The sequence below is a fragment of the Canis aureus genome, chromosome 6 (assembly GCF_053574225.1).
Source record: "Canis aureus isolate CA01 chromosome 6, VMU_Caureus_v.1.0, whole genome shotgun sequence".
Classification (NCBI taxonomy): Eukaryota; Metazoa; Chordata; class Mammalia; order Carnivora; family Canidae; genus Canis; species Canis aureus.
This window is the reverse complement of record NC_135616.1, coordinates 49648699-49901774: the sequence shown is the minus strand read 5'-3', so window position 1 is coordinate 49901774 and position 253076 is coordinate 49648699. Positions and strand designations below refer to the sequence as shown.

General features: G+C 42.6%; 4 protein-coding genes, 3 long non-coding RNA genes and 1 pseudogene across 23 annotated transcripts; 2 read left to right on the top strand and 6 right to left on the bottom strand.

Moving 5' to 3' along the window:
• Positions 1-23677: 23677 nt before the first annotated feature.
• Positions 23678-54362, bottom strand: STYXL2 (serine/threonine/tyrosine interacting like 2). Its single transcript, XM_077901516.1, has 6 exons — positions 54208-54362; positions 53408-53532; positions 37205-37299; positions 33622-33853; positions 31963-32180; positions 23678-26952 (listed from the first exon to the last, which is right to left on the bottom strand). Exons 2-6 carry the CDS (start codon positions 53515-53517, stop codon positions 24134-24136), a joined length of 3474 nt encoding a protein of 1157 aa, XP_077757642.1. The 5' UTR covers positions 53518-53532; positions 54208-54362; the 3' UTR covers positions 23678-24133.
• Positions 54363-58480: 4118 nt separating this feature from the next.
• GPA33 (glycoprotein A33) lies at positions 58481-105754 on the top strand. Its single transcript, XM_077901514.1, has 7 exons — positions 58481-58639; positions 73246-73400; positions 80562-80778; positions 88389-88541; positions 102582-102701; positions 103407-103530; positions 103980-105754. The coding sequence occupies exons 1-7, from the start codon at positions 58597-58599 to the stop codon at positions 104110-104112; spliced, it is 945 nt and encodes a 314-aa protein (XP_077757640.1). The 5' UTR covers positions 58481-58596; the 3' UTR covers positions 104113-105754.
• LOC144316065 (uncharacterized) lies at positions 64028-65697 on the bottom strand. Its single transcript, XR_013381862.1, has 2 exons — positions 65352-65697; positions 64028-64256 (listed from the first exon to the last, which is right to left on the bottom strand). It is a non-coding gene; the product is annotated as an uncharacterized LOC144316065 (long non-coding RNA).
• Positions 80417-124510, bottom strand: LOC144316068 (uncharacterized). 9 transcript variants are annotated; one of them, XR_013381870.1, is made up of 8 exons: positions 124414-124510; positions 103996-104129; positions 90752-91079; positions 89428-89501; positions 84309-85871; positions 82853-82959; positions 80709-81114; positions 80417-80575 (listed from the first exon to the last, which is right to left on the bottom strand). It is a non-coding gene; the product is annotated as an uncharacterized LOC144316068 (long non-coding RNA). The 9 variants fall into 9 exon arrangements; XR_013381868.1 differs by having other exon boundaries at positions 80709-80847; XR_013381867.1 differs by having other exon boundaries at positions 80709-80847; positions 80957-82956.
• An 18254-nt stretch (positions 124511-142764) lies between these two features.
• Positions 142765-142897, bottom strand: LOC144316641 (U4 spliceosomal RNA; annotated as a pseudogene).
• A 2655-nt stretch (positions 142898-145552) lies between these two features.
• MAEL (maelstrom spermatogenic transposon silencer) lies at positions 145553-175885 on the bottom strand. Of its 2 annotated transcripts, none has more exons than XM_077901512.1 (12): positions 175583-175885; positions 175212-175304; positions 173933-174032; positions 172643-172798; positions 171385-171426; positions 162564-162688; positions 161773-161827; positions 161511-161652; positions 150642-150704; positions 149547-149679; positions 146565-146640; positions 145553-146009 (listed from the first exon to the last, which is right to left on the bottom strand). In XM_077901512.1, the coding sequence occupies exons 1-12, from the start codon at positions 175724-175726 to the stop codon at positions 145822-145824; spliced, it is 1317 nt and encodes a 438-aa protein (XP_077757638.1). In that variant the 5' UTR covers positions 175727-175885; the 3' UTR covers positions 145553-145821. The 2 variants fall into 2 exon arrangements, with proteins under 2 accessions (XP_077757638.1, XP_077757639.1); XM_077901513.1 differs by having other exon boundaries at positions 175595-175882.
• Positions 175886-189635: 13750 nt separating this feature from the next.
• Positions 189636-250425, top strand: ILDR2 (immunoglobulin like domain containing receptor 2). 8 transcript variants are annotated; one of them, XM_077901504.1, is made up of 10 exons: positions 189636-189794; positions 205268-205600; positions 206502-206621; positions 224773-224829; positions 227531-227677; positions 228778-228954; positions 237432-237545; positions 241315-241531; positions 242947-243625; positions 244902-247946. In XM_077901504.1, the coding sequence occupies exons 1-10, from the start codon at positions 189749-189751 to the stop codon at positions 244935-244937; spliced, it is 1926 nt and encodes a 641-aa protein (XP_077757630.1). In that variant the 5' UTR covers positions 189636-189748; the 3' UTR covers positions 244938-247946. The 8 variants fall into 8 exon arrangements, with proteins under 8 accessions (XP_077757630.1, XP_077757634.1, XP_077757633.1 ...); XM_077901506.1 differs by lacking the exon at positions 189636-189794 and adding an exon at positions 190016-190225; XM_077901505.1 differs by lacking the exon at positions 189636-189794 and adding an exon at positions 191943-192099.
• On the bottom strand, positions 216576-217667 carry LOC144316063 (uncharacterized). The gene is made up of 2 exons (XR_013381861.1): positions 217096-217667; positions 216576-216915 (listed from the first exon to the last, which is right to left on the bottom strand). It is a non-coding gene; the product is annotated as an uncharacterized LOC144316063 (long non-coding RNA).
• Positions 250426-253076: the final 2651 nt, after the last annotated feature.

Here is a 253076-nt window from a genome sequence, read left to right as displayed (position 1 = left end):
CTAAAGTTATATATAGAACTCATTTCATGAAAAGAAAATTCTAGTTTCCGCATTTGTTATAGATACGCAAAATTAACAAGTAGACAAAAATTTTTGTTCAAAAGACTGATAAAGTCAGCAAAAATAGGGAAGGGAAAACTGGCATAAAACTGTGTTTAAAGGGCAAACCATTCTTCCACATATACGACATTAAAGTGAAAGGAGTCTGAAATCTGAAACATGCACAATATATTTGTTTGAACTTATTCACAAGGCCATGATTAAGGATAATAGGAAAGACAATGGGCTAAATATAGTTGCAGAGAGAAACCTACCTTATTATTTATCAAATCCTTGACATTGAAGATGTGCCCACTGCATGAGATCTCAAATGTACAAAATCGTCTTGTTACATAATGACATAGACCCAAAGTGCCAAATTCACTAGCAGTTGGCCAGCCTCAGTGACACACCTGTAGCAAACTGGCTTGGACTGAAATCACTCTGATGAGCTCATCTAGAGGCCTAAGATTTCAGGTACCAGATTTGGCAGTCTGGGGTAAATTAATCATTCAGCAAATTAATTTTCAACATGTTGGCTTTTGAGGAATTGGTCACTGAGTGACTTATCTTTCGGTGAATTGATGTTTGATGAATTGATTTTCATCAAGTTTACCTAAAGTTGTTTGGATTTATTACTACCATTATTTAGGTTAGCATTAAATTTCTAGTCTTAGGTACTTCTAGCTCTTTAGGATGACTTAGCAAATCCCTGATTGAATCCTACTATGTTGATTTTATAGTTTGGTCTAAGGGCAAGCATAGTTTTAGTTTCTTGGGAAACATGTCACCAACATGTACCTGTACTGTTTATCAGGTTTTGGGCCTCTGTTTCCAGGATGCTACTGAATTATTCATACCATACATGGAGTTAGGGCATGGGATCTTATTGCAAATAGTTTCCTGAGGTCTCCCCAGACATCAATTCTCAGTGATGGTCACACCACTGGGAGAATTATGGGAATTAATGGAAGCAGTTTTGTTTGTCACAGACTGGAGGGTACCACTGACATTTTAGGGAGGGGACCAAGGATGCTGAGCTTCCTGAAATGCACAAGGTAATCCTCCCTTACAGCAGCTCTTCTGGGTCTTATATGACTTTGGGAAATTGCCCTAGATGTTTGAAAATCCTACAGATAATTCTCTGAGCCTAGAATGTAACTGTGAGTCAAAGGAAGATGATATTATGTTTTGTTTAGCACTTTACCTAAAGTTCACAATTTTGTAAATGGATGTTTCTGACAGCAATATTTATTCTGATATTAACTCACCAATTTTAACCACACCTATATCAATCTTTGTAGCTGTTGTGCTCATGATGATTTTAAGTGAAGGTGCAAGCATCTGGCTCTTTGCTATGTCCTCCAGTGTATTCGTGTGCTAGGATCGTATTTTTTTTAAAGATTTTATTTATTTATTCATGAGAGACACACAGAGAGAGGCAGAGACATAGGCAGAAGGAGATGCAGCCTCCTTGCAGGTAGCCCAATGTGGGACTCGATCCCAGGACCAAGGGTTGTTACCTAAGCCAAAGGCAGATGCTCAACCACTGAGCCACCCAGATAGATGCCCCTAGGATCACATATTTAAACACATTTTATTTATGATTACTTTCTTTTTATTTATACTTTATATTATAGGTAGGAGATCATATTGATTTTTTTAAAAAAATGTGTGTAGGTAGGTTATATTATCTAAGAATTCTATTTGCAGAGAGTAAAAGGGATATTAAGAAATATTTCTCCTAAAAGGGAAGCATCGTGTCCGAGAGGGCTGTCCCCAACTTTCCTTCTCCCTGCACTGCTCTATTTTCGGGCCCGGGCCCTCCGTTCTCTCTAATTGTGCTCTGGGGGCAGAAGGAGCCTTGTAGTCAGCCTAGGCTTTGAGGCAAGAACAACCTCCAAGATGAGCTGCCCTCACCAGAGTCCTCAGTGGCTCCCAGGTCGGGGATTTCCTGTGTTACAAGATGAAACATCTTTCCCCACTGCCCACCTGCCACCACTCCTCATCACAGCTCCACATCTGGTGCTTTTACCGTGAAAACACTTCTTTCCCACTGGTAAAGCCTCAAAATAGAGATGACATGCTCCAAGAAAATGCCAAAAGCCTGGTGGAGCCCAGTGTTATCTCTACATTGGGCTTGCAGCAAAAAACCACAGTATCTCTCAAACATTCCTGTCTCTTTAGAAACATGTCACCTGTGAGGAGTAAGAGGAGTAACTGACTTACCGCTTCAGCATTATGACCTGATATGATTAGGTTAGCCATGCTGTACGCAAAGGAGGGCAGGCCTCTTCGGGAACCGGGCCCTGGTGTGGGAAGGGAGGACAGAACAGGCCTTGGGTCTGGTCAAGAGACTCATTTGGTGTGGGCCCCACAGGGGTCACCTGGAGGGGGCAGGGGTGCAGCTTTTCTCAGGGGTGGTCTTGAGATATGCCACTGATAGGGAAGAAGAGAGACAATTTCCCACAGGAACGTGCCTGGGAAGCTGCCATTACTGCCACGGTGATGTCAGATGGAGCTTGCAATAAGGACAGCAGGAAGGAAATGAAACCAGTAGTCATCTCTGTTGGTGGAATTGGCCATTATTTCTATTCTCTTCCTTTCCCTCTTCTATGTTTCATAGAAAACAGTGAGTAAATAGTTGGGCGCCACAGTCACACTCCCTGGGTGTGCGTCCCACAGCTACCACTCAGGAACTGCGGTCTGACACACATGACTTACCTGTCTGATTTTGTTTCCTCAAATGCAAAATGGGAAAATAATAGAACTGACTCCACAGAGCAGGTGAAAAGATTCAGTGAACTAGGTAGCGAAAACGACTCCAGTGCCTGTAACTTTGGAAGAGCGGGTTTTTTGTGGGTTGATCTGGACCAGCCATGCCTTGAGTGGAGCCTTCAGTGGTGGTCACTACCTATGTCACCACTGTGGGGAGACACGGGCATCCTGATAGGGTCCTTTGCCCTGAAAAAGCAAATACATGGACTAGCCCAGCACAGAGAGCCCAGGAAGTGGTGGAAGAAGCAAAGCAGGACTGAGTGGCTGCTGGCCTAGAGGCAGGTCATCCAGGCAGGTCATTTCTCTCATCCAGGAGAGAAATGGCCCCAATGGTGACCAGGGCTGGCCTTGCCCAGGGAAGTTGATCATCGCTTCCCCTTCAGCACCACCCTCTGCTACCAACCTTGTTTCTTTGAAGGTAATGGTATTGTGGGCCAGTCAGAGTATTTCTTACATGACACTTTCCCCTTACCTTCCATTAATTCCTGACACAAATCTTAACTATAAATTGCCTGAATTTATTTTTATTTTTTAAAAAGGATTTATTTATTTATTTATTTGAGAGAGAGAATGTGAACGAGCAAGAGGGAGGAGCAGAGGGAGACAGAGAAGCAGACTCATCGCGGAGCAGGGAGCCTAATGAGGGGCTCGACCCTGGGATCACAACCTGACCAAAAGGAAGACGCCCAGCCAGCTGAGTCACACAGGCACCCTGAATTTATTTTTAGTTACCATTCACCACTTTAACTTTAATTCCAGCAACTTTAACTTTGGCGATTTTTTTCTTTCTCCATTAACCAACCAATATTTACCCAGGGTGGGTTACATACATACTGGACAACAATCAAGTCCTATGGATGGCCAGCACGGGCTCTCATGGCTACTGCAAGCATGCCGAATGTTGATTTGGGGCAGCAAGAAAGGAAACTTGCTTCCTACTGGGAAAATCAGCAGCGTCTGTGCTACTAATTCCTGAGGCTTGTGACCTTGAGTATACTCTGGGCCCCCAGGGCTTTGTGAATATGGTGGTGATGGGGTGGGTGGGTGGCAGTTTGGATCTGCATGAAGAATACTGAAGTGCCTCCTGGCTTAGTTGTCTAGAACCCTCCTACCTTTCTGACTTAATTCTGTTTTATCTTCAAACTTCTCATAGAACCTTCTCTCTACCACTTTCCCTTAATTAAAAGCTGATCCCAATTCAAGGACTTGTTTTCTTCACTATTCTTCTTCTAATCTCATATTCTTTACATTGTAGGACCTGGAAATTCAAATTTGTAGTTCACTGGAAGTACAGAAGTCTTTAGGAGCTTGATTCCTATTAACCAAATTTACAGAAGATTGACGTATAAATCTGTAGTACCAATTTTTCCTTTGCAAACAGAGATACACCTAACCAGTGAGCCCTAGGCATCCTGCTTGGCATATAGGGCATTAGAAATAGTGTTTCACTGTTAGCAACAGAAATCTGGGGTAGTAGTGGTTTAAAGAAGATAGAAGTTCATTTTTCTCTCATGTAAATGTGGGCAATTAAGGGCTGGTATGCTGGCTCTGTAGAGTCATCAGTGGTCTTGACTCCTTTAATAAGCCATCTTTTGTACATAGTTTCCATTTAGAAGGTCACTCAAGGTCACAAGTTGGACATTGCCTTTCCAATCATTGAACCCACAGTTCTGGCAGGAAGGAACAGAATGGCAAGGCCAATGGGGACTCCCAACTGATTCAAATATCATTTTTATGGGGCTTTCCCCAAGGGTTTCCAATATCTTAGAAACCAGAATTTAGTCACAGAGTTAACCTAATCTCTTTAAAGGAGCTGGGGATTTCAGCACCCCTCCTCTTCCCAAAATCATAATTATGTTATAAATAAAGGGACAGAAAGGATATTGGATAGACAACTAGCAATCTATGCCATTACTGGGGAAACAGGGTCAGATTTTTTTTTTCTTTAACATTTTATTTTATTTATTTGAGAGAGAGAGGGAACATGAGTGCGGGGAGGGGTAGAGGGAGAAGTAGGCTCCCTGCTGAGCAGGGAGTCCAAAAGGGCTCAATCCCAGGACCCTGAGATTATGATCTGAGCCGAAGCCAGACATTTAACTGTGAGCCACCCAGGACCCCAAGGATCAGGCTACTTCAAAGCAGCCATAGAATCAGAGATTAGCCAGTTAGGTACTCTTTCTTCAGGAATATTTCACTTAGGCTATGGAAAAGATGGATGAGCACCAAGCCCCACATAGGGGCATTCACTTCTGGAATGCAGTGTCCATTCCTTTTTGTGGGACTGAATAAACACTGATAAAGTGTTCATAACATTCTTCCCCCATACAGTCCATGCAAAACACACTACAGTGGGACTGATCAGCTTACACTGGTGCTGCTCACATTTCCACTGAGACACCCGTATCGGATATGAATAGAATGTTGAATCCTGAACAAGCTCCTGAAGTTTCCTCTCTGGCTGATAATTTCACTCTAGGAAAGGGAGAAAAAAAGCAGAGGCTCTTCCTCTATGCCGTTTAACTATGAGACCAGAAAGTAGGGAATAAAGAGAAACCAAGAAGACATAGCAGGGGTTCTGGGAAGAGAAAGTGCTGGAGAATTCTGGCTTCTTGGGATATGCTGACAGGAGGAACACACTAAGGTCCTTTAGATGGAAACTGGGTAGTGGCTCAAAGCTTTTGTTCACTCAGTTGAGGTAGGTGTGACATAACTGGTAGCTAGAAGCCCAGGCTATAGGTCCCAGAAGTTTGCACCCAGGATGGATATCCTGTCATTTCTGTTGTCCTGAGTGGGTGCTCTACCTGTCTTTTTAGTACTCTGAACTCTGCCTTGACATACAGTTTTTACTTAATATTACATCAAATTTTCTTTGGCTGTTATCCACATTGCCAATTTCTGCTTCAATTTCAGAATATTTTAAGCTTAATGCCTTCTGGACCAGCCTCTTAGGTATTGAATGGAGGTAAATTGGGAACTTGGCACACCCATATAAACACACACTGATAATTATTACAGAGAACATCTTACTCTTATACTACAATTCCACAGCAACTTCCCATGGCAAAGTGAATAAAGGCATCCTCTTGGAGTCTAGGGTGTAGTTTAATTAGCCTACTGCAATCAAGAGTAATATCTTTTAGTAATTTGTTTTATCTTGAAAATGGATACAAATTACATTTTACTCCTTGGCATTGCTGTATTTATATTAATTTATTTTTTAAAGATTTATTTATTTATTTGAGAGAGAGAGAAAGAGAGAGCAAGCACATTCATAAGTGTGGGGAGGGCAGAGGGAGAGGGGGAAGGAGAGAGACAGAGAGAGAGAGAGAGAGGCAGACTCCTCTCTGCTGAGTGTGGAGCTGGGCCTGGGGCTTGATCTCACAACCCTGAGATCACAACCTGAGCCAAAACCAGAGTCAGATGCTTAACCAACTGCACCATCCCGGCACCCCTATAATAACATTTTTAGCTCAATAGTCTAGTAGTATTGATATTCCATGAAATCGGAAAGAACAACTTTTCCATAATATTTATGTACTTCTAGGGTATGCATGGTCTAAAATGTGCTATTTATTTATTTATTTATTTATTTATTTATTTATTTATTTATGAGAGAGAGTGTGCTCATGAGCACTAACAGCGGGAGGGGTAGAGGGAGACGGAGAAGAAGAGAAGCAGAACCCCTGGTGAGTGCAGAGCTCTACCCTGGGCTCCAGCTAAAGACCCTGAGATCATGACCTGAGCTGAAGTCAGGAGTCTGATGCTTAATCAACTGAGCCACCCAGGTGCCCCCCAATTTGAGCTCTCTTTGGTTACCTTTTGGTATTGAGTTATGATTCCCTTGACTGGATTAGGACATTTCCCAATATTTCCTGCAGGAACATAGTCATTTCTGGTGATGGTAAATCCTCTTATTGTGTTTTATTTAATTATTAAATTATATTGTATAGTGGTGATTTATACTTACAAAAATAGATGTTCTATTTAAAGACTGTCTTGTTAATTTTTATACCCTACATACTTCATTCCTATGGAGTCACTGGCAAAATTTTTCTGTGAAGGGCAAAATTGGAAACACTTTGGCTTTGTGGGCTATACAGGTGTGTTAAAATTACTCAACTCTGTGGGTGTCTGGGTGGCTCAGTCGGTTAAGTGTCTGACTCTTGGTTTTGGCTCAGGTCATGATCTCATGGGTCATGGGCTCAAGCCCCCATGAGGTTCCATGCTCAGCAGGGAGTCTGCTTGAGGATTCTCTCCTTCTCTTCCTCCCCCTACTTGTGCATGCACACATTCTCAAGTGCTGTCTCTCAAGTAAATAAATAAATATTTTTTAAAAAGCCAAACAACTCATCTCTGTGGTTGTATTGTGAAAACATCCATAGAGAATAAATAAATGGGTTGGGTGTGGATATGTTTCAACAAGATTTTCTTTGCAAAAACAGGCAGTAGGTGGGGTTTGGACCTATTTTATTGATTCCTGCTCTACACCCTATAGAAATTGAATATTGACAAAAATTTGCTCACATATTCAGCCACAAAAAAATTTTAAAAGCCACCCAAATGATTGGAAATTCTTAAGTGCTCTCTTAAGTAATTCCTGGGTCAAAGAAAAAAACCAAAATTATAATTGCAAAATATTTAGGAAATCATGGCAATAAAAATAACAACTAGCAAAACTTAGGGAGGATAGCCAAAGCTATATTCAGAGTCAGCTTTGTGGCCTTTAAAAAATTTAATATAAATATAAGTTAGTATATATTTATATTAAATATATTATATATTTATTTAAAAATAAATGTAAATGGGGTACCTGGGTGGCTTAGTCAGTTGAGCATCTAACTCTTGATTTCTGCTTAGATCATGACCTCAGGGTTATGGTATCAAGCCGGCATAGAGCTCCATACTTCTTGGAGAGTCTGCTTGAGATTCTTTCCCTCAGCCTCTCCCCTGTTCACACACACTCTCTTTCAATTAATAAATAAATTTAAAAATAAGTGTAAATAAAAAATAAGTGCACCAAGTGTTCTATTCAAGATGTTAGCAAAAGAACAGTAGAACAAACCCAAGGAAAGTAGAGATATACAATTAATAAAGATAAAAGCAAGCATTCACAAATTAGAAAAATAATAGTAAAATACAGTGTCTTTATTTTTATTTTTTATTTATTCATGAGAGACACAGAGAGAGAGAGAGAGAGGCAGAGACATAGGCAGAGGGAGAAGCAGGCTCCATGCAGGGAGCCCGATGTGGGACTCGATCTCAGGACTCAAGGATCACACCCTGGGCTGAAGGCAGGCGCCAAACTGCTGAGCCATTCAGGCATCCCTAAATACAGTTTCTTTTGATAAAATACAAGGAAATAGGTAATCTACTATCTAATCTAAATAAAAAATGAATAAACAAAAAATGAATAAACATATAAAACATTAGGAATGAGGAAGAATATAGTCATAAATACAGCAGAAATGTTGAAGATTTGTGAGTATGCTTCATATAATACATTTGAAAATTTGCATTAAACAATTTTCTAGGAAAATATAAACAATTAAAACTTCCTCAAAAAGATGTAGAAAGTAATAATCCAAAGCCCATGGAAGAACCACTTTCAATGCTGTATAAAATAACTAGTTGGAAGATCACCAAGGAAATAGAAAATTTAACACCGTAAGCCCATAGACCGAATGGCCATTTACAGAACTCTATGGCCCACAAAGGCACAGGATACTCATTCTTCTCAAGAGCACTTCATCCAGTTAGACCATGTGCTAGCTTATAAAACAAGAGTCAGTAAATTTTAAAAGATCAAAATCATAGAAAGTATGCTCTCTGATGAAATGGAATTAAATTAGACATCAGTAACAGATGGGCACAGGAAGAAATTAAACAACACACTCCTTGGTAAGAAATCCATGGTTCAAAGACAAAATCACAAGGGAAATTAGAAAATACTTTGAGATGAATGAAAATGAAAACACAACATTCAAAATTTTGGGATGCAGCTAAAGCAGTGCCTAGAGGAAAATTTATAACTGTAAATACCTGTTTAAAAAAAATGACTTCAGGGCAGCCCGGGTGGCTCAGCGGCTCAGCGGTTTACCACCGCCTTCAGCCCAGGGAGTGATCCTGGAGACCTGGGATCGAGTCCCATATGGGGTTCCCTGCATGGAGCCTGCTTCTCCCTCTGCCTGTGTCTCTGCCTCTCTCTCCCTCTCTCTACGTCTCTCGTGAATAAATAAATAAAATCTTTAAAAAAATGACTTCAAGTCAATAATCCTACCCTCCACCATTAAAAAACTAGAAAAGAAGAGCAAAGTAAACACAGAGCAAGTAGAGGAAGCAAATAACTACTAGTAGAGCAGAAATAATTAAAATAGAATAGAAAAATATTAGTCAATAAGGAGTTGGTTGTTTGAAACGAATGACTAGTAACAAATCTTTAGCTAGATTAGGCAAGAAGGAAGAGAGAAGACAGAACTTATTAATGGCAAAGATGAAGAAGGGGACGTCCTTACCAACCTTACAAAAATAAAAAAGATTGTAAAGAAATAGTATGAACATCTGTGCATATAAATATATAGTTACATATACAAACCATTTGTATGAATTACTGAATCGGAAAGGATTTTCAAAGCAGAAACCATAAAGACAAAGACTGAAATTTTTGACTATCTGAAAACATAAAATGTCTATATATCTGAAAAATGGCATTAATAAAACTACAAGAAAATAAACTGAGGAAATGATTTGCAATATATAGGACAGAGTCAAAATGCATTAATACTACCGACTATATGTAAATTAGTCAGATCAATACCCCAAAGTGAAAAGGGCACAGCAACTGCTAATGAAGCAACTTTTAAATTATGAAACACCAAGAGTCAGAAAACAGAAAAAAGTCAAATTCAGTAGCAATATATAAAAAAAGCAAAGCAAAACAATGAGGTGGTATTTTATTATGTGATTTGGGGCAAGCTACTTATATTTCTATACTTTTCTTCTTTAAGATATTTAATTTTTATCAAAGTAATAGATGTGTGTTGCTTTACATGTACATCATTTCTAAGGTGAAATAAAATGACAAAGCTGATAACAAAAGTCAGCAGACTCTGGGTCTGCTCTCCTCACTTCCGATTTTTGCCTTCTGGAACCATCTTCAGCTGTTTCTTCTAGCAAACACGCCATGTGGCCTAAAGGCATAAAAAGCCATTGCTTAAGAACTGAAGCAATGTCCTGAATGAAATGCAACTGAAGCTGTGTCCTGAATGAAATGCCAGATTTCTTCTAAGGCTGAGAGAGGATGAGGGCACTCAGAGAAGACAGTTGGTCTGCAGGGAGTGCCCATCTGCAGGAGGGTGAGGAGGTGGGGAGCTGTGGGGGGCATGGGGCGTGGGCAAGGAGGTGCCAAGCATCCAGGGGATGATGGTGCAGAGAAGGTGTGGCCAGGGTGGCTGACATGTGAGCATAATCAGATGAAAAACCGAGATCAGGGGCAGTTGGGTCTTAGTTCCCAGTCTCTGAGAGCAATACACCATGGGCTCGGACTAGAAGATAAGTCTCACTCAGGCTGACAAGGCCCTAAAAATGGCACACTCTTGCAAGATCTAGGAAAGCACTAGCACGATGCCTAGCACACAACAAGCATTTCATAACCACAGCCATCATGAGCATCACATTGTTATATTGGCAAAGATAAGTGTATTTGCAATATCCAGCACAGGTAGGAGTTTGATACTGCTGCTGATACCACGTATATACAATCTTCCTAGAAGGCAGTTGGCTATATGTTACAAAGAGGTTTTTGGTTTTTAAGTATGTATGTACTGAGGTAAGAACTTCATAGGATTTCATTTTTTTCTTTTAAGATTTATTTATTTTAGAGAAAGAGAGAGTGAACAAGAGAGCCAAGTAGTGGCGGAAGGAGGAGAGAGAGAATCTCAAGCAGACTCCCTGTTGAGCGTGGAGCCAGATGTGGGGCCTGATCTCACCATCCTGAGATCTTGACCTCAGCCGAAATCAAGAGTTCTTTGCTCAACTGACTGAGCCACCCAGGCACCCCAGGGGTTTATTCTGAAGAAATAACTGAGCAGATACACAACCATGCGTGTATTAGGTGATTCATCTCAGGAATCTAGGGAAAATTAGAAAACATAATTGTTTGGTAATAAAGATCTGTAAAATGAATGAGGCAGCTCCAAGACAGAAAACTATGAGGTTGTTAAAAATCACATTTTAGGGAAATATCTTGAATGGAAAACTATTTAGTGAAAATTAGTTTAAAAATGCACAATATGTCAAATATATTAAAAATATGTATTTATATACATGTAAAAATATTAACAGTGAACTCTGATTATAGATAGGTTTTCTTTGTGTGTTTCTGTGTGTATGTTCTAAATTTGCTTCAGTGAAATTTTCCTTTCTGTTTTTAAGTTTTTAAAAATTTCTTGGCAATGGAGAATAAAATTCAAGAATGTTACTGGGAAAACTGTAAAGATTTACATCGCCTAGATTCATGCTTCATTATCTACCTTTTATATATTATCTAATGATTCTCTAATTCGTCAGTGGGTGTTGGGTTTGTCCTTTCCAACCTGGAAGTTGTACTCTTACAGGAAACTGTTCTGGCGGGGAGGGATTTCTTACCCTCAGTATTTCTGTCAGACCAGAGCCATGAACCTTCCTGTAAACAGCAGCTCTACTCCCAATGACAGAAGTCTGCAGGAGTTACTAATGTCACCAATCTTTTAGCTGCAGTTCTCTGAAATTTGTGATGGAATCACTGTGTACAACAGGCACAGATCTCTTTTATTGGCAGAGGTGCCTCCACAGCAGAACAGCATTAGCAGGGGCTGGTTTCTCTTCTTTCCTTCAAAGTGCCTATAAGACTGAATAGCAGCAATGGAATTAAGTAAGCTGATGGTGGCATCACTAACAGAGGGCATTCTCACTTTACACAAACATTCTCAAGCAACAGGTATGAATGATGTTTGTGAAATGCACCAATAAATCTGAAGAAGCACATCTGATATCTATAGCAAGCTTAAAGCCAAATGAGAAAATTGTTCCAGAAAATAGCAGATGCTCTCAATCAAATATATCTCCCCAAAGGAAAGAGAAACAAACAGAAAATAACCTCAGACATGATCAGGACATCCAGCTGGGGAGACATCAATACTATACAGCTCAATTAAAAATTATGTGCCCAGGGTTGATTTATGGTATTAGTCCCTGATTTGGGGTTCTGGGAATGGTAGTTAAAATGCTTTGGAAACATCAAAAAGTCTGTGGACTTTCAAAATCCCATGTCATACCTGCTAGAGCGTTTTGCAGTTGGGAGGCCAAGTGGGGTGTGAGAGAGGGTGTTGGCTTCAAAGTTAGGCAGAAATATGTTTTAAGTTCAGTTCCACCAGTCTAGATGTGTGACATTGAGCAAGTAATTAAACTTCTCTGAACATGTTTCCTCACCTGCAAAATGGGTATAGAAATGCCTGTCTCAGGATTGTTGTGAATATGAAATAAAAGAATGCATAGTGTCTGTGGACATTCCACCAGTGGAGGCACTGAATATTATTGGTAACATTAAGGGACCAGTGCACAGTAGTACATAGAGCAGCAAAACAGACTGTGATAAACAAACAAACCCAAATGATTGGGTGCTGAGGCATCCAGTTCCTTGCTGGAGAAAATAAGAGAACACCTTTGTTTAAAACTAATCTTCGGGTTAAACCAGCCAATCTTGAGTTCAACTCTTCCATACTCAAATGGCAAAAAGATATTACTATTCCAGAAAAGACTTGGGAGAAGGAGAATTGTTGTCTAAAAATTTAAAGATATTCTTGAGAAAAAACAGAATTTCATTAAAAGAGAACATCTTTTAAAATCACCCCAAGGAAATTGATCATTTTCTAGCAAGTTCTTAATGGCTAAAGAGTGGGCATTGAAGTAAAAAATGTGAAAAATCATCCTACTGATCTATAACACTAAAAGAAAAAGTCTAGTATGTCGTCGTTGCATTTTAATTATTAACTAATTATTTTTTAAGTCAATGCTGACACATATTGCTTTGGATCTAAAACTAAAATCAATCAAAGTAGCACAGTGAAGAAATTTGAGATCTAGGCTCAAAGTTTTATGGTGGATTCCCTACTCTGTTTTTTCCAGTTGATTGAGTAATTTCTTAAACTCCTGAACCTATTTTTCCATCTGCAAAATGATGATTAAAATGATTTTTGGTTTTTGTTAGATCACTGACATAATGAGATGTGCCGACTCTGGGTTCCAGAAAGGTCTTGGTGAGTCCTGGAAACTTGAGTGGCAAATGGCTCTCAAACACAAGTTGAGAGATTTTATGGAGAAATTAGGGGTTGGGGGTAGTTTGGGCTACAACCATGCAGCTAAGATGTAGAGGGGGAGATTTTCTGAAAGTTGACTTAGAGCTTCAGACTTGAAGAAACATAATTGTATTCAACAAGAAAAAAGATGGAAGTATAATGTCTGGTGCCATTTTATTCTGTAATTTTCTTGATTGGTTCTCAGCTTTATCATAATGAAATAGACACAGCATGTTAGTTTTCTTATGTAGATGGATGCACAAGTTAATGAAATGACATTTAAAGGGCTAAAGGGAAGGAAAGTTTGAATGCTGTCCATGGAATTAAATTGTTCTGCTCACTTGTCTTCTACAGTAAATACTGTTGGCTTTGCCAGGCAAGTGGAGACAATGAAGGTACCATGGGTATCTGATGGCCAACCATCATAGTTATGTAGCATTTATCTGGACAGAACTCAGTCTCAATGCTGAGACTATTGAGGGTCTGTCTGCAAGGCCAGAGTTTAGAGGGCTTTTTGTTTATTATTGTAGGGGTGGTGAAAATATTTTATAATAATAAATGGAATTTTTAAAAACCATCCAGTAGGTGCACCTGGGTGGCTCAGTCAGTAAAGGGTCTGACTCTTGGTTTCTGCTCAGGTCATGATCTTGGGGTCCTGGGATTGAGCCCCATGTCCAGCTCCATGCTTAGCGTGGGGTCTACTTGAGATTGTCTTTCTCCCTCTGCCTCTCCTGCTCATGCTGTATCTTTCTCTCAAATAAATAAATAAATAAAATCTTTAAAAAAAATCCATCTAGTATATAACCATAGCAAAAACAATGTTTTTGTATCAAGTAAACATCATGACCCAAAACTCCACTATTAGCATACTTGAATAAAAACTTTGATTGGCTTAGGGCGTTTGGGTGGCTCAGTCAGTTAAGCAGCCGACTCTTGATATCTGCTCAGGTCATGCTCTCAGGGTTCTGGGATCAAGCCCTGATTCTGGTTCTGTGCTCAGTGGCGGCGGCGGCGGGGGTGGGGGGTTCTGCTTCAAGATTCTCTCCTCCTCTCCCTCCCCCTCATTGACGTGTGCATGTGCTCTCTCTCTCAAATAAATAAATGAATCTTTTAAAAAACTTTGATTGGCTTGGCTGATCTGCTGACATAGACTTAAACACAGACTTAAACAAACACAGACTTAAACAAAAGAAAATTTTGGTCAAGGCCAAAGAGGTTGCTGCCTGTGTTCTCCTCCAGGATTTTGATGTTTTCCAGTCTAACATTTAGGTCTTTCATCCATTTTGGACTTATTTTTGTTTATGGTGTAAGAAAGTGGTCCAGTTTCATTCTTCTGCACATGGCTGACTGTCCAGTTTTCCCAATACCATTTTTTGAAGAAACTGTCTTTTTTCCATTGGATATTCTTTCCTACTTTGTCAAAGATTAGTTGACCATAGAGTTCTGGGTCCATTTCTGGGTTCTCTATTCTGTTCCACTGAGCTATGTGTCTATTTTTGTGCCTGTATCATACTGTCTTGATAACTACAGCTTTGCCATAGCAACTTCTTACTAGACAAATTGCCGGAGGTAAGGGAAACAAAAGCAAAAATGAACCATTGGGACTTCATCAAGATAAAAAGCTCCTGCACAGCAAAGGAAACAATCAACAAGACAAAAAAGCAGCCTATGGAAAGGGAGAAGATATTCACAAATGACATATCTGATAAAGGATTTGTATCCAAAATCTATATCAAAATCAACACCCAAAAAACAAATAATCCAGTTAAGAAATGGGCAAAAGACATGAATAGCTATTTTTTAAAAAGAAAACATACAGCTGGCTAACAGACACATGAAAAGATTCTCAACATCTCTTACCGTCAGGGAAATGCAAATCAAAACCATGATGAGATATCGTCTCACACCTGTCAAAATGGCTAAAGTTAACAATACCTGAAACAGTAAGTGTTGGTGAGGATGCAGAGGAAAAGGAACCCTCTTGCCTGTTGGTAGGAATGCAAACTGGTGCAGCCACTGTGGGAAACAGTATGGAGTTTCCTCAAAAAGTTAAAAATAGAACTCCCCGACAATCCACCAATTGCACTACCAGGTATTTACACAAAGTACACAAAAATGCAAATTCAAAGGAGTAAATTCACCTGATATTTATAGCAGAATTATCAACAATAGCCAGATGATAGAAAGAGCCCAAGTGCCATCGACAGATGAATGGATAAAGAAGATGTGGTATACATATACAATGGAATATCACTCGGCCATCAAAAAATGAAATCTTGTCATTTGCAATGACACGGGTAGAACTAGAGTGTATCATGCTAAGTGAAATAAGTCAGTCAGAGAAAGAAAAATACCACATGATTTCACTCATGTGTGGCATTTAAGAAACAAAACAGACAAATATATGGGAAGGGGTAAAAAAAAAGAGAGAGAGGGAGGGAGACAAACCAATAGAGACTCTTAATGATAGAGAACAAATTGAAAGGTGATGGTGGGACATGGGAGGCGGATGGGATGAAGGGGGGATGGGCATTAAGGAGGGCACTCATTATGATGAGGACTGGATGATATATATAAGTGATGAATTACTGAACTGTACTCCTGAAAGCAATATACCGTACTGTATTTGAATCAGAATTTAAATAAAAAATTTTTAAAGAAAGAAAATTTCTTGGAGTGGAGGGCCAACATATTTACAGTGAGCTGTGTTGTCTTTTTTTTTTTTTTTAAGATTTTATTTATTTATTCATGAGAAACACACAGAGAGAGAGGCAGAGACACAGGCAGAGGGAGAAGCAGGCTCCATGCAGGGAGCCTGATGCGGGACTCGATCCTGAGACTCCAGGATCATGACCTGAGCCAAAGGAAGACCCCCAACCACTGAGCCACCCAGGCGTCCCTGAGCTGTGTTGTCTTGTGCTTCAGTGAGATGTGCATCTTAAGAAACTTACAATGATAGAAGACAAAGGAAGGAAAGGACTCTTTCTTGATTTGCAAATGGCCTCATGCTGCCCTTGTTAATCCTCTGACACAATTTATAGGCTCCTGGACCTTTTGATATTCCTCATGGAAACTTATTTTCTCGGGGTCTGTCTCATTTCAAAGGGACCAGCTAATCCACGCCATGGAGTTACCCCTAATTCATAGACACTGTAACTGCAGCTAGGCCTTAATTCAAAGGAATGAGTCTAATGCTGGGATTTCAAGCCAAAATTGCCTCTGGGCTCCCAAGTGCAGTTCTTTGACAGAGAACCCACCAGACCCCATTCACACTCTTCAGAGAAAGACACTGTGTTTCATTCTTTGCATTTCCAGCACCCAGAACAATTCTTGCCGTCTAGTAAGTACTCCCTAAGTGCTGGTTGAATGAAAGAAGGAAAGGATGGATGAAACCAGTGAAGGAGATCTTTTACAGCAGGTCCCAACTGTTGTCGAATAATATATTATAATACAGGTCAACTGACTGGGTCTAGTATTAGACCCATTTGTCTAAATGTTGGCTGTGTGTGAAGTCCTCATTCCCCCTGACCCCATTGCTATCAAGCAGGGGGCATTTTCCTTCTGTTTGAGAGACTGTGGGGCTGAGTGATTTGCTCTGTCTCTATTTCCATCTCTGTCTCTGTCTCTCTCTCTCTCTCTCACACACACACACACACACACACACACGCACGTGCACACGCACACGCTCTCTGCCATCTCCCCCAGCAGCCTTTGTAATAAATCCAGAGCTACATAACTACCTGTGCTGCACAGCTTTAAAAAGAAAGCTGTCTGAAATACGCACAAATATTGTGACTCCCTGGAATGAAAGCTTCTCTCCCAGGAGTCGGGAGGAGAGAACGTGCTGAAAACTAAACCTCTTTGAACATCCCATCCTTTAGGTAAGGCTCCCATTTAAGAGCAGTCCCTGGGGGCTCCGTGCTTGTCATCTTCCTGACACTCTTTTGCACTAGACTGTTTATTAGTGAGACGGCTAACACAGAGGATGGAGGGAGGCCAACTGGAGCCCTAGCTTTGTTCGTAGACTGCATCTTCTGGATGGATGCAGCCCTGCAGTCAGATTTCAGATTTCTCTGCAATTTTGGTTTTAATCCCTCCCTGGGCATAGATCTTTCTTAAAGGCAAAACGGTGTGGTAGATAGAGGCTTTAAAATCAGACATAACTAGGTTCAAATTTTTGTTCCCCTACTTACATTGTGATTCTGGGCACATCACTTAGTCCCTTTACGTCTGACTGTTCTCGTCTGTAAAAGGGGGATGTTAACAGTGATTTTGCAGGGTTGTATTGGTCAGCAGGGCTAAATGGTGCCTAAGTGCAATTCCAAAAGAAGAGCAAGGGACCTCTCTTGGGGCCACCAGGGTGAGGAGCAGGAAGCCACTGAACTGTCTTCCTGTTGGAGGGCTTGTTTGCATGGTCTTCTTATTCCAGTAACTTTAATAAGGCAATGATCCATTTAAGCCATGTCTTCTCAAAATCCTGCAAAGGGCAGTGAGTCATGCCTGCTGTCTGCCCTTTTGCCTGCTGCCTGGGTCTTTGTTGCTCTGTGTTCCTTTGAGGAATGCCTACTTTTCCCAAAACAGCTCTTAGCAGCCTCCTGTGAATGAAGTCAGAGCAGGCTAGCTGTAGCCGGCCCAGAGCAGGGCCAGGACCAGTCATAACTATGATGCCTTTGGGATTGGCTTTCCTCTCTCCTATCCTTCTCTCCACGCCAGCCTTTGCTCCGCCTTGGAGAGCGTGGACATTGGTCAAGACTGGCCTCCATTGGGCAGTCCTGGTGGTTCAGTGGTTTAGCACCAGCTTCAGCCCAGGGAGTGATCCTGGAGACCCGTGCTCGAGTCCCACATCAGGCTCCCTGCATGGAGCCTGCTTCTCCCTCTGCCTATGTCTCTGCCTCTCTCTCTCTCTCTCTCTGTCTCTCATGAATAAATAAAATAAATAAAATAAAATAAAATAAAATAAAATAAAATAAAATAAAATAAAATAAAATAATAAAATAAAATAAAATAAAATAAAATAAAATAAAATAATAAAGAAAAAAAGACTGGCCTCCACTGGAGTAGCTGCAGTGTCACTGTGACAGAAAGAAATGCTTTTAATAACCCTGGCCCGACAGTCAGTGTCAGTGAAATGGGGGCTGCTCTCCCAAGTGGGTGGCTGAACTGTTGTGCTTCCAATAGATGTCTGGGTTCCCTCCCACCTTGCGTATCTTGGGATGTTCTCTCTCCCATCACCCTCTCCATCTTGCTCACTTATGGGGGGGGGCGGGGGAAGGGAAAAAGATCATTGAAACTAAACAGCAACAAACTGACTTCTTTGGGTCCTAAAAATCATCCATATGCTGAATCATTAACCAGCTGATCAATAATTCCATGCTTTTAAAACAGGATTGATTTAAAAACAATCCAGGAGTAGATGTAAGAGATGCTTATTGAGCATTTATTATGTACCAGGCATTGTCCTAAGCATTTTATGGATGTTACATACTCTGTGAAATAGTCACACAGTCTCTAAAATCAGATTGTCTCAATTTGCATTTTGTGTATGGCGTGGAGTTGCCCTATGGCCTCAGGTCATTCATGGTTTCATCCCTCTAAACCCGAGCATCTCCACTGGTTTCTTTGCAGGGGGTGTTTTTCCTCAGGGTCCTTACCTGGATGGCTCCTTCTCATTGCTTAGGTTTTAGCTCCTCAGAAAGAGGTTCTTCTGATCATCCTACTGTTGCCCTGCTCCCCACCCACCATTTCCACTGTTACCCGGCTTACTTCTCTCAAAGCACTAACATCTTCAGCCGTAACACAAGTTTGTTTTTTTTGTTGTTGTTGTTTTTTTTTTTTTTTCACAAGTTTGTTAAGAGTTCTTTTCATCCTAGGCTTGGCTTCTAGGTGCAGGGATACAGCAATGAACTGGAGGCACCCCCATGGAACTTGCATTTTATTGTGTTATTTTATTTTATTTTTTAGTGAACTCTATCCCCAATTGGGGCTTGAACTCATGACCCCACAATCAAGGGTCACATACTTTACTGACTGAGGCAGCCACACACCTGGAGCTTGCATATTTTTTTTTTAAGATTTAATTTATATATTAATGAGAGACACAGAGAGAGAAAGGCAGAGACATAGGCAGAGGAGAAGCAGGCAGGACTCCATCCCAGATCCTGGGATCACGCCCTGAGCCGCAGGCAGAAGCTCAACCACTGACCCACCCAGGCATCCCCTGGGCCTTGCAGTTTAGTAGGTAGAGACAGACAAATAGGCAAGCAGATAATAAATAAGTAAACAATATTCAAATTATTCAAAATTCCTTGTTTACTGCTATCTCCGTTAATAAAATTATCAGTTCCTTGAGGGCAAGCCCTCATCTCTCTTGGTTTCTCCTGAATCTCCAGTGCCTCTCATTTTGTTTAGCACATCATATGCTTCAAAAAATGAAGTAAAAAAAATAAAGGGTAAGATCGTGAAGAGATAATCCATGCTAAAGCTCTTAGCGTCGTGCCTGGAGCATCGTAAACACTTAATAAAGTGTTGGCTGTTTTTCCATTAGATTCCAAAGCTGTGTTCTTAACCACTTTAGCACATTGTGTCTATAGTAATTATAACAGTAATCACATTATTATTATAGAATTACACATAACGATGTACAACTTACTAGATTCTATGGTATGCCATCACCTGTCTAGGTATATTAAAATAATATCTTACTTAATTACAACCACACAGTAATCCTAAAAGACATTCTTATCCTTATGTACCAAATTCCTATAATAAAAAGCAGACTAGGGTAAGCATCGAAGACAAGTGCCAGCAAAACGCTGTGTGATTTCAGAGGAGGAAGAGACCCTGGTGGCCAGGGAGGCTGGAAGAGGTTTAGTAGCGAAGGAGAAGCCTGGAGGGTGATGGGACCGTCACAGGGAGGTGGCAGGGCACCATGGGGATGCCTGAGGCAGAGGGGACAGCCCAGAGAAAGAGCACAATAAAGGGTGTGAAACAGCGTGCTGCTCATGCGATGTGGGAGGTGTGGCACGGGAGGGGAGCAACCCATGAGGCTGGAAATGCAGGGTAGGGGGCCCTTGAAGGTCAGTGAGGAAATGTTAGCTTCATTACCTAGGCGGTAGGGAGCATTGCAGTTTTTAAGCTAAGCATTACAAAGAATCAGGATTATGAACCGTGGGAAGATTAGTCTGGTTCTAGACTAGATAGAAAAGAGGGGAGGCCAAAACCGGTTAGGGAGGCAGCCGCAACAGCTGGTGGTGGACAGAGGGCCTGGCTGCGGGAGTGGCGAGGGGAATAGAAGGCAGGCGGCAAATGTGATGGGCAGAGTTACCTGGCGCAGCCACAGGCAAGGGCCTAGGGAGGCCTCAAACGTGGCCGTGAGGGCTCGAGCTTCCGTGATCGATGCTCTCCTGGCACACCGCTGAGCCTACTCATTTGTCACTGGTTAATAATTCTCCCTAGCCATACCAGGTGGGAACGTTTCAGAGGCCAGAGAAATTCACGTCCCTTTTCTGGGGACATGCCTACCACCAAAAGCAGAGTCTTCATAACCTAGCATCCACAATATGTCACAGGATAACTGGCGCACTGGCCCCATATTTTGCCTTTGCTCTTGGCTAGAAGGCCATCTGCCTTCCAGCTCTGCTCCCCTTACCACCCTCCTCTGTGCCCATGAGGCTGATGGGATACATGGCATGCAACTCTCTTGCCTCGGGGTTTTGGTTTGTGGGGAGGTGGCGGGAGCCTGAGGCTGAAGTCCTCTGGCTCCTGCCCCATAGGATCTCGTCAGGCTGGTTCCCTTGACCGAAGCTCTTGCAGGACAGCCTCCTCCATACAGCCAGCCTGTCTGTCTTGGGGCTGCCTGGAACAGCTCCATGTACTTGCCTCTTCAGCCTAGAGACTTGAGCCCTGGCCCTGGGATGCACACTAGCCCTCTACACTTGCCCACGGCTTTGTAGGGGACTCCTTTCTGGACCTCCTCTCTGAACGACCCTAATGTGGGTGCACCCTCTGTTTGGTTCTGGCATGCTCCCCATGCCTTGTTTCTTCACAGCCTCTGTGTTTTCATTTACCCTCCAGGGCCTCACCTTTGGGGCAAAATCTGTTCAGCTCTCTTTCTCTCTCTTCCTCGCCCCTGACCCCAGAATTCTCTGCAGGGTTTCCACTCTTGTGGGGCCCCCTTCTGAACACTGTTCTCCCCTTATTGCGGAGGTTTTCTCCTAACCAATGAAGGACACAGATTCAGATCTGTCTTCGCCTTTTATTTCCTGTAAAACAAAATTACAGACTCTCTTTATTGGTTTTGTGTAGCTAAAACCCCTGTTCCAGTCATTAATTAATTCTTAAGAGCGGATTGACCTTGTGTTCAGCGCACAGTGTTCTCAGTTATTCAGAACAACATCACCAGGGAGGCTCATGGACGTGGCTTTTCCATTCAAATGTATTCATGTCCATGCTGGGTATTTTCTGCTCCCCCCCTCAGATCTGCTATTTGTTCTTCTCCAGCATTCCGGTACTGGGCTCCCCTTCTCTCTGGAGTCCAGTTAGGTTTGGCCAGTGAACGTTACTAGCATGATGACAATCTAGAAGGAGAGGGAAGTCAGGATATCCATACCCCTTCTCCTCTGCCGGGTTGTCAGGTGGCCCTTCCCCCATGGTTGTGGCTTTTGCCCGGCTCTGCAAACAGCTCCCTCACATCGTCCTTAAGGTGTTATCAGTTTTTCGCTCTTGCTAGTAACTGGGTGCTTTACTATTCTTTCTTGTCCTCTTAATCCTACTCATGCTTCTGTACATAGTTCCTGCATTAAACTCTCATCAGTTTCCAGTTGGGGCATGCCACCTACTGGGACCTTTACAGACACAATGCATACCTTTTAATGTCATTCAGAGTCTAGAAGGCTGGAGTGCAACCTATCATCCCAGATTTGGTCTAATTCAGAAGTCACAGTTATGATCCTAACACTCCAAATTCCAGCTAATCCTAATCATAAAAAATCACATAAAATTTCTATTGATGTGGTGTCCCAACACAAAGTCTGAACCCCAGGAATAAGCTGAATTCAGAACCCCATGTTTCCAGACAGATACCTCTCTCAATACAGGATCCTAAAGGAGCTCTCCATGGAGACACAGCAAACAAAGGCCTTTCTCCAGGGCTTGATGCTGCCCCTCTCTGGTGACTTCCTCTGGCGAGCTGAGCTCCTCCATGTGGGGGCCATGGCTGCCCATAGCCTATGAGCACAGCTAAAAACAGGCCTGGAGGTCTCCCTGGTCTGTGCCCCGCCCCCCAGGCTCACCTTCAGGACTGGGGAAAGACTAGATGTCTTGAAACTAAGATGCGTTGCATGTTTGTTCAACATCCATTCAGTGGGGTATGAATTGGGAGTATTATGCTTTTAAAAAAATTATCTACTTCAAAGTGACTGAGATCAACTTCTTTATTTTTCACTTATGTTAACAAAGAGAAAGATGTGTGGAAACCTGAGTTAACTGGCTCCTATGGATGGGTATTAGGGGCAGTTGCTCAGCTGGCTTGTCAATTCACTTGGTGTATTCATCCCTGACCTTGGCTCTCTAAGTATTTACGCTTAAATTGCAAGATAACTCAAGGTAAGAAGATCAGAAAAGAAATAGAGAGCTGCTGTCCCAGGGACATTCTCATTCCTCCATCCAGAAGATTGACTTCCCACTTGATTGTGCCTGTACCAGAAATTTCCCTATTGGAGTAAAATGAGAGAGGAAAGCTTGAGCTCACCCAGAAATGGGCCACAAATGGCCTTCTTGCTGGAGGTATATTAAGATGGTGCCATTTCATAAGAAAAGAGTGTTCTATCAAGCAATGGAAACCAGGAACAAAGGCTCACTGACATCTAGACATCTTGCAGCCCTGCATGGCCTATGCCTATTTTCAAATCTTGCAAGGTGCTGCCTGTTGAAAGGAACTATAGGAACCAATCCACCAATGCTCGTTGTAAGGTGCTCAACACACCAGCTGGCCTCAGAAACCCAACTTGTGTTCTGTAAAGCAGACATGCCTTGGGAATAAAGGGTAAAGAATTCTCACCAACTTAGCCCATCCAGAGTGCAGGAAGGATCCCGTGAGCTGCCCACCGCATGGTCTGACCATCCTCCAAGGAATGAAAAGCAAGGGTGACGGAAAGATTTCATGAAACTACATCTCCATCTCCATCTCCATCTCCTTGTATTGGGCTTCTTTTCTTCTCCCTCACCCCCATTGGTTTGCTTTTGTCTCTCTGCTATTCCAGGGAGCCCTCCTCTCTACCTATGTCTCACCACTCTCGCCCCAATAAAACCTGATCTCCCTGTAATTCCCTGTTACTCTCAAGGGTCTTCCTCATGTCTTCCCACTTTACTGTATCATAGACAAAATACTTGGTTACTGTTTTAATGTGAAGAGCGCGGTGTTGTCTGGAGGCCGGCATTTATGGAACCAGGTGAGACTGGCTCATGATAACCCATCTGTGTCTTTTAAGGTAGGTTCAGAAAGCTAAAAATGACCAGAATGACGTAAGAAATGTTAGACAACATACCATTTTAATGGAGATCCCAAACATTTAAGAGAAACAACCAGAAATCAGCTTTGCCAGGAGAGGTGAGACTCGCCACAGGATGAATTTCCTGGCTCTAATGAAACCTCCACAACCAGAACCACATCCTGTATTGAGTATTCCTGGATATAAGCTGGAATCTCTGACAAGCTATGGTGTCACACGAGCTCACCTCCAATCTCTGATGGACACGATCACATGTGTAAGTGAAGTGTCAAAGCTTAAGAGGACATTGGGCAACAGAAAGCGGTGTCGGTGGGTTTAGCATTCAGATCTCACTCCCCTCCTCCTCTCCACCCCAACTCGAGTGCCCTGCTGCCCCTCAGGATGATCCTCTCCACACCCCTGTCCCTTGATGGGTGGTGGCCGTGTGTGTTCTGAGCCCTGCACTAAGCTGCGTGACCCAGGTCCACCTTGCCCAGCTTAATCCTCCCTCCTTCTCTGCAGCTTCGTCCTGGTTTCTTCCTGCCGACGTCTCCAGGCAGCAATGATGGCTTCATCGTCCATTTCTTCCTCCTCCTCCCTGTCAGTGCTTCTCCGATACTGAGACCGCCTCCCTGAAGCAAACCTCCCTTCTTCTCTGTTTTCCATTCTCTCTTTTTCTCCCTCCTCTTCAGACCTCATGAAGCTTTGGGTGAATTTCCTCTTGGCTCCAAATTCAGAAAAGTCTGAGTTAGATGACTCTTCCACGTCTTCCCAGTCCCTGGGCCTGGCCCAGTTTGGACGCCGTGGTTCCGGGGATGCATCCCCTTCAGAGGGCTCAGGGCTCCGGCGGAAGAAGTAGGGCTCTGGGCTCTCCTCTCGGGAGCTGGAGGTCTCGCTGAACATCGACCTGGAGAACTTGTGCATCTCCCTGCCCTCCCTGGTAGAGGAAGAAGAGATCCGTGAAGTGCTCCTTACAGAGTTGCCATTGGCCTCATGGTAGGAGGAGGTGTCCTGCTCCTCCGACTGGGATTTGGAGAACTTGTAGCTGGAGGACTTGGACTCAGTCTCCCGGAGCAGGGAAGATCTGGTGTACTTCCCCCTGGAGCTTCCTGACCAATCACTCTGGGGAGAAGATTTTTCCTCTGTCCGGAGGCCACTGAGCCACGTAGTGATACTGCCGTCCATCTCTTTGCCAGCCCTGCTACCACTTCCATTGCGATCAGAAATGGCCAGGGAGGAGGAGGTGTCTGTTTCAGGTTTTTGGGAATTACTGCGGGAAGAATACCGGAAGCTCCCGATGGCGCTGTCAGTGTCCTCATCCCTGTCACCCACATCATCGTCCTCATCTTCCTTGACCTTCTTCTTCTTGAAAAGGGAGCTCCGTTTGTTGTCGGAGGCCAGCTTCTCCATCTTGTACTCAGACATCTTCTCCCTCAGCTCCATCTGCATCTCCCTTTCCTTCCGGCCAAGCTCTTTCAGATCCACGTTGTCAGCGAAGAGGCTGTAGATAGGCTTGCTGGTCCCCCTGACTTTGCCCCCCTGACTTTCGGCCCTCGGACCCCCCGCAGCGCGGGAGGCCAGCAGGGCTGGTGAGCCGGAGCCGGGCCCGGGCTGGCTCTGCGGCAGCAGGCGGCCGCCCAGGGAGGAGCCGCTGTGTCCGCTGAGAAGGGACACCTGGTCGTCCCCCGGGCAGCCGGCTGCTGACGGCGAGCGGGGCAAGAGCAGCATCTCGTTTTGCTTCTGGGCCAGAGTTTCACTGACCACGTTGGCAATCCAGTTCTGAATACTGGCAATGGAAATGGTGTCCCCGGGCCCCACGGGCAGGCTGGGCACAGCTGTGCCGGGGAGCGAGGCCAGGCACCCCCCTGCGTTGCTCCCCGCCTGCGAGGCGCGGGAGCTGTGGCTCTGGGTGCTGAGCACCGAGGCCGCGTCCTCCTCAGCGCCCACCGAGGAGCCCGCTGCCCAGAAGGCAGACAGGGGGATGCTCCCGCCGGTGGCCGAGCCGGCGGCCTCCCAGCCGCCCAGGGACTGGCTCTCCTCCAACGTCTGCCGGCTTCTCTCCAGCAGCTCCAGCCTCCGCTGCCTCTTCTTGGCCGAGGCGGCGGCGTCCGCCTTGCTGAGCTCCAGCACCTCCTCGGTGTTCTCGCCGCCCACCTTCTTCTGGTGCCGCAGCTTCCAGGCCCGGTAGGCCGTCAGGCTGACGTCGGCGCTCTTCTCGCCCTCGGCCTCCTCCTGGGCGCCCGGCTCACCGCCGCTCTCTTCAGCCCCCAGGTCCTTCTTGTGAAACCCAAATTGGATTCTCTTGATCTTCCACCTTTCGAGGGCAGTGAGCTTGTCCTTGTGCCTGCTGCAGAAGTTGTAGAACGAGCTGGCCTCGGAAGACACGCTCTCCTCGTCGTCTTGGCGCCCCCTGCTCCCCGCCTCCGAGCTCGAGCCCGCGGCCGCCTCCTCCCTCCTGCTCCGAGAGCGATACCGCCGGGCGGCCTCCTTCTCAATCTCCTGCAGCCTCTGGTTCCACGTGTCCCAGGTGCTCTCCGTGGACACCGAGTCCGAGCGGCGCCTCCCAGCCCGGCTCAGGCTGCTCACCTGCAGCTGCTGCTTCAGGACCCGGATGTCGTGGCTGCTCACACTCTCCGAAGTGCTGCTCTCGCTCAGCAAGCGCCTCCGGCTCCTCCTCACGAAGGAGCCCCCCTCGCCCTCCTCCTCCTCCTGCGCCTGCTCCTCCTCCTCCCTCCCCCACCGCTGATGCCCTTCTGCCTGGTACCTCTCATTTCGGCTCTGCCACTCCCGAATCATCCTCTCCACGTCCTCTTCGTCTTCTGGCTCCTCCGTACCCTGGCCAGAGGCCGGCCGTCTCTGGGCACTTCCAGCCGGGGGGGCCTGGCCCGCCGGGAGGCCCTGCTCCTTCTTCCACTCCTCGTACAGCTTCTCCTCCTCATCTTCGTCAATGAGGCTGAGGGGCTTGGAGGCCTGGCTGGCCCGGCCCCAGGAGGAGCCGCTCAGGTGGCTGACCGTGTCCTCCTCCTCCTGCACCGTGAGGCTGTGCACTCTGGCCCCCACCTTGCTCTCCCTATCCTCGCCCTCCTCAGCCTCATCTGTCACCCCTTCCTGGCTGTAGTCCTCTTCTCTCTCCTCCATCAACTTCTCGTTGAGCTCCCGGAGCTGCTTCAGGAAGCCGTCATTGGGGTAGATGGCCCGCTTCCGGCGCACCGTCATCAAGGCCTCCAGGATGGCCATGTTGTGGAAGATCATCAGGTAGGCCACCACCAGCACTGCCGACCGGCTGATGCCCATCTCACTGCTGACCAGGACTTTCCCTGAAAGCAAACACGAGACGGAATAACATAACTACGGCGGCTTCCTTATTAGGGTTTTTAAAGTTGTGTTAAAAAGTACGGTTTGGCGGGACGCCTGAGTGGCTCAGTGGCTGAGCATCTGCCTTTGGCTCAGGGCGTGATCCTGGGATCCAGGATGGAGTCCCACGTTGGGCTCCTTGTGGGGAGCCTGCTTCCCCCTCTGCCTGTGTCTCTGCCTCTCTCCGTGTCTCTCATGAATAAATAAATCTTTAAAAATAAATAAATGAAAAGCACTGTTTGGATGTGCTGGACTTAATATATTTACCAGCCTCTGGCATTCATCTGCACTCAAGTCCCATGAGGGATGAGCATCACTGCCCCATGTTACGGACATCAGAGAGGCCAGTGAGGCTGCCCTGCGCTTGGGCAAGCATTTTCTGCATTGCCTGAACGTGGGCAGGGAGGGAAGGGTGGGGAGGGAAAAGAGCTAACAAGTGTCCCCACTTTTGAAACACTGGAGCGCACCCCTACTTTCTTCCTGCCAGATGGATGAGCACCAGAGGGAGGAGAAACAAAGGAATGGGGGGAAGGGGGAAGAAAGAAGAAAAGAAATGAGGCTGAGGTGAATGAATCACAGTGACACATAATGTCAGTGTGGGAAAGCACCAGGAGTATAGTGGAAACTTGAGAATTCCCTTTACAATGTCCTCGATGCTGGATCATCCATCATCCAGGAGAGACTGGATGCTTCCTGTGACAGGGAGCTCAGTATCATGCACATGCACACACACACACATACACACACATCCTTCACTCTATATTTAGATCAATTTACTCTTTCGAAACTTGTTTCACATGTTAGGGCAAAGTATAGCTTTCTCTAATGAGTATCTCGTGCTCCTACTCTGACATTCTGACATTTCCATAATGAACCAGGCTTTTATACAAAAATATGTTAGAGATCACTATCACATTCTTCATTAGTTTTTTTCCCATCTCTTGGCTATTCTGGGTCTTTCGATCATTACTAGCCAAACTTGCAGGTCAAACTTTATTAGTTTTTTTTTTTTTTTTTTCCTTAGGAGTCTGTGTCAGGATTGAGCAAATATATTTCAGATTTGGATTGATCCACACAGAATAGAGTGGGCCTCTTGCCACTCTCATTCTGGGCACCGAGGCTTCATTGATGCCATTTAAGCTTGCAATGTGGATGGATAGGTCCTAAAATGAACTCAGATTATCTTTTATATCAACTGAAACCTGTAAAGGTTTTTTTAAAAAAACTGCTATTAAGTCATGTGTCAGCATTTTTAAAACATAAGGATAACTTTACCAATTCCTATTAATGTTTTTGGTAGAAATAACCTTATAGCCTACCAGAAACTTTCACCAAGTCTTGACTCTAGCATTCAATAAATCAGTTATCCCCTTGCCTCATCTTCTGCTTCATGTCCTTAATAAATATGACAAACATGCCTTCTATGCCTTCTTTCTAATGGCTGTTTTTGAGCAGCCTGGAACCACGAGAGACCTCCTTGCATGCTGCCATCAATCTATTTGCCAACAGTCTTTGGGGATGCTCGTTACATCTTTAAGAGTCCTAGCTAACAATATGGGATGGGCAGGGGGTGACTTTCATCAGCACATCTTGCATCCAGTTAAGACTGTTTGTCACACGAAGTCAGAGACCAAGGCAAGCCTAGAAGGGACTTGAGGCCCAGTCACGCAGAAGAACATTATTGCCGAAGGACAGCAGTGACTAGAGGGAGGTGAAGGGCAGAAGGTGTCCTCTCCTCCCATCACCAGCTCCGGGCTCAGCTGTCTCTCACCAAAGACTGCCCTTTAACTGGCTGACCAGGCCACTGCCGCCACTTACTACCACCAGCACCAAAGTCTTCCTTCCTTTCTTTGGAGGTGAAGTTACTGGGCTGGCTCACAACAGGACACTTCTGGCACAAGCACCCCAGCTTCCTCATAGAGACTGGCATCAAGTGCTACTTAGACTCAGTCTGGCAGAGACCAGCTTGGGGGTTGCTGTGCTTTTCAATGCTGTGTTCCCTGCACCCCAGAGTTCCTCTGTGGAGCTTCAAGTGTGGCCTGAGGACAAGGGGGAGGTGAGGTGGGTCAGGCCCTGGGTGACAGGACTGTCTGCTCTCTGTTTGATACATGGTCATCCTGACACTGTACCATATGTACATCCAAGTCAAAGTCAATTTGGAGATTTGTTTGGTTCTGATGAAACATCTCCAGCAATAAAACGGCTTGAGGAAGGTGGTCTTTTTCTAATTTGCAGCCACATTTTGATGAGCAGCAGGAAGAGGGAGGTGCCCTCTCGATGTGGTCTCTCTGTTCAAAGAGTTTGAAGGATGTGGCTAGTGGAGAGAGCACTGGGCTTGAGTAAGAAAGGTCTCTTTCCATTTTCAGTATGCCTCTACATGGCTGGCTTTTGTGTTGTATTCTCCCAATTATCATTCTCATTTTCCTCAGAATGTTCCCTCTTTCCATATTTGGGAAAAACACACGAAGCAATTGCCCAGAAGCTATGCTCCCCACCTTGCCACCATGGATAGAATTCAGGGTACACAAAGGACCAGAGTCTGCCAAGCACATTTTCTCCCTAGGAAATTTGGAAATGACACTGAGGCAGGAAGTTAGGCAGTCTATGTTCAGGTCTGTGAAGGGCCATGCAACCTGGGGTAGAAAGAAAAAGAGAAGATGGAAACCAAGAGTCCAGAGATTATCCAGTCCTTGTTCAGGTGAGTCTGGAGCCACATCCCCGTCTTTGGATTTGTTCTTCTGTTGTTATAATTAATGCCTTTGGTGATGGTTAAACAGTTTGAGATGGTTTCTACTTACTAGCAACCAAGAGAACCTTGATTATCACACAGCGACAAAGTCACTAAACCTTCCGTGGGTCTCAGTTTCCTCATTTGTAAAATGTAAATAACATCCTCCACTGTAGTTATTGTGACTATTACCTAAACCGCCCAGCCCAGGTGTTAGTTTGGCCTTCCTCCCTCTTCAGAGCAGACTCCAAAGCATCCTGGAGTAGAGGAAATCACAGAAGCTACCGCTCAGGGGTGGTGACAGCCCTCAGGCTGGAGTAGGAAGGACGCAGAGGTAACCCCAGTGGGGATAAGGTCCTTTCCCTGCCTGGCAGGGGTGCGGGGTGCAGGGGGTAGAGGCGGAGGCGGGGAGGGCAGGCTGATGGCCACCGCCAGCAGCAGCGGAGGGGAGGAGCAGGGGTGCCGGGCCCAGCAGGGCCACAGGGAGGCCCCGCCACCCACCCGCCCTGGCGACTCCGGCTCCGCTCAGGTTGGCCGGACCATGGGCCCTGGTCCTGCTCTGGCCCCACGGCCACGGCCACGCGCTCCCCGCCGCTCCGTGTGGGGCAGAAGCGCGCCAGAAACCCCCTCCCCGCTGGCGTTTGCACACACGCTCCAGTCAACGATGGTCGGAAGGAATAAATTTTTAAAAGTAGGGATGTTTTTTTTTCTCCATAGAAATGTGTCAAACCATAGGTATTGTTTTCAATTCAGTTTTGTTCACTTAATCCGTTATAAGCATCCTCTCATGGTGGCAAGTGTGAGGCTCCGTTTTCATTTTTATTTTTTATTTTTTTTTTCCGTTTTCATTTTTAATGAGAGCTGAGGTTCCTAGTCTATGACCATATCAAACTTTACGTAACCAGCCCACATTTCGTCTTTCTGATCATTCAGACTATGATCCCACGAGTAATCCTTGTAAGCACATCTCTGTGGGTATATCTGATCCCCTCAGGGTGGGTTCCTAGTAGAGCTGCTCTGTCAAGTGTTATGTTCTTAAAGTTCTTACTAAGGGTTGTTTTTTTTTTTTTTAAAGAATTGAAAAGGAGAGAAAACTATTTCATATAATATACATACATATGTAATATATATGCATAAAATTTATAAATTTCATTTTAATAAAAATCTCTATAAAACATTCTATGTATAGAGATACATACATATATTTATAACTATACATATACATACACATACATATTTGCCAGGTGCTGTGCTAAGTAAGTTTTTATATGCATTTTAAAATTTAATCCTCATAGCAATGTTAGGAAGATTACATCTCTTTATCTCTGTTGTATATACAAAGAAACAGGTTCTCCTGGAGAAAGAAATGGCTCAAGTTACTCGGGAAGAGAGAGCATAGCAGAGCCTGGACTCAAGCCTGAGGTTTCTGACTCCGGATCTGAACTCCAGCCACCCCCAACGCATGGGCTGCAGCCTGTCCCCACTGAGGTGTCCTGTCTACTCTGTGGCTGAGTCTCTGGTCATCTCGCGTTTGGACGACAGCCACAGCCTCAGCACTCCCTGCTCCTAGTCCCACCCTCCCGCCGTCACAGTCTCCCAAGCCCAAAGAGTTTTCTACAATGTAGATCAGATTCAAGGAGCTTTCCATCTCCTTCACTTTGGCCTTCAACTTCTTGCATGACTGGGCCCTGCCACTCTAACCCTTCCCCACCGTGCTGACATATGAGCCTGTGATCCCGGACACACCAAGCTTGTTCCACTTCAGGAGCTTCAAGCTAGCACTTTCCCTGGCCAGGAATGCTCTTCCTATTTTTCCATAGCTACATCCTTCCTATCACTTGGCTTAAATGTCCTCTTCTCAGAGAGGCTCTCTCAACCACCGTCCCCACGGCATCCAGCCAGTCACTCCAACACATCATCCTATTTGGTCTCTGCCTCACACTTGTCACTCTCTGACACATTTCTCTGTGCTCACTACAGTGTGAGATTCAAAGGTCAGGGCTTTTTCTGTCTTTCAGCACAGCACCTAGAACTGTGCCTGGTATGTGTTAGGCCCTCAATAATTACCAATAAGATGAATGATTGTCCTTTCCGTGCCTCTCTTCTTAGAATGAGACAACTACCTTCTTAGGACAGATAACCTCCAGACATGTCAGGTAATCCGGAGTTCTCCTGATGTCCCCCACTCTGCCTCTCCCCCTGTGGAGTTCTAGCAGCCTGGAGAAGGCACACTCTACTCCCTCACCTCTGTAGGTCAGCAGGGCTTCATCGAGGAACTCAGCAGCCTTCCGGAAATGCTGGGAGATGTCTACCTCGGGAAAGTCATCCACCTCCACGCCCAAGTACTGAATCTCCAGGCCAGTGTAGAATTCGGGCCCAGTATAGACGCCGGTGCCATGAGCAGCATTCAGGATGTGCGTGATTCCCAGCCTCTTCAGCCTCCCTTTGTTCACAGCTACGCTCCTGGGGAGGAGGAAGGAGTCAGAGAGAGTTTTGTCAGAGTCAGAGCAGGAAAGGTGCATTACCAGAGACCAGGAGCGAGAGGCCACAGCTGGGTGAGCACCTCCTTCTCTGGTGCCAGGCAAATATGATTATAAAAAGGGGCCAGAGAAAGAAAGACAGGGAGCTGGGCAGGGGAGGGTAGAATGAAGAGGAGAATAAGACTGATAGGGAAGGAAATCTTTGATCTAGAGACCTCTGGTTTAAAATTCTTTGCCTTGGGAATGGACATTCATCTGGACGCAAAAGTGGCAGACAGAACTAATGATCAAATTAGATGTGCTTCACGTTGATATGTCATGCTGTATTTTTCAAAGTCCTTTTACACACATTATTTCATTTTATCCCTAAGGATAAACTTAAGAGGTAGATAGGGTAACTATTTTCATTCCCGTTCGAAGATTATAAAAATGAACCTAAGAACTTTTCTGACTTCCCAGGACTGAAAGGAAAAAAGACTGAACAAAGAGAGGTGTTTTGGTTTCTAGTTCACAGCTCTTTTTGCTCAGTGAAGTAAGTGGAGCTTGGTTTGAAGAGGCTCTGAAGATGAGATTGCCAAAGAAGAACCAGAAACCTGGGGTTATCCAGAGGCGTCTGGGGTCCCTGGTGAGCATGATGGAATGTCCCTGGATCTCCAGAGCTAGCTAGAGATCACTTAGGACTTGGTGCCCAGCTCTGAGGTTCAGGTTGTGATCATCACTCCTGGTGGAGTACAAGCCCTACCGTCCAAAGTTGTCTTCCCTACTGCCTGCCGCCACGGGGGCCCCCAAATCCCCTCCTTTGCTTCTACATATATGAGTAATTGCACAGGGAGGCTATCTCATTACGTAGCTAATGGATCAGCAAAGATTAGTTTCACAAACTAACCTGTGGGTACTGATTGTACATTAGCAGGACCCTGAAGGAACAGGACATGAGTGAAGTGTTTTGGGTTTTGTTCTGAAAAACCACTCATAAACTTTTTAAAAATAACATTTTTTTTCTGATTATAAAACCAAGAAATGTTTACTCTAGGCAATCTGTACAATTCAAAAGAAACCTAGAGAAGAAAATAAAAACCACCTGTAGAACCACCTCTTAGAGAATACTGTTACTGTTTAATCACATTTGTTTCTAATTGTTGTCTATGCAAAGTGCATACACACATCTATGTGTTGCTCAATTAGTATCATATTATACATATCTATGTACATAGATATGTATTAATTATAACCTGTTTATCATCTTATTATATTGTGAAAGTCTTCATTGGTATCATCCCTGAGTCCAAATGTCCCATCAGACAGCATCAACTTGTGGGATGAAGCTATTGGGGCCTTTGCGGGGAAAGTGGGAGGTGTTTCATGTGTCTCGGGCACTGAAAGGGTGGGGACAAAGGGTCACAACTTGCAGCAGTCAGACTCACTTCTCTGCTATGAAGACATTGGGCCAGACCTCATCCACCTCATTCCAGGGCGCCTCCTGGCGGTCTTGGACCAAGGCCCGCTGTAAATCCAGGACGCAGGGGGTATTGTATAGGCTGGTGTCATCCATCTTCTCCCTGACACGGTTGTACAGGTCCTCCACCAGCAGCTGCTCGGCCGACTCCAGCATGCCTGGACACTCTGCCTCGGCTCTGATCCCCCGTGGCTTGAATTCTAGACAGGACAAGCAGTATTCTCATTAAGAAGTTAAGAATACCACGGCCCTCCCCATTCTCAGGAGGATCTGCTCTTGGCCAGTCTGCTGTTAGGACTCTGAGCATGCCCCAATACCAGGAACGACTTAATGAAGGTCTGGGGGTGGTGGTGAGGGCTGCGTTGGCCTGGACACTTGTGGTCAGGACCAACAACAGTATAGGTATATGGGTGTAGGTGGAGGGACACTCGTTTCCCTTACTCCCTCCTGTATTTTTCTAAAGGTTGATAATTTCTTAGACCAAGGTCCTTAAGTACCTGGCGTATGTCTGATTCACCTGCACAGCTCCCACAGGGTACCATGTAAACTAGAAGCATTTACCAAATGAATAAATGGCATTCTTTCATATCACATTTCACTTTATTAGTTTGAGTCCTTTTCATACAGAATGCAGGTAACTTGGGAAAAGTAAAACTTTCAGCATTTATGTGAGGTCACTTTCTCATACACATTTAATTTAGTTGTTTATTTTCTTGTCTGCTTCTCCGCACTGGAGTGTAAGTGCCTGTGAATCTCAGTCCCCCAAACTTTCTGGCAGGCAGCAAGGGTTTGCCAAGAACTCCCATGCAGGTCCCAAAACACCATGCAGGGCCTTTCTGCCTCAGAAAAGCTCAGATTGCAAATGGATTCAAAATCTATTCACCCACATCTCCAGTGAGCCTTTAGCTCCTCCTCCTAATATTTTTGTTCCCGGTTTATCAAATTTGGGGGGAATGTAAGATATTTCTTTCTCTGAGAAATGTAAGAATAAAGGAGGGCAAAACCTTTCCTGCCACTTAGTAGCCAAAAATACTGAATAGAGAGAGGGGGGAAAGTAAGAAAGGAAAGAGTGTCTCCCGTGTGGGCCATGACCTCTTGCTGGCACCATCTCTTTCCCTGATGGGTGAAGAGCACAGCCACATTTGGTGACTAGACGTGGCCCAACCCTTCACAAGCTGAACAGGTGTCCATGAGCTAGGCCGGCTGCTCAAGGTCTGCGGTTCCCGGGGGTTCTGCTTTCTACCCAGGTCTGAGCACTCCATTTCCCTAAAGCTCTTCTCTCTCTCTTCCCTTTTCTGAACCACCTGATGGGCCCCCCCATCCCTGAATCAGATCTCAGCTCTAAATGTTCTCTGATCTCCGTTTCAAAAGCAGAAAAAAGAAAAGCCCTGCAATCCCAGAGCTCTATTTTGTTTAAAAATAGATGAAGCGTTCCTATTCTCTCTACCACTCAGTCTTCTCCCCTGGCTCTCCTGGGATCTTACCTAGCAAATGTAAAAGGCCCTCTCCTTCCCTCCCCTAACAGAGGCCTCTCTTCTTTACTACATATAAAAAAGTAAAACTCCCTGATGCCTCATTAAAATATACAGCATTGTCCTCCTCAGCTATTTACATAGCTGGTTGTTGTCTTGATTTTTCCCTTTCCAGTTTAAAAACAAGTGTCCCAGCCCCTCATTCTTACTGGCAGCTCCTGCTTTCCCCAGGTCTGGTCTACCTCCCTCCCTGCATCAATTTCTCCCATTTATTTTACTATGTAATATTCCTTCAGAAGAAAGCAAAGCCTATACTTTTCTCCTTGAAGCTCTCTCGGGTGTGTGGCACATGCAGACTTTCATGAAAATGAAGGGTTCTTCAACACATGTTTTTATCCCTCTGATCACTGGTGAGCAGGGTAATGTTTTGAAATAGCACCTGATACATTTTCTTTTCTCTGCTGTGTTTTTTACCTCCCCACTCCACCCATGAGCCACTGAGACTAAGAAAACCTAGGCTCAATGCCCCAGACAAGGGACGGTAGATAAAATCTAGAATTTAAGAAAAGGCACTACTTAGCTTTAGATTTCAACCTACATGTGCAATGTCCTGTAGACCCATCTAGAGCATTCTATAGGCTTGAAAGCAAAGTTTTCAAAGAGAGGAAATGGTTTTCTTACAGCTCTGAAAGCCAGATTTTTACTTCCCAAGAACCCAAGCATGGAGAAGGGTCCAGAGAGTAAGGCACAGAGCAGCGGTGTTGCAAGTTGGAAGGTGAGGGAAGTTCCCAAACACATGGGAGGAAAAAAGAACTTCCAGAGCTAGGATGGTGCTGGGATCAATTCAGAGAGATCTAGACTGGGTGAAGCCACTTTGGCCTGGCTTGGAGCAAAGGGAAGAGAGACTCTAGGTAGGGCGGTAAAAGAAAAGGGAAAAAAACTTGAGAGTTCCTTGAGAAGATGGGGCCCCCGAGGATGTCTATGTCACAAGCAGTGGCAGATGGAATTTCTGGCTCCTCACGAAGTGGATCCAGATGCCCTTAGCGACCCTGGGGGCACCCAGAGGGCCTGAGGACTGAGAAAGACCTGGGACTACATGGAGAAGCAGCAGTATGTGTGGTTCTCACAACTAAAGGCCAGGGAAGGGTTCATAGCCACCAGCAGTGGATGCCAAATTAAGCTCAAAGCCCAGCAGGACCCTGTGTCATTAGCATGGCTGCTACATCCTACCCCACCCCACCAGTAGTGACAGAGACACTCAAGGCAGAGGGAGGAGAAAAGATGTTTGCTCAAAATTGATTAAAAAAAAATCCATCCAATCAAGATGAGTATCCTTGAATGAAATATATAGTATGTTTTCTGTGCCAAAATTTACGGTGTGCATATTAACATTTTTCCCCATTCTACCTTTCCCTGCCTCCTCCTCATACATAATTCAGATTGAAAACCACCTTCAAACACTAGTGGGAATGCAGATCTAAATCTAGATATCCTGGGCAGCCAGGTGGCTGGGCAGTTTAGCGCCGCCTTCGGCCGAGGACCTGATCCTGGGGACCTGGGATCGAGTCTCATGTTGGGCTCCCTGCATAGAGCCTGCTTCTCCCTCTGCCTGTGTCTCTGCCTCTCTCGCTCTCTCTCTCTCTCTGTCTATCTGTATCTCATGAATAAATAAATAAAATCTTAAAGAAAATGAATAAATCTAGATATCCCTTTGAACAGAACTCTCTGTGCTTCTGGTCATTCCTTGGGCTTTCAGCTCTGTGTCTCTAGTATAAGCCACCCCAGGATTCCTGAGATTAACTACAAAACTGAATGGGAGGACATAGAAGCAGATTGGCCCTGTCTCCCTGGCTGCTGACTCCAGAGAACGATTCACACCGATGCGTAATAATTTCTGCCTCTATCTCTTGAAGGTTGATGATGAGTTGTGTTGGCCGAATCACAATCTTTGGATCTACTCCTCCTAATGTGATGGGCAGCCCCTGAGAAGCACCCTGACCTCCTCCAGTGGGCCCTCTCCAGGGATCCCCAGATGGCTGTGGACTCTGCCTGCTTCCACCCGCCTTCTGGTGGCATTACCTTCGTTGATGATCTGTTTAGCTGCAACCGACGAAGACAGGTGAATGGGCTCCATGAAAATGCTTTCTGTTTCTGCATCTGAGACCATCGAGTACCTAAGAGAAAAGAGTATTTGTGTAAGATGACTCTGAGCAGCATCTGAGTGGGAGGCATTCTTTTTAGACAGGAAAACTGGACCTGATTTTAGGCACAGTGGACAGCAATGAGAGATAAAGGGAATACCCTCCTTAGTTTAGGGAGCCTGAGAATGGCGAACACTGTGGCTCAGTTGCCGCTTTTCAGACCAGAGTTGGCACTTATGTGAGCTGATGTCTAATGACGTGGTAGTCTAGGCTGTGGAGGGAAGAGCACATGTCTGTGGTTGGGGAGATCTCACCCTGATGTGAGTTCACCTTTTCTACTGGTTTACACTGTTGTTCATATTTTCTATCTTGCCCCTGTTCCTCTGTTATCAATACTATAGGATGTCCCTAACTATGCTGTTCCTGAGGTTCTGCTGGATTGGTGGGCTGGGTAGGCTACCGTCCTTACCCCTTACCCCCATGCCCTATATCTTTGCCCTGTTTGAAAGAGAATGGGCTAAGAATGATGGGCTGGCACAGGGAAATGTGAAGGTTTGCTCAAATGCACAGTCCTGATTCTGGACACAAGAAATCAAGACTCAGCCTGAGCCCAGGGATGCAATCAAATAACATAGGTAAATGTCAAGGTAATTTTCCAGAAATAATTCAGCAGAAATGTCCTAAGGGATTTGAGGAACATGGTGAATCAGGGGCAGAAACAAGGGGTAAGACCACAGTATCACAGTGGGTGCTACCCCCCACCCACGACCTTATGGGTTCTTCTCTTTTCCAGGCATTGGGGTAAGTTTTGGTTCTTTTTTTTTTTTTTTTTTGCTTACTCTTTCCTTTAGGTCCAAAAAGATTAAAGAAAAAGTGAGAGAATTTAATGGATACCATTTTCTCCCATCACAAAAATTCCCTTGTGCTACTTCTTTAGAGTCAATGCCTCCCTTAACCTCATCCCTTGCCAATCACTGATCTGCTTTCTGTCCTTACAGTGTGGCTTGTCCCAGAATGTTATATAAATTGAATCATATCACAGCCTTTGGGACTTGGCTTATTTCACTTAGCAAAATGCATCTACAAGTCATCTATTCTTTTGCATTAATCAATAATTTATTGCTGAAAAATATTCCATATTTTAGGCACCTCGGGCTATTGTTTCCATTGCTGTCACATTGCCTTGAGTCATGTCTGGGTATTCCAGAGGGGGGAAAAATGATATTGACATTGCTGATTTGGTTGTACTTTGAATTCTCTCTTCCTCAATCTGTCTGCTACTATTTACTTTTCAAAATCTTCAAACAGTTGCTGTATCCTTCTGTTCAGGTTTTATAAAGGCAGTCCATGGGAGAGTGGAGGGTGTGTCTGCCATCTTAGCCAGGACTGGAACCTCTGTTCTACTGTCTTTTTGCTTTTAAATGTCTGAAGTCAATGTGTTTCCTGATTCTTATAAGTGACCTATTTTATCTTTATTAAAACCCATAGGATCTTTTGGTTCACGGTGTTTAGAAACTTCCCAATGATGTTCATTGGTTATTTTCATCCATTGTTCTGGGAATGGATACCATTTTTGAGTGCCTTCTATGAATTTAATCCTGATGAAATTCTCACACAGTAGGTATTATTATTCCACTTTAAAATTAGGAAATTGGGGAACGTGGGTGGCTCAGTGGTTGAGAGTCTGCCTTTTGCTCAGGTCATGATCCTGGGGTTCTGGGATTGAGTCCCACATCAGGCTCCCCGCAGGAAGTCTGCTTCTCTCTGTGTCTCTCAAGAATAAATTAAATTAAATTAAAAAAATAAAAATAAAAAGAGTAAATTGTGGCCCAGATAACCTAATGAAATTCTCCAATCCAATAAATAAAAGGCAGGATGCAAACATAGGGCAATCCTGCTCAAAGTCCAATCTGCTCCTCACCACAATATACCATTTAGATTAGACAGAGGAGGTAAGTTGATTGGTGGATCCCCAAGCCAAACATAGACTTCAACTCGGAAAAGTACTTAAAAAATACTTGTTGAAAGCATGGATTGATGAATAGAGAGATGAATGGATGGACTGAGTTGAGTTGTACTGAGTCTGGCTGAACTGCATGGAGCTACCTTGAGCAAAGATAAGTTTAGTTGAACTGATTAACAGAACAATTTTCCCATCGTAGAAATCCACACGAGAGTCCTCCCTTGGGAGAATGGTGTGCTCAGGGCTAGTCAAGCTATGGAGAAAAAAAAATCTTTGGCAAAAGAAAGGAGCCTATGACTCTACCCCGAATGTGGCTAGACTTGTCAATGCAGCAAAAGGGACAGCACAATGTGGCATTATTGTTGGTAGTTCCTGATGGATTTCCAAGAAAAGTCGTGTTGGATTCCCATTCTAGCATCAAGTACTCCTCTAATATTCTAAGTACTCAAGAAGATGCATTTTTATATAAGTATGACTGGGAAGTGGGGGTGGATTCAGGGTGAAGCGTACAGGATAGTATCCTTGCTTATTAGAATCAGTGAGGTCTCATTATTTGGAGGGTAGTAGTAAAGAGTGAACGCTTGGCAGGCATGGGCATGAGCTCTGTAAAGGCACACCTAAGGTCATTTTATTTACTTCTGTATCGCCAGCACATGGAAAGTGATCGGCCAACTAAGAATAGACCAAATGGATGGTGGGCAGACAGATGGGTAGAGGGACGAACAGACAGACAGATGGAAGAATGCATGGGATTTGCTGGGTATTGGGCAAGGTGTCCACATATCACCTTGAGGAGCAAACCCAATGGTCTTCAGGGCCCTGCCATCTCTGGCTGCTTTCTCCTCTCCAGCCTCAGCTCACACTGGCTTCCCTCTGGCTCACTCCTCACACTAATCTTCTTTTGGCTTTCCATCCTCACCAAGCTTCCTTTTGCCCTGGGACTTTCCAGAAGCCCATTTCCACCGCCTACATGCTCAGTGCTTCCCCCCTTACCTATCTTGCACATCTTAGTCCAATCATCACTCCTCTGGTCTCTACCTCTCTCATTGCACGAAGTACCTTTCCTTTATGGTGCTGCTATCAGGTGCAATTTTACTTTTATTTGTGAAATCATTTGATAAATCCCTGTTTCCTTTACTAAATCATACCCTCTATGAGGCAGGCACCATGACTGGTACTTTGATGACTGTGTTCCCAGCACCTAATACAATGTCTGGCACAGACTAAATGCGTAGAAGGGATTTTCTGATTCACAGACTGAACTAGTCCTCAGTATAGTACCATATTTATGGTGATGTAGCAGTTTCAACAATTAGCAACAGGCACTTATCAAGTATTCACTACTTGCTCAACATTTTACTGGGATACCAGTAGCAAGCTCAGAAGGAAAACCAAGGTTCTAACTATGTTCTGTTCATGCTCATTCTCTGCCCTTGTGAGGCCACATTACATACGATCTTGGAGGCCAATGTTGACAGTTTGCAATTTTTTCCTAGGGTGGATTAAAGGTGGCCCGGATCTATGACACTCCTCACACCTCCTTTGAATCTGGGTGGTCTCTGTGACCGCTTTTACCAACAGAATATGGTAGAAGTGACACTATAGCATTGTCTGGCCCCAGTCTTAAAGGCAGCTTCTCCTTCCTGGCTCTCTTTGGAAGCCCTGAGCTGTCATGTGAGAAGACCACCAAGCTGAAAAAGCCAATGGTCAGCAGTTCATGCTGAGCTTCCAGCCACATGGATGAGTCACTTACACCCCCACCTGTCAAGCCACCACAGCCGACTCTACACAGACAAGCTGCCCAGTAGGCTTCTGTCCAAATTCCTAGCCCACCAAAAGGGGAGCAAAATAAAATCATTGTCTTAAGTCATTATGTTTTGGGGTAAATTTGTTAAGCAGCAACAGATAACAGGAGCTGTGTTATTCCAAGGGCTAAGAAGTGAGATTTGAGAAAATGCTAAGGCATCTTCTCCCTAATAGTGAACGTAGAACCTAATAAATATCATTGAATGACCTGGAATTGTTGCAGTTGGGAAGTAACAACAAAGTAACACCAATATGAGAGCAAGCCCCACCACCACACCAGACCCTGTGGACGTTTGGGTCCAGGTTTCAGGGCGGTCTCAGTATTAAAATAGCAACATTCCATAAAACTAAAGTCAGAACCTCAAATTTTATATACATATGAGTGATATCCTTGTAAATAAACAATATTTATTAAGGGGGTTTATTCCTTCATTAATAAACAATTATTTATACCATTATTTTTTATTTATACTATTATTTGTAAAATAATCATTTTGTTTATTAAGGGTCAATATTATGTAAAATGAGGTTAGGGGTGGAAACCAAAGCAAAACTCTGACCAGGTAAATAGTGGAGAATCACTACGTAGGGATGAGAAGGGCTTTCTCCTGGCACAGCTTCTCATTTCTCCCACGGGTAGGTTTTCTCTGTTTCTCTGTAGGCTTCCACAGCTGTGCACTTGGAGGCAGCCTTCTCACATCCATAATCAGTATTCCCAACAATGGGCATGAACTGGAAAGGGGCAGAGAAGGAGCCCTCACCTGTCAGGTGTGAAGAAAGGTTTGGGAAGAATTCACCTGGCCGTGCCACCTGGATTCCTTCCTGGAGCCATTGACAAGCCTATTATCATGACATTTTCCCTAAACAACACTGATTTCAGGTGGTGTGGATTTGTTCTCACGTGACAAATATAGGGACCTGAGAATCTGTCCTAAATATACCTAATCTCTGAGGCTGTGAGTTCGATAGGGGAGAATTTGAAATTCAAATTTGAAAATAGAAATGATGGAGAAATATCCTTCTTCTTAGGGGTTGTCAAGATTGAACTTTTTCTCCTTCTTCTTTTCTTCTTTTTTAAAAGATTTTATTTATTTATTCATGAGAGATACAGAGAGGCAGAGACACAGGTAGAGGGAGAAGCAGGAGCCCAGAATCCCGGGATCACAACCTGAGCCAAAGGCAGATGCTCACCACTGAGTCACCCAAGCACCCAAGATTGAACTTCTTCTAATGAGTCAGTGAGTAGGACACCCTTGAAGACTCTACCCAGTACATTTTTCAGAAGTTGGAGATTTTGTGATTGAGAAAAGAGGGGTGTGAAGAACAGATTCTCTCCCCAGCCCCACAATGTGTCTCTTCCTAGCTGCTGATGCAACCATGTGAACAATAGTAAAGTGAGCTCAGCATTATGTAGTGTTGAGTATAGGATGTAAACTATGAGTCAACTGCTAAAAGAAAAGGAAATGTAAACCTAACAGTCCTAAATTGTTTTGCCACGGAGGCAGTTTACCATGTCAGATGTGGGGGTGGGACCCAAAAGGACCCAAGTGGAGAACAAAGTTTAGGCATCAAGGAGCGGTTCCTTTGTTTTCCAGGGAGAAGCAGGACTGCAGGGAAAGAAAGGAGGAAGGAGAGCGAGACCTGAACAATTGTCCCTGTTTATATTTGCAAGGTCAGTGAGACAGTGGCCCTAGAGGTTTTGATTTATGACCATGTCCATGCCTACCCCCCGCAGACCTGAGACAGAATGAAATGACACCCAGACCCTGATTGGAAAGCGGCAAGGGCTGGCTGCTCAAAAAGACAGGCAGGGAAGGAGAGAATCTAGGATCGATACACACCTCATCACAGGATCACCAAGCAGCAGCTAAAAAGCCTTGAGGGTGATTTGAAAGAGAAACAATAAAGCAGAGTTTGATGGACTTCCTAACCAAGAGCGGGAGACTGGTGCCGTTTTCTTTAAACCCATGTTTTACAAAATTGCGGACTGTGGCCCGTTAGTGTATCATAAAATCAATTCAATGGGTCCTGCCCAGCATCTGGAGAAGGAAGGAGGGAGAGAGAAAGAGAGAAAAAGAGTACACAGCACTATCCGTTTTAAGGTAAATATAATCTTGTAAAATCTACTTTTTTATTTATACAGACCTGAATGTATGTTCTGAGTTGAGAAGTAAGTGGCACATCCTACCGTGGATTACAGTCACTGAAGTTTAAAAGCCACTGCTTTAAACCAATTGCCATGCTGTCAAGGCACAGAAGTCCTTCAACCCAGACCCCCTCCTGCCAGCTGATCACGTCATTTCAAGGAGTCCCTTGGAAATGAAATGGAGGCAGAGGCCCAGGAGGGGGTGTCTATCTTGATTTGGCTTTTGCAAAAAAGGAACAGATTTCTGAGTTTCTTCTAAGTGTTCATTCGCTTCAGAGAAAGTGACCACATGGGCAAAGTTCAGGTTCCAAAGAAAGAGAGAAGTCAGTAAACAAAAGCAAATTGATTTATAGCAAGCTGCTTCTGGCAGGCCTTGTGGAAGCCGGAAAAGTCTTCACGGAAAAAGAAATACAAAAGAGAAAGGGTAGCTAGGAATAGCCAGTTCCCAAGGACACTCCACGCCCCGATTGCCTGTCCCACCTGCCCCTACCAGCCACAGAGACCTCACTGTAAAGGAACTTGGCTGAAGGTGGAGGGGAAGATGCCTTCATGACAGGCAGCCTGAGCAGATGACCAAGGAGTTCTAGAAACTTCAAAGGCTTAAGAATTCCAGATCTGAAAAGCCAAAGCCAGAAATGAACTTTAACTTGGAAAGAAATCAAGGCAAAACAGAAAAAACATTCTCCAAATCAGAGCAAGAGAAGGATAAAGGAGTCTGGTCCTTCATTTGGAATGGAAGAGAAAACTGGTGATTGCTGAAGAGGAAGAGGAGAGGCAGAGGGGGGCTCCGGAGCCCCTGCAGTATGGGAGGGCTTGGGGGGCTATAGCGTCCTCGGTTCACCGCACAAGCACACTGATTTCTTAGCCTGTGCTCGTCTGGATGACTGGCAAGGTCTGATGGAGATCACAGAGACAGGCAAACCCCGCCAACTTGCCCCCCTGGACAGGAGGTTTTAAATTTTAGTGTTAACTCATAAATTACCTAGGGAAATTAGTCTCATGGGGAGATGGAATAATCTCTTGCCAAAGGCTTTCTTCCAGAAAGAATGCTTCACAGACATGGGTTTGAATTTAAGGCATTTGAGGTCAGTGCCTAAGCCAGACAAAAATGAAGATCTGACGCCTCTATCCACTGCCTCTCCCTCTTTCTCAGATTCTTGATTCACCCCAGGAGGCGATTTACTGGTGAGGTTGGAGATGTTAAGACGCCCTGCCAGGGCAGCAAGCTGACTTCATCCCGCAGCTAGCTCTGATTGATCAGCCGTGGCTTCTAGTCTACAGCACGGGGTAGACTTTGCAAGGCCCTATCCTGGTTGCACAGCAGAGTCCAGTTATGTCTCCCCGGGGCTGGATCTAGGGCTGTAGTAAGTTGAATGGTGGTATCCCAAAAAGGTAGGTCTCCCAGAACCTGTGAATGTAATTTTATTTGGAAAAAGGATGACAGTAGATATAATTCGGTAAAGGATCTTGAGATGAGATCATTGTGGATTAGGATGGGCCCTAAGACCGATGGCAAATGTCCTTAAAAAGGGCACACAGAGAAAGAGAAGACAGAAGAAGATGGAGGCAGAGGTTGGAGGGACAGAGCCACAGCCAAGAAACTGTTGGAGCCGCCAGAAGCTGGAGAGGCCAGGAAGTCCTCCTAGAGCCTTCAGAGGGAGGGTGGTGCTGCCAACACCTTGATTTCAGACTTCTGGCCTCTAAAACTATGGGAGAATATGTCTTTTGTTATTGTTGTTGTTTTAAAGATTTATTTATTTATTTATTTATTTATTTATTTATTTATTTATTTATTTATTTATGAGAGACACAGAGAGGCAGAGACATAGGCAGAAGGAGTAGCATGCTCCCCACTGAGCAGGGAGCTTGATGCAGTATTGGATTCCAGGACCCCAGGATCGTAACCTGAGCAGAAGACAGACACTCACCCACTGAACCACCCAGGCACCCCTATGGGAGAATATATGCTGTTTATAGGCAACTCAGTTTGTGGTAATTTGGTAGAGTAGCCTTAGGAAACCAGGTGGGTGGGGTATCTGCTGACTCTGTATATTTAATTTTAAAAAGGCTCAAGCTTTTAACTACAGAGATAAAACAAGAAGGATGGAATTTCAAGCACAAATTAAGTACAGGAGGGACTGTGCTGGCTGGAGACCAACAGCAATGGTGATGATCAGTTGCTCAGAATACAGTATTTGCTTAGAGCAGAATGAGAGAAACATGGTATTTTATTTAACTAGAACATGTAGGTCTCTGGTTAAATAAAAATTTCTTGACATCATGAGTTACTGTCAGATATCTTTCACTGGAAGGAACAGGAAAGAGAATCACCATATTTCAATACCTAATATGATACATGTTTACACATGTTATATACATGTTATAATAATATATGTTACATATCTTATATATTATAAACAGCATATGTTATATTATATTGTTTAATTTCTACCACTGGGTAAACTATTCCAATTTTATAACTTGAACAAGCTCTCATGGCTAGTAAGTGGTAGAGCAGAGCTTAGTAAGTGGTACAGCAGAGCTGACTTCAATTTTGGCCTCAGTTATACTATTTAAGTTTTTTTTTTAAGATTTTATTTACTCATTTATTCATGAGAGACACAGAGAGGGAGAGAGAGAGAGAGGCAGAGACACAGGCAGAGGGAGAAGCAGGCTCCACGCAGGGAGCCTGACATGGGACTTGATCCTGGGTCTCCAGGATCACGCCCTTGGGCCAAAGGTGGCGCTAAGCCTCTGAGCCACCAGGCTGCCCTTGAAGTTCTTTCCATAGCATCGCACTGCCTCCTAGAAGAGACTGTTATTTCCCCTCTCATAGCTTTAAAAAAAAAAAAAAACGCAAAAGAAGCACAGCTTTTTGAGGTATAATTATTATATAAGCATCACATATTTAATGTGTACAGAGTGGTTAACATTTGACACATGTATATACCTGTGAAACCATCACCACAATCAAGACTGTGAACCTCCCTATGCTCCTCCGAAGTTCCCTTGTGCCCCATCGTAAGCCCCCCTCTCCGCGCCCCCAGCCCCGGGCTCCCCAGGCAACCACTGATTTGCTTTCTAACACTATAGAGAGTCATTTGCATTTCCTGGATTTTTAATATAAATTGAATCATATGGTATGTACTCTTTTATGTCTGACTGCTTTCATTTAGCATAAGAGATTCATCTGTGTTGTCGTACGAATCAATACTTCATTCCTTTTTTCTGCTGAATAGTATTCTGGGGTATAAATTTACCACAGTACACTGTATTTATCCATCCACTGGTTGATGGACGTTTGGCTTGTCTAAGCTATTGCAAATAAAGTTGCTCTGAACATTCATGTACAAGTCTTGGTATGGATGTAGGCTTTCATTTCTCTTGAGTAAATACCCAGGAGTAGAATGAGTAGATCATATAGGTGTAGGTGTACATTTAAGCAGGTGTATGGTCAACTTTTTAAAAAAAGTTTATAAAATGGTTGTACCATTTTACATTTCCACCAATAGCGGGCTTGTTTCAGGTACTCCACATTCTCACTGATATTTGGTATGGTCAGGCTTTTTAACTTTAGGTATTCTATGGGTGTGTAATTGTATCCCACTGTGGTTTTAATTTGCATTCCCCTCAAAATTGAGCATTTTGGATCTTTTCATGTGCTTATTTGCCAGCCACATACCTTCTCTGGTGAAGTATCTGTTCAAATCTTTTGTTCATTTTTAAAATTGGTTGTTTGTTTCTTTTTTACTGGGTTTTGAGGAGTTTTAAAAAATATCTTCTGGGTACAAGCGCTTTATCAGATATGTGATTTGTGAATTTTTCTTCTAGACTGTGGATTGCCTTTTCATTTTTTTAAATTTTTATTTATTTATGATAGTCACACACACACAGAGAGAGAGAGAGAGAGGCGCAGAGAGAGAAGCAGGCTCCATGCACCGGGAGCCTGACGTGTGATTCGATCCCGGGTCTCTAGGATCGCGCCCTGGGCCAAAGGCAGGCGCTTAACCGCTGCACCACCCAGGGATCCCTGCCTTTTCATTTTTAAAGATACTATGGATTCATTCATCTGTGGTGGTTTAGGCCTGGGTCTGTAGTGCAGACTGAATGATAACTCAAAAGCCAGTGCAGCTGTAATAGTTTATACCTGAAGTTTAACTATGATGATTATTATGGGAAGGTTTTATGATGATTATTGCAGGAAGGGATAGCCCACCAAGTGTCACTGTGTGCTTGCCTCCCTTGAAAATCTCTGAAGGGGGCTAGCTAATTTGGGATCAGCTTCAAAAACCAATTGTTAAGGAGCCTATACAAACCAAGAAGAGCATCAAAACCAACAGGATTCAGCAGGAGAAAATTTGGCTCTGTATGTGGGGCCATGCAAAAGCTCAGCCCATTCCACATGTAAGTGGGGCTTTCAGGTTGAGCCTGATTTTTCCCAGGAGTGAGACTGGCAGCTGGATGGGCTAAAGATTGAGTATCACTGGAACTGCTCAATTACAAACAACTGCTTCTATTCTGTATGTGGCAAGCTAACTTTCTCTGAAACTGTGAAACCACCAGAATTGGCCTTCCCTGTCTCCTACCTCCCCTTGCAATGAGTGACCCACTTCTCACCTGCGCATCCAGTGCTCACTGCCTTTCCCAACCAATAATCTGAGAAACTCAATCACACCAACGTGATACACACTTAAACATGTTTATTCCCTAAGGCAGCATTTAAAAACATATATACCCAACTTTATTTATCCAGCCTACTGTTAATTGGACAGTTTATCAACTTGCTTACACATTTATACCCTTAATGACTGTTAGCTAATAAAACATTCCTTGACTTCTCTTCTGATGCACAAATGTACTTATTTCTGTTAAGTATGTATCAGGAATGAGCCTGCTGGGTTACAGGACAGGCATATGTTGAGCTTTAGTAGTTACTATGAAAGAGTTTTCCAAGTGGTTGTACTAATTTACACTCTCCCCGGCTATGAATGGAGTTCTGATTGTTTTACATCCTCATTTATAGTTGCTATCATTGGGTTTTAATTTTAGATGGCCTAGTGAATATGCAGTAGTATTGAGTTGTGGTTTTAGTCAGAATTTCAATTATATATTTATGCTTTTATTGATTTCTAGCTTCAATCTTCCAAAGTAAAAGAATATATTTTATATGACTTCAAGCATGAAAAATTTGTTGATACATGTATGGCCAGAATATGATCTATTTTGATAAATGTTCCATGTGCATGCGATAAGAATATGTATCCTAAACTTATTGGGTACATGTTCTATAAGTGCCAACTAGGTAAACATTGCTTATTGTTTTGCTCAAACTTCTCATATTCTTTTTAGAAAATATTTACTCATTTTAGAGAGAGAGACTATGTGTGTGTGAATGTGGAGGGACGGGCAGAGAAGGGAGAGAAGCAGGTTTCTTGCTGAGCATGGAGCCCCATGCGGGGCTCAAGCTCATGACCCTGAGATCATGACCTGAGTGGAAATCAAGAGTCAGATGCTTACCTGATTGAGCCACCAGGCTCTTCCTTCCTATATTCTTAATGATTTTTTGTTTGTCTCATACCATTGGTTGCTGAGATTGTTTTTTAAAAATTTTATGTTTGACTAAGATTGCGGATTTTATTTTTTTCTTTAGTTCTGTCAATTTTTTGCTTTGCACATTTTAAGACTACATTATTAGATCTCAGAAATTTTATTTATTTGTTTAGAAAAGATGTATGTATTATTTGAGAGAGAGAGGGAGAGAAAGAGCATGAGCAGAATGGGGGGAAGAGGCAGAGGGAGGGGGGAGAGAGAATCTCAAGCAGACTCCTTGCTGAGCTGAAATCAATGGTTGGAGGTTTAACTGACTGAGCCACCCACGTGCCCCAGATCATAGAAATTTTAAATGATTACATTTTCCTGGTGAACCACACCTTTGATCACTGTGAAACATCCTTCTTCGTCTCTGGTAATGCCTGTCTTAAATTCTTCCTTGTCTGAAATCAACAAATACCTTTAATCAGTGTCTGTGATTGTGGCAGTTTGTATTTCCCCAAAACGGCCCTGCTATTTCCCATCCCACTTCTCTTCAGTGTGACGCTGGTACTCCTGTAATGCTGGCGGAATTTATGTTGCCTCCTTTTGAACCTCTGGGGTCCTGTACATGACCCCTGAGGCTAGGTCATGAAACTCAGTGCATGTTTGCCTTGTTCTCTTGGATGCTAACCCTTGGCATTTGGCTACCAGGCTATGAGAAAGCCCGAACTGGCCCATGTGGAGAGCCCATAGGAAAAGACCACGTTAGGTGCTCTAGCCAACAGCCTGGCTAAGGGCTGGAAATGAAGTGTCATACTTGTGAAGAAGCCACTAAGCTACCAGCCCTCAGTTGTTGAGTCATCCTTCTTCTTAAGTCCTCCTGGGCCGAAAGTCTTTCCAGCTGGGGCCCTAGACATCTTAGAGTAAAGATGTGCCACACTTCTGTACCTTGTGAGGTTCCTGATTGTGAACACGAAACAGTGGTTGTTTTATGCCACTAAGTTTTGAAGATACAAGATCAACTGTAATTGGAACAGTGTAGTAGAGGTTTTCTAGTCCTTGTTAATCTTTGTATATCTCTCTTTTTTTTAAAAATTTGAAGTAGGATCCATACCCCGTGTGGGGCTGGAATTCATGACCCTAAGATCAGGAGCTGTCCACTACACTGACGGAGCCAGTCGGGTGCCCCTCATATATCTCTATTTCTTAAGGTGTGTCTCTTGTAAACAGCATGTAGGCTTTTTAAAAAACACTAACTCTGACAATTGGAGTATTAGCTTAATATTTTTTTAAGATTTTATTTATTCATGAGAGGTACAGAGCAAGAAGCAGACACATAGGCCAAAGGAGAAGCAGGCTCCCTGTTGGTGAGCCCAAAGCAGGACTTGATCCCAGGACCCCGGGATCACACCCTCCGCCAAAGGCAGATGCTCAACCACTGAGCCACCCAGACATCCCAGTTTAATACTTTTAATTGGAGTATTTTTATTATGATTTTATTATGCTTTAAATTGGAGTATTTCATTTTTATTAGGTTTAAAGTAATTATTTCCACACTTGGGTTTAAATCTACCATCCTACTCCTCTCTTATCATTTGTTATGCTTCCTCTGTACTCTTTTTCTCTTCTTACTTGCCTTCTTTTGGGTTGATCATATTTTAGCTTTGCATCCTCCCCTCATTTGCTTGTTAGTTATACCTTATGTTGTAGAACTTCTAACAATTATGCTATAAATGCACAACACACCTCCTGGACTTCCCATTCACATTTAAAGTTTCAGATACCTTCTGCAGATAATAGCTTAAGCTTAGATAGTAAAGTATGCAGACAAGGAGGCAAAGAAAGAAATCAAGACAGAAAAATTGTATCTAAGAAAGAACTTCATGTGTGGTTTCTGACACGTGAGGTTGTCTGGTCTATATCCATCAGAAACCTATTAAGTTTTTTTTTTAATGTATATTTTTCTGTTGGAGTTCGATTTGCCAACATATAGCATAAGACCCAGTGCTCCTCCCATCAAGTGCCCCCCTCAGTGCCCGTCACCCAGTCACCCCATCCCCCCGCCCACCTCCCCTTCCACTACCCCTTGTTCGTTTCCCAGAGTTAGGAGTCTCTCATGGTTTGTCACCCTCTCTAATTTTTCCTACTCATTTTATCTCCTTTCCCCTATAATCCCTTTCACTATTTTTTATATTCCCCGTATGAGTGAACCTATATAATGATTGTCCTTCTCTGATTGACTTTCTTCACTCAGCATAATACCCTCCAGTTCCATCCACATTGAAGCAAATGGTAGGTATTCATCGAGAAACCTATTAAGTTTTTGAAGGGATCCTATTTTCAAAGAATCCAGTGTCCTTAAAAAGCCTTTGGCTGCTTTCAGCCTTAAACAACCCTCGGGCCCCCAAATTTCCATAAGCAGGACTAGTCTATGAAAGCTATATAGCCTTTAAGGAAAACACACTCTCTAACCTCAGATCAGATGTGGCTCTAGAGGATAACAGACAAGGAAAAAGGCCCAGAGGGTGGAGCTAGAGGCCACCGAGAACAGCACTAGGGAATGCAGCCCTGAGAGTCAAATCAAGGTTAAATCTAGGAGATCTTCCCGCCTCTCAGGCAAACATGCTCATTAATTATATGGGCTGATGACTGCTATGCCTCCCACTCCTCCTTTTATCAACTGGGAGCTTGTTTTGCAGACAACCAGGTGCTGCACTCTGACCTGGGCAAGAGGATGCATACCCTCCAGAGAACCTAGCGTTTTTTTTTTTTTTCTTTCAAGTTTCCTTTTTTTTTTTTTTTAAAGATTTGATTTATTTATTCATGAGAGGCACAGAGAGACAGAGGCAGAGATACAAGCAGAAGGAGAAGCAGGATCCCTGAGGGGCGCCCAATGTGGGACTCGATCCCGGGACTCTGTGTTCACACCCTGAGCGGAAGGCAGACTCTCAACTGCTAAGTCACCCAGGCGTCCCTCTTTCAAGTTTTAATTTAAATTCCAGTTAGTTTACATACAGAGAACCTAGCCTTTGAACTGCATGTAGCAGTTGGTAAACTGCTTTTGGGATTGTCTCCCTTGGGAGTTTCATGAGTGGGGGGAAAAGGTAGCATGAATATTAACTGTCCACAGAGGAATACTGTGGCTGAGACTGCTATGTATTAGCAAACCCATTTCCTCTTTCCTGGACTCATGGACCTCATTTCCCACCCTCCCTTATAAGAAAGCATGGCTTTGCTGAGTTCTAGCCAATGGAAAATGAGCGGAAGACAAATAGCCATTTTCAGGCCTGGCCCATAAAAACCTCCCGAGAGATTCTTTATTCTCTTCCCATTTTGTCTTGATGCTGATGAGCACAGTAACTTTAGCAGCCTGCCTTAAAATGGAAGATCTACAGGACAGAAGGAGTCTCAGTTCCTGGATTACTGCTCAGATACCTGTTTTGGCATTTATTTGAGTGAGAAAAAAAATACCCATTTGCTAAAGCAGCTAGCATTACGCTAACTACTACACAAAGCCATCCATCACCTACCTCGATCACACACAAAACTATCTCTGCCTTGCCTGGTAGTGTAGAGAGGGGAGGGATCCATTTTAGAAACTCTATCCTGATAGGTTTTCTGAGTGGGAATATAATGCTGAATTTTAAAGGAAAAATCTCCAACATTTGGACAAAGTGTCCTGGCCAATGAGTGATGAATTTCATTCCATTGGGGAAGCCTTTCAAGCTCTGAGAAGCAAGAGCCAGCAAGACCCCAGAAGGACTTCAGAAAAGTGAAGTCAAACAGAAATCATAGATATTTTGAAGTAAAGTTATCTTAAGTTATCTTAGTTGGGTCTTTCCTTCCTTTTTTTTTTTTTTTTATACATAAGGAGACATAGGCTCAAGAATTAAAGGGATTCTTCACATAAATTTGGTGACAGAACTAATATTAGAAGTCATGTCCTCTACTTTGATTTATGGCAGAAGAAAATAGATAGACACACATCCCTATTGCTTCAGCAGGCAAGTAAGCATTTCTTTGATGTCTCATGGTTTTTCTTACAATTTCATGCAAATTTTCCAATCTACCTCATAATACACCCTCAATAACGTTATGTAAAGAAGAATTTTAAATTATGTGTCATATAATAAAGAGGACTTTCCAGGAAGACACACCGTGTTGATCGACCCCCTGGGCACATTGTCAGTTACCTTCAGGTTTGCACGTATCTCAGTTTGAAAGACACAGCTTGATCACAGATGCAGAATTATCTTAGTACTAGGGCCTGATCTTATGCCTCTTCCTGTCCTGATGCCTCCCATGCAGTCTGTGGTCTAGCATCCCCATATTCAGCCTCAATCCTAGTGAATCAAGCATCACTCTCCAGGTAGACCTATCAGGTTCTGGTCCAGCATCACTTCCTCCAGGAAGCTTCCTATGGACCCATCCAAGTCCAACTTTCCCTGGCCCACCCTGCACTAGACCTGAGACATACTGATTCTAGCACTTACAATGCCACATCACAATGTAGTCTGTCTGCTTATTTGCCTCTTCCAGCAAGTATGACACATAAAAAATAATCAATAATATTTGTTAAATGAATGAACTTAACATGGTGACTGTAGGCTCCCTGGGGCCCATATCTCATCCTGCTCCCCAGCCCACTCCTGCTGTGGCTGCAGGGGTAGGGAGCACAACAAGTATACACTTACTGGCTGGGGGAGGGGCTCCGGAGGTACTGGGCCTGCACAGCCCTCACATCGGCTTCATCCTCTTCACTTGGGACTACCTGCTCCTCCTCTGGGTCCCCACTGGTCGCCATGACAGCCTGCAGTCCCTGTAAGTTTGGCATGAGAAAGGTGGTTAGGAAATTAGCTTCTGGAGGTTTTGTGGGGAGAAGGGGTATATTAGTGATGTCAGGGGGGAAGGTCACCACATGCTACTACTTTGGTGGGGAAAGGAACCACGGGGGAAAAACCCAGTCTAACTTGGACCAGCTACTGTTAACCAGGATGCCAAGACTCACACCTCAGCCATATAAACTGTCCACCTTAGAGTCACATTATTTAAGAAATGAAAACTTGGCTCCTTCCTCAGATTCCAGTAAGGAAGCAGAGAGGGGACCGGGGTCCTGGGTTTACATTAATATAGCTAAACTAGTTGGAAAGCACAGAATTCCCTAGATCAGAAAGGTCTTTATTGAAACTCCTAGGTGTACTCACACATATGCACACGTGGGGACACATATATAAGCACACACCCCACCTGCACACAGAAATACACCTTTCCCTCTGTTGGGGGGAGGTGCAGCTGGCCTTCTTCAGTATCTCTAACCAAGGCCACAGGAGTCATTGCCTTTGACTCAGGCACCATCCCACAGCCTATTAAAGAACATGAAATCCCTCAGGAGCTGGTCCCACACATGGTTGGGCCCTGACCACTCGAGGCAGCCCGCCCTTCTACTTATAAGTCTTGGGTTCACAGGACAAAATGAAGGGAAAAGCACACTCACCACTGGCTTGCCTGTACCTCCACACCAAAGGGCAGTCACCCAAGGACTCAGGGACCCGGATAAAATGGTCAAAAGTTCTGACTAGTGAGAGGGAACAACCTCTCTCCTCTCTTCAGTGCTTCTTCTCTGAGGGGCAGGACAGCTGTTAACAGGAAATCTTAGCTACCTTCTAAATTTAGTCTCTGGCCCCATAGCCTGGCAGATCTCTAGGAGGAAGGAATGCAGTCTCAGGACCCAGACCTGAAAGCAGGCCCCACTTAACTCTTTCCCTCCTGGCAGATTCTCTGGACGCTGGACACTGACCAAGGAGCAAAGTTAGGAGGTCACATTCCATTGATGGAGAGACCTAAAGAAAAGGGTTTTGAGGGGCTTGCTCTCTATACTCTCCTGCCTAAGGCTACCTATTCAAAGTCTTTCCAGAAGATGATCTGATACCAAAAATCTAGAAGAATGAAACAAACTATATCTCAGCCCCATGTCAGTCTAGAGGGTGCTGGGAAAAAATACCTGATATGTAGAATGGGCAGGGGTCTCTGATAGACGCCAGGAGAGCACCATGGTGCTACTAAAGGATATAGTCATGACTTGTGACCAGGGTTACATTTTTTTGAACAGCAATGACTGTGGATAGTAAAGCAGACAGTTGTACTCACCTTCCACAGTCACCGCCACACTCACACTCACGGTGATGGTCAAGTGGTAAGGATTGAAGGTATAAAAATTCCATGAGCTTCAGGGTGCGTAGGTGGCTCAGTTGGTTAAGCATCCAATTCTTGATTTCAGCTCAGGTTATGATCTCAGAGTTGTGAGATCCAGCCCCGCATTGGGTTCCATGCTAGGTGTGGAGCCTGCTTAAGATTTTCTCTGTTTTGCCCTCTGCCCCTCCCTCCACCACACTCTCTCTAAAAAAAAAAAAAAAAAAAAATCCACGAACTTCATTAACTTCAAATGAGCACATAACCCACTCTACCCCACTTTGTCACCTCTTGCCATTCCCGTGACCAAAGCAAACCAAAGCATCCCACACATTCTATAATTATGCCTCATCCATCCATCTATCCATTCATTTATCTACCCGTTCACAAATTACCCACTATGTGTCAGGCACTATACTTGACCAAAGTTAGTAAGATACATAATTACATGCTCAAAACAGTCCTTCCTCTTAGCTAAGTGGAACAATGCCCTGCACACAGCATCATCAAAAATTGGCTGAATAAATGAATGAGCTCACAGTTTATTAGGAGGAATGAGACACAGGTCAAAAATAACTCAAGCATAAGGCAGAATGTTGTTAGTATCCTGAGAGAGATCCAGAGCGGTGTGAGTTCAAAGAAGGGAAGAGCCCTTCTGGCTGAAGAAGTCAGGAAAGCCTTCATAGAAAAAGTAATGATACATGCATTGGCCTTTAAAAAACAAGTTGGATTATAACAGCAGGTGTGATGGGGGAAGGAATGCCAGAGGGGATAGCATGGACAAAGTTTGGGGATGTCAGTGGTTAGAGCTGGGAAAAAAGCAAACAGGTTGTGTGGCAGAGACTTGGCAGGGCTGGAGTGGGGGGCTTCTTTGGGAAGAGTGACCAAGGAACACATCTCAGAGGATGCATATGGCGCCACCATTGACCAGTCGCCAAACCTCCAATCTGCGGTCAAAATAGGGACCCATTAATTGACTGCCAAAGAATGACCACAACTGAGAATGGGGGTTCATTTTATGCCCACACACTTCAAGGATCCATAAAGATGGAAAATGGCTTGAGAGAGAGGTGAGAAGAGGCGGTAAGGATCAGGGAAGGACTAAAGGGCTGCATCAGTCAGGGTAAAGCTCAAGATGACAGGACACCAGCACAGAGAATGAGAGGGTGGCAAGGAAGTGAGGGAGGAAAAGTTGGAGAGCCAACACACCTAAGAGAGGCAACAGATAATGAGGGAGCCACTCAGGAGAAAGACATAGCCCCTGCCTTCTATATACCCTGAGTTACCTATAGAGTGTGACATCAAGTTGCTGCAATGGTAAACTAGAAATTAGAAAACTACTTACTAGCCATGTGACCTTCGAGAAGTCATTTCACTTCTCTGAGACTCAGATCCCTGTTTGTAAAATAGAGATGAGTAATACTCATCTCCCCATCTTGTTCTGACTGCTCAACTAAAGTGGGGCCCTGCCCCTGCCCCAATTTCATTTCCTATACCATGTTTCAGGTTATGTTCCCCACAGTACCACCACCCTTTAAGTAGGGTGACCAACCATTCCGACTTTGCTTGGGACTAAGAGATTCCAGGGCCAAGGAACTTCCTGTTTTAAAACCAGGACAGTTCCATGGGGGAAAAGACAGTCCCTTTAATAAAGGGTTGCTGGGAAAACTGGAGAGCTACATGCAAAAGAGTGAAACTGGACCACTTTCTTATACCATACACAAAAATAAACTCCAAATGGACCTAAGTGTGAGACATGAAACAATAAAACTCCTAGAAGTAAACACAGACAGTAATTTCTTTAACATCAGCCACAGCAACATTTTTCTAGATATGTCTCCTAAGGCAAGGGAAACAAAAGCAAAAATAAACTATTGGGATTACACCAAAATAAAAAGCTTTTTTCGCACAGTGAAAAAAAAATCAACAAAATGAAAGGACGACTTACTGATTGGGAGAAGGTATTCACAAAGGATATATCCTATGAGGAGTTAATATCCAAATTATATAAAGAACTTATATAACTCAATATCAAAAAACCAAATAACCCGATTTAAAAATGCAAAGAGGACCTGAATATCATTTTCCCAAAAAATACTTACGGATGGCCTACAGACATATGAAAAGATGCTCAATATCACTCATTATCAGGAAAATGCAAATCAAAACCAAAATGAGATATCATTTTACACATGCCAGCATGGATAAAATAATAATAATTTTAAAACGACAACAAATTACAAGTGTTGGCAAGGATGCGGAGAAAAAAGAACCCTCTTGTGTTGTTGGTGCAGCCACTGTGGAAAAGTATGGAGGCTCCTCAAAAAATTAAAAATAGAAATACCATATGACCCAGTAATTCCACTACTGAATACACCCAAAGAAAATGAAAACACTAATTGGAAAAGATATATACACTCCTATATTTATTGGAGCATCTCTTACAGAAGTCAAGATACGGAAGCAACCGAATGTCCACAAGATGGGGATATGAGTATTGCACATCTCTATTTTACAACCAGGGATCTGAGTCTCGGAGTATATGAAGAATATTACTCCTCCATAAAAAAGAATGAGATCCTGTCATTTCCAACAGTGTGGATGGACCTAGAGAACATTATACTAAGTGAAATAAATCAGACAAAGATAAATGCCATATGATTTCACTTACATGTGGAATCTAAAACAAATGAATAAACAAACAAAAAAGGAGAAACAGGCCCATAAATACAGAGAACAAACTGATGGTTGCCAGAGGGAAGGGGGGAAAAATAGGTGAAGGGGAGTAGGAGATACCATCTTCCAGTTACAGAATAAGTCACAAGGATAAAAGGCACAACATAGAGAATTCTAGTTAATGGTATTCTAATAGTATTGTGTGGTGACAGGTGGTAGCTACACATGTGAGCATAGCATAAAGTCTAAATGCGTGGAATCACTGTGTTGTGCATCTAAAACTAATGTAACATTGTGTCTAGTTCAACTGTACCTCAATTTTTTTGAAGAAAAAAAAAAGACAATTTCAAGCAAACTGAGACAAGTTGGTCACGGTATTTCTAAGATTCTTTGTTTATTTTGTCTTCTTTGTTTACTTCTGTACTTTCTATCTCCCCAACCAAATTATCAGCTTTCTGAACATAGAGACTTCCTGCCTTTTTCATGGCTACGTCTGTAGCATGGGTGGGTTGGGGTTGTAGGAAAGGGAGAGAAGGAGAGGAACAGATCCTATTGTGCTTTGGAGTATTTCAGCAATTGTGGGCAACACCCCTCTTTTATTGGCTTTGAAAGCCTGTTTCCAAGATCATTCCCTTTTTATTACAAGATGATAATTTCCTATCTGTTATAGAAGCCCACACCTTGGTGAGAAGCCCAGGACTTTGTACACCTGCTAAGTGGAGAAAAGGTGGGGGGAGCAGGGGACTGGTTCAAGGAGAAGATGGGGAAGGTTCCTCTTGGGGCCTCTGGTGGAGTAGGAGGAGCTCGAGCCCAGTCCCATAGGTGAGCTCACCTGCCAGTCCCGTTGAGTAGCACAGTGTGTGGGGGCCAGGCTGGGCAAAGGTAAACAGGAAAAGGGAAACCACAAGGACAGAGGGCTGGGTCAGGCTAGGGCTGCTTTAACTTTAAATAGTCAGCCCAGACCTGTGCAGAGCCAATCCCTGCCAGGCTGGGCTTCGAGCACCAAGGAAGCAAGACCATGGTAGGGAAGATGTTGCCTGTGCTGTGGACGCTCTGCGCAGGTGAGTGGGCCGCTCCCCTGTCCAGCGCTCGGGTGGGTGAAACTAGGGGACTGAGTGTTGACCGTCTCCCAGAGTCTCCCCAGGGGTGACCTCCAGTGACAAAGTTGCATCCCTGCTGGGCAGAATTACAGGTTCTGTTATGCAGGCAGTAGGTTCTAGGCCAGCACCCAGTAAGAGAATGGTTTGTATATGCATGTTAATAAATAAAATTCCAGCCCATTTGTGGACTGGATAATTCATACATTTTCAAGACCATTAATTCTGATCCCAAATCAGATCATAAGTTCTGACACAAGATCTGACAACAGGGACTAGGTATTTGAAATCAAGTTTGTCCTGGAAAATCCTGGATGTGGGGTTCTAGATATGTTCACTCCCTAGGATTTTAGCATTGCTTTAAAACCAGAGAAAAAGGCAATGGTAAAAGTGATAACTTCTCCATCACTTGTAGAGAAACCAAGGCAGAGAGAAAATGCAACTTAAAAACATTCCCAGAGCAAGAGAAGACTCAAACCTTTCAAAACCCAAACTAGAAAGGCCCTTTCCAAAGGTTAAAGCTCTTCAGCCCTTCTGATACTCCAGTCATTGAAAATTTGGAAGATGGGGAAGCCCTACAAAGTAGAAACCAAACATTTGTTGATATAATGACTAAATCCAAATCAAGTGTTATTAACTAGTAAAGTTGTTGCATGGTGCCCATGGAGTGTTTAAGGGTTAGGATGGAGGCCTTGACATTCAGGGTACTAGGTGCAGGGAAGAAGCAGAATGGAGAATGGAAGTTGAGAGATTGGGGTGAGGGAATTTGAGGAGTATCTCTAATTCAGTGTATTGGGCTATGCTGAGAAATCCCATCAGCCTGCGATTTAGAAACTGTTACAGGCTTCAGGGGTCCGGAAAGAATGGGGAGGAGGCAAAGAGTTTTACAGGGAAATGTAGGAGCCCTAAGGGCCAAGGAGGCTCTGACTTAGAGCTTGATTTTCAGCTCCTACAGCAAACCTCAGGACCAGCTGGCCGACCTGCCGGGCAGGCCCCACTCTTATCACTCAAACCTGATCTTTGAGACCTCAGGTGGAGGTGCTGGGGAAGGACTGGGTCAAGGCTTAGAGGTAGCCCTGGAAAAGACCAATCGGCTCCATCTGGCTTCAGCCAAGAGACCCAATTGCCTGGGGGCGGAGATGCCCTCATGATCAGGCCAGAGGGCCTCGTTCCTTCATTCCTTCATGCAAACCTCTTTACTGATCACATAGTTTGTGCAGGCCTCTCAGGAGTGAGGATTGTGAAATGATTGCAGCCCCGAGGGCACCTATCTCAGCCATCGGATCCAGACAGTACGGATACTTCAAGTCCGGAGGGAGGCTGAAAGCAAAAAACCATCCTTCCTGGACAAAGCGAGGGACACTCTGATACTTTTCTTTGGAGCTGGAAGCCTTGCTAGGGATGCCTCTCCTTCCCCCACCCCCAGGACACATCCCTGCAATCACTGCATTTTTTGGTCTAGGAAAAACTCTAGAATAAAACAGCTCCCCCAGCTTAGAATGAAAAGTGGCCTTAACTCTGAATTGCCTGGAGCAAGTACATTTTCCCTCTTCCTTTGAGAAGGCATGTGACCCTGGGGTGAACTCCACTGGAACCAGTTCTCGGGCCTGTGTTCAGACTCGATGGTGAAGTGTATTTTCTGCCCCCAGCCCCTCCCATCTACCCGCCCAGACTGCCCAGTCCAGATTCACATGCCTGCCACCTGTGGCTTCACACCTTACAGTGGGAGTGGAAGCCTGGGTTGGTGGCCGGGTGGGTGGTCAGCTCGAGGCATACGGACAGTTTGCCAAATGAAAATATTTGTGCGCAGGATGCCTGGGTGGCTCTGCCTTTGGCACAGGGCATGATCCAGGAGCGCCGGGATGAGTCCCGCATCAGGCTCCCTGGGGGGAGCTCGCTATTCCCTCTGACTATGTCTCTGCCTCTCTCTGTGTCTCTCATGAATAAATAAATTAAATCTTAAAAAAAAAAAAAAGAGAAAATATTTGGGGGCAAAATAGCCATTGACATGTGCAAGTGAGCAATGAAGGTGTTCAGAGGTCAAATCTAAGAGCAACTGGGTGGCCCTCCCCACTATGTCTCATGAGAGCACACCAGAGGGAGGAACAGGGAAATGAAGGAGAGCTTCCTGAAAGAGGTGGAGCTTGAGCTGGGTTCCAGAGGACCTACTGGCCTTTGCCCTTCTTCCTTTCTCCATCTGAACATGCGCAGTAATAACCTAGATTTTAGTGATGTACTGGGCAGAGCAACACCCAGCTGATGAGCCAGTCGGCCCCAGAACTCAACAGACCCTAGGGAGGCAGAAAATATCACATATGGAAGGGACTCAAATAGAAGGTGGTACATTAGAAAACTTAAAAAGAATACTACAACCAACTAAAAATCAGTCTGACAATTCTAAACACTGTCAGTGACAAAATACTTCACCCTTCCAGAGCAGATGTTCCCATCCCCTCCTATCATGGCACTCTACTGCCATCACAAGCACTTGGGGCAGCCTTCTTCCTATACTGACTTTAGCGCAGGGAGAATTAAGTCACCTTTATAAACCTCAGTTTCCCACTCTGTGAAATGGGCAGGGCAATATATAACATGTCAAAATGCAGCGTGCCTCCCACAGGGTTGTTATGGATAGTAAATAAGTTTGTAAATCTTGGAACAGTGTCTGACATAATAAGCATTCAATACATGCCAGTTATTCTTATTATTGATTATTAGTGTGGGCAAGTGTAAATTACAGAGAATTAGTAGACTTTGGGGATCAGCCTGAGTGCTGGTATCTGGTAGAAGTGTGTCCAGAAAAAAAAACAGAAAAAAAAAAAAAAAAAAAGAAGTGTGTCCAGAAAGAGAGTTGGAGGGACACCTAGGTGGCTCTGCAGTTGAGCATCTGCCTTTGGCTCACGTTGTGATCCCGGAATCCCAGGATCAAGTCCTGCATTGGGCTCCTCGCTGGGAGCCTGCTTCTCCCTCTGTCTGTGTCTCTGCCTCTCTCTCTGTGTGTCTCTCATGAATAAATAAATAAATCTTGAAAGAAAGAAAGAAAGAAAGAAAGAAAGAAAGAAAGAAAGAAAGTCAGAGTCACTGTAGATGAACCCTGAGTTACCACCCCTCCCGAAGACTGCTAGAGAAAACACCCCAACTTGGGCACAGAACTAAGGTTCTTCCCTTTTGGGAAATTGCCAGCCACTGGACTGATGAGACTCAATGTGATGGAAGAAGCTGCACAAGGAGAAACCCACCAGAGAGAAAATGTCCATAAGCAGATCTGCCTGGAGTCACTAAAATCTTTGAAGACTTGATAAGAGACACAAACAAAAAAGTCCCATCTTCCTGAACTAGAGGAAACTTTTTTGAAGGTTAAATGAGAAAAACTTAGGAAGGTACTGCTCTACACAGAGAAATAAAGGAATCATCCCAAAATATACTAGATGAGAAAATACAACTTTTCTCCCCATCTAAAAATATTTCAATAAATCCATATATGCTTGATCCATAGGGAGGGGTCTTTTCTGGGATCTAAGTGTCCAAGTTCCTGAACTGAGACTGATATGCCATTTTAGAATCTTTCCCAGGGGTCTTTGCTAGAGCCACAATTCCTAGCAGGATAACTTTCCCTAAAAGACTTAACGTTTGTCCACTCTGAAGTACTGTGTTTCTGTTGGTCACACAGGCTTGGGGAGCTCCCTGTGGTCTGCCCTGTCAGAGTGTGGCACGTCTGAGCTCAGTGTCACCTGCATGTCTAAGCTCCATGCAGTGACCTGGCCCAGGCCATGAGGTTTACAGGTCTCGGCCTCAGACGTGCACATCTGATGAGAGTCAGATGAGAGAGTGGCTTTTGTCCAGTTAACCTTGACTCTGAGAGGGTGGCCAGAACCAGGGTGGTGTCAGCCTGCAAGCGTGCTGTGAGATGGGCAGCCCAGCCTTTCATCTGCTCCGTGGGTGTGAGCCCCATTGCCACTCCAATCCCCAGGACCTGGCTCCCACTTGGGGCCTGGGCACCACCTGCTGCTGGTATCTGAACAAAAGTCAGAAGCCAGTGCTCCCAGGGACCTCTGTGCCTGGGGAATTACACTGTCTGCCTGCCAGAGATGCAGTCGGGATTAAAATGCCCCAGTCCCAGCCACAGCCTCAAAGGGGAAGATGTAACCATCAGCCTAAGAGGAGTATGTGTGCTAAGGGGGTAGAGTGATGGTCTAGGGCAGTGGCTATCAACTCTGGCTGCCCATCAGAATCACCTGGGTAGTAAAAAAAACAGATGCCCAGGCCCCCCAGACCTTCTGAGTTAGAATTATGGGGGGCAGGATCTGGGTCTCTCTATGATTTTGACAGTTACCCTGGTGATTCTGACACGCAAGCTACTGGAACTAGATAGGGTTAGATCCTGAAACTAGAAGGAAAGTAGGTGTCATCAACAGTCAGCTTCTGTTGCTGGGGCTGATACTCTGCCCGGGACTTGGCTCAGTTTTGCGCCATCTGGCGGCTTCCCGGAGTTCCTGTCCAGCACCTGATTCCATGACCCAAGAGCAAGCATTCTCACACTTTTGTGTATATAGAAGTCACCTGGGAAATCTTGTTAAAATGCAGACTGATTCCGTAGGGCAGGGTCTGAGATTCTGCGTTTCTAGCAAGCTTCCAAGTGATGATGCTGCTGATTTAGAGACTTGTGTTTAAGAAATAAGGCTCAGGGAGGAACTAGTTTGTGGGCACAGGTGTGGTCCTCATTTTGCCTTTGTTTCCCAGTCCCAACCCCAGACGGGTAACCCAGCCATACTGCTTCCTGTGATGTTGGTCCCTAGGATGCCTGTGGGAAAGAGTGTCTGGCTCAGCCTGTGCTTGTATTCCTGACAGCGCCTGACCCTGCTAATCCCTCCTCCCTCCTGAAACTATTCTGTTGCTCCCATGATACACCCTCTCCAGGTTGTCCTCCTAGATCCCTGGCTTCTTGCAGGTCTTCTTTGCAGCTTCACTCTCCTATGCCCACTAAGAAATGTCAGAGCTCCTCACACCAAGACCCACTTCTATTTTCACTCTAGACCCCACATCCACATTCATGTCTCTAAGTGACACCCATTTCCAACTGACTCACAATTTGTCTCCAAACCCAACCTCTCTTCTGAGCTACATACCCACAAATCCAACAGCCCACGTGACCTCTCAACTTAAATGTCTCTGAAGCACTGCAAACTCACAAACTGAAAAGAAAACCCATAATCTTCCCCCCACCCTCAACCTGGGCTTTCTCAGTGGTCTCTGCACCATAAATGACTCCCATCCATCCAAGAATGAAAGCTAGAAACCTAGCAGTCCCCCGTTACGGTTCTTCTACTGCTATGTAATGAACGATCCTGAAACTTAAAACAAGAAAATAATTTATTTTGCTCACAGATTCACAATTTTGTTGGGGCTTGGCAGGGACAGTCTGTCCTTGCTCCATGCAGCATCACTTGGGGTGACTTGATTGGGATTGGAACACCCACTTCCAAGATGGTGCACTCACTGGCTGGCAAGTTGGTGCTAACTCTGATTCCTCTCTTTGTGGGCCTCTCCTCAGGAAAGTCTGGGCATCTTCAGAGCATGGTAGCTGGAATCTAAGAGCAAACATCGAAAGAGAAAGAAAATGAAAGCTGCCAGTACCTTAAGGTCTAGCGCAGATACTGACTGAGCATCGCTTCTACCACGTTCTACTGGTCAGGGAGTCACAGAACTCAGACTCAAGGAAAGGGACATGAACCTTGCCTCTGAATGAGAGGAGTTTCAAAGTATTTGGGGACCATATTTTAGAATCCCCGTATCACCCAATACCTCCCTCTCCCTCAGCTACAAATTCAAGTCATCACTGTGCCCTGATGATTTTAGTTCTTTTGAATCTGTTTACTTTTCTGTTTCTCTGCCGCTACCTGATGCGAGCTGCCTCTCCTAAGCTGCTTCCATAACCTCCAACTGGCCTTTGCACGCTTGTTCTGCTCCTTCTATCTGTTCTCCACGCTGGAGCCAGCATGATCTTTTAAAAAAAATTGTGACCATGTCACTCCCCCTACTTAAAGCTCTTCAGTGATTTCTCACTAGCACTAGAATAAAGACTCAAATCATAAAGACAGGTTCTCTAAGTTATATTTAAGTTCTATAAATCACTGAAGTGTTCCCCAAGCCCCAGTATTTCAGCACCCTGATCTCCCAGAGTGCCTTCTATACCTTGAATAGTACACAAATTTTTGTCATGTCACATCTTTTGCTCCTTGATTTGGAAAAATATCACCACCTCCACCTGTAGTATCCACACCTTCCTTTTTTCCTAATTTTCAGAGGTCACACGTCCCTTTCCTCCATTTAAGCCTTCCCAGGTCACTCTGGGCCCCACTGATTTCTTCCTAACAGGAATATATAGTCTCAACCACCTCTTTGGCATCTGTTATATTGCCTTTTAACCTTTCACCCACTTTGGGCCTCGTCTTCCTAAATAACCCGAGGGCAAGAACGACTGCTTCTACTTTTCTTTCTTTTTTCTTTTTTTTTCTTTTTTCTCCTTCCGTCTCCTCCCCACCTTTTTTCTTTTCTTTCTTTCTTCCTTCCTCCCTTTCTTTCTCTCTCCTTCCTTCCTTCTTTTTTTCTTTCTTTCTTTCTTTTTCTCTTTCTCCTTTCTTTTTTCTTTTCTTTTTCCTTTCTTTCTCTTTCTCACAGTTACCAGAACAAAGGCTCACAATGTCTATTTCGTTTTCCACGACCAAGTTACACGTCTCTGGCCCTCTTTTCCTCTCCAGTACTTAGCGCTGAGCTCTCGCCTCGGCTCTGAGACTCTCTGTAGTCCGCCCTGGGCATCCATCCCAAGCATCCGCAGACACCGCTATTGACTTGTGAGATTCTACACCACACGCTAAACAAAGACATCCAGATCTCCGTCCCTGGTGATACAGGCGCTTCTGCTTGCTTATCTCCTTCATAATATTCCTCTTCCCTGCCCTCAAAATTGAAATTACCCCTCTATTCGGACAACGGCCACGACTAGGTCTTCTTCCCAAGTAGCAGCCCACCTCTCCCCGCTCCCATCACTCCTCGCGCCCGTTTCCGGCGCGCCTTCCCTTCCCCAAGATGGCCGCCGCGGAGCGCGGGGAAGGCGGCGCGAGTCCCAGCCACGCAGGGCCGCTGGTGTGCTGGGGGCTGGGGGACGAGAAGCCCAAGGCCGGGGGCGCCTGAGGAGCGGGAAGGGCCGCAGAGCGGCACCTGTGAGGCCCACCGCCGGGCAGCCTGCACCTGCTGTGGCCAGAGCCACGGCCTGGCACAGGAAGTGGGCACCTCATCCCCCAGCGTCAGGGGCCGGAAGTGAATGTTGCTGAGGCCCGGATGTGGGTGAGGGTTCCCATGTCTCCGCGGAGCCCTCGGTCGGGCAGAAGAGGCTTACAAATGATGCTGTTGTCAAAAATAAATTGGCCACTTGTCCCTTTGATGGTCACCACCAAGTTCCTTGGGCTGAAACCAGTGATGACAAAGGTTGTGTTGAGGGAGATATCAACCACACACACCGAGAACCTGGGACAAGAGACTGGTTGAGCACACATGGCAGTGCCTTCCTTGCCACGAAGACTGGGTTGGGATTTGTGGGAAAAGACCAACACCCCTTTGTCTGGCATGCCCAATTACTGTGGCCCAACAGCCCCACAAACAGCATAGGTATGGAACGTAAAAGTAACCTGGCTCCAGGCATGCATGTTCCCAACTGTATTTTCTGCCATAGAAAAACCATGGAAATGCACAATCACTGAGTACCTACCTCTCTTATTCACCCGCTAGACCCTGGAAGTTGCTTGCTTTTTCCTGCTCTCAGTGGGTTCCTTACTTTTCTCCTAATCTAATTCTTTAGAAAGATAAATTGTCTTTCAAACTCATAAGTACCCTTGTTTCCTCCCCTCTTTGAGTCTTCACTCATTTGATGCAAGAAAGAACCCTCATATTTAGAATTGTTTCAAATAAACCATCAATGCAGATAGCAAACAAACAAAACAAAACCCACAAGAAACCAAAAACCTCAAATTGTGGTCACGGCCAATTAGACTTGGGCCCATCCCATATTTCTGGCCACACGTGCAGTGGTGTAATTCCAGAATTGCATTGCAGGACATCATTGAGGGGGCAAGGGGAAGCAGCCAGGCTGAGAGAGGGCAGATAGTGGAACTTGTCCTAAACTGCCCTGATGGAATGAGTATGCTGTTTGTACTTGGTGTGTATGTTTATTTGGAATCTTAGTGGGGAGGTTAAAGGATATCATACAGGGGGAGTCACACCCCCCCAAATCACCTGCTTGGTGCTATTGCTACAGACTGGCATGGTTTACTTTCTGAATGTGCCCTACCTTCTCCATGCCCTGACCTCTGCACAGTGCTCCTCTCCCCCCACCCACCTGTTCTCCAATTTTCTCATGGTTCATTCTTGCTCATCCTCCAATGTCAGCACAACAAACCTTTCCTTTGGACAACCACTTCTCATCCCCAAACCTTTAATTCTATCCTGTTATCAAATATGTAACACTTGTTTCCATGGTGGCTTAAATTTTTCTCTGGGATTATTTATTACAATTTGACTTACCCAGAAGACTGAATGCTATGAGAGTAGGAACGATGTCTGTCTCTGTCATTTTCTCCCAGGAGCCTAGCACAGTGCCTGCAACATGGGTGCCCAGCAGCCATTGGCTTTATGGGTGTTCATGAATAAGCACCTATCCTTTTGAACCTCACGAGGTAGCCAGCTGGTTTGTTTTTAGTGTCTCCTATCCTGCCTGCCCTCCTTTCCCTCTTTCTCTAGGCAGTTCCAGCTTCTGTCTAAGCCTCAACTTTCTAATTTCAAATGCTTCTGTCAAAAGGTACCCGTTCTGAGTCCCTTTCTTGAGTCTGATGGATAAGAGGAACTAATTAGGGAAATGGGTCTGTCCTGCAAGTTAAAGGAAGAGAGCCCCTCAGTGTGTCTTCCCTCCCTCCCAGACAGCACTTGTATTTTAGCAGCAGCTTCAGTGTCTGTCCTCAATGGTGCTAATTATCAGGATTGAGAAAGCTGATGGAGGCCATATTTGACTTGGAAGTTTGTAAAGAGAGTTGTCCTCAGACTACTCCATGTTGGCAGTGCTCAGGTTTTCTCCCTCTCTGCCTGCCGGGCTTGTCTCTGTTCCCAGATCACCCTGTCCCTAGAGCAGCCCTCTCTGCCTGGAGCACCAACTGTCACACTTGGACCTACCTTCTTCCTGAGGTGCCTCCCTCGCCTCTACCACCCAGTGACCTTTGGTCTGTGTCATTGTTTTCTGCCCCAGTGAGTCAGGGATGCCATAAACACCTGGCATGGGCAGCACACAGTGATAGATAGTTGCTCTCACTTAGACCTTATCTCTCTGTACACGTGGGAATGGGTTACACTTGCTATGAGCAACACTAGTCTCCCCTGTGACCTCTCCACACCCCTCTCACCCAGGCTGGAGTCTTGCTCCATCTGGCTCCTCTTCTATTTTCAGGTCTTCCTTTCTGGAGCTCCTTCCCTATTGTCTATAAGCCTGCTTCAAGTCTCTGCATCTTCTATCCCAGAGGAGACCAAAGAACTTTCTCAAGGCCACCTTGTTTCAGCTTTTTCATTTTCCTGTGTTCGACGAGCTCCTTGCCAAAGTAGGCTGCCCTCCCTGTCTCTATGTCCTCACTTTCAGCTTGATTTATAAAACTGTCACATGGCTTTTTGATTACAAGAGTAACGCATATTTACTACAGAGCATTTGGAAAATAAAAATATACAAACAAGAAATCCAAAATTTATCCATGATCCCAAAATCCAGAGATAACTTATTAATACCATATTTTGGTATATTTGCTTCTAGAATTTGCTCTCTTTCTGTGATTAGGTGGAAGTGCGATACTGTTTATATATAGTTGCGCATCCTGCTTTATTTTCTTACCTGTACAAGTTCAAAGAAGTGAATCAACTCCCTTGGGGGCAATTTCAAGTCCCACCTTCTCGACAAGCCTTTCTATTACAATCCTTCTTCTGGATAGTGACACAACCCCTCCACTCTCTGCCTCTACATTTTATTCCCTTAACACTTACACTTAACACCTAATTAGGCTCCATTAGGTTGCTGACAGTGACCTCTAACTGCTGCCTGGGTAGGGACTATGCCCCAGGCTACTGAACCCACAGGTCTTATTAGCACTCAGCTCTGTAGAAACCTTGAGGTGTGAACTGGCAAACAGTAGAGACAAGAGAAACATGAGACACAGGCCCCACAGGAAGGGGCGTACTGTCTGCTGAGAGGAGGAGGCTTGCATGCACCAACCCTCATCAATGGAGTTTTGTGTGTACCTGGTGAAGAGCTGCCTGAAGTGGCCAGAAAACCCGTGAGCATTAAGGGCTGGGATGGTCCCAATGGTTTCTGGAGGATATAGCACATGAACATGCCTCTGATCATTTTCCCAGTGCCTTGCATGAAACTCGGACTGTAGGAAAAATTCATTGAATTGACTGGAATTTACAGATGCCTAAACATCCATGTTGAACAGTTGGACAAGTTCTAACCGCCCATCCCTCCACCGCTGCCAGTGAAGACAGGACAAACCAACCTGCCTGTGTGAACTGCCCCTCCTCATCCAGGGTACCAATACTTTCTCAAGGCGAGAGCAAGTGCCTGGTCCTGGGGCAGGCTGGGACACCTCTGGCCTCCAGCACTTCCTCTCTGAGAATGTGGTTTCTCGGAGCAAATGGATTTTCCTAAGTGGAGGCATTACTGCCAGTTTCCCAAGGGTTCCCATAATGCGCTGTGTATGCCTCAGGCAGCCAGTTCCATCAAGCATTTCATTATTCTCCTTGGATGTATTACTTTCTGGTTAGCTCTCAAGAGACAGTTTATTATCTTCTTAACAAACCTTAATTATTTACAAGCAATCATCAAATCTTCAGGCTGGGTCTCCACACCCCACCCTTTCAGGGAGGTTAAAAGACCTCGCTCATTTCCTTCTGGGGCATCTTGCAGACTCAGCTTCCCTTCTCTGGGGTCTCTTTTGATCCCTTATTTGATTTTTTTTGGCATTTTCTAGCAATCTGTAAGATAGGTTCTCCAATAAGTTTCTCTGGTTGTGAATCCTACTCATCTTTTAAGCTTAAATTCTCTGTAACTCATGTATTTGCTGCCAAAGAGCACTTCCTGTGTTAGGCACTTTGTCGAACCTTGGGGACATCGAGATGAAGAAAACGGTAGCAGAGGAGAAAGATGTGACAATATAGAACACTGGTATGGTTCTTGCCACATCGGGTAGGGGATGTGCCTGCCCACGATGGTCAGTCATTCAACCCTCACCATAATATTGTTATTCTCATTTCATAGGTGAGAAAACAGGCACAGCAAAATTAATTAAGTTGGTCAAGGTCACACAGTTAAAAAAAAGTAAGAATGAGGATGCCAGCTGGGGCAGTTTGGTTCTTGCACTTGTGTTCTTAGCCACTCTGGTGTATTGTGCAATAAACTTTCATGAGACAGAAGTCTTAGGAGGCAGGCACTTGTGAGCAGTAGGTGGGACAAAGGGCAATGGCGTTGATTCTGCTTGGGAGAGTCTGGACGTTTCCTCTAGGAAGTGAATGCGCTCCAAACGCCTTCCTCAGCAAACTGCTATGGTGCTGGGAGATGTTGACTTCTTCCTGGAGGTGAAAAGCACTTACTCTCCCAGTGTGTCTATCCTTAGGGAGGTTCACACAACCCTGAACTATTCCTTCTTAACCCCTTGTGGGGAACTAGCTGAGCATCAGATGGATGCTCTTCCTGAACAGTAGAAGGGCTCAGCCTTGAAAAGGGAGCAGGGGAATGAGAGTGAGAAAGACTCTTTCTGGAGCACGAGACACACAGCTTGCAGGTGGCAGCAGGATGGGTGAGCTGCAGTTGCTCGAGGCAGGGTGGGTTCTGAACCACTAGAAAGGAGATGCCGGATGTAGACCCACACAGGGAAGTAGAACAGGAGGTAGTTGGAAGGTTCTAGATATGAACTTCTCTACTTCCTACTTTTCTAATCACAGATGAGATTCCCATCTGATACTTTTGTCACACCCACTGAGTAGGGAAGCAAAGATCCCATAGAAGAAGAAAACAAGGGCCACAGTATCAAAAATATTTTTTAAATCATCAAACATATATTTTTTTTAAAGTCACAAACATCTTTTGACCCTACAGACTCTTTTAACTCCCACGTGCCTTTCTCTCTCTCTCCTTTTTGGCAAAAGCTGTCCTCTTCTCATCCACTTGCCCTTGAGCTCATCTTCCCAAGCTCCATCCTTTCTACTCCATGGAATCTGCTCCTGCTGAGGTCCCCCCACCCCCTCCATGGTGCCACATCAAGGGGTCATCTCTCTGTTCCCAGGTCCCTGGCCCAGCAGATCAGTAATGTTGAATTAGTTGACCCCCTCTGCTTTTATGAAACACTTGTTCTGCTTGGTCTCTAGAAAACACTTTTTCTTATCTCTCTTCCTAGCCCCCTGGCCAGTTCTCCTTCTCCTTTGCTGGTTTCTCCTCATTTCCTCCACCACTAAGCACCCAGGCCTCCATCCCAGACACCTTCCCTGTCTTCCTCCCCATCCTCTAGCCTTCAGTGACCTCTCCAAGAACTGTCTCCTCAACACCTCTGTTGGGTGTGTAATAAGCATCTCAAACTTCACATGTCCACAAACAAACTCCTGATCTTCCCCCTGAAACCTGCCCACCTCAGCCTTCATCATCTCCCTAAATTAGAATTCCATCCTTCTAGTTATTTAGGCCAAATCCTGATCTATCTTTGACTCCTCTTTTCCTCTAACACATAAAATCTAATCTGCAGTCAAATCCCATTGGCTCTTTCTACGTACATTCCAATCTGGATCACTTCTCTCTACCTACACCACCAGGACCTGTGCCCAAGCCACCATTAGCACTCACCTGTACTATTGTAGTAGGCTCTTGAATGGTTGTCCTGCTTCTGCTCTGTTCCCCAATCTCCTCCTTCCTCTCACTTCACTTCAGCCAAGATGACCCTTTAAAATGTATGTCAGGGGATCCCCGGGTGGCGCAGCGGTTTAGCGCCTGCCTTTGGCCCAGGGCGCGATCCTGGAGACCCAGGATCGAATCCCACATCGGGCTCCCGGTGCATGGAGCCTGCTTCTCCCTCTGCCTGTGTCTCTGCCTTTCTCTCTCTCTCTGTGTGACTATCATAAATAAATAAAAATTTAAAAAATAAAAAATAAAAAAAAATAAAATGTATGTCAGGTTTATTACCTTGCTTAAATCCCTCTAAGGGTTTCCCACCTCCTCCAAAGAAAAATATGAAGTTCTAGATATGGGCTATAAGACCCAATGTGACCTGAGACCTCTCTACTTCTCTGTCTCATCTCTCTTCCCTCCTCCCCTCCTACCACATGGCTTCCTTGCTCTTCCTCACACGGGCCACACTTACTCCTGCCTAGAAAGTTCTCACAACACGTATCCACATGGCTTTGTGTTTCAGTCATCTATTGCTACATACCAAATCACCCCAAAACTTAGCGTCCTAAAACAATGCTAAAACTTAGCGTCCTAAAACAATGAGCTAGATTTGGCTCAGGAATCTTCACTCTGGGCAGGCTCTGCAGGAATAGCTCAGCCCTGCTTTCCTAGACAGCTAGCTGAACATGCTCATACACATGCTAGGAATTGATGTTGGCTGTCCCAAGGGACCTCAGTTGGGGCTATGTCCCAAATACCTGCATGTAGTCTTGCCAGGTGACTGCTTAACTTTATCACAGAATGTTATTGGGTTCTCAGAGTGAGCATCTCAAGAGGACCAAGCAAAGCTAATGTCCTCTTACAAGTTAGCGTGAGAAGCCATATGGTACCACTCACATTGTAGTCCCAGGCCCACTCAGATTCAAGAGGAGGGGACACAGAGGAAGGAGAGTCACCATCACATGGTAAGATAAGTATACATGATGGGAGATACTGTTGTGGCCACACGGTTTTTCTCACCTTTTCCTGATAAACTTATGTAGAGTAAACTAGCCTGGGAATCCCTCTATTTCTTTACCTTGATTTAATCTTATGTATAAAATTCCTTACCACATTTAAGTGCTCCATAAAAATGTGTAAAATGAATGACTATATCATCATCACAACAACAACAACAAAAAAAAAGATGGCAAAGAATATTTATCATGAGCTTTCTATGTGACAGGGACTAAAAAAAGTATTTATGCATATTATCTCTTTAAGTTCCCCTAGCAACTCTGGGAAGTATTTGTGTTCCTATGTAATGGATGAGAAAAGTTCACACAGCTGGTAAGAGGTTGGGGCTGAGGCTCAAAGCTGGGCTTTTAGCTACCACACAATGCGTTGGACTTATTTGTGATGCTGCAGGATGGATATACAGTGAACCAAGGCACACGGCTGTGTTCGCCTCAGTCTCGGAGAACAGTTGGTGCGCCATGGCCAAGATCACAATCATAGTGTGTCTAGCTGTGGTTGCAGGAAGAGAATATCACTGAGCATTCTCTCAGAAGTCCTATGGGCAATGAGTGGCTATGCCATTTACTTCTCCCACTTCCCACTTTCTTTCCAGTCTGGGTGACTGTCAATGCCATCTCTGTGGAAACCCCACAGGGTGTTCTTAAGGCTGCCCGGGGGAAGAGTGTTACCCTTCCATGTACCTACGAGACTTCTGCCTCTGACCGAAATGGATTTATCCAATGGGACAAGCTTCTAAGGACCCACACGGTAAGAATCCTTAAAAAGTTGAGGGTATCATGGGAATGATTATTACCTGACCATGACCTCTTATAGGATGAGCACTCCAAGTCTTTCAATAAATGTTAGAATAAACATAAGCACCCAAGCTGGACTGGATGGGGAGAGAGCAATGAATGTTGGGCCCAGCGAGGGACATATTATGCCACCTTTATTTTGAAAAAGTGAGCGTCCCTAAAATATCCTTCTGCTAGTCGGTCTCAAATTACCTAAATTGTATAATTTGAGACAGTCACTCCTTTTTTTGTTTTGTTTTTTAAAAAGATTTTATTTATTTATTCATGAGAGACACACTCAGAGAGAGAAGCAGAGACATAGGCAGAGGGAGAAGCAGGCTCCCTGCAGGGAGCCCAATGTGGAACTGGATGGTGACCCCGGGATCACAACCTGAGCCAAACGCTCAACCACTGAACCACCCAGGCATCCCCAGTCACTCCTTTTGACTAGCACAGAGCTCTCCCTGAGGCCAGATTTTATTTTATAGTGTTTGGGGGATTTTTCCCTGTTTGCGATCTTTTGGAGAATATAGAAGACATTTTGTTCTATTTTTTATTTTTATTTTGAAACAGATAATACAGTCCCACGGTTCCAAAATTAAAAGATCATCAACATTGTAAAGTCTCATTCCCATCCTTTCCCCTCCTGTCTACCCTAATCTTCTATTCCGCACCACTTCCCCACCCTCACACACACTCCCCATCTGTAGGCAAGGCTGACTTTCACTGGTACTGGTTGTTTGGGACCAGCATCTATTCTGATTGGTTGGTATCTCTGCTGCAATTGTTAAGTATTTTGAATATTACTCTTGGCTAGGAGAACCAGTTTAGTTTCTAGTGTATCCTTCCATTGATTTTTTTATGCAAATTCAAGAAAATGTTAATGTTTTGTGTGTATGTATGTGTGTGTTCCTATTTCCCCTGTTTTTACACAAAAGGTAGCATATTCTAGGCACTATTCTGCCCCTTGCATTTTTCACTTAACCTAGTTCCTGAAGAGCTTTCTATATCAGCAATAGAGAGCTCCTTCATTCTTTAAGAGCTGCAGAGGAGTCCATTGTGTGGATACACTGTTAATATTTAACCTGCCCCAAAATGATAGACACTTGCTTATTCCCAATCCCCCAATTACCAAGAATAACCATTTACCTATGCCATTTTGTGTCTGCACAGGTAGACCTCTAGATACACTCCCAGAAAGGGTAAATGCTTTTATAATTTCATAGAGACTACCAAATTGCCTCCCCAGGAAAGCATCCTGTGCTCCCCCAGCAGAACCTGAGTGCTCATTTGTGTGTATGTGTGTGTCTAAGTAATACATGCACATCACTAAAGATTAAGCAGTAGAAAAGTACACAAAGTGAAAGTATGTCTATCTCATACCCTGAACTCCCAGGCTCCTGTTTCCCTCACCAAAGGGAACCTACTCCTACGAGTTTTAGGGTGACCTTCAATAATGCTGTACATATATACAAACATACAGACAGACATATATATGTAAATACACATGTATAAATACGTATGTTTACATAGGCTACGTACACACTGTGCTGCACTTGGCTTTTTTCTCTCAATACATATCATGAAGCTCTTTCCATATGTCAGTACATTTATATCTATCTCGTTTTTTACATTTGATCTTAGCCAAAAGGCCTAGAAGCAATCTACCTCATTTTTTTAAACATTTGTATTAAGCGTTCCATTTTATTAATGTACTATATATACCAATGATGGATATTTGATTCAGTTCCTGTATTTTGCTGCTACAAATAATGCTGCAATAAAATATCTCTAATGTCTATGGATGAATATAGCACACATACATAGCATAAATGTATATGTAAAGTATATGAATATAGGATAAATTATTTAAAAAAGAACTTTTGAGTCACAGGGTATGTGAATTTAAAATTTTGAAAAATAAGATCAAATTGCTCTCATCAGATGTCATGCCAATGTCTACCTTCACCAGCAAGATGAGGGCACCTACTTCTCTAACACATAGTATTCTCAAAATGTTTGATATTTGCCATTTTGGTAAATGAAAAAAAAAGTGTCTCCTTTCTTATTACATTCACATGTCTCTAATTATAAGAAATGGAGCATCTACTCATAAGTTTGAGTGAGGTCTACTTTTATTTATTTTATAAAAGTAGAGGGTGGGAGGAAGAAGAACACATTCAAAAAAATTTTTTTTGAATACATTCAAAATTAATTCTCCAGCAGACAGACAGCATCAGCAGGTGCAACTGCAAAGGTTTCTCCGTAGATCATATATTCACAAGGCATTATTTGCTTAACAGTGAGAAAGGCTCTGGTGTGTTCTCTGTAACAACATCCACTTCACAATGTGAGCAAGCACTAGTATTGTGTTCCACTTACAATTCCAGGAGGAAAAGCACAACTTGGCAAAAAATATTTTTTGGATCCTAAAGTCAGGTACAATAACATAGACAAACTTTTGAAAACACTTGATCTACTTTTCCACAAAGGAGACTTCTCTACCCAGAAATTAGAGTCTTTCTTTCTCCTTCCCTTGTTTAACTATTAGAGCAATGCCTCATCATTTCCTTGTATATTACAAATACAGAATGGGGGGTTTAAAAAATTACAAAATATCTCAAATGTCCCCATTTGGAACCCTTCAGCAGTCATAAAATAGGGAAATAGAGATTTGATGCAAAAATAAAAAATAAATGAGGTAGATAAATGAATGCTTTCAACACCCATGACTTGCCTGTTCCAACTTCCTAGCCTTCACACAATATTCAAGAACAATCTTCACAATTACTTGGCATACTGCACCAAGGACATTTTTGTACATGTTAGTTTGTGAACTGAGGGGCACCTGGGTGGCTCAGTCTATTCAGCGCCCAATTCTTGGTTTTGGATCAGGTCATGATCTCAGGGTTGTGAGATGGAGCCAGCCACTTGTTGGGCTCTGCTGTCATGGGGGTGGGAAGGTGGGAGTCTGCTTGAGATTCTCTTTTTCTCCCTCTGCCCTTCCCTCGCTGGTGTGCTTCTTCTCTTTTTCTCAAATAAATAAACAAGTCTTTTTTTTTTTTAAAGATTATTTATTTATTTATTCATGAGAAACACAGAGAGAGGCAGAGACACAGGCAGAGTGAGAAGCAAGCTCCCCATAGGGAGCCCAATGAGGGACTCTATCCCAGGACCCTGGGATCACAACCCGAGCCAAAGGCAGATGCTCAACCACTGACCCACCCAGGTGCTCCAAATATTTTTAAAATGAGTATGTCAACCTATAATAAACATGCCCTTCTATGAGTTTCTTCAAGAATAAAAACCCAGTTCTTCAACTGAGTAGGCACTGGTGAACTAAATCAAACACCTGCTCCCGTGTTTCACCAGTCAGGTGACTGGTGAACTAAATCAAACACCTGCTCCCGTGTTTCAGGAAGGAGGCACCTGGAAACACAGGGAGTACACTGGCATTCTCAGGGCTCCAGCTGGCTCCAGCTGAACTGTATTTAAATAAGCAGCAACCCACATCGACTCCCTAAGGACTAAAATCAGTCACTTTGAGGGTGTCTCACCTAAGGTCCCAAGTTTGAAGGAATTTTATAATTCTACAACCTTATTTTTTTAGTTTTTTTTGGTAAAGTACATTTAGAAAAAAAGAAAGGATGGGTGCAGGGTTAGGGGGATCATACAAAAAACATCTCTAAACAGGTGCCAGATCTTGTTCATGTACCTGCACACGGTCATCAGGGAAGTAGATAGTACCCTCTCCCACCTTAAGCTAACAGTTGTCTTTTCCTTTGTGGTTCAGTAAGTTCCAGAGTGAGATCTACTTTTAAAATGCAAACAGAGGGGCTCTTGGGTGGCTCAGTCAGTTAAGCACCAAACTCTCGGTCTCGGCTCTGGTCTTGATCACAGGGTCTTGAGGTCAGGTCCTGCAAAGGGCTCCATGCTGGGTGTGGAGTCTACTTAAAATTTTTTTTTAAAAAATCTAAAAGTACCAGGATGCCTGGGTGGCTCAGCAGTTGAGCCTCTGCCTTTGGCTCAGGACGTGATCCCGGGGTCCCAGGATCGGCTCCCATATTGGGCTTCCTGCATGAAGCCTGCTTCTCCCTCTGCCTGTGTCTCTGCCTCTCTCTCTGTCTCTCATGAATAAATAAGTAAATAATTTGAAAAAAAAAATCAAAGGTGCCTGCTCGAGGTAAGCATCAGGTCCCTGGAATACCCAGAGTGAAAGCATTTAGCTTTTTCCCTGACAGGAAAGAAGAGGTGATTCAGGATACCCACGGCCTAGAGGAGCAGGACCGATGGGACAGGAGAGTAAATCCTGCCTGATGCACCCTGTTGTCTGTTACCCCAGAGTCTCTGATGGCCACGGGCACAGGTCCTCTCTATAACCAGAATCTCAGGGTAAAAACCTAGAGGGGGAAACTGCTGCCCCTAGCTTGAAGGAGGTCTCTTTCACCACCACGTGTGTTCAGCCAACCAGCTGTAGGGTCTCACCAGGCACTTCTGAGTGCTTAGAGAAGCACTGAAGTTCTCCTATTGACTGATGGATCCTCGCCTTCAAAAGGATTTGAGGCAATCCCCTTGAGAATAAGCAAGGGTGCAGAGAAAGGGATTACATCTGAGTCCTCAAGGAGATTATTGTGACATGTCCTGGCAAGGGGGTGGGGGCAGGGGATCCAGGGAGGAAGCCTTGGGACAGCTGTGATTAGGAGAATGGTTGGGGCATGACGAGTCCCAGGCAGAGTCAACTCCTTGGAAAAGAGCTGAGTTGGGAGAGATTCGCATTCTTGGACTGGTCCACAGCCCCAGACACTTCCTCCCCTCCTGCCCTGATGCCCTTCTACTTCTCAGCCAAGCTTCCTGAGAGCTGGTTACCTGCACACACACAACCCCCCCAGGACATGCCCTGCCCAAGGGTACCCAGCCCAGGGGGCCTACACTCCATCACCTGTGCCCTGGCACAGGCTGTGTCTGTCCAAAAACTAGGGCACCTTGTCCTAATTTGCCCAAAGGACCTGTCTCCACACTCCCTTCTCTACACAAGCATGCTCTGCCTTCTGCCTCTACCAATCCACTGACTTCGTCGGCAACTTCTCTTTTGCTGAATTCACGTGCTCATTCAGGCTTTATCTTGTTTCATCTCTCGCAAGCATATCCCACTATCAACCACTTTCCCGTCTGGAAATCTTCCTCCTTTGCCTTTTTTGGTAATCCTATCTTGGGTTTTCTTCTATCTGACCTGTCGTGGACCATTCAGAATGAAGTAACCTGGGGACTTGGCATACCGCACTGTTACCTGGGGTAGCTTCATCTAGCCCATGGCTCAGTTAACATCTGAGTCACTGACTCCAAAACTTCATCCCCAGGTGCACTCAGCCACCCTGTCCAGCTCCTACTGAACTCCACCTGGGTGTCCCATCCACACTTCAGGCACATCACATATAGAACAGAATGCATCACTTTTTTCTTACAACATTCTCTTTCTAAGGTGTTTCTTCTCTTGGAGGTGACATCACCACACATCTGAATATTCAGGCCAAAGACTCTCACTTTGAGGTCTTCCACTCCCTGACCCTGTACATTTAATACACTCCCAGGCCCATTGGTCCACCCTGTTCACACTCCCCAAATTCACTTTATCCTTCCCGGCTGCACTGCCACAGCCTGATCTGAAGACCCATCATTTTTCATCTGAATTGCTAAACTGATTTCTTAACTGCCTTTCCTTCTCCTTCTAATTCATTTCCCACTCTGAATGGAGAGCTAACTTCCTAAAATACATGGCTCTCTAGTGCTTTCAGGATAAAATGCAAATTATTCAGACCTATATACATGGTCCCTGAAGCCAGAATGTCCAGTTCAAATCCCTGCCCTGCCATTTGGTTAACCACGTAAACTTGGGAGAGGTACTTAACCTCTTGGTGCCTTGGTTTCCTCATGTGTAAAATGGGTATAATCATAATACCTCCATGGGGGGGGGGGTGTTGTGAGGATTAAATGAGATAATACATACCAAGTGCTTAGAATATTACCCCGCATGTAGCATGTACTCAATAAGTAGCAGCTGTGATCTTTATAGCTACCTGCCCATGCTTATCATTTCTCCCTCCCCTTCACTCACACACTCACCTCCATTCATACTGAACCACTTGGGGTTGACCCAACAAAGCTTCCCACTCCTAGGTCTTTATTCAATATTCTTCCTTTGCCTAAAATGCCAGATACATCTGTCTTCCTCCAATATGCGCCGCCCCAACCCTCTAGGGGCCTGGCCAGTTCTCCTTTGTCCTCCAGGATCCAAGGCACTGTCTTCTGAGAACTCTTCCAGGAAGCCTTCCCTGAGTTCCCAGTTTAGACATAATGCCTTCTGAGGTCCCATATAGCTAATTACAGGATGTTGTAGCATTTATTCTTTGAGGACAGAAATCATGAGTTATTCATCTTTGAATGTCAGGCACCTAGTAGATGCTCAGTAACCATTATGTCTAGCACTTACAGCAAACCTACTATGTCAGGCAATGCCGTTTTGCATATATATACTTTCATCCTCACAAAAACTGTATAAAATAGGTATTATTGTTTTTATCTCCATTTTGTAGGAAAGGAAACAGTCACATTTTGGTGGAATTGGGATTTGTACTGAGGCAGTTTAGCTCAAAAGTAGTGATCCAGCTAGAATCATGTTCTTTTTGGTAAACAATGAGTAGAAGAGTCAAGTAAATAAAGTGGGCTTGGAAGCCAATGGTGGCTGCCCAGCACAATGTGTGGCACATAAGAGGTGCTCGATAAATACTAGTTGTCTGAATGAGTGAGGACAATGAACTGAAATCGAATGCGTAAGAGAGATGTCAGAGGATACTGGCAGTGAAAGTGTGGGGATCCGAGAAAGCCCCATTTATCCACATGTGCTCCTGTGGTATGAACAGCCTACCTGCCCTGGTCTTTCAATAGTTTTATTAAAAGCACATATACGTTGTAAGAGGAATCCACAAATGGGCATTACGTATTAGAGCTGTTTATTTGAAGAGGTTGTTGAGACAGGGCTTTGGGCCTGGGAATGGTGGACGAGAATCATCAGCACAGGCAGCAAGCACCATGCCAAGCCCTGGGGTAAGGCCAAGTGGTGGTTTCTTCTTCCTCCCAGGAAAAGGTGCTCATCTGGCAGTTTTTGGAGAAAAGATACATCTATGGTGAACTTTATAAGAACCGTGTCAACATATCGAAAAATGCTGAGCAATCAGATGCCTCCATCACTATTGATCAGCTGACCATGGATGACAATGGCACTTACGAGTGCTCAGTCTCACTGATGTCAGACATGATGGGCACCTCTCAGTCACGTGTCCGGCTCTTGGTCCTCGGTGAGTGTCTCCATCTCTTTCCTGGCGGGGAGGGGGTGCAGGGGCGGGGGAACAGGGAGGAGAAGCTCCCTGTAAGGTAAGGGGTAAGGTAAAGCCGGGGCAGCAATGCCTGACCAGGAGCTCAGACTCTTCCCCTCATCCCGTCTGCCTGGGCAGGGGGCTGCTCCTCCCTTTTCACCTGAAGACTGTTCTGAGCTGTCCACCCCTGGGAACCAGTTCCCAGGGCAGAGGAGGAGGCCTGTTTGGAGCGGCCCGGGGCAGCCTGGGAAGTTCTGTCCCCGTTCCGTCCAGTGCTTTTCTTCCCCATATCCCAGCTCCCTTCCTTTTCATGGCAAACTTATTAGGGAGAAGAAAAAGGGAAATCATAGATTCTAAAGAAGGACTCTAAAAAAAAATAAAATAAAATAAAAAAAAATAAAGAAGGACTCTCACCGTGCCTTCTTGTGGTGCCGGCTGAGAGCCAGATCGTGACTTTCCCGTCATAAATTCAGCTAATCAGTAGAAACCCTTCACACCACCATCTCTCTACCCCTGGGCCTCAACAACACACCACTGATCAGGTTCTACTGCCTTTGACAGATGTCCCAAGATGACACTCTTTTCCTACCAATATCTTATTATAGGAGCTTCTAGTTGGGGAAGAATCTGAACAATCATCTCCCTGAGTATCTTCATTTTGTAGATGAAGCCCAGGGAAAGTAGGCACCTGACTCAGAGTCAGTTACTGGAACATTTTAGTGAATGCCTCCTCTATGTCCAATATAGGAGTGGCCTCCACCCCAGGAGGTAGCAAAGCTTTTATGCCAAAATGATGGACCATTTTTCCTTTATTTTTTTTCCATTTATACTACTTAGTGGGATTTTATTTTTAATTGCGGAAAGTGGCCGCCTGGCTTTCTGAAGCATTGTATCAGTCAAACAATAGAGCCCTGAATACAGAATAATTAACTGTCTCCTTCTTCCATCCTAACACCAGCATGGCAGCCAATGGTAATATTCTTTCATGCTTTTCTCCATGTCCTTTCCAAACAGAGATTGTATTATAAAGATCATTTTGGGGGGTAATGTTTCATGAGTATTTCTCGAGATCAATATCTATGGATCTACCTATTAGCAGCATATGTTCCATCATGTGGATATACTATGATTCATTCAAGTGTTCCATACTGATGGATATTCTCAGGCTGTTTCCATTTTTTTGTATGAACAATACTGATAGATAGATAGATAGATAGATAGATAGATAGATAGATAGATCGATCTTCCCACCCCTGGGAGATGATGACGTGGCTCCTCTGAGGTCATGGCCAAGGGAGGGAAGGTTAAAGGGAGAAAAGGGAAAGGCCTGCTCACCTGGCTAGACCACGTGTATCTCTCTTGGCTCTCACGTAATTCCACCATAGGTTTTTTTAGGGGGTGCACTGGCAGTTTCTTCCACCTGACACAGGTAGCATGTGTGCCCCCCATCCTTTTTCTACCCAGCCCCTGCTTTTGGCACTCACTGCGGCCAGTCCACTCTGGGCTCTCCTGTGGCCCAGTGAGCAGAGTCCCTTCAGTATGATGTGAATCAGCACACCACCCCCCTATTTGCCACACCCCTACTTACCCTGCCATTGAAGCTTGCTCCGGCCAGCTTTTCTTGGCAACACGCAGGCATTACAGTCCTCAGGCGGGTCCCCAAAACCCAGAGGATCTATATAGCCCTCCCATCATCACACTGCAGGATCAGCACTTCAGCAACTTACAGGTTCCTCTCTCTCTCTGAGCCTCAGCCAGGGAATGAGAGATGCCATCTCCCAACAGTAGGGAACCCTAATCTCCATGTTGGATTTTTTTGGTGCCTCCCTGGCTTGACCTGAGATGGGGGAAATCCTTTCTTCCCTTCCCACAAGAGAGGAGAGTAAATGCTCATGAATCCCTATTCCTAAGCATCCTCTACAAAGAAATCTCCCTGATGAACCTCTAGGCTTCTCTTGCTCGGGTGGGAGGAAGGTAACTGATAACCTAAGGATTTGCTCTTGGAAAGGCTGCTGGGATGTTCCTCATGCTTCTCCTTAATATTGAGGATACTTACCACCCTGGAGGTTGTAGTAAATTCTGAGCCACAGGAGAAGTCCCAATCTGTATCTTGCTAATGTTTTCTATCATGCATTTGAGGTCTCTTGTCATGTACCATCACTGCTGGGAATATAAAAATGAACTTAATGTTCTTTTCTTATGTCGTTAGCTCTTATTTTTTACATTTAGATCTTTATTTTACTTGAAATTTATTTTTGTAAATAGGATACTAGGAGTCTAACTTTGTTTTCTTTCAAATGGGTAACCAATTACATCAGCATCATTTATTGTACCAAAGAAACAATTATTATCCCACTGGAATGCCAGCTTTGTCACATATTAAGTTCTTACATAGACATGGCTGATTTTTCATTCCTTTTTTGTTCATTTTCCTTTTGATTATTCCTATGCTGTTACATGGTTTTGATTACAGCATGCTTATAGTGTTGATGTATATATACATAATTTTTGTGGGTTTTTTTTTTTAAAGATTTTATTTATTTATTCATGAGAGACACACAGAGAGAGAGGCAGAGACACAGGCAGAGGGAGAAGCAGGCTCCATGCCCGGGGAGCCCGACGTGGGATTTGATCCCGGGTCTCCAGGATCACGCTCTGGGCCAAAGGCAGGCGCTAAACCGCTGCGCCACCCAGGGATCTGTGGGTTTTTTTTTAGTTGGAGCTATCAGTGCTTGAATAGTTGGCTTTTAATATCTGATGCTGTGTAATATCTTCTCTTACTAAACTTCTCCAAAAAAAATGTTGTCAATTTTTTACACATTTTTCTTCCATGTTAATTTTTTAAACCACTTTGCTTCGTTAAAAATAGAAGTTGATTGGAATTATGGTCAACTTACACATTAATTTGCAAAGGAATGACAAGTTAAAAATAGCAAGTCCTCTCATCTAAGAAGATGTATTTCAGATTTAATGACCTTCAATAACTTGGGATCTCTAATAGAATTCCAGGCCTCCTGTGGACAGATGCAGAGCCTTTTTTGTCTGTAGGAGGAAGGCATGGGACTCCTTTCACAACCCTGTTCCCATCCTATCTAGTTAAATTTCCCATTTCTATGTGTCCTCTTGCTCTAAAAACAGAGGGGATTTAACTTAAACAGAGAGAAACTACCATCAACTTGCAATGACCTTGGTGTGTGTGAAAGTTGCCACAAATTCATGGTTATAATAACTCCCATTTACTGAGCACCAGGTATGTGCCAGGCCCCTAAGAGCTTTACTGATATGGCCTATTTTAATCTTTGCAATCCATCTATGAAAGTGGGAATTAACACTCTTGTTTAATAGAAGAGAACAGTGAGGCTCGAGACACCTGTAGGAAGTGTCCAAGCTTCCATCGAAACAGGATGGCCCAAAAGCAAAGCCCTTCACTGCTCCACGGTGTAAACCTACCACTCCCAGCCAGTAATCAATCCAGTTCAGGATGGTTACCAAATTCTTCTATATTTACCTACCTTTCAAAGTAAGGTAACAGCTGTCAGTTGATAGCAGACACAAGCTCACCAGTGATGTTTTAGCTCGCCTTGGCAGTAACTTGCATCCTGCCCTTCCTGGATCCACGCCAACAAGAGAAGGCTAGAGGGGCAGAGCCGTGCCAGCCCTGGATGTGCCACTTGCCTGCCCTTGTCCACAGCACACCTGCATCTTGAACACATCACTCGGTGGTAACTGAGGTTCTGTACCTGCTCTTCCAGGGGGAAGGCTTTCGCTTAGGGTCTAAGAGATGGAAGCTCCACTGCCCTGTGAGTGCATGGGCAGTAGTTTCTGGGTTTTCATGGGATGCTCTTGATGGTCTTAGATCTAGGAACATTCACACCTCCTCTCATCTCATGGACGAGGCTGTCACCATCACACATTATCATCTTCAAGCGTCTTATAGCTGTGTTTTAGTTGCTCCAGATCTAGTCGGGGTGCCCTGCTGTGTTTGTCTCTCTGGGTCCATCAGAGCAAGAGGCCTGCTCTCCGGAGGGCTCCTCGTGTGCAGATCTGCAGCACAGAGAAGGCTGTGCGTTGTTAAAATGGAGCTCTGCTCACTCCCCTCCTTCTTCCACCTTGGTCCACACACAAACAAAGAACTGTTTGGTGATGCTGCCCTGCCTCTTAAGAAATACTATTAGAAAAAGGAGACAGACAGAGAGAGGGAGAAACTAAAAAAGGAAAAACATTCACTTGTGTCACTAGGTTTTTTATTTGTTGGTGCTTCCTTCCAGCTCTTATCCATGTGCTTGTTTCTGTCCATAACTGAATCTGTCGCCTAAGGAGTTGGGACTTTGCCCCTTTCATGCCTTTTGCTCTCTTCGCAGTTACCATCCTTTCTTTTTTAAGATTTTTTAAAAATTATTTATTTATGATAGACAGAGAGAGAGAGGCAGAGACACCGGAGGAGGGAGAAGCAGGCCCCATGCAGGGAGCCCAACGCAGGACTCGATCCAGGACTCCAGGATCGCGCCCTGGGCCAAAGGCAGGCGCCAAGCCGCTGAGCCACCCAGGGATCCTCCTTACCATCCTTTCTAAAGCTCCACGCCACTTGCCCCTCGCCCCTCGGGGGAGTGGGTGCAGCATCCCCGTCCCTAACCGAACAACCTGTTGCAATTAAAGCCCTTATAAATAATGTCCTAACAAATTGTTCTGCGTACATAGCTCTTCATTTCTATTTGCCTTAGCTCCTCGGGGAGATACTACAAGCCAAAAAAAAAAAAAAAAAATGCACGTTTGTATCTAGTTTCTATTCTGCACTTCTTCCTCCTCTCCCCTTGCCCCGCATGGCCCCTGGCTGCACCCCTCCCTTCTCTGCACCTGGTCCTTTTCTGGCTAATTCGGTCTCCTTTTGGCTTCCCTGAAGCAGCTGTTTTCGTCAGGCGACGAGCTGCTTCGGGGAAAGCCAGCAAGACCCGCTTACCCGTGACTGTCCAGTTCCTCCCGCCCCTCCAGGGCCAGCTTCATCCTAAGACAGGAGCTCTCCAGCAGGGGGGCGAAGGACACACGTCCGGTGGGAGATTAGGGATCTCAGTGTTTTGCTTTAAAAGGAGACAGAGAGAAAGGAAAGTGAGAGAGATGCCATTTTGTACTCCAAGTTAAGAAATCCGGTAAAAAAAATCTTTAAAAGAAAGTTTGCTTTGCAAATGGCTTTGCTACTGGGCTATTTTTAGGTAGAAGGGCTTCAATTATACGGGGCCGCCCGACGGGCGGGGCGAGGGCGCCGAGAGCTCCGGGACCGGGCGGAGCGCGCAGACCCGTCCCCGCGGGGAAGCCACCTGGCGCGGGCGCGGGGGCGGGGCGGGGGCGGGGGCGGGCGGGCGGCTCCGCGGCCTCTGGCGCCCCCTGGCGGCTGCCGCGGGAGGCGCAGCTTCGGAGCGGCCGTGCCCGCCGCCGAGATCTCCGCGGAGCAGCCGCTCTCCGTCCGCGAGGTCGAGGTCGCAAGGGCAGATCGGAGCCCCGCAGGCCTCGCAGCTCCGCAGGAGGGGCTGTCTGCCTGGAGCTGACTCGAGGTCCTCGCTGGCCTTCATGGTGGGGGGCCGGGGACGGAGCCCTGAGAGAGGGTGGGGACCTGGTGCCTAGGTGGGCTGGGGGGAGGACAGCCAGGGCGCTGAGGTTAGGGCCCGGGTGTCAGGGTGGGGGTGGGGGCCCTGACGTGCTCCCTCATAAGGCTGGCCTCCTGGGGGTGCTTGGTCTCTTGTCTCTACTGCTGCCTGCAGAGTGAATTAAGGATTCGCCTTGATAATTTCCCCTAGCTAGCCTCCGGATGTGTCCGGATAGGCTTCTCTAGAGGCTCCTTTGCCTTGGCCTGCTCTCTTCCCTTTGTGTCTTGGATCCCAGAAAGCTGGTCCCAGAAAGGCCTGACTACAGTCATGCACACCCCGAGTATGACGCTGGTTGCAGTGTTGTGTCCCAGGGGGTGTTGTACTTCAGGCCGACTCTCTCATTGTGAAATGAAAGCCTGGCTCCTCCAAAGGCAGAGCTGAGAAATAGGGTGACTGCTTTTGGTGAGTGGAGAGGGATGTTCCTGTACCCCGGAGCGGTCAGGAGGTAAAGCGTGGCCCGCCAACCCTGACCTAGTGCCAGACCCAGGGCAGGTAGCAGGGCTCACCTTCTCCTGTTCCTGCTGGGCCAGAACCCAGTGAAGGCAGCAGTCCGACCCTCCTGCCCAGGCTGCTTGTCCCTGGGGCCTGGACCAGGATGTAGGAAGGCGGTTCTTGAACTTCCCACCTCTTAGGTTTACGGGAGTCCAACTGGGGCAGGCTTAGGGGAGTGCCTGTTACTTACTCCATGCTTGTCCCACACCTGGTGGGCCTCCACTGGAGCAGCAGAAGATGTGGAGCACACCCACCCACAAGCACCTTGGCCTTTCAGAGCAAAGCTAGAACTGGCAGCTGGGCCAGAGGGGAGGGGTGCATCCTGCGTAGCTTCTCCCAGCTACTCTTCATGCTCAGTGAGCATGCGTCAGTGCAGTCTGGACTGTACAATGGGTGGCACTATTTACTGGAGAAGCAGACTATACATGGGTCTAAAAAAGGAGTTGGAGGGGACAGGCCTGCCAAGGCATTCAGTGGTAGCCCTCTGTGCTGCGTATTCTCCCCTTCTCAGCCCCAGGGATACTACCTGAAGTCTCAAGCATAGCTGATACTTCTTCTTGTCTCAGGGCCTGTGCACATGCTTTGCACACTCTGTGTGGAGTGCCCTCACCTGTCTCTGACCACCACTGCCTCCATTGGCTTTGTTTACTCTCACTCCTCCTTCAGGTCACGGCCCAGGCTGTGACCTTGCTTGTGTCATCCCTGCCCTGGCAGCCTGGCCTCCTGCCTGCCTGTTATTGTCTAATTACTTGTCTTTTGCCCCACTGGACTCCTTGAACACAGGAACTCACTCACTATGTCATCCCAGTGGCCCGCAGTTTGAGTTGAAGGGCTTCTGAGACAGGGCTTTCCACTAACCCGGAGGCAGGCAAAGTTGGCCAAATCCAGCCTAGGCCTGTTCATACATGGCCTGAAAGCTAAGAATGGTTTTTACATTTAGAAAGGATTATTTAAAAAGTAGAAGCAGTGACAGAGACCATAGCATGGCCACAAAATCTAAAATATTACCTTTGACCCTTTACAGAAAACCTATTGTCCCCTGCTCTTAGAGATGGGACACTGAGGGACTGCAGGATTGACTTGAAAGGGTCAACACCAGAGGGAGTTGCTATGGCTACTGGAGAGAGTACTGGCTGTGGAGTCAGAAGACCTGGTTCTAGTCCCATCCAGGTCTTGCCTAGTCTCCTCTCTGGGCCTCAGTCTCCCCACCTTTATAAAGGTGGTGACTACTGTTGCACTCAGGACACTTCCTGATGTCCGTGTGTGCTGCCCGCTGATGGTGACAGGCCACAGAGGAGATATTTGGGGTGGGTTGACCTTACGGCACTTTCTCTCCCCAGGAGGCTATGAATTTCTCTGCCCTAGAATGAGCAAAGTAGTATGTGTGTGAGTGAGGTGGAAGGTGGCTGTCCCCAGGCCCCTCCTGGGTCATGCCTTCACTTTGGTCCTCCCACTCTGCAGTGCCGCCCTCCACGCCGGACTGCGGCATCGAGGGAGAGACCGTGATCGGGAACAATATCCAGCTGACCTGCCAGTCGAAGGAGGGCTCTCCGGCTCCTCAGTACAGCTGGAAGAGCTATGACATCCTGAACAAGGAGCGGCCAGCCGCACCAGGTAACAGGGTCAGCGGGAAGACGGGCCCCCGCCCCAAAATGCAGGTGACTGGCTAGAGTTGCCAGGGGAGATCCCAGCCTGGCCAATCCGGCCTCCGTGCAGGGCTGCTGGGCTGCTGGGCTGCTCTTTCCCTCCACCCTGCAGTCAGCCTGTGATATCTTGCAGTTTCTCTAAGTTTTCTCATGATAATACCCATCTCACAGGTTGTTGTGGGAAGTAAAAGTGAATCATGTAAAGCACTCAGTGGAAGCACATAATAAATGTTCATTTGTTAACTTTGTTCCCTGCAACTCAATTCTCTCGAATGAGCATGTATGGATCACACTCTGTGCAAAAGCACCGGGTGGGATTTAATTTTGACTATGATCATGTCCTAGTCTAGCACTATGGCTGCACTCACAGGCAGGCATTCCCATCCTCATTCCCTATCCGGGCTTCACTGAACTTCACCTTCCCAAACATGCCCCCCATTTCTTCTTTTTTTTTTTTTTAAGATTTTATTTATTTATTCATGAGAGAATAAATAAATAAAGAGAGAGAGAGGCAGAGACACAGGCAGAGGGAGAAGCAGGATCCAAGCAGGGAGCCTGATGTGAGACTTGACCCCAGGTCTCCAGGATCACACCCTGGGGCCGAAGGCAGGTGCTAAACCGCTGAGCCACCCAGGGATCCCATGCCCCCCATTTCGGGCCACACCCAACTGCATGATCAGGTCTACTGGAAGGATCCCATGTTCTCAGGAGACATGAGGTTCAGCTGTGGTTGCCTGGACACCTGCTTTGTACTAGGCAGCTTGGTATTTGACCTTTGATCAGGAAACAAACTGAAAAAAAAAAAAAAACCAACAACCAAAGAACCCTATATAAATATTTTACTGTCATATTACCTTGGCACCAACTGCTGTGGGAATACCTCGCTGGCATTTTTGGGCTCGAGGGCCCCCTGGCACACCCAGTGCTCCTGGAGATAAAACAAAACAAAAACAAAAACAAAAACAAAAAAAAAACAAAGTCTGAAAGATGCCGGTTGGTTTAACTTCTGGGATATCTTTCCACTCAGTGTGGGCAGTGAAAAGTGAAGCAGTGGTTGGAGACATGTGAGAAATGGGATGGGGCAGGAGAAGAGCCCTCCGGGGCCTGCTGAGTCCCACCTGGTGAATGAACATTTTGAGGCTTTGGTCAAACGAGGATGAACTTTTTCACTCTGTCCTTCACTCACTTGGGGAACAAAATAAGAACTTTTAAAAAGTAATAATAATAATACAAATAGAACCCACTCAATCTAATGTAAATTAGAAAGTATAATGTGGATTTCAACAAGCTTCCAGTTTTGTTTCCAAATTTCTGGCTGGCAAATTTTTATCGAGTGTGTCTGGAATTTCTGTTGAAACCACCTGGCAGCCCTCCTCTGGGTCTATGGCCTGCCTCCTGACCTGTGCGTGACTCAGTGACTCCAGCAATGGTCACCAAGGTCTGCCATGGACAATGTTGGCCTGCACTTCCTTGCAGCAAAGTGTGTATAGGGAGACCCAGAGCTGAAGGTTACATGATGAATGCTATAATAGTTTTATATCCAATGGTGTTGGAAACCAGAGGATGCACAAGGAGATAAAAAAGGGTTTCTGCAAAGAGGGGGCACTTGGGGTGGCAATATAGCATGTGGCCAAGAGCATGGTGTGAGCTTGAATCCTGGCTCTGCCACTTGTTAGCTATGGGACCATGGTCACATGGTGATTGACTTGGCCTCTTTGTGCTTTAGTTTTTACATCTGTAAAATGGGCATAAAACTAGTACTCACTTCATAGAGTTCCTATGAAGGTTAAATAAAAGTACATGTAAAGCACGGAGACCGTGCCTGGTAAGAACTCCTTAATGCTGTGTGTTATGTGAACTAGATCCTTAAGGATGAGTGGGCGAGGTGTGGGAAATATCCCGGGAGCAGTGAGTTTCCATGCAGCCAAGGGTAGGGAGCATGCGCTGCAGGAAGGAGGGATCGCAAAGAGCTTGTGCATTGGGCTGGGGAGGTCAGCCTTTGCCCTGGAGGTCACCTTCTGAGGAGCATCATCACAGATACTACGCTACTCATAGCTCTCCTGCCTCCAGCTGGAAAGACTTCCAGGCGCTAGAAGCCAAAACTTCGTCTTTCTATGATTCAAAAGAGGAGAAACCCAAGGACTTGAAAGAAGGTCAAAGGGAGACTCGCATACTTACTTTGGAAAAGCTTCATCCTGTTTCAGGTTAAGGTTTGCTCAGAATCAAAATCCAGATCTGGGAGTGCCAGCCAAGCTTGCACCCGGTGTTGGCGTACAGGTGGGGTCATTCAGAGCCTTGGGTCTCCACCCGCCTCACGAGCACCAGAGTCTATCCTGTCTTCTTCAATTGGACCAAACCCAGTTCTAATTCTTAAAACATGTTAGTCCACAGTGGACAACTTGGAGAGTAGGGTTCCTCCACACTCCTACATCTGAAGACAGCAGAGATTGCTTCCTTTCACTTAGTAATCGGTGGAAGCAAGCCAGCAGTGTAAAGAACAGGGAATCTGGAATCAGTAAATAAGAATTTCAGTCCTGGTGTCTCCGCTTTGTAGCTGTAAGTCACTCACAGCCTCTTTGACCCTTAGTATCATCATCTGAAAACCTGGGATGATCATTATACCACCTTCCCTGAAGGCTGTGAAGAGGATAAGAGGAGATCCCATGTATGATAGTTCTGAACATCCTTTGTCGGCCAGCTGAGCTTCATGTACTGGAAGAGTAGGAATTTGGGTCTCAAAGAAGGAAGGAGGGGTACTTCTGGGGCTAGAGCACTTTAGAAGAGGAGATTCTCAAAGGTTTGAAAGAGTGGGCAGGGGCCCTGCAGCCAGGGAGGGTCCTGAGGATCCTGGGTGAGAGGTGGCAGCCTGAGCTTATTGACAAGCCATAGGATCAGGGTTGTGGGGGTGGAAAGTGGCCAGGGAAATGAAAGTTAAATCTTGCCAATTTAACATCAGTGTCTCTGGGAGACCAGGGTTTCTCTGTGGGGAAATCTCGCCCCAGCTGTCGCCCTGAAGTGCTGGGAAGGGCTGACTGTCCTGTGCGTTCCTCTTCTGGACCACAAGGTGTCACCACCACAGCACAAACATTAGCTTTAGCCAGATTTCAAAAACTGTATTAGGTCCCTTCTAAGAGGACAAGCAGCTTGGGAGCCCCAGCTCAGAATCAGAGCAGATCTTGTGGCACTAGATACACACTGGTTAATTCCAGAGCAGCTTCTTTTTTTTTTTTTTTTTAAGATTTTATTTATTTATTCATGAGAGACACAAAGTCATAGGCAGAGGGAGAAGCAGGCTCTGCACTGGGAGCCTGATGCAGGACTTGATTCCAGGACCCCAGGATCACAGCATAAGCCAAAGACAGACACCAACCACTGAGCCACCCAGGTGCCCCTCCAGAGCAGCTTCTAATGACTGTCATTTCCTTTGTGCAACAAGCCCCAGAGCCCAAAGCTGGGCTCTGATAACCAGCACGGTCCTGGAGGCAGTCTGAAGTCCTGTCTGATGTGTCTGCTCTGTGTCTTACACATAGACTGAATCTCGCACTCTAAAGCAGGGGGAATCTGATAAGGGTTATAGACCCTGTAAGTATTCCCAGGGTCATAGAACATTTCCCAAAATGTATTCCTTCAAGATGCCTCTTTTTTTTTTTTTTTTTTTTTTTTTAAAGATTTTATTTATTTACGAGAGAGCGCGCCCGAGCAGGTTGGGGCAGTTTTGAAAGAAAGGGAGAGAGAATCCCAAGCAGACCCTGTGCTGAGCATGGAGCCCAGGGCAGGGAGGGCTCGATCTCACAACCTTGAGATCATGATCTGAGCCAAAAATCAAGAGTCAGACACTCAACTGACTGAGCAGCCCAGGAGCCCCAAGATCCCTCTAAAAATAAAAGAATCCAATTAGTTTACAAAATAAGACCATTAGGGAGGAAGCGTTGTGATGGCAGAGGAGTAGGGGACCCTCAGTTGGTCTCGTTCCTCGAATACAACTAGACAGTTACTGAATCATTCTGAACACCCAAGAAATCAATCAGAGGTTCTGAGAAAACGAATACCGCAAGTGGACAAGCTGAAAAGTGAGCACCTTTTGGGAGGTGGGAGGTGCAGAGGCCGGACCCCAGTGTGACACGGCTGAATATAGGTGGCATAGAGGGTGCCTGCTGGAGGACCACCCCCGCCACCTCCCCAGGCGCTGCGGCAGCGAGCGCAGACCTTCCGGAGCTGCAGGTGGCAGAGCAGGGCAGAAATCCGGGTGTGACACTGTGATCTGAGGGTCCCCTGGGTCACAGGAACAACAGATTGCGCCTAAGTGGTGCACTGTCCCCAGGCATAGGGACGTGGGACCCGGCTGAGAACAGCAAGTCTAGGTGCTGGCCTTCTGCCTAGATGGCCATGAACTGCGTGGTTGTGTGACGCTTTCCCGGGCCGGGTCCAGCAAAAGGCAGAAGCGTGGTGAGACCCTCCCCAGGAGGAGTAGTGCAGGTCTGTGCTGCTGGAGTCCCTAAAATCTGGAGGAGTCCTGAAACTCAGTCATGCACCTGAGACAAAAAAAGCTTGGACACAAGCAGGGTGAACGCAGAGTTCTGATGGAAATCAGGGCGACAAGAGTGATTGATTCTGCGAAGAGTGGGGAGCCCAATTTTCAACTCTGGGGCTAGAGAGGGGGCAGGGGCTGCCACTTTCACCCTGCCCAACAGTGTTGAAAGCCTTAGGGGAGCAAAAACAGTGCCACCTAGTGGAGCCCAGAGCCACTTACACAAAGCCCTACCTCCCTGCGCCCTGGAGGCCCATTTTCACTAGGGCAAGTTCACCTGAGAATCAGCATAACCCGCCCCTCCCCAAGAAGACAACACAAACCCTGGTTCTCACCGAGTTTACTGATCATAGAGAGCTGCAAACCTTCAGCTTTAGGGGAAAATAGTATCTAGCATCTTTTGTACTTTTATTCTTTATTATTTTTTTATTTTAAAATTTTTATATATACTTTATATTTTTTTTATTTTTTGTTTCCTTTTATTTTATTCATATATTTTTTCTTTCTTATTCTGGTATCTAGTTTCTTTTAAAAGCAGGCCAAAACACACCCAGGACCTATGTTTTTGTTGTTATTGTTTTGTTGCTTTTCTTTTTCCTTTCTTCTTTTCATTTCTGGACAAAATGACAAGATGGAGAAAATTCACCCCAAAAGAAAGAACAGGAGGTAGTACTCACAGCCAGGGAGTTCATCAATATGGATAGAAGTAAGATGTCTGTACTAGAATTTAAAATGATGATTATAAAGATAGTAGTTGGGCTTGAAAAAGGCACAGATGACACTAGAGAATTCCTTACAATAGAGAAAAAGAACTAAAATCTAGTCAGGCTGAAATTTAAAATGCTATGACTGAAATGTAGTCCCAAGTGGAGGCTATAAAACCAAGGATGAATGAATCAGAAGAGTGAATCAGTGATATAGAAGATAAGATTATGGAAAATAAGGAAGCTGAAAAGAAGAAGGAAATAAAACTATTAGATCACAAAAGACTTAGGGAACTCAGTGATTCCATACAGTGAAATGATATCCATAGTATAGGAGTATCAGAAGAAGAACAGCGGAGCAGGGGATGGGGGGAGTGGGGAGAGAAAGGGCAGAAGGCTTATTTGAATAAATTATAGCTGAGAACTTCCTTAATCTGGGGAAGGAAACAGGCATTCAAGTCTAAGATGTACAGAGAACTCCTCTCAAAATCAACAAAAATAGGTCAACAGCACAACATACTATAGTGAAACTTGCAAATTAAAGATAAAGAGAAAAACCTGAAGGCAGCTCGGAACAAGAGGTCCTTAACTTATAAGGACAGACACAGGAGGCTGATACAGACCTGTCCCCAGAGACCTGGCAGGCCAGAAAGGACTGGCATGATATATTATTCAATATGCTAAATGAGAAAAATGTGCAGCCAAGAATCCTTTATTCAGCAAGGCTGTCATTCAGGATAGAAGGAGAGATAAAGAGTTTCTATGACAAACAAAAACTAAAGGAATTTGCGAATACTAAACCAGCCCTGCAAGAAATATATTTTTTAAAGATTTTATTCATTCATTCACGAGAGACAGAGAGAGGCAGAGACACAGGCAGAGGGAGAAGCAGGCTCCATGTAGGGATCCTGACATGGGACTTGATCCTGGGTCTCCACGATCAGGCCCTGGGCTGAAGGTGGCAACGGTAAACCGCTGAGCCACCTGGGCTGCCCCCCTGCAAGAAATATTAAAGGGGATCCTTTGAGCAGAAAGAGAGACCAAAAGTAACAAAGATCAGAAAGGAACAGACAATCTACAGGAACAGCAACTTTACAGGTAATACAATGGTATTAAATTCATATCTTTGAATAATTACTGAATGTAAATGGAACAAATGCTCCAATCAAAACACTTAGGGTATCAGAATGGATAAAAAAAACAAGACTCATTGATATGCTGCTTACAGGAGACTCATTTTAGAAAGTGAAGGGGTGGAGAACCATCTATCATGTTAATGGACATCAAAAGAAAGCTAGAGTAGCCAGCTTTAAAGTCAGACAAACTAGATTTTATTTTTTTTTTAATTTTTTTTTCTTTATTTATTTATGATAGTCACAGAGAGAGAGAGAGAGAGGCAGAGACACAGGCAGAGGGAGAAGCAGGCTCCATGCACCGGGAGCCCGACGTGGGATTCGATCCCGGGTCTCCAGGATCGCGCCCTGGGCCAAAGGCAGGCGCCAAACCGCTGCGCCACCCAGGGATCCCGACAAATTAGATTTTAAACCAAAGATTGTACTAAGAGATGAAGAAGGATGACGCCTTCTCATTATAAAAGGATCTATCCAACAAGAAGATTTAACAACTGTAAATATTTATGCCCTTAACTTGGTAGCAAATATATAAGTCAACAAATAACAAAATTAAAGAAACTCATTAATAATAATACAAAAATAGGAGGGTACTTTGACGCCCCACTCACAGCAATGGACAGATCATCTAAGCAGAAGATCAACAAAGAAACAAGGGCTGTGAATGACACACTGAACCAGATGGACCTCACAGATACATTCACAGCATTTCACCCTAAATCGGCAGAATGCACATTCTTATCAAGTGCACATGAAACATTCTCCAGAATAGATCATATACTGGGTTGCAAGTCAGGACTCAACTGGTACAAAAAGACATCATACCATGCATATTTTCAGATCACAATTATGTGAAACTTGAAGTCGACCACAAGAAAAAATTTGGAAGGACCACAAATACATGGAGGTTAAAGAACATCCTGCTGAAGAATGAATGGGTCGACCAGGAAAATAAAGAACAAATTTAAAATACATGGAATCACATGAAAATGAAAACGCCAATAGTTCAAAACCTTTGGGATACAGCAAAAGTGGTCCTAAGAGGGAAGTATATAGCAGTACAGGTCTCTGTCAAGAAACAATAAAAGGCTCAAATATACAATCTAACCTTACACCTAAGGGGGCTGGGGAAAAAAAAACACCAAATAAAGCCTAAGTTCAGCAGGAGAAAAGAAATAATAAAGATTAGAGCAGAAATCAATGAGATAGAAATTTTTAAAAAGCATTAGAATGGATCAACAAAACTAGGAGCTGGTTCATTGAAGGAATTAACAAGATTGATAAACTCCTAGCCAGACTTACCAAAAAGAAAACAGAATGGGCCCAAATAAATAAAATCATAAATGAAAGAGGAGAGATCATAACCAGCACTGAAGAAATATAAGAGAATATTATGAACAATTATATGCCAACAAATTAGGCAATGTGGAAGAAATGAATACATTCTTAGAAACATAAACTACCAAAACTGAAAGAAGACATAGAAAGCCTGAACTGAGCCATAACCAGCAAAGAAATTGAAGATGTTATCAAAATCTCTCAACAAGGATTCCTGGGTGGCTCAGTTGTTTAGTGCCTGCCTTCGGCCCAGGGCGTGATCCTGGAGTCCTGGGATCGAGTCCCACATCAGGCTCCCTGCGTGGAGCCTGCTTCTTCCTCTGCCTGTGTCTCTGCCTCTCTCTCTCTCTCTCTCTCTCTCTCTCTCTAGAATAATAATAATAATAATAAATCTCTCAAGAAACAAGAGTCTAGGGCCAGATGGCTTCCCAAGCAAATTCTACCAAACATTTAAAGAAGAATTAATACCTATTCTTCTGAAACCATTTCAAAAAATAGAAATGGAAGGAAAATTTCCAAACTGATCCTATGAGGCCATTACCTTGATCTCCAAACCAAAGAACTCACCAAAAAGGAGAATTACAGACCAATATCCTTGATGAACATGGGTGCAAAATTCTCACCGGTACTAGCCAATAGGATCCAAACTCTCTTTAGTGCAGGGATAGAGGAAACATACCTCAACATCATAAAGCCATATGTGAAAAACCCACAGCAAGTATCATCCTTCATGGAAAAAACTGAGTTTTCCCCCTAAGGTCACAAACATACCAGGATGTCTGCTCTCGCTACTTTTGTTCAACATAGTACTTACTAGAAGTCCTAGCCTCAGCAATCAGACAACAAAAGAAATAAAAAGCATCCAAATTGGCAAAGAAGAAATCAAGCTTTCAGTCTTTGTAGATGACATGACATTCTATGTAGAAAATCTGAAAGACTCCACCAGAAAATTGCTAGAACTGATATAGGAATTCATCAACATCAAATTTGTTGCATTTCTATACAGTAACAATGAAGTAGCAGAAAGAGAAATCAGGGTATTGATCATGTTTACAATTGCATGAAAAACCATAAGATACCTAGGAATAACTTAATCAAGGAGGTAAAAGATCTGTACTCTGAATACTATAGAACACTTACGAAAGAAACTGAGGAAGACACAAAGAAATGGAAAAACATTCCATATTCATGACTGGAAGAACAAATATTGATGAAATGTCTATGCTACCCAAAGCAATCTACGCATTCAATGCAATTGCTATCAAAATACCACCAGCATTTTTCACAGAGCTGGAACAAACAATCCTAAAATTTGTATGGAACCAGAAAAGACCCCAAATAGCCAAAGGAATGTTGAAAAAGAAAACCAGAATGGAGACATCACAATTCTGGACTTCAAGCTGTATTACAAAGCTAATCATCAGGACAGTATGGTTATGGGCACAAAAGCAACACATACATCAGTGGAACAGAAGAGAGAACTCAGAAATGAACCTTCAACTCTATGGTCAACTAATCTTGAGCAAAGCAAGAAAGAATATACAATGAAAAAAAGACAGTCTCTTCAACAGTCACTCATCACCAAGGAAATACAAATCAAAACCACAATGAGATACCACCTCACACCAGTCAGAATGGCTAAAATTAACAAGTCAGGAAATGACAGATGTTGGTGAGGATGTGGAGAAAGGAGAGCCCTCATACACTGTTGGTGGCAATGCAAAGTGGTATAGCCACTCTGGAAAACAGTATGCAGGTTCCTCAAAAAAGTTGAAAATAGAGCTACCTACAACCCAGGAATTGCACTACTGGGTATTAACCTTCAAAGATACAAATGTAGTGATCCAAAGGGGCACCTGCACCCCATTGTTTATAGCAGCAATGTCCACAATAGCCAAACTATGGGAAGAGCCCAGATGTCTACCAACAGATGAATGGATAAAGAAGATATATCTAGAAATATCGATATATATACACACATATGTACACACAATGTACACTACTTAGCCATCAAAAAATGAAATCTTGCCTTTTGGAGCAATGTGAATGGAACTAGAGGATATTATGTTAAGTGAAATAAGTCAATCATAGAAAGACAATTATCATATGATCTCACTCATCTGTGGAATTTAAGAAACAAAACAGAGGATCATAAGGGAAGAGAGGTAAAAATAAATCAAAGTGAAATCAGAGAGGGAGACAAACCATAAGAGACTCTTAACTATAGGAAACAAACAGTGTTGCTGGAGGGGAGGCGGGTGGGGGACGGGGTAATTGGGTGATGGATATTAAGGAGGGCGCTTCATGTAATGAGCTACTGGATGGTATATGCAACTGATGAGTCACTCAATCCTACCCCTGAAACTAATAATATACTATACGTTAACTAACTTTAAAAAAAAATTGAAAGAAAAGAAAGACCATTAATACTATAATCCTCATTTAGGAACACCCAGTCCACACTAGCAAATTAGAAGCTCTAAGAGTTCTCTTGTTAAAAAACATAATGATTTTTAATGATTTTGAAATTTGCTTTGGCCTTGGATCACTTTTTTAGCACAGCATATTAATGTCACATGTAAGCAATATTGCAGAAAACAATGACATATGAAATTCTAGGATGGAAGAAGTAGCACTTTATATAGAATGAGCACCCAGAAAATACAGCTGTGGGTTTCAAGGGAAGAATCTGAAGAAAGTACATAGCAAAAGATTGGAAGAAAATAACCCAAATCACCAGCTGTTATTTCTAGCTGGTGAAATTACGGATGATTTTATTTTATTCTCTGTTCTTCATACCAGTTTTCCCTGAACCTTCAGATGAGATTAAACTCCTTTGCTATAAACGCAAATAGCATTTCCATTTTGAACTCTAACCACCCTGTGACCATCCTGGTTTCATGTCTATTAGCCCTCATGCCAAGATAAACACTGTCTTCATCTTGTTTAGTGCTAATTCGATCAAGCATCTAAAGGTTTTCTGGTCTGAACTGAATTGAAATAATAGCTTCATGTCATGTACAATTCTTATAATGAATGTACATCATTTTTATAATACCTTTTTTTAAAAAAGAAAATTGTCAACTGCTCTTGAGAGCTCTAGACCTAAAACAGGATTTTTGTTACACTTTGTCATTTCTTAATTTTGTGATGTTCGGCAAGTACCTTAAGTTGTCTAAGCTTTAAATTACCTCTGTGACATTGGAGATTTTGTTCCACTTCCCATACGAGATTGCTGACGAAAATCATAGGACATTTGAGGAAGTATACCAAGTAGCACATCCAGACAAGGAAAATCCACACCAAGATACAATCTTGCAAGAATGTGGAGGTGGGGCTGGGGGAGGCTGTGCACACCAGGGGAACTGGCAAGAGGTAAAGCTGAGGTGATTACAGGACCAGATATGTAACCCTGTGATCGTATTAAGAAGCTTGGACTTGCGTGTGTGTATTTACGTTTTAATTTTAATTCCAGTTAGTTAACATACAATGTAATATTAGTTTCAGGTGTACAATATAGTGATGCAACACTTCCATGCATCACCCAGTGCACATCACAAGTGTACTCCTTAATCCCAATCACCTATTTCACCCATCCCCCCACCCACCTCCACTCTTACCATCAATTTGTTCACTATAATTAAGAGTCTGTTTCTTTATTTGTCTCTCTTATTTTTTGCATTTAAAAATTTTACTTAAATTCAATTAATTAACATATAATGTATTACTGGTTTCAGAGGTAGAGGTCAGTGATTCATCAGTTATATATAACACCCAGTGCTCATTACATCACATGCGCTCCTTAGTGTTCATCACACAGTTACCCCAACCCCACCCCTTTCCCTTCCAGTGACCTTCAGTTTGTCCCCCATAGTTAAGACTCTCTTATGGTTTGTCTCCCTCTCTGATTTCACCATGTTTTATTTTTTCTTCTCTCCATCTCTTATCCTCTGTTTTATTTCTTAAATTCCACAGATGAATGAGATCATATAATTGTCTTTCTATGACTGACTTATTTCACTTAGCATAATATCCTCTAGTTCCAGGGGATCCCTGGGTGGCGCAGTGGTTTGGCGCCTGCCTTTGGCCCAGGGCGCGATCCTGGAGACCCAGGATCGAATCCCACATCGGGCTCCCGGTGCATGGAGCCTGCTTCTCCCTCTGCCTGTGTCTCTGCCTCTCTCTCTCTCTCTCTGTGACTATCATAAATAAAAAAATAAAAAAAAGAAATTTTAATATCCTCTAGTTCCATCCACATCATTGCAAGAGATAAGATTTCATTTTTTGATGGCTAAGTAGTATTCCATTGTATGTGTGTGTGTGTGTGTGTGTATACATCTTCTTTATCCATTCATCTGATTTTAAAGATTTTTAAAAATTTATTTATTCATGAGAGACACAGAGACAGAGACACAGACAGAGGGAGAAGCAGGCTCCCCTTGGGGAGCCCGATATGGGACTCTATCCTGGGATCCCAGGATCACGCCCTGAGCATTAAGGCAAATGCTCAACCACTGAGCCACCCAGGCATCCTTATCCATTCATCTATAGGTGGAAGTCTGGGCTTTTTCTATAGTTTGGCAATTATGGACATTGCTGCTATAAACATTGGGGTGCAGGTGCCCTCTTGGATCACTGCATTTGTATCTTTGAAGGTAAATATCCACTAGTGCAATTCCTGGGTCATAGGGTAGGTATATTTTCAACTTTTTGAGGAACCTCCATACTGTTTTCCAGAGTGGCTATACCACTTTGCATTGCCACCAACAGTGTATGAGGGCTCTCCTTTCTCCACATCCTCATCAACATCCGTCATTTCCTGACTTGTTAATTTTAGCCATTCTGACTGGTGTGAGGTGGTATCTCATTGTGGTTTTGATTTGTATTTCCCTGGTGATGAGTGATGTTGAGCACTTCTTTTATGTGTCTGTTGGCCATTTATTTGTATGTCTTCTTTGGAGAAATATCTGTTCATGTCTTCTGCCCATTTATTGATTGGATTATTTGTTCTTTGGGTGTTGAGTTTGATGATTTGTCTCTTTTTCCCTTGGCTCATTTGTTTTGTTTCTTAAATTCTACATAGGTGGAAAACAGTATGGAGGTTCCTCAAAAAGTTAAAAAGAGAACTACACTACGATCCTAATTGAATTTAAGTTAAAAAAAAAACAAAAAATAAACTACACTATGATCCAGTCATCACATTACTATTTACCCAAAGAATACAAAAACAAAAATTCAAAGGGATACATGTAGCTCTATGTTTATAGCAGCATTATTTACAATAGTCAAGATATGGAAGCAGCCCAAGTGTCCATCCACTGATGAATGGATAAAGAAGTGGTATGCATATACAAAATATTATTCAGACATAAAAAAAAGAATGAAAATCTTGCCATTTGCAACAATATGAAGCTAGAGGGTATAATAGCGAGTGAAATAAGTCAGTTAGAGAAAGCCTGGACTTGTTATTGAAGATTATGAACCACCTCTAAAATGTCTGAGCAGTGCATGACTGGATCTTACTTGCCAGGCCAAACATCTCTTCTGGAGGAAATGCAGCCACTTGATGGCAGCAGAATCTTACAAGGCTAACTGCTGCAAAGCAGAGGAACAGGTCTCTAACTCTCCACTCAAAATAGCAGTTAGGACAAAGCATCTTTGAAGACAGGGCATATAAATGTGTCTAAGCATAAAGCTTTCCATTTCAAGGTGAAGAGATTCATAGGATCACAGATTTAGCAGGAAGGTTTCTCATGAGGACTATTGGGCCATTCTTGGTTTCTCAAAGACTTCTTCCGTAAGTCCAAGCTCAAGGATTCAGTTTCTGAAGATCATAAAAGTGGTTATAACCATATCTTCTAGTTATAAAGCATTTTGTGTGGTATATAATGTATTTTATTATTCCTGAGCACTTAATATACATCAAGTGTTCTGATGTGGGCTTGTATTGATCAATACCTCATTTTATACTCACTATTACTGTGCCTCACATGGACTATTGCTATTTATAAATAAAGAAGCTAAGGTTCCATGAGGCTAAGTTCCTGGGCCAAGGTCACAAAATTAATCAGTGGCAGAACCAGGCTTCAAACCTAGGGGGCCTGACTGAATTCTAAACACTTTAGAATTGTGTATCCTGCCTGCAGTTGTTCTGGAAGGCCCAGAGGTCGATATTCTCTCCATATTACAGAGGAGGCTCAGACAAGTTCAGTGGCAGTGCTTGCATCTGCCTAGAAATCTGAATTCCTAGGTGTCTCTACTGAACTATGGTGCTTGGGCTCCTCACCCTGATTGTTCTTCCTTCCCAGTCACAGGCCAGACCTTCTCTCTGAAGAACATCTCCACAGACATGTCGGGTTATTACATCTGTACATCCAGCAATGAGGTGGGGATGGAGTCCTGTAACATCACTGTGGCTGTCAGACCTCGTAAGAGTGGTTTGGGGGTGGGAGGGAGGGTGAGGAGTTGGGGGGTGGGTTGGACAATGGCCAAAAGATCAGTAGCTTGGGGTCCAAAGAGGCAGCTGAGAGGGACCCTGTGGAGGTGAATTGGGGAGCCTCCTTAGGGGCACCGGCTGGCAGGGTAGCTGGGGCGACCTCAGCCAAATGCTCCTGTTCCATGCTCCCTTGCCTAGAGGTCAGTCCAGTTCCCTTGGTTCTCGGAAGTAGAGCCTCAGACTGACTGCTGGAGACTTGCTCAGTCCTGCCGGCCTTTAGCACCACTCAGCGGGCCTGAGAGAAGTACCCAGAGTCAGTTGCCAGAGTCTGGACTTTATCTTTTGGTGTGGGTCACCTCCACCAGCTCAAGGACAAGCTAGAGTAGGAATTGGCATGGCTGACAGCTGAGGGCTTTTAGGGACCTGGGTGGCCCAGAGAGTGTTGAGACACAAATCTATTGGCCTGTGTATCTTTGTGTACACCTCCATCCTGAAGAGTAGTCTCTAGACCTACCTGATTGCCTTCCTACCAGGTCATGCCCTTCACAGAGTGTTACTAGAAGCTGGCAGCACTCCCTGGGCTGGGAGGAAGACTGAGCCTGCCCAGAGGCACCCCCCACCTTGGCTCAGCCTCCCCAGATGCCTGGGCTCCTGTCAGCACTCGGGAGGTACAGCTGCTCTGCTCTGTCTCTTGCAGCCTCCATGAATGTGGCGTTGTATGCGGGCATCGCAGGGGGCCTGGCCGCTGCCATCATCATCCTTGGCATCATTGTCTACTGCTGCTGCTGCCGGGGGAAGGACGAGGCTGAGGACACCAAGCTGTGAGTGTTTGTGGGCAGCTTGTTGGCAAGGAGCTGAGCAGAGTGGGAGGAAGTATCACAGCTCCTCATGGCCTTTTCCACTCATGCCACCACTGGGGACAGCTTCCCTGCAAGTGGCGTTGCAGTCCTGGCACTTGATTCCAAGGCCCGCAGTTCCCAGGCTTCCTGTGGCCTGCTCAGGGGCAGCGTCAGGTAGAGCCACCTCCACGGGCTCGCCCCTCCTTACCTAGTGAGCCAGCCTGTTCCTCTCACACCCTGAGCTCATGAGCAGAGCCAGTCTGTGCCATCTACCTGTCTACTCTGAGCTAGCTCGTCAGCCTAGTGTCCCTTCGCATCTGGATGGGTAGGGATGGCAGGTCCAATGTCTCCTCTTCCCATAAGGAGTGCTAGGCCCAGCTCCCCCAGCTGGAGTGAGAGCAACCCTTCCCCTCTGTCCTCCCTGCTCTCAGGAGTCAGGTGGCCTACCAGAAGCCTTCAGAGCAGGTGAGAGAGCCTCCAACAGAGCCGGAAGAGGAGGATGACTACAGGCAAGAAGATGAGAGGAGCACTGGGCGGGAGTCCTATGGCCACGCTGACCGGTGACTGGAGCATGCTGCAGGCTGAGGTGGGGGGGAGATTGGTGTCATTTCTCTGCCTCTGCCTCCCCTCTCCTTGCCCCATTTTTCCAGCCCTCCATTCCAGTCACTGATGGGATGTTTCTTCCCTATGTCATCTGCTGGAGGACTTGGCTAAGGGGATCTTGTGACTGACTGCCAAGTGCCCTCACCCACGAAGTGATCCCTTCCTACTCCCCTGCCTAGCTCACGGCCAGGCCCTCAGCCTGGACCAGGCCACAGCCTCAGCTTCCTCTGCAGCTGGGAGGCTCCCAGAGGCATAGGATGGAGCCTGCGTACTCCTGGTTGTGAGTGGTCTGAAATCTGCAGAAGCAGCACCCCCTTGGGAGAGCAGGAACTGCTCAGCTGCCCTGTGTGCACAGCACCCTGGGGAGCATCTGCATACAGTACATATTTGTTGAATAAATGAGCCTGAGAAGAACTCCCTGTTATTTAGCCAACCTGAGTGAAAACTCCTGCTTCAGGAACCACGTTGGCCTCCAGTTCTCTTTGCAGCTCATCTCCCACAGCTTTCCTGCACACTCCAGAAACTCTTCACAAGGGCCACCTCCCACTCCACTGCACATCTCCTCCGGGGCTCTTTACTTCCTGTCTCTGGCTGGGATGCCCATGCAGTTTCCATCTCCACTTTTCCCGATAGGCCTGTCTCAAATCCCAGTGATTCCTATAACTGGACCCTGATCTCCCCTACACATGGGAACAAGCTTGTCACTCCTCAGGGCCACACAGCAGTTATCTGAGCATTAGCATATGCCTAGGCTCCTTGGGCCAGAGCCTGGGCTTCACTGCCCCCTGCCCCAGCCCTTCCAGTGAGCACTTACTCCAGCTGAATCTAGGTACCTTTTTTTTTTTTTTTTTTTTTAAGATTTAATTATTTACCCATGATAGACAAGAGATAGAGAGGCAGAGACACAGGCAGAGGGAGGAGCAGGCTCCATCCCAGGACCCCGATGCGGGACTCGATCCCAGGACTCCAGGATCACATCCTGGGCCAAAGGCAGGTGCTAAACCACTGAGCCACCCAGGGATCCCCTAGGTACCTATTTTGATAAGTTGAGTCTTCTCCTCCCTGGTCTCTCTGATATGTTTGTAGACTAACAACTCCCGCACAAACCTCTTTACTGGTTTAGTGAATGAATTACGTGCTGATACAAGTGAACACACAGTTGTACACACACAGGAGCCTCTTTCAGCTGGTCCCACATTCTCACATCATGATGACTCCTCTCAAGAGTAACCGGCATGCCCACCCCTGCTTCCTGACACCCAACCCTGGCCTTGCCAGCCTGGTCCTGCCCGGTGCCAGCTCTGCTCTGCTCGTTGACAGTCACGCTGCCCTGCCGCAGCTCCCCGCTGGCCTGGCCTGTCTCCCCGCTGTCGGAGCACAGGCAGCGTCCCAGCCTAGGGCTCAGGGTCCTGTGGCTAGTCACGCCCAAAGGTAGTTTCCTATTAAATAAACATCATTGTCTTTTCTGATCGGAAAACCAATTCTATAAATCTATCATCCATTTGAGATTTTAAAAAATATATATTTTTTACACATTTTGTTAAATTCGTTGCTTCATTCAAAATGCTATCAGTAATAATAAAATTGTTAGTAGAAATTCTTATTTCTTTTTTAATGTGGGGTTTGTTCACACTAAGGCAAAGCTCGTGTCTTGTGGGTTTGTGTCTGCTTATTGCACAGCTCTTCTGCTTCCTAGGAGAGGCACGGCAAGGTGACAGGCTGAGAGATCGGAGTACAAGGTCAGAACCTGTGAGTCCCATTGCCAGTGGCACTGCTTCCAGTGGTTGCTAGGAACAGGACAGAACCCAACCTGGTAGTGGAGGGATAGTCCAGGGAAAATGGTGGAGATGCTCTTGCCACTTATACCCCAAGTGGAGCTCCTCCTGAGAGAGGAGGAAGCAATCCTTTTGTTGCAGCTGTCAGAACAGGTGGCTCTCCTTCCTCAAAGCAGCGTGGTCCACAGTTGGTTCTCACCTGTGACATTGTCTCTCCTGCCATATGTTCAAAGTTGTCTCTTCCGTGTCCCTTCCCATGGCACCTTGTGCTCCCTCCTGTCCCAGCACTTGTTACACAGTACTCTCATTACCATGGTCTGTTTCTGCCTAGGCCTATACGATTTGCAAGAGTGGGAACTGAATCTCATTCATGGCATGTGTTGACACTTGATAAATGTCTATTGAATAAATAATGTTTAGAGTCAATGTATCTTGCTTAAGGTCATCTCCTGGTCCTTTAGATACTTTGAGGTGCCTTCCAGTCCCCCTGGTGCAAGTCTCTACAAGCATGTTCTTGATAAAGCTATGGAAGGGGAGGTGGCCATGTCCCCTAGTTTTGGCTGGCTTATCTCTCTGGTCTGGAAAGGCTCTGAAGGTTCACATGCCTTCGTTCCAGGCTTGTGTAAGAAAATGAGGGAAATTAGGACCCATTGCATTAATTCAGTAGCCTTAAATCAGGACCTATTGCATTAATTTAATGACAAATCTTTTGTGAGCACCTATTATGTACCAAGCATTGTTCTGGCTGCAGGATATATAAAGGTCACCAAGACATTATAACTCAGGAGGAGCTAAAGTCTAATGGAGGTAACAGGCACATGATCATGTGAGATGGAGAAGATGCAGGAACACAGTGGAGACCCAGAGAGAGTTCAAGGAAGTTCCAAGGAGAATGTGATGTTTGGGCTGCATCTTGAAGGAAAACAAGTGATTGTTTTCAAGTGGAACAACAAACAAGTGGAAAAGGTATGGTGCTGAAAGGTCCATATTCCAATGTGGGGGTTCTCTTACTTGAGTCTCAAATCACATTATCAGCTGGTAAGGCCACAGTCTCCTGCTGAATTTATTTCAAACCAGAAACAGTGGGAATTAGATGGTTGCAGGTTCTCTTACAGCCAAAATTAGCTATTACAGTCTCCTTAAGGTGTCAGGCATTCCCTTCCCAATGCGTGGTTTCCAGGTGACAGTTCAAAGATTTATGGTGCTTGAGAAGAGAGACAAAGGGCATCATTGTTTGAGGGAAGGCTGTGTGCTAGACATTTGTTAGGCATTTGAACCAGTTTTTCATACAATCTTTACGTACAGTTGCAAATATTAAGGCACATGACAAGATGAGTCACGCATATTATCACCTAAGAAGGGACTCTGGCTGCCCAGAAAGGTCCCTTCAAAGTAATATTAACCTTGGTAAATCAGCCACACTTCAGGGACTTGTTAAGTTGCTTTGGTTTGCACCCACACAGCACTGGCTTTCAAAGGCAGAGTGACATTAACCAGCCTCACAGAGCCTGATGTACAATACTAATAGTGAACACTCAGCTAGTACTTGCTCTGGGCCAGCCACCATTCCGAGCACCTTCCATATAGCTCTCATAATCCTCACAGCAACTCTGAGAGGTGATATTATTACCATTTTACAGTTGAGGAAGCTAAGGCACAGTAAGTTTTAGCAAGTTTAATAAACACAGAATGTCACTTTGCTATTTGCAGCTGTTAAGCCGACCAGACTTTCTGTATACGTACCCCAAGCATTCTCACCCCATGAAAACCATGCCCTCAGCTGCTTGGTGAACATGGAATCAGAATAAGGGAAGCTAGCTATCTTCAAGGAACCATTCTCTCTACAGCAGTGTGTATCACCAGGCATCATGTCATCTGGGGGGATTGTGAAGGATTCACCAGCCTTGCCCCATCCCTGGAGGTTCTGATTCAGGGCCCCAAGTATCTGAAGGAGCGGTGCCTAGTCCTATTGGAAGTGCCGTCCTATGGGTAGGACCTCCTTGGGGATACTTGCTATTGGCTCTTGAGTTTGCTCACAGAGATTGGCTCTTTTCTTTCTTTTTTATTTAAATTCAATTAGCCAACATATAACACATCATTAATTTCAGATGCAGTGGTCAATAATTTATCAGTTGTGTATAACACCCAGGGCTCATCATAGCAGGTGCCCTCCTTAATGCCTATCACCCAATTAACCCATCCTTCCACCCACCTCCCTTCTCTTCTGGATGATTTCCAGAAAGGCCTTTCTACCCTCTCCATTACAGATGAGGAAGCTGAGGCTCAGGGATATAGCATCACCAGAGTTAACAGAGTTAGTAGGTATCAGGATAAGGATTAGACTCAGTCTTGTCTGATTCTGAAGACCATGCTCTTTCTACTTGGCCACATTTCCTCCTGACCCCGTGCATATGTACAGGATGACTAAATGGGGAACAAGCAGGGATGGAGAAAGAGTTACAGGGTTTTTGTTTGTTTTAAATTTGTATATGGGAATTGTTACCTACTATAATAGACATTTCAGATATGACACTGTATGCGCATTTCCCCAAACCCCAGAATTTTACAAAATCACACACTAAAAGTAAGAAAATTAGGATAAGAGGCAGACCACAGGAAAACAGTGGGACTTTGTAACTGGATCACTTCTAAAACAACAATCCTAGTAAAAATACAGCAGTGTTAAATCTATGTTAACAGCAAGTATCATAGTCATAAACCTTTGACCCTGAGGACCTTTTGGCTTTCATTTCTACAGCAACTGACTTACCAAAATTAAAAAATGATTCCTGTAGTTCATTTGGCTATAGAGTTGGGAGGGTCTCCCTTTAAAAATTTTGGCTTCTACCATGTGTATTGATTTTTAGCCATGTGCTTATCCTTGTACTTGAGTTCTCTTGTTAGTGTATGGATATAACCTGCCTTTGCCATGTGTGGGAAAGGGCCAGGATATATTGCAAGATGGGTTTACCATTATCTCATCTTAAAAAAAAAAATCCTTCCTTTTAAAAAATGTGTATTTATTTATTTTAGAGAGAAAGAGAGAGAAGGGAGAGGGGCAGGAGGGAGAGGGAGAGGATCCTCAATCTGATCCCCTACCGAGTGTAGAGGTAAACATGGGGTTGGATCCCAGGTCCCTGAGATCATGACCTGAGCCAAAATCAAGAGCTGGATGTTCAACTGACTGAGCCACATAGGCACGCCCTTCCTTTTTTTTTTTTTTTTTAAATAATGAAAGGTAAATGTCTTTTGTATTAATCAATTTAAGCCAAATTATGTCATGGTAACAATGTAAAATCTCAGTGATTTACAACAATACAGGGTTATTTCTTGTTCATATTAAATGCTATCTCAGGTTAGCTTGGCCCTGTTGCACATCTTCGTCATTCTGGGATGCAGACTGAAGATCAACCCAGCTCTGGAGACCGGGCTAGTCTCACAGCACAGGAAAAAAAGAAAAAAAGAAAGACTCTGAGAACACTCATAAAACTTCTGCTTACCAGGGGCTGCCATCCCTTCTGCTCCTATTATGCAGCATGGAGCAAGTCACATGTCATTGAGACATGGGTCCACCATCCTTTTCAGGGAGAAACAGTGAATACACTGAACAATCGAACATCTGCTACACCTTCACCGTCTCCTCCTCTGTACTCATAGCTTCTTCATACAGTTATAATGTAAAGCAAAGTGAATTTATTCTTCAAATCACTTGAAGCCCCTTTTAGAATGAAAGGAGGGCACTTGTGCAGTATATTTAGCTTTTTTATTAAGGCCATCATGTATTGCTCAGGCTTTGTCTTTCATTGGGAAAGATTTTCCTCATGCCTGGGAAAGCTATTATCTCCCCAAGGCCCAAAAGAACAAGGTAGGAAGGTGGTGAACCCTTCCAGAACCCAGTGGGAGCTAGAGACATGGAAAAGGGATTTCATGGAGAGAAGCCAATGCCAGAACAGCAGCACCAGTGCAGGGAGTGGGCAGGGGAGGAAACACCACTCTCTCTCCTTGCCCACTTCCCACTGGAAGAACCCAAGCAGAAGCCAGATGGTAAGACGTCAGGCCATGCCTTCTATGGGGATCAGCCTCTTGGAGTAAAAGTCGAGGAAGGAAGGGAAAGAGAAGAAGTGGGGGAAGGCGTAAATGAAGAATAACCATCACAACTGCCTTTACCTGTAACCAATTGTGAGTATTCTATTTTTACCAAGTACTAAATCTCTTCATCCCTACTCCTCTGCACCTTCTTTTTTTTTTTTTAAGATTTATTTATTTATTCATGAGAATACAGAGAGAAGAGAGAGAGGCAGAGACACAGGCAGAGGGAGAAGCAGGCTTCATGCAGAGAGCCTGACGTGGGACTTGATCCTGGGTCTCCAGGATCATGCCCTGTGCTGAAGGTGGCGCTAAACCACTGAGCCACCAGAGCTGCCCTCCTCTGCACCTTCTTAAGGGGTGAAGAGAATCTAAAAGAGTTAAAGCTCACTTAGACCTAGCCTAAGTTCCAAATAAGGAATTTTAGAAACACCCATATCCTCCTATTTTGAGGCCTAAAGAACAAGTGTCTTTCAATGTCCTTCCAATTCTAGAAAATGGGGGATTGGTTCTCCACATGGGTGGTCTCGTGCTAGCATCGCAGTTGACTGGGAGGGGCTGTAGGAGCCATGCCTATGTCGATACCAAACATATACAGGAAGGTGGTGTGATTCTACTGTATCCCTCCACTGGACTTTTTTCTCCTTATACTATTTTTCTTGAAAAACCTACAAAAAATGTGTAAGTAGAACACAAAAGACTTTTTTCCCCTGAACCATTTCAGAATGCCAACACAATGCCCCATCACCCTAAATATGTATTATATATGCATAATATTTAATGTGCATTTCCTCCCTATCAGGATATGTCCCTATGCAACAGCCATTGATAGCAGGAAATCCCCAGACCTCATTAAGTTTCCCCAGTTTTTCCAGGAATATCCATTTGAGCAAGAGAATCTAGTTCAGAATTACCTTATTGCATCCAGTTATACGTTGCACATATAACATATGTAATATCTTTGTTGGTCTGTCTATCCGTCTCTCATATGTATTCAGTCTGGAACAATTCCTCAGTCTTCCCTTGGTTTTCAGGACTTTGACACTTCTGATGATAAGCCAGGTATTTTGTAGAAAGTCTCTCAATGTGGATTTGTCTGCTATTTCTTCATGATTAAACTCATGTGTTTTAGAGAAGAGAATCACAGAAATGAAGCTGTTCTTCTCATTGCATCCTACCTGGTGGCACAGGATTTTAATTTTCATTTACCGATAATGTTAACCTTAATCACTGGATTAAAGTGGTGTCTGCAAGTTTTCTCCATTCTAAAGTTACTTGTTTTCCCATTGCAATGAATAACTTTTTTTTTGAGAGGTTCTTAGAGACTATGTAAACATCCCATTTCTCATCAGAGTTTGAACTTACTCATCAATTGATTAAATCTCTATGGGCTCTTGTGTTTCTATTTTATCTCCTGGGTTATAATCCATTGCTGTCATCACTTATTTTGATGCTCAAATAGTCCAAGATTTGGCTTTGGGAGCCCCTTTCTAGCTGGCTTCTTAGACCCTTGACAATTCTATAATTCTTTGTACACTTCATCACTTTCTGACTTAAGGTATTTCGGGTGTATATTGTACTTTCTCTTTCTCAGCCCTGAAATCAGTTGTTTCCCCAAGGAGCACTTGTCTGTTTTAGTGAAAAATGGTGTTAGAAATGAAGATCTGAGAATTGGGTGTGCTTATTGTTATTGTTTGCAAGCCCCTCTCAGAACTGTAAAGATCTAGTGAGTGAATTAGGCATATATCATATATAAGAAGTTATATTTAATAGATACAATTATATATAATTTTAATAATATATAACTTTAAATAATTTATATAATTGTTATATAATTTTTCTACATACACATTATCCTTTATTTTCTATCTGTCTTTATTTCTCTATTAATAATCTCTATATACTGAAGACCAGTAGTTCACACTAATGCCTCCAATTCCAATCCAACATTGGATTTGAGTTTTCTCTCCTTCTATATTTGTAGCTTCCTCCTCCAGCAGTGGGAACCCATGGGTTAGGCATCTTTCTCTTTCCAGAGATGAAAGATGTTTGGAGACAATTTCCCATAGCAAATTCAAGGGAAATAGCACATCCCTGATTTCCCCTATCAGCAAATCTTCCCCCCTCAAAAATAAAAAAATAAAAAAAATAAAAATTGTGAGAAACACTCCACTTGGCTTTCAGCAGTAGTCCTGAAGTCACTTGCCATTTTTATGGTATGGAGAATTCACCCAGAGTTTCAAAGGAACAGTGAGAAGAAGAAAAAGGGAGGAGGAGGAAAATGATGTTGGGCTAGTCTAAAGGAGCCAACAAAGTGAATGCTTAATCTCTAGACACCTTTTGGTGATTCTGACTCTGAGAAGCATGGCATGGCCTGAAGCTCTTCTAATCCTAGACAGAAAAACTGTCCTCTCAGAGCTTGCCAAAGAATGTACAGCAGGGAAAACAGCTCCACATCTGTTCCTCTTTCCTTTATGGAGTACCCATCCTGATTGTTACCCTTCTTCTCTCTGAAAGGCATTCCGCATTATGACCAGAAGCTGCTGTAGAGTGAGGTGCAAGGACAGGTCTTACACAAATGTCTTGGCAAAGAGGCTGATGGGTTGAGTTAACTGCAATGGTGTCTTAGCTGTAGAACAGATGGGTGATCAACTGGTATTGAGGTCTGAGTGGCTCTGATCACCGAATGCTAATAGAAATGACCCAAGGGCAAAATGCCTGACCCACTGAGCTTTTTTTTCTATTTCCTTTGTTGGAAAGCAGAGAAATTGAAGATAAAGGGTTATGAGAAGATGATAGATATCTACCCAATAAAGTTACACAGAGACCATCTAACGTGAACTCTTGTAATAACCTGTTGGTCTCCCCCGGAACTCCTATTATTTGAATTACACACATCCATTTAGAGTATCCAAATCTCCTCACACTTTTTAGATTTTCCATATTCATTTCTCCCTGATGTCTTCTGGGAATGTTCCTTAACCCAACTTTCTAACTAATTTTGGGATCAAGGCTGGCTTCCTACACCTTCCCCAGAAAGCAGAGCCTGAGATCAAGGTGCTTATCTTGGGAAGCCCCAGTGGCTCAGTGGTTTAGCATCGCCTTCAGCCGGGGGTGGGATCCTGGGTACCCAGGATTGAGTCCCATGTCGGGCTCCCTACGTGGAGCCTGCTTCTCCCTTTGCCTGTGTCTCTGCCTCTCTCTTTCTCTATGTCTCTCATGTATAAATAAATTTTTAAAAATCTTTAAAAAAAGGTGTTTGTCTTACGAGGTAATTATCAAGAAGCTGAAGTGATGCAGTAAGTAGAATGGTATAGGGAAAAAGTCAGTAAAATCAGTGTTATTGTGCTGGTCCCTACTGTGGGCAACTGGGGCTCAACCACACTGGGTACCCTCTGAGAAACTGTGTGGAACATGCCTCAGATTTTTCCCACTGAAGGGATGATCAGCTGGGGCATTTATCTACTAACTTCCATCCCCTACAGATTCTGCTGGTTAAAGGTTGTTTCTGGGGTGGCAACTTTCCCATACTTCCCAGCTGTTCCTCCTAGGTTGTGTGATGTGCTCCTGAGGCAAAAAAAAAAAAAAGGAAAGAGATTGTAGCAGACATTCAAGTGGGTGTAGAAGCATCATGCACAGACCTGTCCATCTAAGCAGCACCAAACTCAGGTGACCAAGAGGATGAGGTAAGGGACCACAAGTGTTTGCCCAACCCTAGTGGCCAGGGTGAAGAGTTTACAAGGTTGCTTCTCCTCAAGGAGACCCTGATCACAGGGAAACTTAAAAGATGTTTTAAATTACAGTGTAGTTAACATACAGTGTTATATTCGTTTCCGGTGTACAATGTGATTCAGCAATTCCATAAATTACTCGATGCACATCATGACAAGGGTACTGTCAATCCCCTTCACCTAGTTCATCCATCCTCCCATCTCCCTTCTGGGAACCTTCCATTTGTTTTCTATAGTTAAGAGTCTAGTTTTTGTTGTTGTTATTTTGGTTTGTCTCTTCCCCCCACCTCCCACTTGTTTGTTTATTTTGTTTCTTAAATTCCGCATATAAATAAAATAATATGGTATTTGTCTTTCACTAACTGGCTTATTTCACTCAGCATTATACTCTCTAGATCCATCCATGTTGTTGCAAATGGCAAGATTTCATTCTTTCTCACGGCTGAATAATATTCTATTATTCTTTATCCATTCATCTGTCCATGGACACTTGGGTTACCTCCATATTTTGGCTATTGTAAACAATAATGCAATAAACATAGAAGTGCAAAAAACCCTTCAAATTAGTGTTTTTGTATTTTGGGGTAAATAGTATCCCCCAAATTTTAATATTTTGAGGAACATATTTTTAATATTTTGAGGAACCTCCACACTATCTTTCACATTGGCTGCATCAGTTTGCATTCCCACCAACAGTGAATGAAGATTCCTTTTCTCGACATCTTTGCCAACACTTGTTTCTTTTTTTTTAACTTAAATTCAATTAGCCAACATATAGTACCTCATTGGTATATCCAACCGATGAGTTATTCTCAACACTTGTTTCTTGAGCTTTTGATTTTAGCCATTCTAATAGATGTGAATGATATCTCATTTGCATTTCCCTAATGATATAGAACTGATGTTCTTTATATATTTTGGATACTAACCCTGTATCAGATATGTCACTTGTAAATATCTTCTCCCATTTAGTAGATTATCTTTTAGTTTTGTTGGTTGTTTCCTTTGCTGAACAGGAGCTTTTTATTTGATGAAGTTCTAATAGTTTATTTTTGCTTTTGTTTCCCTTGCCTCAGGAGACATATCTAGAAAGATATTTTTATGGCTGATGTCAGAGAAACTATTGCCTGTACTGTCTTCTAGGATTTTTATGGTTTTAGGTCTTACAGTCAAGTCTTTAGTCCATTTTGAGTTTATTTTTCTTGTGTGGTCTAAGAAAGTGGTCCAGTTTCATTCTTTGGCATGTAGCTGTCCAGTTTCCCAACACCATTTGTAGAAGAGAATTTTTCCCAGAGACCCTCTTTATACTTCAGCCTCAGATATTATCCCTCTTCAGCCTCAGGAGTGTGGAGAGAGGGGGGTCCAGCCAGGGTCCCTGTCCTGTAATTTGCTCTGGCGTGGCATCCTGTGGCTTACAACTGATTCCTGTAGTGTTGTACCTGCAGCAGCTTCTCTTCTTCTTAGTAGTGATTTGCCCAGGGCAATACGATGAAGAGAAGACAGCACAAAATGAAAGCCTTCCCCCAACCTGAGGGTCCTGATAGACCTCTCTTTCTCTTCAAACCAATCTATGGTCAATTCTGAAGATTCTATCCCTTTATCATTTCTCCATGTGTCCTTCTCCTCTCCATTCTCCACCATTTTGGCATTGTCCCATGGCATAGAAATCTGAGCCTCATTTGTGGACACATCCTTGGTGTGAAGTGAAGCTGGGGTTGTTTGCTGCCCCCTTAATAGCCCCCCAGGCCATCTCCGTGCAGAAACAGGTGGAGTGGCCTCTGCTAGGTAAGTGTCTTGATTAGGCATTTCAACTTTCATAAGAGGATATCACTTTTACCCTCACTCTCAATGGCTGGCTTTTAAAGCAAATATGTCTGCACTTAACTGCCAAGAAAGACTATTTGTACACCAGAAATATCAGGCAATTGCAACTTAGGATTCACTACCAGTCAATTCATTTAAAAATCTCTACTGAAAAAAAAAATAAAACGTATAGAGTATTTTACAGAGTATATAATATTCATTACCCTTGACTCAAGCCACACCATCAGATCTGCATATTTGGTTTGCATAATCTTAATTTTTTCTGGAATTCTTTTACATTAACTGTGTTATACATATTCTTTTACATAACTATGTTATTCCACTGGACACTATTGTAGAAGATTGTTAAAAGCATTAGGTCTCTCATTTTTTATTTACCCTTATGATACTGTTGAGGATGCTGATAATTACATTGCAAACTTCTTATTGATAAGAATCAATAAGAACTAGAGAATTTTCTCTTGGTTATGCTTACTTAAAAGGTTTTTGCTACTTGTGAACAACAAATTTGCTATATTGTTTTAACTTAACATATGAATTGTGAACTTGTGTTTCCCTCTTTGCAATGGTTAGTAGGAAGCTCAAAGTCAAACTTATGATGCAGGTCATGCAAGTTATAGAACTTTTCTAAATAGAGGCGCCCCAGTGGCTTAGCAGTTGAAAGTCTGCCTTTGGCCCAGGTCGTGATCCTGGAGTACCCGACTGAGTACCACACTGGGCTCCCTGCTTGTCTCTCTGCCTATGTCTCTACCTCTCTCTCTGTGTCTCTCATGAATAAATAAAACCTTAAAAAAAAAAAAGAACTTTTCTTTTTTTTTTTTTTTTTTTTATAAAAAAGAACTTTTCTAAATAGATTTGTGAACTTTTTCCACTACCTTACCCTTTTTTTTGCCCTCATTTTTATCTTCACATTGATTTTGCTTTTATTTATTGTCTTTATTTGGTTTTCATCTTTTTTGTATTTTTCGAATCCACCTTAAGTTATTTTGAAAATAAGATGGGTTTGATTAGCAATAAGAGTAATAAAAGCAGCTATGGGGTTTGAGGTCTAAATGCCTGGAGCTCTGAAGAGAGTTGTGGCTGGTTCAGCACTTCAAGGGTCACCGGCATCCAGGAGGAGGTAAAGTCATAGACATGGAGGAGGTGCCCTGCATGAGGGTGAGTGGTAAGAAAGAAGCCAGGGAGGAATCCTGGGGACATCTCTAATGACACATAGAGCAAGAGAACTCAGCAAAGGAGATAAATGTGAAGCCTGCAGGAAGGCTAGAAGAAAGCCCAAGAGAGGATGGCCTACACAGCAGGAGAATATAGATTCTTCTCTCTCTTTTTTTTTTTTAAAGAAAACTTTTTTTTTTCCAAAGATTTTATCTATCTATTCATGAGAGACACAGAGAGAGAGAGAGAGAGGGGCACAGAGACATAGGCAGAGGGAGAAGCAGGCTCCAGGCAGGGAGCCTGACACGGGACTCAATCCCAGGTCTCCAGGATCACACCCTGGGCTGAAGGCGGTGCTAAACCGCTGAGCCACCCGGGCTCCTCCTAGATTCTTCTCTTTTAAAATATCTTAAACCCATCATGTTTCTATTTCATCTTTTCCTCATAAAATCAACACAATGTATTTCACTGTTGAAAGTAATTTTTTTAAAAGGAGTATTAGAAAAACACCTTAATTGTTGTAAGTACTTTAAAACTTTGGATATAAGTTTACAACTTATGGAATTAGTTTCATCAACAAAGGATAAAGCAATCATTATGATGAATTAATTTTCCAGGCGTTTAAGCAACATCCAACATTGAGGGAGCCCAAGCGAACTACCTGGCAAGGGATTTCTTTTTTTTTTTTTTTTTTTTTTTTATATAAATTTATTTTCTGGGATCCCTGGGTGGCGCAGCGATTTGGCGCCTGCCTTTGGCCCAGGGCGCGATCCTGAAGACCCGGGATCGAGTCCCGCGTCGGGCTCCTGGTGCATGGAGTCTGCTTCTCCCTCCTCCTGTGTCTCTGCCTCTCTCTCTCTCTCTCTCTCTCTCTGTGACTATCATAAATAAATAAAAAATTATTAAAAAAATAATAATAAAATAAATTTATTTTCTATTGGTGTTCAATTTGCCAACATATAGAATAACACCCAATGCGCATCCCATCAAGTGCCCCCCTCAATGCCCATCACCCAGTCACCCCCACCCCCCGCCCACCTCCCTTTCTACCACCCCTAGTTGTTTCCTAGAGTTAGGAGTCTCTCATGTTCTCTCTCCCTTTCTGATATTTCCCACTCATTTTTTCTCCTTTCCCCTTTATTCCCTTTCACTATTTTTTATATTCCCCAAATGAATGAGACCATACCCTCTTGCACTGTTGGTGGGAAAGTACCCTCTTGCACTGTTGGTGGGAATGTGAACTGGTACAGCCACTTCAGAAAACTGTGTGGAGGTTCCTCAAAGAGTTAAAAATAGAGCTACCTATGATCCAGCGATTGTACTTCTGGGGATTTACCCCAAAGATACAGATGCAGTGAAATGGTAGGACACCTGCACCCCAATGTTTATAGCTCAATGTCCACAATAGCCAAACTGTGGAAGGAGACTCAGTGTCCATCGAAAGATGAATGGATAAAGAACATGTGGTCTATGTATACAATGGAATATCACTCAGCCATTAGAAATGACAAATACCCACCATTTGCTTCCATGTGGATGGAACTGGAGGGTATTATGCTGAGTGAAATAAGTCAATCGGAGAAGGACAAACATTATATGGTCTCACTGAAAGTATTAATTGAGCATAGCTTATATAGCATGACAATCTTTTATGATTTTTTCCTTTTTTAAAAAAATATATTTATTTATTTAATTTAAAAGAGAGCAAGAAAGCATGTGTGCTTAACCAGGGAAAGGGTCAGAGGAAGAGGGAGAGGCAGAGAGAATCTCAAGCAGAATCCCCACTGAGTGCAGAGCCTGAGGCAGGCTCAGTCTCACAACCCTGAGATCATGACCTGACACTGAACCAAGAGTTGGATGCTTAACAGACTGAGCCACGCAGGTGTCCCTTTTATGATTTTTTTTTGAAGACTTTATTTATTTATTCATGAGACACACAGAGAGAGGCAGAGACATAGGCAGAGGGAGAAGCAGGCTCCCTGCAGGGAACTTGTTGTAGGACTCGATCCCAGGACCTCGGGATCACAACCTGATCCAAAGGCAGATGCTCAACCACTGAGCAACCTAGGCACCCCTATGATTTTTTTCTTAATCTATGGTTATCTATGGGAAGACAAACCTTTTTGTTTGTTTCCATCTAAATTTCACCTCCCACATTCCCAGTGACCTTGACAGACACCTGTCAGCCTGTCTACCATCAGATTAAGCAGTCTTATAATGTAATACTTGCAGGCTGAGAGCATGCCCAGATCACAGGCAGACCTCCCAGGGAACAGAAGAGCAGGGCTCAGGAAGCGATTGTGGTGGAAACTGACATTAGCATCGGAGTAAGGCGGAAGTGGGTTTCTGCAGAGACACCTGGACTCATAATTTAGGCTGCTGTCACTTCCTACCCCACTTGACAGTCAAAACCGGAGATGCTTTTGAGCTTTCTTTGCTGCCAGGAGAGAAGATGGGCTCACTGTGCCAATGAGTAATTATTTCACATCCCTCTAAAAAGAGTACAAACTGCAGCTGCCTTGGAGCAGGAGCTTTGAGAGGTGGATTCAAAGTGTCTAATCTCACCCAGCATCCAGGAGGAGGATTCAAAGAACCTGATGAAACATTAATTGAGCAACTTCCTAGAAAAATAAGCCTCAGTGAATCACAACTAGTCAGTCTTCCTATCTCAATATTTTGTGGTATGTATACACATGCTTGAGGTTGTTGGGGTGGGAACTGTGTTTCAGAAGTTCATGAATGGGGCTGCCTGGGTGGCACAGTTGCTTGAGCATCTGACTCTTGGTTTGGGCTGGGGCGATCTTAGGGTCATAGGATCGAGCCCCATCTGAGACTCCACACTCAGCGGGGAGTCTGCTTGGGTTTCTCTCTCCCTCTCCCTCCGCTCCTCCCTGCCCTCTGATCTCTCTCTCAAATAAATAAATAAATCTTAAAAAAAAGAAGTATTGAACTTTATAAAGCATAGTCTTTTTTTAAAAAAAATTTATTTATTTATTCATGAGAGACACAAAGAGAGAGAGAGAGAGAGAGAGAGAGAGGCAGAGACATAGGCAGAGGGAGAAGCAGGCTCCATGCAAGAAGCCTGGTGTAGGACTTGATCCCAGGACTCCAGGATCACACCTGGAGCCAAAGGCAGATGCTCAACCGCTGAGCCACCCAGTTGTCCCTATAAAGCATATTCAAAGACATGACCCATTTTGATCCTCCCAGTTACACTATCAGCCAGAGAGCCATACTATCTCAGAAGAAACCAAGGATCAGAAGAATTGAAGTGACTTGTCAAGGATTCAGGCAGCTGTTTGGTAATAGCTGGAGCTCAAATTCAGGTCTAACTTTATGTAAGTCCTGAGCTCTTTTATAGAACTTTTTGTCTCAGAGAGAGATCCAGAACCCTTGAACAATACGTTAGTTGCTTAAGTACAATTCTACATGCCATGAACCTTAGTCCTTCCCTTCAGAAACAATCTATATGGTTTATCAGATCAGAGCAGCCTTCCACCTCTGTCAGCATGTTGCTTTTATCTTCCCGTTCCCACTTTTCTCCAACTGGTTTTTATTATCTCCCTCATGAAATTAAAAACATCTTGCAAAACAAAAAACAAAAAACAAAAAACAAAAAAACCAAAACACCTTGCAGTTCCTTTAAACCCATTCCACTACTCAGGAGAGCTCTGTGGCTTGGCAGGTAGGGTGGAGACAGGGAAGAGTCAGGCAGAAACAATGCCACCACCAAAAATTGCCCAAGGCGCCATTAATTGGAGTTATTTTCTAGACCAGATGGGGACAAACAGATGGGATTGCATTTGTCTTATTTTGCTCCCTTAACTTCTCTACAATGTTAATGCTGTGGAAATAACCCAGGAACACCTGAAAATCAGGGGCTTTGGCTGTGTGACTTAGCAGTAATAAGATTTGTGGGGTTTTTTCCTTCATTGATAAAAGAAGCCAATGAGACAAAATGAGGTGACTAACAGTCATCTCTACGGCAAAAACTTTACCACTGCTTTTGACTCACTGGCAGGGATGACCCCAAATTTCTGAATATCACAGATGGAAACATGGGGAAAATCAAATGAACCAAGAATGAATCAAGAGTATATTGTTTAGGAAAAATCTTTCAGCCTGAATCAGAAGAATAGTGTCATTTACTTCTCCATTAGCTCCTTTAGGTAGAAGAATAAGCTCATTGTTGGATCTCCTGTGCCTAGAACAGTGTTTGGATATAGCATGCGCTCAGTAAATATTAGTTAAATTAATGAGTAAATGAAATTAATGTAAACACTCAAGAAATCCAAGATTTTTAATCTCACCATCAAAACCCTAATTAATATTTGAAAATATTTGTACATATCACCCTTCGACTGCAATTTCACCAGGACTTAAGTTTCTTTGGTGTATCCTATTTTGCTAAAATTTGAGGCTGTGTTAGCAGAAAGATAATAATTTGAAACATAAGGAAAAGCTTGAAGAATCTATTATCAGATATATGAACACAGCGCAGAGAGAGTGAGAATTACCCTTAATCATGCAAAAATATGTGGGTTTTTTTGCAAAAATATGTTCAACATCACTCACATTAACTCTTGCCAGACAACATAAAAGTAGCAGTGAACAAGAGAGAAAGAAAATCCCTGTCTCCATGGAGCTTACGTTCTAGTGATGGGAAAGGCCATCATAAAAAAAAAAAAAAATGAGTGAAACAAAGTGCGTCAGATGCTTCTAACTACAATGGTGGCTGTAAATCAGGCTAGGGAGCTAGAAAATGTGGGGAACAGTTATTCTGAAGAGGTTTCCCCACAAAAATGACATTTTTTTCTTGTTTTTAAGTTCTTATTTTAATTCCAGTTAATTACAGTGTTAGTTTCAGATATACAATACGGTGATTCAGCAATTCCACACAGTGCTCATTACAAGCGCACTCCTTAATCTCCATCACCTATTTAACCCATCCCCCTACCCACTACTCCTCTGGTAACCATCAGTTTGTTCTCTATAATTATGAGTCTCTTTCTTGATTTGTCTCTTTCTTCCTTTGTTCATTTGTTTTGTTTCTTAAATTTCACATGAGTGAAATCATACAGTATCATCTTTCTCTGACTGACTTATTTCCCTTAGCACTATACTCTCTAGCTCACCCACGTCATTGCGAATGGCAATAGCTCATTCATTTTCACAGCTGTATATAATTATATATATTACTGGTGTGTGTATATATATCTATCTATATAAATATATACATATATTTATATATATATACTTCTTTATTCATTTAACTGATGGACACTTGACTGCTATATCTTGGCTATTGTAAATAATGCTGCTATTTATATATCATCAGGGGGCATATATCCCTTTGAATTAGTGTAATTGTAGTCTTTGGGTAAATATCCAAAACAATAGTGCAATTATTGAATCATTGTGTAGTTCTGTTTTTAACTTGAGGAACCTGCATACTGTCTATTGGCTGCACCAGCTTGCATTCCCCACCAACACTGCATGAATGTTCCTTTTTCTCCACATCCTTGCCAATACCTGTTGTTTCTTGTTTGTTGATTTTAGCCATTCTGACAGGTGTGAGGTGTTATCTCATTGTGGTTTTGATTTGCATTTCCCTAATGATGAGTGATGTTGAGCATCTTTCCATGTGTTTGTTGGCCATCCCTGTGTCTTCTCTGGAGAAATGTCTGTTCATATCTTCTGCCCATTTTAATCAGATTATTTGTGTTTTTGGATGTTGAATTGTAATAGTTCTTTATATTTTTTGGATACTAACCCTTAATTGGACATGTCATTTGCAAGTATCTTCTCCTATTCAGTAGCCTGCCTTTTAGTTTTGTTGTTTGTTTCCTTTGCTGTACAGGAGCTTTTTATTTTCATAAAGTCCCAATAATTTATTTTTGCTCTTGTTTCCCTTGTCTCAAGAGACAGATCTAGAAAAAAGTTGCTACGGCTGATGTTAAAGAAGTTACTGCTTGTGTTCTTTCTTAGGATTTTTATGGTTTCAGGTCTCACATTTTTATGGTTTAGGTCTTTAATCCATTTTGAATTTATTTTTGTGTATAGTGTAAGAGAGTATTCCAGTTTTTTTTCTTTTTTTTTATAATTTTAATTTTTATTTATTTATGATAGTCACAGAGAGAGAGAGAGAGAGAGAGGCAGAGACATAGGCAGAGGGAGAAGCAGGCTCCATGCACCGGGAGCCCGATGTGGGATTCGATCCTGGGTCTCTAGAATCGCGCCCTAGGCCAAAGGCAGGCGCCAAACCGCTGCGCCACCCAGGGATCCCTCCAGTTTTTTTCTTTTGCATGCTTCTGTCCAGTGTTCCCAACACTATTTGTTGAAGAGACTGTCTTTTTCCCATTGCATATTCTTCTTTGCCTTGTGGAAGATTAACTGACCATATAATTGTGGATTCATGTCTGGGTTTTCTCTTCTGTCTCATTGATTTATGTGCCTATTTTTGTGCCAGTACCATACTATTTTGATTTCTACAGCTTTGTAATATAACTTGAAGTCCAGAATTGCATTGTGATGTCTCTAGCTTTGCTTTTTTTTTTTAAGATTGCTTTGACTATTTGGGCTCTTTTGTGGTTCCCTATACATTTTAGGATTGTTCATTTTAGTTCTGTGAAAAGTGCTGTTGGTATTTTGATAGGTATGCATTAAATGTGTATATTGCTTTGAGTGGTATACACATATTAACAATATTTGCTCTTCCAATCCATGAGATGGAGTATCTTTCCAGTTTTTTTTGTTGTCTTCAATTTCTTTCATCAGTGTTTTATTGTTTTCAGAGTGCAGTTCTTTCACCTCTTTGGTTAGGTTTATTCCTAGATATCTTATTATTTTTGGAGCAATTGTAAATGGAATTGTTTTCTTAATTTCTTTTTCAGCTGCCTCATTATCAGTGTATATAAGTGCAACAGATTTCTGTGCCTTATATCCTGTGACTTTACTGAATTTATCAATTCTAGTAGTTTTTGGTGGTTTTCAGGTTTTCTATATATAGTATCATGTCATCTACAAATAATAAAAGTTTTACTTTTTCCTTACTGATTTGGATGCCTTTTATTTCTTTTTGTTGTCTGGTTGCTATGGCTAGGACGTCCAGTATTATGTTGAATAAAACTGGTGAGAGTGGACATCCTTGTCTTTTCCTAACCTTAGAGGAAAAGCTCTAAGTTTTTCCACATTGAGGATCATGGTAGCTGTGGGCTTTTCATATGTTGCCTTTATTATGTCGAGGTATGTTCCTTCTAAACCTATTTTGTTGAGGATTTTCATTATGAACGGGTATTATACTTTGTCAAATGCTTTTTCGATGTCTATTGAAATGATCATATGGTTCTTATCCTTTCTCTTACTGATGTGATGTATCATGTTGATTGACTTGTGAATACTAAACCACACTTGTAACCCAGGAATAAATCCCAGTTGATCATCGTAAATGATTTTTTAATATATGTTGGATTCGGTTTGCTAGTATTTTGTTGAGGATTTTTGCATCTATATTTATGTTCTGCACAAAAAATTCACAACAGCTATGTTTCAGTTTCAAAAGGGAAAGAAAACTCTATTATTATTGTAGAAAGCCAATAGAAACAGAAGAGGAAAGGCATCTACACAGAGGTGAAGGTAATAGTAGGTAATAAATGAGAATAAGGCAACGTTACATCAAACCTGGTACTTACAACATCCAACCTCATCAGCTGGTGAAGCACCATGGAGACAGCCAGGATGGAGTCCCCATTGAGAGGCCTGGGCAGAGCATCCTCCCCTCAGGTGGACTTCCAACTGACTGTTCCACTAAGGGCCATATTTAAAGGGCAAGTGACAGGGTTTGAAATTAAACATTTGGGGGATCCCTGGGTGGCGCAGTGGTTTGGCGCCTGCCTTTGGCCCAGGGCGTGATCCTGGAGACCCGGGATCAAATCCCACATCAGGCTCCTGGTGCATGGAGCCTGCTTCTCCCTCTGTCTGTGTCTCTGCCTCTCTCTCTCTCTCTCTCTCTGTGACTATCATAAATAAAAAAAAAATTAAAAAAAGAAATTAAACATTTATTTGCCTATGTGCCGTTTGGAGCCAGCTGCATTTCCATGTTATCATGTTTCTGTATTTTCAAGGAGGTTGGGATATGTGTGTCTGCCTCCCCTCCTGGATTCCATTCCAGAGGGCCAGCCCAGCCTGGAGCAGAAGGAGATGTGAGACAAGATTTATAGCTCTTGGTGCCCAGAACAGAAGGGCCAGTTTTGACCTGTAGGCCAGATATTATATTTCAAACAATTAGGCTCCCAAGGTTATTCACACAGCATGAGTCTCACAAACAATATTCCTCAGCCTGTCCATGTGCATGCAGGTCCAGGTGGTCAGTTTGAGGGACAAATCATAAAAAAATATATCTATACAGAATAGTTTATCATGAATATTGGCCTGTAGTTCTCTTTGTGATGTCTTTACCTGGTTTTGGAATGGGATAATGCTGGTATCATAGAATGAGTTTGGAAGTTTTCCTTCCTTTTCTATGTTTTGGAATAGTTTGAGAAGAATAGGTGTTAACTGTTCTTTAAATGTTTGGTAGTATTCTCCTGTGAAGCCCTCTGGTCCTGGAATTTTGTCTGTTGGGAGTTTTTTAAAAAAAATTTATTACAGATACAATTTCTTTGCTGGTTATTGTCTCTTCAAATTTTCTATTTCTTCCTGGTTCAGCTTTGGTAGTGTGTGTGTTTCTAGGAATTTATCCATTTGAGAAGATGACATTTAAGCAAACATGTAAAGAGGGTAAGGGAAGAGTTGCATGGATACCTTTGGGAAGAGCATTCCAGGCAGATGGACTTAGCATACTGGCCCTACGGCAAGAGCATGCCTGGAGTGCTAATGGAACAGCAAGACGATAGTGTGGTTGCAGCAGAGTGTGCAAAAGGAAAGGGTGGGAAGCAAAGTCAAAGAGGTAGTACAGGGTCTTGGTAGCTATAGAAAGGACTCTCTTAGATGAATTGAGATGGAAAATCATTAAAGGTTGATGGGTTTGTTTTTAAGTAGTTTATTGAAGTACGTATTAATTTCTTAGGACTGCCATACAAATTATACAAACTGGATGGCTTAAAACAATAGAAATTTATTCTCTCACATTCTGGAGTCTAGAAGTACAAAATCAGGGTGTCAGTAGAGCTTATTCTTCCTGGAGGCTGAGCCTTGAGGAACTATAAAATTTGGAGGAAGGGAGATAATACAGTTAAGATTGCAATCAGTAAGACAGGAGAGAACCAAGAAAATGTGCTGTCCTAGAAACCAAGTGAAAAACCTGTTTCAACTGTGTCTAAGAAAGGTTGCTGATAGATTAAGAGGAGGACTGAACTGACCATATTCAGCTTAGCAATATGAAAGTCACTAGTGACCTTGATAAGAACAATTACAGTTGAATGACAGGGAGAGATGCCTTACTGGGTTCAGGAGACAATGGGAGGAGAGGAAAGGAAGAAAAGATAATTCTTTTGAGAAGCTTTGCTCTAAGAGCTGATTATGGAGCAATATAGAGAAGTATGAGGATTACTTGTTTTTATTTAATTTTTTAACTTTTTTTTTTTTTTTAGAAAGAGAGAGAGAGTAGGGGGAAGGGAAGGGGGAGAGGGAGAGAGAGAATCCCAGCCAGGCTCCACTCTGGACATGGAGCCTGATCTCATGACTCTGAAATCATGATCTAAGCTGAAAACAAGAATTGAACACTTAACCGACTGAGCCACCTAGGCACTCCACTTGTTTTGATTTTTAATGGAAGAAATAATAACAAGTTTATATAGAGTAATGAGAATAATCAAATAGGGAAGGAAGCATGAACAATGCCAGAGGAAAAAAATTGCAGGTACAGTGTTCTGAGAGAGAGGGATGAGAATTAGATCGAAGGAGTGTTTTGATTTTAAGGAGAAGTGGAAACAAATCATCCCTTCTAACAGGATGAGGTGGCTAGGACACAGATATGCATCAGAATGCCAGTGGCTGGGTATATGTCATGGTGGGAGCTTGTACAAGTTTTCTTCTGAATGCTGCCTCTTTCTCAATAAAGTGTGAAGCTAGGAGTGAGGATGTGGTAGGAGGTGTTGGAGTTTTGAGGAAAGAAGAGAAGGTATGAAAGAACCACCTAGAAGAGTGGGAAAGTAAGAGACTCGGGTGATATAGAAGCATTAAGGGTGCCCTTGAGGTGGTGGTCATAAATTTATAGTGAGATGGGGCAACTTGGTAATGTGTCTTTCTCCAGCTATTATCAGATGTGCAGGTGTTGACACAAAGTAGGTAGGGTTGGGTTTTGAAAGGACCTGGATTGTATCAAACAAAGAAAGGAAAAGATCAGCAAAGGAGATGACAACGTATGCAAGGGAGTGACACTTGACTGTGGACTTTTAACATTGCAAAAAGCAAAATGAAGACTGTGTGTGGTAAGAGATGGGGGAAATGGTGACTGAATCAACAGATTGTAGGATCCACATGCAACAGAAGGTTGTTGAACTTGGGGTGCTAGGAGATACGAGCTAAAAAACTGAGGTGGTGAGTAGATCATAGAATTTGAAATGAATGTATTCTGTGGCTGTGTTACTGGTAATTATAAGGACCAGGATATAAGTAGGAGAGTGGGTATTGAAGTAGGATGCAGGAGAAGTTCACTGGAGAGGATGTCAAAGAACTGAGACATCAGGATTTGAAAATATCATCTTTACAGAGACTGAAATCACCAAGAACCATGGCAGAAGTAGCACTGGAGAGGGTGACAGTGAGTCCGGAACTGAAATCATCAAAGAATGAGTGTGAGTGTGCTGGCAGAGGTGACAACAGCACGGAGGATATCCACAGGATACTACAGCCTGGAGGTTCTTAAGGAGAAATGAGGGAAAATGAGAGGTCCCAGAGGTATCCATCTCACCACTAGGCCCAGCAGTATGAGGAAGGTGGGAAAGAGCCAACCAGAAGTGGAGAGAACAGAGAAGCATGAAGAGAAAGGGAATGTTCTAACAAGAGGTGGTATATAATGGAGGATGCACCCACAACCTCCCTTGAGCTCCAAAGGTCCCAGTAGAAGGGTTTAATGAGATGGCACCAGAAAAGAAATGTGTAGAGCTGTATGGGGATCTTCATGTGGGGGAAAAAGGATGACTTAAGAGTGTGGTGCTTGGGAGCATGGGGTGGGGGTAGATGATGTAAACAAAAATAACTGGCTCAATGAGATTAGTCTCAAGTCTCAAAACAGGAAGTGGTGAAGCCACTTATGGTTGTTGGGTGTGAGGAAGCCATAGGGTCATAGGCCATGATAACATTTATGTCAACCAGAGATAAGGAGGTTGAGGACTTGACATCTTATAAGAGCACTGAGACATCCCTGGAGGCTTAGGGAGAGGGGTGATGGCAAGGTTGTCTTACCAAGAATTTGCTTGGGGCCAGGAATATTCTAAGTATACTCATAACAACTCTAAAAGGTAGGTGTTACTATCATCACTTTTGGATGAGAAGCACAGAGAGGTAAGGTAATTTGTCCAAGGCCATACAGCGAGTAAGTGGTATAGCCCAGATTTGAATGGAGACTGTCTACGTCAGGGACCATGCTCTTGACCACTAACTCTACCAATATTTGACATCCACTGAAAGTTGACGAGGTACCACCTGTGTGCCTACTTCTCTGTGAACTCTCTAAGAGTAGGGATTGCTGTTCTTTTTCTCTCCTGCGCTGGCATAATGCCAGGTATTTAGAAGCTGTTTAATAAATGTTTGAATAGTAAATAAATGGGCATATGAATTGAATGAATAAATAGATAAATGAAATAAACAAATTTAATCTTGCAGAAGGGTAGGGATTGGGTTAAAAGTGAATGAAATCATTCCTTTGCCATACCAGATAATTACAGATATACAAGATACTTGTTGTAAAGCTATAAGTAAAACAGGGCAATAAGTAAATGAATAGAACAGAAAATCAGGAATTAGACCGAAATATACATAGGCATTTATTAAATGAAAAATCAGCATTTTGAAATTATTGTGGAAACATGAATTTAATAAATGATCTGGGGAAATCAGTTAACCATCTAGAAAAAAAAATGCAGTCTGAATCTGTTACATTGTCACCAGGATGCAATTTGGGATGGATCAAAAATTAAAATGTAAAAATGAAATTCAGTAAGTCTGAGAAGCAAGGTTATATATATAAATATATTTTTAACATATATAACATATATATGTTAAAAATATATTTATTATTTATTAAGTTATTTCATTTTTTTAAAGACTTTTTTTATTTATTCATGAGACACACACACACACACACAGAGAGGCAGAGACACAGGCAGAAGGAGAAGTAGGCTCTATGCGGGAGCCCAACATGGGACTTGATCCGGGTCTCCAGGATCAGGCCCTGGGCTCAAGGCGGCGCTAAACCGCTGAGCCACCTGGGCTGCCCACATTTATTTATTTGAGAGAGAGACCACAAACGGGAGGGGCAGAGGGAGAAAAAGAATCTCCAGCAGACTCCAAGCTGAGCGCAGAGCCCAGCTCGGGACTCAATCTCATGACCCTGAGATCACGACCTGAGCTGAAACCAAGAGTTGTATGTTTAACCAATTGTACCACTTAAGTGCCCCAGAATGAATATATTTTTATCTCAACGTGTGGAAGGCATTTTATTAATGCAATATAAAGCCCCCAAACATAAAAGATTGATAAATCTGATCAACATAAAAATTTCAGCATGGCAAAAGCCACAATTGATCAAGATAATAGATGTTTAATAAGATGGACTAAAGTATTTGCAACTCGTATGATAAAGGGCTTTGAAAATCAAGTTTAAAAACAATTCAAAAACATAGTAGACAAAGAACAGGAATGCTTAATTAATAAAAAAGGAAATATACAGTTGCTCTTAAGCATATAAAGTATCCTCAGCCTCACTTATAAGAGAAATGGGATTTAAATTATACTGCATTACCATGTTTACCTATCACACTGGTAAAAAACCAAGATTGATAACATACTGTGTGGTGAGAGTATGGGGAAACAGGCACACTTATGTCTAACACATGTGCAAAATTACACATGTACAAAAATATTCATTGCAGCTTTTGTAACAGCAAAAGATAAGAAGTCATTAATGAAAATAAAAAGAAGCCATTAGTAGGGATATGCCACACCCACACAATGGTGTGTTGCTACATGCACATGTAAATACAATAAAAAGGAGGAAACTCTATAGAATGATGTGGAATGAGCTCGAAGATACATCCAGTTTAAAAACAAAAAACAAAAAACAAGGTGCAGAACATTATGCTACCATTTCTAGTTTTTTTCTGAGACGATAAAGAATATATGAATGTATACATGTTTGGTATGGTTCAATAGATGTAAAATTTGAATACATGTCGAGCAGTGGTGTCATGGATGCCATGCATAGAGATTACTGCATATACACTTTGTATCTTTTGAATTGTAGTGGTATTAAGAAGAATGTCTTTTTGTCTTCAAGTTGGGGAGACCAAATATACATGCACTGTTTTACCACAAGATGAAAAATGTTAGGTGTCCTGAGAGAGGCAGAGATGAAATTATGCTCTGGCGTGGCTAGGAAGACAGAGCTGGCAGGAATTTAGCAGGAGTATGCTTGTATTTTATTTAAATATACCCACGTGGAACTGGAATGAGTATGCTTATTTCTACGTTCAGGTCATGTTGAGCAGCACTTTGGCCTTCAACAAGTTTTTTTTTTCTGGTGAAAAGCAGTCCCTGAACACTTGAAGAATTCCACAAGAGCACAGACAGCATCTGGTAAAAGTCAAGGGCCTGATGTTACTGAAGCCTTTTTAAGTGCTCGTCGCCCTGCTTTGTGACCTGTTCTGGCAGTAAAACAATGTGCTTAACATCATTGTGTGCCAGTGGGAGACAGAAGATGTATACTATTTTTAGCAAATTCTAGTAAAAATGGTAGATGCTCTTTGGACTCTGCTGGCAGATTTGCCTCTCAGCTCCTGGGAAGCCAAACTTATTTAAATTGCCATCCTTGTCTGTCATCTCAAATGGAAAAATGGGCTTTTTAGGTTCCCCAAACTGTGGTGGGTGAATAAATTCCCAAGGTGGCATCCAACTGGGGCTGACAGAAAAGTTTTGGGTTTGTTTTTCCTTCTTAAAGCCAAGGAAAGACGCAGAGTCTCAGCTTGGCAGCTGACGCAGACACCTAGTTTGCTGATGTACCACATAAAGCACTTCTGCCTTTATCTTCTAAAGTAGAAGTTTCAGGTGACTCCTTAACTCTAGCCCTTTCCATATCAACTAGCAGAAACTGTGTTAAAGATTAAAATATTGTAACTTGAGAGAAAGAAACTTTTTATTTCACTATTTATTGCCCGAGTCATCAAAAAAGTCTCTATTAAAATTTGCTCTGTATCGTCCCTTTAAATGTAATATTTGACACATATATTTCTCTGCTTTCTCACTTTCATTCCCCAGAGGCAACCACTATCCTGACTCTGTGTTTATAATTTCCAGCCTGTGGATTATCTTTTCACAATCTCTGTCGTTTGTTTTTTGTTTTAATGAACACAGTTCTTTAATGTAGTCACACATATCAATAGTTTTTTATAGCAAGCTCTTTCTGTATTATGTATTCAAAAAATTCTTATGATCTCAAAGTCAGATATTATATGTCTTCTAAAACTTAAAATTTCTTTTCACATTTAAATCCTTGGACCAAGTGGAATACTTTGTTGAATAAAGTAGGGAAGGGGTCTAATTTTAGTTGTTTTCCCTTTATGCATTTGTCAATTTTTCTAAATAGGCAATTGTCTAAGTGGACGATTTTCTAAATAGTCCCATTGTCTGAAATGTCACTCCTGTCATATATCAGTTCCATAAATGCATGGGTCTTTTGACTCTTTTCCATTAATTTGTCTATCCTTACTGCAGGATCTCACAATCTTAATTATTATTATAATAAGCTCTATAATAAATTGAAGGTCTGGCAGAGCAAGTCCCATCTTCTTTACCACATTATTCTACAGGAGTGTCCTGGCTTTTCTTTGTCTCTATTCTTCCCCAAATTGGCTTATTAAGTCCACAAAAACAAGGCTGGAATTTTAACTGAAACTGCAATCTACAGATGAGTCCAAGGAAAATTGAAATCTTTATGATTTTTTTAATAGCTAGAAAATCTATCTATAGAAAGACAATATTAAAGAAATTTCTGCAAAGGTCTTTATTAAGATTTGCCACTAAAGTTGTATAATTTTCCATATATGGGTCTTATAAGTCTTTGTCAGATTTATTATTTAGGTAGCTCACAGTTTTTTGCTATTATAAATGCTGTCTTTTCATTCACTCATTCATTCATTCATTTATTCATGGGAGAGGCAGAGAGAGAGAGAGAGAGAGAGAGAGAGGCAGAGACACAGGCAGAGGGAGAAGCAGGCTCCACGCAGGGAGCCCAATGTGGGACTCGATCCCAGATCCCGGGATCAGACCCTGAGCCAAAGGCAGGCGCCCAACTGCCGAGCCACCCAGGTGTCCCTGTCTTTTCTTTTTAAAAATATTTTTTCAAAACTATTTGTTGATGTATAGAAATGATTTGATTTTTTATATTAATCTTATAGCCAGCCAAACTTACTATTTCTGCTCATTATCTGTAGATCTTTTGAGCTTTTATATAGACAACAGTATCTGTGAATAATGACAATTTATTCCTCTCCAAGTCTTCTTCCCTTCTTATATTGTGTATGCTTAGAAATTACAGTACAATTTTTTTTACAGTACAATGTTGAATAGAAATAAAACAGGGCATTTTGTCTTATTCCTGGTTTTAAAGGAGATGCTTTTAAAGTTTCTCTGATAACAATATTTGCTGTAGAATTTTTGTAAATATTATTCATCAGGCTAAGAAAGTTCCAATCCCATTTCTAGTTTGCATTGAAATTTTATCATTAATAGGTGAATTTAGTCAATGTTTCTTTCTTCATCCATTCTAATAATAACATGCTATTCACCCTTGAATCCATTGGTGTAATAATTGACATTTACAGGGTTTCTAATGTTAAATCACTTTTGCTTTCCTGAATAAACCCAGATTGGACATAGACTATTATTTTTTTAATATTGGAATGATATATTCCTTGAAAATTTAGAATTCCAAGTTAAACCACGTGGCCCTCACATTTTATTCTTTTTGTAATTTTTTTAACTTTTAAAACTTAATTAAAATTATTTAATTAATTTAATTCAATTAACTAACCAATAGTATTATTAGTTTCAGAAATAGAGTTTAGTGATTCATCTGATGCATATAACACCAATTGCTCATTACATTACATGCCCTCCTTAATGTCAATCACTCAGTTACCACATCCTCCCATCTACCTCCCCTCCAACAACCCTCAGTTTGTTTCTTACAGTTAAGACTCTCTTATGGTTGTGTCTTCCTCTCTGATTTCCTCTTATTTTATTTTTCTCTCCCTTCCCCTATGATATTTTCTTAAATTCCACAGAGGAGTGAGATAATATAATATGATTGACTTATTTCACTTAGCATAATATCCTCTAGTTCCATCCACATCGTTGCAAATGTCAAGATTTCTTTTTTATGGCTAAGTAGTATTCCATTGTGTATGTGTATATATAATGTATAAAGAAGATGTGTGTATATAGATGCATGTATATGATGTGTGTATAGATACACATCTTCTTTATCCATTCATCTATTGATGGACATCTGGGCTCTTTCCATAGTTTGGCTATTATGGACACTGCTGCTATAACCATTGGGGCATAGATGCCCCTTTGGATCACTACATTTGCATCTTCTACATTTGTATCTTTGAAGGTAAATATGCGTTTTCAACTTTTTGAGGAAGCTCAATACTGTTTTCCAGAATGGCTGCACCACTTTGGATTGCCACCAACAGTGTATGAGGGTTCCTCTTTCTTCAAATCCTCACCAACATCTGTCATTTCCTGACTTGTTAATTTTAGCCATTCTGACTGGTATGGGGTGGTATTTCATTGTGGTTCTGATTTGTATTTCCCTGATGCCAAGTGATGTTGAGCATTTTTTCATGTGTCTGTTGGCCATTCGTATGTCTTCTTTGGGGAAATGTCCATGTCTTCTGCCCATTTCTTGATTGAATTATTTGCGTTTTGCTGTTGAGTTTGAGAGGTTCTCCCTGTATATGATAAGATATTTGCAAGTGTCTTCTCCCATTCCATATGTTGCATTTTAGTTTTGTTGACTGTTTCCTTCACTGTGCAAAAAAGCTTTTTATCTTAATGAAATTCCAATAGTTCATTTTTGCTTTTGTTTTCCTTGCCTCTGGATATGTGTCTAGCAAGATATTGCTGAGGCTGAGGTCAAAGATGTGCTGCATGTGTTCTCCTCTAGGATTTGATGGATTCCTGTCTCACATTTAGGTCTTTCATCCATTTTGGGTTTATTTTTGTGTATGGTAAGAGAGTAGTCCAGTTTCTTTCTTTTGCATGCTGCTGTCCAGTGTTCCCAACACCACTTGTTGAAGAGACTGCCTTTTTTTCATTGGATATTCTTTCTTGTTTTGCCCAAGATTAGTTGACCATAGAGTTGAGAGTCTATTTCTGGGTTCCCTCTTTTGCTCCATTGATATATGTGTCTATTTTTGTGCCAGTAATCATACTGTCTTGATGGTTACAGGTTTGTAATACAGCTTGAAGTCCAGAATTGTGATGCCTCCAGCTCTGGTTTTCAACATTCCTTTGGCTATGTGAGGTCTTTTCTGGTTCCATACAAATTTTAGGATTATTTGTTCCAGCTCTGTGAAAAATGCTGGTGGTATTTTTATAGAGATTGCATTGAATGTGTAGATTGCTTTGAGTAGCATAGAAATTTCAACAATATTTGTTCTTCCAGTCATGAATATAGAATGTTTTTCCATTTCTTTGTGTCTTCCTCAATTTCTTTCTTAAGTGTTCTATAGTATTCAGAGTACACATCTTTTACCTCTTTGGTTAAGTTATTCCTAGGTATCTTATGGTTTTTCGTGCAATTGTTTAGATGATCAATTCCCTGATTTCTCTTTCTGCTACTTTATTGTTACTGTATAGAAATGCAACTGAATTCTGTGCATTGATTTTATATCTTTCCACTTTGCTGAATTCCTGTGAGTTACAATTTTTGGGTGGAATCTTTTGATATTTCAACATAGACTATCAAGTCATCTGAAGAGTGAGAGTCTGACTTCTTTGCTGGTCTGGATGCCTTTTTTTGTTATCTGATTTGCTGAGACTAGGACTTTCAATACAATGTTGAACAACAGGGGGAGAGTAGACATCCCTATTGTGTTCCTGACCTTGGGGGAAAAGCTCTCAGTTTTTCCCCATTGAAGATTATGTTAGCTTTGGTTTTTTCATATATGGCTCTTATGATATTGAGGTATGTTGCCTCTATTCCTAAAGACAGTTTTAAATTAATTAATTAATTAACTACATTAATTAATTAATGATAGTCACAGAGAGAGAGAAAGAGAGAGAGAGAGGCAGAGACATAGGCAGAGGGAGAAGCAGGCTCCATGCACCGGGAGCCCGACGTGGGATTCGATCCTGGGTCTCCAGGATCGCGCCCTGGGCCAAAGGCAGGCGCCAAAACGCTGCGTCACCCAGGGATTCCCACTAAAGACAGTTTTAATCAAGAAATGATGCCATAATTTGTCAAATGATTTTTCTGCATCTTTTGAGAGGGTCCTATGTTTCTTGTCCTTTTCTTTATTAATGTGGTGTATCACATTGATTGATTTGTGGATGTTGAATCACCCTCGCAGCCCAGGAATAAGTCCCATGTGGTCATGGTGAATAATCCTTTTAATGTACTGTTGGATCCTATTGGCCAGTATCTTGGTGAGAATTTTTTCACCCATGTTCATTTAGGGATATTGGTCTGTAATTCTTTTTAGTGAGTTCTTTGTCTGGTTTTGGGGTCATGGTAATCTCATAGGATGAGTTTGGAAGTTTTCCTTCCATTTCTATTTTTTGAAACAGCTTCAGAAGAATAGGTATTAATTCTTCTTTAAATGTTTGATAGCCTTCCACTGGAAGGCCATCCAGCCATAGATGGAAGATTGTTTATTATTGCCTTCAATTTCTTTGCTGGTTTCTTCTATTTCTTACGTTTCAGTTTTGGTAGTTTATACGTTTCTAGGAATGCATTCATTTCTTCCACATTGCCTAATTTGTTGGCATATAATTGCTCATAATATTCTCTTATAATTATTTGTGTTTCTTTGGTATTGGTTGTGATATCTTTCGTTTATGATTTTATTTATTTGGGTCCCCCCTCTTTTCTTTTTTATAGGTCCTGCTAGGGGTTTATCAATCTCATTAATTCTTTCAAAAACCAGTTCCTGCTTTGCTGATCTGTTCTTTTGAATTCTATTTCATTGATTTCTGCTCTTTTATTTCTCTCCTGCTGGATTTGTTTTATTCTGTTTCCAGCTGCATTAGGTATAAGGTTAGGTTGTATATTTGAGCCTTTTCTTATTTCTTGAGAGAGGCCTGTATTGCTATATACCTCCCTCTTAGGACCGTCTTTGCTGCATCTGAAAGGTTCTGAATAGTTGTGCTTTCATTTTCAGTTGTTTCCATGAATTTCTTAAATTCCTTAATTTCTTGGTTGACCCACTTATTCTTTAGTAGGATGCTCTTTAACATCCATGTATTTGTGGTCCTTCCAAATTTTCTCTTGTGATTCACGTTTTAAAGTATGAAAAAATGCAGGGAATAATCCCAGTCCTTTGATACCAGTTGAATCCTGACTTGCAACCCAGTATATGATCTATTCTGGAGAATGTTCCATGTTCACTTGAGGAGAATGTGCATTCTGCCAATTTAGGATGAAATACTCTGAATAGATCTGTGAGGTCCATCTGGTCCAGTGTGTTATTCAAACTCCTTGTTTTCTTGTTGATCAGCCTAGATGGTCTGTCCACTGCTGTGAGTGGTGTGTTAAAGTCCCCTACTATTGTTATATTAACAATGTGTTTCTTTAATTTTGTTATTAATTGGTTTATATACTTGGCTGCTCCAGAGTTAGGGCATAAATATTTACAATTATTAAATATTCCTGTTGGATAGACCCTTTTATTATGATACAGTGTCCTTCTTCATCTCTTATTTCCAGTCCTTGGTTTAAAATTTAGTTTGTCTGATATAAGGATTGTTACCCCAGCTTTTTTTTGATGTCCACTAGCATGATAAAAGGTTCTCCGCCCCTTTACTTTCAATCTGGAGGTGTCTTTGGATCTAAAATGAGTCTCTTGTAGATAGCATATCGATGGGTCTTATTTTTTTTTAATACACTCTGATTCCCTGTATCTTTTGATTGGAGCATTTAACCCATTTATGTTCAGAATAATTACTGAAATATATGAATTTAATACCATTGTATTACCTGTAAAGTCACTGTTTCTGTATAGTCTCCGTCTTTGTTACTTTTGGGTTCTCTCTTCACTCAAAGCGTCCCCTCCTTTAGTATTTCTTGCAGGACTGATTTAATGATCACAAATTCTTTTAGTTTCTATATGTCCTAGAAGCTCTTTATCTCTCCCTCTATTCTGAATGACAGCCTTGCTGGATAAAGGATTCTTGGTTGTGTTATTTTTCTCATTTAGCACCTTGAATAATATGCCCGTCCTTTCCAGCCCGCCAGGTGTCTGTGGACAGGTTTGTATCAGACTTACTTGTCTATCCTTAGGTTAAGGACTTCATGTCCTGAGCTGCTTTCAGGATTTTCTCTTTATCTCTGAATTTTGCAAGCTTCATTATTATAAATCAAGGTGCTGACCTATTTTTATTGATTTTGAAGGTGGGGTTTTCTGTGCCTTCTGGACTTGAATGTCAGTTTCCTTCTCCAGATTAGGGTAGTTCTCTGCTCCAATTTGTTGAAATAGACCTTCTGCCTCTGTCTTTCCTCTTCCTCTGGGACCCCAATTATTCTAATATTGTTTTGCTTTATGGTATTGCTGATCTCTCAAATCTTCTTTGTGATCCAGTTATTTATCTTTTTCTCTGCTTCTTTATTCTCCATCATTTGCTTTATATATCACTGACTCTTCTGCCTCATTTGTCCTAGCAGTTGGAGCCTCTATTTGATTGCATCTCAGTAATATCCTTTTTATTTCAGCCTGATTAGATTTTAGTTCTTCTATTTTTCCAGTAAGGGATTTTCTAGTGTCCTCTATGCCTTTTTAAAGCCTAGCTAGTAACTTTATAATCATTATTTTGAATTATACTTCCAACATCTTACTTATATCCATACTGATTAAATCCCAGGCAGTGAGTACTGCCTCTTGTTCATTCTTTTGCAGGTTTTCTGTCTCATCATTATGTCCAGAAAATATGAGAAAATATAACAACAGTAACAACAAAATACACTAGAAAAATACACACTAAACAAATCAGAAGAGAACAGAAATATATATATATAGAGAGAACCAAACAAGAAGTAGAACAGCAGTTGAATTCCTGGGACCAGATGAAACTAAGGTCTCCTACTCCTCTGCCATCTTGGATTCAAGAAGAAGTAGAATAGAACACATAAATAAAGTAGATAATGCATGTATTCTGATCTGTCAGAATAAACTAATTACCAAAATAGGAAAGAAAAACATATATATGTACACAAAATTAAAATCGAATAAAAGGAAGCAAAAAATGTAAAATATTTACAATGTAAATATAAAAATAAAAATTAAAAAAGACTTAAAAAATAAGAAAATAGCTGAAAAGGAAAGAAATATATAAAATCGAAAGGCTAAAGAGTAACAAAAAAACAACACGTGTTATATACTGTTTTCCCCAAGAACTGTAGGTTAGCCATTCTGGTTTTTTTATTATGAATTTTTTCTTTTTAACATTTTTTAAAAATTTGAATTTGATTTGCCAACATATAGTGTAACACCCAGTGCTCATCCCATCAAGTGTCCTCCTCTCTCTGATGGGTAAACTTGGTATTAGCTGGTTCCTGTTGGTCTTCTGGGGGAGGGGCCTGTTACTCTGATTCTCAGGTGTCCTTGCACCACCCTTGCCAGTGGGCAGGGCTCAGTATAAGCTGCTCCAGATTCCACTATGTGGCTGTTTTGCTGCCTGAAGGCTTTCAGCACTGATGGGGGGGGATGACAGTGGTGGCACCCCATCTCTAGCCTGGGAGCTGAAAGTCTGTACCCTGCACTCCTCTGTGAGGCCCCCCCCCGCCCCCCACAAAAAAGCAGTCACTCTTGTCTCTCAGGTTTCCATCTGAACTCTGTGTTCACCCAGGTTGTGACTGTGCATTTTTATCTCACGATGTGACACAGCTTTGAGTCTCCAAACTTTATGGGACTCCTGTGGACCCTGGGGAAGGATGGGGGTCTCTCTGCAGTTTTGTCTCTCGCTGGGTTCCTGCTCAGAGTGTGGTAGACTGACCATGTAGTGGTTTGTGGTTCATGGCAACACCTAGCAGAAAGCGAGTGTCTAGACTTGCTGTTTGCAGCCAGCCTTCCTGCTCTGATGCTTTGTAACCCTGGAAATCCTGAGACCATGCTGTCCTACTTGGGATTCCACCCACTTTGCCCCCGAGCACCTTTCAGGCAGACTTTTAAAAGTTCTCATGTTGTACTCCACTGCTTGTAACACTTTCCGGTACCCAGCTTATGGAGGCTCCCTCCTTCGCAGTTTATCTTCTGATATATCGCCTCAGATTCACTTCTTTACACCTCCCACCCTACAAAAGTGGCTGCTTTTCTGTTTGTAGAATTGCAGTAATTCTTTTCTCAGATCTCTGGTTAATTTCACAGGCATTCAGAATGATTTGATAACTATCTAGCTGAATTCCAGGGACCAGACAAAATTAGGGTACCATACTCCTCTACCATCTTAAATCCCCTGAACATTTTTTAAAAAATGTTTTAAATGATTCAATTTCTCCATTACAGGAAGTGTAGGCTTTCTCTGTCTTACGGCACTTCTAGTGAATTATATTTTTCTAGGTATTTGTTTCTAGTTCATCTAAGTTTTCAAATTTATTGGTATGAAATGGTCATGGTATTATTTCATCTCTTTAACTTCCACTGGCCTCTTAATTTTTTTAGCTCATTTACCATTTTTTCATCTTAACAATATTTTTCAAAATTTAAATTCAATTTGCCAACATATAACACCCTATGCTCATCCCATCTAGTGCCTGTCACCCAGTTACTTCATCCCCTGACCTTCCTCCCTTTCTACAACCCTTTGTTTCCCAGAGTTAGGAGTCTCTCATGGTTTGACTTCCTAATTTTTCCACACTCAGTTTCCCTCCATTCCTTTACAGTCCCTTTCAATCTTTCTTATATTCCACATATAAGCAAAACCATATGATGATTGGCTTTCTCCAACTGACTTATTTCACTCAGCATAATACCCTCTGGTTCCATCCACATCGAAGCAAATGGTATTCATCCTTTCTGATTGCTGAGTAATATTCCATTGTGTGTGTGTGTATATCTTCTTTATGACCTCTTTTATATTCCTAATATTGTATTCCTAATATTGCTTGTGCCTCTTTTTTGCTTGATTCATCTCATCAGAGTTTTTATCTATTTTAATAGTCTTTCAAAGAGCCATCCAGGGCTTTGCTGAATCTATTGTATTTTTTTGTTAGTTTTTGAGTGAATGTGGAAAGGGGGTAGGGGCAGAGGAAAAGGAAGAGAGAGAATCTTAAGCAGGCTCCATGCCTACCATGGAGCCCAATGCAGGGATCAATTTCATGACCCTGAGATCATGACCTGAGCTCAAAATAAGAATTGGATACTTAACCAACTAAGCTATCCAGGTGCCCCTGTATCTTTGTTTTCTATTTCACTGATGTTGACTCATTTTCTTTCTTCTACTTTTCATGGGTTTATCGTTCATTCTCTAATTCTTAAATTGAGTATTTAGTTGCTTGTCAGCCTGTCTTTTCTTCCAGTGTATTTAAAGCTATATTTTCCTTTCTCAGTACTCCTAATATGTATTTATATTATTGTTCAACTGTTATGCAGAATCAAAACATCAGTTATTATGACTTAGTTCATTATCATTACTATCATTTAGTCACAGGGAAGTTTTTAGATTCCATTAGGACTTCCAATTGTATGGGGTTTTTAAAAAGTTATTTTTAGAACTATATTGTTAATTGAATAGTGCAAAAAGAACAGGACTTATCAACTCCTTGAAATTTGAAACTTATTTTGCAGTTTGGTCTATTTTTTGGAAAAAATTCCATGTATATTTGAAATGAATATAGTCAACAAACTACTAATTCAAGTTTGTTATTAATATTTTTATTTTATATATTTATTGATTTCTAGTATGCTTATCAATAAAAGGCTTATATTTAAATCTTTCAGTGTGATAACAGATTTGTCTATTTCTCCTTATGCTCTAAAACTTTGCAGTTTTTAAAACTATTAGGTGCATAAAAGGAAAAATCATTGAACCAAAAAATATTAATATTTGGGGACCTCTTGCCTCAGCTGTATAATTCTCTCCCATGGGCGTGATTCTGACCTAAGTGGTTGGACAAAACTTGGTGCCAAGAGAGTAAAGCTGTTCAGCACCAAGGCACGGAAGCTCTGTGTGTCCCCATAGCTGGGGCCAGCTTGTGCCCCTGGAGCCTAAAGCCTGCCAATGCTCCTAGGAGGTAGCATCAGAAAAAGACACCCCAAGTTGAACCGGCCTGACACCCCGCCCCTGTCTCAGGGAAACCCTGTGAACCTGAGCCAAAGGGCTGATGTGCACTTGTTTACTATGTAAGCAGGAGTAGAAGAATATCTAATGTACAGTGGAACCTTGTACAGCATAAATAATAGCTTTGAGAAAAAAAAACATGTTGATAATGAGGAAAGACATGCATGTGTGGGGGCAGGGGCCATACAGATCTCTGCAGCTTCCTTTACATTTTGCTATGAATCTAAAATTCTTCTAACAAATAAACTTTTAAAATACTTTTAAAAAACTATTTCAGGGGCACCTGGGTGGCTCCGTGGTTGAGCATCTGCCTTTGCCTCAGGTCGTGACCTTGGGGTCCTGGTATCGAATCCTGCATCAGGCTACCTACAGGGAGCCTCTCCCTCTGCCTATGTCTCTCTGCCTCTCTGTCTTGCTCATGAATAAATAAAATCTAAAAAAAAAAATTATTTCCATTAGCAATGCCTAAAAATGAAACACTTAGGTATAAGTCTAACAAAATATGTATTAGATATGAGGAAAACTATAAAACTCTACTGAAAGATATCAAAGAAGAATTAAATTAATGGAGGGATATCCTATGTACTTGGATAGGAAGACTCAATATTGTCAAGATGTCAGTTCTTCCCAACTTGATCTACAGATTTGATATAATTCCAATCAAAATCCCAGCAAGTTATTTTGTGAATATTAACAAGCTGATTTTAAAGTATATATGGGAAGTTGAAAGATCCAGTATAACCGACTGAACATTGAAGAACAATGTCAAAGGACAGACTACTTCAAGACTTTCTATAAAGCAGGACACCTGGGTGGCTCAGTGGCTAATCATCTGCCTTAGGTTCAGGTTGTGATCCCGGGGTCCTGAGATCAAGTCCACATCTGGCTCCCTGTGAGGAGCCTGCTTCTCCCTCTGCCTGTGTCTCTGCCTCTCTATCATGAATAAATAAAGTCTTTTTTTTTTTTAAAGACTTTCTATAAAGCAACATTAATCAAGATAGTGTGTTACTGAAATAGACAACCTATCAGTAGATTAGAACAGATCCACCTAAATATAATTAACTGATTTTTGACAAAAAAGCAAGGGTAACAAAATATAAAAAGATGGTCTTTTCAACAAATGGTGCTGGAACAATCAAACAACCATGTGCAAAAAAAAAAAAAAAAAAGGAATCTGTCACACTGTCACAGACCTTAACCCTTCACAAAATTTAACTCAAGCTGATCATAAATGTAAAACACAAAACTATGAAACTTCTAGAAGATAACAAAGAAGAAAATCTAGATGACTTTGAATATGGAAACGACCTTTTAGATGTAACCCTATAGGTAAAATTCATGAAATAAATCAGTAAGCTGGACATCATTAAAAATTCTGTTTTGCAAAACACAATATAGCAATAATCGCGCCTCAGATAAACCTCATTGGCTACGATACTGCCACTGCGCAAAGCTTGCAAAACACAATATAAAGAGACACCTGGGTGGCTCAGTGGTTGAGGGTTTGGTTCACGTTGTGATCCTGGGGTTCTGGGATTGAGTCCCACATCAGGCTCCCCCGCAGGGAGCCTGCTTCTCCCTCTGCCTATGTCTCCGCCTATCTCTGTGTTTCTCATGAATAAATAAAAAATCTTTAAGAAAAAAACACAATATAAAGAAAATGAAAAGCCAAAGACAGAAAAATATTTGTAAAAGACACATGTGATATATAACTCTTATCCTATTGTATAAAGAACTCTTAAAATTTAATTTAAAAAATGAATGACCCAATTAAAAAATGGACAAAAGAACTTAAAAGACACCATACCCATTTTTAAATTAGGTTGACTTTTTACTGTTGCATCGTAAGAGTTATTTATATATTCTGGATTCTAGACCCTTATCAGATAAATGATTTCCAAATATTTTCTCCCATTTCTGTGGGTTGTCTTTTTTTTTTTAATTTTTAAAAAATTTTTATTTATTTATGATAGTCACAGGGGGGTGGGGTGGGGCAGAGACACAGGCAGAGGGAGAAGCAGGCTCCATGCACCGGGAGCCCGATGTGGGATCCGATCCCGGGTCTCCAGGATCACGCCCTGGGCCAAAGGCAGGCGCCAAACCGCTGCGCCACCCAGGGATCCCCTCTGTGGGTTGTCTTTTGACTTTGATAGTATCTTTTAATGCACATAGACAACTTTTACTGGACTTTTGATGAAATCCAATTTCTCTCTTTTGTTGTTGTTGCTTGTATGTTTGCTGTCCTATTAAGAAATCAATGCCTCATCTAAGGTCATGATTTACCCTTGCGCTTTCTTCTAAGAGTTGTATAGTTTTAGTTCTTATATTTAAGTTTTTTGACCATTCTGAGCTAATTTTTATATATGGTAGGGTCCAAATTCATTCTTTTGAATGTGAATATCCAATTGTTCCAGCACCATTTGTTGAAAGACTATTAATCTTTTTTGAATGGTTTTGGCACAAACAACAAATCAATTGACCATAGATAGTTTATTTCTAGAGTCTCAATTCTATTCCATTGACCCATGTATCTTAGCACTTTTAATAATACATTCATCACTTATTACACCTATGAAACAAAGTTCCTTGCAGGTGGGGGAAATATTTGTATTCACCTTAGTGTTTTTAACACAGCACTTAGCAAATCCTCAAAACATGTTTACTGAACAAATAAATAGTTTACTTTTGAGGCTCCCTGCATGGAACCTGCTTCTCCCTCTGCCTCTCTCTCATGAATAAATAAAATCTTTAAAAAAATAGAAAAAAATAGCTTCTGTGCAGCAAAGGAAACAACAAAACTAGAAGGCAACCTACAGAATAGGAGAAAATATCGGGATTATTCAAACACTTACTGAACATTTTTTTTTACTTTTTTTTTTTTTACTGAACATTTTGTACAGAAATTTGGGCACCTCAAAGTTGGCAACTGAGGAAAAAGTAGGTCATGAACTCAAACAGCAACAATTAAAGCTCTAAGTGTTGTCAGTTAACACAAAGAAAATGCTCCTGAAAATAGAACAAAAATCACTTTCAACCAGGACATCTAGGAGTGTCCCCCACACAAAGTCTTCTTGAAGGGTAGGTTAATACCTCAAATTTCCTGTAATGAATTTCGAAAAAAAAAAAATAAGGAGACAGGAGTTTGAATTTCACTAATATGGTTTGGGAGTTTTGATTAGCTTTCAAGAGTAAGAACAGCTACTCTTCTAAGTAAATTCCTGGGACCTATTCTTTTGGTTTATCTGACACATATACCTCAAAAGTACAACACGACCTATAAAATTTTAAAAATATAAGTTGATTAACACAGGATTAAATTTAGATGGCAGAATAGGACTTAGACACACACCTAAAGCCATGGATGTAAATTATAATTTTAAGCCTTCCTTTCAACTTTACTTCCTCAGCCAGCCAAATTATTGTCATGCTGATTTTTTTTCCCCACAGTGGGAGGGAGGGAGGAAGAGTCCAAGGGAGAGGCAGAGAAAGAGAATCTTAAGCAAGCTCCACACTCCATGCATGAGCCCAGTGTAAGGCTTGATTTTACAATCCTAAGATACTTGGCTTAGGTCAAAGAGTCACTTAGCTGACCAAGCCACCCCTCTGTCATACTGATTTTGAAGAAACATATGCTTTCAAAGCTTGGATATAAAATTTTTAAAAAATCTGCTAGTAAAAAATGCAATATATAAACTTACATTGTGTGAGTTATTTCTTGTTCAAAGATCTGATACCAAAAACAGATGAAAAGAAAAGTAGAAGACAGTGTCATATATGAGAAACAGTCTTTGGAATCAGTTAACAGTTCCTCCAGAATATGACCTAAATCTCTGAGCTGTGTGTGTGTGTGTGTGTGTGAGAGAGAGAGAGAGAGAGAGAGAGAGAGAGAGAGAGACAGAGAAATGAAAGTAATCTTTCTCTAAGTGGTTATAAGGATTTTACAAGATGATATATATGTTCATAAAGTAGGTACTCAATAAGGTTCCAACATTTCATAATGGTAAGACAGATTAACTGTTTAAAAAGCCTTTCAAAACAGATATTCAATACCTTTATTGTAGAGGAAAAGATTATCAAAATATTCCCAAAAGCACAACTCTGAAATGCCAGTTTTGTTCTTAAAGGACTTAAAAACTTTAATGGTGCTCACACCATACAGTCAGGAAGTAGAACAACCCCACAAAAAAGCAAAAAGAAAAGCAAAAATCCCAAGATCTTCTCCAACCACAATTATTTTTACTATGAAACAGAATTTCCTTACAAATTAAGTAGTTTTTACAGTGGCAACATTTATCATTGATGTGATCTGTTTAATATGACTGTAGTCAAAAGGGAAGTTGGGCTTGTTATTTTTCCAGAAATTGAAAAAAGTACCATCATTAAGATAAGGAAGAGAAAGATTTGTATCCATCTTTTTGGGACATGTAAGGTGAGAGTGCAGTCTCACAGTTGGAGAATTTGTGGCTATTGCTGGAGGAACTGGAGATGCTCTCTAGTAAGCGGGTAATCCCTCTTCCCCGAACACTGCTGTTTTGGCCAGAAATTTTCACCCCAGATGGATAGTCACCTAAGGATATTGGAAATACAAGAAGAGAATATGTAGCAATTTCATGGCTTTATTATAGAGATCCCTCAATTGACTCTTATCCCATTGTAAGCCTTTCATGAACAGGACAGAGATTCTTAGCAAAGGAAAACATTCTCAGAGTAAAAGCTAAAAGGCTGAACAAGAATATTTTTGTTTTTAGCTCCAGAAACCTTAATTGAAGTTCTTCAGGCACTACTTGAAATTTCACATTCCTAAGCTTTTAAATTTTCCTATCTGCCCCAAAACATCACAAAATTATAAAACTATAGCTGCTACAAGAATATCAGACTTTAGTTTTTAAATGCCCTGAACGAAAGTCTGGAGGATAAGTTAAATTATATTAAAATGCTACAAAAATGTACATATTCAAATTGTTTAAGGTGCTAATAATGCCAAATAAAACTCCTAATTCAACAAGATCCTTGTAGCTTCAAACTAATTTAGAGCATCTTTAAGTACCATACCCTGGATCTGATTAAGCTTTAAGGTCCTATACTGTCTGAAGTACATTCTTAGGAAACAGAAGATACTTACCAGTGGGTGGGTTTGATCTTTGTTCCTGATTAGAAGAACTGAAATGAGAAAATCCTGAACTCTCAACCCTTAGCTTCTATAAGTAACAAAAATACAAGGGAAAATAAGTTTTATTTTTTAATTATTGGATCTACTTCAATTTCAGATTATTTTTTATAAAATACTAACACCAATTTTTCCAACATCTAATCAATTTTTGAAGAGTATTGCTGTAAAGTGAAGCAGAAGGTAGTGTTTGGAGGGGAATTACAGGGTTAAGACAGGATTATTTTTAAAGATGAATAATAACATGTATCCTGATAAGAATGATTCAGTACTGAGAGAAACGGTAAAAATGCAGGAAAGAGAAGTAAATTGTTGGAGTCATATCTTTGAGGAGGTAAGAGAATAAGATCTCAAACATAAATTAGTGTGGAATGGTCTTAGCAGGAACACAGACAATTCATGCATTAAAAAGCAGAATGCAGTGGTAGGAATATGTAGAAAATCTCTTCTGACTGTTTCTATTTTCTCAGAGAAGTAGGAGGCAAGGGTATCAGCTCAAATAAGGATGAGGGAAGAGGTGACTGAATCTGAAGTGAAAGAAGGTGAGAAATAACACTAGAGCACTGGGAGAAATGGACAACTGACAGTGTTCCACTAAGGGCTCACCTGAAGTTGGTAGTGCTGTTTAATAAAACTAGTCAGTATGGCAGTTTCTTTTCAGCCTCATTTAGCTTCATGAGTATGGGGACAGAGTAAGTGAAGAGCTAGGTTTAATCAGGGTATTTGTCAACCAAGTTTGATAAAAAACTTGATATTGCAAAAGTGAGTGGAAATAATAGAACAAGGAATCTAAGCTTCCTGGGAAGGAAAGAGGTGATGGGTGGTGGAAAGAGAGGGGTACAGAAGGAGACACAAGGCTGTTGCACTGCATATATGTCAGGGGTACCACTAGGGTCTAGGGCAGGGTAGTGGGAATGAGTACCTGCTGTACACCAGGAAACAGGACCACTGGAGAACAGAAAGTCAAGGAACTAAGAAGTCAGGCAGTTGGAAGGATTACCCATGGGCAAACTGAAACCAAGAATTCAGACAGGAATATTGTTTGATCTCCTGGCTCAGTGTTGCTCTAGGAATGAGGACAACCAACTCAGGGACCTATTGATTCCAAGATGCAGTTATTAGGCACTACAGTCTTTATAGCATAAGATTTAAAGCCTAAAGATTTTAGGGGCACCTGAGTGGCTCAGAAGTTGAGCGTCTGCCTTCGGCTCAGGGCGTGACCTTGGGGTCCTGGGATCGAGTACCGTATCAGGCTCCTTGCATGGAGCCTGCTTCTCTGGTCTCTGCCTCTATGTCTCTCATGAATAAATAAATAAAGTCTTAAAAAAAAAAAAAAGAATCAAAGGGGGCATAATGAGATTAATTCTGGGGTCTTAATACAATGATGATAGGGCTAATGAGGCAGGGTTTTTCAACCTAGGCATTACTGACATCTTAGACTGGATAACACTTGGTTGTGAGAGGCTGTCCTATGCATTGTAGGATGTGTGGCAGGATCTCTGGCCTCTACCCATTCAGTACCAGTAGCACCCCGTCCATAGCTGACAACCAAAAATGTCTCCCAACATTGTCAAATGTCTCCCAGAGGACACAAAATAGGCCCTAGCTGATAACAACTGAGTTAAAAGGAGAAAGAAGAGTCTTGCTCAGAAATATATGGACAGTCTGGGACATTTATTCTTTAAATTGTCATACATTAAGATGGACTTTTTGGTGTGTATATTCTACAAGTTTTAACACATGACTAGATTTGTGAAACCACTACTGCAATCAGGATATAGAGCCATTCTATCACCTCAAAAACTTTCTTCATGCTATCCCTTTACAGTTATACCCTCCCTCCGACTCCAAACCCCTGGGAACCACAGATAGGTTATTGTTATTGTTTTGTCTTTTCAAGAATGCCACATAATATTTTGAGAATGCTTCTTTTTTGCTAAGTATAATTAATACCTTTGAGAATGATCCTAATTACTGACTGTGATCAATAGTTTATCCTATTTTGGGGGTTCTCTTTTCACTGTTTTCTGAACTACTTTTAACTAATATTTATTACCTACTATGCTCCAAGGTAGAGTTCTTGGCCGTTTCATATTCAGTCGCATTTAATCTACAACTACTAGCCCTTATTACTATTCTTGTTTTATAGATAAGGAATCAGCACAGAAAGTTCAAATAACTTGCATAAAGTCACACAGCCCATATGGAGTAGGTCTGAAATCCAATTCAGGAATTCTAACTCCAGAGTCTATACTCTTAGCTGCTATGCTGTTAGTAGCATATAGAGGTCTACTAGTAAATAAATTTCAAGGAGGAAATCTCAAGAAATTAATTCCCTTAATTTATTTAGGGAGATTAAATAGCTCTTAATCAAATCCTGAATCAGGTCTTATCCATTTCAAAGTAAATATTTTAAATATTTACATTATTTACATTCAGATATTTAATATTTGGAATGAATTTTGGATATGATTTGTTAAAGACTAACTGCTCATGTTAATTTTCTTAAAACTTCATTAAATATAGTGGAAAAATATACCAGGAAGGAGAAAGATTTACGCAACTGGGTCCAAATGGATTAAGGGGTCTTTGACATACCAGGGGTGCCTGGGTGGCTGAGTCAGTTGAGTAACCAATCGACTCTTGATTTCGGCTCAGGTCAAGATCTCAGAGTCCTGAGAAGTCCCCCATATCTAGATCTGTGCTCAGCAGGGTGTCTGCTCCCTCTCCTTCTGCCCCTCCCCCACGTGCTCTCTTTCTCTCTCTCTTAAATAAATCTTGGGGGGGGGGGTGTCTGACATTCCATGAAAGACTTTTTAAAAAAATGTTTTTGAAGAAAGAAAGAACCAAAGTCCTGATCTTTAGCTGTTGCTGACCAGAGCCACAGCGAGTACCACATACAGAGTGATCAGTACCTCCTAAAAGTCAGTTCCTTACCTGGTAACGCCCTGCATCCAATACAACCATTTTGGGTGTCACACTATTGCTGGCCTCATAATCTTGAAGTGGTACATGAGTATCTGTGAGCTGGATTCCAAAGAGAGTGGCCAGAGAGTTACTGATGCAGTACCTTCAAAAGGAGGTAAGAAAAGCTGGATATCAGAATCTGATCTAATTCATTCTAAAATGTTCATATTTTTAAAATTTCTAATATAAAGAAAAAGCATGTAAGATATACTGTTCTAAATTGAGGAAAAAAGAAATTTAGAGATTTGGAGAAGAAATGGGTTCAGGGAGCAATACATCTTATAAACTGATCATTACTGGTAAGCAATACTCTGATTACCAGATAAAATTTCAGGTTCATTTTAAGGGAATAGGATTGAGAGTAAAGATTACCAGAGTTCTAAAATGTTTAAGTCAGGCAGAGGGCAGCAACAGAAATTATACTACAACTTTAAAAATACTTATTTATCCTCAGAACCAACTAACCAGCCATGTAAAGGGACCACCAGAGCACTGAAAAATCTAAGGCTCCAGGTGCTTTCACTACAAAATAAGAAGAAAAGTGTCTATATTTTTTGAGCATCTTAACAATGCTAATGTTAATGGTATTAGCAAATTTCATCTCCTATAAGGAGAACTTTCAGTAAGTGCTTCTGAAGGTTCACCCAAATGGCTCAAGTGATAACTATACCAACAAGTGAGACATGGACAGAATAATAAAAGTAACATGAAGCTTTTTTTGTTTGTTCCTTTTAAAGATTTATTTATTCATGAGAGACAGAGAGAGGCAGAGACACAGGCAGAGGGAGAAGCCCATTGCGGGACTTGATCCCAGGACTGCAGGATCATGACCTGAGCTGAAGGCAGATGCTCAACGGCTGAGCCACCCAGGTGTCCCAACATGAAGTTTTGTTTTGTTTTTAAAAGAAAAAAAGAAAAAAAAAACCCAACCATTTGTTTTAGAAAAGAATTATGGAAATAGGTGAACAGTGTTTAACCCCAATTTGCAAAAGCAACAGCGAGCAAAATGGCAAAGAATTCAATGCAGAATACAGCATTATGAAGAAACTCTTTTCTCCGACTTACGCAATTTTCTTGCAAACAGCTAGAGCACAGAAGAGAATATCGTTTTCTTCATGCCACTTGCACCTGTACAAAGAAAGGACTTTAATATCCTTAATGGCAGTAGCACTGCTTAAAGGTTTTTATATGCCAGATTTCTAAAATCATTTAAGAAAAACTGACACTATTACTCAAAGATTAAGGTTTCTTAGTTAACAAAAACCAGATTCTTTCAGAAAGACTTGTTTAAATGTTATCTCTTCTGATGCAAATTCATAATGCTATGCAAACCACACATAACTCTACCAGGTAAATTCTACCTTGAAATAAAATGAGTGTTACAGGGACACATTAGTGACTGTGGTTAACATGCACTTGTTCAACATTTGTTTACTAAGTGCATATTATTTACCAAGTATTGATCTTGGCTCTAAACAGTATTGAATGAAACATGTTTAAAAAGAGAGAGAGAAAGAAGAAAACACAGAAAGTCTTGATAATTACAAATGGAAATGATGAACAACATACTTTTACAACGGCAGCCACCATAAATCTGTATCTTTCCACTGAGCAATGTCTATTGAAACTCAGAACAGTACTAACTGCGTAATTCAAAGCTTGCCTGAACCCTAGCAAGAATCATTTAAAAGTTACAAACATGCTAAACACTAAATGTAAAAACTTAGTTATCTACACTTAATGAAAGTTACTTAACTGAATAGAAGACTATCTAAATATGAGATTAATAATTTCTCCCATTGCTTTTCTAAAAAGTCACTCAGTAAATAGGATTCATAAAACTCTTAACTCTAAAATGAAGGCTCAAGTTGAAACTAAGCCTGTTCTTACATATGCACACAGAATCAAGTAATTTTTAAATTCCTAGTTTTGCTCCTTTTCTGGAACTTAAAACCAAGTTTACTGCCTCATATACACATTTCCATTATAGATCATATTTGAAATAAAAGCAATTGAAAAACCAACAATGTATTCTAGGATTAAAAACAAACTCAAGAACAAGCCTATGGAAATCTAACCCCAGGGGAAAAATGCCTCCAACCTACAGTTACATTTTTTAAAATGACGGTGTTTTCATCTCTTTTTACTTAAGTTTTCCTTTAAATTCCAGTTAGTTAACATACAGTGTAAATATTAGTTTTGGGTGTACAATTCAGTAATTAAACACTTACATACATCATCCTGTACTCATCAGAAGTGCACTCCCCAATCCCCATCACCTATTTAAGCCCCCACCCCACCCCATAACCATTATAGTTGAGAGTCTGTTTTTCGGTTGGCCTCCCTTCCCAACCCCTCCCCATAATCTTTTGCTTCTTAAATTCCACATATGATGAAATCATATGGTACTGGTCTTTCTCTGACTTATTTCTTCTTGATTCTCTTCCTCAAAATCACCCCACCAATCCCCCTAAAAATATGAGTGTATTTTCTAGTAAAGGAAGATTCACTCTAAGTATCTGTCAAAATTCAGAACTGCTTTGTATACTTCGTTAAGCTATTAACATTCACTTTGCAATATCAAATCTAGCCCTAGCTTTAACACCTCTTAGATGGGTTTCTTTGATGAAATTCTAAAGTTATGAGGTCACAAGTGAGTAAATCTATCCAACACTCTCATTCACTCAAACGACATGTAGCATAAAGGCCTTGAGACTCCTCTTTTCCTATCTCCAAAGGTGGCAATAATCTCCTTTCCTCCTATTTCAGGACGATTCCTCCTCCTTTTCAAGGATAGCCCAGCCTCTACCTTGCTAAGGAAGCACGATCACCTGGCAGCTACAGAGGCTCTACACTCTAGTCAAACCGAATCACTGGTCTGTCTTAAACAGTTCATGTGCTTTCTGTCCTTTGAGTCACTGGTTCAGGTCGTTTCTACTCTTGGAAGGTCTTCCTTTCAACCCAAATCTCTGCTCAGAGAAATTCTATGCATCATTCCAGCAGAACCAAATAAAAAATTTACCTCATAAGGTAATGCATACATTTTTACTGATGTAATTTCTCCCTGATGTATCATCATCTTCTGAAACACCAGTTATCAGAAATTATCACATACAACTCCAGCATCTTTACATGCTTTATTGCTTTTGTCAGCCAGGAGACACTGAAGCCAAAGAAAATCATGTTGCCCTTTCCCATATTTCCCACTGAATCCAGTTTCAGGCCTTATGTACAAGAGCTGCCCAAGGATTTGTTAAATCAAAAACTCAACAAATTGGGCTAAGAAAAAACTATTCTAAAGTGATATCAATATGCAAAATTTCACCCCTTAAAAACTACTATTGCTGGGGCTTCTGGCTTAAAATAAACAAATCTATCTCCTCTTGATCCCAATACTATGAAAACAAAAGTCAAAGAATAAAAACAGTAGCAATCCACAATAAAGGGAAAACAGAAGGAGGCCTCCATGGAAGAGAGTTTAACAAATGTGTGGGATACGGAAAGTAAATGCAGGAGTGGGAACTGAGGAGGAAGTAGTAAATAGACAAAGGAGGTCACAGCCTTCACTCCTCACAGAAACAGCTGCACAGAAGGAGATATGCCTCCTAGAAGTCAAGAGAGACTCTGAATCCATGCAGATATCCCTGGCCAGAAAGCAGAGTAAGACAGGAAGCTGAACTTCTTCTGTACAAAGAATAGTCGAGTTCCCTGACCTTGTACAAAGAAGTAAACTGCTCTTGGAGAACCTCTGGCATTTAGGATTCTGTCTCAGTGTAACCTCTAGCTCCTTCATCTGCTTCCCCTATAGTAAAGTCCAAATAGTTGATAATACCCACTGAATACAGAGCACTTACTCAGCTATACAGCCTGATTTCTAAATATGGACATAACCAAGGACAATCAGACATTCAAAGAAAGCATGCAACATGAAAAGATCAAGACAGGACACAACTCACAACCCCAAAGAATGAGATAATCCAGAAAACCAAAGCAAACATTCCACTCCATCAACAAGTATCCCAATGAGATCTGTGAAATTATTGTATCTATGATCTTAGTTTTCTTCCTCTTATTTGCAACCCAAACCAACAATGATGGAGGCTATGGCAATATGTGTAACATGATAGTAACTGCAGGCTGAGAGCTATTGAGAGCTCCAAAAGTAGCCTCTGCCCAGTTCTAAAATGTCAGAACTTGTCAGGGCTCTGTGCTGGGTCCTCTTCTCTTTATGCCCTCTGAGTGACCTCGTCAATATGCTGTAAGATCCATTACAGCAGAAAACTAGTCTCTCTTCATTGTATTTTCAGGGCCCAGAACAGTGCCTGGCACATAATAAATGAGTGCTGGCATTACCCAAACCTCTCCAGAGTGCTAGGCCAGAACCACCAGCTGCCTCCTTGTTATTTCTAGATCTTACCTCACCAGGGCCTCAAAACATTCTAAACTTGCTCTTCTCTCTCTTCCCCATCTACCCTGAAGTATATACTACAAACCTAAGTATGGTCTTTATTTCTTTTCATTCTCTCTTCCTGTATCCAGTCCATCAGCAAGTCCCACTGGTTTTTACCAAGATGAAATCTACTTAATCCTCTCCATTTCTACTGTCACCTCCCTGCAAGCCATTTCTTGCCTGGACCAGAGGAAAAGTCTAATAGTTTTAGACTATACTTCCTTTTTTGCCTCCTCTCAATATATACATTAAAAGCTCAGGCCATCTTTTAGAAACCTAATCATTCTGTGAATTCCCTGCTTGATAAAATTCCTTCCTGAACCCCCCTAAATACAGAGAACTGATAGTTGCTAAGGGGGGGGGTTCTATTCTGTAGTGAAGAAGGTGTATGGTGTTTATAATCCTTATATCTTCAACCTCACCTTGTGTGTTCTCCCCTTTGCTCACTATCTTCCAGTCACACTGACAACAATTTCCAGTAAACACCAAGCTTTCACCTCCAGGCTTTTGCACCTCTCTTCCCAGAATGCTTTTCTTTACATTTTTCACATGCTTGCATTACTTTCTTGCTTCAGATCTCAGTTTTAAGGTTACATTCTCAAAAAAAGTCTTGACTATTCTAGAAAGTAGTCTTCCTATACACTCTTCTAAAAGAGGAACAATATCCTGTTGATTTCCTTAGCACTGATCACAAAATTACCATTTTATTATTTACTGTATTGTTTCACTTTCCCACTAAAATGTTAACTTTATGAAGGCAGAACCCACATTAATCTTGTTCACCACTGTACCTTTAGCACAGCACAGTGCCTGGGACAGAGAAGATCCTCAATAAATACTGGTCGATTAAATAAAAGCTGCCTTGTTTCATCCATAGGTCATACACAGTAAATTAAAGATAATTATGACAAGAAGAAACCAGGAGAATGGGAGATTTATAAAAGTTATAAATATTCTAGCCTTCAAAATATAGCCCGCTTAATAAGATTCCGATATTTAGTCTAACTGAACTCAATTTCACCAATATCTACCCATTTCACTTACCCATTTCTCCAAAAGCTAGAGACATTTATCAAAAATTTATTTAAAACTTTAATGTAAAAGCAAAAGTTTAAGATAGTGTTTGAAATGAGCCCCATCTGCTTATATTAACTGATCCCAACAAGAGCTTCTGCTACTACAACCCAATCTCCCTCCTAAATACTACATATTGGAATCCTACATTAAGCAGCTCAGAAAAAGGTAGATCCATCCTGTTCAAAGCAGCTTATTACACAGTGCTTACAGTACTGTGTAATAGTTTCATCGTTAACAAAACCCATGGAACAAGCCTCAGTGTCTTATAACAAATCTACCCTTGCTACAGCCTGTACTTATTCAACTGAGCTCAATCCTGTATTTCTTCAATTTTAAAACATGTTTTCTTTTTCCACATTTTAACTGAAGTTGGAATGCATCTTACACTTGAAGGTATTTTACAATTGCTATTGGTCAATCTAGAATTAGTTGTGTTGCCTGAACATGTACAAATTTGCTTGTTCTTGATGATAAGCAATTGCAACTCATTTTAGTCAATAAACCATTTGAAGATTATTTGAGAAAGTATTGGTTTGTGTCTGAATACTTTCTGCTGACATCATCTGATAAGATCAAGAAAGAACCAGCATCAAACTCACAGAAAAGGTAGGTGCCAGTGGCAAAGAAGAATTTTAATATACTAGCATAAAAATACATATAACCATTGTGTATGTTTCATTTTAATTCATATCATTCACTTTCTTTGTAGAATACTTGCTCAGCCTATTCTTTTTTCTTCTAGTAACCATATACACTTTATCCTTCCCCTAAAATTACTTTTCATTTTTTAATGAAAGTATAATTGACACACAAGTGCTACATTAGTTTCAGGTGTACAACATAGTACTTCCACAAGTCTGTACATTACACTATGCTGACAAGGGTAGCTACCACCTGTCACCATACAACACTATTAAAATACCACTGACTATATTCCCTATACTACACTTTTCATCCCCAAAACATATTCATTCCATAACTGGAAGCCTATACCTCCTACTTCCCCCCTTTACTCATTTTGCCCATTTCCCCACCCTCCCCTCTGGCAACCATCAGTTTAGTTTGTTGTATGTATTTATGAACCTATTTTTGCTTTTGTTTTGTTTTTTAGATTTCACATAGAAGTAAAATCCTGTATTTGTCTTTCTCTTCATTCATCATAACACCCTCTAGAGGTCCATCCATGCTTTGCAAATGGTAAGATCTTATTCTTTTTTATGACTGAATATTATTCGTGTGTGTGTGTGTGTGTGTGACTCTATACACACACATACAACATCCTTTTTATACATGCATCTATTGATGGACAGTTGGGTTGCTTTCATATCTTGGCTATTGTAAATAATGCAATAAATACATGGGTGCATATATATTTTCCAATTAGTTTTAATTTTCTATGGGTAAATACCCAGAAATGGAATTACTGGATCATATGGTATTTCTATTTTTAATTTTTTTTATTTTATTTATTTATGATAGTCACAGAGAGAGAGAGAGAGAGAGGCAGAGACACAGGCAGAGGGAGAAGCAGGCTCCATGCACCGGGAGCCTGATGTGGGACTCGATCCCCGGTCTCCAGGATCGCGCCCTGGGCCAAAGGCAGGCGCCAAACCGCTGCGCCACCCAGGGATCCCTATTTTTAATTTTTTGAAGAACTTCCATACTGTTTTCCACAGTGGCTGCACCAATTTACACTCCCACCAAAAATGCACAAGGAAAAAAACCTGTTAGTTTCCAACGGAGTAATTTCTCAAGTTCACACCTGACCCTTTATATGGCTTTATAGGGAGAGTAGAGTCCACAAGACACTGGGGGAGAGAAAGAAGGGAAATAGAGATCCTAAGATTAAGTCACAATCATTTCACAATGATAAGATCTATAAATATTCAGAATCTTGATAGATCAGGGCACTGACTACAGCAAAGGAACTTAAAAGTGCCTGTGAGGTTTCAGGAGGCAGTCTGGAAGGGAGGGAAGGAAAAGAGTTATTTAGAAACTGTGTGGAGGGAAAAAAAGGCAAAAGGGGAGAAATTGTTTTCTTTTGTCCTGAAAAATCCTAAAGAAAAACGGGAATCCCCACAACCACACCCCTGCTACCCTGAAAGCATTCAAAGAAATTAGTTTGGTACACTGACAGAAGAGGGAGCACTTGAACTATGAATCTCCAAACCACCAGCCATGTCCAAGAAATACAAAGGAATAACATACCTTGATCTACAGAAAGCTACAAGAAAACTGAAAATGAGACTGAAAACACTCTTGCTGATAACCCTCTCTTTACCTTCCTTCCCTCCCCAGTCAAAAAATCATGAGAGGAAAACTATAACATAACACTCTGTGTTGAATTAAATATCTTCAAACAAGAATTTTAAGATATGATAACATGCCCTGAATGAGAAATTTCAAAACTAAGAACACAAGTAAGAGCTGACAAAACTCTGGAAATAAAATTACATCAGAAAAGAACTAAATTACAAACATATGCTGGACTCCCTTCAGAAAAGAAATTAAATAGAACAGAACCAATAAACTACAACTGAATAAAAATCTCCAGGAATAAGACCTGATTCTGCATACTGAATGGGCTCACCAAACAACTGAGAAATTTGGAAACATAAAATGTAAAATCTCTGGAAGAAGTACAGATTACCAAAACAGATCCTATTAAAGTCAGAAAGCCTAATCAAACCGATTTTCATAGAACAGGGAAAGTTATCAAAGAACTGCCCCACAAAAATTTGCCAGTCCCAGATATGCACAACTTGTAGGAGAAACTTTTAAAGGTCTTGGAAGACCCAAAGTAGATTTGAGAAATGGAAAGACAAATCTCTTGTCTTTGGATAGAATTCAACATTATAAACATTTCAGTTCTCCCCAAGTTAATTTATAAATATAATGCAATCCAAGGAGTTTCATGGAGCTAGACAGAAGTGAAGTGATACTTCTGAATATACCTTTTTGTTTAAACACATTAAAAAGGTAAGAGAATCCATAAGGATGGGGAAAAACAAATGGAATAAAACAAGCAAATGGACGCAATTATATTTCAAAGGAATATTTTAACCATGCTGAAAAAGAGGGGGGTAGGGGAAGAACCAACCCAGATAACTTTTGAGCAAAGTATTTAGACTATATGCCTTCAGACTAAAAAACAACTGAAAGCAAATTCTGAACTATTAATTTTTTACAGTAATATCACTCAATTTTTAAACAATTGACTTTTAGTTCATGTATTCTGGGACTGAACAAACAAGTAAGAATATTGAACACCAGGTTTTTTACTCAGAGAGGGAAAATACAAAAATAGAAAAGTGGAAAACCAGAAAACAGTATGTGTTGAACTGGAATTATAGGTATTCAGTATGAACTCATGGTGAGATAGACATAAAAATGTATGCAGAGGCTGTATATATATGTAGCTCTCTCCACTACAGGGAATAATCAGTGATGCTTTAGAAGGAATGAGCATACCCGTACCCACGTTCTATCTCCTAAACGCTGTCCTCCATTTAAAGGAGCCAGGGATCCTTGGAGAAATGGGTAATCCAAAGCTGAAGCAGGGAAAGCACAAAGATAAGCCTGCAACACTAAGTCAGAAAGCGAAGCACTCAAAGAATTGTGAAGAAATGTCAAAAGGACAAACCACTGCTTTGAAGGGCTTCCCATTGGCCATAAATCAAACTGAGCATAAAAACTAAGTTGACAGTAACAGACTGCAGCCCATTTGATAAAATAGGAATCCATGATTCTATACTCCTAAATTATTTTTTAAAAATAAAAGCTCTTAGGGCATCTGGGTGGCTCAGTCAGTTGAGCAGCTAACTCTTGGTTTCAGCTTGGGTTGCCTGGGATCAAGCCTCATGTCAGGTTGCTGCTAAGACGGAAGTGTGCTTGAGGATTCTCTCTCCCTCTCCTTTCCCTCTGACAAATAAATAAATAAATCTTTAAAAAAATATAAAAGCAAAGCTCTTCCTTACAGAATGTCAACTAATAAACGTAAAAGGAACAGCTGGATTAGAAAACTCACCATTTAGAAACATAATAATTACTGATTCAGGCAAAAGTCATCAGTGGATGTGAAAACCATGAGGCAGACTAAAATTTGATATTATCTACCAAATCTCAAAATATCTCCCTACAAAATAATTCCAAGGTGAAAACCAGTAACTTTTCAAGGGAGAAATCTGGAAATGACTATTTTAAGTTATCAAAGTTATCATCAGTGATGGAACTGGACATCATATGCATCCAGATATGACATAATGAGAAGACCTAATTTTTGTGGTATTCCTGTCTAAAATATATTACCTCAAACTAAATCATGAAGAAATACAGGCAAACTAAAACTAAAACATTCTATAAAGCAACTGGCCTGTAATCTTAAAAAAAGTTAAGATCATGAAACTCAAAGTCAGTCATTTGCAACTACCTTCTCCCATTCTGAAGGTTGCCTATTAGTTTTTATTTTTTCCTTCACTGTGCAGAAACTTTTTATATGTTGATGTATGTTGATGATGTCCCAATAGTTTAATTTTTGCTTTTGTTTCCTTTGCCTCAGGAGATACATCTAGTAAGAAGTTGCTATGGCCAATGTCGAAGAGGTTACTGCCTGTGTTCTCCTCTAGGATTTTGATGATTTCAGGTTTCACGTTTAGGTCTTTCATCCATTTTGAATTTATTTTTGTGTATGGTGTAAGAAAGTGGTCCAGTTTCATTCTTTTGCATGTGGCTGTCCAGTTTTCCCAATGCTATTTGTACATATAGAAAGAACTTCTAAAACTGAACATCCAAAAAACAAATAATCCAGTTAAAAGGTGAGAAGACATGAATAGACATTTCTCTGAAGAAGGCATACAGATGGCTAACTTGAAAAGATGCTCAATATCACTCAGAGAAATACAAATTAAAACTACAATGAGACATTACCTCATACCTGTCAGAATGGCTAAAACTAACAGCACAGGAAACAACAGGTGTTGGTGAGGATGTGGGGAAAGGGAACCCTTTTATACTGTTGGTGGAAATGCAAAGTGGTGCAGCCACTCTAGAAAACAGTATGGAGGTTCCTAAAGTTAAAAATAGAGCTACCCTTCAATCCAGCAATTACACTACTAGGTACTTACTCAAAAGTTACAAAAATACTAATCCAAAGGCATACATGCAACCTAATGTTTATATAGCATTATCAACAATATCCAAACTATGGAAAGAGCATTTCCCAATGTCTACCAACTGATGAATGGATAAAGAATATGTGGTATACACACACACACTGGAATATCACTTAGCCATAAAGAGAATGATATCTTGCTATTTGCAATATCGTGGATAGACCTAGAGAGTATTATGCTAAGTAAAAATAAGTTAGAGAAAGACAAACACCATATGATTTCACTCCTAACTGGAATTTAAGAAACAAAACAGATGAACACAGGTGGGGAAGAAAAGACACAAATCAGGAGACTCTTAACTACAGAGAACAAACTGAGGATTTCTGGAGGGAGGAAGGTACGGGAATGGGTTAAACAGGTGATGGGCATTAAGGAGTGCACTTGGTGTTGTATGTAAGTGATGAATCACTGTATCCTATACCCGAAACACTATATGTTGACACAAATTTAAATAAAAACTTGATAAAAGACAAAACAGTCAAAGTAAGACTGAAAAACTATTTCAGAGTAAAGGAGTCTAAAGAAACCTGATAACTAAATGCAACGGGTGATCTTGAATTTAATTTGTGTTAATATACAATAAAATTATCAAAACAAGAAATTGCCATTGGCACAGTATTATTGTCAAATCAGAAGGCCATATTCATATTTTGCTAGTGTTCCAATAATGTCTTTTATAGTGAAAGAAAAAAATCTAGTCTAGAATTCTGCCCAGGACCACATGCTCCATTTAGTTATCAGGTTTCTTTAGACTCCTTTAACTGAAATAGTTTCTCAGTCTTACTTTGACTCAAAATTTTCAAGTTTTTATTTAAATTTCTGTACTATTCCTTTTTTCTTCTCTGTACTATTCTTGCAAACTTTTCTGTAAACCTGGAATTATTTCAAAATAAAAAATATTTTCAATTTATTTCACTGACATACTTCTTATAGGTAAGTAGTATAAAAATCCCATGTAATAAAACATCTGTTTAAATAAATATATTCTTTCATCAGTACAAAAATTCTAAGTGATAAAGCACCATCTCAGTTATTTGGTAATGTGTTTTGCTTTTAGCTGTAGACAACATGACAATGTATGGGACAATCAATGGAATCTTCTTATTCAAGGAAATAATGATTCCAAGCTTTCATAGGAAAATAGTGCCTATTGACGAAAAAAAGAAAAGACTAACCCTGTCATATTTTGTCAGTTCACAAATTCAAAACCACTATCACAAAATCACTTATAAATACCTTGTGTTGCTAGAATAATCCCACATGGCCACATCTAGGAGGCTCCGAACCCAGGTTTTAGAGGGCTCCTTAAGAAATTTTTGCTGGTAGATTCCCACTACAAGATCTTCTACAGTGAGAAGTTCTAGATCTTGTCTGATTTCTTCCATTGGTAAACAGAAAAAGGTAAACAATTACTGAATTTAGGTACACAGAACATATATACCAAAATAGAAATAACAGATGTTACAATGCACTTAAATAATGACCTAGTTTTACTTACCTGATGCCTTTGCCATATGCTTCAAACACCAGTTGACTCTGGCTCTGTCATCAGACTGGAGAAGGGAAAAAATTTACTTGTATTTTCTCCTACACTGAGTTAATTTTAATCAATTGCTGTCCTTTCAAACTGGGGAGGTGGGGGTGGCAGGAAGGGAAAGACTGAAGAGTTTGTGACAACTAAATGAGAACCATAAAAAAGAGCAACATACATTTTAAAAGACTACTGCTTTTAATAACCAGTAACATTTATAAAGCGATGCTAAGAGACTCTGTGAAAAGCAAGGGAGATCTAGGGTAGGCACATGAAGAAACCAATGTTCAGAAAAAGATAAGGTAATCTGTTCATGGTTACACTAAAATAGTAATGTTAAAATCCAGTTCTTCAACTCCTAGCCTAAAAGAATTAGACAAGATAAAGAATAAAGGCTCTCTAAAGATTACAAAAGAGGATCAAGAGATTGTTACAAAGTTTTTAAAAAACAGTGATCTTACTTAGGACAGGTGTACAGATTAGAGCACCCTTTCTTCAGAGTAAAAAAGGGATTTCAGCAGGAGAAACTAAAAACATGAGATCTGCCAAATTAGAAATAACATTCAGCTTTTGCAGTCTTCAAAATCCCTCCAATACCACAGAAATTATTATACCTAATCACATTCAAAACAATTCAGAATGAACATGTTTTACCACACACAGCTAACACACAAGCAAACATTCTTTCTTTGGGTACCTTTCATGGGTCTTTTAGTATCTCAGTACATGCCTTAAAAAAATTCTTAAAATGAAATTACCTTGCAGTAGATAAGTGGCCAGTTTCCTGGGTTTGGGTGAATAAACCTATAAAGGTTTTGTAACACAGTTGCTTGGTCATACCCAGATTCGAAGTTTGAAATAGGAATCTTGTGACTAGAATCACCTGAAGAGAATACAAAGGAGTAAGGAGTTCAAAATTTGATCAAAGTAAGTATTATGAAATGGGTAAGGAAGAAGGGTTACAGGAACAAGGTACTGGGTAACTCATATTTAAGCACTAGTACCAAGCCTAATTATAGTTAGGTACTTTATATTACCCCATAATCTTATAAGAAGGGCATACACACATATTATAGAAGACACAACTGAAAATCACAAGTTAGCAGAGGTCAATAGTTGGCAAACAATGGAGTCAGGACTAAAGCCCGGTTTAAGTGACTGAGCCTATGTGTGTTCACTATTCCCATCTGCCATTCATGAATCTGTTTTATATATAAGGCTGGAGAACTTAATAGCAAGGACTGCTTTTTCAAAGGTTGTAGGATTAAGGTTTCACTTCCAGTAAAAAAAAATGGACCAAGTAATTCAGACCAACTGCTCACAAAAATTTAAACTACCTGAGGATATCAAGAGCACATACAGAGGGACGCCTAGGTGGCTCAGTGGTTGAGCACCTGCCTTTGGCTCAGGATGTGATCCTGGGTGCAGGGATGGAGTCCCATATCAGGCTCCCTACAAAGAGCCTGCTTCTCCCTCTGCCAGTGTCTCTGCCTCTCTCTGGGTCTCTCATGAATAAAGAAATAAAACCTTAAAAAAAAAAAATCTTTTGGGATCCCTGGGTGGCGCAGGGGTTTGGCGCCTGCCTTTGGCCCAGGGCGTGATCCTGGAGACCCGGGATCGGGTCCCATGTCGGGCTCCTGATGCATGGAGCCTGCTTCTCTCTCTGCCTGTTTCTCTGCCTCTCTCTCTCTCTGACTGTCATAAATAAATTAAAAAAAAAATTAAAAAAAAATTAAAAAAAAAAAAAGAATAGCTAGTTTAAAAAAAAATCTTTTTCTGTCTAGCAAACATAAATCCTCTCTGGATGAGGGGAACATCATTATTAGCTTTCAATTACTTTAAAATCATTTCTTCAGCATGGCAGGGAAAATGGCGGATGGGAAGGTGGGAGAAGAAAAGCCTGAGAAGCCATGGTAAACTGAAGCCTCCAGAGTAATGGAGGGGAAAGTTCCAGTTGCTGCGCTGAGAAGTGAGCAGCTGAAGCAGCAGCCTGCAGACCTCCCAAAAAAGTCTACAAAAATATCCAAGTCTGGATTTGCCACAGGTAGTTAGATGACAAAGAAAGCCTCAGCCATATCCATCAAACTCAGATCAAGTAAGCCTTAAAAAAACTGTTCCAATTCTTGTTTCAAAACCCTTTTCAGCGGCAGCAGCTTTTAATGAAGACGACGACAGTAAACCAAAGGAAATGCCTCCAGAAGCAAAGATAAAGATGAAAAATACTGGAAGGAATACACCAACATTAGCAGGACCAAAATTCCTTCAATAAAGTAAAGCATGGTTTCTCTGATAACCAGAAGCTACGGGAGCAAAATATAAAATCTCATCTTGGAAATGTCCATGACCAAGACAAATCATGTGTTTTGAAACTGGAGTGTGGAGTGTCAAGTTAAAAGAAATAGTTTCCTTTTTTAAAGAATGGTTATTAAGATTACCCTTAGAGCCGCCTTTTTTAAGATTGAGAGGCAGAACACAAGTTTGAAATCAGAATTACTTTATGTTTTAAATGCAGATTTCAAGATCTTCGCTTAAAAAAAAAATCAGAAATGGTACTTTTCTATTTTTTTAAACACAACTATTAGCACATTAAAAGGGAGGTATAAAGTTACTGTCTATTTAAACTGCAAACAATTACTCTTAACTCCCTGAACCTAAACTGTATGGCTCCCGGGAATAGCTTTATGAGAGAGGGAGTATTGTATTGTGAGGAAAAGGTTATGGAACTATATACTGAAAGTATATTAGAGAATCAAAATACATCTTTTGTCCTCATAGGCATTTGTTTTGTTTCAAGTCATCATAAACAAGGTATTGCACTGCTAGCAGTTGGTACAAATACACTTAGCTCCTTAGAAAAAAATTTTAAAATTGTATATAAATTGTTGAGTATTCTAAACAGCCCACTTCAACCATTTCAGTGGGTCTACCTATTTATTCGTCTTCAAAGACCATTTGCTACAAAAGTAAGTATTTTGAATGTGCTTCCCTTGGTTTTTGTTATTAGCCAGTTCCTGTAAGCATTTCCATCAAATCCTGAGGCAAATCACAAGGAAGTGGTTTCTTTTCAAATAACAAACTACCAAAAACTTAAATATTAAATATTTGGCTATTTTTTTTAAAGGTAGAAACACCAAAAAAGCAACATCACATGAAAATGAAGAGGAGAATAATGTATTTTCTATAACTCGGTTAAAGCTTAAGTTACTAACTTGTGAAAGTGAATTTGATTTGGACTTAATAAAAAAATTATTTTAGTACAGTAATATAATTCGATGTATATATATGTTAATATACAACACACATAATATGTTTATATATATATAAACAGCCTTTCAAAAGCACAATTCAGGTACCAAAGATAAAAAGAAAGAAAATGCATCTCTACACACATCTTATGGGATCTTTGACCACATATACATTGTTCGATCTATGTATTACAGGGTTTCAAAAAGATTTTTGTGATAGTTAATGTGATAAACACATATTTAAAAGCATAGTCACAGATAAAAGAAACAGTCTAATGATTTCCTTGAAAACAACTACAGTGTTTAATCTGGAGGCAGCTTCAGATGATTTTATTGGTAATCACTACTCACTGAGCTCTTTTAATAGGTAACAGAGAAGTAACCTGTATATGTTCCCAACACTTTGTTAATTTGCATTCAAGTTTAGAGTAAACCGCAAACAATGGAAATGTATATAGAACTATTAGTTCTTACATGATTTAATTATGTCATGATACATGAACTCAACTTGCTTTAAGTAAGCAAACTTTCCATTTTTGTAATTTTACTGTTTGTTAAAATAACATGCTTCTCTTATGTATTCTTTTCTTACCTTAAGTGAAATATTAGCCTAAGGTCAAGATGGGAGAGAAACAACTGAAATGAAGGTCTTCATTAAAATACCAATAAAAATAAATAAATAAAATAAAATAAAATACCAATAAATTTGGGGTGCCAGCATGATTCAGTTGGTTAAGTGTCTGACTCTTGATTGCTTTGATCATAATCACAGGGTCCTGGGACTGAAGCCCAAGTTGGTCTCCAAGCTCAATGGGGAGTCTGCTCAAGATTCTCTCTCTCCCTCTTTCCTCTTCCCTGCCCCACATGCTCTAAAATACATTTTAATAAGTACCAATAAAAAATACCAATAAATTTGCCATTCTCAAAGATTTTTTTAGTCTACATGAATAACCAGGTACAAGAAAAAAGAAGGAAAACCAAACCAAAACTGATAACAAGGAGATCCAAAGGTATTTCAGCTACTGAAGTTATTCAGCACAGATTTTAAATCATTCTTGTATCTGAGAAGATCAAATTATGAATTTCAGCATAAAGTTATATAAAAGGATAGAGTTCAATTTCTAATAATGACAGTGAGAAACTGAACAAATGAAACACCTGCTTGAAAGCACTGTAGAGATAAAACTGCAGTGAGAATCAGGAGTCCAAAGTCTTGGAGAGGAAGGAAATCCTAGAAAGCTTGATTCTGGCATTCGGGTTCATTGGTAATTTGAGCACTTATCAACTCTAGAATAGGAGATTTAGAGTGTGAGAAAATTAGTAGTTTTCAACAGACCTAGACTTGTAAGAATTAAAAATATTATACCAGGGGCACCTGGCTGGCTTTGCTGGTGGAGAAAGTGACTCTTGGTTTTTGGGCTATGAGTTCAAACCCTATGTTGACTGTAGAGATTACCTAAAAATAATTTCAAGATTTTACTTATTTATTCATGAGAGACATGAGAGAGAAAAAGAGAGGCAGAGACACAGTCAGAGGGAGAAGCAGACTCCATGCAGGGAGCCTGACATGGGACTCAATCCTGGGTCTCCAGGATCACGCCCCAGGCTGAAGGCGACGCTAAACCACTGAGCCACCCAGGCTGCCCATCTAAAAATAATTTTTAAGAAAGAATTTATTTATTCATCTGCGACAGAGAGAGAGAGAGAGAGAGAGAGAGAAAGAATGCATGTGCATGTGAGCAGGGGCAGAGGGAGAGGGAGAAGCAGACTCCCTGCAGAGTAGGGAGCCCTATGCAGGGCTTGATCCCAGGATTGAGAGATCATGACCTGAGCCGAAGGCAGATGCTTAACCGCGACCCACCCAGGCACCTCCAAAACAAAATCTTTAAAAAAATATTACTCCAGTATTACTTGCATATCTTAAATATGTAGTTAGAAAATATTCAACTGTCTTCTGGCTTCTACTGTTTATGCTATGAAGTCAATTACAAATTTCACAAGTGGTCCTTCGGTGGTATGCGCCTTTTTTCCTTTTTTAGAGATCACCTAGAAATACATGGGATTCTTAAAATATCTGAACCCAATTTTGTATTAGCTCAAATTGAATTAAGGTGCTCTGAGATGGCTAGTGACAGAAGCTTTCTGCCAAAAGCAATCATATTTTTTTTGGAGAGGAATAACAAGTTTTCCCATCTACTGTTTGGCACTCAAAAAAATGATCAGACATATGAAGAAATCTGGTACCTTGACTGAGCATCAAGATAAACAGACCCAAAAAGATCTCTATAATAGGGTTATCAGACATAAGACTTTAAATGTTCAGGGAAATCAATATTAATAATTTCACCAAAACCATAAAAAAGAACCAAAGGTAAATTAAAAAAAAAAAAAAAAAACTAAAGACATATTCTCTAGCCCATTTTAGGAGGGCAAAGCAACCTTGGTAACAAAATTAGGTAAAATTATCCTCAGTCTTTAACATGAATGCACAAATCCTAAAACAAAATATTAACAAAATATTAACAAACCAAATCCAGCAGGTTTACTGCTAGAATGGAAGGTTGGTTATTAGCAAATTACCAGATGAACAAAAGACACAATCATGTGAGACAGAAGTACTGTTCATTAAAATGTACAACTGGTACCTCCAACCAAACTGGGAATAGAACTTTACTGTGATCAAGAATGCATACAAAAAAAAAAAAAAGTGCATGAAGAAAAAAGAAACAAAGTATAAAGCAAGCAGCATAGTTGTTGGTGAAACATTAGAAACTAGAATTCCTACCCAGTACCCTACGACAAATTTTTAAGTTTTAAATTTTTTTTTTTAATTTTTATTTATTTATGATAGTCACAGAGAGAGAGAGAGAGAGAGAGAGAGAGAGGCAGAGACACAGGCAGAGGGAGAAGCAGGCTCCATGCACCGGGAGCCCGACGTGGGATTCGATCCCGGGTCTCCAGGATCACGCCCTGGGCCAAAGGCAGGCGCTAAACCGCTGCGCCACCCAGGGATCCCATAAATAAAAAAAATATAGATTAGAAAAATGTCATCCCACAGACAGGACTATATAAGGAATTTTAAGAACTCGAGTTACAGTTTAGCAATGGCTGGATAAAACTAAAATACAAAAGCAAATAAAAATATAATTTCAAGAGATATCACTTAAAAATAACAAAGTTTATAAGCTATAAATTTAACAAGATATTAAGATCCTTGTGAAGAAGACTGTAAGTGTTGTAGGCTTACAGATGTCAAAAATAAAAGTCACCCCTTGTTTACAGATAGAATATCATGAAGCTTCAGTTTTCTCCAAAATGATCTGAAGATTTAAAGGTAATTCTAATCTAAATTTCAACAAAGGTATTTGTAAAGCAGGATACTCCAACTCTGAATCGTATGAACAGCAAAGAGTCAAGAATAATGAGGATATTCCAAAATTAAGTCAAGGAACTTGTCTAAGTAAGTATTATTAAAATCTTGTGTTTAACAATATGGATACCAAAAAAACAAGCAGACCAATAGAAGAAAATAAAGATATCAGAAAGACTCAGGCATCAAACAGAAATGTGGCACTACATACTGAGAACAAACTGATTATTTAATAAACAATGCTGAGACAATGGATTATCCACATAGAAAAAGAATGAATCAGAATCTCTACATCACACCAAACATAAGTCAATGCCAGGAGAATTAAGAACTTTGGCATGAAAAACAAAACTTAATAAAAACTATCCTTTATGGCCTTCTGGTAGAAGAAGATTCTTAAATAAGATACTAAACCCCCTCAAAATGTAAGAGAAAAGACTGATACATCCACTAAGTCAAAAATAAAAACTTTCGTTCATTAAAAGACATTGTACTGACAATAAAAAAAATAGAAGGTACAAACTGAAAATTGGGATCTGCAATTATATCAATAAGCAGATATGTAGTAAAATTCCACAAGCCAATATAAAAGACAATCCCATAGAAAAATTAGGAAAAGGTAATGCTGAGTTAGAAAAAGTACAGGTTCAGAAAGCAGCATACAATGTTAATTTATGTAAAAGTTTGAAAAAGAGGGGATCCCTGGGTGGCGCAGCGGTTTGGTGCCTGCCTTTGGCCCAGGGCGCGATCCTGGAGACCCGGGATCGAATCCCACGTCAGGCTCCCGGTGCATGGAGCCTGCTTCTCCCTCTGCCTGTGTCTCTGCCTCTCTTTCTCTCTGTGTGACTATCATAAATAAATAAAAATTAAAAAAAAAATTAAAAAAAAAAAGTTTGAAAAAGAAAAATTAAATTCATAACTTAAATATTCACAGGGTGCCTGGGTGGCTCAGTTGGTTAAGCATCCAACTCCTGATTTCAGCTCAGGTCACAATCTCAGGGTCATGAGACTGAGCCCTGAGTCGGGCTCTGCACTGGGCATGGAGCCTGCTTAGGATTCTCTCTTGCTCTCACCCTTGCCTTCTGCCCCTCCCCCACCACTCCCAAGCCCCTGTGTGCACTTGTCTCCAAAAAAAAAAAAAAAAGTATTCACAAAACTATTCAGAAAAGAAAGGAAATGATTAGCACAAAATTCTAAATAGGGTCTCTCTTATAAAGAGGGAGGTGGATGCAGTCAAGGAGAGATTTAGGGACCTTCGATGACAGCACACTGCTCTTATTTCTTCAGCTGACTGGGGAATGCACTACTGTTCATTAATTAATATCCTTTATGCCTTAAGTCATGTTAAATTTTTGTGTATGAAGATTAATATTAAAAGCTGATGGACCTTCCGTATAGGAAGCTAAAAGGAGTTTTCAAAGCTTTGCTTATTTTAAAGCAGAACTTCCCTCAAGAAAATTAACCAATAAAATGGAATCAGAGCTCCTCTGGTTAAAGTCGGGGAGGAGAAGGGCCAGAAACTTCCTGCCTCCATGCACTCATAAGAACCTGAAGTACCCCTTCAGAGAAGAACATGGCAGTGGGAGTGGGGGGAAAAAAAAAAAAAAATCAATAGATTCCATATCAGCATCTCTTCCAATCCTGACATTCCTTGACTCTAATGTGCTAAACCATAAACATCCATCCATCAAGTATTCACTTAATTATATTTACATGTATTTCATAAAAGGCCAGATAGCACAGGAGCATTTGAAAAATCTACACACACATTCTTTAGCTACTACCCACACTGTATCCACACATAAACTTGCTTCAGTGTGTTCCTCTATGAAATACGATATTTTCCTAAGCACCAGGTTGATTACACCACCATAAGCATTTTTAGTTATTATGTCAACATAGCCGTCAGTCTAATATAGTCATTTATCTTCTTTAACTGGCACATTACCCAGGGTTATCAAATTGGCAATTTAAGACCTGTTTAAATGGGTGAGCTTTCCTGAACAAATTGTGTTCAATTTCAATTAGTTTGAATACTAAATTAAGAAGACATTCCTAATGTCTTTAATAGGTTTATGTTAATCTGGTTAACCTGAAAAGGTTGTAAAAATAAGCCTCAAAAACTTTTTAAAATCAAGTATATCAGAACCAAAATAATAAACAGTAAGGCCAGTGGCACTCCCATCTGGCACTCAATAGATGAACAAACCATAAACAGCTTAAGTAAAAATGAAGTTAACTCACCAGCTAAGTTTCTATTTTTGTCTTACCACCACCTATTTAGTGAATACCTCAGGTGATGTAACTTGTGGGGAGATTAGCTAAGTTCACACTTCAAAATCTGTATTATAAATTTTTTTCATTCAAAGCTACATTAAGGGACCAACTAAAAAAATTTCCCTTACCTGTTTCAATCTATGGCCCTGATCCCAGTCAAACACAAAAAGGACTACTATATACTTTTTTGCTAAGACTGGAAAAAACTCAAAGCTCATAAGCAAAAGGGACTCTAAAATATTCTCTTCATTTATAAAGAACTGTATTATAAATATTACAAATAGCTGCTTGTTATGGCAGATTTGAAAAACTTATTTGTAATTTCAAACACTTCTACAGGCTAGTTTTCTACGTTAAGTAAAAAAAAAAAACTTTTTGAATATAAATTAAAAATAAAACTATTACCATGATTTTCATTCTAATCATAGGAAACTGGTTAAAACCTAGTTTCCAGACAAATTTAGTTCAGAGCTTATTAGGTATGTGGTCATATCCTTTAGTATCCCACAAGTCTATTCAATTTTAAAGTTTTTAAGGATCACATATATCATCTACCATTTCTATGAAAATTCTCCAAAAATTTCTTCCCCCAACTTAATGTTTTATGCGCCCATGTAAAGCAGTAAATCTTAACCAGGTACATATCCATTCAATGCCTATCATTCTACTCCATTTCTTTATACTTACTTGCAGCCTGACAATGAAACCGAAATCCTCGTGGAATTTCACCTGTAATACAAAATATTTTGTTGGGAGAAGCTCTCTGGTTTTCCCATAGCCGTATGCCATAGGATGACCGATTGGTAGGTAATAGTTATTGCTATATGAAAATACAAAAAAAAATTAAACCTTCATAAGAGTTCTTTTAAACCAAAGGAATGAGGATTATTAAAGAATTTCGGTATAGTGTCTAAACTACTTTAAAAAGGAAGTCACTTCTTTATAAAAAAGAAATAGGTAAAGCAAAGTTGTGTTAAAAGGAGTCTTAGCTAGGGGTCCATGAGGCCCTATCAAGGGCCTCATGTATGTATTTCTCAACAAAAGTTTCCAAATTCTATCTTTTTAATGTTTTACAATCATATGAACAAAAGTAGCTATTTAATTTATCCTAAGCAGCAACTCTTACAAGTGTGAGTAGGATGATTAGTTGCTCTGTCATCGAAACACAAGAAAAAGTGCTGGCTTGTTCTAATGAATTTTAAATCAACTGGCAAAACTAAAGATGAAGATCTTCTTTCCCCAACCTTTTCTCCTTTACTCTTCCCCCTATATGTTTCTCCTACTTGCCTTTAAAAGTATACTGGTCCTTTAACTATCTTCTTGGGAACTGAACTGAATCCTAGGTCTTCATTACTACTTGCTTTTGCTAGAGTGGAATAGCCAGAAGAGATACTAACAACATTGGAGAGACTATTAAATATTAGGCTATTTCCATATCTTCTCTTGTATTCCTTAGAGCAGCCAATAATAGGTATTATTCCCACTTCACAGATAAGCTAGTAAATTCAGAAAGATTAATAACTTTCTTCAAGGTTACAAAACAACATCAAGTTAAAATCTAGTAATCACTATGGTGAAGGATGGGTCAAAGAAATGAAAGAGCAAAAGGCATAAAAAGCCTTTAGAAAATTCCAAGATGTAAAAAAAAAAAAAAAAAAAAAAAAGAAAATTCCAAGATGTAAGGCTACAGGTAAGCAAATGACAGGCTACACATTTTCTTAGGCATACTATCCCACTCAACTACAATGCTTTCTTCAGGTTAAAAGATTAAACTGAAAAACTCTGTAAACACCTAGTTCTTAGCAATTTTTCAACCAATTATGATGAAGTCTTGTTATACTTTAAGAACTCAACTATGCATCAGCCTTTAAGAAAACAAATACTGTTAAATAAAGTCACGATAAAATGTATACTGTTTAGATCTAGCATCTTTCACTCTACTTACCAGGATTTATAAATCTGTGGAACTCTGCCATTATACCTTCTTGGAGAGAGTATTTAACACACCCTATTTCACAGGGGAGGAAGCGCTGCTCACAGTGAGGAGGGAGCTCACCATGGCTAAAAATGTTCAAAAAATAAAAAATGCCTCCAAGGAGAGCTAAAAAAGAAAAAGAAAAAAAAGTAAGAAAACACAAACAGATGAGAGTTTACCCCTCTACAAAACCAAGTTTGAAAACTATTTTCCTTGTGTTCCTATCATCAATCCTATGTGAGCTGGAAAAGAGAAAACTAATCTGTACCAACTAAATGAATAAAAATTTTTATAATTACACTTATCAAGAATTTTTTTTTAATATTTTTTTCTTTATTTATTTATGATAGTCACACAGAGAGAGAGAGAGAGAGAGAGGCAGAGACATAGGCAGAGGGAGAAGCAGGCTCCATGCACCGGGAGCCCGACGTGGGATTCGATCCCGGGTCTCCAGGATCGCGCCCTGGGCCAAAGGCAGGCGCCAAACCGCTGCGCCACCCAGGGATCCCACACTTATCAAGAATTACAGTGGTAACCATTCTGCATGAAGCAACAAAATTATTCAAACTTGCAGCCAGTTCTACATAATTTAGCTAAACATAAGCACTGAATTTCAGGAATGACTTAAAAGCTATGACCTGTACTCAACAAATACAAGAGGTTTGGGAAATAAAGCTAAGTAGAATCAGCAATGAAAAACTCTGATATAAACCATGGACAATTTAATTCACTCTTTACTTTTTACCAATATACACAAGAATACTGATAAATTCTCTAAAGAAAGAAATGTGAGAAAGCGTGAAGGCTCTTATTTACTAGGATTAGCCACATTTAAGACTATTAAAAGTTTATTAGTCTTCAGTAAATTCAGAACACAATGAAAAAAGCCAGAGGAAATAACAAGGACTTTTATTAGCTAAGCTCTTTTCTAGGCTAGATCTTTATACTTTAAATGTATCTAAAGATCTAGCTATAAACACTTAAATCTAAGAAGTATATTTAGTAACCTATGAAGTGGTTATTAATCAAGAGACCAGATTTTTGTATAAAACAAAATCTTCTCTTGTATCTCTCTCATGTTATTTCAACAAATGCAAATTGCCCAATCTTTTACAACTTTAGCACCATATTTGAATACTTGTAGTCAATTATGCTGAAATGCAGGATCAAAATAAACAGAACACGTAATTACTGATCAACATATCATAGTGTTCTGAGCAACCACATTTATCTAAGCAAAAAATTTTAGGATTACTCTACCTTGATCACTTTTTAGAGACAAATTTGACATATCCGGGGGTGAAACATTCTGCTTCGGTACAAGCATGCCTGGCTGCCGCAGTGAAGTGGAAACAGGTTTCTAAAGAGGAAGAAAATAATTGATCACATAATCAAACTCTTACTGAGCACTTTATACAAATACTTAAGTTTAGCAAAACACCTGGAAAACAACTCACTGACTACTTCAGTAACCTCTCTAGGCCAATGAACCCAATGAGTAAAGAAGCACACATCTGTCAGTGACATCAACACCCAAAGGCAGACAAGGGCAGAATCTATACATATTCTGAATCAAAAAGTGAGTGGCAAACAACCAATTCAACCATTGCTGAAAACCATTTGCCCACTACTGATAATCTAAAGTAATCCCACTGAATCCCATAATACATACCAGCCCAGGGGCCAAAAGAACATCATTCAACAAAGTACTCCAATTATGCTGACTTCAAGTCTCAATGAGATATGCATACTTTGAGAATGTCTTATAAGACATTATAGTTAAAAAAAAAAAACAAGGTTCAACTGTATTTCAATTCTACTGAAACACACATCTACAAATTTAAAATCGCTCAAACCTAAAGCAAGCGAAGTGCTCTTGAATTTCAATCCAATGTTGCCAGTTTAAAATAAGAATGGAACTTTACTATGTCAGAATGAAAAGAACAGAGAGGGTAAAAGTCCACAATTACCCTGAATTTTCCTGATACAAACCAACAAGAAAAAGTTTATTCAATACTTTATCATTCTACTACACATAAATTTACCCAAATAAACTTTATTCAACTCTTACCTATGAGGCATACTAATATTCACTAGCATGTGCAAGTTTTGTTGTTTCAATATTTTAAACACAACCGCTTGCTGGTTCCGGGTGTCACTTAAATAGAATGGCCCAAGCTACTTTAAAACATTAAAAAGGGGGGGGGGGGAGGGGTCTTCAATCATAAAGGGGTTGGAAGGAACCCTTAGCGTTCATCTGGTACCAACCCTAAAACCCAACAATCTCCTGCCAGATCAAAGTTTATTGGTTGCAGGTTTCCTAACAGGGATTCCCCTGGCCTTTCACTACCAAATAGCAACATGTCTCCTAGTTAAGGGAACCTGTTGGGTTTTTCACAGGCATTCTGACGCCAGAAAAAAAAAAAAAAGAAAGAAAAATTCTTCTTTGCACTAACCTAAGTCACCCACTCACCCATCCAGCATTTACTGAACACGCCCATGTGCCAGGCAGGTAGCGCTCCTCTCAGGCTAACTTTACCTGCTTCTCTGAAGGCCCAAAGTCCCTTCCCTGGGCTGCTCTCCACTCTCGAGCCATTTCTGCGTATTTCTCCTTTTCTTCCTCCTTCAGAAGCTTGGGGACATTCAAGGAGGAGAGAAAGGAGAGAAGCAGCAATGAGGACCGAGTGCCCCCGGCCCCAGAGGCAGAAGCCAGGACTTCACGGGGGGTCCCTGTGTCGGTTTGCCCTAGGGCGGGAACAGGGGCCTTCCTTTCACGCCAGCTGGAGCCAAGGAGTCATTAGGCTCCTCGAGGCCTCCTTCCTTGCCGCCTCGCCCTCCCACTTGCCCAACTGCCTGGTCCGCCCCCCCGCAGCCTCCCTACCCCCCCCACCCCCACCCCCACCCCACTACCTCCAGTCTCACCGCCCAGTCAGCAGAGCAGTAGGGGATGGCATCAGCTATGCGAGCCACAGGCAGGCCTCGCCGCCGTAGTTCGGGGATCTTCTCCTGCACAAAGAAATAGTAGGCATTACGGCTGGCCCTGCGGTTTGGCATGGCGAGCGAGGCCAGGATTCGACAACCTGCGCCAGAGACAGCACAAGCCGCCGGCGCCCTCGCCGGGCTCCCGCCCTTAGTAACCGAGGCTGGCGCCTGCGCGCCAAGGCCCACAGCGCTGGACCAATCAGGGCGCGGTGCGCAGCCGCATTGGCCTCGCTCCGAGAAAAACAGTCTGAGACTGACTCGCGGGGCAGTGGGGGGGGGGGGGGCCGGGGGAGCCCGGGCACAGGTGCGAAGCGTTCTGATTGGCTGGGATGAGGCGTTGATGGGCGCGCTGTCACGTGGAGGGCTTGGCGCAATTCCTGTACATTATTGCGTAATATATGTCAAAGTAGGTGGAGAAAAAGCGGACGAGAGAGTGGTGGTTCAAGTTCTTTCATGTTTCGTAACTGCAAAAGGCCTACTCTGTGCCAGGTACTGTGAAACGTGTTGGGTGGCGGCGGCAGAGTGAGGACCATGACAAACAATATCTTGTCCCTGAAGAAGTTTACAATCTAGTGGGGGGCGTTTGAGGGGAAGATGACAAGTCAAGTGCATCAACCCATGTGGGGCGGGTGGGGGGGGGGGTTGTCACTGCTTTTCTGTCTTTCCCCCATTCTTAAATGACACTTGTTATAGTTGCAAAGAATATGTTTTTGAAATCAACTTTTACCATGTTAGAAAGCACAATAAGGAGCGGAGGTTTAAAATAATGTCCTTCAATACAATTTTACAGATTTCCTCAAAAAGGTGGTGTCATTTTGTTGTTGTTAGTTTTATTCCTGGAATATATTTGGAGCTACTATGAAAGCTTTTTTTCCCCCCCCCCACATTATTTTCTTTTTTAAAATTCTCTATTTAAATTCAATTTAGTTAATATATACTATATTATTACTCATGGGTAGAATCCGTTACATACAACATCCAGTGCTCATCGTAACAAGTGCCCTCCTTAATGCCTGTCATCCAATTATCTCCCCCCCGCCCCCCACCTCCCCTCCAGTAACCCTTGGTGTATTTCCCAGAGTTTAGCCTCTGGTATGGTTTGCCTCCCTCTCTGTTTTCATCTTGCTTTATTTTCCCTTCCCTTCCCCTGTGTTCATCTGTTTGGTTTCTTAAACTCCACACGCGTGAAATCATATGGTATTTATCTGTCTCTGACTAATTTATTTCACTTGGCATAATACCCTCTAGTTTTATCCACATCATTGCAAATGGCAAGGTTTCATTCTTTTTGATGGCTGAGTAATTTCCATATTTTTTGTGTGTGTGACATTTTCTTTCTTTATTCATCTGTTAATGGACCACCTGGGCTCTTTCCAAATTTTGGCTATTTAAGACATGTTGCCATAAACATTAGGGTACATGTGCCCCTTTGGCTTTTTTTTAATTTATTTTTTATTGGAGTTCAATTTGCCAACATATAGCATAACACCCAGTGCTCATCCGTCAAGTGCCCCTGTCAAGTGCCCCCCTTAGTGACCATCACCCAGTCACCCCCAATGCATGTGCCCCTTTGAATCACTATGAATGAATGGATCAACCAGGAAATTAACGAAGAATTTTAAAAATTCACAGAAACAGAGGATGATGAAAAAATAACTGTTCAAAACCCTTCAGATGCAGCAAAGGCAGTCCCAAGAGGGAAATATATAGCAATACAAGGCTTTCTTAAAAAACAAGAACAGTCTCAAATATACAATCTAACCTTACCCCTAAAGGAGCTGGAGAAAGAAGAGCAAATAGAGCCTAAATCCAGCAGGAGAAGAGAATTAATAAAGATTAGAGCAGAAATCAATAAAATGGAAGCCAAAAGAACAGTAGGACAGATCAATGAACTAGGAGCTGGTTTTTGGAAGAATTAATAAGATCACTAAACCTCTAGCCAGACTTATCGAGAAGAAAGGAGAAAGAACCCAAATAAAAAAATTCGGAAAGAGGAGGAATCACAACCAACATCCAAGAAATACAAACAATTATAGGAACATATTATGAGCAAATATATGCTAACAAATAAGGTAATCTGGAAGAAATGGATGCATTCCTAGAAACATAAACTATCAAAACTGAAACAGGAAGAAATGGAAAACCTTAACAGAGCCATAACCAGCAGAGAAATTGAAGCAGTAATCAAAAATCTCCCGGCAAACAAGAGCCCAGGGCCAGATGGCTTCCCAGGGGGAATTCTACCAAATATTTAAAGAAGAAATAATAACAATTCTACTGAAGCTGTTTCAAAAGATGGGAACGGAAGAAAAATTTCCAAACTCGTTCTATTAAGCCAACATTACCTTGATCCCCAAACCAGACAAAGACCCCACCAAAAAAGAGAATTACAGAGTATGAATGCAAAAATTCATAGGGTCCAACAATAGGTCCAACAGTGCATTAAAAGGATTATTCACCATGACCAAGTGGGATATATTCCTGGACTGTAAGGGTAGTTCAACATCCACAAATCAATCAATGTGATAAACTACATTAATAAAGGAAAGGACAAGAACCATAGGATCTTCTCAATAGATGCAGAAAAAGTATTTGATGAAATACAGCACGCTTACTTGATTAAATAACTCCATAGTGTAGGGATAGAGATAACATACTTCAAAATCACAAAAGCTATATATGAAAAGCCCACAGTGAATTTCATTCTCAGCAGAGGAAAAACTGAGAGCTTTTCCCTTAAGGTCAGGGACAAGAAGGGGATGTCCACTCTCATCACTGTTGAAAGTACTAACATAGTACTAGAAGTCCCAGCCTCAGCAATCAGACAGCAAAAAGAAATAAAAGGCATCCAAATGGGAATAAATAAATAAATAAAATAGAATAACTCTTAAATGACTTTGCTCATTCCATCATCTGTGTCATTTCTGGGTCTGTTTCTACTGATTGATTTTTCTCCTTATTGTAGGTTGTATTGTCTTGCTTCTTCTTCTTTTTTTTTTTTTTTTTTGTCTTGCTTCTTGCAAGCTTGGTAATATATGATTTGATGACAACTTTAAATTTTATCTTTTGAATGCTGCATGTTTGTATTCTTATAAATATTCTTATGCTTCTTCTGGGATAGAGCTATATTACTTACAAACAGTTCAAATGTAGTTTTTCCTACTTTTGAGGCTTGCTTTTATGCTTTGTTATTTGGAATCAGAGCAACCTTTAGGGCTGATTTTCTCCTCTGCTGATATAATACCCTTTTAGTACTCTGCCTGACACCCATGAATTTGGAAGTTTTTCCATTTTGGCTGATGGAAACACAAGCTATTTCTAGCCCTGTGTGAATTTCAAGGATTGTTCCTTCTAATCCTTTCAGGTTGTTCTTTCCCTGGCACTGTGTAGTTTCCTCCCACACATACACAGATCAGAATTCAGCTGGAGCTTCAAGGGAGATCCTTAGCAGATTTCCAGAGCTCTTTTTTTGTGCTGTTCTTTCTTTTCTGGCACTCTGCCCTGCAAACTATAGTCACTGTGGCCTATCTAGATACCAACTCCATCTCCTCAACCCAGGGAGACCACAGGGCTCAGTCTGGGTTACCCCTCTTGCTGCATTCTGGATACTCTCTCCAGGAATCTGGGGCAATCATAGAGATCACTTTGTTTCTGTTCTTTCAGGGATTACTCACCCTGCCCTTGATGTCCAGTGTCTGAAACCATTGCTTTTGATATTTATTTTTGAAATATTTAGTTGTTTAAGACTGATGGATAAATTCATTCACTGTTATTCCACCTTGGTCAAGATTGCTTTACCTTATTTTGACATTTTAAAACAATATGTAGATTTAACTGCTAAATTTTTTTTTAAAGATTTTATTTATTTATTCATGAGAGACACAGAGAGAGAGAGAGAGAGAGAGAGAGAGAGGCAGAGACACAGGCAGAGAGAAGCAGGCTCCATGCAGGGAGCCTGACGTGCGACTCGATCCAGGGTCTCCAGGATCACACCCTGGGCTGAAGGTGGCGCTAAAACGCTGAGCCACGCGGGCTGCCCAACTGCTAAATTTTTAGATATGTAATCAGGACAATCTCTCTGAGGAGAGCCATTTAAAATGAGAATGGATGCTAAAGAACAGAGCTAATCATGTGAAGAATCAAAAGAAGAGCATTCTAGATAGAGGGAACAGCATGTGTACTGGTCTCAGACAATAAATAGTTTGGTGTATCATTAGAATAGACAGAAAACTGATTGATGTTACAGTTGTGTGTCCACTCAGGTGGAGAAGGTGATTGCTGAGGTTGGGATTTGAGCATAGCAGTGTCAAGTGTTCAAGTATTACTAAGTACGTGGGTGGTCATTGAAAGATTTTTTTTTGTAAGTGTCATGACATGGCTTACAGTTGAAGAAGATCAGTCTTGTTGCTATTTTGGGAATAGGTTTAAAGCAGCAAGAATGGGCATGGGGAGACTAGTTAGGAGGTCCCTTCAGAAGTCTATGTGAGAGATGATGGTGACCTAGAACAGAAAAGAAACAGGAGAAATGAAAGGGAGAGGATGGCTTCAAATTGTACTTTGGGGAAAAAAGAAATAACTGATGGATTGGATGCAGAAGTGAGAGAAAGGGAGAATTCCTATGGTTTTGGCTTGAGTAACCCAGTGGCAACTCATGTGTTTTTCTAAATAGCAAGAACTGGGGGAAGGAGGACAGTGCTGGTACCACAGAGGGTCCACTGCTCCTCATATTTTCTATTACCTGCTCCTCTCCTTCTTTGGCACACCTGATTTTTTTCAGTCTTAGTTAAGTAAAGTCCTATGTAAATGGATCAGTTTTTTCCCTCTTTTCAACCAGATTGATCTTCCTATTCAGAAATTCTAGAGGGTGGTAGGTTTTGGTTGAGGGTGTGCATGGCAGGGGGATCAAGAATTATGTTGCATATGTTAATTTTGAAATGCCTCTTCTACATCCAAGGGGAGATGTCAAGTAGGCAGTTGGCTGTGTACGTCTGGTGTTCTGGGCTAGAGACAGAATTTGGAAGCAATTTGGACATAAAGATGGTATTTAAATTCATAGAAATGGATTAGATCACCTAGGCAGAGAGTGAAGAGAGGAAAAAAAGTTTCTAGGATGGAGTCCTGAAATACCAGCAAGAACAGGAAAACCCAGCAAAAGTGACTAAAAAGGAATGTCTGAAGATGCAAGAGAAAACCAGGGAAACTAAGACAAGAGAGTATTTACAAGGGAAAGCACTTCATTCATTTAATAGATATATATGGACAGTCTGTGGACTACCAAGCTCAGTTTTAGGCCCAAGAACACATTACAAAGTGTATAACATAGTGAGGAATGCAGACCATAAAGAAATAAACAATCATGAATATAATAAGTTGTCCGAATATATTATTAGACAATAACTCCAATGAAGAAAAATAATGCAGGATAAGGGATAGGAACCAATTGAAGGTGCAATTTAGGGTAGTCAGAAAAGGCTCTTTCAAGGAAATGAAATTTAAGCAAACAGTGGAAGGAAGTGAAGAAGCAAACCATGAAGATGTCAGGCAAAGGGTAGTCCAAGCAGAAGGAAGAGCAAGCAGGTGCAAAGACCCCAAGGGATACATGTCAAGTATGTGTGAAGAACAGCAAAGCAAGTCTGTGGCTGCAGTGCAGCAAGAAAAGTAGGAAAACAGGGTATTGGAGAAGGAGTTTGGGCCAAACCATCCAGGGCTTACAGGGCCATCATAAGAATCTTAGATCTCACCTAAATGGGTGGGAAGCCATTAGAGATTTGGAGGACTTCTACTCTTTTTTTAAAATATGAAGTATGAAGTGATTTTTAACTAAGTGTTACAAATCCACCAGGAACACATGGCACTTTAGGAAAATATTTTTCCTAAAATGCTAGTGTTTTCTTGATGCTAGTTTAAGTTAAGGGCCTGACATTGTTCAGTGTGCATTCTGTGCTGGTAATAATAGTAATAGTAATGTTCACTTGTGAAACAATTATAGAATCATCCCCATTTTGCAGAACAGGAAATCGAGGCTTAGAGTAGTAAAGTGACAATACCAGCCCACACAGCCCATGAGTGCCTCTGACCTCTATGAAATTCCTGCTTCTTTAGAGCTCTTACTGCAAGCTATTCATTATCAATACTCGAGGATGTTTATAATTGTTTGCCAAAGCAAAAGGGGATTTCCAAGTTGCCCATCATCTCTAGATGTTGCCCAAATGCACAACCACTCTTGAGTAACTCAGCCTGAGGCCTAGTTGATTCCTCTGCTTGCTCAGTCAGGTCACGCAGATTCTACCTTGTGTCTCCCTGCGATGTCTCTCCCACTTATTGTTTGCTTCCCATTTCTGCTACCCTGTAGCCTAGTTTTGGTTCTTGTTCCTTTTTGGGCTTTTGTAATGAGCTCTCACATGGAAGAGGTTGTCTCTCTTCCCATCAACCCATCCTACACCCTGTGGCCAGAATAACTTGGCTGAAACTAATCTTGTTCTTCTGCTGAGAAATCCTTGTGTGGTCCATTGCCCACAGAATTAAGGTCAGACCCGGGAGCCTGGTCCCCTTGGTCCGCCCTTGGCCTCCATCTCTGGCCCTATTGCTATCTCTGCCCATGTTCCAGACAGCAGACTCCACTCTGTTCTCTGCCTGTTGCTTGAGTCTGTACTACCTCCTGCTCCATTTCTGCTTTTAGAAATTCTGCCCAGATAATGTTTAAAACTCAGCTCAGGGATTACCTTTTCTTGAAGAGATATCTCTGACCCACACTCCTTAATGAGTGATCGACCCCCTTCCCTTTTTCTACCACCGTACCTGGCATTTGTCCTAGTATAGATCCTGTCACACCATCACAGTTCAAGACCATATGTCTGTCTCTTCCCCACCCCAACACACACACATGGCTACATCTCAACAGTAAACTCTTTGACATAAGGGGCTGTGACTCATTCATCTTTAAATTCCTTTCATCTTAAATCTCTAGACAGGATTGTGTTTAAAATATAGTAAGGGCTCAATACATGTATATGGACTAAATGAATGAATTCATGGAAGAGAGAAGATGAAGAAAAGGGAAGAAGACCCTAAAAAGTTTGTAATTAATTTTTTTTTTACTTATTTATGATAGTCACAGAGAGAGAGAGAGAGAGAGAGAGAGAGAGAGGCAGAGACACAGGCAGAGGGAGAAGCAGGCTCCATGCACCGGGAGCCCAACGTGGGATTCGATCCCGGGTCTCCAGGATCACGCCCTGGGCCAAAGGCAGGCGCCAAACCGCTGCGCCACCCAGGGATCCCCAAAAGTTTGTAATTAATTAAACAAAAACCCACATCGATCATCTCTGTGTCTAAAGCACCCACTCAGAATTGGGGTAGAAGTACAAAACTAACAATTCTATGAGAGAGCCCCACCTCTCTCCACAACTCCCAACACAAAGGTCAAAGCTGCTGTTTTTAAAACTAGCTTTCGAGAGCCTACAAATGACCCCTCATTTGTTTGAGCTGTTTCCTTTTATGCTCAGTGTCCAGGCTCTCTTATTCTAGCTCCTGTTCCTGCCTGTTATCTGGGGGTGAGGTCACTGGATGACATACTTGTTCTGGCTCACTTCCCTTTCTTAGGTCCCATCTTTGACCTGTGCCAGGGAAGAAGGCCTCTAGAAGGATGCTTACAGCTGAGAAGCAATCTTCTGGCTTAATCATCAAGACCTAGTGCCCAAGGCCTTGATAAAATATGGGAAGACAGGACCTCTTTAATCTTTCCTTTGGGCTGAAGGATATTGCTCAAGCACTGAAATCTGCTCTGCTGCTGATGTGGGGGTTGTTAATGTTGTTCAGGTCTCTGAAGGACACTAACATTGAAACAAAAAGAAACAAAAGGGGCGACTGGGTGGTGCAATTTGCTGAGAGTCCAACTCTTGGTTTTGGCTCAGGGGGTGATCTTGGGGTCCTGGGATCAGGTTGTGGTGGGTTCTGCACTCAGAGTTTTCTTAAAAAGTCTCTCTCCCTCTGCCTCTCACCCTACCCCCCTCACATGCTCTCTATCTCTCAAATAAATACATCTTTTAAAAAAAGAAAGAAACGAAAGCAAAAATCAGAGAAAGAGCTCATGAAAGAGAAGCAAGCTGACTTCATCTTTGGCTCCGTAACTCTCAAAGAAATTATAGTTGAACCATCAGTTAGTAAGGGCTCCCAGGGCTTCAATTGCTCATAATTAACTTGATTAACTGCTCAGGATTGAGACAGAATGAGAGCAGGTGTACATTTGGGAGCTTTGTATCTGGCTAAAGATACAGGCCTGACAAAACATCTGTAACTCTTTCTTTGTGCCTCTTTCCTTCCTCTAGTGATGTCCCAGAAACAGTAAATTGTGGCACAGTTGTATCTTTTGTCCAGCAACTTTCTCTATGTTGTATAAATATTAGAGGATATAGAAAATTATTCAGAAGATATAAATGAATGACAATCCTACCCAGAGATAACCATTCTCAGTTTTTTGTTGTTTCCATTGACTCTTTTACCTGTATTTCCTATATTTCGGACCATCCTGTTTTACAGTTTTATGTTCTGCTCTTTTTTCTGTACATTGTCCTTGGATAGACCTTTGCAGGGAAATTGTCATTAGAAAGGTAACTCAGGTAGAGGCTGCCCACTGTTGGTGAGGTCTGGGCTCAGGATGGGGCAGGTAGTCACCATCCAATTCAACATCCTACACCACTGTAGTTTGATTGGAAGCCTGAAATAGCAGACTTTTGGGTTAAATCTGCTTCAAGTACATGGAATTTTCAGCACATTTTTCCAATCTTTTACTTATTATATACTTACCACTGTTCTTGGCAGTACAGCTTTTTAAATTTTTTGGCATCATGCATTCTACATTTGCATATCCTTTCTTTAAAGCATTTTCTTAATGAAACAATTTATTCCTCAATATGAAAGGGCTTTCAGATTGAAAATGTCTCTAGTTTCCAGTATAGAGTGCCCAGAATCTCCAATTTTTTTTTCAGTTCCTTGCTTGAATTTAGATTTTTAAAAACTTATAATTCACTGAAGGTGGTTTTGAAGATGCGAGAGATGGGGAAGATAACAGACCTAAAGGGTAGCACAGGGAAGGAAAGCTGAACAAAACTTAGGTAAGAAACATGGTATCTATTTTAAAGTCAAACCTCATAGATTCTTCCTGGAAGTCAAGATCAGAGAAGAGAAGTAGAAATGTGATGTTATCTGTGTGCTTTAAAAAGACCTGTGTTAAGCAGGATTTATGTACATGCATGCCTATATGCCTGCAATGAAATCATGTTTTAAAGAGGATTCAGCTGCATTATATTTATAACCATGAGGTTGCTACCAGCTACCAGCATATCTCCTTGTGGTGGTTCACTTCTCTTCATGTCCTGATTCTGTTCTACAGTATACAGCTTTAATAAAGCAGTCTGCTAGCCCACTCCCCCTGCATCCCCAAGACCCACAATTCTAGCTATGGCTTCCTTCGACTCTGCTCTGGTCCCAGGAGTCTATGTTCTGACATGTTTGTCCCTGGCAGCTGCAGAGAGTTTGAAGTATTAGGGATTCAGACCCTGCCATAGCTGTGAAAGCTAATCTCTACTGTGGGTCCTGTCCTTTCTGGCCAAAAGAAATGTATAACTGGAGCATCACCAGATCTGAATCTGAGGCTCATTTGCAAACATCAACTCAACAGCTCCCCAGGGAAACAATAAAAGTAATTAGGTACTACCTCTTAAACCATAGAGTGCTTCAGAAGCGATTGAAGAAGGAAGGCAGTTAAAATGCAGATTTTCAGGCCCCTCCCAGAGTTCCTGATCTTAGTTTTTAGAAAGTCAGGGAATCTGCATTTTAAGTAAACACTTTAATGTAATTCTGATGCTGAAAGTTCAAAAACCACCCTTGGAAGGACCCCAGGATTCTGACATCATACCCCTCTACCATCAACAATACAGTAAAATGATATCACTGTTCTGTCTGTTTTCTACTGCCATCCTTTAGGCTGTGTGTTTTGAACCATTATGTGTGCCCTCAAAGGTTCTCTTAACCTTCCATCAGCTTGGTAGTAACCTATGCATTTGGGAGGGGCATACACCATGATTTAACCCAGTTTGGCACCTCCTTAGAGGTGGCTGGGAGTCCCCGACACTCAGGAAGATGCAGCCTAGACCAATTGTTCTTCTCCAGCTGGAAGGTATGCAGAGTGCTATACAGAAAACAAATGACCAGGTTGGTGGACAAGGCCCCTGTGTTCTATGACTCACTCTGGCACAAGCTTCTGCCCAAGTTTCCTGAAACCCTGTTGACATACACACAGGCATATACCTAGAGCACACATGCAAAGCTCACTTCTTTGGTGGGTGCTCACTTTCCACTTCCCATGTCTATGCAGGTTCTCTTTGCTTAGTCCATCTCTCCTTCCCAATTGTTCAACTCTTAAAAGTTGTCCGAGTTTTGGATAAAATACCATTGCTCTGTGTGCTTAGATATTAAACACTATTCAAAATTTTGTGCATTATGTGCACCCGCCCATGCACCCACAGTCAAATTCACATACAATAAATGGGAGAACATAATACAAAGACATCATCATATCAACTCTCTGGTCTGAGTGTCCTTTTATAGTACAAGGGGCATATGCTTTGGAGTCCAAAGACCTCAGTTCAAATCCTACCTCTACCATTTACAAGCTACTTAATCTTAGAGAAGTTAATTAAATTCTTTGAGCCTGAGCTTCCTCATTAGGGTTAAATGAGAAAGCTTGTAAAACACCTAGGACTGTGCTTAGAACCTAAGAGGAAATGTTAGGTATCTCCTTTATTCTTATTTTCTATTTTTATTTTATTTTATTTTTTAATGAAATAATCCTCCAAATTTCTCTCACATAGCATATTAGTCAGGGTTCTTAATTGCAAGTATCAAAAATCATCTCTGGCCAAAATACACAAAGAGGGAATTTATGAAAGATACTGGGTGCCAGGAAGGCTGAAGAGCCAGGTGCAGAAAATGGGCTGGAACCCAGAGAGATCTGCACAAGCAAGACCACAGCCAAAATCCCACCTCAGAGCAATCTGGTGGCCTGACCTCTGCCATAGCTGCGCCTGAACACTGGGTACCCCTACCCCCTCAGGGGCAAAATCTGATTCTCTGCTGTCTCTGCTTCTTTTATCACTTGCTCCAGACTCAAAAAGCTCTGAGTGAGAGCCTGTAGCCCAGCTGGGGTGGTTAGGGTGGTGGCTCTAGACTCTCTGGTTTCCACACTTGGAGTTTATCAAAAACAATGATATAGGCAGACTGAGTCTGAGGACCCAGAGGGTGTCCATGGACCAGCTATAAGCCAAGAGGGTCGTTGGCTTTGTGCAGGATAGGATAGAAATCAAATGTGAGCCGAGAGGAAGTAGGAACAGAGTTTATTAAAGACAGAGAGAGTAGATACAGCACCTGAGGGACTCAGAAAGAAAAAGGAGAATGAATCTTTTCTTTGCTTGTGGCCTGGGGATTTTATTGTGGTCTGGTGTACATGTCCTCTCATGCATCCAGGAACCAGTCAAAACAAGGGTGAGTGCTCAAGTGTCCTCCAGAAGCTACTGATGCCCTAGAGCCAGAGGTTTTCGCATCAAGCTGTCTGGAGTTAGTGATCTACATGATGACCTTGCCCAGTCACTCCTTAGATGTAATCTATTGTGCTGGAAGACTCCAAAGAAATTATGAATTCCTTGAGCTGTACAAGGAGGACCTACATTATCTGTACCACGGGGTATGTGTAAGGTGTGGGGCTGCAGGCGCTAGTGAGAACAGAAGCAGGGAAAGGAGCAAAAATGCGGTCTTTCATGAGTCCTTTTAGTTTTTCTGTCACAATAAGAAGGTAATTCAAATGTCAAGTAGTCATAAAAGATCAGTGTCCAGAGTTTTCTCACCCTAATGTTCATATTGCATCTGTTTCATCTATAAATTCATTCTTAAGTGTGTACAGAGTCTTTCTCTCCAGGAACTCTCCTCAACCCTCGAACTACTCTGTTTCAGAGGCAATTTTACACCTTTCTGCCTTGTCTCCTTTCTTTTCTCTGTCCAGAATTCCCTGTCCTGCCCCCTTTCCATCACCAGTCTCTGAACAGCCCAAATCTTGCCCACTCTGCAAATGCCGGTGGAGATGCCACCGTTTCTTTCTTTTTTTTTTTTATTTTTTTATTTTTTATTTACAATAGTCACACAGAGAGAGAGAGAGAGAGAGGGGCAGAGACACAGGCAGAGGGAGAAGCAGGCTCCATGCACCGGGAGCCCGATGTGGGATTCGATCCCGGGTCTCCAGGATCGCGCCCTGGGCCAAAGGCAGGCGCCAAACCGCTGCGCCACCCAGGGATCCCCCACCGTTTCTTTCTTGTGGTGCTGTGCCCCACTCCTTCCATGCTCCTTCCAATGTGTTCCTTTTTTTTTTTTTTTTTTTAAGGTTTTATTTATTCATGAGAGTTACAGAGAGAGGCAGAGGGAGAAGCAGGCTCCCTGCAGGGAGCCCTATGTGGGACTCCATCCCAAGACCCAGGGATCAGGACCTGAGCCCAAGGCAGATGTTCAACCACTGAGCCACCCAAGGTGCTCCTTTCCATTGTGTTCTGAGGGCACTCTTGCTATGTCTCCCTTACCATCTCTGCTCCATTTTACAACAAATATGTGTTCTGCTTTTAATGGCCTCACCTTCCTTCCTCTCCTGGATCCACGTTGAAGCTCTTGAACGGCTTGGAAGTCTGTTTTATTCATATTGCAGCGCAGGTCTTAGGACCTAGTAGATGCTTAATACATACTTGTCAAGCAAAGCTCAGGTTTCTTCTCATGTGTCTCTCAACGCATACATTTAGACTCCTTTCCTACACACATGTGACAGATCCGTTTAAAAAAAAATGGAAACAATCCATGTGAGTGCACCCTGCAAACTGTAGTGTTGAACAAATGCATTTGATCTTAGCCAAAGGCCTAGAAGTGATTAAGAGGTGGACCCATATGAATTGCATAACTATTTCATTCTAGTTTCACCTATGTTCTGTTAAAGACCTAGGTGCGGGCAGCCCCGGTGGCTCAGCGGTTTAGCGCTGCCTTTGGTCTAGGGCGTGATCCTGGCGACTCAGGATCGAGACCCAGGATCGAGTCCCACATCGGGCTCCCTGCATGGAGCCTGCTTCTCCCTCTGCCTGTGTCTTTGCCTCTCAGACTCTCTGTCTCTCATGAATAAATAAATAAAATCTTAAAAAAAAAAAAAAAAGAGCTAGGCGCCCTTATTATGCTTCAGGGTGTTTTCACAGCAGAAGGTTGCAGCGCGGGTCTCTCTCCCACCCCTACCTTTCCCGATTTTGCAGAGCCTCTGGGGTCCCTTGCATTGCCAAGAAGGGAAGCCCACCGAGGGACGGGGGGCGCCGCAGAAGCGGAGCCCCTTCGCCCAAGAGGACTTGCTGGGCCAAGTCCCGTGACAGCTCATGCCCAGTCCCCGCGCGTCGCCCCTCCTGCCTCCGTCCCTCTCCCGGCTCAGGTTGGCCAGAGCCACCTGCGTCCGCGGACTCCCCCTCCCAGAGCCTCCGCTCCGTCGGGTCTCGGGTTCCCTGGGAGACGCAGCGCCGACGGCCCCGCTCCCGCAGCCCGCCTCCCCCGCACCCTCTGCCCCCCGCGTACTTTGCTACTCGGCGCGACCTCGGGGCCGGCACGTGACCCAGAAACTTGGGAAGCCCCGGGGCGGCGGGCGGCGGGCGGCGGAGGCGGAGGCGGCCGAGCTCCCCCGCGCGGCGGGCTCTGCGGCCGGGAGGCGCTCGCCCCGCGCCGCGCTCGCTGCCTGGGCGTGCGGAGCGTCGTGCGGGAGCGGCCGGGAGCCGCGCCGAGCCAGCCCCGGAGGCCGCGGCAGCGCGCGCTCGGCAGGCGGCGCGGCGGGCCCGGCGGGCGGCGGTGCCCAGGGACGCCGGGGGCCCGCTCGCGCGCGCGGCCGCAGCCCCGCAGCCCCGCAGCCCCGCAGCCCCGCAGCCCCGCAGCCCCGCCGCCGCCGCCGCCGCCCCCGCCGCCTGGCCACCCCGAGCCTGGCGCTGCCGCCCTTCCCCACTTTGCTCACTCCTTCCTCTGAATGGGAAGTTGGGGAACATGGACGGGGTCGTGCTGGCGTGGACCGCGCTCTTCTGGCTAACAGGTAGGAGTCCTTTTCTACCAACGCCAAGAACTTTCTGTATATCCCCTTGGTGGGGGCTGTGCCCGCCCTGCCCGAGCCGCGCCCCCCCCCCCCCCCCCCCCCGGCTGGGCTCGGAGCTGCTCCGCGGCTCGGCGGCAGGTGGGGGCAGGGGCTGGGCGCGCTAGGATGATGGGGGAGGCGGGGGAGAAGCTCGGCTACAAGTGAGACGGGTCGACATGCAGGTGTCGGACTCCTTGGGGGATTGTTCTTGCGCTTGTGCATTTCCTCTTCCACACAACGGTTCTTGTCGATATTATCCTGAGTTGGTAATGCTGTGTGGTTCCTGGGAAGAGCCTGGTTAGGAAAAAAAAAAAAAAAAAAGAAAGCAAGCAAGAAAGAAAGGAAAAGAAAGCTCGGAGGAGACATTAATTGGGAGAACTGCTTTTCTGGAGGTGAGGGATGGAGGAGTGTCTCCCTGATGCCTTCCCTGGAGAAGCCGGGAGACCCCGCGGCGTCCGCCCAGTGCCTCGCGGTGCGGTAGGGCGGGATGAGGAAGGAGATGGGGATGCAGGCTTGATTGGCCGTGGAGTTTAGGGCCTGGCTCGCTCGCGCGTGGTGCCATTTGGGGGAGTGGTCCCATAGCCGAGAAGAACCTTCCTCCCCAGATAAACAGTCTCCCCTCCCCCAGTGAGGATAAATTGCAGAGATATCCAGAAGGTAGAGCTTCTCCCCAGCATTCAAGCCCCTTCCGCTAGCTGGGTCCTTAGTGTGCTTTCTCCTCCCCTTTGGTGAACTTTCTCCCCACCCGCCAGCCTGAGGTCTGGAAAGGCTCTTGCTCCTGGCACGTTGTCTCACACGAGGGTCCTGCGAGGCTGAGGGACCGGTGGCCAGTCCTGAGAGATTCACAAAGTAACCCAGCTTGGGTGGGGGGTGGGCATGGGTGAGGAAGGTTCGGGTAGTTTGGGAAGGGGCTGAGACAAAGATTCCAGGCAAGGTGGAATGGTTAAGAAAGGAACAAGGGGTCAGAAAGGTTGCGAGGATAGGATGAGGGCAGTGCAGGGCAGGAGAGAAATCAGAAAATAGCACCAAAAAAAAAAAAAAAAAAAAAAAAGTTCTGTTCCCTCTGGGGGCACCAATCAGAAAATTTGGAAAAATCCAGTCAGTAGGAAAAGGAGAACAAGTTTAAAATCTCTAAGGCAGTCATTGAAAGCAGATAAAATGTATTTAAGAAGAAAAGCAAAAACTCCATTTCCCATAGCTTCAAAGAAGATTATTGATTGCCTCACATTTTTTCCCCCTCTTATTCCAAATGAGGGCCCTCAACACTCAGTCTGCCCCATGCTGGCTTTAGGTATAGGGGATGGGGGTGGGCAGGGCATGTCAGCAGAGTTAGCCTCTTCTCTTGGCTGCTCTGAGTTCATCCCTCCCACATTATTCAAATATGAATCATCTCTAATTTCAGGGTTTGGCTGATCCATGTCTCCCCACTCCCCTGGCCTCCTAGTGCCTTCTACTTCCACCCTCACTGATTCTGAATGTCCTTAATTTGCCTCTACTTCTGTGCTATCATACTAGAAGGCAACTAGGCCTGAAGCCCGAATCACCCCTCCCTGAGGCCAATGAGGCATCCTGGGGCAAGAGTTATAAGTCAGAGATATGCTCTTCTAGATACCCCAAGGTATGCCCAAGAAAAGCACAGGGAGTGGGGGCAGAAGGGGAACATAGAGCCCTTGTGGCTAGCAGCTTTTTATGAAATGGAATCATATCATTTGAAGGGGCCACAGGCCATCTAGTCCAGTCCCTTAGTTGATAAAAATAGAGGCCCAAAGAGGTAATTGGCACCCAACAAATGTGTGATGGAGCCGGGACTAGAACCTAGTTCTCCAAACCCCAGGCCAATCCCATTTGCGTTCTCCTGAGCTACCTCACTGGGCTTTTTTTTGGTTGTAGGCTGTTCTGTTCTGTGTGTATTTTGAGGGGAGTTGCTGCTTTGTCCTTGGCTCCTTTGCTCTGTACCTGGAGAGGCCACCCCCCTGCCTAGTGGCAGGCAACAGGTTAGTTATTAGGGCCTCCTCAGCTGTCAGAGGCTGGGCTTCTGTGCTCTGCACAGGAGGTTGGCCCTCTGAGATCCCACTGAGCACTGCAGGCATCCCCTGATCCCAGCCTCTGCTTCCCCCCCCATCCCGGCAGGCTGCTGGACACGCTGCCTCAGCCTCAGCAAAGTAGAGGAGCTGACAATGGCGGCTGAGGGGTGTGGGGGGGGAGGAGCAGTCAAGGAGGAGATGAATTCAGACTCATGGCTCCCAGAAAAACCCTGAGAGGAAAGGTAAGAAATTTCAGTCCAGCCCGATCAATGAATTCTCTCCTGAGGGGGTGGTACAAAAAGGAGAGAGGGAAGGACAGATCAAAAATGAGTCAGGGAGCCAGGGGAAAAACACATTCATTCTCCTTCTCCCTCCCTTTGTCCTCCCCCACTCTCTTCCGTCCCTCCTCCCCTCCCCTGTTTCTCTCTTCTAATGCCGGCTGAGCAATTTCTAATCAACACTTTAGGTTTTTTCCTCAGTCTCAGGCAGCTCCTTCCTTGTCTTTCATTGCTAAAATTCTGCTGTATATTTAGTCTCATGATTTCTCATTGTCACTGTGATGCTGCTTCCTGTAATAAATTGTTGCTGTTGTTGTTTTGAACAAACATAGTGTTTCTCAGCTGCTATTTTAGCAACAGGTGCCATCCAGCAGTAGGACCTGAAGGAGGCTTCACCAGGTCTTTGTTCCTGAAGGCGGATGGCATTCCCTCTGTTCCTGGCAGCAGAGGCTGCCAGAGGCTCTCTCCCAGGGAGGGAGCTGGCGACGTGCTTTCCCTGAGACTTTTGGGTCTCTGTGGTGAAGATTGCTATGCTCTGTTAGCATTTCTTTTGGTTGCCTTTTGGTTGTATTCACTCACTTATCCATCCATTCTACAGGCACACACTAAATCCCTCTGCTTTCTAAGTATTGTGATGGGTGCTGAGGATAAAGAGAGGAAAGACACAGCCGTTCCCCTCAGAGTTGTCAGTTTAGTCGTGACTCGAGCGACTTTTCTGGTGATTGTGGTTTGGAAGCAGAAGGTCCTCTGATGAGAGCTGTGAGAACCACACAGAGGCTAGGAGAGCACCCAAGCCACCCTGAGGTGGAGGCGGAGCAGTCTTAAAGGAGCTCCTAGGAGACATGTGTTCATGCCTCTTCAGCTGCTGAGTTACTAACCACATCCAGCGTGGTACTGGGGTTATGGAGATGAATGAGACACAGCCCTGCCTTCCAGCACTCGCAGTCTGGTGGCAGGACACCATTATGGAGTAGCCTATCCCCAGGCAGTAGCAGAGATCTGCACCGAGTGCTTTGGGATGCTCCATGGGGGCTGGGTCCCAGCCCAGCCTGTAGGGAGAAGGAAGTATCTAGGGGAGGTTGTTGCCTGGGCTGGCTTGCATTCCAGTAGATGCCTGGTGACTGTGTGCAGAGAGTTAAAGCACTGTTAGCCCTGGAGAAGGAAGAGTGGCTTTCAGAGGTTGTTGACACCTCAACTTCCACTGTCTCCTTCTCTGTCCTGCTTACCTTTCAATTTCTCTCCCTCTACTGTTTTTCTTTCCCCTGCAGAAGAGACCTTGCCCTTACCAGAGCATCTTCTTTCAACACTTTGTCACAGCTCTCCCAACTCCCCTCCGGCCCCCAGCCAGATGCTTTTTCCTGGACTAGAAGAGGGGACTTGTTTCAGAGACTCACATGATTCTGCTGGTTGGCTAGTTTCTACAGACTTGGAATTAGTAGTAGCAGCAATCTTAGTGCAAGTACTTAGTACTCAGTACAGTGTTTGCAGTTTCAGTGCCAGGACTTGGTTGGTGGAAGGAATCCTGACCTGGGAGTTAAGGATTGGGTTCTAGTCCTACCTGCTCCATAGCTTGACTATGTAACCATGAGATCTGGGTCTCATAATCTGTTGAATGAGATGACTTCTAAGGTCACTTTCAGCTAAAAGATTCTATGGTTTAAATCTTTTTTCTATTTAATTTTAATGAGTTGGAAGTCACAACTAAAGCGTGACAGGTCCAGTCTTTCTTTTATAATTCACCTAGTGAAAAGCCCCAGTTTCTTCAGCCTTTCCCAGATCAATAATGATTGGAATGAAAAACACTAGCTGAGGAGGGAAAGCTCTTGTTAGGATTGTCAGAGGGATAGATGGAATAGCACTTGGTGCTTGGTAGATAGAGGGTCCACTCATATTGGGGACTGGTAAAGCAAGGCAAGCACTTTGGACTAGGTGGGATGAATCCTACTCTAGCCAACACAGTCCCTTCTGGTGTCAACTTTTTGTTCCAGGACCTACTTACCTCTTCACTCTTTCTGACATTTTAGCACTTATGTCTCCTTTTCTGCCATCAAGAATATAAAGAAAGGTGTGATGTGGTTGTTGTTCTTGCTTATTTACATGCTATGATGCTTTTCTTTGTGTTAAAGGGCTTTCCTATACATTACGCCTTTTGATCATTTAAAGCAAGAATGGTTGATATTACCTACCCCTGTATAAGAAGGCAAAAGCTTAGAGAGAATAAATAACTTGTCCACGTCCATGGTATCTTATTGTTTAAAAGAATAAGAAATAGTGTCACTGACTTAATATGACTTGGTTGGGTCAAGTGCCTGAGTCCAAGGGAAACTTCTTTTCTGCCTGAATCCAAGGGTCAAAGTAGAACTCTCGATTTAAGTGAACATACATAGTGTCTTTTATGGGGCACTGGGTAGTGAGGCTCAGAAGTCATAAAGCTCAGGGAAATATTGCAGGGAAAAGTGAGAAAGAGTAGCATTTTGTTTTTCCAATAACTCTTAAGATCTAATGGGAAGGAGTAAATGAGAAGTGCTCCAGTGAGCACAGGAGAGGGTATCAGAGCCCATTTGGGACTAGGGGTTGGTGCTATGCACTCAGGAGCCACACAGGATGTAGCTGTGGCATATGTATGCTTAAAATTTTGGTTTTCAAGATAGTCTTTGGCTCTCTGAAAAAGAAAGAAGGCATCTTGGATGACTAGTGTTCTTTACGGGCCAAGAACAAATAAGAACTCCGAAGAGCATGCTGCTTCCCCTGTTTCCCCGCAGCACCTGCGGTCCTGCATTAGGAGTAGAACCCTTGCATTTGGTCCCGGGATCCTGCATCATGACTCCTCCTGTGCCCTCTGCTCATCAGGAGGCAGACTCAGAGGCAGTGCAGGAAGAGGGATTAGATTCAAACTGACCTGGATTTGAAAACTAGCTTAATATTTTACTGTATCTTCTTTGGTTTTAAAATGGGAAATGAATTTAAATTATAGGTTGTTGTGATAATTAAAATGGAATTATATAAAACTCGTAGCACAATATTTGGTACACAGTAGGCCCTCAATACTAATTATGAACCCCAAATAGGTATGTTAGCCAGCATTTTGAGGCCGCGATGAGCAACCTCCAAATCTCAATAGCTCACTTGAGCAAACATTTAGTTCTTGCTCATATTACATGGGAGCCAAAGTCAGCTGCGAGTTAGCTGTGACTTGGCTAGAATTGGTATACTTGGCTCAGTTCCAAATGTTTTCTTATTCTGAGACCCAGGATGAGGGATCAGTCACTGTTTGGGCATACTTTTGTTATGGCAGAGGGCTCAAGAAGGTAGGGAGAAGGCTTAGAGTGCCAGAGCCAAAGCATGTACACACCTTTTAAACTTTTGCTTGGACATATCTTATGGCATGCGTGTCATGCAGAAAAGCCCAGGGTTTTTGGAGTGGTGAGTGTCCTCTGCCTACAGGGAACAATGCAAGAGTCCAGAGGGAAAACTAATTGGGAACAAATAATAAGCTCTATTAACTGGGTTAAATCATTCAACAAATATGTTGAATACCTACTATGTAGCAGAGTCTTTAAAAGGCTACAGGGGAGTTTGTTGTTAATGGCAGAGACAGATAGCTAGGTAGGAAGTTCTCAGGCAATGCAATGTCATCCTCTGGGGTGCTGGAACTACAGTAAGAGCAAGGAGAAACTTCTAGAGGAAGTGACAGCTGAGCAAGTTTGGAGAGATAAGTAGGAATTACTAGGTGAAAAGTGGGATGGGAGAAGGAGAATTTATAGAGGGAACAGCATGTGCAAAAGCCAAGAATCAGGGAGGATGTGATTTGTGAAAATTACAAATGTTTTAGTATGATTGGGGAATTTACTGCAGCAGGAGGAATGAAAGAGAGTGGCCCTCTCTGAAAGGGGCCAGTTGTGCTCCTGAAATGGCGAGGAATCTTTAAAAGGGTCAGAACAAAGGAATGCCCCGAGCAGATGTGCATTTTAGAAATGTCATTGGGACCACAATGTGGGGAATAGGTTAGATGTGGGCAAACTTGCAGCAGAAACCACCCAGGAGACCCTTGTGGAAAGAGAGACAAAGCATGCTGAGAGCCTGAAGTCACAGGGTGCAGTGGGGATGGGAGAGGTGGACAGAGTGACTGGAGGTAGAAGAGTGGCATGGTTGGATGTGCAGGTTGAAGGAGCGGGTATGCCAAAGATACTTTCAGTTTTGTGGCTTGGGATTGCTGGGGATGCCATTTGTGAGCATGAACTATCTAAGTTGCTATAACAAGAGACTAAAATGCAGTAATGCACAGAAAATAATTTCTTTCTCTCTCCTATAACAATCTGGACCTAGTGGGGGGTGAGTCTCCCATTCCCAGCGTGTGGCTGCCAAGACCGCTCCAGTGACAAACATTCTCAGCAGTTGGACCAAGGAAGGCAGAGGGCCAGGGCATGCAGCTTGTGCTGCAGCTTTAGAAAGGGGACCTAGAAGTTGCACATATCACTTCTCACATACTTTCATCCTGAGCATATGGTCACAATTAGCTACAAAGAAGCTAGGAAATGTTGTATTTGGTTGGTTTGGGGGGCTAGATTAAGACCCAAGCAGTTCCTTTACTAACAGGAAGAGGATAGTAGGTGTCTCCCTCTATAGAGTGACATGTTGGAGGTGCTTGTGTAACATCCATGTGGAGAAGGAAGTTCGAATTTGGGTCTGGAGCTCAGGGGAGAGATCTAAACTGGAAACATAGGCAACAGCTTGGTAAAGGTTGATCAAGAGTTTTCTCTGTCCAAAGAGCCCGTCCATCCCAGAAAGCTGACCCACCCAGTTAACCAGGACAGCTTCCACAGCACCTCTGCCCTGCAGGGTAGGGACTAACCCCTTTTAGTACAGCTTTGGTCCCATTGGAACAGCAGGGGGGCCAGTGAGACATTAGTCACAAGCTCATTCCAGGTCTCTGGGAGACAAGGCAAATCAGACAGAAAAGAATATGCTTCTGGCTTTTATCTGCTCAATGGTGGCCGAGAATGGGAAAGCATGGCTCAGTTGGACACACAGGACTTATGCTTAATGAATGGCAAGCTCTGTGCGCACAAGTACCAGAGCTATGGGTAGCAGATAATAACTAGGCCATAAGCAAAGCCTCCTTGGGCAAGGGCAGCACTGACATTTTCCATAGTCCCATGGAAGTGGGGGAACTATTGCTGCCTTTGGGGAATGTCAGGGAGAAAGCACACAAGGATGCTGTCATGTTTTTGTTTTTGTATTTGTTTTTGTTTTAAATCTCCAAATGGTACATCTGGTCACCCTAACCCTAACATGGATTGAGCAATCAGGTGTCATGATAGCAAACAAGAGAAGCTGATCCTGGCCAATTTGGGCAGGAAAGGAATTTGCTGGAAAGCAGTTGATTAACTTACAGAACCAACAGGAAAGCTGGATAATTAGGCTTAGATATTAGGCAAATACCAAGGGAATGTCTACTATTCTTTGTAAAGTCTTTTTATTTTTTAATCCAGGTATATCAGGAAGATGAATTGTTCCTATTTCTTTAGGGAGGAAAAAAAGACCCAAGCTGCATTCTCTTTACCTTTAAACCTTGAGCCTGCAGGGCAACATTTCTCCAAATACTTTGCTCCTATCCTGACAATGCTACTGAGGGGTGGACAGGCTTTATTTTCTCATCTGGATTGTGAACTAAACCTAGAGGAGCTGGGTAGATACTTCATATTCGTCTCTTACCCTTAGAAAATATGTCCATCAGTTGTCTCTAGGCAGTGTCTTAAGAAATTGGGACAACATGTTAAAAGCGTGAAGACAAGAGATAAATTTCTTAAAGAAGATCAACTTGAAGGCAGGAAAAGGAAGAGTTGTATTGTCACACTGAATGAAGAGAAACCTTAGGAGTCTGAAGGCCAAGATATGCTGGGGAACATGTGAGTCTGAGGTCAAAATCCCACTTCTGGGACTTCAAGACTTAAAGATGGATGAGCTCTTTATTCTAAAGATACCTATTTTTACAATGATGATTTTCCATAACCTTCAGCAGCAATCTTTGCTTCTGTAAAATGGGGCTGTGCTTAAGATCTGCCTCTCAAAGATGTAGCAGGCAGGAATAGCTTACCAAGTAACTAGTGGGGAAAAGGAACTGGCTTTGGGAAAAAATGAAATTGCTAAAATAAGAACAGCTTTGCTTTAGATATTGCTTTTGTTATTCTTGCAAGAACACGGTTCGTTGTGTATAGAATCTTTTTCTTTACATGAGAATTGGGGCAGGACCTTATTTTGCCACATGAAGGGAGGCATTGTCTGCACTTGGAGCTGATCTTCCCTGGCCTAGTGACTGGCTGAGTTGGGGGCTGCTCTCTGAGCTGTCACTCATCACTCTACTTCTAGGTAGCTTTTCTAGTTATTCGCCGGAATCCATTCTCTGCACTAGGGGTAATCTGCTAAGAAAGGTCCTTCTGACTCACTCCTTCATTTATTCTTTCATTCTTTGATTCATTCCACATTGTATGACCTTCAGCCATATTCTATGACTTTGTTATATACCAGGGATACACAGCCAACCAAATCCTGGTCCCTGCCCTCAGGGACCTTAGAGTTAGAAATTAAGTTTACATTGGATTTCTCAAGATCTGGGACTGGTCTTTCAAATTGATTTTCCCAGAACTTAACATAATGTTTTAAAATATGTTTTTGATTGAATTTGAATTAGATAGTCAAGGGCAGTTTCTCTGTGCATCAAGAGCACAGTAGAAGTTACAGGAATGGTCTGGTGGTCTAAGACTGAGGATTCCCTCCTTTGCTTGCAGATGTAGAAGAGCACACAATCTGCAGTCTTCACTTATGATCTTTCGTATGCTGTTTAGTGCTGCTCTCATTCAGGAATCCTAATTTTTACAGGTACCTTCTATACAGGATGATCCCTTCCCTTGCTTTACTTCTTTTTCTGTCTTTTGCTCTCTTCCCTATTTGTCTCCAGTGTCCTGGAATACTTGGCTTTCTTTGGAGGATGAGACTCAGATTCTTTCCTCACCTCTGTGAATCTCTTTATAGGAGCACTGACACAAAAGTCCCTTATGGTGTCACTGGTGCCTGGACTCAAAGTCCCAGCCTTTGCATGACCCACACTCTGGCTGCCGGAGCCTCCTTCAGTTACATGTTCTTGTGTTTCCCCAGATGAAAGGGATAATACATTTATAGTTAAAGAATGAAAACTGTTTTCATATGTCTGGAGTGTGCTTGGGACCAAATCACAGGGAAGACCTTATAGACATTCAGGTCTCATCCTGGAAGGAATGGGGAATCGATGGAGGCCTTAAAGCACAGAAAAAAAAAAAATATATATATATAATATAGTATATATATTGTATGTATAATATAACATATATGTGTATATAATATATATGTATATATTCTAAACAACTCTAGATAAAAAATGTGGAAAGTATACTGGGCTGGAAGTATGGAGGCCACGTAGGAAGCTATTATAAAACTGAGGAGGTGACGAAGGCCTATGTAAAGTGATGGTTAAGAGCTTTGGAGCCAGTCAACCTGGGCTCATACCTGACTGTCACTTGCTAGCCCTGAGATGATAGGGAAGATACATACAACCTCTGAGATTCAGATTATTCATCTATAAAATGAGTATGATAATAATTCCTACTTTATAGAATTTTTTTGAGAGAATTCATTAAGATACTACATGAATAGGGGCACCTGGGTGGCTCAGTATTGAGCATCTGCCTTTGGCTCAGGTCATGATCCTGGAGTCCTGCGATCAAGCCCCACATTCAGGCTCCTCACAGGGAGCCTGCTTCTTCTTCTGCCTATGTCTCTGCCTCTCTCTATGTCTCTCATGAATAAATAAATGAAATCTTTAAAAAAAATACTACATGAATAATGCTTAACACCATTTCTGACACCTAGTAAGCATTTCATATTTAATACCTAGTAGAAGGAATAGAAACCCAATTTAAGGGAGTGGCAGTGGAAATAAAGAAGGACCAAATTTAAGAGATGTTTGGATTTAGTGACCAACCAAATGTATTTGGGGAAAGAGAAGAAATCATCAAAGCTATGATTTCTCTCTGAGGTGATAGGATGGGGGTATACTGGCAAAGGAACCAGAGAGGGAGAGAGAAGAAGGACAGCTTTATAAGCAAGAAGTGGGAAAAGAGATCATGAATGAGGTTAGACATGTTGAATTTGAAATATCTGTTAAAACTTGCAAATGAGGCTTCAGAGAGTTGAGGTCTGAGACATAATGATAGAACTGTGGGAATGAATAAGATTTCTTAGATCAAATGCACAGATGAACACCACAAAGAGGCTGAACATTTTTTATTTATCTACCTGGCAAAACAAAAGTATTCTCACTATAAACTCCAGCATAAGAAGTACTAGGTTTTGGCATCTGACGAGTGCTGAAATAGGAAAAACTCTGTAGGAGAGAGGACCAAAGCTCAGGACACTAACCTCACTCCAAAGTAGATCTCTTGGAAATGGGAGATACTATCTCTGAGGAGCCTGATCTGGAGGTAGGAATGGAGATCCCATGAGAGGTACTTTTTGAAGTTGGGTGGTTAGCCACATCAATTTCAGATATGGTTCAGTCACGTGTAAGGGATATAGGAAACAATACCAAATCCTCTAGAGAAGGGGCTGGTGTCATGGCCCAGGCAAGCAGGCCAGTGCTCAGAGTAAGATCTCAGTCCCGGTGGGGCAAATGGATAGGAAGTAAGGAGGAAACAGTCCAGGATAAACACAAGATGAACGAAAGAGATGCTGCTTAGTGGGTGTAAGGAATCCAAGCCTTCACCTTGGCTTGGATTTAGTTAGGGCCAGACGGGCACTTCTAGATCGTATCCTTCAATGGGAATGGGGTTCCAAATAGGCATGGTCAGGGCAGACTCAAGAATTGGGTGGCATTCATCTTGCAGTTTACAGAGCTAAAGCAGGGGCTGGCATTTTCAGCTTTCTTTCTAACTCTTCACTATTATGGTCCTTAAAGATCCAATAAACTGGGATTTCCTTGAAATGTCTAGTCCTGTCCTCTCCAGTTGTCCAGATTCATCCTTAGCTTACAGCCCTAAGATTCCCATCATACCCCACACATGTACACACATGGTTACCCTCCATTTTCTGATTTCCAGAAGGTGATGCATGCTTGGGTAGTGATGAGCACACCCAGGCACTGTTACTGTTGTACTCCTAATTACCTATTCTAGGGATCCCTGGGTGGCGCAGCGGTTTGGCGCCTGCCTTTGGCCCAGGGCGCGATCCTGGAGACCCGGGATCGAATCCCACGTCAGGCTCCCAGTGTATGGAGCCTGCTTCTCCCTCTGCCTGTGTCTCTGCCTCTCTCTCTCTCTCTGTGTGAGTATCATAAAATAAAAAAAAATAAAAAAAAAAGAACTCTCTAATTACCTATTCTAGCATTCCTGTGCGGTTTTTGCCCATTCTGCACTATACACATTCAGCATCTCCCATCTTGATATCTGTCGCTCACCTAGTTCTAGGTTCATAGCTTCACAGAAGTCAACAGACTTCTGTTTACTGTTTTTGACAGTAGCAGCAACAGCTACATTTATTGAGTGTTTACTATATACCATATTATCCTAAGTGCTTAGGTTAAATTTTCATTTAACCCTCAGTCAGCTCCATAAGGTAGTTACAATTATTCTGGTTTTACCAGTGAGGAAACTGAAATTTGTGAGTTGAGAAATTTGCCTTAGGCCATGCAGCTATGAAGTGGTAGAGCTCAGATTCTAATTTAGGACTAACTCCAAAATCCATGCCTTTAACTCTCATGTTATAAAAAGGCAGATGCAAAAAAAAAAAAATAAATAAAAAATAAAATAAAAAGGCAGATGCTTCTGACACTGTATTTCTTATTCTTTGGAGCTCGAATTTATATTGTGTGTCATGGCATAAACTAAGAACCAACTAACCTCTATTACTAATTAGGAGAGTCCAGGAGCGCCTGGGTGGTTCAGTGGGTTAAGCGTCCTCCTCTTGATTTTGGCTCAGGTCATGATTTCAGGATTGTGAAATCCAACCTCACATGTCAGGTTCCATGCTGGGTACGGAGCCTGCTTGAGATTCTCTCTCTTCCTCTCCTGCTGCCCCTCCCCCTCCCTCTTTTAAAAAAAAAAATTAAGGGAGTCCAATGGCTTGGTCAAGTGGCTAATCTAACAGACAGCAGAGCTGGAAAGAGGTTATTCTTGGTAATTACCTAGTGAACAAAAGCCCACACTTAACTCTCTGTCAAAAAAAAAAAAAAAAACAAAAAACCCTGATGAAACAAAACAGAAAACCCTACAACACTTTTATTTAGCACTTGCCTCCTTTGCTGTTTTATTTATCTTACAAAGGCTAGGAAATATGATTTCCCAGGTATAGCCTGAATAGATAGCTGAGAAGAAAGGTGACATGGTCAAGTACAAAGCGTTGTACTGGGAACAATCCACCCTCAATCACTGCTAATTGAAGTCCCTTCACATCTCTGTCCCATTTTTGTTACCTGGAGAATTGGAGTGTGAATAAGGATTTGGAGGAGAATTACAAGATTAAGAATTAATGCAATAGAATTTAAGGAGAAACTGTAAAGAAATTTCCTAATCCAGCTCTGTGAGTTAGACAGCAGTGGAATTAGCCACATCAATATTTGAGGGTGGTGGAAGTTAACAATGGAGACTAAAACTGAGGTTCTTTAGTGAGCTTCCAGAAGGAATTTATTTGCCCCTTGGTGAGGCTGATCTACAAATTCTGGCTGTAATCAAACCTATTGGTGGTGAATGGTCATGGAGATTCAGGGGGCCTCAGTATGGGAAGTAGAGAAAAAGGAGGAAATGGAAAGGAGGATTAGCGTTTGAGATCTACCAGGACTGGGGATGGTCACAATGCTCTGCTCTAGAGTCTCCTCCCTACAAGTTGTTTGTTAACAACCCTGTGAGTAAGGATTAAGTGAGGGCTGCTTAAGAGGCTTCATGGCTAGTGGATGGCCAGATAGGATTCAAAGTCCTATCTATTTGATTCCAATGCTATTTTACTATACCATGCTATCTACAGCATATTTATCTGGTTTTCTCTTAAAAATGCTGGAGATTCCCATAGTAGTAATTATTCATTTGTGCATGCTTTCCTTCATTTATTCTATGGCACTTGGTAGGTTCAAAACACTAAGATTTGGTAAATCTCAAATACTCTCATTTCCTCAGTCCACAGAATGCAGAAACTGTTTTCTCCCAAGAAGAATTAGAACCTGGTTTTTCATAGTAGAGAGACACTGGTCTGGAAATCAGAAGGCATGAGCACAAACGTAATATCTTGCCCTTGTCAAGGGTGCTTCCATAAGAGACATTCATAAATAAGTGTATGTTTGAACCATAAGAGTGTCATTTTGAACACTGGCAGGAATGAAGGACAGAAGGTGCGCCACGGAAACTAGTCCTTGTGTGTCTCGAGTCCATTGTAATTCTAGGGTGGAGCTTTCTGTCTCAAGCTACCTGACACTGACTTGGCAGGCTCCTAGATTTAATTCAAAACCTCTTTATGGTATCTTTTTATTCATATTCCTTTTTTCTGCCTCTCATCATCATTCTGTTTCTGCTTCTAATATCAGCTCAAGTTAAAAACTCTTGATTCTCTCTTTCAACTGGGAAAGTTAAGTTCTCTTTGCTTGGAATTTCTAGATCTCACTATTGAATTAAGAGACCATTTGCCTCTCAAACACTCCCCTGGTCTTCCGTTCACTGAAATTTCCCTCTTACTTGGACACCAGGTCTCAGGTCAGATCTTTTCACCACTTAAACTTCTCATCTACTCTCTAGCACTTTTTTTTCTCCCTTTTTTTTTGATTACTCTTCAAAGCTTTTGAACTTAGTCTACAGCTTTTGATCTGAAAATCTTCATCTCTCTTAAAGCTTTCATTTCCCCTTCATTTCTGTCCCCTATACTTGGTTATCAGCTGGAAGGGAAGTCACTTCCTCCTGAAGTCATACTTCCCAGCTTCATTGTCTTTATTTATCAAATATTTATTGAGTACTTATGGGCTTCACAAGCTGGGACAGCAAGATAAGACCCGTTCCTTACCTGACAAGTCTGTTGGGGGTGACAGGCATGAAAATAAATACTTGCAAAGCTATTATAAGAAATGTCTAGAAGAGGATGCTGGGGTCCTGATGGCACAAAGGAGGAAGTGACTAATGGAATGAGGGTCAGAGAAGGCCTACAGTAGGCGTTTAACCTGGGCTTTGAAAGGCAGGAAAGAGTTTCCCAAGGGAAGAAGTGAGGAAGAAGCATTACAGAAGCTAGGAGCATCATGTGCAAAGACCTAGAGGTGTGAGATAGCATGTCCCACTTGGGAAAACTGTTACTTGTTTGGTTATTCTTGGAGGTTGGTGCTCAAGTAGAGATGCCACCAGAAGTGAGGCTGAGGAAGTAAGGGGTAGATGACGGAGCACCTACAATGCCTTTTCAGGAACTTTTGGGCCATAGAGATTGAGGGAAGGGTTTAAAGAAGGAGAGCCATGACAATTAGATTTAGAAAGATCATCTGGATTATATAGCAAAGTAAAAGTATGGCATATGGGCAACTGCAGGCAGGGAGACCAGACGAAAGACTATTGTAAAATTCTAAGTAAGAAATGAAGAGAGCACCACCAAAGCAATGATAGTGAGGTCAAAGAGGAGGGAAGAAATATTAAAGATGTTTAGAGATCAAGTGGAGGGGCACTTGGGTGTCTCAGTCAGTTAAGCATCTGCCTTTGGCTCAGGTTGTGATCTCAGGGTCCTGGGATCAAGCCCCATGTCCAGCTCCCTGCTCTGCAGGGAATCTGCTTCTCCCTCTTCCTTTCCCTCTGCTCCTCCCCCAGCTCATGCTCATGTTCTTTCTCTCTCTCTCAAATGAATAAAATCTTTAAAAAGAGAGAAAGAGAGAAATCAAGTTGATACGGCTTAGTGACTTTTTGAGTATTGGGAGCAAGGGCAGGCTTCTGGACAACACAACCAGATGGATATTGATGCCATTGATGGTGATGGAGAAAGCAGGGAGAGACAGGTCATGGAGGTGAGGTGGAAAGGCATGACTGTGGGGTGTGAAGTGAGGCCCATAATATGGATGCTGTTTGGACATATTCATTCTGTTTTGCAGCCATGGCTGATGGCCTTCAAGTCACGGTGCCTGACAAGAAGAAGGTGGCCATGCTGTTTCAGCCTACTGTGCTTCGCTGCCACTTCTCCACATCCTCCCATCAGCCTGCAGTCGTGCAGTGGAAGTTCAAGTCTTACTGCCAAGATCGCATGGGGGAATCCTTGGGCATGGCCTCTCCCCGAGCCCAGCCTCTCAGCAAAAGAAACCTGGAATGGGACCCCTACTTGGATTGTTTAGACAGCAGGAGGACTGTTCGAGTGGTAGCTTCAAAACAGGGCTCAACTGTCACCCTGGGGGATTTCTACAGGGGCAGAGAGATCACGATTGTGCATGGTAATGATGCCTCTGCTTTGAACCCAGGAATAGAAGGAAGATTAGTTCCCCTGTCCCACACACAAGGGGATGTCAGCCTCTCTGCCTTGCTGCCCCTCAAGATTTTGATTTTATGGGAGATGGAAACATCAAGAAGCCTAGCAGATTACTTGATGGGGCAGTGAGGGGAATAAAGAGTGGAGTGTATAATATCTAGAAAGACACAGAGATGAGCTCTGAAAATAGTCTTTCTCCAACCTGACCTCTAGTCTGAGGAGCTTGTTATCAGAACTGAACTGGAATAGGCTCTAGTCAAAGAATGTTCTCAAATACACCTTGACCTCAGCCTCTATGGCCCTTTCCCAAACTCAGAAAGCAGGCTTCCATAAGAAGTTCCTCTGCTGGGAGAAGGGATGTAGGCATAAATGTTACAGAGCCAGGTAGATGCCCCAGCTGGTTCTGTATCAGTTCTACCCTTTTTTTCTGTTCCGTAAACCACTGGGCAAGAAAAGGGCCTAAGAGCCTGACCTGACTTGTTTGATTATTTGAATTTTGAAGAATGCCTGTGAAGCCAGCTCATTTCCAAGAGTCCAGAGTAATTCTGGAATGTATCTGGCTTTCAGGGGCTTCGGCAGACCTGGTTAGTTGAAGGCAATCTTCTATTCCTAAAACTGGACTGGAACTAGACCAGTTTCTGGGGTCACCCTAAGTCTTTCACTTTAGGCATGCTGGTGTTTGCTATTGGGTTTTTATTTGTGTATTTGTTTGAAATAAAACAAACATCTTGTCAACCACCATCTAGGTGGAGAAGTAAAACACAGCAGACATTCCTTCCAGAAGGGTCCCCTCTCACCCTCCATTTTTCAGTGTTTTCCTTTCAGGGGCCAGTTTTAGGACTGGGCACTTCTTTTTGTGATAACAGATGCAGATCTTCAAATTGGAAAACTCATGTGGGGAGACAGCGGACTCTATTACTGTATTATCACTACCCCCGATGACCTGGAGGGCAAAAATGAGGACTTGGCAGAACTGCTGGTGTTGGGTAAGTGAGAGCCATCAGCACATTTGTATCTTAGACCGCTTGCACTGTTCCCTGTCCTCGCATCTCCCTGCATGTTCCAGCAGCTTACATACATGGACTTTATTTCTTGTGTATAAACTGGTTTTAGAATATGCTCTTTACAAGCAGTGGCCATATTTCTTGTATCCTGTTTCTTGGAGGCTGTGGCCCCCTTTATGGCATTGTCCTGAATGTTTCTTCTGCCTTCTCAGGGTTTTTTTTCCCCCTCCTTTTCACTTGTATACCTTTAAGCCTGATTTCTTTCTGCTCTTATGCTCTACTTATCTTTTCGTGTGCTAAGTGTTGACAAAAATGCCAGAGGCCTTTGAAGCAGAGTAGAGACAGCTGAGAGATAAGAACTCATTGGTGAGTGGGGATCTCCCAAGACATCAGGAATTTTTTTCCACTCAGTTACCTACGATTAAGACAATCACGGGAAAGGGTGACTGGGAGTTTAACAAGAAAATGTACCTGATGGAAAGAGCTGTTGGAGAGTCTGCTAGTGTTTAATTGGAAGGCAAATGCCTTGAAACCTAAAAGTGATTCGAGTCATTTTCAAAGCAAATGTGTCTAATCCTTATTAATATTAATTTCTTCATAAAGGAAAACTCATTATTTTTGGCTATACCTGTCCTCTTTTGTGGATTGGAAGAATGTCAGTGGGAGATGACCTCCTTATATGAAACTAAAAATTGAGCATATATTTTAGGTTCTATACATGTTGGTTGTACAAGAAAGGTAGAATAAAATATACAGAAATTAAGAAAAGAAACTCCCTTAATTGTAGGAGAAAAGGTAAAGACTTGAGGCCATTTTTTAAATGAAATAATCTTTTTTGTAGTTTCCAAGAAGCCAGTGGTAACAATTTGGAGGAATATTTAATAGTGCTTTCTTTTAAAGGCAGATGAGGTTGCAGGTTAATTTTTACCCTTTGTGGGTAACTCAGGGCCCAGGGAAGAAGTAGATTTGCTAGTTAGGATTTTCGGTTTTACTCTATCATGACTGTGTGCAACTGTTCTGCTGCCTTACTTTTATGGTTTATAAAATGGATTCAGGTAATTATTTATTCATAATTAACCTTTTAATTAATAATAACCCTTACTCGAGGGTTGACTTAATTCAAATACATATTCCTTGGGTCTAATATACAAAGCATGGCTGTTGTGATTTGTAAAAGAATGTGGAGAGTATGACACACATAGAAAAGGAAGTAAAAAAGTGAAAAGGCCTGTACTGACATTGTGAAAGAATACAGGGAAATCAGATTTGGGATCTGCTATGACTCTGTAAATCAGAAGGGAGTAAAGAGATAAATTTCTACCCAATCACACAACTGTAATGGCCAAGTCTGAAGGAACAAGTGGCTCATTGAGCCTGCAATTAGCTAATTGTGGACACAATTATTTGGCCAGTGCAGCCATTTGCAGAGAAGTAATTGCCTGTGTAGGAAAAGGAGGCCAGGTAAAAACCACTTTAAATAATTTGTTCCCAATTCTACAAATGTGGGGAAATGAATAGAGTAAAAGCCTTGTCATATGAGGTTGTGCTGAAGTATAGGAAGGGCATTCCCTTGGATAAAACGTACAGTCATTTGGGGGAAGATGCTGTCCTTGGGACAAAGAGAGGTGGGTGAGAGAAAGGCTCAGATGAAAATGGTCACCAATGATGGGAGAAAAGATGAAAAGAAGAAATCAGTGTCACTCCAAAAAGAATGGTAAAGCAGTACTGGGGAGGCTGCAAATCCACTCATCATCACAGGTAGAAGAAGCCTATCTGTGAGAAAAACAGATACATACTAGAGTTCTTGGGGAGGAGAAACACAACATTCCACTGTGTTCCACATGAATGAGAAATGTTCAGAGTATGATATATTTGCTGTGTAAATTTTTCAGGGCAACACTAGATGTGTTAGATTGATTTAGAGAAGTAGTTTGAAATCTATGAGAATTTTCTGGACACAGGAAGTACTATATTTACTTTCCAGGTGCAAAATTCTGATCTTTATATACTCTTTAGAGAATTTTTCAAAATATTGTCACATTTTTAAAAATTCTAATTATTTGGTTGTTATATCATGCAGGCCTAATAGTTAGGTGTTCCTTTTATTTATTTTTTATTTTATTTTTTTTTTAAAGATTTTATTTATTTATTCATGATAGTCACAGAGAGAGAGAGAGAGAGGCAGAGACACAGGCAGAGGGAGAAGCAGGCTCCATGCACCGGGAGCCCGATGTAGGATTCGATCCCGGGTCTCCAGGATCGTGCCCTGGGCCAAAGGCAGGCGCCAAACCGCTGCGCCACCCAGGGATCCCAGGTGTTCCTTTTATATGAGACCAAGAGAGCAACCTGATGTCTGAGGTAAACCTCAAAAAGATGAAGACCTCAGGGGCCATATAACTGCATCCACAGTTTGCTAATTACAACCTTCATGAGCCACTGGTTCAGTCATTGAATTTTACATGAGGAATGGTTGGAGGAGCTAGAAAGTCTTGATCTAGTGAAGGAGGACTTGAGAAAGCGAGCATGGGAGGTATCTCTAGTGAAATTGTACAGAAGAGAGACTGGACTTACTCTGTCTTTGTAGCTTGGTAGAACTAGAACCAGGAGTAGAGGAATCCATCTCAGTGTGAAGAAATAACTGTTAACAATGAGAAACATCTAAAGATGGAGTAGGCATTCTCAGGAGTAGTGATTTTTTTTTTTTTTTTGTCCCAGGAGGGTTGGAAATTTCTTAGGAGTTGTAATAAATGAGATATTTATGTATAGGAAAGGGGGCTTAGGTTACTTTTGAGCTTCATTTCAATTTAAAAATTTTTGGATTGAAAAGTAGATGAACATGAGAGATGTGACTACCTTGATAGATGAGAAAAAGACCTCCCAGGACTTCCGTCCTCATGACAGGGATAGCAGGGGTTATAGGTTGGTTACAAGAGTGTACAGGGTGAGTCTCATTCACAAGGAAGCCAGAGAAATAGACTGTGGTCTTTTGCAGAAGGTCAGGGTTAAAAGGAAAAAATCCAACAAGAATGAGAGGAAACTATTGATGGTGGTGGAAAGAGTTGAGAGTAGCTCCTCTTGGAGATGATCATGAAGTGGAGAGTAGAAACCTGGTTGGAATTTCAGATGACCAATTAGTAAGGAAAAGCAAGTTAAAGAGGTAAGTTAGAGGCAAAGTTTAGAATTTATTTTTCCCATCATACAAAGGTGAAGATGGAAAAATTGAGAGAACAAGATTGTGAAGTGTCTTATATGTCAGATTAAGAAGTTTGGACTTAAAAAAAAAAAAAAAAAGAAGTTTGGACTTTATCCTGAAGACTTTTGGGAGCCAGTAAAGAAATATTAACAGATAATTGAAGTGAGATCTCAGGGTCAAAACAATAATTAGCAGCAGGGTAGACAGTGCAAAAGGAATGCTAGAACAGAGGGATGGGCAATGGGGCTGCTGTAGCAGGATGGGTGAGAGCGTATGAGATTCTGAACCAGAGCAGTGGATTGAGAAGTGACAACACAGAAACATTTCTGAGATGGAAATGATGGATGTTGGTGACTATGTATAAAAGGAAATGAGAGAGTGGGATGAGTCAAAAGGACACCATGATTTCTAGCTAGCTGGGTAGCCAACTGTTCCATCAATTAAGAGAGGATACAGGTTGGAATGCAGGTTAGAGAGGCAGGAGAATGACTGTGGTTCTTGATATGTTGAATATGAGAGGCCCGTGGGACACCCAGGTAGGGATGTATTGCTGACAACTGGAAATGTATGTGTGGAACTCAGTGGAGAAGACAGGATTAGATATAATAGATTTGAGAATCCTGAGTGATAGAACCATAGAAGAATAGATGAGTCACCTAGGAAGATTATATAAAGTAGAAAGGGCCAAGGACAGAACTTATCAGTCTTATATTCTAGTTTTACTTCATATGACTAGTAACACTGGCACTGCATATGCACTTGTCTTGATGCTTCCTGCAACATTACAAGCTTCTCAGTAGCACTAGACCATGTGCTTTTCAGAGTAAAGGACCAATGCTCATTTGTCTATATATCTATAATGCCTAGCAGAGTGTCTAGTGTAAAGAGGCTGGTGTGAATGTTTTTTAAATGATAAATGGGCAGAATCTGTAATTAATATTTTTGCCTCCTAAATGTTAGTGCTAAATATGTATTTGTTGACTTATAAAGGATCAATACAATAAATATGTAGTCTCAAGTGAAATAACATGGTTTAATCTGATCATAATACTTTATTGGCTGTTTAAATTATTACTGGTAATGGATCCATAAGGACTGTGGTTGAAAGCAACAAAAGTGGACACTGGCTAACTTCAGCAGGAAAATAATTTGTTGAAAAGGTATCATAATTGAAAGGAAGGCTGGAAAAATCAGTCTCTGAAAAGGATAGTATGGTAGGGTAACACTTGTTAGCTTCTGTAAAAACACCCCCCAAGTCTCAGTGACTTACTATAGCAGAAGTCTGTTACTTCCTCTTGTCCTAGTCAGATGGGGGTTAGAAGGCTTCCTTCCAGGTGGTAGAGTAGGGGTCTAACCTTCCCCATTATGTGGTTCAGCTGTACTGAAGACATTTGCTCCCAGCTGCTCAGAAAGAGAGAAAGGTCACATGGGACTTTTAGGGGCCAGGTCTGACAGTGAGATGGGTCGCTTCTGCTGTTATTTTGTATTTTCCCAAGAAAAAGTAAGAATGTTTTGATGAGCACAGCACAGTCCTTACTGTGCCACAGTTGCTCTAGGGTCTATGTAGCAAGAATTAATAGACAGTGTCTTTAAGGCTCCATAGCCAGAAAAAAGTCAATTCAACTGGGTTTTGTTTTGTTTTGTTTTCTGATTTTGCATTTTCCCACTCAAGAATCAGTCTCAGGAGACAGAGTCCAATTGGCCTAGTTTGGACAGGTATTCACTGCTTAGCCTTGGGAGACCAAGGGCTCTTGGTGGCTAGTCCATCAAGACAAGGAGAAGAATCAATTCTGTGAAGCAAATTGGGGCACTCTTACAAAACAAAGGAAGAATGGATGTGAGATTTTAAAAAAAGCAATAAATATCCACCAAAGTGATGCCATTATTATGTCTGCTACTAATGTTAATGTACACTGATAATAATTCGAAGTTCACAGATTTTTTTTCCTATAAGAACTGCATACGGTAGGAGAGAAGGCATTATTTTCGTAATTTTCCAAATGAAGAAATTAATGTTCAGGTTTTATGACAGTTATCCCTGTAAAAAAATAGTGATGATGATCAAACCCCATTTTTTAAAAAGATTTTATTTATTTATTCATGAGAGACACACAGAGAGAGGCAAAGACATAGGCAAACACTCAACCACTGAGCCACCCAGGTGTCCCAAACCCAAATGTTTTGATTCCTAGCCTCATCTCTTTCCATGATACCATATGACCTGTGTATATTAAGAAGCTATAGAATGTTCCTCTGCATAAACCATGTTTGTTTGTTTGTTTAGAGTGCCGGAGCAGGGGAGAGGGAGGGAGAGGTACAGGGAGAAGAAGAGAGAGCATCTTAAGCAGGCTCCTCCTGCAGCACAGAGTCTGATATACCGGGTTCCATCTCACTACCCTGAGGTAATGAGCTGAGCCTAAATCAAGAGTCAGAGGCTTAACTGACCGAGCCACCTAGGCGCCCATGAGCCATGTTTTAAAAATTGTGGTTGCTGCTTGAGGTCATGGGTAATCATTTTTACTTGTCCCAGATTTGCTTTAGTACTTCACTTTATTTCTTAGGGAAACTGCCTACAACCATTGACCTAGGTCCTCCCTTCAAAGGCATAGTCGTTTTTGCCTGTATTGCATACCTCCCCCACTGAGCATGACCCCATCCTCCTTTTCCCAGACGTCTGAACCATCTATAAATCACTATGGATGTTTCTTTCAGAGGTTTCAGAAGTATCTGAAGACAAGTGATTCAGAGAAATGGGAGGACAACTGCTGATTCAACATTAAACATAAAAACTATGCTGAACATTCTTTATCTCTTTTTGATGATTCAGGAGGTAAAGTCATACAGAAGTTGGAAATACACTTGGTGTTTTGAATGCTTTGAGATGACTGTGACAGGTACCTTAGAAACATTTAGACACTTGGGATCTTAGAGCCATACCAGCAGACAGAAGCAGGGAGTGTCCAGAAATGTGCCACCCTGAGATTAGATGTTGGTCTAAGATCTGTGGCAAGGACAGGATGTTTATAACCTGGAACCATGCCACTGTTTGGATAGGAGGAAGGTTCCCTTGGACAGCTCCAGCTGGCAGGAAAAAGACTTCAACATTCAGGAAGGCTCAAGCAGAGAAGTTATTATTTTAAAATCTAAAAGCAGCTCGCCTTGTTCTTACTTCTTTCCATGCGCAATATGAGGGCCTGACCCCTTCTTTCTGATGTCCCATATGGTAGCTTGTTTTTGAAGGCCCTTCAAGCAGAAAAATGAGGGAAACATGGCGGGGTGAACACTCCTGATTCTGGACCAAGAAGTGAGAAAGAGGACATGACTCAAGGGGTCTTGAGATTAAAGCTAAGGAAGGCTTTCCTAATGGTAAATAACAATTTTTAGAAATTATGGTTGGTGGGAGAAATTATAGAAACTCCCTCTCTGATGAGCTTTCAACATGGAACAGGTTCTCTTGTCTCAGATATTAGGATAAACAAAATAGCTTTCAGAGTCTTTTCTATGATTTTGACTTTATTTAGAAGACCCACGGATTGCAGAATTAATTCTCTATATAGGGTGATGCCTAGAATACTGCTGTCTTGTTTTGCTTTAATATTGTTTGTTTTAGAAAAAATTATATATATATATATTAAACATTTCAAGCAGAACAGGAATGTACAAATGAAGAAAATATCTCCTAAAATCTCACCATCTGGAGCCACTGACTATATTCTTCAGAACTCTTCCAATTGCAAGGGCTAGACCCTCAACTTGGCACAGGGGAATTTTTTGGCTAGGCAACTGACAAGTCCAAGCTCAAGCATGGCTGAGTCTCAGTGTTCAGATTATATTTTAAAGAATCTCTGTCCCCTCTGTGTTAGCTTAATTCTCAGGGAGGCTCCCCATTTGGGGCAAAGATAACCCCCAGCAGATCTAGACCTCCATGGTCTTTAATGACTTCCATCTCAGGAGGGTAAAGCACCTTTCCCCATAGTTTCAGCCATAATCCTGTTTATTAGGGGTGGGCTGTGCTTTGGGAAAGGAGTATAACTATACCACCAGCCCCAATTGAACCATATGAATTGAAGGGGAAAAAGATAAGGAGTAGCTTCCTAAAGGGAAATTGGGCAGTTGTTTCCAAATGAAGAAGGCAGGCAAAAACAAACACTGTTAATATTTTGTGGAATGCATCCATTTGTGCTTCATTATAGGCCAGATGCAATGCTATTCCAGGATGCCAGAAATAGGTTTGCTCCCAGTAGGTCCTTGTGAGTAGGCGCTAAGTTGGGATTGATTCTTCCCTGTGACAGTAATGTCACAGAGATACCTTTGTTTTCCGTCAGCTTCTATTTTCCTTCGTATCTCCTGCTGTGACTTACCCAGAAGTACAAATGTGTATTACCTAGGCAAGGGGCGGAGGAACAGACATCCATGAATTTTTATAAAATCAAGTTATTCACAACACCTGAAATTGCCTGAAATTGTTACTGTGGTCCAAAATACACCTTTCAGCCTGTTAGTATTAAGAAGTCATTAAGGACACACTTAGAAATTAGGGGATTCTTGGGAGGGGAGATCTCAGAACTTGCCATTGACTTTAGGGATTTTTGACAGGTGCGTGCTCCTGAGCCTGAGCAGAAATGCTCTCGCACTCACCCCTTGTCAGCACTACCTCAGTCTGAAGTCTTTTGCACCCCTACCCCCGTGACATTAGTTCTGGCTGTTTAGCAAGGCTACTTGTTGCCAAGGCTCCTCCTCCTCCTTCTCTTCCTCTTTGCCAGCCCTAGCCCAGTGCTGCTAACCAAGGAGATTTGCCGATTAAAAGGGCTTCAGCTCCCAGAGTTCCCATGGCAACAGCCTCCTTGGAGGTCTTTGTTGCTTGCTAAAACTTTGATCTCTCAGAGTGGCTGCTGCTGTTTCTCTCCAAGATTTACAAACAGAAGAAGAGGGAAAAGAATTGGGGGAGAAGAAAGAAGAAGTTTACTCCTGGCAGAAAGGAGAGAAGGAATTAATTACAGAGCCACACTCTGGCCATAAATCTGAGGTTTACACCTTTGGAACATCTTTGGCTTTGGGCTGTGCTCATATTTTCATTTGTAGACTCAATTGTACCTCAGATACCTTTGCCCCGTATGAAAGACCTTAAGTGGACTCAATTCCACTAGGAGGGCAGAACCATCCTATCTTCAGTAGACATATGTGCCTTCAGGTTTCCGAGAGAGCCGAGATAGCCATGCTGGCTCCCATGCAAGGAGAGAAAGAGAACTAATGAGGAGTGAGCTCTTTAGCCTATGACCTTTTCTCCTAGTCCTCTCTCCTAGTCCTGGTCCGCTCTGTCCTGAGCTTACCTAGATGCCTCTGTTGGAAGAACTACAAAGTTAGCCAGGCATCAACTAGAATGTGATTCTGGTTAATAACTGTCAGTGACAACCGTTCTACTCTGTGAGCAGTGTAGTGGGGGTTGTGGATGCTCCGAAGACTTTGGATTATGCTTTTTAGTCTTTGCAGGAAGTCTCCTGTGGCCTTCAAAACCCTTGGCTGCATAATTGCAACCTTGCTCTTTGATAGGCACCAAGGAATAGAGGCAGTTTTGCTTCAACTATGATTTACATTTAAATTATGATTTACATTTAACTTCTTTTTTGCATACTGTGTCCCTAGCACAGTGAAGATACAAAATAAATAAGTGACACTATATTATCCCTATAAAAATTACTGTCTTTTGGTAAAGATAAATATTGCATTTCTGAAGCAATTTGAGAATACAAGAAGGGATTGACTGTATTTGATATTAAATGTCTAGGCTATTGGTATTCAAGAGGGAGCTATTTTGGCTTCCCCCACCAGGAGACATTTGGCAATGTCTAGAAACATTTTCAGTTGTCACAATTTGTGAGGTGCTATGGCATCTAGTGGGTAGGGGCCAAGGAGGCTGCTAAACATTCTGCAATGCACAGGACAGCCATCCTACACCCGATAGAGAATTATCTGGCCCCAAATGTCAATAGTGCCTATGTTGCAAAATCCTGATCTTGACCAAAGGTCCATCTGGATACTGGGACGAGGTTTACTGTGAAGAGCATGGGCTTTGGGGTCAGATATCCCTGCACTCAGTGCAGCAAAATAACCTTAGTTACGTAAGTTGATGTTGAAGAGCCTTGGTTTCATTATTTGTAAAAGTGGGGAAGGGGTAATAAAAGTTACATGGAAGACCTATTGTGAGGATTAAATGGCACATAATAAGAACTCCCACCAGTTCCCATCCCCCACGTTTCATTCCTAGTGTGTCATCCTTAATCTGAGGGAACCCTCTTTAGGGAATTCTGTGTTCTGGGACTCCTGCTAGAGAGCCGATTTCCCTTTAGCCTGTTCCATAGGCAGAGGCTTTAACGAGCCATCTGTGAATTGGCAATCCTATTACTAATAGATTCACGTTTTCTCAATGACATCTGTGCAGTGCCTTGCCAGTGGTGACCCTAATCAGCCCTGTGGGACTCTTCCTGCTAGTGGATTTCAGGACAGTCTGTCCCAGCATGCTATGTTTTGGTTACTATATTTTGGTTGCTGTTGGAAGTTCCCATTTCTCAGTAGATGGCCCTTAGTTAATTACAAGGTGTTTTGTGCCTAAATACAAGATTATACAGGCCGTTTGATGAAGTCTGGAGGGGTTTGGGGAACACCTAACTTAGATTAGGATCTGGATGGCCCTGAAAAGACGTTAGATAGGGTGACTCTATAATTTACTATCTAAACCAGAATACTTGAGAGTGACACAGGGAAACTTTTAATAATTTATGTCAAGACAACAGGCATAAACTTGTATTGTGCAGTCAAACTGGTGATGGTCACCCCATAAACATGACCTCCCTCAAGGTTCTTCTTTGGGCTTGAAGAGAACAGAAGATCCAGAGAAGCTGGGGGCAAATCAGTGTCAGCTCATTTCTTCCACTGAGAAACCCTTGCTGCTAGCTGGCATTTTATTCGTGGAGACCCAGGGGTGCGCACATCTCCATTCATTTGCTAGAAACAAGCAAAGGGGCCCAGCGCCGCCGCGATGGTGGTTTGCCTTAATTGTTCACTGGAAATTTTGCACTAAGATGTCTGCAGGGTAAATGATGTCCATTTAGGCCCTCACGACCGACCCCGGGTTGTTAGGAGAACAAACGAGGTCTGGAAGGCGCCCTTTGCCTCCGCTAATCCCCAGCCCCGCAGCCCCCGCCCCGCGCGGTGCCAGCTCTCCCCTCCACCCCCAGCTCGCTCTCAGCCTTTATCCCGCCTCACTATTTTTGCTTCACTTGTTGCTCATCACTGTGGGAGGAAGCTCGGCCTTCAATTAGTGCGCATTCCTGAAGCCTGCGGTTGCCGTGGTTACCGGGGCGCGAGCTGGAGCAGCCGGGTCAGCCCGCCAGCCTCATTGTGGTCTCCCGGCCTGGGCGCGGGAGGGGAGAGTGGGTGTCACCGAGAAATCGGCTCAGCCCTGGAAAGAAAGAGCTGCGGCCCTTGAAAGCCGGGCAGGAAACAGGCATTCCATTTTTCTCCGGAGCCAGCTGCTGCCATTCAAGTGTGCAGATTCGCGTTCACACGCGGGCGGTGCCTCGACTGGGGTCTGGGAAAGGCCCCACGGTGGAAGCCCCTCACCCCAAGAGGGGCTGGCCAGGGAGGAGAGGGCAGGGACTCCGGCCATCCAAGACCTGCATACAAGCCGTGTGCCCTCGCCTCTGCCTCAGACCACCAGGGCTTTAGGGGGTGAAGGAGAGTAGCCGTTCTTGGTATCTTTGTGTTTAATTTGCAGTGCCGGTCTGTTGCATGGAGCACAGTGAGCTCAGGAACTCCCACTGGGTGCCAAGAAAGCCCATTTCCTCCTTCCATTAAGTCCCACCTTCCTCTATGTCATCTTGGAGTCAAGTCTAGCTGTCTTCTGCATTTCATCGCAGGCCAAGTTGTACATGTTCTATTACTAATAATGCTTGGCATCTGTTCTTTCTCTGGGGACAGGGAGTTGGTTCACTCTAGCACTTTGCAAAAGCAGAGTACTTTGCAATCATTTTTATTATTGTTTATTAGTTTGTAGCAGCATGGTGAATGTCTTAATTAGCTCATACTGTGTTATGATGTATTCAGTAATCATCTTCTGGTCACAACTTTAAGAGATGCTGAAAATTTTAACCATCTCTAACATTTTGTACATCCAAAAATTATGCCTTAATTATATAAGTAGAGCAGTAATGCCACAAACATAAATTTCAGGGTTGCTCCTTGCAAATACTAGGAGGCCAAAAAGCCCTTGCTGCACATTTCTAAATTAAGGATAAGCAAAGCTTGAGGGGGGAGGAGATATTGGGGAAAAAATACTGCAATGAGGCTGAGTAGACTCAGGTTCTACTCCTGGTTCATTAGCTATGTTACTCTGAGTAAGATCCTTAATCTCTCTGATCCTCAGATTCCTGAAAACAGGGAGTGGGTTATGGATTAGATGACCTCTGAGATTCTTTCTAGCTATAACATCTAACTCTGGAATTCTGTGTGAATAGAAGTCAGTGTCAGGACGCCTGAGTGGCTCAGTTGGTCAAGCATAATCAGGTCTTGATCTCAAGGTTTTGAGTTCAAGCCCTGTGTTGGGGTCCCTGCTGGGTGTGAAGCCTACTTAAAAAAAATAAATTAAAAAAAAAAAATCAGTGCCTTAGGCCAAGCTTATAACCACTGCCAAAAAGCTGAAGCACTTATTAATAGTTAATTGCAGATGGTCCAATACTAGTCATTTTGTGGAGAGAATTCACTGTCAGAATTATTCACTATAATTTAAAGTGACCTAAAATGTAAAAGATATAAAAGAAAAAAGTGCATGCATGAAATGCTTAAATACAGTTTATAAATATATGTAAAAGAAAGGGAAGCTATATCCACATTTGTGATGGATAATCATAAATTATATTTATTGAATGCATGGTTGCTATGGGAATATAGAATAAAAACAGGGATGTGTGTGCACTTGGGAAATTTCCAGTCTTTTTGGGATTCCAAATAGCCATAGAAACAACTTTACACTTAAGGGGGCCAGGGAAAACCATCTGCTCTCCTAAAAGACTTAGGAGAGAAACATTTTGGATGGTTAGGAGCTGAGAGACCAGGGGGTGGGTATAGTACATCCCTGAAAATGGATCTAGGGCATGTTAGGAAAGCTTGGAAGTGGGATGAAGCCAGATGTGCATTAAACAGAAGGAAGAAGAAGGAAATTACAAGGAACTGGAGAAGAAAAGCATTCTAGATCATCCTGAACAGAAAGGTCATTGGTATGAATATTGGTAAACCTAAGGAGGACTCCAAGGTAATACCTTCAAAGAAATGACTGAAGATAACAATGCTGTCAACAGTGGTGACATCATAAGTATGAAGAAAGTATTTTTTTCTCCTCTTTATGAGTTCCAATGCTTTAAATAGTGTGTTTGTTGCAAGTAATTGAATAACAGATCTAGGATCTGAAAGCAAGTTTGTCCTAAATCCAGAATTTCTGTACCTTCCATTGCACTTTGAAGGTAGATAGCAAGATGGCATTTGGGGGTGTTGCAAGGACTAGTGGATGCTCCTTGCATTGAGCCCCGAGTCCAGGGGTGCTAAACATTCTCCAGTACATAGAATAGTGCTTTATGAATGAATAAATGTTTCCTTCGTGTTCTTATTAAGAGCTGGTTCCCATCTGAGATAAAAAGTACTCTTGTGAACAATAAACCAGAAGTCCAGCCAGAAGCTCAGCATATCAGACTGGGGATTTGCTATTGGAAACACTTCAAGGTCCAATAGGGTTAGGTGGGCTTCTGGGGATGCCAAGCACGGAGCACAGTCCCTGCCTTCGAAGGGTTTCCATCTTGCTAGAGGAGGCACGTGTAAAGGAGTTACTGCAGCAGAGAAATAAGTGCCCTCAGGAAGGTGTCTACAGGGTCCTCAGGAGCATGGAAAGGGGCAGCACTCTTCCAGGGCTCTACCAGGATGGATTTCAGAGTCTTGGAGACTGTGTGTAGTAAGGATTTGAACAAAGCAGGAGATCGAGAACTGTATTAGCTGGTTATGTTATTAAAGAAGGTAAGTAAATCCTGCCTTGAGGAGCCTGGCCTACCAAGAAAAGAGCATTTGAACCTTGGGGAAATAGCACCAGGACATGGTTTGTTGTGAAATGTGCAGAGATAAGGCCATGAGTGGAAGAGAGGTGGGAAACCTGGCAAGGACTGTGTATCTGGGGAAAGGCCTCATGGCCTCATCAGGTGGAGCCTGATGTCAAAAAAGAAAAAAGAAAAAGCTGATGATAATTGAATTTGGCAGGAGGAAAGTCCTTTGAGTTTAGTAAGTTTGTGAAACAAGCAGCTAGCTAAAAAAAAAAAAAAAAAAAAAAAAACAAGCAGCTAGCTACAACTCATTCTTATACCTACACCGTTGGACAAAGCCGCATGGGCTAGACAGTGAGCCTCTCGGGCATAGGGTTCACATCTCATTTCTGTGTCTCCACCTGGCACAGTCCATATTTCTTTGTTGACTGAATGATGAATGAATGAATTGGGGACATTCCAGAAGTGGGCTGGTTTTCAGGAATATGTACAAAGAGTTCAGGTGGGGATAACTTCAATGTGTCAATGGTAGAAAACAGCTATGAAATAGAGAATTCTATAGGTAAGACACAAGGGTCATTTTTTCCCACAATTCATGTTTCTGCCCTGATCATTCAACTCAAAGTGTGTGAGTGTTTTTGGCTATGAAGTTTGTGAGGGTAATTGTCCAAAGCTGGCATTTGTGTGTGCGCGTGCGTGTACAAACTATTAGTATGCCTAATTTGTTTGGTCTATTCATGTGGAAATTTCTTAAAAGTAATGGATTCTGCAAGGTTTGGGGAAAACTATTTGAGTGCTTATGTAAAAACTGTATTTTCTACTGATAGTTTGAGCTGTGGTTTGAAAAGCATAAACGTGGCCTTCTATTTGCAGGGTCTGTTTTCTATCCTTTCCTCAGACATTAAAGTGACTTGTAATTGCCCCTCTTAAACTGAATCCTGGAAGAAAAGCAATGATTCACAAGTGTTGGTAAAGTGCTACTGAAATCTGGAAAGTATTTACTGCAATTGTTTGGACTTTCTAAGATCAGACCTCTATTGGATGTGATAGAATAGGAAGAAAAGATGGAGCATTTCTAACTGGCAACAGCATTTCTTAGGAATTGTTAGGTAAGAAGCTGGAAGCAAAATTATTTTCAGAAATATATGATTCCAGCATAAATCTACTTTTAAAAATGTCTTTAGTCCCAGTAAAATATAAGTTGTGGTATAAAAGCCAGAGAGACTTGCACTCTCTCTCTCTGCTGTTGCCATGATATAGTCATATTGTCTGCTATCCCAGAACTCCTTCTGTGTCCTGAATTCTGAAGACCTTAAAGTTCACCCACTATCTGGCAAGATTCTTCACCCACACCATCCTGGGGCTAGCACTACATGGGCATATTCTGGGAAAACTCCATTGCTTCAGGGAGAATGAGAAGCTTGATGTATGTTTTTCTGTTGGAGTGACAAGCTTTGTGAATCTCCTGTCCATATTTTTGATACCACCCATCCTTAATTTTTTTGAATTAGAAATATAAACAAAATCTAGAAATGAAAATTCCTTTATTGTTCTTCCATGATACCCATTCCAGCCCCCCCAAAATCAGAAGGGCGAACAGCCTGGCATGTAATACTGTTGCTTTCAGATTTTAATTCGAATATAGGTTCCTAGAGCTTGTATTCATTGACATTCAGTGTGTAGTAGCAAGTTAGGAAACCAACAACATAACCTAAACAGCCTGTGGGGAAATCCAGCTTTTTGTGTGTGTTTTACATGCTCATAAATATGTTGGTTTGCATATACCTGTCAGTGGTTGCCAGTATGTGATCTCGGGCCTCTATACAGCCCCAAAATATATTTTGTATGGCTTGTCTAGTGTTTAAAAAAAAACTGTGAATCAGTTGCCAACATTTGAAAATCAGGATATTTCACACAAAACTCTGTGGTCTGGCTAATCTTGAAAAATTAGAAGACCTGAGACCATGGAGACACATTCCTAGGAGGCAGCAACTGGCTAGAGGTGAGTAGTAGCAGTCCCCGTAGACACATAATCTGTCATTTGCTTCACCCCTAAATGCTCCCTGTGGTATTACATTTGGCAAGCTGTATTTACTTGCATTGCCTGCTGTCCCTATAAACATACAGAGCTGAGTTTGCAACTCTAATCACTAAGTAGCAGATATGAGAACCAAAAATGTTATAGATGGGATGGCCATATAATTAATTGTCCAAAATAGCATACCTTGAGAGTAAAAAGTAGTGCTCTTAATATTTACACCAGGACAACAGGCACACACCAGAATATATGGTCTCCCTCTTTATAGATCATTTTATTCAACCACTTCATTTGACTAATGAGAAAATTGAGATCTAGAAAGAGGAAGTAATTTGCCTGTAGTAGCAAGTAAACTAATGGCAAAGCTGACTCCCAGTACCCTGACCCCCAGTCCACTGCTTTTTCTAGTTTAATGTGCTTTATGTAATATGTATGAGCACCATATTTTCCTTGAATATATGGATTTTTTACAGTTAATAATTATCACATGACTACTTTCCTGGGAGGGTGTACAAATCAGTTGTTTATATCATCAATAACATTTCTATTATCAATGTAGTTAATTATGGGCTATAGCACATCTAGAGATGTTTAAAACATTGGTAGGCTTGAGAGCTAAAGAGTAGACACAAGAAAAGCCTTTTCATTTTACCAGATAATAAGAGATTCATTCAGAAGTGCCAGTTGTCTGAATTTTTTTTTAAACCACTGTTAAGTAAGTATCCCATAACCAGTTTGCTAAAAACACAGCATATAGACTTCTTGATCATTGGCTATTGGCTGGTAATTAATATTAGTTGTGTCTTTAAGAGATGGCCAACATCCAAAATTCCCCAATCCTTGACCACTGCTTCTTTGTTGAGTTTCTAAGAGATATTTGTACACAGAACACTCCAGATGAAATCAATGCATGCTCCTAATCACTTGCTCAGACTCTGGCCCCAAATCCCTATCTGGCATCCCATCCTAGGAACTGGATTAGACCACGTGTGAGTTTTAGAGGCACCTCTTAGCATTTCATGAAGGCTTAAGCCAAAGTCTAGCCTGAGAATTTTCAAATTCAGGATGCCTTTCTCCAGTGTCCCACTTGGCTCCTGTATGTTCTTCCAAGAGACCTTGCAAACAGCAGACCATCCCTACCATGTCAGATGCACGAGATAGAATACAGAAGGAAAGAAGCCCTTCTTGCTAAAACCTAAAACGGAGCTAGCCTGAGTCAGTCTCTATACTTCCTTGACCTTGGAATGTATTGTGATCCTGATTAATTTTTCAGATGAGGAACCATTACCCATGCAGGAGACATGATCAAGGCATATTTTACCACATTGGCCTTGAATAGCTAGGGAGAGCCCAGAAAAAGTAAATGTCCTGGAGGAACTTCTTTTTCTTTGACCTTTATCAGAGCTTCTTTTCTGTGGAGCGGTTTGATAGAACGGGGGGGCCAGTGACCAATCATCACCAACCTTTAGACTCAAAATATAAACCACACACATGGGTAGTTTTTTCTCTCATGCACCTCAAAAAACTTGTTTTCTAAATGAACCAAATCTATATGCAAGAAACAGAGCCCTAAAACTGTGTATTCAATAGTGACACATGGCTATTGAACCTTTGAAGTGTTAATATTTTGGCTACATTGGTATGAGTCAAAAATAGTATTAAATTAACTTTTTTTTTTTACTCTTTAATGTGATTACTAGAAAAGCTAAAATTACGGGTAGCTCATATTTTATTTCTATTGGGCAGAGCTGTTCTAGGGGTATATGTTATGCACATAAGTGAAGTAAATTTCAGTTGCATGCTTAAGTGGTACCTCAGTGGCTTTTTGCCATCAGAAGTCTGAAAGGAGGGCAATTTTGCTAGTTGCTTCATATTGTTGCTAGTTGGGAGCTTGTTTATTAGCAAGGCTTCGGTGTGGTAGAAATATCTGGTATAGGTGCAAAAACCACATCAGGGCCTTTACATTTAATTTGATATGAGAACATGGTGAAAGCATTTTCAGTGGTTCTTTCTATAAATCAGGCTAATTTTTAGAAGGACTAACCTCCTCCCTCACATGTTCCATAGTCTCGGTTCCTTCACACCTCTTTGCCTTCTAAACCCTGAGGGGCACCTGTTCTCACACCAGCCCTTAAGCTCCTATGCTGAATCATGCAGAAGGCACTTGGGTTCATACAGTGCCAGCTGTGGGTCCCATATGGAAAAGCCATACCATATACATATGTATAGAGTATTTCTGAAACCAGAAGGAGTGTAGAAGAGCGTATAACTCATCTAGCTTTATCTTTTCCTTGCCTTTGAAAATTTTAATCATTGAAACATCTTTAGGCTATAAATAGAATCATGTAGTGAGACAATTCTGAGTTAAAACCAAATATGTACTTTTGTTTTTATATGGACATAGGACTGTGTATGGATGTATGAAAATGTAGGTTGAACGTTTGGATACAGATGGGTTTGACTCTCCAATAAAATGTGTGGAGAAGAATGTATAAATGAATGGAGATGGTGTATGCCAGTCTGCTCAAGCCGGGTTTTTCAGATTTGAAGCAGAGATTTCCTCCTCCTATAAATAGTTGGAGAGAAAGTTCTGTTTCTGCTTCCATCTGGTTTAGGTGCAAAGTTCACTTAGATGGCTGCCAAAGATTGATGGAGAAGATTTTTCTCTTGACTGAGTCCAGCCTCTGTGACTTGCCTCTCCTACCAGCTAGAGCCTGGATCTTTGACCCTGTGTAGGGATGGTGCCAACTGGAGCCAGCCTTTAAGCTGTATTTTCCTTTGGAGTAACCTCTTTCCTTCTTCTTTTCCTTCCACCTCTTCTAGGCAGGACAGGGCTGCTTGCTGATCTCTTGCCCAGTTTTGCTGTGGAGATTATGCCAGGTATTCAGTCATTTAACTCTTTATTTGCTTAATTTGCTGTCACTCCTTCTGTCTTGCTTCTGCATTAGTCACTAATTGCTCCTTTTTTTTATTTGCACATTTGTCTATATTTCTGTGGTCTTTTCCAGGATGAACTAAGCCCAGTGGAAAAGACTTTAGATTGTGTTTCTTCTGTTACTAGGCCCTAAGAGAACAATCATAATTCAAATAGGCTGCAAGGGGACCCAGTCCTTCCATGTCAGGCCTTGCAGGCTCTTTGGCAATCTCCAAATTCAGTGTCTCAGCTGTACCGAGACACCTATAAGTATCCTTAACAGAGTTATTATTATCCGCATTTCCTTATTCCCTAAGTTATATGTTTATCCATTCATTAGTGTACAATCATGTGACTCTGAATTGCCTTTTATAACTTTATCAAAAAATGTTTTTTCAAGCCTTATGAAAGTAATGCACGCCTCCTCCCTTGAACTACACACTTAGAGACATTGCTTAGTATACAATTTCAGAGGCTTGTTGGGCCCCCTGAATCCCCGAGATCCACCAACCAGGTGTCAAGGAAACCCCAAATGCACACCTCTGTCATCTTATGTAGCTTGAGTTGATTGCCGCAGCCTAGACAAGCCAACATGAGTTCGGTGCAGCCCCAGGGTCCATAGTGGATGGAAGTTCAGAGAGAAACTAGAATGAACTACAGGAAAGGACATATCTGAACTCAGGAAATACATAGTCTTTACTATGTATAATTCAGTCTTGCTTCTGCCAAAGGGTTAATAGTTGGGAGTGACAGAGAGATACAAAACATTCCTGGCCATTGGTTTTGACTCTATTCAGGTTTTAAAACATCCATAATCTTTACATTTGAGTTTCACTAATTATTCTTCCATAAATTTTCCTGCTTTGCCATGAGCTGGCCAACCCAAATATAGACAGTCTTCATATTGCTGTTGATCCCAAGGACCCAAATGGATACCTCTTTGTAATCCCTCTTATCCAGTTTTGTCAGCATGTACTCATTTGTTCCTTACACACACAATGTTACAAAGCATTGCTTCAAACTAGATGTTATTTCCCCCAGTCCCAAGAAAGAGTTATTGTATTTTTCATATCTGGTCCTTGTCCCTTGAATATCCCTCCCTTTGGACCCCCACGAATCCTTCCATGGATAACATTATTTTGTTCCTCCAAGGTAACCTGCCAGTCTTTATACCATTGACTGCCTGACTCTAGTTGTAGCCACCCCACACCTCTGCTCCTCAGAGTTCACCTCTGGCTCAGACTACGTAATGTTACTGTGTTGTAGATGAGGCCCAGGACAAAGCCCTCCGCTATCTGTTGTCCTCAGCAGGAATGCTCTCCAGACCATCCTCAGCAAGCGCAAGACCTTCTCATTTCCTCCCCGAAGAGATGGTGACCTGATTAATTTGAATGTATTTCACATGGCTGAGTAAGGAGGGACATTTAGAAAACATAAGTTATTTGTTTTCTTCCTGAGGAAATTATGTTCTAAACAAAGGTCAGATAATTTTATCATTAACACAGAACACTTTATACAACAAAAATGTCATATTCTCAAGCTCCAGCTGAATGACCATTTAATTGAAGGAATATTTAATAACCAAAATTCAAGAAACAACATGTACATAAAGTTCATTGTAAAGGGATTTGGGGTAGGTGGCTTTCAATCAAAATGAATCACTTTAATCTTTGGACTTTTAAAGGAAATCCTGGCTTGCTCCAGCCTGTCCTAGGCCTCAGTGGGAAGCTGGGTCCTGTAGCCAAGTCCCGAAAGCGTGACATAAGGTCACTTGAGGGTCACAGTCATTTTTTACTAAGCCAAATGGAATTTGTTTCCTTTCTCTAATCTTTTGGATTAGCAGATGAGCTAGAATTTGTGTTCAGCCCCTGGTAGAGGTGTGACAATAGCAGAAGTTAACAAACAGCCAATATAGTCATCAAAGCCCTGCACCATTTTAGCTGGGGCTCTGCTGGCTACTTAGCGTGGTTAGCCCGAGTACAATCAAACCAAGCCATTCTTGGGGCATGGGGACAGCATATTCTCTACCTGAGTCTTTGTCTCTAGTTTTCTCTAGCCATGGTTTGTTACACAGGTATAAGCAAAAGGTTTTGGTCTCAGCCCTGATGCTGAGTACAGGTGTTATGGGGGTGTTCAACAGGGAAAATAGATGAATACATAAGGGACCTAGACCACCTAAATAAGATCACAGAGACATAGAGAATTTTTTCTCAGGACTTATATTTTTGTAGGTAAGAATAACTTGACCACAAAAGGAACATATTCACAGAACCCACCATGTCATAGCTCAGCAAGCAAGATTCCTCCTCTCCCCAGCCAGGAGTCTTTCTGCTCTTGTCCATACTTGTCCTGACACTACAGTTGATATGGTAAACCCTCTTCTCAGGTGGGGGTCCCAAAAGTCCCCCGTCACTTTGTGCTGGTCATTACATGTGTTCAGTATGACCTAGGTAACCTTCTTCTGCCTTCTCCATATCCCTACCCTGTAAAGTCAATACATCTCATTCTCAGAGTTCCTCCTGAGTGTGAGGGCTCCATGCCTTGTCATGAGATGCTTACTTCCCCAGGTCCCTCTCACCCACTCCTCTCACAGGAGACAGTGATGAAAGTGTGTGTGTCCCAACAGTGGGCCACCTCCAGTGTGGGTTTCTCTGTGCGTCCTTCCAGAGTGGGTGTTTGTTGGCCTGGTGATCCTGGGAGTCTTCCTCTTCTTCGTCCTGGTGGGAATCTGCTGGTGCCAGTGCTGCCCTCACAGCTGCTGTTGCTACATCCGGTGCCCATGTTGTCCAGATTCCTGCTGCTGCCCTCAGGCCTGTGAGTAAAGTGAACAGTGGGGAGACAAGGAGTGATCAGAAGAGATGTCACCTCTCCATCAGACAGCTGTGTGCCCTGATTCCTTCTCCACCTCCTTTCCTTCCACCTTAAAAGTTGGTTGTTCCAGGTTCACTCCTCTGCTGGGGAGCTCCTGGCTTCCTGAGATGGCCATTCTTGTTTGACTTCTCACCTGCATGCACTTCTCCATACTCTTTATCCACACCAATCACCCATGCATTTGCATTTGTCATTGGCACTACTGATGAAAGGAAGGGCAGGTTCCAGATGGTCAGGTTGTGAGTAAGGCTTTTGCCCTCTCTTCAGGCATTTAGGCTAGAGGAAACCTTCTCTGGTCATGCCTCTCATATGCAGAGAACTCTTCTTTTTACAAGCAGAGTGTGCAAACTGCAGCTTTTGCATACCATCCAGCCACAGATGAGTTTTATTTATTTCCATGACACAATAGTCCACGAAGGGACTAGTCCTCATTTGAGAATTCACAATTGTATCTTAATGGCCAAGCCCATGTAGACACTGTGTTGGGCACCCCTGCCAGAAACCAAATACATCCTCAAGGGAAAGACATACATGTATCTTTAATGTCCTTAGGAATAAAGCAGTTTCCAGGAAGAGTCAGATTATTTGCTCTGCTTTTGAGATCACAGAGCAGAGCCAAGTGCAAGCTCATTGCCTGCCCTCCCTCTCTAAAAGGGTTCAGGATCCTCCTGGAAGCAGCCCTGGGTGGCCCAGTGCTAGGCTTCCTCCAGAGGGACTGAGGCGGCCTGCAGACAGTGTGGTTGAGTGGGCTGTGGCTGTCACTGGGAGGCTGCTGTGACAGCTCCTAGTACTGCTTAATTACTCAGTTGCCAGGTACTAAACACTGTAATTCCTTATGTCATTCACTTTTGGTGGAGCTGGAGGAGTCCAAGGAAGTGGGGTAGAATGGTTCTGATGAATCAATTCAGGTCTAGGAGAGCACACGTACACACAGGGACACACCCGGGAGCTCCCTTGAGCGAATCCTCAGGCAGTTTTGGTGTGAGGGTTGTGGAGGGTGGGATGATAATATAATCTCTTTTGCTCTTCATCTCCCTCCACAGTGTATGAAGCAGGGAAAGCAGCAAAGGCCGGGTACCCTCCCTCTGTCTCCGGTGTCCCCGGCCCTTACTCCATCCCCTCTGTCCCCTTGGGAGGAGCCCCCTCATCTGGCATGCTGATGGACAAGCCGCATCCACCTCCCCTGGCACCAAGTGACTCCACTGGAGGAAGCCACAGTGGTAAATGTAGTTCCAGACTGCCCTGCCCCATGCTCCTCTCTGGCTTCTGCTCTGGTTCCTTACTGATAAGAACCATCAGCTCCGTGATTCTTCTTTGGAAAACAATGATCTCCATTCCAGAAATGGGATCCCTCCAGCTGTATCAGATGTCATCTGGAGTGCAGGCTTTCCAAAGGAATGTAGGGTGTAGCTGTCTTTGCTTTCTTCCCAGGCTCCTCAATAACTAAAATGATAAGGAAAAGAGGCAAGGTACACCTTGAATGTTGATCATCCAATTAATAAATAGTTATCTCCTCCCCACCTAGTGTTCAGGAGTGTAACAGGTACTGTAAGGGACATTAAGATGTATAGGATGGGGTTTCTGCAGAAAGCAGTAGGGTCCATCCAGGGAGGGAGAATGTACTTTTATCAGGACAGTTAGATACTGCAAAGAGTATGGTGCTAGGAGTTCAAAGGAGAAAGAGCCGGAGCATTACAGAGTGTTCAGGGAAGTGGTGAAATTGAGCTGGGCCTTAGAAGAGACAAAGGACTAGGAGAGCAGAGAGGGAGGTGCTGATTACCCCCCAGGATGGACACACTGTGGAAGCCTGAAGCTGGAAGAACAGGGTGTGTGTGTGTTTGACAGTCTCCAACGTGGCTGACTGGAAGAAAGTGGAGGGCTTTGGTGGAGCCTCATCCAGATTAGAGAAGGCCTTGAAACCCATCCAGGAGAGCCCAGGGTTTGGTGCCATAAGTGAGCGGGAGCCATTGCAGGAAGGTTCCTGAGTTCTTGAAGAGGTGACATGCTGCCAAGGTGAGTGGTAATGGAAGAGAGTGGGATCAGAGATCCCAAGCTGAGATGTGATTGAAGCCATTAAGGGGGGATGAGAGCACTTGGGTCATGATAGAGGCCATGGGAATTGAAATGATTAGGTAAATCTGAGAGATACTTCAAAATTGTGACTTTAGGGAATGAAGGAAAGGGAGGCTTCAGGAAGAGCCCAAGTTGCCCAGTGATGCACATCATAGAATTAAGTAATTGGTAAGAAGGGTTTATTTGGATGGGGATTAGCCATGTTATTTAGGGAATGATGAATTCATGGTTATTGGCAGGGGCAGAGGAGTAGAGGGGTGGAGGGGCATTAAAATTAGCTTCCCTGGAGGCATTTGAACAGGGTAGTAAAGGTTAGATGTGTGTGAAGTATATGCAGGAGGTGATTTTTAAATCCCTAGGTGTGGATGAGCCAGTAGGGTTGGTAAAACAGACATTTCTCCCCTGGAGGTATCCTGGCTTCCTGTGGTGGGAGAAGGGAAGAGTATCTGGCCCACGATTGAACTGTCAGTGCTTGACCGTGGAAGGAGTGGATATCCTCAGTGGTAATTGGTATTTGTGAGGTTTTTTCTCTCCCTGGAACTATTAGTAGAATTCTGACGTTTGAGCCTGGGAATGAGTCACAGACTGAGAAGTAAAAGTTAATGATCAAGGACATACAGGGAATTAGAGAGATAAAGACAATACTGTATATTTCTCCAAGGATGGAGTGGGCCAAGGGACATTAATGGAACTTGTCTCATATTTTATTTGCAGCTTCCCCTTTTTTTCCAGTCTTTTTATCCTTCCTTCCCACCAGAACCCGTTCCTTCTTACTTTTTAAGAAATGGATTCTCATAATGAAATAATTCTTAATAATTCTTATTCATAGGATGATAAGTACTTCCTCTCTACTGATTTAAACCTTTTTCTAGTTCCTGCTTATTGCAGTTCAATCATTTTGGCCCCATCCTGCCATACTAACCAACTGTAATTAGAAGTGGCTTGGGGGCAGCCCCAGTGGCGCAGCGGTTTAGTGCCACCTGCAGCCCGGGGTGTGATCCTGGAGACCTGGGATCGAGTCCCACGTCTGGCTCCCTGCGGGGAGCCTGCTTCTCCCTCTGCCTGTGTCTCTGCCCCTCTCTCTCTCTCTCTCTCTCTCTCTCTCTCTGTCTCTATGAATAAATAAATAAAATCTTTAAAAAGAAAAAAAAGTGGCTTGGGAGTGCCTGGGTAGCTCAGTCAGTTGTGCATCCAACTCTTGATTTTGGCTCAGGTCATGATCTTAGGGTGGTGAGATCGAGCCCCGTGTCAGGCTCTGCCCTCAGCAGGGTGGGGAGAGTCTGCTTGAGATTCTCTTTCCCTCTCTGCCTCTGCCCCTCTGCCCTGCTCTCTCTCTCTCTCAAAATAAATAAATAAATCTTTTCTTTTTTTTTTAATTTTTTCTTTTTTTTTTTTAAGATTGTATTTATTCATTCATGAGAGACACAGAGAGAGAGAGAGAGAGAGAGAGAGAGAGACAGACAGACACAGGCAGAGGGAGAAGCAGGCTCCATGCAGGGAGCCTGATGTGGGACTCGATCCCAGGACTCCAGGATCGCGCCCTGGGCTGAAGGCAGGCGCTAAACCGCTGCGCCACCCAGGGACCCCATAAATAAATCTTTTTTAAAAACAAAAGAAGTGACTTGAAAAATAGGAACATTTATTATTTCACATAGCAAGAAATCCCAAGGAAAGATGGCTCTGGGGTTGGTTAATTGATTGGTTCAGATGGTACCAGTGTAGGACTTAGTTCTTTCCATCTTTTGCTCTGTCCTTCCGGGCTGGCTCTCCTCATGATCCTATCATGACTCCCATAGTTTCAGGTACTAAATGCGCTTAGAGATGGAAAAAGATATGCTTCTTCCTTGTGTTGCTTTTCTCAAGAGTGAGGAAACCTCTTCCAGAAGCCCCTGCCCCTTCTAACAGACTTCTCCTTGCAGTTTCATTGGTAAGAACCATGTCCTGTGCCCATTTCTCTACCAGATTGGCTTGAATTAATCAAGACTCATCTCTGAGCTCAGAACACTATTCACCTTAGAAATGAATAAAATCAGCATTCTATTAGCAAGGGAAAAGGGAAGAATGCACAGCTGATGTTGGCCACAGCTAGTCGGGCCCTGGGTGTCATTATCTGGTTCACAGAGTCAGGATGGAGTTCTCCATGATCCTCCAGTGGACACATTTCTGAACTCAAGGTCCCATGGCTAGACTTAATGATGGCATTTGGCTATTTGTCCTTTAAGGCAAAGGTGGCTTAAGCCAATGTTGCATGTAGCTTCTTTTAAAAAGAATGTTAGAGATGTTAAGAAATGCTGATTAATAAATATGTAAATTTGTCCTATTTTATATTTATATGCTACTTCAATTTTAGGGTAATCATCTAGCAACAGTGACTTATTTAAGATTACATTTGTACACATGCCCTTTTGAACCCTCTGGGTAGTTGAAAAGGCAGGGTTACCAAATGTGAGAGACAAGAAGAGGCATTCTGATTCCTTCTCCCATTCTTCATTTGAGATCTCTGTTCCAATAGAAGAAGACTATCTCGTCCTATCCTCCCCTGGATGCAGCCTCTTCAGCTTTGTCAAGATTCCCTTTTTATTGAGAATCCACAGTCTATCCAATCTTCCCTGTCATCGCCAGCCTTTTCTTCTCTAGTGACTCCTTCCTCTCAGCATTCAAACCATGCTTACATCTCTCCCATTAAAATATAATAATTTGCAAAAACCCCATAGTCCTCTGATGTTAGTTGCCTGTCTGTTTTCTCCTCTTCACAGCCAAACTCCTTCAACATTTTGAATATTTCATGTCTCTATTTCCTCTGCTTTTTACCAATTCCTTACTTCCATCTTGCTGTAGCTTTCACTACTCCAAAAACCAGTGCTTGTGAAGATTGCCTTAGTGCTAAATCTAATGGCTACATCTCAATTCTCAAGCCCCTTGACTTCTCAAAAGCATTTACCACCTTTCCTGCGCTCTTCTTTCTTTGCCTTCCTCAACACTTTACTTAGCAATTTTCCCTACCTATTTCACTATATGCTGGCTGCCCTTCCTCTGACACACTCCAGATGTTGGGGTTCCTGTTTTGGCTAAGGTCCTCTCTCTGGGAAATCTTACCTACTTCTGTGGCTTCAGTCATTTTCTCATCTTCTCCATGCTCATGACTCCCAGTCTCCAACCCCTCCTCTGCTCCTCAGTCCGATATATCAGATTGCCTTCTGTACATCCCACAGGCATTTCAAGCTTAAACTCTAGGAAATTGAATTAATCTGCTGTTTTTCAACTTCAAACCAACGTCTACAATTCTTATCTCAGTGGATGGCACCATTGTCCACCTAGCAGCCCAGACCAGAAGCAAGGACCTCATCCTTATCTCTTCCTCATTTCCCTCATTTGGTTCATCACCAAATCCTTCAGATTATACCTCAAAATAACCTTGAATCAGTTTACTTTTCCTCCATCTCGGTATTGTACCATCCTAGTCCTTGCTACCATCATCTCCTTCCTTAATTAATGCAACTGTCTCCTACCTTGGCTTCCTACAGCTTCTCTTGCTTTGCTCTAATTCATTTTCACATCTACCTGGCCCCCACTCATCCTTCTTACAAAAGAATTGAGTAGGCAAGTAGGGTTTTGAAATGTCATTTTCAAAACTAATAAGGATGTGTGTCTATATATATGCCTACTGTATGTATACAGAGAATATGCAAATTTTAAGCATCACTTCTCCCACAACTGAGCTGCTATCACCCTGGGGGTGGAATCTGGCAGCTGTTCCATCATCCATAAACAGCCTTACTTAGCTCATTAAGATAGGACAGGAAAAACAAGGCTATATCCATGGGTATCTGCCTTAGAGACTTCTTTTGCAAGTTTATAAGTTAGTTTTAGCTGTAAAGGAGAAATTAGCTGAAAAATAGTTAATTTTCAGTTAACTGGGTCAAAAGTATCAACTCAACTGCCTTAACAATAGGAATTTTTGAAGTTACAGTTTGGCATCAGAATGAATATCCCAATATTCCCTCTTCACTAAAACCAAGGTTGGCAAGGCTAATAAATTAGAGGAGCTCAAGTATGAAGAGCCACACCAACCAAAGGACTTGGACCAGACAGAACTTGAAAAAGATAAATAAATCATCCATCCAACCTAAACTGAAACATCCCTGCGGGGAGAAGTCATTTTCTAAAAAAGTGCTGGACTTTGGCCCATAGTCTAGGACACATCTTATTAAAATATCACCATACATCAGAGTTCTCTGATCTCCAGACAAATTACAGATTAAAACAAAACAAAGCAAAACAAAAGCCAACATCTTTTACTGGGAGAATTGCCTAGTTTTTTAGCTACTGAAACCAAGTGGATGATCCCTTTAAAGTCTAAATATCAATACTTCTTGGCAAATTAGAGGGACATAGATTTATGGAGATATTAGCTGGGGTGACTGAGAAGTCAAGGCTGAAAATATCTATTCTGGTGGAGTCCCTTTATAATACCAGTATTGAAAGATAAACCTACCATCTTCATTTTGAAGCTGGAAATAGTTACTGTAATTTTTCAGGGACATGATAACCTGTGCATACGTAATCAAATCTGTCTCATAATCAGGACTGTAATTTGTTATAACGACACAGAAAACAGTCTGTGCTCTAGTGCAAGTTGCAATTAACTGAGAGGTTTCCAGCTGTTGCTCAGAGTGGCCACCATCTCTCACCACCAGGGGATGGCCAGTACATTGTTCCATGAAGGAACACCCCCCACCTCCACTTTATCTCAGAATGACTGAATGTGTACCATAACAGTGCTTCACATATTAAAAGCACCTAGATAAAGCCATAAGTCGGGTAGAGTAGGCCCTTTCCCTAATGCCTATAAAATGCTAGTTTTATCCTAGCATTTTAAAAATAATCACCATCAACAATAACAACAAAACTTGCTGAAAACTTGCTGCTCCCTCAAGCTACCATTCAAGTTCTTCCCTTCCTGGTCAAAACTCCAAAACTTGTTGGAACAAACCAACCACATGGCTGCTTCTGCCTTACTTTGTAGTCCCTTGTAATGTGGTTTCTATTCCTAGTTTCTGTTCATTCATTCATTCATTCATTCATTCATCCATTCATACAAACACACATGTTTTGAGTGTCTACAGTGTGCTAGGCTCTGTGCTAAGTGGTGGGGATGCAGAGACAAAGAGAACTGGTCCTTATCCTCAGGAAGTTTACAGTCTAGAGGGGGAAACTCTACTAAAAATACTGCTTTCAAAAAAAGTCATTAACTCCACCACCATCCCCAGACTGGCACCAGTTCATCTCAAACAAACATCTATTAAGTGCCTACTAAGCAGTGTCCTTGGCTTTACACTGATTTAGAATAAGAATTCTTTTCAAAAAAAAAAAAAAGAATTCTTTTCCTTCAAGTATCTCTGGGAAGATTGGACATTTATACAAATAATTTAGAACAAAGTAGCATATATTGAAAGTCGTAGTGAAAGTTCAAAGTAAATGATTTATAAGAGAGAAATGAGGTGGAGAGAGAGAGAGAAGATATAGAACTTTCTAGCTATGAGAATCAGAGAAAGCTTTCTGGATGTGTTGCCATTTGAGCTGCCCCTAATAATTATAAAGAACTCAGAGTAATCTATTGATTTGGTCTTTGTCGTCTTCTTTTTTTTCTTTTTAAATTTTTCTCTATATTTGTCTTCTCTTTTTTATGAAGACAAAGGCTGGGAAGTATTAGTTGCATTTTATAGACATGAAAACTGGATCCTTGATAGGTCATCATTTATTTGAGGTCCCTCAATAAACCAGCAACATGCCTACAAATCCTGATCCCTTACTTCCTAGCCCTGTGTTTCATCCATCAGACATAACTGCCTCAGAACAGACATAGCGGTTCTGTGGGATAATTGCATTTTAATTGAACTGTCTGTACAACTCTGTAAACGCCTCTGCAGAGATGGAAGAGTGTGTAGCTTGATAAATAAAATAATTCCTATTAATAATTGCTTCAGCATAAGGATTATGGGCTCTAACCCCCCCAGGAGAAGGTGTGCTGAGATTAAAAGCGTGTGCTGAGATTCATTAATTTTTTTTAAGTAATTCCACAATTTGAGGTGAATATGAACAACTCAGAATGTGCTCATACAGAAAAATCAGTGCACCTGCAAATGGGTGTGGGGATGTTCTTTTAGTCTTCAGTGCCAGGGCTGTGATCAGAGTGCTGTGGGATACTCTATTTTAATCTCCCATGTGCTCTGTCCACAGTCAAGGTAACATGACTAGAAAGCAGAAAGCAGAATGTCCTCTGGAGGCACATGCAGTCGTGTGGTATCTTTGGTATTTGCCCTGCTTTGGAAACAGAATGTTGGGATTTGGGTTACTTGCTTCCATCCCATTGTATAGTCCTGACTGGCCCGAAGATAGGACTGATCATACCAGCCGTGGCACACCTACGAGCGTTTCCTACCCTGGGCTTCCTTGTCTTCCTCTTCTGTCTCTCCTTACTACCTCTACTTCTGGGCTCCAGAGAGGTTTCTATCAAGGTACATAGTTCTAGCCCCAGTGCTGCCAGTTATTCTTGAGCAGGTTATGAAACCTCTGTGAGCCAAAGTTTTCACAACCATAAAATGAGGCTAATACTAACTTCAGTAGGGCTTTTGAGGAACAAATGTCCACGTAAAGCATTTAGCACAGTACCTAGCACATTTACAGTACCCAATGAGTGTTGTCTCTCACCACTGTGGTCCTGTTCCCGTTCCATTCGTTCTTTCTCTCTCTTGTTTCTCTTATTTGTAAAGATGACACTTGCCTGTGTCTGATCACCCTTGAGGCTGGTATTGGACTTGACTGATACTAAGTGATGTGGGGCTTAAACAGGCTTTGCTCCTGAGACTATGAGTGATGGGAACACTGGAGGTGGTATATCTCTCACGCTTTGTTTTTTATTAACAAAATTAATAAAAATTAATGTTTTTATTAAGCCCCCCAAACAACACCTGCTTGTAACCACATAGCAGCAGGTTGAATTAATCATGTCTAGAGTATGGTATTCCCTCTCCTAAAAGGAAAATGTCGAAGAAATAAAATGGAACCATAATTAGCAATCCGCATATTTTGCACTAATGTGTCTTATTGTCAATCATGTTGGCTCTTATGCACCACCCTGTTACGGAGTTTTTACATCGTCTCCCATGAAACTAGAGGCTTTTAGGCTACCTTCATCAAGGTCCCTGATGTTTGGGTGTCTGTTTTATTTACATGTGCTCCCACCAAGTAAAGATGTGATCCTCAGATGGTATAGAGTGATCTGTGTCCTCGGTCTAGAAAATTGTCTTTTTTAGTGTAAGTATACATCTCTGAGCTTTACGTGGAGCTACAGGAGGTCAGAGGGTAGGAAGCAAAAGGTAAAAAATGACCCAAACTATACTGTAATAGAATTTTGTTGTTTACCTGCTGTTCCTCCATTCCAGGGGCACCATCTGATAAAAGGGATCTCAGGTATGGTTCCAATTAAGTATAAACGTAAATGATTATTTCTGGTGATTTCAAAAAGAATTGTTATAAGCAGGAGCCAAGTGTTTTACTTGGTAAAGTAAGTGGAGGCCCTCTCCTGCTTTTTTCAGCTCCCTCTCCTGCCCTTTCTCAACAGTTCGCAAAGGTTACCGGATTCAAGCTGACAAAGAGAGAGACTCCATGAAGGTCCTGTACTACGTCGAGAAGGAGCTGGCTCAGTTTGATCCAGCCAGAAGGATGAGAGGCAGATGTGAGCATCAGTTACTTCTTTGTGATCTGTGCATCATGCAGGAGTTCACAGCTAAAGGGGATTTGAGGGTTAGCAAACTTGGGCAGCCCTGAGCTCCCAGGACTTTGAACTAGCAGGGATGCTGGTGATTTCCTGAAGAAAGTAGCTCTAAGTCCACAGAAAGGAGAAACAGGGCTTCTGGTGGACCACCTTGGTTTATGTTGTTTCTCTCTCTGTGGAGCAGTCAGCATTGCTGGGCCTATGCAATCCTGGGGTTGGAAAAGTTTTATTCAGAGAGTCTTTCCCTACTACTCTCTTTAAAATATACTCAAAATAGTGACTAAAAAGGTGAGTTTTTTCCAACATGAAAACTCCTACCCTTGAACGGTCCAGCTGCCGACTTGCTACATGGAGGCCTAGATGAAGTAGAAGAATAAGTTGGCCAAATGAATCTACAAAGAAGAAGCCTGTGTTCCTCTGAGATTCCCAGCAGCAGAGATTGATGGGCTAGCAAAGAGGTGCCCCTTTTGTCAAAAGGACTTTTAAATTACTGAGTTTGTAGGTGGCAAGGCCCCAACCTTAACTCACCCACAGCCCTTGGACACCCTGCAGCTGGCACAGCTGATTATTTGGGGGTGGATTCCAAATTACCATGTATGATGAGAGAGAGCACAGGGCAGGTCTGACCTGGACGGGCTAATTATTGGGCGGTGCTGGCAGGCATGGCAGTGAGGTCACTGTGTCTCTCTCTTTGAACCCTGCTTGCCTTGGAAGCAAGGAGAGACTTGGTGGAATTGTTGGGGAAACAGTCCCAGACTAGAGGCGCTTTATTCAGATTAAGGACAACATATTCCTCCCAGTTTGCAATGCTAAATTCATCCTGTCTGAGCCGCATCCATCGCTGCATCCTCCCACCGCCCCGACTATAAAAAGACCATCTCCAGATTGGAATGTCAGGAATGCAGATGTCACTGCACTTGACGAGTTAGTTGTAATGTGTTGTCATGGAGCCCTGTAAGGGGACAGAAACGGCGACCAAGGAGAAGGGACCTGGGGAGGAAATCTGTGGATCTCTCAGCTCCGAGAAAGAGTTAAAAACTGAGGTTAAAAGTAAAGGATCGATCCTGACTAAGGTGATGTCTCCTGGCCAACTGGATTACAGTGGTCTCCAGGGACTGGCTGGTCCTAAGGTAATGGCATCTTAGCATCCCAGGGGACCTTAGAGATGGCCAAGATCAATCTTCGCAGTGTACAGCTGGGGAAACAGAAACCCAAAGGGTTGAAGTGACTGGACCAGGATTAGAATCCAGCTTGTCTGACTCCCAGTCCTGGGCTCTTTACACAATAAATTTTTGAGCAAATGGATGGCTCCATGGCTGTAGCAGCTGGTCCTTTTCAGAGATCACAGCCTTCTATCTCCTAGGACTTTAGTATGTTAGAGCTGAAGAGACTGAGATGGTTGAAGCCACCTCCCTCATCTTACAGAGGAGGAAAGGAAGCAAAGAGGGAAAGTACCCAGTGCTGGTACCTCAGTGCCAAAACTAGAACCAAGATCTCCTGGAGCCTGCAGGTTGACATGACAATAATTGCATAGAGATGAAGTAGGAATACAGTTCACTTGGCTTTGAGAGGTTCTATTTCTGAAGAGCAGAATAAACCCTGGGGTGGATCATGGATGTGGGACAGTCTTGAGGATCTCATTGTAAAATGGATCTCATGGTTTTGAATCTGTAAGAACTGGGAATTTCAGGTTTGTGAATTTGCTAGCCATAAGAGCCTCACTTTCCTTGTGTCTTTTAAGTAGGGGGTTGCTCTTGGGATATTTTTAGTCCAGAAACTGGTGCAGTGATCTTGCAGACTATAGCTCCCAGGGCAAATATGTTCCACCTCCAGTTTTTAGAAATAGTTTGTATTGGAGCAGAACCATGCCAGTTCACTTACATACTGTCTGTGACTGCTTTCACACTACCATGACAGAGTTGAGTAATTGTAACAGTATGGCTTACAAAGCCTAAAATACTTAACATCTGGCCCTTTATGGAAAAAGTTTGCTTATTCTGTCCTAGAATTACATTTTCAGGTGTTTGTGAAGCAGGGATGTTGATGTTTAAGTTCAATGTGGCAGAAATGTTAGAGCAGTATACAACCTAGACAGCCCGTCACTATGAATGGTGACACTGAGGTAGCCCTCAGTATGTGGAGAAATGGAAAAGATCCATTATTCGCTGAAGTTTAAGGAAAGTTCTGAGCCCACAATGTGATTTTTCAATAGTTTCGTTTGATGTGTTTTAAAGTTCTTTACTGTTCTCAGGAGATTAGAATTCTCTGGGATCATGAGAAAAGGGAGGTTCTAGATTTTATTAATCAGTAGTATCTGAGTTATTTTCCTTTCAAATAGTCACTGACTACTCCATTCTCCTTAGAAGGATGAAAAGGTTTAAAAATTCGATCATAATTCAAAACCAACTGATTACATGACCAAAATGAATCTGCAGTAAGCCCAGACCTGGTAAAACAGGACAAGGAGGCTGTGTTTATCCAGGGGGGAGGAGGCAGGGGCAGGGCATTCCTTTTCTTTATGGGTGGGAGTCAGCAAAATTCTCTGTTCCACCAAGAACTGTTGGGGATAGGAAAAGAGAAGTTGAGGGGAACCCAAGACACATATTTTTGCTGCCCACATCCTATGTTGGCTTACCTTTTGCTCAATAGCCAGTCCTGATACTTTGTAAATATTGATTTTGATAATATTTTAAGTTCTAATCAAAGGATTTTAGAAAACAAATGGATCCAGTTGCATTACAAATAGATTCACTAGCTGTGTTTTTTAAGTAAAATGAAATTCAATCCATTTCAAAGTTCTATAAATAAATAGTTGGGTTTTTTTTTTTTTCTTTTAGACTGTGATTCTGGCCTTGTTCACAAGTGCTTTTGCAAAATGCTACTTAGGCCACTTTAGGAAATGAGAAAACTATGAACCCCCTACCCCCACTCTGTCCCTTACAATTGTTTAGGAAAAGTACAAGTGGAGCCAACAGGCCATAGTGCAGCCAACCTCCCTTTTTTCCTCATACCTCAACATAGCTGTCCTAGTTACCCATGGCCACATACACCTGGATTACTCTTTGAGGAGGCAAAGAAGTCTTTATAGACCCTGGAAATGGACTTGGTACCAAATGAGAAGGGTAGTCCACATTCCTGGATGAGCATACAGAAAGGGGATGATTGGATACTAGGTATGCAGTCCTCTTGAGCCTGTGGACTATGTTCTGTGCTGAAGGGCACAGTTGGGGGAGGCTGGAATGGGTTCCTCTGAAGCATGGGGCTATTCTGGTTCCAAAGACCCATCTTGGGATTCGGCCAAAAGCAAGGAAGATTTTGTGAACTGTAGCTTCTCTCTCTTTTTTGCCCATTTTGGGTCAACATGCCCGGGATCATCATGGCTTTCACAGAAGTATACAAGAAGAAGAAAAACACTGGAACAAGGATGATGATGCCCTAGGAGGAAACCAGCTGCAAAAAGCCCAACTTCTTGGAAATGTGCCTTAGGTGGAACAGAAACAATTGTTTTCCTCTTCTAAGATCAGAGCATGTAGGAAGTCTTCTTCTCTATAAGCAAGGGGGCTTCTGGATGGAGCCAGTTCCTGCTGAGCTTAGTTCAGGCCTACAACCAAACATGGACAGGATTGAGGCCTTCGGGAGGGTGTTTCCCCAGAGCCTTGGTCTCAGCCCTTAACAGAGCTCCCATCCTGATATGTAGAAAGGTCTATCATGCCTGGTTTTGTCCCTGCAGATAACAACACCATCTCTGAACTCAGCTCTCTGCATGAGGAAGACAGCAATTTCCGCCAGGCCTACCACCAGATGAGAAGCAAGCAGTTCCCTGTGTCCGGGGACTTGGAGAGCAATCCTGACTACTGGTCGGGTGTCATGGGAGGCAGCAGTGGGGCAAGCCGGGGGCCCTCAGCCATGGAATATAACAAAGAGGATCGGGAGAGCTTCAGGTACAGGTGAAGATGGCTGTGCCAGTGCTGCAGCTCTGGCGCTTGATGCAAGGGGTGGGAGCTGGAAGGCAAGGTGGCTCTGAGACTGTCAGTTCCCAATAGCATCTCTGTCCCCCATTCAGGTTTTCCTGCCACACCTCTCTTTGGCGTATTGAACATCCCCTTCTCATGTTGATTAAGCAAGGGAACACCTGTGACACCATGTGAAGTAATAGTCATTCAAGTACATTTGAAATGGCTACTCTACGCTCCTTAAGGAACCTTATTAACATTTCCTTGCACTTCTCATAAAATCTTATCCTGTAACCTCTGAAAATTTCCATGTATCATCTCCATCACTTTTTTTTTTAAAGGTTTATTTATTTGAGAGAGAGAGCATGCGTGCGCACAGCAGAACGACTGGTGAGGGGAGGGGCAGAGGGAGAGAATCTTTAAGCAGACTCCTGGCATCAGGATAGATCTCAGCACCCATGAGATGATGACCTGGGCCAAAACCAAGGGGGCAAGATGCTTCACCAACTGAGCCACCCAGGTGCCCCTCAATCATTTTTGATCGCTCCTTTGTGAAAAGTAAAATGCCAGACCCCTTATACTGCTGTGTTCGATTCTCATAAGTCTACAAGGCGGTACTGTTAACGGCTCCGTTTTAAGTTGGGGAAACTGAAATGTACAGATGTGAAGGAACTTACCTAGAGTCACCTGGCCAGTGAACGTGGGAGGCCAAGATGTGCACCTTGTTTTGTATGGCTGCTTCCCACTGAATAGCACCGTTACCACTCACCTGTCCTTCATCTTGAAGGACAGTAGACATTGCCTTTTTCTTAGACTTACCAACTGCAGGGAACTTGCAGAGGGAACTTGGCCGCGGGCTCTGAGGGAGGAAAAGGCTTCTCCGTCTATCAGCAGATATTACACGGAATCCTTGGGCCAGGACTGTTTGTATCACAAGCCACACCACCCACGCTGGTTTCGAAGGTGCCAGAAGTGGGACAGGTGCTTGTCAACCAGAAGTCCCATAACAATGATCAGAGGGCCCCGCGGTGTGCTTTGGCACCATACAAATCACCGCTGCGTTTTGATCCTTAGCACAAATTCAGGAGAGAGCCGCGGTCGCCCTCCTTCTTGTGTCTGAGAGCGTCAGAGGGGTCCCTGATTAGCCAGGCGCTGGGAGCCAGGAGGCTGCTCAGCCTGGAGCCAGGGGCCGGGGGCCGGGAGGCTGCTCAGCCCGGGGCCAGGGGCCAGGGGCCGGGAGGCTGCTCAGCCTGGGGCCGGGGGCCCGGGAGGATGCTCAGCCCGGGGCCAGGGGCGCGGGGCGCGCGCGCGGCTCCCCCGGGCTCCCCGCCCCGGCAGGTGCGCGGGTCCGGGTTACAGGTTCGGGCCCGGGCGCGCTGACCGCCGGCTCCTGTGCCCTCTGCCCGCAGCCAGCAGCGCTCCAAGTCCGAGATGCTGTCCCGGAAGAACTTCGCCGCCGGGGTGCCGGCCGTCTCCATGGACGAACTGGCCGCCTTCGCCGACTCGTACGGGGCGCGCTCCCGCAGGGCCGACGGCGACAGCCACGAGGCGCGGGGCGGCGGCCGCTTCGAGCGCCCGGAGGCGCGCGCGCTCGGGGGCTTCTTCCAGGACGGCTCGCCCGAGGGCTACTACGGCCGCAGCCGCAGCCGGGAGCCGCTGGGCGACGCGGGCCGCGCCTGGGCCCCCAGCCCCCCGCGCCGGCGGCCCGACGACGCGCCGCTGCCGCGCCTGGTGAGCCGCACGCCGGGCACCGCGCCCAAGTACGAGCACGCGCCCCGCGCCGGCGGCCTGGAGCGCCAGGCCCGGCCCGAGGGCGCCAGCCGCGGCGGCAGCCTCGAGACGCCGTCCCGGCTGAGCGCGCAGCTCGGCCGCCGCAGCGCCTCCTACTACGCCTGGTCGCCGCCCGCCACCTACAAGGCGGCCGCGCCGCAGGACGACGACGACGACGACGACGACGACTCCGCCGACGACGCGCTGCCGCCCTACAGCGAGCGCGAGCTGAGCCGGGGCCCGTCCTACCGCGGCCGCGACCTGCCCTATCACAGCAACTCGGAGAAGAAGCGGAAGAAGGAGCCCAGCAAGAAGCCCGTGAGGCCGGGCCCGCCGCTGCCCGTGGGGGGGGGGGGGGGGGTCGCGGGGGGGGCGGGGGCCGCGGGGGCGCGGGACGGAGCGCGCAGGCGCGGTAGGGACCGTGGGGACCCGGGACGCTGGGCTGGCTTGCGGGGGCCTCGCGCTGCTGCGCCCTGCCCGGGACCAGCTCATGTCCGGAAGCCTGGGGCCCCGCACACTCGCCCAGAGCAGAAATAAGCGGCGTGTGGTTGTGGAGTCTCAGATGCTTAAGACCGGCTGCAAGCGTGCAGCATCGGGGATTCGAGGCAATCCTTTAGGTGGACTTCGGAGACGCGTGTGCGTGTTCTGTGCGCGCCTGTGTGCGCATTCCTCCCAGGTCCCCCACCCCGTACCGCGAGGGTTTATGACTTGCATAAAATTCCCAAAGCCTTCACATCCCAGAGAAGGTTAGTAGCTGCTGCTATTTTTGAAGGACAGCTCACTTCTTTCCTCCTTTGACATTTTGTTGAATGGAAACTGAAAATTGTGCTCTGTGTGAGGGAAACCTTTTGGTCCCTGCCCAGTTAATTGCCTCTTTTTGTAATTGGCCTTACATAGGTTTTTATTGCTTTCTCTGTAAATGCCAAGAGCAGCCCAGTCCATCCCTCAGCCCCTAAATGTGAGCCCTGGACTTCAGAGGAAGGCTGGGGGACGGTCACAGATGTCTCCTCTGGGTTGCCAAAGAGCCTCTGCCCCTTGTGCTCTGGGGGCCCCTCTGCAAGCCCCAGTGCTCATGCTCCCTCCTCCAGGTCCTCTGCCTCTTCTGCCATTTTGTGTTTCATAATTCAAGGTGGACATTTTCTTTAGTGTGAGGTATGGGGAGAGAATGTGAATGGAAAGAAATTTTGACATGATTATTAACCCCTCCAAAATAATTAACTTTTCTTGGTTGTTGTTCTTTAAGGAGAAAAATGAGATGACGTATGAAGTACCATGAGCAGGAGTGAACTTTGTGGTTCCGTTGGGTTGATGACACACCATCTGCACTAGCTGTTGTGTGTTATGAACGTTGTGGTTAGCCCTAAGGGATTGGGAAGCCATTCTCTGGCTGTAGAGCTAAGTTCTGTCACATGTATGTTGGCTTCAGCAGGAACTGAGGCTTAGGAATAATGACCACAAGCTTGATAAAATGCCCCGAGTCTGGGGGTGCCAGACTCTGAACAGGTTGTGGACTCTGCCCAAGGAACCACCTCTTATGTTGGGTTTCTTTAACCATTGTGTAGTTTAATGCTGTGCCCATTCTGCTCTTTTCCAGAGTGACTTTCCAACCAGGATGTCCCTTGTGGTCTGATGTTTGTTTTCAAGACATCTCTCTGGGTGACTAGAAATCAGAAGTGGACTACCGGGACAAGACACAGATCCAAGAGCCAGCAGGCCCGCCAGGGACCTTCTCTGGCCACCACCTTGGAAGATTTGCTGATCTTTGCTTTGGCAAGGGGTGGGGGGCAGCCTTTCAGGGAGGCTGATTCCAAACCTCAGTGTATATCTAACTAGTATGAGAAACTTAGGAAGATGACTACGTGTGAGAACATTCCCACACATGGAGTGTCTCACTCACTGAGTTCATCCTGCCTGATGTTCTTCCTTAGCCGAACCAGGATTCCTTTTCCAATTCTGAAAGGGAGTTAGCTCCGGACTGCTAATCCCTCGAAAATGCCTCTGCCTACAGTATGTTCTTCTATACCTTCTGTGCTGTGCTTAGAGACAGAAGAACTTAATAGTACTGTTAGAAGAAGGCCTTGTACTGACAACGGAAGATAGCTTTGGGCAAAATATACCTTTTATCCCCATTTCCTCCCAGTCACTAGTCAATGAATATTGTTACGCACAAATCAGAAGGCCTTTGGTGAGTTCAGTGACAGTGACCTGCTGGACAATCAGAGAAATGACTTCAGTTTGCTGTTCTGAATGACAGTTCTTGAGTGGCTGGAACAAGACAAAAGAGAGTATACTTTTTTTTTTTTTTTTTTGAGAGTATACCTTTTTGAAAAGCTGTATAAGTGGTATTTCTTTTTCCATTCTGAGAACACAAACTGCTTTTTTTCTTTCCTCTGTGCACAGTGACATATGAGTCTTGGACATTAAGGGCTCTCCTCATCCTTCCTTCCCCTGGATTTTCCACAGGTTGGTGCCACCCATGGAGCCCCCCTCCCTCTGCACTCTGATTCAATTGTCATCAGGTGCCTTTTAATAAAGCTTAAAATACACATATAAAAGCAAAGAGGAAGGGGAAAAAAGGAGAAACAGTAACCTAAAATAAAGAATGATGAAAAAGAATTGAAGAGAAAAAGAATATATGATTTCATTATGTTCTGAATGCGGGCCATGTTCCCCACAAACTCTACTCAGTCTTCTCTGGTTTAGTACTTCATTTACCATGAGTTGTTTCTGCCATTCCAGCTCTGTTATTCCAGGACACCAGAGATGTGTGGAGCACTATCTCTGCCTCACTAGGCTGCTGCTCTAGATGCTTTGGGAAATGAGTGATATTGCTCTTAGGAAGGAGGAGCACTTCCTATTCCCACTCTTGCCAAAATGATAGATTTTACCTAAATCCCAAAGCTAGATATCTCTGGATTTTGTAATTTGTATAGATTGCAAAAAATGGCCACAACTACTTCCCTTCTCATCAAGAGGTGCAGTCTGTTTCTCTACCCCTCGAATCTGGGATTGGCTGTGTGATTTGATTTGACCAGTGGCCCAAAACAAATGTAACACAAGCAGAGACTTGAAAAATTCTCTGGCTATCCCCACTGCATGATGAGGAAAAAAGGCCCAATAGCCCTTACACCCTGACAGTCTGTCAAGTCTCAGCTGATTGCAAACACAGGCGTGACCCAGCCAAGACTGACAAAAGAACTGCCTAGCTGAGCCCAGCCCAAACTGCTGATTCCTACTCAAGGCATGAGAAGTTGGTGCACCCTTTAAATGTCTGTTTCTCTTCAAGGAAAAGCTGACCGTTTCTTCTTGTCTGGATGTTCAGCCCTTACTCCCTGACTCCATCTAACCTTAGGTGTTATCACAGTCTCCACTTCCTTTGGCAAACGTTTGCCAGAGCTTTTCATCCCACACCATTATGGTGGGACACATGGTTGGATCAAATCAACGCAGGACAGTGATGCTTGGCCTCCCAGTACTGGTCAATTTTCTATTTTTTAGTCCATGGGCAACCTATGAAGGCTTCTTGTTCAACATCTCCTTGGTCTCCAGAACCACCTGACTGGAGCTGGGCCCTATTCTCAGAGCACCATTCCACTGGTATCCATTTACTTCATGGCACTTCTAAAACAGTCCTACATTTGCAATGAAATAAAGAAGTGGCTGGTGAGGATCAGAAGGATGAGTTGATATCAACTCATGCTTGGAGGAGACTTGGCCTACCAAAGGACTTTGCAGTGGCTTTGGCCTAAGAGGAACCAGGGACAGTTCAGCCCAGTGCTGGCACTTCCAAGGGCAGGAAGACACAAGCCATAACCCTGGTGCTGAATCTTAGACTTGCTGGTGTCCCTGGCCTCTGAGAGCTAGGTCTAGTCTGTTTGGGCCCCAGTTCAGATGGAAAGGATGATTAAACATCGTCATTTCTTAGTCACCAGCTTTGGATTTTAACTTGCTCAGGCAATTCTGGAGAATATTGGGTAGCTTCAGAGGCTATTCTCTCTTCACACTGAGCACTGTGTCAGGCTTCTCTCCACCAAAGAGCCCCATAGCACCAGCTGCAGAGACCAGACATATTGCTTTTGTTAGCCGAGGGCATGTAGGATTTTGGAGAAAGTTAGGGGAGCCATGGGAAAGAATTATTAAAATTGGAAACCTGCAATCCCAAAGACAGCAAAAACGATGGACAGACAATGCAATCAAAACCATGAAGATAACAGGCTCCTGAAATAACCTGGGGATATAGGACCAGGTTGTCCTCTGTAGGGCTGCATAAATCACTCCCCGGAGAGAGAACACTGTTGTTTCTGGGTATGTGGATAGAGACAAGACTGGCTAGACAAGCAAAGGCAAAGCTGGCCATTCTCAGCACCGTGGCTTTTCTCAGTGGGTCTTCTTGTTTCTTCCCCGAGTAGCGTTTCCCACACAGGAAGGGCTTATACATATTAGCTTCCTTCCTAGGCTTTATTGGGGGTACAAAATAAGTCCTGTGTAAGAGATGATCTCTGTCCATTGGGACCCTGCAATTGAAAAGGGGAAATAAGACATGCCCAGGAAAGAAGTAGGAGGTTTTATGCATATAATGTGAAATACTGCTATGGATAAATTACAACAAACCCAGAGAATTAAAGTTTTTAAATTTAAATGGGTATATTTTGATATTTAAATGTGTGTGTGTGTGTGTGTGTGTGTCAGTCCATTGTATTTTAAAGATAAGCTCAGTGTTCTGCAAACCAGTATTAAAAAATCTGATTGAAAGAGGTGAATTAGGATGGAGAGGGGTACAACGCAGAAGGCCCAGTGGGATGATGGCAGGAGCTGCTGTTTGCTTGTGAGTCACAGCTGAGTCAGGGATATGTCGTCGGGAAAGTGGATGCAGGTGGCTGGAGGTATCCCGCAGAACAGCTTCTTTAGGCGATACATAGATTCACTAGGAAGCTGGGGACATTTGCCATGGACCTGATGATACATGTCAGCTGTTCCATGCAAGCATGTTCACAGGGGCGCTCTGCCTCTACTTGACCAGGGCCTCAGTTCTGCAGCCGTGAGTGCTGCTGGCCACCCTCCGTAACACACAGAAAGTCTGGCACAGATAATGGGCGTCTCATCTCGCTTCACATGATCCTCACTTCTGCACCTGGCATGGGACTGGGGGTAGAAAGGGGCTGCCACTGTAGCCCGAGGCACTCCATGCTGAAAACACCTAGCCACATGTCTAAGTATTTCTAAATAATCTGAAAGACGTCATATAGGTCATCTGACTAGACTTTGGGGAGCGTTTGAGAGAAGCTGAAGTTGCAGGTACTATTGTAATCCAACCCCCCTTTTCTTTAAAGGTGAAGAAATAAACCAGCATTGCCATTAGTGAAGTTACAAATCTAATTAGGCTTTTAGATTTCAAGCCTGATCCTTTCTGCTGGATTAGTGTTTCCCCAGATTGCCTAAACTACAAATGACTTGATTGCTGTTGAAAATGTATTGTTGGGCCCTTCCTTGGAGATTGATTAGGTGGGTTCAGACGTCTTCTTACTCCCTTGGGGCAGGCAGTGGTGAAGCCCCCAGCAGTCTGGCTGTGATGATGGGGATGGGCTTGCCAGCGTCCAGAGGCAGGAGAACTGTGTGAGGCAGAGAGGGAAACTAGGAACACTCCCCAAGAGCCGGTTCTAGATGTTTCTAATCCTAGAATAGTGATCTGTTGTGACAATCTTAGATCTGACAACAAGAATTATAGGTAATTTTCTCATTCCCTTAATGTTATTCTGAGCAAAACTTAGATCATGAATAGAAGGAAATGGAAAAGGGAAATGGCAAATCATTTTTTGAAGCATTCAAATTATCAGCCTGGCTGGTCAACTCCCCCTTCCACCTTAAGACCCAAAGTGGGGTGGGCAAGAATAATAAAATCAGATTAGATGCTGCCAGAATCTTGCTAGAGTTCAAAACTGACTTACAGGATGTAGAGATCCAAATTCACCAAAATAGTACCCTGGGTACTTAAAGTCCTAGAGGAAGAGTGCCTAGTTTTTTTGTTTTTTGTTTTTTTCCTGCCAGGATCCTACCTCCTAGTCACCTGGAACGCTGATCTGTGGAGCTTTAAGTAAGGAGTTTTACTATCAGAGTGAGAACGGAGATAATGTTGTGCTGTTTTAAGCAGTATCCCGAGTTTTGGCACTGCCTGAGGGTGATAAGTTTAATACTAATGTATTTGTGTTATTTTTATGGTATATCACTGTTTACAGAGCACTTTCACAGGCATTATAGCCTTTGATCCTCCCAACACCCTCCTCCCTCTGTCTGTGTAGGGTTCTTCCCAGACGATCCTGCAACCCCCCCAGGACTGGTATCTGACTGGTCTGCACCTGGTGCAGAGTCCTGGCCCCCGTGCTCACCCACACGCGGCCAGCAGCGGGGAGGCTGTGAAGGCTGGCAGTGAGGGCTGCTTCATGCTGCCCACCCCACTCCTCCACTGCGGCTCTGCACGAGAGCCAGCTTCCCTCAAGGATGGTTTCTGGTTTCATTAGCTGTGCTGTGAGGAGAAAAGGCTTGGACAAAAATATACTTCAGATTCCTTCTTGAAGAGGAACTTCTGAGCCAAACTACAAATTCATCTAAACTCAGAATTCTAGGGCTTGGGGGCAACCTGCTTAGAAGTGAACTATCTGGCACCTCCACTGCATTTGGGGATTTTAGGCAGAGCTAGGAGGGACTAGATGTAGAAGGAGACGATGCAGCTCTAACAGTTAGAAGCTTTGTTAGAGTTTCTTCCTGGGGCTGGACACAAGCCCATGTGACCCGACCCATCTCTTCCGGAAAAACCAAGAGAGACACAAATAACTTCGCTCTTACCTTGGCTTTAAGGAAAAGCCAGCTTATTAACAAAGCTATCAGACACTATCCCATGAGAATTTTCCTTTTGGGAATATACAAGAGGGGAATAGAAGGAAAAACAGGACAAGGGGTCAGAAATCTGTTGCTTGAGAGTTACCTGCCCAGTTATTTTGTGCCTTGTCTGTGGCATCAAAACTAAAATGTTGTATCACTGTTGCCCATGATTTTTTCAGTGTCAAACATATAAAGTGATTTTGCTTGTAATGTTTTACTCTAAATAAAGCATTTCACCTACATTTGTTACCAAGAGCTCCTAATTAACACAACTATGTTTAATCTGATCTGACATTAAATGACCTCAGCAGGGGGAAAAAAAATCATACACAACTGCCTCTGATTGTTTTAAGTACTGTATTAGAGGGTTAAATACAGTGGGATTGTAGGGGAGGCAAGTACTAACAGAGCATAAATACGTTTTCACAGACTTTTTAAAATAATATTTATTTATTTATTTATTTATTTATTTATTTATTTATTTATTTATTTTTTATAGAGAGACACAGGTGGAGGGAGAAGCAGGCTCCCTGCAGGGATCCTGACACAGGACTCAATCCCAGGATCCCAGGATCACGCCCTGAGCTGAAGGTAGACTCTCAACCACCGAGCCACCCAGGCATCTGTTTTCACAGACTTTCATATGCTATGTATGGCCCAGATAGATTCTAGTGCCATTCTCGCTGCTCTCCACAGACTAACATTCAGGAGAGTATGAGCAGTAGGAAAGACGGTGGGCAAGGTGATGGTACCTAGCTCATTTTCACGATGGGCACAAGGATCTGCCTGCTAGAAATGGGGGAGGAAGGAAGCTATTTGTGGGAGGACATTTGAAGTTCCAAAGAGATCTGAAAAATCTTTGTTAGCAAAAGAAAGGATAACTACCTTGGGGACATACTAATCCTTTCTTATGAGAGAGACCCTACCAAGGGAGTCCTAGATTTTAGAGTTCTGGTTGAATAGAAAGCCTATCCTTGCTGGAAGCATATGGATTCAATTCTGTTAGTAGTTACCTTAAAAATGTTCACTTGAAGATAGACTCCGAAGCAATTTAACTCTGACTACCTCCTCTGGACTTTTGATTTTGTCCATTGTTTTCACTTTATCTTGCCTTTTCAGCTTTATAAAATATTGTCTAGAAAAAATACAATATTGATTTATATTTCTACATGTTTTCTCCACACATCTTTTCTTTCTGCATTTCAGATCTTCTTTTGAAATCTTTTCCCTTCTTTCTGAAGTAAGTTTTCTCTAGTAGTGGTCTTCTGGTAGGATGCTGTGTCCATTTTTGTTTATCTAAAACAAAGGCTTTACATCATTCTTGTTCTTGAAAGATAATTTTACCGAGTATGCAACTTTAGACTAATAGTTATTTTCCTTTGGCACACTGAAGATATTAGTCTAATCTCTTCTGACTTTTGCTGTTGCTTGTAAGTCAGTTACCAATCTAATTATCCTTCCTTTGTATCTGTCTTGTTTCTCTGGCTGTTTTTAAGATTTTCTTTTTGTCTCTTGTGTTCTTTGGTTTAATTAACATGGTGTTGATTTCTTTTTTTATTCAGATTGGGATTTGTTGTGCTCCCTGAATCTGTGGGTTGGATTTTCCATTAATGATGGTAAACTCTTACTTATTAATATGTCAAGTATGTCTTCTCTTTAAGCTCTCTTTTGATGATTCCAGCTAAATGTATGTTAGGCCTTTTTATACTATCCTCCATATTGCTTAATCTGTCTTTTGTCTTTTTCATCTCTTTGTCTTTCTGTGCTGTATTCTGGGTAATTCCGTCAAGTTTATCTTCTAGTTCACTATTTTTCTCTTCAAGTGGCTCTAATCTTCTTTGAGTTTTAATTTCAATTCAAAATTTTTCATTTCTAAAAGTTCACTTTAGTTCTTTTCAAATTTTCATGGTCATTGTTGATACTGTCCTGCTCCTTAATCTTTTTTTTTTTTTTTAAAGATTTTATTTATTCATGAGACACAGAGAGAGAGAGAGAGAGAGAGAGAGAGAGGCAGAGACACAGGCAGAGGGAGAAGCAGGCTCCACACAGGGAGCCCGACGCAGGACTCGATCCTGGGATTCCAGGATCAGGCCCTGGGTTTAAAGCTGTGCTAAACCACTGAGCCACCCAGGCTGCCCCCTGCTCCTTAATCTTGTAGACAATTCCCTCTTATTTCTTTGACTATGTTAAGTGTACTAATTTTATACTTTATACCCAGTTATTCTTTCTGCAATCTTTATAGGTTTTTGAAGTTCATTAGTTCTGTTAACTCTCACTTATGGTTTCTTATTTCCTTATACATTTTGTAGTTTTTAAATTATGTTTGGTAGAGTGCCATACTGTATGGATACCAGTGAAGAACGACCTTTCTTGCTCCTTACCTGTCTTCCTTCTCTCCATAATGACTCTACGTATACATGGTAACTCTGGAGGGTCCGAGAGAAATGAGTAATTGAGTGAAGAGGGAATGGAAGTGCTAAGTGAGATAAATCTAGAAAGTACATGAATTTCTTTCTAAGCAAGCTTCTAGACTAAAATGAGCCTAAGAGGGATGCCTGGATGGCTCAGCAGTTGAGCATCTGCCTTTGGCTCAGGGCATGGTCCCGGAGTCCTGGGATCGAGTCCCACATCAGACTCCCTGCATGGAGTCTGCTTCTCCCTCTGCTTGTGTCTTTGCCTCTCTCTGTGTCTCTCATGAATAAATAAATAAAATCTTTAAAAATAAATAAATACAAATAAAATGAGCCTAAGATAAAAGAGAACAAAAAGCTTTAACTTTACATATTGTTCACAGTTTGATTATTTTATAATGAGTCCCTATTTTAATAATTTGGGGGGTTAAAAGCAAACTGAAGTCCATTTACCAGTCAAAAGTGACCAAAAACATTATGGA

Excerpts from the sequence above, each read along its gene's own strand:
- GPA33 (XM_077901514.1), top strand. The coding sequence starts at position 58,597 with ATGGTAGGGAAGATGTTGCCTGTGCTGTGGACGCTCTGCGCAG. Across the intron at positions 58,640-73,245 it reads GCTGTGGACGCTCTGCGCAG|TCTGGGTGACTGTCAATGCC; the intron begins GTGAGTGGGCCG and ends CTTTCTTTCCAG. Across the intron at positions 102,702-103,406 it reads CACTGTGGCTGTCAGACCTC|CCTCCATGAATGTGGCGTTG; the intron begins GTAAGAGTGGTT and ends TGTCTCTTGCAG.
- ILDR2 (XM_077901504.1), top strand. The coding sequence starts at position 189,749 with ATGGACGGGGTCGTGCTGGCGTGGACCGCGCTCTTCTGGCTAACAG. Across the intron at positions 206,622-224,772 it reads GGCAGAACTGCTGGTGTTGG|GCAGGACAGGGCTGCTTGCT; the intron begins GTAAGTGAGAGC and ends CACCTCTTCTAG. Across the intron at positions 224,830-227,530 it reads TGCTGTGGAGATTATGCCAG|AGTGGGTGTTTGTTGGCCTG; the intron begins GTATTCAGTCAT and ends GCGTCCTTCCAG.
- MAEL (XM_077901512.1), bottom strand. The coding sequence starts at position 175,726 with ATGCCAAACCGCAGGGCCAGCCGTAATGCCTACTATTTCTTTGTGCAG. Across the intron at positions 171,427-172,642 it reads CCACAGATTTATAAATCCTG|GTGAAATTCCACGAGGATTT; the intron begins GTAAGTAGAGTG and ends TTTGTATTACAG. Across the intron at positions 150,705-161,510 it reads GATTATTCTAGCAACACAAG|GTGCAAGTGGCATGAAGAAA; the intron begins GTATTTATAAGT and ends TTCTTTGTACAG.
- STYXL2 (XM_077901516.1), bottom strand. The coding sequence starts at position 53,517 with ATGGCGACCAGTGGGGACCCAGAGGAGGAGCAGGTAGTCCCAAGTGAA. Across the intron at positions 33,854-37,204 it reads TAAACAGATCATCAACGAAG|AATTCAAGCCACGGGGGATC; the intron begins GTAATGCCACCA and ends TGTCCTGTCTAG. Across the intron at positions 26,953-31,962 it reads AGCCCTGCTGACCTACAGAG|GGAAAGTCCTGGTCAGCAGT; the intron begins GTGAGGGAGTAG and ends GTTTGCTTTCAG.